General features: G+C 36.9%; 2 protein-coding genes across 3 annotated transcripts; both read right to left on the reverse strand.

The window, feature by feature from the left end:
- Positions 1 to 24097: 24097 nt before the first annotated feature.
- Positions 24098 to 210196, reverse strand: AGMO (alkylglycerol monooxygenase). Of its 2 annotated transcripts, XM_063152389.1 has the most exons (14): positions 210063 to 210196; positions 203553 to 203683; positions 190121 to 190272; positions 133174 to 133277; positions 127938 to 128033; positions 112736 to 112802; positions 111175 to 111240; positions 110990 to 111069; positions 109947 to 110081; positions 109343 to 109459; positions 102354 to 102436; positions 101111 to 101216; positions 39998 to 40092; positions 24098 to 24566 (listed from the first exon to the last, which is right to left on the reverse strand). In XM_063152389.1, the coding sequence occupies exons 1-14, from the start codon at positions 210189 to 210191 to the stop codon at positions 24521 to 24523; spliced, it is 1407 nt and encodes a 468-aa protein (XP_063008459.1). In that variant the 5' UTR covers positions 210192 to 210196; the 3' UTR covers positions 24098 to 24520. The 2 variants fall into 2 exon arrangements, with proteins under 2 accessions (XP_063008459.1, XP_063008468.1); XM_063152398.1 differs by lacking the exon at positions 39998 to 40092.
- Positions 210197 to 225460: 15264 nt separating this feature from the next.
- Positions 225461 to 277608, reverse strand: MEOX2 (mesenchyme homeobox 2). The gene is made up of 3 exons (XM_063152412.1): positions 276692 to 277608; positions 239208 to 239380; positions 225461 to 226771 (listed from the first exon to the last, which is right to left on the reverse strand). Exons 1-3 carry the CDS (start codon positions 277200 to 277202, stop codon positions 226547 to 226549), a joined length of 909 nt encoding a protein of 302 aa, XP_063008482.1. The 5' UTR covers positions 277203 to 277608; the 3' UTR covers positions 225461 to 226546.
- Between the last annotated feature and the right edge of the window lie 10750 nt (positions 277609 to 288358).

A 288358-nucleotide genomic window follows, 5' to 3' on the forward strand; every position in this document is an offset into this window, starting at 1 on the left:
CAGTGTCATTCTAGTCTTTTATCAGAACCACATGGTCTGTTTATGACATATCTTCAAATGTTATTTTTGGATCTTTTCCAGTCTAACTGTCTTGATTTTACAATTACACTGTTGCTTTATATAGATCTCATTTAGTCCTTGATGGACTACAGACATCCTGTTTGCTGGCCTATTATCCAACCTCTTATCAGTTCCATTCTAAACCATTATTTCAGAGAGTATCTGTTGTAGTTGTGCAACTCTCTCAAACTACAGTGTTTTAATCTATCCTTTCTAGCAAACTTTTTCTAACTAAAGAAAATAAAGCACATTTTAAGACAACCACACAAGAAAAGGCAAATAAATTAAGATATAACAACATTATTACTTTTATCATACGAAACAGAAATATCTTTTGCATAAGACCAATGCTGGCACAAATTATTACACATCAAGCAAAAACCTTCAAACCAAAAAATTAAGTCCTCCTTTTGAAGATTTCTGAGGCATTGGAATTTATTTCCAACTGGTCACCAGGGTTTCAAGAGGGATCTGACCGATAACCTTAGACTAGAAAAAAACCTCCTGAAAATGTGCTCCTTCAAGCAACAGACAGGTTAGAATTTTAATTTATTTTCTTGAAATGTTTTCTCAGGTTGAAGCAAATGCTCTGTTTGCAGGCATTGTGCTCTCTATGCTGCATGACAGGAGAAAGAACATATAGCATGTATAGCTCTGGAATTACATTTAATGTTAAAGGCATAACTAAATATGTTGTTTTTCAGGGTTTTGTTTTGAAACATCCTGTTCCAAAATGCCAAGGTTTAGCACCAGCTATCTGGGGAGCTGACCATAAGAATCATCATTATTACATTACATCACATGTAACCTCAGGCCAGACACAATTGGTTGATGTCAACTACTCACTGAGAAGTATCTCCACTTGGGAAAGGAACATTCGTAAATATGCCGGTCCCTCCAACTAAAACAAAGTTACCCTGTCATCCTCATCACAACACTTTCATCACCTTAATGACATGTATTTTGCTGACAGAATTACACCAAGGGGTGCAATTCCCATTAAATAAGGAGGATGTAAGGAATAAGGGTTAAAGATGGCCCCATTTAATGACCACTCATTATAGAACTAGCTACTTCCAAACCAGTTCATAGCAGAATATTTTTTCCTGACAAAATTCTTATTGTGAGAGGCATGGAGAAATTTTGGAGTCCAGGATGGTTGGCACTTTCAGCTTCTAGGTACAATAAGTTAAAAAGATTCTTTTTTAAAATATTTATTAAAAGTACCGAAAGGATTTGTAAAATATTAAGAATAAAAATTAGAATAAAAGTACCACCAATACCTCAATCACTGCATTTCTAAAAGCAGTCAGCAAAAAGATTGCTTTGCAATTTTACCAGAGAAAGTAGAGAAGGAACTGGAGAATTATTCTTTGACTGTAAAAAGAATTTATAATGAAAATCTTCAAGAATGTCATCTTGAATGATGACCTATTTCTCACAGAACCATCACAAGAGAACTAACCCTCCATTTATGTTGAGCCCCCAAAAATATAAACAACGCACTTCATAGCTGTGATTGCAAAATATTTTGCAAATCTGTACCAGTTTTCCAAGGAGTGAATCAAATAAGCAAAACAGTCTCTGAATTTTTGTAACTTCTTTCACACCAAAAATGCTGAATTGGGATTTCAGTAGCAGAGAATTAGAATCAGCTTCTGCCTCAGAGGTCCCAAGAGCTAAGCAGACAAAAAGTCCAAAATAATCAGTTTTCTGACTAAGCACTTTGTTTTCTAGTTGCTTGAAGAGGTTTGGAAGTATCTCCCAGTGTTTGTCAGAACTTTTCTGAATGGCTTGAAGGCTGTGATGCATGGCTGCTCTGACAATGCCATGGCTGATGAGTGTAGTGCCTCAGAGGTCTACAAACAATGCAATTAATCTCTGGATCTCCTCCATGAAAAGCAAACAGTATCAAGTTCACAGTTTTTCTCCTCTGCATTCTATCCTTTTCCAGCACAAAACCAATTGTACATTAACCAACATGAGTGAAATGAGACAAATTAGTAGTACTGCATTATTGTTTTTCAAAGTAAAAATTTAAGCTATCAGCTTTCACAGCACCGCATATGGACTGATCTTTGAGTGCTACAGTAGATGGCTCACTGGTCTATGTTACTGTTATATTTCTCAAATATCAGCTCCTACCTTCTGCTACTATGAACCTAGATCTTATTTGTACCAATGCAGTTTTGAAATACTGCATTTGGATATGCTATGCTGTTCCTGCTGCTTTCATTAGCTATAAATAGTCTACCAGACTAGTAAGTAAGTCTAGGTTAAATTAAGTGAAAGAAGTGTCCAGAACTCATGGCTTTTATGAATGGTCCATCCCAAGACTGGAAAAGGGCATTATGAAAAAATATATAGAGGTGTTTTCTAAGCAGGAGGTGTTAATGTAAATGTACAAGAAATGAAATCTTAGAACTTATTTTTCTCCTCTTCTTTAGGATTTACACTTTTTTTATCCTCCATAGTGACCTAAAAGTGTTGTGTTGATAAAAATGTAAGATTCATCATCTGTGTATCATCTAAGTTAATAGAATTGTTTCTCTACCTAATAATTGGGGAATAGTGAAAGCAGAGTTGCACTTTTCCACCTCCTTCTTTGATTTGAGACTGAACCTAAAAGAGATACACTTTCACACCCTTGGGGAAAAGAAATAGAAAATTAATCTTCCATTGCTGTTCTGCCTCTGTTAGCAGCGGGGTATGAGGTCACACTGTTGCCTCAATAAAGATTGCTCAACCTCCTACGCCAAGTGATGTGGTTCCTGCAGAGTATGAACAGCTTGTCTATGAAAGAATCTCTGGATGCAGTGGCTCTATAAATACCTAGCCTTTGCTGTTAATAAGGTATATCAGCTGGTGAAATGTCTTGCAGATGACTAAAGGCTATTGAACAGTAGTTTGCCAGCCCTGTAAAATTGCTCTCCCACACCTTCTCCTTAGAGTTCACCCACACAGAGGCATAAATCCAGACAAAACTGTAAGTTCCCAAGGTGCAAGGTGTAACATATAAAACTGGGGATTTAATGCCCACTTTCTCCCCATGCCATATTCCTCCAAGATGGAGGATACAAAAGAAGGGGTGGGTTGTGTGGTGGTGGTTCCTAAAAAGCAAATACTGCAGCTACTGACTCCCTAAAAAGGCTGGGAAATGCCTGGATCACATTGTTATCATCACCCTCAATATTACCTATGTTTTTCCTTTTCTGTGTTAACTCTATTGAGCTGCATTTGTGAAAGAATCATAGAATATCCTGAGCTGGAAGGGACTCAGAAGGATCATAACATCCTAGTGGTGGCCTGGCACAGGGTAATCCCAAGAATTACATCATGTGTCCAAGAATGTTGTCCATATGCTTTTTGAACTCTGCCAGGCTTGGTACCATGACCACTTCCCTGGGGAGCCTGTTCCAGTGCCCAATCACCCTCTGGGTGAAGAACCTTTTCCTAATATCCATCCTAAACCTCCTCTGATACAACTTCAGGCTATTCCCTCAGATCCTACCACTTGTCACCAGAGAGATCATCGCCTGCCCCTCCTCTTCCCCTCACAGGAAGTTGCAGCTGCAGTCAGGTCTCCCCTCAGTCTCCTCAGACCAAGTGACCTCAGCCCCTCCTCTTACAGCTTCCTCTCAAGAGCCTTTGCATTCTGTGTTGCCCTCCTTTGGATGCTGTCTATACTTTTATAGCCTTCTTAAACTGTGGTGCCTAGAACTGCACACCAGTCCTCGAGGAAAAGAGTAGTACAGGGAAAGACTAGGAAAGGCCTACAGGGAAATCTAGGATATCAGCCACAACTATTCGAGTTGCAGTTTGAGTTCCTTCTCCCTTTAAAGGGTTTCTACTAACCAACCTCACTACAGAAGGATTTAGAAGATTACAACTAATCAACCTCATCTAATATTGGCAATTTCCAACATCAGCACTATAAAATATTCACTTCCACGGCCTTAATGCACATCTTACAGGTCATGTCAAACAAGAAAGTGGAACAGATGAACATATGAAGTCACCAGATCTCTGCTCTCCCCACAACCAAGAAAACAGGTGTGCTGTGGCTTTTTGCCGCTGAACACAACACAAATCAACTACTCCAGCTAAATGGGTAAAAAAGGTCCTTGATAAGGGAGGAAATATAAGAAAAGGGAACAAGCTCATGGAGGAGACATTCATTGCTAGTGCTTAACCTGAGTTTTTAGCATATTCTTTGGCTAGAGGTTCTACAGATCAGCTACATATGTGAAAGACCATCCCTGTTGTTTTGTTTTGAACCTAGCTCTGACTACATAGTGGCCTACTTGCTAATTTTCGCTCCTCCTCTCCTGTTGCAGTGTGTGCAATTTCCTGTTTTACTTCCCAGTCCCTTCCCAGGTGTGGCAATACCTCTCTCCCTTCCCCCTCGACCCCTTGCTGAGTGAGTTCTGTCAATCAGGCTTAACATTCCAGCAAGGCCTCGTGTGCTTGGTCAAGTTCAAAGGATGCTCTTCAGGCCTGGGGTCATTGGCCTGTCTCGGTGTCCCTTGTCCCTGAGACCCTCCTCCTCCCACCTGGTTGGTGCTCACCTGTCCCTTCCCCTCCCCCTGTCGCAGGGTTTAAATTGAGCAAGGACCATGTGCTCAGTATTCTGTTGGAGCTGTTACCTAAGATTCAGACGTCTGTGACCATGGAATAAACTCTGGATATAAACTCTCCAACAGAATCCGTCTCCTTTTCCTCCTCACCCTAGCCTGAAGCCTTCCCACCTGAGGTAAACTGAGTTTCTACAAGCCTGGACTTGTTTCAGCACCCAGCTGCAACATCCAGCCAGCCAAAAGTGTCTCTGAAGTGAAACACCACAGATGCCACCTTTGGCCCCGCAGCAAGGGTCAGACGAGCCCAGGCACAATCTACCTGCTAATATTGGAATCATATTCCAATACTCTCCCCACAATGAAGTAATAAGGCAGCAATTTTTCTGCTCAGAGCCTGTGTGCTACAAATGCATCATTGTTAAATCTCTTCTCCAAGTTGTCTTCTTTCCCTGCATCGCTTGATTGAACACTTCTGCTCTCTAGATTTTTACTATTTGTAACAGAAAATAACTCAGACACTTGTAATTCAAAGGCAGAAGTACAGTACTAAAAAAATCCCGAAATAGACAATATAGCATCCTCAAAAGCCCCACCACATCCAGACCAGAATGCATGACATTTTTAGAAATTATTCATGCCTTTGCACTACTTTTCTAGTTATTAGAAACAATATGATTTATTACACCATCTAGTCAGATTTACAATCAAACCTACAGTGGTCATATTGTAAAATATTTCATTATTGACTTCAAAAATGAAGGCAAGATTTAAGCCCTGACTTCAGGGATTATACATTTCAGGGAATATTTCAGGGGAAAATGAAAAACCCCACACCTTTATATTAATTTGCTCATATTCAACCGTTCAGCTTCCCTCTTCCTTGAAGTGATAATATAGTTTATTTACATTAACATCCAGGCTTCCCTAACTCTTGCTCACCAAACTGGTGGCCAGTACAGTCCCCCCAGCCTCCAGCTTCAAGGCCTGTTGTCTTTTTTTATTTGTCCATGATTACACGTCTCTAATCTTCACATAAAAATACTCCACACAGTTCTTTCTCACAGTTTGTTCATGCACTCACAAACCAAGCTAACTCTCAGCTCTTCTGATCTTGAATCTACAAGTGCTGTATTCCCTACTACTCCAATAATAATGGAAGTCCCTTCCAGTACCAAGTTTCAAACCTTTTTTCCAGAGCTGTCAGTCTCTTGCCTAATCCTGATGTGAACACCTCTAACATTTTATCTTCAGAGATAAATCAAGGAAGTTTTATTCCTCAGAGTCTGATCTTTAAGAAAGAGATGTTACATTTATAGATCATTTTAGAGGATATAATTATATAAGCACAATTTAATGATTATGAGTCATTGTGGATATGGAAAGAGTAAATCACGTTAAAGAAATCTGGTTACTTTTAAAAATGAAAAATGTTATTAGCCTAGATAAACCAAGAGTCCTGACTTAGCAGGGGTCTTAAAAAGGTTCAGAGGAAAGTCAAAATGATGGATCATTGTTATCTTTAGGAAAGATTTGTTGTGGATGGAGTAAATCTTTATTAAAACTTTTCTCCCCGTATCAAGCACTTGTGACCCAGCATCCACATCTGAAAGTCTGTATCCTGAAGTCTGACTCTTTCCCATCCTTGATGGGTCTGGGCTTTTAGAGCATCTGCTTTTCCTGTAAGACTGTGATAAGTTCAGTTGACTCCAGATCTGCTGCAGTTGCCTGTCATGCGGTTTGAGCAGTACCAAGGTATCATTTACTACCCAGAAAAACAGGGGATTGGATGGAAAATGGAAAGGCAGCTGCTGAGAAGTGAAGTCTCACAGGATTGTAGATTAATACCAGCAGATTTTCATATTTTATTCAATGGTCTACATAAATCTGTAATAAGTCAGACCATTAAATTTGCAGATGATACTAAAATAAGCAGAGTATTCAAGACTCAGAGGGATGCAAGAATAATCCTGCCATTAACAAAATGGGCTCAGAGGTGAGATAGGAAATTAAATAAGTATTCATTTAATGTAATGAAAATTGACACACTTCAGTAAAAATAATGTTCAGGACACATACTGAGACACTTACAACTTAAATTGTACTAAGGTAATTAATATGTGAAGAGAAAGTTATGAGCTATTCTTGCATTGCCATTCATAGTTTTAAATTCTAAGAAGACATGACCCCTGTTCTTAAGAGATAACAGATTGGCACATACAAAATAACATACTGTCATTTACTACAGTAAGAAAGAGTGTCTGCCAGCACAGTCTGGAAAAGAGAAGGAGGAAGGAGAGCCCTGTGGACCTGTTAATCAGTGAGATGCTTCAGAAGAGTGACTCTCATGGCCATTGCCACATTTGAGTTTTGCTATTCTCTACAAATTTATATCAGACTAGAAGCTACTCAAAAGCTACACAAAACATTTTAAAAGAGAGCCCTCAGGTATGAAAATAGAAATGCTGTATTACCAACTTTTTGAATAATAGTCAAGAAAATTAAATGCCTATTTCTAAGAGGAGGCAAAACCACCCCAAAACAAAAAAATCCCAAAATCCCAACCACTAGGCCTTTAACTCTCTCTTAAGGTTGCTGAAGGAAAACGGTCTGAGAATAAACCCAGTAGAAAGCAAGCAAGAGGCAGAGGAAAGGGCAAAAAATGGAAAAAACAAAGTCAAGAACGTAATAAAGCAAACCTGCTGGTGAGCTAAAGACAAAGATCCTTTGCCCTAGTTCACACCAGAGAAAAGCAACCCCCAGAATATCACAAGACGCACCAAAATACTTTTTAATTATATAGTAAAAAAGACTGTAAAAAGCAAAGTTGTTCTTTATTTATACCACTATAACAGCTTGTCATAACACATACCTCCAGATGGAATATCCCTTTCTTTCCATTATACTAGTGAAAAGTCTGAGGAAGACTCAAAAAACTCCTCCTCACAATTCCCCTATTGAACCATCTATATTAAGGGCAGCAGGGTCCCCTGCTGTACTTGGTTTAGCCTAATTTCCCTGGCTGGTCTATTAACAGCCCAAATTAATTACAAGTATCTACAAACATGTAGAGATTTGGTTAGACCTATTATTTGCTACAGTTTGAAGAGCAAAATTTCAAGGAAAAATCACAGCAGTGTTAACAGAGGGAAACTGCCAAGGTCATCTGATTCAATTACGTAGGAGCTGAGCAACAAAGGAGAGCTGTGAAATACTGTAATAGCAATAGGTCAATGGATTACCACAGCATCAAGCAACATCTTTAAGGAGATCAAAGTAGTAAACAAAATGAAATGCAGTGATAAGAATGAAATAAGGGTGTTCAGTTTTTGGCAGTGTGAAAGACTGAATGATTGTAAAGGACCCACATCTGACAGCAAAATAAATAAGAGGAGGGAAAAAGATGCTAGCTTTACCTCAGTTAAAAAGAACTGAAATAAATTTCTATTTCTTCTTAAATGAAAAATTTTGTTGGTGTCTTTACTAAATAAAGGAAAAGAACTCTGATTTTTATAAATAATGTTATCCTAAAATATTTAAACAAAAAGTAGAACAGCAACAGGACATAACAAAGTACTATTTAAGATTCCCAGAAAACAAAATAATTCATCTAGGACACGCTACAGTGTAAAAAAAACCCAAAAACCAGTGACTCATATTGGTAAGCAAGCACTCTGTTTCTCTGACGTAAGTCGAGAGAACATAGTTTGATAAGTTTGTGAAAGAATTACAGTAAGTGTATCAATATCAATCAAGTCCAAGGGTATATCAAATATACACTCTATTAGGAAACATTACTCCACACAAATGAAGGGCATGCTCTGTGATGTAAGCGGAATAAAACCTGTTAAAATACCACAAATTCAAATTATTAAAGATAAAACCTCATTTAAACATAAACTTACCAGATATCAAACTCGTTGTGAATGAAGATCATGCTAGGTGTCAGGTTGATGGAACGACACTCTGTAAATATGAGTGCATCATCTGTCAGTCTCATCTCCTTGCTGCAAGCACCAAATTACATCTGCAAAATATTTTGTCTTGGGCACATCTGCTGGTAAATATCAAGGTCTAAGCTTGTGTCTGAATTTACAAGTGATGACATTAATAAGTCTAATTTAGCAATAATATTTCCTACGGAAATCTCTGTAATGCTTCAAATACAATAACAAATACATGAAAATACTACTTTTTTGTGGGTTCAGTCCCTGCATGGGCCATTCATATTCAAGAGCTGGACTCCATGATGCTTGTGGGTCGCTTCTAACTCGGAATATTCTGTGATTCATCTGTGATTCAGTTACTATAGAAGGTGGAAGACACTGAAAAGCTGAAATCTTTATTCCTCACTTCTTTCAGGATTTTTGTCTCCTCTAGCAATCTCCCTCACCCCATCAAGTCACCCACCCACATGGTTGGGCCTTCAAGGCCTCTGCACTTAACGACACCCAGTCTCAGTGAGTTTTTACTTGGTTGAGTAATTCTGCTTTTGCAAGAGATGACAAGGAAGGAAGCATCTATTAAACTTCTTTCTCTCACTTTGTACCATAAGAATGTATCTATTACTTTGTTTAGGACAGGAAGGACAAGGAACTCTGGTACTACAGTCTACTACTGATACTCCTACCAGCTGTGTTAGGAAGCAATACCAAAACATCTACTCTCAAATTTTTATTCTAAATTAATTGATGATTACTTTCCCCATTCTATCTTAGCTTCCTTTCCAATCAGTTTACCAGCTTCTGTTTTTCAAAGTTTAATCCCTGACGACTCAAAGTTTATATGGAAATTGACCTTTTATTCTCTCAGGTTCTGGTGTGCACCCCAGTGTGTTTTGAGTACCTGCTGGCACACACCAAGAACTTTCCATCCTTCCCTCACTATACCAGGTGATTGTGCCTGTCTGAAAGCAGCATTGTGTCCTCAATCTGAACAAAAGGAATTCCCTGCTGATTCCAGCTACCATGCAATCTACAGACAGCCTGGGGAAAGCAATATTAATGCCTCTCAGCTTTTGGTTTATTTCTTATAAAGATGACTCATTTTACAGTCTTCAAATAGCCTTTTCTGCCTGTTTCTGCAAATAGGTGACTGAAACTGTATGTAATATTGTGGTTATATGGAGGGGATCTAATCAGCATCTTGAAAAACAGCATTAAGCCTTTCCCCCTAACAAGGAATTTCTCATTGCACACCACCTCCTTTCTCAATCCTTTAGAGACCCCTGGAACTGGCTAGCAAACCCAGCTATTCCTTCTCAATTACACTTAGTCACTTGTCCTTTGAGTTAGCAGCAGGTTTTCGTCATTAGCCTTTCAGTGAATGACATTGCTGTTCACATTACTGGAGTTCATTAAATTTCTGTTATTCTATTTATTTAAGATTATACTATATCCAGATATGTCCGTCCCAATGTCTTTCAGCTTTATCAGCTAATTTTCATTTCTTCACTCAAACATTCTGTGCCAAGGTAATTAGAGAAAAGTTAAAAAATAATAACCCCAAGACTGAGTCTCTAAGAGTCTAATATTAACTCCCATGGGGTTTTTTATCAGCTTCATCCAAGAAAATTAGAACAGGTGAACTGCAGGAGACCAGAATTTCGCTTTCACATAATTGCTTAGGGAAAGTATATGATTTTTGTGTTGAACAGCCCATGAAGATTTTTTTTAATTTTTCCATAAATTCAAGTATTTTTGAACTCCAAAAACAATTTTTGCTTTAATAAAATTCTACAGCTCTAAAGTTAACAGTTTAATTATGCAGTAGGTGGACTCAATTTTCTTTTGAACCTAACGTCCTTCATTTGATGTTACCAATTTGTTTTTCAATATAAAGGAAGTTAAGAAGCATCCCTTTCTACTTTTGATTTTATAAAACACAATTGTATTCCTTTTCTTGAGAGTGAAAAGACATATTGTATTAAGTCATTTATTTCTTCTGTTTCCTTACATATTTCATTATTACTGCATTTATCACAATCTCTCTCAAACATTGCAATAATTGTTAAAGTAATGATAAATAATAGAATACACTGTTCTTGCCAAAAAAAATCACTAACTCCATGGAGAAATGACAGCAATTTAATCTGAAATGACCTTGCTTTTGTTAACCATTTTACTGTTTTTCCTATTTACCTCAGCACTTTAAAATTTTCTTCACTTCTTAAACACTTTTTGAATTCTAAGGTCAGATTAATGAGCATCAAATTACTTTAATTATTTCCTCTTTTTATCTAATATAAGTGTAGTTTCTGTTGTTCTCCAGGGATTAAAGCATTCTTATTACTTCATTATTTTGAAACACTAAATAATGGGTGCCCAAAGCTGAACTCATTAAGCTTCCCTAGTTTTGTTTCCAAGAGTTATTTCCTTTTTATATATTCAAACTCATGAATTGTCCTCATTTTGCTTTCGTGTTCTATGTCTTCGTCCTAATTTAAAACTGAAACAAGGCCTTCATTTGGATATGTAGACATAATTTTAGAATTTATTTTCCCATTCCTTTTACAGCTTTAGAGCTCAATATTTTGGAGCTCTCAATTGATCTTTACTAGTGTAAAACTTCCTAGGTAAATTTTTCTTTGCTGATGAGTTCTATTTTTCAATTCTTTCAGATTTACTTCTAGTATATTTTTATCACAACTGTTCATTTAGTTAGGTTTAGACCTTTCCCTGTGTATTTATGTTCTTTATTCTGTTTATAATAATAATAATTTGTTTTATCTTTGTAAAAGCTCTTTAGGTGCCATTGGGAGGGATGATTTCTTCAAAGCAGTGCCTTTCTACTAGCTTGCATCACCATGGATCTAGTGAAGTACCTGAACTAGCATGCTGCCCCTACAGGCTGAACAGTGGGGAAAGTGATGGAGCAGGCATCCAGGTGGCTTTGCACAGAGCTGGGCTCTGTCACAGCTGAGATGGAGGTGGATTTTGATAGGACAGGACAGGTTCAGCCAGGATGTCTCTGTTCTGTGCTCTCAGTGCACAATGTTCCAAGGAGCTTATCAGCACAGCACTGTGCAAACCGGGCTGGAGCCTTTCTGAGCTTAATGGACCCAATTGCATGATAGAAGAGCAGAGGTCTAAATACCTTTTCAGAGTCTGGCTGAGAATAGTCAGGTATATTAGAAGCTCCTGGCCACACCAGAAAACAGATATATATAAAATTCCCTTGTGACATCTCTATCCCTCTGTTTCTTGTGATCTTACCTGTGAAGTACCCAGCAGAGCTATTAGTGAGTTTTACTAATTTAAACTAAATAAATTCCTCCCTGAATATCTATCTTCAAGCTTAGAAAATTAAACTTTATGCTTCTATTATTCACTCCTTATATTCATTGGTGCAACTGAAAGCACTGTTCAGCAGAGAGAAGTGACTCTGCAGTGTTTGCTCACCTGAACTATGTCATGAAAACTGTCCATAAAAGTGAAATGGACATGGTACCAAACCAGGATTATTTTTAGGTAGTGATATTTGCACAGAAAAGTCACAATATGCTAACTAAACTACTTAATTACTTCCTCTTTTATTCTTTTACAGACAATCCAAAACTACCAAAGAGTATGATAGAATTCCTCTTGAATAAATGAAAGGTGTGATTAATTTGGATATATTTTCATTATAAAAAGTGTCTTTACAACATCATTAACATTTCATTTCTCCCGCAGGCTCTGTAAAGGCTGAACAAGAATGGAGAACATACCACTGGCTGTAAAAATTGAACATTTCTCACTCAGCAGCAGGAGAAATGGATGTGATTTATATGAAAACAATAACTGCATTATAAATTATTTTATGTGGCATATTCTGGGGTTTAGGCATAGAAATCTGCAAAACAAGCAGTTCAGAAAACAGTAAAGTAATTTGAGGCTTTGTCAAGTACTTTTGCACTAAGATTGTTTGAATCAATTACATTTGCTATTCTAAGATCATACTTCACCTTTTCATTTCATAGTAAGTTCCCTGTCTGACTAGTTTCTTGAATGATGTGTGGGTTTATTATCATAATGGAGTGAATAGGATATAGCCATGTTGCTACTGGGGAAGACATACCAGAATAAATAAAAGTAAAAACCAAATTTTAAGATACATGACACAATATCAGGAAGTACAATCTCATTTAAAACTTTGGCTTCTTGAGAAAATAAATTTTCTTTAAAAATCAGAATTAACTGAAATCAAATCATATACAAAAAACCAAAACAAAACCCTATCAAAATCTATCATCTGAGGCAAGGAGGAAACCTCCTGATTCTTCTACAGGGAATTCTTTATAATATTTTTGTAGAAAAGAAGAAGCCAGGAAAAAGCTCCAAAGTCACAACTTCTAGCAAATGAAAAAGAAACTTCCATATGAATATATTCATCATGACCCAGATGTGGATGAAGAGAGGCAGCTTGAGGAAAATTTGCATTTCTCCAGTGTGCATTGAGGAGTACTCAGGAGAATAAAGAACAAACAGAAAGAAAAGGTCCTGAAGAAGTCCTGAGCACTTGCCACAGCACATTCTCCTTGCACATTTCATATCTCCGAATTTCTCCTAGAGATTTTGTGAGGTAGCATTACTCAATACTGCCTACTCCTGACACCAGGGATTGACTGCTAGAGCTGTTTCACAGTGCCTACATGTTTAAAAAAATGTAAATACATTTGGTAATTTAGTGCAACGTAAATCCACCTGCCACATTTACAAATTATTTATCAGTCTTACACTTCCGGAAAAGTCTAGGACCCTTGTTGTAAGCTCTAAACAGACACAAGCCACATTCTCAGTATAATCCCAGTATAATCCATGAAGATAGCTTGCTTACTCAAAGCAGAGCTAATTTCATTCCAACTACTCTGGATGGCTGTGTCCCTTTGACAGCACAGACATCAGCTTTCATTGCTCATGAGGAAGGCTTGTCAGGTCTTTGCTGACTGGCTGACTGCTACTGTACCCACTCTGTTAGATTGGGTTCTGTTAATACTTGTCAAAGCCTTGAGAATATCTATAGAGAATTCAATCAAATACTGCATTTGTTTCACTTTGAAGTTACAGCTTTAGTGATGGGTTCATTCTAAACAAACTTCAGACAGCTGGGGAAGTTTCTTAGTTCACCCATCATCAAAAAAGAGAAAGGCACATTTTTCTTCCTGAATCTGATTTGAACTGCTGCTACCTTTTTTTTTTAATCAGTATTTTCATTCTTGTGTATGTTTTGACTACAGATATATATCTGCTTTTGTTTGAACTGAAAATTTTATTGTCCAACAATTTTGCTTTTACTAATATACAATAAGATTTTTTTCCCCAAATATTATTCTTCAAAGCTCCAATAGATGTCACTATCAAAATATAAAAGAGAGCTGGTTGCATAATGCAGTCAAAGAGAAACAGCAGGGAAGCCTCACTCGCTGGACTGCTTCAAATCCCAGCATGAGAGCACAACTCATTAAGCTAGACATCGAAGTGAGCAGTTGCCAGCCATAGACTGCGTGTCTTTTCATTCTTTAAACCCTCACCATTAGATCAAAAATATCTAATAGTTTCACTGAACATGAAAGTAACACTGAACCTACTGGGTGTTTGGGCTAATAAGCAGTTTCCTGTTAGGATTTTTCCTCTCTGCCCATTCAACTTCAAAAAAATGACCTATCTTTTCTTTAGCCCACTTTGCACATTACTGTGCTGTGTTTTACAAATGCTCCTTTTTCCTGTTAGTTGGAATCACATCTGGAGTAAGTCTGCTGTGAAGCTTTACTACTGCTTTTGGAATGACATGTCAAAACATGACAGCACTGCTTGAAACAGATAAGTAAAGCTTATAAGTAAAAATATTTCAGAGCTATTTGCCCATACTACAGAAATCTAAGCTTTTTTACTGACCATGAAAATACTTTGTTCTTTTATCTAACCCTTAAGTCTTTAGGAAAAAAACCCACATGCTTTCTGTATGAATATTGGAATCTTTCATTGTTCTGAACAATCTCTTTTTTATACTGCTTGAAAGAGGAGGTAAACTCTATACCTCTACAATATGATGTGGAGGGGAGTCTACTAGCTCTCCTGCCTTGGAAAACTAGCTACTTTAAAAATTAAAACAAATTATTTCTTTATTTTTAAATAAATAAAAAACATATAGCCCCTGATTCTTAGGAACACACCTGGGAATGAGAGGCTTTCCACATTCAAAAAACCTTGTGGCTTTTTCTATAAATCTCTGCAAGCTTGTATGGTGAATGTCATTTTGAACAAGTAGTATTTTCACAGGTGCAAGTTCGTCCTTGCATCAGGACCCCTCCCCAAACTAAATTGTACCACAAGATGTCAGCACAAACAATTCCCATATTGGTGGCTCCACATGACTTGCTTGTGAACCTTGTTCCAGTTTGAAACTATTTTGAGCAACAAATATGCCCAAAAAGTTTCTAGTCTATTTACAAGCAAATAGCTTAAGGATGAAAGAGAAGAATTGAATAATTTGTTGCAGGATGGCCTGTCCAGCCTAGATCCCCACTGTTTATGCAGGAAGTCTTCTTCCTTTGTCTAGAACGCCTGACCTGTGCATTAATTCAAAGACACAGACACCTGAACAGTTCTGCTAAAGAGAAGTGTGTGGCTACAGTCTAGAGAACCTTTGTGCTAGAATGCAAATATCTTTGTGAAAAAATTATGCCTGAAGCTACAGAATTTACAATATGCTACTGCAGTTACCTTTTAAAACATGTTTTAAAACAATTTGGCTGAGCCATAGTTTAATGAGCTTAGGATGTGAGGGAATTCAATGAAACAAAAAGAAAAAAGCAATGAAACACAAAGGTCAGCACAGCTACTCAATTTATGTCAGCCAAAGACTGGGCTCTTTTCAGTGAAACACTGTAGGAATATCAACAAGCTACTGATTCTCTCTCATCTTCCTATTTTAATATTTTTTTATTTCCAGACCAGCTTTGATTTGGGATATGGGAACCTCCATAAGGTATAAACATTGAGGCACGCTGGAGACCACCACACATGAGCAAACACTACAGGTTGCAAGGTTTCTTCCCACCAGAAATGACACGACCTGAGTACATGTAATTTAAAATTAGCTCTTAGGCAACACAGCAAGTGCCTTTTCCATTTGCTTTTTACCTGCTGTTTCTTGTGAGGAGGAGTTATTCTTTCATTTCTAATTAATCTTCTCTGGTGTGCTACTGACAGCAGGAAATTTATCTGTGATACTCTCTTCATGTTAGACTCAGTTCATTAGAGAAAAGTAGACTCCAGGTACTCACACATGGTGTCTAAGCAGTTTACTTGAGTGACCACCTCCAGAGATTCTGTAAAATGGGAAGACAGAAAGCAGGCTTAAACTGTACAGCATCCCTCTTGAATATTAAAGCAATCTTGCATAGGTATTGCATCCACAGGAGATGGTACCAGGGTCCTCAGCATAGCTGGCTTGCCCCATTGTGCCTTCCCTGTAAGAGGTGTAAGAAAGGCACTGAGACCTTTCAAGGAATGCAGGTGAAGCAAAGCCAAAATCAGCAATCTCCAATAGCAATTGCCATAGCACGGAAGATCATTAATGGGATTTTAACAATCAGATTTTCACCAGCACCTGGAATACAGGATTTTACCCAGCCTATAATGGTGAAGGGCCTTGAGGGGAATCTGGATGAGGAGCAGCTGAGGCCACTTGGTCTGTTCAACCTGGAGAAGAGGACACTGAGGGGAGACCTCATTGCAATTAAAGCTTCTTGTGAGGGGAAGAGGAGGACACTGATCTCTTCTCTCTGGTGACCAATGACAGGACCCAAGGGAATGGCCTGATGCTTTGTCAGGAAAGGTTTCGTTTGAATGTAAGAAAAAGTTTCTTCACCCAGAGGGTGTCTGGGTACACTGGAACAGGCTCCCCAGGGAAGCAGTCACAGCACCAGCCTGACAGAGCTCCAGAAGCATTTGGACAATATCCTTGGGCAAATGGTGTGACTTTGCAGGGCCAGAAACTGGCTTGGATGATCCCTGTGGAGCCCTTCCAACTGAGCATATTCTGTGAGTCTGTGATTCCATATTTGCTATAGAGGTAAAGAAAATAATATCAAGCTCACAATGATCATAACCATGAAAGGCCAAAAATCCAAAAATTTTAGCACAATTTTTATGCATAGTTTAAAAAATTAACATACCTTCTCCAGACAAGCAAATAAGAAATAGAAAACATGAAAGGAAAATATTTTTCAATGCAATTTTAGCTCTCTTCTCCTAAGAAGCTGTTTCCTAGGTGAACCACATGTAAAAACAAAGCCATGTAGTGTAACTATTTTGCACCTTTTTAACCCTACAGTCTGCTGAATATGTAGTCAGCGAAAACATGGAGGTTATGACTGCAGGTACCCAGAAATTACTGCAGTTACTAGAGATTGGTTACCTTCTGGAAAACACAAATCTTCATCTACATATCCCATTCTGTCAGAATTCAGACATAAATCTCTACATCTTAGAAACCAAATGTATATCTGCTAACCAGACAAGCTCAAGGACTCAGGCAGTATTAATTCTGCTTCCTTGAGATCTCCTCAACAGGAAAATGGACCTTATAGTTGAATATTTTCCACGGAGTATATTTAGACTACATAACTACATTTTCCATAAGTTCCAGAATATCTTCCAGAAAAAACAAAAACATCCCAGTGCACATTTTTGGCAAATTTGCCTGAGCTCAGACTGTGCAACTGAACTAAAAAGCTGAATTGCTTTTACATATATTAATAGTATATTGATTAATATTTCATAACTCTTTTTAACACTTATGAGTCATCACTACTGTTTCCCTCTAAAATCTTACAAGAAGACGTCTCTGATAATTTCTTCAGCATACTTACAAAAATTAATTTCATAGCTGCTACTCTGTGTTACACTGCCTACAACTTTATTGTTTATGAAATACAATCTAGAGTAAATATTACCTGAACTTTTGTTTATTCTGAAAATTCAAAAGGAAGAAATTTTTTAAAATAATGGACTTCAGCATCCACTAAGCAAAAGTAGTTTCTGATGGTGATTCACAATCATTGTATACAATCCTGTATATTCATCATTCTAGAAGAAAAAATTACACTATGAAATGTGCTAAATTACCCTCTTTAGTGGATGTATTTTTCACAGCTACAAGGTCTAGTGGTCTATCTTGCTTAATTTCCTTATCTTGCATGTAAGTGCAATAGAAACTGATAGGACCATAACGACTTGTATGGTGAATATATGTCAAGTCTTCAAATGCACCAGCATACCATTTCATCCTCTTTATTCAAATATTGTCAAAAAATCCCTGATCTGTAGGAGAATTTGCTTTGCACTTATCCAAGACACAGTGTAACAGAGAAATTCCTAAACAGGAATAGCCCAAAGAAAGCATTATAACAGCAACCATCATCACAATCAGGCCACAGGAACTCTTTGTGGACCATCTTCTCTGTCATATCTGTTCTTATTAAATATCTATCTTGAATGACAGTGACTTTGACCTGTTCACTTCTATGCCTGATGGGCCTGTAATTGTGATAGGCTTGTAACCATCCCTGTGCCAGGGCACACTCGCCCACAGCAATAACCTGTGCTCCTTTCTTGCTTGGCAAGTTTTGCTGCTCAAGTCCATCTGTGCTTCCCTGCCTGGAAATGCTGAGGAAAGGAGACTGGTCACCTCACCTTGCTGAGAGCTATTTGTGCCTGACACAGTAAAATGCCCATCTCTGCCAATGCTCAGACATCTCTCAGCCAGCTCAGAGATGAGCTATTTTGCATGTAGCATCATAAGAGCTGGTTGATTCCTTGGGAAAAATACCACAGGTTTCCATAAAGAGGTGTAAGGAGGAAGCCATTAGTAGAATACAGCAAGTTTTCATGATCCTATAATACCTAGCACTATGTTAGCCAAATTCTAACTCTACCCCTGGGCTTTCTTTCAAGGAGAAAACCTGGGGAAAATAATACTGAAGAATAATTCTTCTCCTGTAGCACAAATCATTGATAATTGTTCTTCATTAATAAGGCCATTTACACACATACTACAGTCCAATTATCAGGCATAATTAATCATAATAAACTATAGGCATGAGACACTCATAGATTTTCTCATGAATAATAGGAATATTGTTAGCAAAGAAAAAATGTATTCAAGTATATACCTTATTATTGGCTATTAGATCAGGAAAACATTACTTTTCTCTTACAGCTATACTTCAGACAAAATAATTAATATATAAAATAAAAATAAAGGTGATCTGACCTTCAATGACAGACTTTGTTCTCAGAAACTCAGAAACCTGCCTTTAATTGCCTTTAATTTCTTCCAGCAATCCCTGACCATCAGACTTTCCTCTGTTAGACACCACTGTGAAATCTAGTTTATGGTCATGGATAGAAAACTGGGAATACTTGAGGTTATACAAAAATAAGTACATTGTTACATACCTACACTGCTGCAGTATGTAACACTTTACCTTCCTTCAAAGTATTTTTTTTTTTGGTACTGTGATTAAAAGAAGAGCAAAAATAAAATCTTTGCTTTCAGGATGATTAAAGGTAGTGAGTCAGCCATGAGTCATGAGCGGAGAGAAGGTAAAGCGCTGTTAGATCTGAAATCACAAATGCTGCTACGTGAGGCAAAAGAGTAATGCCATTATCTTCAAATAACAGCCTCGTGACCTCAATGCCGACAGACAGCAGCAACAGACATGATCACACTCAGAAAGTTAATAACCTATTCTTTGATCTAAAAAATTGTAGTTCAATTGTCTTACTGTATTTTTCTTTCCTGGCAAACATCTATAATTGTAATTTATGTGCTGGTAAGTACTTGCATTCAAGATTTGTGGAAAAAACGTAAGTAGCAGAAAACACCACAAATTCCATAGTGTTTAAAATGGTCCATTATTTTCTTTATTAATTTAATCTCTTTTTAATCAAACTTTGTTATTACTGGGCTGTATCTGCCACATTAAAATCAGCAGGTTAGAAAATGATCCACAAGAGCTGCAGTGGTATATCCTGGAGCAAAGAGACAGTGACAGCTAAAGCATGGTGCTGAAGGGACAAAAAGTAACACAAGGAATTAATAACAAGGCAGCAGGAGAGTGAGTAGAAACTGGGGAAAGGACAGAGCCATGTTACTGGAATTTAAATAGAAAATTAATCATTAGAGGAAACTAGACAAATACAAGTGAAATAAATATAACAGTAACAATGTCTGAGCAGTGTATTGGGTTTTTTGAATATTAAGATATCAGACTGATAGGAGCAGTAAAGAAAGTAGGCACCTTTAGGTAAGTATTTGCTCTCATCAAACAGAAAATAATAATTAAAAAAGTGAAATAAAATAAAACAATAAAGTAAAATATTTGTGAATATAGAATATAACACTATGTACCTTCACACATAACAAACCTAAGTCAAGAAAGGAGAGAATATTTCACAAAGATGAATAAACACTACAGCAAGAAAGAGAAAAATGGTGAGAAAGAATAACGGAGGAAGCAGTAAAAATATATCAGGGGGTGGGGTGGAGAGAATTCATTTTGTATCACTTTTCTCTGCCAAACCATAAACACAAGGACACTCCACAGTCCATTCTTACTCAATGTTTCCACATTTTTCTGCTGTTTTCCATAGGTGGGGCAAAAAAGACAAAGAATAGAGCCAAGCTTTCCATTGGCCTTGATACTAACATGGAAGTGCTTCTCCAGCATGGGAGATATCTTATTTTTGCTTTATGTTGTGGTTTGCACCTCAATTTCAAACATGGCATTTTAACACTTGTTTTCTCTATAGAGAGAGAAAATCCTTGAAGTCCACAGTACGTCTCTTGTTTACTTTGCCCCATCTGCTGGGGCGGGAAGGCAGCAGGGCATACAGTGGTGAGGTCTGCGTGTGCTGAGAGTTACTGAGGGTCAGGGCCCCTCAGAGAGCTGGCTTGTGGTCTGCTTTGTTTGAATTCCAAACTGAATTGCTGGTCACACACCAGCAGGGAACCAGGAAACCCAGCAGAACTCTGCCTCATAGGCATTGTGTATGCCTGTGCTGGAAACATAGATTTTATGGAAAAAGGGTAGACCAAGAATATTTTTTTCCCATTCAGCACTAGCAATCCCATGCTTAAAAACTATGAGTCAAGCCTCATGTAATCATTGGGGGTTTTTAAAAGGGAAATATTTTAAAATATTACTGATTAAAATCTTGTTTGCCTTTTAGATTTTGAACTTTTTATAGATCCTGTTTTCAGCAGGCAAAAATATTTCTTTATTCACAACATTTCGGAGGCTGGAGTTTTAAGAAAAACTTCAAGTAAAGGCAACATAGTTTACATAATAGGCAATGCTTTGAGTATTCTCTGAGAGTTACTATTCTTCTTGATGAACTACATTGCTAATACTTTGCTTTTTTTTGCCACAAATTAAACAGCAAATAAGAAAAATCCAAACAACTCTTACCTTTAGTGCCATGCAGTTTAGCAGTTTCTTATCAGACTGCATAAATTTCTGAAAGCTCACAGACATTTGGCTGTAAAAAAGCTTTAAAATATCTGATCAACTACCCCCTTTAGGTAATGGTTTGAGCAATGATGTCCTTAGTCCTGCAAATCTGAGAGAAAACTGAAGACAACAAAGACAAGAGAAAGTGCCCTGAGTCCTTTATATCTGGTAAGTATAGGTTACAGCTTTAACTGTCAGCATTTATCCAACAAAGTGCTCTGGTTTTATTACACCAGAAAGGATACGAGGTTAGCCACTCTCAGGAATAAGCAATTGTGCAACTCTGTTACTTATAATCAATGCACCTCACCAAAGCCTGAATTGTAGTAAATATTGTTGTTTTCATACAGGGAATGCTCTGCCCTGATCCTGAGGTCAGCAGCAAGCTTTTTGGCGACTTGAATGGCGCAGGGTCGGGTCTCAAGTGACACAGGATTCAGCTGCTTACTTCTGGGTTTTCAGTAACTTGATATTGCTGTGTACATAGTCCAGGAAAGGCCATGTGTAGGGATGTGACTGTACAACAGCTGGTAGGAGCAGGGAATTGCTTTTTAACAGTCTTGATGAAAAAAAGTTCTGTTTATCCACATTCTTCTCCTAAGGTGTATCACTGGGGAGTTTAATAACCAACAAGAACAAAAGGAAGTCTTATGCAATAGTGCAAATTACAAACATTATTTATGAAGTTTCATATTTGGACATGTGAGGCTAGGCTGTTAAACCAGAACATTTTTCTTTCTAAGCCACCTGAAAGACTGGTTTACCAAAAGAAAGATAGCTACTTACACAATATCTGTTAGTTCTACAGAATATTTTGTCCTCACACTTCTGTCCTCCCTGTAAGTGAAATAATTCACCTTATTTCACTTGATCCCATATGATTGTTCAAACCACGCAATGTAGTCAAATTATGAAGAAATAAGTTATGGAATATTAAAAAACTGAGGGGAGAAGGCTGGCTTAACAAAATATCACGGTAGCAATGACAATTATTTGCAGTTTGCATTAAATTAATTGAATTAACTGCATGATATATATTAACTGCACATAATTCAACTCAGTGGCCAACTGGTCTCCAAAGTCTCCTGACTCCTGACTCCCACCCAGACACCTTTGGGATAATTATTTCACTCTTTGCAGTGGATATAAAGACAGCATAAACTAGGTCCAGTTGTGGTGTTAGGTGCCTAAAATATGACATAATTTATATTTTAAAAAACTTGTGACAAGCAAGCTGACAGGGATATAGTTACTTACCACATAGCCACTGAAAGAATGGTGCAAAGGTGTTTCTAAGAGCTTGTCCCTGGAACTCTCTTCTCCAAGAATGGCAAATCCTACCTTCCAGTCTGTAGCCAAAGGTTTGCTTATACATACCCGGCTGATGTTATTGTGAAGCACAGGAGTCCTGGACACCCATCCAGGTGTCTGTTCACCCACCTTGAGTCTGTTCAAGCCCTCAGTCACAGGAGCTGTTCTCAGACCCTACTCATCAGTATGCAATGGAAAGATGCTGCTCCTCTCCTGCACCTTGCTTTCAGAAAACCTATACACAATGGCAAGTCCCTGGAAACAGGAAATTTGGATCTAAAAACCCCTGGAAAAGTGGAAATTTTTTTGGCCTCTGCTTTAATGACTAGGTTGTCCTCATCAGACACATACTATACTTGCTCTTGAAATCACATCCCTTTCCTCTTGTAAATACATGACATTCTTTAGGACAGCTTTAAAAATAATTTAATTTTACTTAATTCCTGATTGTTGCCCCTCCAAAACTGCCAGTTTTCAAATGCATAAAATGTTAAATTTTTTCCCTCTTCCTGTCTCTTTGAAGGATTTATTTCAATAAAGAAACTTTCAATATGATTCTTTGTTATATTAAACTGACTATATCACCATGACAAATTTGGAAAATACAGGTATACTAACTCACAGGGTCACAGAAGAACTTGGTAATTTTCTTGTACTTCTGGAATCAGATTCTGTTAATTTTTTAAATTATATATTAAATAACCTATCATTAAGGTTCCTTGCAATCCAAGCATTTTGATGATTCTATTTTACAATTAAGATGATACTATCAATAGACAGTGTGACAATTTTATATAAATAACATTCTGAAAATTTATTAGAAACATCCCTTTCCATGGACAGTGGCATCTGTTACAGCTAGAGACTGAAAATATGAGTTAATTCAAAGTAGGTTTTCTAAATCTGAGATGTCTGTTACACTGCCATGAAAATGAAATGGGTAAAAAATGAAATGGGCAAAAAAGCAGAACACAAACGTAAAAACATTTTTAAATCCAGGTATTATTACTAGTTTGAAGCATCTAAGACTCCATTTTTTAGCTACTTGACTTTAAGCACTTCTAAAAGGCTTGGAGCCAAAAAGAAAAATTGGATGACTGTGAGGAAAGAAAAACAACCTAGATCCAGTATTTTTGCCAGTCCTGCTGTTTGGAGACTCCCTCTACCATTTGTATTTAATTTTCCTATCTTAGTACACACCATCTTTCCAGCAGCTTCTGAAAGACAAGACATGCATCTCCCCTGACATCACCCAGCAGGAAACTACCAGAAATTAAGGGCCCAGCCTTGCAAATATATTGTCACGTGAGTGTCAGTGGGATACCCATGTGTAGATCCTGGTTTGATCACTCTCTGAAGTTGGCAATGCTGGTGTATTCTGTAAATAACTCAGCCTAAGCTGCATGTCTGCATAATACAACGCACGCATCAGCCAATTTTATTGAAGATGTTTCAACTCATACTAGGTCAAGTTATTTTACCATGCTGTTTTAAATCATTTTCTTACCTCAACTACTCATCCTCATGTAGCTGTATGCTATGAACACTGAATTGGGCATGACATGGAGATTCTAGTGTAATTCAATCATTACAGAAGAAATGACATTCACATATGTTTATGTTTAGCCTCAATAAGGAGAAAGTCAATCACTTTATACCAGGTTACATCAGATATGATTTTAATTATTCCTCTTGTGAAAAACACTTTTCACATATTATTACTAACAAAATCACTGCAAAAATTAAAATAGTTTTACATGGTTTTGAAGAATTTGTAATCCTACGAATGCAAAAATCTATGCTGTGCGTGAATATTTTATTTAAAATGTGAAGAAATTAAATATTTCTTTGAAAAATCAAATAAAATTATTATACTCCCTTAGGAATCATTCAATCCTTCATAGAAAATCACAAATCTCTCATATCATAAGTGAACTAATTGCAATACAGCATGATTCATGGTTGATTAATTCCAAGGAACTTAGAAGGTTATTCTGAAGTGCTGTTTCCACATTTAGGGTGATGTTAGATCTGCTCTTTCAGTGGTGTTTATCTTTGAATGAAGTGATCCGCTTCATAATTTGGATTCCCCAGAACGCAGCAGAGAGGGAAAACAAGACCTACAACACAGAATTTACAATGAGAATGAGATACATTATATGAGTTTGATTTGGTTTTTAGTTTTTTTTTTTTTTTTTTTTTTAGTTTTTTTGATCTGTGAACATAATGAATGAGTGAAAACAGAGAATTTGAGAAAAAAAACCCCAAGAATTCTAGGTATACTGATAAATTCACTTTAGAAAAAGATGCTTTCTTTTCTCTACTACTCTTTATTGTGGACATTCCTGATGAATTTAGACAAATGATCTGAAGAATGCTGACACAATAAGTGGCATGATAAGGCATGAATAACCCTTAACAGGATCTATAGCAAAAGAAGTGTTCTAATTGCAATACAATACGTAAGTATTTATTCCCCAACCTGCTGTTTAGGATGAGATATAAGGTAGATGGAAAACAATTTAAAAGTGCGATACTCTTTATCTTGTCCTTAGCTCTCTGTAACTTAATTTTGTTTATTTGGCGAGTTTATTGAGAGATCTAATAATTTTTTTTTCAAGATTTATTTGCTGAAAACTGCATTAGGATGAGTAGTAAAGATTTCAGAATAAAGTCTAAATTAGATGATAGTTCTGTCTAGAACTGTCTAGAATGGAGCAAGATAAAATGTGTATGCACACGGGTGCATGCGATATTTTGTATTTAACATTTTCTGAAAAAAAAAACTTTTGTCTTTCACATAGAAAAATTTCTCTAACTTGGAAAATTGCAAAATCTAGGCAGTTGTTATTGGTTACTGAAGTGATTTTTTTTTCCATGAGTAAAACAAAATAATTTGTTTATACTGAAAGATATTTTAATAATGTAATTTTTTGCTTGTTAAAAGAAACAGAACATTTTGACAAGAAATTTTTGAGTCAGGTTGTAATAATTCTTTTTTCAGATCAATCTCTAATCTAAAGGTGCTGACTAGGAGAGCTCTAATTTTAACATTAACATAATTTAACATTTGACATTTAATAATGCATGGCCCAAAGGTCTACTTCTGTCTTTATCTAGACAGTCACTCACTGAAGTACATGGGATCAGAATGTCCAACATAAATAATAAATTATCATAATACCCAAAAGGTACTAATTTTTCACTCAGTGAAGGCAGTGTCTGCTCTGGTCACTCTCAGAATCTTTTTGGGACAGGTACAGGCTTCATGCAATGTGTACTTTAGGTGTGCAATATGCATGTTTAGTACTACAAGATGAAAAGAGCACAATGTAGGAGCAAGTAAACTAACTAAGTAAAATTCAAATAAAATACAACTAAAATCCCCCAATTCATTAATCTTTTTCTGAATTTAAATTATTTTCATTAAAGGGTTTAATTCTACTTGAGCAGGGGTAGGCTGTCTACTGTGTTTAAAACCTCCAATGACGCTGTTGGCACTGTACTTGTAGTCCTATTTGCAGGAAAGACTCATAAAGTGCTCACCAAAAGATTTTTTGGTAAGAATTTCAGACTTTAGGTATGAAAAATTTAACTTCTTTTTATTTTCTTGCATTATCACAAACACCTTGTAAAGCTGTATAGCTCTACTTTCACAGATATGGAAAGGAAAGTCTTTTTAAGCAGTACTGCAGTCACACACTGCATGTTCAGTGAGATTTTTCTATGCTGAGATGCTCTGCAGAAGAACTGTAACTGCAAATAACTATCTGTATTTCTTATCTTGCTGTTATGCAATTGAGATGAGTATAAATTGTGATGTACATAAAACAATGACTTACATAAAACATGCTCTTACTGTGGAAAAATTCTGTCTATCTCCAGAAACAGAACTTATCCACTTGTCATAATTAGTACTTCTTTGACAGATTAATAAACTTCTTTCATTCCTCACCTCAGAAAGATCATTCCTATTCCTGGAAGATGCATTAAATATAGAACTATTTCATTTTTAGAAGAAGCACATTTAATGACTGAGGTACAGGGCATTCATAGGGGATTAATGACTGTTGGGAGATGATGATGATCACCTGAAGAAGCACAGCCATGGGCCATTAAGCCCCAGGAAATGTCCTCAGCTAAAGATGGTTACTGCTATTATAGCCTGAAAATGAACAAAATATCTCAGGTGAATTTCTCTTTTTTAAATGAAGTGATGCAGTTTCTTCGTTCTTAATTAAATTCTTCACTGTGAATTTCCTAAAGCATGCAATCAATGCTTGTGGGGGAGTATTTAGAATTGCAGTTATTATAGCCAGAATGGAAAATCACATACTGCACACTGTGGATCTGCAAAACTAGTTTGGCTTCAATTCTACAAAATATATCAATTCTATAAAAGTATTGACTCACTGCCTATCAATGTCAGGACTGCCAATATTTGATGGAAATAATGCATTCGGAAAACAATAATGCTGCAAGGTTCTGGGAGGTGGAGGGGCTAAGAAAAACCCAAACAGCAGGATAAAAAATTAAGAGGCCACATCCTTGCTTGCATGACAGCAGTTCTGGCTGTCTGTACTGCTGTAATGCTGACCTGCCCTGAACAGAGCCAGCTGTATGGGGCTACCAAGCAGAAACTTGCTGTGTAGGTTGGAGTTGAGTTTCTTTTGATTGCTGCTACATATTTTGGAGTTACAAGGCTTGACCCACTTGAATGAATTGTGCAATCAGGTGATGTCAGGAATGGAAAGCTGAGACGATACGTGCCAGAACTCAGAGCAGACAATAGTGTGGGCAGCAGGAAGCAGCAAAGAGCATTCCACCAGGCAAGCTGAACTATAGTTGACCAGTATTTTTCTAATGCCCTTGAGAAAACATATTTCCTGAATACTATGTGCAGATATTTTGTATTTTCTACTCAGCACTCTCACATGCGAATGGGTTGGGGTTTTTTTTGGCTGTTTGGCTTTGCGTTATTTCATTTTCTAAATTATTTTCACAGGAATACTCATTCCTTCTTATATTGTCCAAACCACTAATACTTGTCTTTTGATAAAAATATTCACATACTGGTTTCATAATTCATCTGGTTTTGAAATAAAAAGAGAGAATTTAGTATTATACCTTTTGCTTTTTTACACTGAACAAAGCCTCCCCCACCAACAATATGGCATAAGAACAATAGTTTCACTTCTGTCTTAAAATGAAAAATTACTGTGGACAGTATTCATACATGGAAGAAGTCTAAAAGCAGGATTTATCACATATATTTAGCCAAGTTAAATGCAAACTTTTTGCCACTTTAATATAAACACTTGTTACATTTACCTGTTCAAGTAACTACAGATTAATTACAGATTGTCCTTTAGACTGCTGGAAGAGCACAAATATTTACATTACCTCCTTTCATATAGTCTATTTCCATACAGCCCATATTCTCTCCCTGAATTGTAGAAATGCAAATAACATTATTCACAAGAACAAAGATGGCTTAAATAATGGATTGACTGCAGGACTGAGTCTGCTATTCACAGGAAATTCCCACTGGAGCAATCGAAGTTTATTAGGCTCTAAAGTACTTTAAAATCATTAGCTGAATTCAGGCACCCACTTCTGCATGATTAGCTTTGTTGCTTAACACTAATGTTGTTTTCTGCCATTTTCTCTTTTGTAATGTCTTTGTATATCAGAGATGCCTAGACATGATGTCTTTCTTTTCCCCTGCAGGTTTCATCTGGAGAGAATTAGAAGGCTTTAGACATTGGTCTAAAAATGTAGACAAATATACAAACATAGTTCTGCTTTAAGGAGGGGGAAGAGTCTTGAACCACACCACCTCAGATCCTTTCCAACCTAAATCATTCAATGATTCTCTGACATTTCTCAGATTCTGCCCAGATATGTTTGCTCCAAATTTTGCTTCAGAGACAATCTGCAACTGTTATTCACAACTTCTGGGGTACAACATCATATGAATGGGCTTATTATATTGAATTCTCTCAGCACCTCTGTGCTGGATAATATATTCTTAGCTCTGAAGATGGCTCAGGAAGATCAGTATATCCACATATTTCATTAAGTTTGCTGGTCACTTCATAGAGTGGACCTGATACTAGTACATATGATAAACAATTAGTCCTCTCAATGTGATGCTGAGCATTGTCAATGTGATGCTACAGTAGTTTAACTGATACTAAACATGATTAAGGCTCTTTTTATGTTCTTTATATACAAATTTTGACATGGCTTCTTCACAGGCACGAGACATAACTTCATATCATCAATAGTAATGATAATGTAATTTTTAGACTTCGTCTGAGACTCTGTCTGGACTGTGTCTGGATAATGTCACTGTCCTTTCAAACTAAAAATGGAGATCATAAACTGATAAAAAGGCTGAAAATTTTCTAATATTAATAACAAAATGATTGAACAAACTACTCTAGATTTCACAAGTAACCAAATGATGCATTTTTCACCAACACCATATTTTTTTCCCCATTTCTTTACAAATGACTGTTACAGGTGCTGAAATACACAGAAGAGACAGAAAATTTATGTCTTGTAACTAGGGGAAGATGTTTACTCTTTCTGGAAGTCAGGATTTGGATAACAAATGCATGTATCTTCATTCTCAGTACAATGTTTGGAGACAAGCAGTCTGAGGCTAGTAGAGAAATGCCATAACATTAGTAGCAAATCCAGAAATCACTAATCTTGTACAGTGCACAGACCAAGAAGATTGCACTTTAAAAAAAGTGGCAATAATAATAGATGGAAAAGAGAAGCTAGGAAACAGGAAGGTTCCTCCTCTGTGTGATGACTCCCTCATACTTGGAAATATATGCAGAAGGAAGTGGAAAGCCAATTTTTCTTTTTTTGGCGAAGGAATTGTGGATACAAGGGAACAGGGAGAGCTACAATAATAGTGGCTTCACAGCTTTTGTTCAAGATTTCTGTAAAAACAGCAGATGTTTGGAAATTCTCCATAAGGGCTCATGACACACCTTCAGACTACTGGTGCAGCAGGTCTCAAAGATGCAGCATGCCCCTGACCAAGAACAAGGTGCATATCTGATGTCCCTGCTCACTGCAGGGAAGGTGGAACCTGACTATCTCTAGACGTCCCTTCTTAGCCTAACTATTCTATAACTCTATGACTAAGACTCTGTTGGCACACACAGGATTTAGCCAAGTATTTCCAACAGCCTCAAAGCATATTGATAGTTCACTCAGAGTGGTTTCTTCTTTTATGACATATCTCTGTTCACTATTAACAAATAATGAGAAAACAATAGGGAAGAGATATATACACCTCCTTTTTAATTCTGTTAAATATTTTAAACATTCCTTCTTTTATTAAAATATGGTCTGAAACTCTAAAGCTAGATAATGCATGAAAACTTAGGCTGCAAAAGCCCAAATACCTTAAAAGGCTTATATTACCTATCCAGGAAAGACAAAGAAAGATCTGGAGAAAGAATATCTATTTCTCAGTTGCTTTCACAGCTGGACACATCCCCAGTATGAAATCAAGTGCACTGCAGAGATGCCTGAGCTAGCAAGCACATAAGCTGCTAAATCTCACCACAGCACCAGCTTGACTCTGTCTTTCCTGGCATTGCACACAAGCTAGTAAGTCACATTCCTCAGTTAAATACGTGGGGATTTTTACACAGGCAGTGCTATTGCAGTTATATTTAGACCTAAAATGGCTTATCATGTCCTTCACTCAGGAGAAGCCAGTCCACTGCCTCTCAAATCGCTTGTGTAGATAAATGTATCCTGTTGAACTGTTACCTACGATTTACTTTTTCTCTTGAGTCACAGAATAATTCACAACCTAAGCACCAGGATTAGGAAGATTTTACCTCATTTCCCAAAAGACAAAAATAGTTACTGAAGTGGGAAGCTTTCCTGTCAGTCATATGAATAGGAAATCCAAAATATGTTAATAATTATTAAATCTTCACCTCATGATGAGCTAATGCAACCTGGAGACACTATCGACACCATACTCATTAACATGAATATAAACTCTGCATCTCTTCAGTATAAAGTTTGTCTCATAGTATTTCATTGAAACACCTGAGAATACTTTCCACATTGTTACCTAATTCCATCTATAAATTTCTTGATTATCCTAATATGTTTATTTATTTCAAGTTAACCTCAAAGTAAAACCATTTAAAAGAGAAAAATCCTTTTTATAATTTAAAAACATTGAAAAATAACTTCTGAACCAAGCCCGTTTCATAGTTTTGCAATTAATTTCCAAAAAAATAAATTTCGTGTTTAGAATATATCTATCATCCTCTGAGCTTAAAGATTTCATAAAACCTGCGAACAAAATTTACAATTTACAATTCGCAATTCTGGAGTACAACAATATTTTAGAGTTTCTTTCATATTGCTTTAGTTTTATTTCTACAAAACGGCTCTGAAAAACAAGTTCAAAGATCAACAGTTTCAGAAGACCTTAATTCTGAATATCACATTTTGTATTTTAAATGTTATTATTTTTTTCAGCCTCAATTTAGCCTCAAATTTGAGAAAAAAGAGCCATGGAAATTTTCTCAATTATTTTATGAGATCAGCAATTAAATTAACATTAAATCAACAGTTAAAAATAAGGCTTTCAGAGAAGCTTGCAAAACTGATGGTAAAACAAAATGAAAAATTTAGCCAACCAGTAAACATACCTGTTTAATCTGTTGCAGGCAAACAGGTCAAATGAGATTGAAAGAGTTATTGAGTCATTCATTGCAGAAATGAAATATGTGAGGTAGTCGTGTCTCAGTTTGGCTAAAGTTGTTGAATTTTTTATCTTAAACATTTAAACAGGAGTTGTATCCACTGAGATGCAACATCTCATTTACTTTCACACCTCCCAGCAGCTGTAACATAATTGCATACACCCCAATGCATCACTTCTAGCTCAAACACAACTTGTACGGTTAAATGTATATCTGTAAAGAAGCATTTCATTTCACAAGATATTATTTAATTTATATGTAAAGAACAGTTTAATCTTCATTATTAGAAAAAATTATAAAGCTCATTTTACTTTAACTGATAGATTACAGCACATCTTATATTTTATCAAATTTATGTTGTTCTCTTTGGCTTAAATAATTGAATGCTTTTAAATTCAGTATTCTAAGTGAGAAAGACTGCATAAATATATAAGAGTAAGGGTAGGTTTTTTCTATGGTCATGGCTGTAAGAAATTTTTGGGTACCACACTGCTTAATCTTGCTTTGAAAATAGTTTTACTTAAAAGATGGGACAAATTCATTTAAAGGAGCAATGCAGAAGGGGGCTCTCCTTTATGCTTTCATCCTAGTTTGAAAATACAGGAAAATTACAGCTACAGGGGAAAAAAAGGTAGTTTGAACATGGAAAAAAAACTGCTAAACATAACATTTCAGAATTTGGACAAGATAGTACCTGGCTGTGTAATATTTTCCAAAGAGGCATCTACAGACATATTCCAATCTCTTCAATCCTTTCATTTTTATTTCAGTTTAATACAAACTTCAGTTTCATACTGAAGCAATGCAGTGTCCAATCCCTCCATCATTAGCAGGCATAAAATATTCTTTGTTTCTGTATGGATGTCTTCATTTCAGAGTGTAGCTGTATTGCACAACCACCCTGGCAGGTGGTGAAGAGAACCAAGAGTGCTCAGTCAGCTTAAAGAGGTCTGACAAAGGTGCTGCAAAGTGATCTCCACTCACGGGTATACTAAATATCCTCTTGAGAGAAGGCTGACTAGCTATGAGCTCCAAAATGGAAATTTTTCCATTCTATGTGGGGAAAAATATTAAAAAAGTAATCCCAGCCTTTAAGCATAACCCACAGACATTAGATCACTGATGGGAAAAACTTTGCTGCAGATGTTGAAAAGACGTGATGGGGAAAAGCTGGCTTCTGTGACTAATGGCAAATGTGAAAGAAAGGATTAAGAATGTGCAGAGAGGGATAAAACAATTGAGTGACAAGCAGAAGGGATTTCCAGTACAGTGAACAAACACCAGAAAAGTATTCAAGACAGACAGGGGAAGATCAAGGCTAAAATTCACTCTAGATGAAGACTGCTCTTAAAGCCAACATGTTTTAAGGAGAAATAAATCCTTTAACTGAAAAATGAAGAACAGAGAAGGCTGTGCTCAGCATTAAAAAAATCAAATCAACCAATTTCTGAATGAAGGAAATGGGTCAATATTCATTGATACCATAAAGGAAAAGGCTTGCCGTGGAAGGCACACGTCCACGTTAAAGGTGGAACACAGCAATCCTGCTGGCCAGCCCTCTTTTGAGGCCAAAGGCAATAAACTGTGACTGTTCTTAAGTTCACAAAGAAAAATATACTGAGGTTGATCCAGCCCTATGTCTATTCCTTTACATGGAAAACTAGATGTCCTGGCTGTTGGTGTCTCTCTTCATTGCTCTCAGGAGTTCCTATGGTGTGGTTTCTTGCTTCTATTCTTGCCTGGGGAAACTCCCATTTATTCCAAAAACTCATCATTTTTCTATTATATAAAAGAAGTTGTTATTGACATTAACCACAAATGTATTCAAATAAGCTAAATCATTCATATTCCCACTTATTATGTCAAGCCAATAGAGTTGTATTGTTTATTAGGTTAGAGAAAAAAAGCCTCATGGAAGTAATCTATGTGACTTTTTAATAGGAAAACTAGGGGACTATGGTTCAATTGAAACTTCTGTATGGAAGATGCAGAACTGAGTTGCAAAAGAAACACCCAGAAAGGAAGAATTAAAGATTGAATCACAAAATGCAAAAGAAACCAGGATTTTGATGAAAAAGATGGCACTTTATTATAACATTTCTAAAATATAAAAACAAGACAAAAATTTAAACATTTCTCTTTTCCTAAAAAATGTGAGATTCATTATAGTTTTTTAAAAATCTGGATATGCTGAAGAAAACATGTAACTGAGTAGAGATGGGAGGTACTAGAGAGAGAAACCAAATACACAAATATCCTGTGAGGAGTAATCATTAAGGAGGAGTTTATAAGAAAAAAGAGTGTATAAGGAGTATATAAGAAAAAATTTGAATCAGAGTAGTTCACAAACAAACCATATCTCAAACAAAAATGCTGATACAAAAAGATGTCCGTATCAATGTGAAAGATATTAACAGAAGCATTTATAAATAACTATTATATAACATATATATGTTACTATGTTATATTTTATATATGAATTACATAAAAGAAGCATTTAATGTGCTGATCAGTGACTGAAAGGTGGTGAAGTCTTCAGGGAGACATAAATAAGCTGGATATAGTAATGAAGCAGCTACAAGAATTATAGACAGGTTTAGAAAAATGGACCTGTAGGAAAGCTTGAAGCAATTCTGCTGTGTATTTTTGAGAAAACAAACAAACAAAAATACTCAGGAGGGGAGTAAGGTCAATCTTTTGACATGTAAAAGACTAATACAAAAATAAATTATGATAAGCTAGTGCTTGGGGTAATGGAAACAAAACACAGGCCTTTTCTAACTAAAATTTTCATTAGATAATGGGTGGTTTAAGGATGGTATAGCATTGGAATCAGCTATGTTTGGAAGTTGGTCTGTAAACAGTTAGACAGGCATGTGTCTCTGTGTAGCTGTACTTGATCTTTCTGGCAGGATCTCTGCCACTTTGGTATTTCTGTTTATTTACAATGAATACAAAAACACTCTCCACCTCTAAATAACTTTTTCCCAGATCTACTTTGCCAACAGTGGTTAATAAAGATATGTCTGCTTAGCACAGGGAGCAACCATGACTTAGCAACTATTTTTTTTGCAATAACCAACCTTGTGCAACACTTCACCAGTTTCAGTCTCAGATGTGGCTGTCACCTTAGTAAAAGTACGAAAAGCAGAATCTGATGTTTCTTTCCACCACCACCCTCCCTACTCAGTTTCTGGCACTGAATGTGGCTGAACCTGCTTCCCATCAGAGAAGTCACAGGACTATAACATTCAGAGATCAGCTTGCATTGCCTCTTCAGACAATAGCTGCAGAGGCTGATGACAGAAGCATGAGCTAATTTGCTCCTCTTTTACACTCAGCATACTCTGCACTAAAGCCACTGGATTGCATAGCAAAAATAATTTGCCTTAAAGACTGAAAGAGTAATCAAGGAATTATGGTAAAAGCCTGGAATGCTGGGCTATTCAATCTGCATACTTTGCCACAGATTACACAGCATACAGCAAGATAATTAGTATCTACAGTTTCTTAGCTACAAAAAGTCGGTGACTGTTTCCCCCAAAAAAGAGCTACTTTCCAATCTCTATTTTACTAAAATCCAAGATAGTTTCATTGACTACAGCAATTTCTGAGAAGACAAAGCCATTTCAAAAAGACATGGATTTGGCCTTCTGTGTTTTTATTCTGACAACCCTCATATCAATAATTCTGAATCCTTTTTTTGCTTTTTTTTTTTAGTCTCAACAAAAATGTTCTTGGATAAATACAACAGACATCCTTAAGAATCAGATAATTTCATGCATTTTTTATGTTGCTCCAGCTATTGAACAATCTTAGTTCCATAAATCATGGCACTGACCACTGAGCTAAAAATTGTGTGAGAATTTCTTTCTGTCTCATGATTATGTTCCTTTTCAAAATTCACAAATCAAAGTAATATGAACAATAGCTGAGTGTTGGAAAAAATAGCAATCCAGGCCTCAGTTTTATAGCAACATATCCTATTCTAGTTCTAAGTTTTTGGGTTGGGTTTTTGTTTTGGGGTTTCTTCCCCCCTACATTGGACCCTGCATTAAAAAGCATGTTGTGCCCTGAATATGCTCATCTTGGAAAGGCTATTTGGTATTGTTGTATTTGTTTGTCAAAGGGATGACTGAAGTCTCAACAATTGTTAACCTCTCCCATGGTGAGCTAATAAAAGGTCAGAGACCCACATGTGGCTTGCAGCCTGGGGAATTTCTCTCAGTGTTCTGCCAGGGATGGGACTGCCTGAATGATTTCTCTCATAAGTTTTAAGCCATAAACTGCATCCTACTTGGCTTGCTGAGCCAAAACTGGACCCAAGGGTATCCAGAGTCTATGCTGATGGAAAAAAATAAGTGCTTCCTATGGAAGCCACAGATGTTTTCCTGAGAGAGAGAGAGCGGGAGAGAGCACAGATGCTCAAGTATTTCTCTGCTTTCCATTTCTGACTACCTGTGCTGGCAGTAGTTCCAAGAAAGGGGGAGGACAGAGGCAGGCATCCAGCTGCTTTCAATAAACCTTGGCAGCACAGGTACTGAATGTCTAAACACTAAAAGTGTTCAAAACTGATTTTTTTTCTGGATTTCAAACTCTGAAAATGTGAAAGCATGTGCTAGTGCTCCTCATCTTCTCATTTTGAGCAGAAATTTAGTGATCAGGATAATCACCCTAGATATGAAAGCAGAGAATTTTTAACTGTTAAAAAAATCATTCATAGAAGGGAATATCTGTATGAATATAAATATATACATACATAGACATTCAAAAGGATATATAAAATACGTATATCCCATGCATTTTCTAGAAAGATTTGTTTCTTCCATCAGATAGTAGGCTGATTGGCACAATATGGATTTGATTTTGCATTGCAGGGCCATAGTTATCCCCAGTGTAACTCTGAAGTCAAAGAAAACACTTATGCAACGTTTATAATATAAACTGATTTGACCCAGAACTGCATTTACATCAGCTACCTCACAAATTTAATTGAAGTTAAATTACATTAGAATGAGGCTTATGAAACTGTTTAGTAACTATTCATAGCAGCCATTTTTTTTGCCTATACATATTGATGTACAAAGATCCTTTCATGGATACACGATCAAAAGTCTCTGCTTCTGTTCTGGACAGGTTACATAGCTGGTTTGAAACATTTATACTGCCACTATTGAACACTTTCCTCCAGTTCTACCTTCTGAAATATTACATAAGTATTTCTTAAGTGTGATTAATTAGTCCAGTTAAAACACAGTAAATAAATGGAACTAATAAGTAGAAACTGTATAGCAGATAGGTATAGCTGATAAGTAAACAGCAGAACAGCACATATATAAGACTGCAAACCTCCTGGATTTAATGGTTATTCATTGCTTAATTAATCAGCAGAAGCACTCTGAGTTAAGCTTATAGCTCACCAGCCTATTTGCTTATTACAAGGACAGCTCTATCCATCTCATTCATAGTTGCACACCTGTTTGCTACCTGCAGTCAGTGCCTGTCCCTCCTGTTACAGCCTTTTTTCCTATGAAGTGGAAAAACATCTGTCTATCAACAAGGGAAGTAAGAAGATGAATACTGATGTCTGCAAAATCTTTGGGAAAGTGCTTTGGGAAAGAGTAGCTCTATAAAAGTGCCATTTTTCCCAACAGACAATCAAAAGGGCATTCTCTCCACAAAATGAATTCTCTCCTTCTGAATGATGTTCACACACCAGCTTCTTGAACAGCCACTGACCACTCTTCCTCAGAGCAATCCCTCTCCACCCAATTGCTCATCAAGACCTCCAAGACCTTTCACTTACATTTAATCCCCTATATTTTTTGGGTTTTATGTCTTGATTGCTACCTAGACACCAGACACCTTTTTCTACATCAGCTCAGGGATCAAAGGACATTGCGATATTCTTGCTCTAAAAGACAAGCTGCTGTCCTAGCCAGTACAGAACAATAGCTTTGGCTTGACACTTCCACAAAAGTATTGTTGAGTGTCTGAGCACTCCTTCAAACCAGAGAAGCTTCCAAGCTGGTGAAGCCAAGTCCAACATGGAAGATAAAATATTTCTAAAGCATAAGGATAAGAAGTTAGATCTTCTCCAGGTGGTGATCTCATAGCTTAGCCATATAGGCTTCTGCTCCCCTCTGAGAGATAGAAACCACCAGCAAGATGGATCATGGACGAATCTTTCTAGGAAAGAATGAGAGGAAGAAAGTGGTTTCACTTGACCAAGCCATCAAGTCTGAGCTTGTCACGAATTCAGAAAAAAACCTTCTGTATCTAAGCTACACCTTGCCTAAAACTCTTCAAACAGGGAATGGTGTTACGGGAATTTCGCTCCCTGTATTATACACTAGAGTTTGATTCTACCATGTCTTACTCCTTTGTGACTCATGTATTGCACTTCCAAAACACCAGTGCCTGACCTTTCTGATTTCTTGTCCCATTATATTTAAAATAGAAACTAATACTCCAGCAGTTAGAAAGTGAGCAATCATCCATTTTTTTCTCCAAACTAATTGACAAAGTCAGGTGTCTGCCCAACATAAAGAATCCCTTCGCAACAATAAAAATCAGTATCTAACTACCTATTTAAAAGTAAGAATTAAACAATTGCCAACTGTTCATTAAGAATCAAAGAGGTTTTTCTGAGAACCAAATAATCTAGGTAATATGTTTATCTCTAGTTTTACTTTAATTATTTGAAATATTTTGCTCTGCTAGCCCTTTAAATTTTTTTCTACTCCTGAACTCGTTAATAATGAATCCTTTCATATTTACTGAAATTATCCTCCTTATTTACACCCTTCAAGCTCTCTCAGACTAGAAGCTTTTTGCAGTTTCATATCAGCCATATCATTTTTTCAGCAGTACTATACAAACACGCTTTTTTTTGTGTAAGCCTGCATGCTTAAAAAATAATCTTACAGAAGTCTATAGGAGGACACACATTAAAAATACAGCATTAAGCCTAAAAATCTGAAAGAAATCAATTCTTTTCAGCAATGAGAACAACTATCGCACCTTTAAAAAATGATGTCCAAATGAGTAAAATAGCTCAGCAATAAGATAATCTTATAGAAAAATCATAGGTACATCTGCAGTGATGACAGATAATGGAATCTGAGGAGAGACTAGTACAGACAACTTGGAATATGGCTTTGAGTCTTATGACTGTTAAAGAAAATACTGTCAGATACCACAAGATTAGTCTATCTAAGGAATTTACTACTGATTTCATAATGATGCCATCAGAGAACAGCTCCTTTATTTTTGAATAAAGGAGAAGCTAACTGGTTAAAAAAGTTACTTAAAAGCACCTCCACCTGCTGCCAATCAGAGAAAAAGAAATGAGCAAGCTACCTATAGATTCAAAAAAAACTTAATGCAGTCTACAGTTTTATGTAAAAGTATTTAGGAACAGAGACAAAAGTGAAGAAGAACAAAAAAATTCTGAACACAGATACTGCGTTTCTGAACAGACAACCATGAATTTTTCATTAATAAACCCACACAATTAGGTAATTTAGATACATAGGTTTGTTCTATCTGTAACTAGCAGCTTTCTGTGGGACTCTCTCACAGGGCTGGTTCTAATCCACAAATGAGAAACTGGATCAATTTGCTTTACTGTGCTCATTGGGCTATAAGCCATGCTAAAATACTGAGCAACTGGAACATGAGGAGTGACTCCTAGGTGTCCTCTTCAGGCACACAGGGTGAGCTGGACCTAGTATCTTCCAAAGGCTGCAACAATGGTAAAGGCCACTTTCTGATGGTATTTGGTTTCCAAAACAGGCCTTGAATGGACTTCTTGTTAAGTTGTTCTCCCACACACATTCATAACAAGAACAGGTAATAATCGAAAAGTGAAAAATTTATTCTTCATAGTTTTTGTAATTTTGCCAGTGGTTTGTCAGTCTTATGAATTCCAAATCTGTTCATTCCTATGTGAATTTATACTCAGTACTGACATATAATTGTCTGAAAAAATGTGAGATAGAAAGAAGTAGCATTTATTTATATATCTTTAATATAGCTGAACAATTTTAGAGTATAAAAGACATGTGCAAAACCAATTAGACCTATACTAATGATTTTATCTCCACAACCCTGTATGCTCTTTATGAAGTACTGTACTGAAACATAATTTAAAAACCAAATCAAATAAGTGCTCCATTCTGATGGGGTTAAAACTTTAACCAGGGAATTGTGCAGAATGTGTAGTTCATTAAAAATGAAATAAAATTTGTAGTATGACACATATATCTGGAATTAGGAAATAATGGTAAAGACATATCTATCATTACTTTGTCAAAATGCAGAGACTCATGTGGGATTGATACAACTGAATCCTATTACTGAGATGAGGAGAGGAAGAAATTAGCAACCTAAAAATCTAACTCTGGATTTGAGTATGCATTCTTGGGTGTTTTATCATTTAAGAAAAAGCAGTTGAAAATAATTGATCTCCACGAAAAGGTTTGCTGCATTTATGTAAGGTATACATTTTGTTTAGATTTACAAAAATAATTTTGTTCAATACATCTCATCCCCTCTGCTACACAAAAATCTTATCCAACAGATTTATTAATCAAAATTAACTGGCTATTTCTGTATGGGTTCTTTTCCTGCAGATCATGTCTTATTACAAATCCTTGATGTGCCTGCATCATACTCGACTTTATCTTTGTTAAACACATATTTAACCATGTATGAAGACATCCTACTGTATTGCAGACATCTACCCTGTAAAAAACCTGTCAACTTGACAACTTTTGGGAAGGCAGTACCTGAGAAGCCTCCAAGAACAGCCACTCCTCTCTTGAGTCCAGTTGAGCTCATCTGGTCCCGCAAGTCTAATACAATCCTTTCTGTATACTGGCAACTAGGCAAAACAACACACAGGTTTAACAGTACACAATAATGCTGATTCTCCAGCTGATATAATCAGATGGAAATTTACAGCTTTGTTGTTGAGTGGGAATGTTCTGGCATAAATATTGAGTTCTCTTGGAAAAACTGGCTGCTCATGTCTTAGACAGACACGCTCTTTTCTTGGTAAAAACACCTGTCTGAATGACTGGTCACAAAAAAAATATGGTGCAGTTATATCCCGCTTGTAAACAGTGACAAGCGGTGCTCCTTAGGTCTCAGACAGGGTCAATTTCATTCCATATCTTTATCTGGGTAAGGGGACCAAGTGTACCCTCTGTCTCTCTGCACATGACACCAAGATCACAGGGAGTGTTTGATCTGCTTGAAGGCAGGAAGGCTCTGCAGAAGGATCTGGACATGCTTGATTAATGGGATGAGACCAACTGTATGAGGTGAATCTTCAAGAAAGCAAAGTGCCAGAGCCTGCACCTGAGTCACAACAACACCAGAAAGCGCTACAGGCTGAGGACAGAGTGCCTGGAAACTGCCCAGTGGAAAATGACCTGGGAGTGTTGCTCAACAGCTGGCTGAATATGAGCTGTCAGTGTGTCCAGGTAGCCAAGAAGGCCAACGGCATCCTGGTATGTAACAGCAACAATGAGGCCAGCAGGACCAGGGCAGTGATTGTACACAGCACTGGTGAGGCCACACCTTGAATTCTGTGTCCAGTTTTGGGCTCCTCTCTACATGAAAGACATTGAGGTATGGAAGTGAGTCCAGAGAAGGGCAAGAGAGCTGGTGAAGGGTCTGGAGCCCAAGTCCCAAGAGAAGCAGCTGAGGGAGTTGGCATTGTTTTGTCTGGAGGAAGAAGAGGCTCAGGGGGAGCCTTACTGATCTTTACAGCTGAAAGGAGGAAGTAGTAAGGCATGGGATCAGTCTTTTCTCCCAAGAAACAAGCAGTAAGACAAGAGGAAATGGCCTCAAGCTGTGCCAAAGGAGGTTTAGATTGGATATTAGGAAAAATGTCTTCAAGCACCGGAACAGCCTGCATAGGAAAGCACTGGAATCACGATCCATGGAAGTATTTAAGAGATATGTGTATGTGATGCTTACAGATGGGGTTTAGTGTTGGACTTAGCAGTGCTGCATTAACAGTTGGCCTCCATGACCCTGGACCTATGACATTTTTTCCAACCTAACTGATTCTATGTTTTTATGCACTGAGACTAAATTCCTATTTCTCAAGAAATAGCAAGCAGGCAAACCACTCTACCAGCGCTCATTCAAAAAAGCTCCAAACGCAAGGAATGTTTGGTTGCCATACAGAGGAAAGAAAAGACCTGCAATATGCCATTGCCAAGGCCAACATATGGTGGAAGAAGCACCATTCAGAAAGAATCAGCTCTTGTCTCATAGATGAAGAGCAGCACAAGGAAGATTATTTACTCATATTGAGTCAGTAATATCTTCTTAATGTTAAAGAGATAACAAAAAGAAAACAGGTCAGCAACATCTGCATGTTGATATAAAACCCCTGTTAAGCTTAGAAAAGTTAAAAAGATAGGCCCTTGGGACACATGACAAATAAACCTATAAAGCCCACTTGCCTCTTCCCCACAACAGCAGCAGAACTCTCGTAACTTCATTTTTGCTGCTCTCCTAAGGAAAATGCTCCTCAAACACTGATGATTATGACTCCCTTCACAGTTGTCTTTTTTTATTTTTTTCTTTCCATTGTTACACTTGACATCTTGCTCTTGCACCAAAAATTGCACCAGCAACAGCCTTAAAATAAACAACACCCCCCCGCTGGTTTTAGCTCTTCCCTCTTCAATCACGTTATCTCGTTACTCAGCCTGGCTGTAGGAACCATATGCATGTATGTATCCTGTATGAGACTCTCACCCCTCAAATACCCAGTTCCTGTCTTGGACAGCTCACATTGGACCAAGTCTATGAATATGTGGATAGTGGTAACACACCCAAATGAATTATGGGGCAAAAAGTGATATTTTTTATAAGTGATATGTTGTCTTTACATAGGGAAAAAATGATACCTTTACTTTATATCGCTATGTCATTGAAAGCCTAGCAGAAAACTGTGACTAAAAACTCAGGTTGTGTCAAAAGACCAAAAACCAAAACAAAATAAAATCCTGGACAGACAGAGAATTAATTGCAAATGAGGAGCTTACAGGTAGGATGTAACTTTCTCTAACTAGGGCATTAAAGGACAAGTATGAGTGTTACAAGTCCCCTGTAGGTGCAGGGAACATGATGGATCAGGTTGGAACTTGGATTGTTATCCTTCTCAGTTACTGTAGTGACGCGAACATTATATATGCACACTCTAGAAATCCACTACCTATATCAATTCCACAACAAGGAACACAAATCTACAGGAGTTTAGGATATTAGAAACATGACAGGAAGAACTTCTGGAAACAAGTTTGGTTCCTACAGTGATAAGAAAACACAAATATTTTGTCCCAAAAAGCTTGCAGAACACAACAGAAGGTAAAATATTTCCTCAAGTACTGTGCTAAGCTTTAGTCTGTAATAAAATCAGAAAATCTACAACAATTATATACAACAGAAAGATCATGGAAGCCATGGTGACACTCAAAGAAGTACACATACAATGGGATTACAGTTCCTAAAATTCATGGGTGCATAAACCAGCATTTCTCTTTATGTTCTTGCTATAATCTAATAACAGACTGCTAGATAGAACTAGATTTTCCATATCAGAGTTTCTGAAGTGACTAATGTAGCCTAGAGTGTGCCTTGGAATTTTCTAGAAGGAATATATTCTAAATTACACAGCATTATAGTTGAATTTTTGTCTTTTTTTTTTTTATTTGCAAAAATTAATTACCCCTTGGAGCATTTGTATGCTTTCTGTAAATAATTGTGTGGCCTGCTAACCTGTCTCAAAAGATTTATTGCGTATATTTTTTATGGAATGTTTAGCTGAAGCAGCACTCATATTAATGAATGCAGAAAAAAACCCCCCAAAACATATATGTCAATAACATTTCCTTTAAAGTTTTTTTGCATAGATAAACAGTGTGGCATGGAACTACAAATAAGAGTGAAATGCAAACAAAGAAATTTACATAAACAAGTACAATATATCAAGAAAAATGAAATGCATGTACTGAACTTCAGCTATAAATCCTAAATTTTGTAACTCAGCAGGAAAAAAACCCCAAAAAACTACAACCCAATGCATCTCCAAATCAGAAAAGTGGTGTGGAGGTTTATCAATATTAACCACCTGAGTGGCCAATTCAAACTGGCCACTCAGGTATTTGTTCCTCTCATGCAATAACTCAGTAGTGCAATTCAAACAGATAGTGGATCAGGTTGAAAAAAATATTATTTAAGAAATCAGATATACATTCATAAAACTCCTGAAGATGCTTTCTCTTTGAAAAAAAGTTTACAAGTAGTACAAGTAGCTTCCAATCGGTGCACTTGGCAAGCAAGTCTCATTGAGATGATTAAGCCCATTTGAAGTTCTTTTCCCTGACAAACCAATCTTACCAGGTTGGTATGCTAAGGAATAGACATAGAGACATTTCACAGAAGTTAATCACTTTTGCACATAATCAAAAAATAACAGTAATTTAAGTAATCCATTCCTGTAGGTTGGCACTGAGAGCTTTTTTTCATTTTTGTTTGCTGTCACATCTCTGTAGCAAGTATAGAGAAAAATCTTATTCAAAGCTTTCACGTATCTTAGGGCTGAGTTTTTGTTTCCTTCCTAAAAATTTGGTTTTGGCTTTCTTGCAAGTTAAAGATTATGAATTTGGACATGAAACATCACCAGTTGGAGTTTTTTGATAAATAAATAATTTGCAATATATATATACACTGAATTTTGTTGTCTGAAAAATCTCAAGTTTTAAACATATTAGCTGTCTTTTATTTCCTGATGTTTAATATTTTTGACTCACTGAGTAGTTCTGTCTCCATCTGTTATAACTATAAGCATATTTTTAACTCCGTAAAATTCGTATAAATAATATGAAATCATAAAAAGTAGTATTTTTTTATTCATTCTTCAAGGAATAAGTGGCTACCAATATGCATGACTTTAGAGAATGAAGCATCAATTGTAAAAATCAAAGTGACTAATTTTAGTGTCTTTAAAATGTTAGGTGTTATGATTTTTTTAACATTTATATCTGAATGTTCTACTCTTAGTAACTAACAATGCTAATGGAATTACACAGACCAAATTAATCCCTTTTCTTTTGTGCCCAGTTGTTATTTAAGTAAAATTATCAGTCCTGTCCAAATGATGGATAATTTATATTGAACACAAATAAAATGACCACTTTAGTAATCTAAACTTTAGATCCTCTCAGATCAGTATTTCCAAGCTGTCCCTGTGACCTGTTAGTTTGTCTGCATTGCCACCTGGAGGGCCTCTCAGCAAAGTCAGGCTCCCGACTGAACTCCTCCGGTGAGATTCCGTGATAACACTCCAGGACTTAAAGCAGCCTCTCCTGCTCCAGGGGGAGACCCCACCGTGGTTCCCACTGTCCCCCCCAAGCCCTAGAAAGTGCTGAGATAGCCTGGAAAATGTCTAGAAGCCTAACCAGGTGTCTGGTAATTAATGCAAACAGGAGACAGACTTCCCTAACCTCCCCTTCCCTCCACACTGCCTTGTACATTAGCATGTACACTAATGATTAAATTAGTTGTCTTAATCGTGAAGGTCTGACACTGGCTCAGTTAGAAAACACATATGAGAAGCTGAGGAAATGAGATTACAGCTCCTTGAAAACCAAAAACAAAATGAAGAATTTAAATTCTCCAGTTCAGTTGCACTACCTAAAATTGTGGAAAATAATTAGAAAAACAAGAACTTGGACCATTTTAAAAAAAGGACAAACCAAAAAAAAACCCCAACTGATTAAATATACAGCAAATGGTACCCACAAGACATCATATTTGGGAAGAATAATAAGATTATGCTACTTTGAATGACTGTAAAACAAGTCCTTCATAACAACCAGAGACAGAAAACTGGTTTTAAAATAAGGCAAACAGAGTAACTTTGTAGAAAGTGAGAACAATATGTGATAGCAAAAAACCCCCTGTTTTCTCCAAAATGACATATTTGCAAGAAGCAAAACTTTCCAGAAAAAAAGGTAAACCTTTTCCTTATGTCCCCTGAGGAAACATCATATTCCAAGCTAATTTTGGTTGCAAGTCTAGCTGCTCAAGCAGATACCTGCAAGTCAGAGCAGATCGGAGGATATTCCCAAATATCCAAGTCATGGTTTATTCATGAAAGGAGCAGGTGCTACCTGACACACAGAGATGACACCACTGCACCAGGAAAGAAAGGTGCTTCTGCAGGAGTGGGATCAGCATGAGTCCACAAGATAACTACAGCTAGTGGTTGGTTCCAATGCAAGGAATTGTAATGAAATGGAGAGATTCAAACCTTACCCTATACACAATGGGTGAGTGCAAACCAGATAAAAAAAGGAGGAAAATCTTAAGAAGTCAGAACCGTAGGTTTTCGCAGAAAACGCCATCTGTTAAGGGTATGAAAACGATACCCTAGGTACAGCTGTGTGTCTCAGAAGAATAGCCTAAGGAGATAGAAATGGAAGTGGAAACAGAAAAAGAGAGAGAGAGAAAAAAAAAAAAGTAATTTTAATAAAAATACAGCTGAACTTTCAGGAACTAGAGACATCACATGGAATTACTGTCAGAGTATTACAGAAGTTACTTCTGCAAGAGAGCAGTGCTTTGGCTGCCTTTCACAGCACCTGGGCATGAAGAACCTTACTGTGGCCAGGTACAGCACCTTCTGTTGCTCTTATTCAAAGTGGCAGACAAGTTGGAAGCAATTGCTGCTAAGCTCCTTGTGTTTCCAGTGTGTTTAAGGAAGAGAGAATTAATCTGGATGTAAATATTTGTATCAAATAGAAATGCTAATTTAAGCATACCATTTCATTATCCCAAAGCCTCACACTGATGGATGTGAATGAAATCCTTATAAAATATTTTGCAGACTTAAAGGCCTATGACTAGAATATAAAACATGAATGATGAAAAAAAGGAAAACATACTCTGACAGAAAAAGAGGACTCTGACATGGAGGTGGGCAGAGTAGATACAGCACACAATAAAGCATATAGTCTCCAAAACAGTAAGAACTTACTTTAGCATACTTTCGCATGCCAAAACTACTAATCTGTTTTAGTATTATGCTGGATACTGCTTTTATTTATTTCTTCTACAGATTTCTGCACAGGAAATTAAAGTCTGTACTTACTGTATGGCTGTTACTTAACTGTAACTTTTAGGTTTCACTTAAAGCCTCTTTCTTTAGCAAAAGCGTGCTAAAAAATAACAAATCAATAAGCTGCTTGAAACATGTCATGAAGGATTGATTTGAAAGCCAAAGATTGTTTCCTACTGATGGGAACAGCCTTTCTGTAAATTAAGTGTTTCTTTTAAATAAATGCCAAATCTATAGAAAAAGGAAATTCTTTGAAAAAAACCACAGTAAAGAATATGCAGCATATATAATGGGACAGAGAAGCAGTTAAGGGACTATCCCTCAGAGGAACTTATGCACTAGGAAACAAAACAAAAAGGAAACAATAGGGGGATAAGCAGAAAAGAAAAAGAGTAGAGGCAGGAAAAGGAAAAGCAGAGATTTAAGAAGAGAGGTTACAGGAGATGGAGTTTGATGAATACCATATACAAACAAAAAATGAAAATAAGGAGGAAAATTAAGGGAAGAAAAAAATCAATAATAATTGAAAATAAAAAAGGGAACAAGTATAAAAAATTTGCAATTACTCATTCTAAAGGTGTGCAAAAAAGGGTGAAAAAAATCTCCATATCCTCCTTTTATACAGTGCATATGCCTTTCCTTTGCACTCCTTGCAGGCAAAAAGGCTTGCTGGCATTTCCTGAAGTCCAGGTGTATGGAGTGGTGACACTGTCACCCAGTGGCAGACTCTGCCATCATTAGTGCTGTTCTGCTGGGGAGGACCATGGTCATCACAACACCCTCTAACCTGGGTATTTCTGCAACAGCACCAAACTGTTTGGCTGCCATTTCATAAAGCAAAATTCATTTGACAGAAAAAGGGTTAAATTTAATACAGCTGGACAGCTGAGCAGCTGCTTTCATGATTTAAATAAAAATAAGCTGAAATCCTTGCTGTCAGCTCAATGATATATGACTTGTAATGGGATGTTTCCAACCTTTTCTTCCATATGCTCGCCTACGTTAGGTAATACACACAGCCTGCAGTGCAACCAGCTTCTCAGAAAACATCTGGGTCCCATTCCTGCTCTGTTAGCTTCAGTGTTGCCTCCCACAAACACAGATGATTCATAGGACAACATCCCTTTGGTTAAGGATCAAATTAGGACATTTCATTGATAATTTTATCTTGCATCCCAACTGGAGTTATGGGAAAATGGAACTAATTCAAACAAGAATTTCTCCACACATTTTTCCCTCCAATCTGCAGATGATAAAGTTAAGATTTCAGAAACAGATTTTAATGACTGCTTAGGAAAAAAAGAAAAGAAGAAAAAACCAGCCTATCTCCTGGGAGGAATGCATTTCCGCTTGATTTCATCTTCTCTCTCGCCTAGTTTTAGAGTATTTCCCCCTTTAAAAATGTGTTTGCTGACAGGAAAATCAAAACATTATACTTATTTCTAAAAGCTGAAATCAAAGCCAATTATTTCTTCTATTGATAAGAGATTAGGATCTACTTCAAGTAAATTTTTTCATGTTTAAAAAATATAATGGAATGAAGAGGAAATGGACAATCTGCCCTGGAACTCATGTGGTGAGTGACACAGACTGGCTGCTAAGGAAAGACGAAGTTAGCAAATATTGGCCAGTGATTTCTTTACTCCAGATCCCCCAAATATTAATTCAGTAGGTCTTTGCTGTTCCATTACTTCAGTTTTTGTGGGCATGCTTCTGAACAAGAAGGACTGACAATGCCAGAATTTATGCAGCAATTCACTGATTCGCACAGTTGGTTGCCCATAGCAATTGGTGGTTTTGTGTCAATGTCTTTCAAACATCTTTTCTAAAACTTTAAAATCACCTTGACTTGCTTTGGTGTGATGCACTGGCCCATTAGTATTAAAAAAACAAGTGATCTATACTGCTTTATATCTACTCAGTTTTTCAAAATTCTATTTTTTTCTCCCTCACAATTTTAGTGAATGACAGAAAGTAGATTAGGGACAGAATTTAATCAGTTAACCATTATTAAATAATAAGACAGTAGTTTGCAAATGCATCTCTATTATAATTTCATATTAAAGCTTAAGTCCATTAATTCAGATAAGTCAAAACAATATAAAGATACTAAATTAATATCATATTAAGAACCCATCAAAATGACTCTGTACTTTTCTGTTTGGTACATGTATACTTTGTTATGTGCAAACATAAAATTTAAAATGCTAAGAAAAGGATGTGATTTTTGTTCACTCTACATCCCAAGTATAAAATAAGACAAAGCATAAACCAGCAATAGTCTCCCAGGGACACATGCACACAGATGCACTCCTAAACTATTTTTCCAAGAGTCATGCAGGGTAGTGCTGGGCCACCTCCATGCACATCAAGACAATCTGCTTACACCACAGATACACTGGGTCATGACCCTGCCCATAAGAAGCCAGAGATAGACTACTCTAGGGCAGAATGAATCTGGCTTTCAAGACTTTCTAAATCATGCCAGGCTTGTCAGTGCGGGTCCCAGAGCAGACCAGAATCAGTGCTATCAGAAACTTCCAGCTGCCAGTTCTGTGATGTGCTCACATCACATACAGCACACATTCTCACCCAGTGTGTTACCAGGATTTACTGAAAAAAAAAAAAAAATCAAGGGTCACCTTTGTTTCAGAAATTCTATCTATAGTTTTGTGCACAGATCTACTGGTGCTTTTGTTTTACTGACACTCAGAAATTGCTGAAAAGCTAAAATTGTGATTAGCTCTGCTAAAGAATCTCCCTGACACAACAGCATGTTCTGGAATGACTGAAAAAAATCCATAAAGGGACAGAGACAAGGCTAGATAGAAATGTGTTGGGTTTACTACTAACGTACTTAAGTAATTTTTCTCCCATTGAATCATGATTTTTCTGTCCATTGAAAGTGTTCCATTGACTTGCTGGGAAACAAACTCAAATTTAACAGCTTATACTCAGCAGCTCAAAAAACTGGTATCAAAAAGTCATTGCCAGGCTGAGCTGGGAACTGTTCTGCCTGAAGAGAAGGCTCTGGGAAGACTTCCAGTACCTAAAAGGGGGCCTGCAAGAAAGCTGGAGAGGCCACAAAGCTTTCACATGGCCACACAGAGACTGGACAAGGGGTAATGGCATTAAACTGAAAGAGAGTAGGTTTAGATTAGATATAAGGAAGAAATTCTTTACTATGAGAGCGGTGAGGCACTGGAACAGGTTTTCAGTCAAGAGTTTCACCAAGAAGTGGTGAATGCCCCATCCCTGGCAGTGTGCAAGACCAGGCTGGATGGGGCTCTGAGTAATCCAATCTAGTGGAAGGTATCCCTGCCCGTGTCAGGGGGGTTGGAACTAGAGGATCTCTAGATCCCTTTCCAACTTAAATATTTCTATGATTCCCTGATACATATTAGACCATTTAACTCACACAGGAATGATAGGAATGCTTTTCAGAATTAAGCTGAAGTGCAATAGAATTTTCCACATTATATAGACTGCTGTAAATACCAGAATTCATGGAAATCTTTAATTTTTCAGTTTTGTAGGAAAGTATTTCATGTTTTCTCTAACAGGTCATTCACTACTGGAGACAAAGTGTAATTTGAATCACTTTTCCTCTATGTGATATTAATTTTTACTCATTTTGGATGTATTTCTCTTCTTAATAAAATGCAAGAGAGTAGAAAAATTTAAAAAATAATACAAAGCCTAATTTGACTGTTCATTACCAAATTTTAGCACTGGTACAACATCAAAATATACATCATCTACACCAGAAGTGATTTATCTGGAGTGCTATAATGCACAGAGGAATTCTCTTCAGTGAATGTTTCCTTCTGTGCACTAAGTGACTAAACTTCTGTGCACTTTATTTTGAGATTGAAAGTGGTGGAAACAGAGAGCAGAGTGATCATACCACTACTGGTGGAGACACCAAAAAAGAAAGCAATCAGTTGCTAGTGCATGAAAATATCCTTGGATATGACACACATGCTCATTCCTTTGCTGCTGATGCTTAGAATTGCAAATACTATAAAATTCCATAAAAGAAAGTGGCTGAACTGAGGCAAAGAGGTTTATGTTGAGAAGAAAACAAGATGTCTGAAACAGTACATCTTCCTTGTTTTGTTTGATTTCATTTTTCTTGCTCATAATTAGATTTGAGAGACTTTGAAAAGGTGTAGAGGACAAAGACAATACATGAAGACAATGTATTCAAAATACCAGATACCTGCTGAATACTGGAGAAGCTACACTAAAACACAAAATATTTGTTGCCAAATTCTCAGCTTCCTTGAACCTGCCTCAATGACTGGAGGGCCTAATGGTTAGGCTCTTTCAATTTCATCTCACTTGTACTTTATGAATCTGAGTAAAATAATACAAACCTAATGTTTCAATAAGTTCTGAATTCAGAGATTGATACCTACAGATATTGGTGTAGCATTTTTGCTGCCAGAGCTAAAACCATAAAATGATTAGTGACTGCATTCTACTCTAAATACGAAAAAATAATAATACCATCGAATTTCACCTAAGTGTCTATAACATGTTAAAATGGGGTTAATTCTGAGCAGGTGATATACTTAGGTTTTAGTTTTGCTTTCTCATGACTGCTTCATTGGCTCATTTAATTTGGTCCTCTCCATGCATCTTTTTGATGGTGCTATTCATAATGCAGAATAGCAGAATGATACAAATATAAACAAATGCAAAATGATGAATTTTCCTAAGAATGCTTTCCAGTAGAATTGTGTGCAGACCCCAACAGCATGCATTTAGGCAACTGAATGTGTATGGAACAAAAAGTACATCAAGGTGATCTATTTTCTTTCACATAGTGGGGTATCCAACACATCATATATACAGAACTTTTCTTAACATTTTTAAGACTATTTAACTAAGAATTATCAATACTATAACTATGACCTAGCTTGAGTGAAGAAATACTCTCATGCAGCAGAAAGCCTTTCCATGAAGAACAAATTTGTATTTGAAAGATATTTGAAAGACCATTTAAGTCAAAGAGGAATGATAGGCATGCATTTCTCAAAAATACACATACATCTGCAATTCTTTAAGATTCAGCTAGATGCACATAAGCACTCACAAAACTGTAAGCAGATGACAGATTTAGAGTGTAGGAGAGTAACCAGAAGCACCAGAAAACAAGAGAAAATTCCATTTCTCTCTTGTGAAAAATAGTATGTTCCAATGGGTGAAATCCCAAGCTGACTAGTGTCTGTACTCCTATCCTCTCCTAAATGAGACAGCTCAATGAGGTAACACAGGAAGGTGCAGCTTCTGAACAGTATTCTTAATATCTTGTTATTTGGTACTGAGGTAACCAATTAAAGTTAGAAAATGTAAAGAAATTCTTCTAGTAAAATGAGTTCCAGCAATTTTTCTTCATCTGCTTAACAGACACTCTGGTGCAAGAGATTTCAGCAGGAAGAGTCACCTAATCTAAAACATTCAATTCCTGCCTGAACTGATTATCAGGATATTCCCATGTCATATTCCCTCCTTTCTATTTCTTGAGATGAAAATCAAATTCTGGGAATATTTTTATTTTTAGAACAAAGATCTACTTAGGGTGATTTTTCTTGTCCCTAACAAAGTTCTCAGCCTGAATATAGGTATTTTTCATCACTTAAGAATTTCAGAAAGAATAACAACTCACTATTGACCTTTAGACTTCCCACCCAGCCCTTAAAAGCAATTCCTGAAATGTGCAGGGGCACAGCAATATCATTCTGCTATACACTGCTCTCAGTTATATGTGCAGTCAGTTATAATCACTATAGTTCAAGACATGCTGATCATATTCCCTTCTCTAAGGGAAGATTTTCATGAACAGTGTGGAGGTTTTGAAGATGGCCTTGAGTCGTTTATCATTAGCCTGTGATTCAAGGAAACATTCACTTACGTTTGCTTTTTTGGTGACACACAAGAGGTTTTTGAAAGTCCTCTGAAAAAATCAGGCTGAAGTTCAGTTATCTGTTCCATTAATTCCGTCATGAAAGCCTAATTACAGAATTGGTTATTGAATTTCATCATCTTCCTTTTCTTTCTACATAGATGTTTTCTTCCAGGACTCATTCAGCACATATTATTGTAAGCAAGATCCAGAATACATGGATGATTTTTTTTTTCCTTACCAGCCTTAATAATAATCATGATTCCTACTTTGAAGAAAATAATAACAACAAAAATTATCATAGAATAACATTGAATAATGAGAGTAAACTATGTACCCAGAATTCATGTTAATGATACATGGAAAGAGAATGTGTCCTGAAGCCCAGGAGTTCATAACATTGCTGGGTGGGGGACCAGGATAGTTAGAGGAGGGAACAAAGCCTGGAATGTGGGAGATAATGCATGTCAAGGGACCTGCAAGCTTTCTCAAAGGGTGGATAAAGGCTTCAACAGGAAGGTCAGAAAGAAACAGTTGGCAAATAGGTGTGGAAGAGCATTCTTGAAGAAGACTTTGAACTAAGGCTAACTTGGGGAATTCTGTTAATCAAGTTAGAAGCATAGTACTGCCAAGAATATGATGTTTCAGTGATAAAAAGTGAACTTTAAAAATACATAAAATTATGGGACTAAACACTTCACTGATATCTGAAAGAACATAAAAAATTATAAATTCTGGGCATAAACAAGCAAAAAAACTTGTAAAGCTTATTTTGACTTTTCAGATAGTCAAGGTCTAACCTTTGCAGGTAAACACCTGAAGACAAATACACCTTCAGATCTCTGCCTGCAGTCTGTGCAGGCTCCACAAAGAACACGCAGAGTTTTAAAATTACCAAAAACCCCAGTTCGCAAATACAGGAAAATGGAGGAGTGCTCCACCTAAGATACTTAATATGAGGCTTAGGTCTGTCTCTCAAAGATGTAGCAGTGAAGGAAATTCTTTCCTAACCTTCAATATTTTCACCTCTTCTTTGGATCTGAGCGCCTGGAAATGTTATTTTAAAGTAAAAACTGGAGGAGTCTTGCACCTTCTGTATGATCAGTATGATCACTGACCCAGAGAGACAAGGAGCACAGCTTTGTGGCCTGAACACTCAGTTTAGCCCTCACAACTGAGTTCATTTTCTTCACAGAATGTGGAAAATGTTGGTACAAAATTGAGAATGTCAACCAAAAGTCCTAGAATGCAACCATCCCCAAAAGGTTCCCTGACCTTCTCCTTACCACTGGAGGCCATAATTTCAAAAGCATGGGCAAAATCAAACAGCAGAAAAGCAAAATCAAACAGCAGAAACTTCAATCTTCCTTTCAAGTCCCAGACAGATTTGAGAAGGGCATGGCAGCTGCTACCATTTTGCTAAGTTTCATGGGTTAAACCAGTGACACCAGTAGTAACTAGGCTCACTTCACTGATACACCTAAGAAATGGGAAGAGTTGATGCTGACCAGATTAGAAGACCCGTAAATCAATTAATTAATGATGATCCTTGATGCAGTATTTGGATAACTGTGCTCTGAACTTTGCCAAATTAGTGTATCCCAGCACAATAAGTTAGAAATAATATGTCTGAGACTGTGCAGCCTGACCAGCAGAGCTGTATCTGAACTTGTCTGGTCTGTACTTTGATGCTGTAATGTTGGTGGCTTAGGCCATCTCCCCAGCTGGCTACCTCAAAGTTTTAGGGATAAATTTTTCTGCAGCATCAAGTGTAGTGAATGGTACAGGGGAAAAAGGGACAATTTTGATGTGATGAAGAAATTGGATGCACTTGCATGAAAGGTTGTCAAGCAGGGATCTACCCCTATAGAACTTTGAAATTATAACTAGTGATAGTATGCACATGAATGAATTTGAATACCCTGAGACATATGATAAAAGCATCTTGTGGAAAGACAGTACATTAAGTGATCTTCTTTTAAGTGAAAAACGGTCATTTAGAAAGTAGTATTGCTTATAAAGGATTATTCCACCATCCAAAACTTACCATACATGCATGCTACACTGGATACAAGATACACTGATTTATTTCAAACACACTTAGGTGAAAATTGTCCAGGAAAAAAAACTCAGAAAAATTGAGCATAAGAACATATTGAAAATTAATTTCAAGACAATAATGAACGAACATGTAATGGAAAGAAAATATTTAAATCAACTTTGATATTTGCATATGAATCAAAAGCTGTATGTTTTAACAAGTCTGACCAGATAAAGAGTAACTATTAAATTTTAAATCTATCAATTGCCCTTGGGTAATTATGAGGTGGGTAGCATATTTATTTTTAAATGCAAAATGTATTGTAGAATGGTATAGTTAGCATTCAAAATACTAATATTATAAATAATATAAACTGTATGACTGCAGCATGGTGGAATTTGGCTCAGAATTTAAAAGAGAAACTTTCCATAAGACACAGTAAAGAATATCATACTTAAATAAGTTTAAGATGTTTTCAGTCTATTCTGTTTTACTCAAGACGACATTTTCTTCTCTAAAACAGCATAAAAAGAATTATATTTAAATAAGTTTAAGATGTTATCCAGCCCATTCTTTTTTTCCTTAAAAAAATATAATTCATCTGTCAATGAAGACAATTAAATTGTTTCTCAAAGTTCCCTTCCATAAGTATAATGAAAATACCATTCCTATATAACCTATCAAAAGAATGGAAAAAACCCCACATTCTAATATGACAGACAGACAAAATTACTTTTAAAAATAAAATTAAAAGGAGAAAGCAATATGATAGCTTCACGGGTTTTGCTGACCATCAATAAAAGTAAAATGAAATAGTTTTTAAATCAGCCATTTTGAGCTATATAGCAGAATGACTCAGCAGAGTAACACCTTTACTATTTAAAAAATATGAAGAACAACTGCCATTAGCACCTTCCTCCACTCTCTCACCCACACAATACTTTTCTATAGCTTCTTTTATGATACATAATAGTGATTTTAGATAGCAGTGTATTTTGTTACACTGCCTAGAGTGAAAATGTAACTATCATTCCCTGTTTTATATCTCCTTGCAAAATTAAAAAACACACAAAAAAGCCAAAAAACCAAACCAAACCAAGAAACCAACAAAAACTCCAAACAAACACAAATTTTATAAGGCTAAGTAAAACCAATATGAAAATTTCTGACCTACAGGATGTTCTTTCTGTTTTGTCAGTCATCTTAAGTGTGATCCCTACAGTCCACATACCTTAAGGTAATATCATGACACATTTAGACTACAGCAATAATCTTTTAGAGCACAGGGGTGCTTCTAAGGAGAGAGACAAAAAAGAAAAGGAGGAGATTTCTAAAGTTCCCTGGTCATGTCTGGTTCCATTGAATGCAGAATATTTGAACCTGCAGAGAAGCCAGTCATCCATCATAGCTGCTAGCCCCAGCCACATGGACTCAACAGGACACCGCAATAATCTCCACCTCATTCACCACCATCCATTTTTTTAAACACTTTGTATATCCAGAAATAATCTCTCATCATCTAATGTATACATTGATTTTGTCCTTTATTCTCCATTTGCTTGCAAAGTACATTTGCTATGCAGCCCTTTCACCTTGTGATGCACAACACAATCCGAGATAACCCAAATCTGCAAAAGTTCCTAAGATTTTTTTACATTTAGCATAAAGAGAATTTTCTCGTCAAAGCTCTGAAAAAAAGTTGTTCCCATAGGAGAAGATACTTCAGCACATCTTCTCTTAAAGTTCAGAAAAGGAAAAAAAAATTCTCAAAAAGTAGAAAAAACCAGGAAATCTTGAAGGAAATGCTCTTTTTAGTCAATTAAATCTAAATCCTACAAAACTGTTTGACAATATGCATGCCTTGTGTGTACATGTCTTTTACTTATCAGCCTGGGGGAGAGGGTAAGGGGGGAACACAAATCAGCCGATTACTTCTATTTTTCACCTGGGATATGGAGTCAAGCTAGAGGGAAATTTAAGTCTATGACGGTTGCATGCTGCTCTAAACAGTGTTGGCAAGGGTTGGGGTTTTTTTTTAATGCCATGCTAATACAGTGATTTAGCTGTTCTATCAATGCTGTTTGAATGGACAGCACCGTAACCCAGTGACAAGGGACAATCTTGTTGATTCTGAATAACTGTTGATAAAGAATGGGCATGTACAGATGCTCTAGAGACTTATACAGGACAATAGGCTTGAATGCATTAAAAAGCAGGAATTTTCTGTACAGAAGAAATGAAAGGAGTTTCTGAGGGAAGTTAGAGCTCGTAATTTGAGAGAGAGTAGGCTTGCCCCACCTTCAGATTAGGGGACGATTTATAGGCGTCTTTGTAAACCTGAATGAGTAAGGAAATTCAGAGGATTATATTAAAAACTCACTGTCCCAGCAGAGATATGGAACCTTCTGCTGCACTGCTAGAACTCAGGTCATTTGGAAGTAGTTTGATAGACTGAATGATATATTAGAAAGAAACATGGATTTATTTCATGCTCCTGCAGTGCTGAAACAGCGAATGGTTTTGTTAAGTAGGTGATTTTTCTACTTTAAAAGCCCAGTTTCATACCAAAAAAGGACCCATTTATGAACTCAGTTATACAGTCACAGACTAATTTCCTGTCTTTATATTTCCAGTTTGCTTTCAAAGTTATTCCCTTCTTCAATTTGCCTTTTAAAGGAATAAACTGCTATTGAAATTGTGGGGGCAGAAAAAAAAAATCACATTTCCTTCAATGCACTTGTGAATTTCATTATATGTAAAAAGCAGTTTTTAGTTGCAGAAGCCAATATTGCTCAGAGGAAGTTGAGTGGAGGGGCAGCTGGAGGTGAATGGCTGGTCTATACTTTCTGTGACCTGTCAAGCTGAAGCACATGCATGTGCAGGCCACTGACAACAGAATGAACCTTAAAAAGGTGGAAAATTCCTCTGGTGTCAAGGGAAAAGCCTTGGAGGATTAGCTGAAAACATTTGAAACAAATTGCTGAAGTCATTTGAGTTCAATTTATGTCTTGTTGTGTTGCAAAGTGTGACAAAAGTTTCCTACACCCCACATCTTTAATTTCCTTTTTCTTCCCCTGAAAATGAGCATTGATAGCGATGTGAAGGAAGAGGAACAAAGTGAAAGGGACTGTGTTTTTTTCCAAAGGTAGAAAAGAATATTGAGACACTAATGGAAAAACCATCCCCCTTCCAAACAAAAAACACCCTATTAGTACATTGCTAAACCTCAAAAATACTGAATTTTCCAAACACTCCTCTGGTAAAAAATTTACTTCTAAAGTATTTGATGTTTAATTAACTTATATCAGAAAGCAAAGTGATAGCCTTCTACTTTTCCATGTCATGTGCTTTTTTTACTTAATGAACAGTATCATACTTTATAGTTAGCAACACTACCTTTTAATGCCATTTAATTTGAAAGAGGAGGATTAGAGTAGCATAAATTTATGATTTTTAAATTCAGTGTTTTAAAAGGAGCTTTTAGTTTTTTCTTGATATTTACTCAATTACTATCATAAGATCATTTGCCAACTTTTCCATTCTCTTACCCTATTTTGCTTTTCTAAATGTGTTACAAAAGGGCCCCTAAAATACCTTGATAACCTCCAATTTGCATAGGTTACATATTATCTTGCAGGCAAAATTTCATCATGTCACAAGTTTTGTGGCACTCAGTTGTAAACAAAAACTAAACCCCACATAGCTGAAAGATTAAAAATCAATCTATTCAATCAATATATATTTCCTCCTCTAAATCATTATATCTCTGTGGATAGCTCTACCCGAAATGACAATACGGATTTTTCTGTGATTAAGCTATGTGCATTAACAGACTGCCTTTCTATGGCCTTCAAAGCCCTTTCCGAAATGCTTTATAACATATAACATGAAGAAATTATTCTCAAAAATATATGCAAATAAAATCTCTGCAAATTTTGGATTTGAAATGTGTATCTTCATAAATTAATTTTAATATTGCTGGCAGAGTAAGTATAGAAACAAGCAGACAAGAGGATTTCCTTAATGATACATCTATTTTCCCAACACATTTATATTGTCAGCGGAGTTAGTTACACTGTGAGAAACTTAATCCACACACACACTCATTCAGTAAATAATATCTGTGGAATAATTGGACCATTCTTTCCTTGATTGATTATAACTGGGTTATTAATGCTCAACTGTACATCTGCATATTTTATGAAACTTTTTTCCATGCAGAATAAATGCTCAGGTGCTGAGAAAGCTACTAACAAAGGTTACTTCTGGTAAGAATCAGGTTTTTGGAAAATTTTAGGCTTGTTTTATTAATTAGGATGAAATAGAGTAGTAGAACTTGCCTTAGGGAACTGATTCATAATGCCTTTAGTGATGCGCAAAAGATGCTAAGTGAAAATAGAATCTGATTACAGCCTCAGAGAAATAGAAAATATGAGCCCTACACACACAAGAAAATAACAAGTAGTGTATAAAAATCTTGAAAATACAGCCAGAAATATCAGGTAATGGAGCAGCAACATGCTTTTGCAGATCTCTGAGTACCAGAGTTTTGGCTTAGCTCCCAGCTTCAGAAGTTGGATCAAGCTAATCTTCATTTTGCCAAAGTTGATGGAAGCTCTAAAAATGTAAATCTGAGCTACAGCATAAAAAGTGAAAGAATATTTCTTGCCTTATACCATTTTTCAAAGCACATAAATTTTAAAATTAAGTACTGTAACTCTGCAAGGATTGGACTACACAACAGCCAAAATAAGTTACCAAAATTAATGGAAATAAGTCAGTAAGCTTTTTCAGTATTATAATGTGATGCAAGTGTTTGGCAGAGTGATGACAAGTCTTCTGCTTCTATAGATGCGTGTGCTCAATAATTTGTGCTCAATGGTTACACTAAGTTAATCTATTTAAAGAAATCACCAAATTCTTAGATTTTCACCAAATAAAATGATTTGTCAATCTACCCCAGAATGAATCATTTAACAAATTTTGACTTATATAAAAAAAAGTATTAAAAATATTATGAACCATTATCTCTTCAAAACTAGAGAAAATCATATGCATATACATCCTGAACCTTGTGATTAAAAAAAAAAATTAGAAGATTTGGAGTTGAAATACAAATTGATGGCAAAACCTGGGCTGAAGCAAAATGGTAGTATTGGGCAAGTTTGACCCCTTTGCAACTTTTTGGGTGAAGTTAGAGAAGTGCAAAGCAATAAAGTCATACACAGGTATTTGTTCAGGAAGCATATATGTGAAGTAAGTATGGTATATAGTAGTGTTGTGAACACCACAGTTAATTCATGCAGGGTATATCTGCACTGTCTTATGAAGTGACTGGTTATACAGGAACAGCTCATACCTTGCTTAAATGATAATATCCATTAACTATGTCTAAGCTGATAACCCCAATTCCAGCAAGACAGTTGTTCTGCTATGGAACACCCTTGAAACACATGAAATTCCTTGGTTTGAACAAAAATAATAACTTTCAGTATCCATGCAAATACTGTTTGCCTGGTACTATTAATTTCAACTACCCTAAAACCTAAACTATTCCAACGCCTTGCCAATGCATTGTAACATAACTATTGTGTAGTTTCTGAAATGAATTGGGATTTTTTTTTCCTTTGGTTGACCTTTTTTCTTTCTGTCTTACCTGCTCATGAAGTTCTGTGCTAACCCTGGACTGTGGAAAACAGACTATTTCTAGCATGATGGAATGGTGAAACTTAACAGAAACCTAAGTATTACTGCAAGACAGACAACAATAACATAAGGTGGTGCTGTTAAGTCAGTGAACTGACTTTACCTAATTATTCTTATTATATGATTAATTTTTAGACGTGGGCGCAGCTGTACTGTTGTTCTGGGTTTTTTTCCATAAGGAACATCAGCCTCACATGTTCCTTATCTTTCTCCTTTTCCACTTGCCTTCTCTGGGAATACACAGTTAAAGCATAAAATCTTGGCTCACCCAAAATGCAAACCCCTTGACTTGTTTGACATAGCCTTTAAAGGGGTGTAAGAAACTGAGTTCCTCATTGCCTGAGTGCAAGAAGAGACAAACCAACCTGGAGACATGACATATGAGGATATGAGCTGGATGTTGACAAGGGAAAAATAAATGAACTCTGTTCTCCGTATATATTGCAAATTTTGACTGGGAAGATTCTAAGGTGCAAGGATGTTTACCGCAGTGTTTTATTTGAGATCATAATTCAAAACTAAAACTCCTGATTTAGTCATCCCCACTTCCTGAGCTTTGGTTCACATTGCAGCTCTGAAGTGTTGGAACTGGATTCCTTTGGGGTGAAACACAACTGGAAGATGCCTTCTGGCAGCTCTCCTGAAGCTCTCCAGCTGCTGCTGGGCATTCAGTCTGAAGAAGAGGCCCAAGTAAAACATGCTCAGGGTAGACTGAGGTCCTTGGCATTGACCATTTCTCTCTAGAGATCAGCTTCTGTTGTGCTGCGCAACTTTTTGGTGGAGCCAGACCTGTATCACACAGGCACTCAAGAGAGAACCAGACAGGCACAGTAGCTGTACTGATGCCTCAAAAGAAATAACAAATATTGCTTTCTGAAGCAAGGGTACACAAGAGCTAGGAACACCTATTGTTACTGAAATGCAACAAAAATAAACACTTTTTAATAAGTGGAAGGAAGCATCTGAAATGATCAAACTTCTCAGAAAAGATTTGTTGTGGATTTCTTTGGTAGGTTGAGGTTTTTTAGCTTCTTATTGCAACTTTTTTTTTTTTTTTTTTTTTTTTTTTAAAAAGAAACCTGCAAGTGTGGAGTAAAAAGAATAAAGAATGACTTATGATCTAGGAAATTCTTATGATGTAAAAGTACCTAGAAGTGGGATATTGTTGACACATACTGGCAAAAAATTCAGTCATGTATGACAAGATTACCAAGAGAATTTCTTCTGTGTTACCTCATTCTTCCATGAAAGATAAATACTTGGTAGTGAAAGCATAATGAATACCCTGCTTTCTTTTAGACTCAATAAAACAGAAAAATAATGAGAAATACTAATAACACTGCATTTTCTAAAGCTGAAAAATGGCAAAATAGCTTTGTTTACCTAGAGAAAACTTATCAAAAAAGCTGCAAATATTTTTAAGCAGAATAATTTAATTGAAATGCTAGGATCTTGCTCAAGACTTGATAAAGAAAGAAATAAAAAGTGAATTTATAATATTAAATTGAGTTACATTAAAAATATGAAATCATATGCAAAAAAAAAATATTCATGTCTCCATGAAAATCCAGATATAACCAGATATAACCACTTTCAGCATTTTATAAATGTTTCCTGTAAGTAGTGGAGGCATCTCAAAATGCAACTTAAAAAATATGGAATTAACTTTTACATACATCACAAGTGCTTTTAAACACACTGTGCTTTGCCGTTTGAATAACAAATATAACAAGTAGGATAAGTTATGGGTGATTCCTGCCTTGTTGTTTTAGAAGTTTACATGAAAAATGATGACAAACCATGCAGCAGAAATCTTGAACAAGGAGTGGTGAACATCTGTAGTGTTTCCTCTCTGAGAAAAAGAAAAGTTCACATCCCACCCAGGGAGAAGAAATGATCCTGATAAAGAATGTAAGTGATCTTGTTTGACCTGTGACACAACACTAGTGCTGACCTCTGTGCCTAACCACAGTGCATGTTTTTTGTTATAAGAGTGAGCAAGTGTGCATTGCTAAAAAGGAATGCAAGGAGTATGAATGATGTTGAAAGTCAGAATGAATTATTGATTGTGGAAGAGAAAGTGTGTTTGTTCAGGTAGGTATGAAAGGTTAAACGGAGGAGGAAGCGGAAGAAATGCAAGAAGAAAATTAAACAAACTTACACATAACCAAGCCATTTCTATTCTAGAAACAATCAAAGAATTTGCCATTTCCTTGACTCTCCAGAGACCAATATTGTGCTTAAAAACATATTAGAACTTCTAGTTATAAAGTATAAAGCAATAAATAACTCTAGCATTGTCCCATATGATTAAAAAAGTACCAAAATGTTAATCCAACTCTATTTGGGAATGTTATTCATCAGCATTCTATATCATTTATAAAAATCTTCAAATTAGAAATTTAGGACTCTTAACTCATCACATGGAGAGCATGATTAATTGTTCTCATCCAGAAACCACCCACCCCATCATATTTTTCTTTACAAAAAGCAAACACACTTATTTTCCAATAGCTGGATGTGTAAATATTTCTAGTATTGGTATAAATATAACACACTGTTCCTGAAAAATGAGCACATGAGAGTTTTTAACTGTCAAATTTCCCATGTGGCAACACTAAAGTAAAATAAAATACAACTGGCTGTTTACTGACAATGTCTGCTATCTACAGTTCAGGAAACAGCCCACTTAACATCCAGTCCTTATAAACATATTGTCTGTGTAGGTCTTTTGTTACATATGATCAATGCAACAGATGAAAAGCTGAATTCAAAGTTAATCCATGCAATCTCAAAGCACAAGAAAAGTCAATGCATTTCTTTTCACTTTCAAGAAAAAGGATAATTTATTAAGGCAACTCTGGAAAGAAAAGAATTTATTAAAGGAATTCACTCCAGCTGAAAATTTGGCCTTCAATTATAAAAGTGAATAATAGAAAAATTAGGAAATGCAACAATAAATCTAATTCTATTGCAGCTATTTTTTCTGGAACACATTAATTTAATCCTGATATATAAGCACAAAAGAATAACACTGCCAGGTCTAATGTACAAATCTCGGTAATACGTTAAACAATTGGACAAAGAGAGCCTAACCTGTCAGCAGTCAACGTGCAGAATGTTTTTAGCAACAGTAAAAATATGCTTGATGGGGATAGATGGCTCAAAAGACAGGAAATTTAATGGAATTTTACATCCCTAGGTCTCAAGCTCAAGGGCAGGACCCATACTGCAATGCCTAAACTTTAGGCACCTGCTATAAAACTGTAATCCAAACTCCACTCACTCTACACAGATCCTTAGATGCCTTAAAAACGTACATGGAAAATAAACATTTTTTAAATACTGTCCAAGAAGATTAGGACACCTAACAGAGAAGAACCCAAACCAATCCTCACAGAAAACTTCCTTTTCTCCACAGAGAATAAGCACTCCAATTTAGAGTGCAATTGAAGAGTCCTGGATTTAACTGATCGTTTATAGTACAAGTTTATCTTCAGTCAGGTTTTCAACCTAAAGTGAAACACCAAAAAGAATGGGTGCCTCAAAGATCTGAACAAGATTCCCTTTTTTAAAAATGTAGGCACAGGTAGATGCTGATATTTGCACCAGCCTTTTACAACATTGCACCGCCTTCCGAAATTTATTTATTATAAAGTAATTTGATAAGTTGTTTAAGAAGATGACATCAATTTCCTCCTTAGTCCAAGGGAGTTTACACCCACATCCATTGTTTTGCATGCTCCAACTGCCATTCTAAAAATCTATACTGAAAAAGGGAAAATACCATTCCACTTCTGTTGAAATTATACACAAGAATACAATTAAAGACTCAAGAGCTGAGAGAAATGTCAAAAAAAAAAAACCAAAAAAAGAAAGGCAAACATGATTCTACAGACCACTGACTTGAGAACTTTAAATTCCACTCCATGCTTTTATTGCTTTTTATGAAACTTTAATTTGAAACTTGGTATCAAAAGGACAAACAGTAAATAAAATAAAAGAATTTGGAATGGAATGGTTTGGTTTGGAAAGGACCTTAGAGATCTCTGAGTTTGAACCCCACTGCCAGGGGACAAGGACATCTTCCACTAGATCAGATTGCTCAAAGCGCCATCCAACCTGACCTTGAGCACTTCCAAGGGATGGAAAAGTCTTCTGATTTAGGTACTGCTCAGGAAGGTATAAAATGTCATGGCACTTGCAGGGTCAATCTCCCTTCAAGATGCAGCAGCTGCTTAGTTATAGCTGCGAGAGCAAAGCAGCTGAAGTCTGGGTACTTTTATTGTAAGGAAGAATTTTTAATGACAATCTTAAGTGCTTCAAATAGTCTCTCCTGAGGTTGTAAATCCTTCAGCTACCAGATTAGTCTAGCTATAAATCTGCGTGTCTGGAGTTGCTGCCAGTTGATGAAACATTGGCAATGCATGTCATGAACATACTAGTATTTGCAAAACATCTTCATCAGCTGGCATCTCTTCTTCCAAAACAGGGTCTAAGCAGTGAACAGTGGAATAAAGGAATACTTTCATCTGGCCAAAAACTAGGCACACTGGCCAACTTAACAGTGTTTATTACACCTCATTTATTTCAGTATCATCATCTGGTAGGTAGTCCCACCATAAATATGCACACATTAAAGGGAAAGTATGTAAATACTTCTACTATATTTGCTGAATTTCCTTACAGCTTTGCTGATTAAATGAATTCTTTAACTACTATGGGGTTATGCTGTAAAAAACACAGATTATAATATATTAATGCCACCTGCTAGACATCAGAAATTCTAGTAAGTAGACTGGTTGCAGAAAAAAAAATCAATTTAAGGAATATACTTTAAGTCCTTAGATTTTTTAGGTACCCATAACGGAAAGATTAATATTTCATCAGCAATTACAAATGAGTATTATTAAATTTAAATGGATGGCTGATTCATGAGCACATTTGAACTCTCAGATGTCCAAGTGATATCAGTTCTCCCCTCAAAACACTTTCTTTTATATCCCACTTTCTTTCACATATCCCACTTTCTTTTTCTATCCACAAATCACTAAGTAAGCACAAGAGTACAGGAGTAAATTTCCAGAAGTTAGCATGCTGCAATATTTTCTCTGTTTTGAAGTCACAGACATCAGAGGTAGACTAGAGACTGCATTGTTTTTCACAATCCCAAAGCAGGTCCTAATAAAGCATTGTGTCATTTTAATTGACTCTAAAATAAAGGCTTCATAAGAACTTGGTATGCTACCTTTTCCAACAATTAGATATCTCCTATCTCATTCTTATAGTAATAGCAGCAGCCAACTTGTGGCAATTAATTAGCGTTCTTACTCTGTTAAGGAGTGTATTACTCCTTAACAGAGCAAGAACAGTGACTTGAAGGCTTTCTCCTGATTTTATGAATTTCATAATTATTCAAACTTCAATATAAAGCAACATGTCTTATTACATCATATTTTATAGAACATTATTTTTTCTGCCTTGGGGACTTGCACAGACACCTCAGCCTCATCTCCAACAATTGCAGTCAAAACTCTTGACATGTCCTGAGGTTGAATCCATTAAAGTGCAAAGGCTCTGACATTTTTGAGCAATCTCTTTATGTTACATTGACAAATGGAGGGGTTTTGTGTTTCATTGGTTAAGAAGGAGTCAGGTTTTAGTTATTTGAACCTAGGGTAGCTTCATTCATGGATCAAAAAAGACCTCTTGGGGCTTCCAAAGTCTTAATTATTTTAGAGCTACAAGGCATGATTTGGTAGAGATTTGGGTAATGGGAAACATATTCTTCTGGGATCACTTCACTTTGGGGAGCTTTCCAGCTGTGAAACAGGCTCTCAAACTTAAAAGCTCTCCAAAGCTCTACCTGGCCCCAGGCCCAAATTTCCCTGTAACAAAAGTTGACTCACGGAACTAGTGTAATATATGCAACCAAAAAACTGCAACATTAAAGAACTGGTAGGATTTATGATAACACTTAAAGTTGTTAAAGTGTTTTTAAAAGGTCAGCTTTTCACATTTAGAAGCAGAAGAATATTCGTTTTTATATAATTGCCACATATCTAATTCCACAAGCAAAAGTGACAGCTATTTTATTATCCAAGGTATCTAAGGAGGTTTGCACATGACAGTATTAACTTCTTAAAATAAAATGAATGTTCCATTTTTTACCATTCAGAATGATAAATATCATATCTCTTTTTTTTTACTTTAGAACTGGTTTTCAGGAAAACTACTTATATGATGATGATGATGATGATGATGATGATGATGATGATGTTTCATTTATTAGTTAATGCAGGCATAAATAAATAATAAATCCGTTGCAATGTCTGTGTTTCTGACATTACCCTGCACCATTTCAAAAAATATATATAACTTTCAAGGCATATTTATCAACAAAATGCATGTAAGGCAGGCTACTATTAAACCCATTAATAGTAATTTTATGTTGTATGTACAAGCAATGGTAGATAAGAGCTGTCCTATACAGTATAGGATCTGAATAAAGTGAGATCTTCATTCAAAATTATTCATAAAATTTTTTACTGACATCAATATGAAAAATAATAACTTGAATACTACAATAGGAACTTGAGAACTAGAAACTTTCAACAGTAAATTAAAAAATCTAAACCCTGGAATTTTATGCACTCAACTGTACAACAAAATCGTACAGAAAACCACAGGTCCCAGAACAGACCTTCAGCATAAAGTTCAGTTTGTACTCCAGTATGAGGGTTTCTTACATAGGTCAAACTCAAAAATGTCAGTTCCTAACATGAGGACACTTATAAAAAAGTGAAAGAATTATGAATGCCATTAAAGAAAGCCATTAAGCTTGAGGAAATGACACATGCACAGAAATCACACACAGCAACCACCACAATTCCCTACCATATCAAAACATCAGAAAAGCATGCCATGAGAAAAACCCTTCCTCTGTTAAAGTGTAGAGAAAAACTCTTTCATGTTTATGGGCTCCATTTGAAGTCTGGAACCACAAATCTCCTGTATTTGAGAAAAAAAGACTGTAGATCAAAAAGTGTCTTTTGCCGTCTCTATGGCTTCTCCTCTAGTTGTGACCCAGAAAAATCTTGTACATCCTATGTTCTACTCTGCAATAATGATCCTTTTTAAAAAAAGTTCTGAGGGGCAATTATTATTAGAGCTTCAATTCTATACCATAAGTGACTTTGAATAATATGCCTAAGCACATATTATTGTTTCATTCTGTCCCAATCCCTCTGTTTATATATTTATGACTCTTCCTTAAATTACAAATTCTTCACATCTCTGAGAGAGCACTCCAAATTGTTCAACTGAAGAGTAACACAAACACTGTCACCTATCTGGTATCTGTGATCATGCTGGCCATCTGGAGTACCATCTGGACCAGAGAAATGCAGAGGAGTAGAAGACAGAGGCAAGCTCAGTCCAGGTGAAACCTGGTCTGTCCTTAGCCAGAAAAAAAAAAAAAAGAAAAATTCTCTCTGTTTGATCAGCTCTCTGCAGAGACTTGAGACAGGTACCTTGAGACTATGATTCACCAAAAACAGCATTTAGGGAAGAGACAGGTTTGTCAACACAGGCACAAACTGAGATGTGAGCCATCTCTTTGTGAAACAATGGGGCAACAGTTCAAATAACAAGTGCTCCTGGAATTAACAGCACTATGGAATCCTACAGGCAGCCATGGGACCCCCAGCTCCACTGACTGGGGACACAGGCAGGGAGATCTCAGATGGTTATGTCTGTGATTCACTGTGCAATCCATTTCTAGTTTATGCTCTAGTTCATTAGTTTATGCTCTTTTCTGAGCAAAAACTGGTAGCCTGCTCTTGGACAAAAATCTGTAGAAAAAAATATAGTAATGTTTGTCAAATGGCAAGACTGGGCTAATAATACAGGTTGCAGTCATCAAGCTCAGCATCTCTCTATTTACCTAGGATGTGCATCTACAGCTTAGATAAATTGCCATGGATAACTCAAAGCAGACTGTCATAATAATTAATTGGCAATAAAACCAAAATCTCAAAACAGTAATGTGCAGCTGTCTAATGAAGTTCTAAATGGATGACTCTATTTGTTAATTTTTATTTTATTCAAGCACACCTTTAGACACTAGGAATGAAGGAATTTGGAATTTCTTTTCAGAAGGGAGACAAGTTCAGTATAAATTTGAGAGTCTTTGAGAAGTATAATATAGAGCTTGGAAAATAATTAAAAGAAAAAGCACTTCAAAGTGATTTTCTTTGGGGGATTATCCTCATGTAGTAGCACTTCTTGATGCACTGAATGCAAGACCACACTGAAGACACAATGTAGTATGCAAAATGATATAAAAATCTTTTCATCTTTGGAATGAATTTACCTGAAAAAAAAACAGCCAGTTTTTTGGTTTTTTTTTTTTTTTTTTTTTTTTTTTTTTTTTGTTCCATTAATTTCTTGAGATTATTATGAAGGAAATACTTAGTAAAATCAAAAAGGCTGTTTATCTCAGTATCCACTACACAACAGTGGCCAAAAGCAAATACCTAATAAAAAATTCTAGTATGGGGCAAGAATGCTGTGATATCTTTCCAGAACACTCTTCCAGTCTTCAGAGAGAGAGAATTCTCTCTCCAGAGAGAGAAAATTCACAGAATTAAGGGAAAGATTTATCTGAAAGAAGATCATTCACAATGCCTATTGTAAAGGCAACAGCTCTTACTCAATACAACAGCTAAATTATATTCATTCAGTAAAAACTAATATGTTAATAAAACTGTTATTTCAGAGCTTGCACTGCTTGAAGCCTAAAATGCCTGTGGTGCATATCCCAACCCACAGGGCATGATTTACATCTTCACTTAGAGCCTCCAGAAAGCTCACTGCCTGCAGGGTGGGTGGGTCTGACAAGGAGCCTCAGGGCTGCCCACAGGCAGCACAGATGCAGCTCCTGCCTGGCTCACAGTGACAATCACGAGAGACTCTGAAGCTGCTTTTCACAGAGGAAGGACTTGCCTGTCACATGGACGAAGGGTCTGTTAAAATGCACTCGAGCCTCATCAAAACATCATATCCAAGTGCTAGGAGAGAGACTGTGCATACACACAGGTTTCCTGCAGCCTGCCACCAAGCCAGCAGCAGAACTGAGAACTGGAAGGTCTAGCTGAGCATCTGCCCCTCTTGCTCCTCACAGCCACAGATACTTTTGAGCCCTTATTCCTTCCAATCTGTGGAGTTATCCTAAACATTATAAAACTGTTAGCAATGAGATTAACAAGCTCTTCAGACTCTATTTCCCAATGCCTTTAAGAGATGTGTTTTAAGTGTTTACAAGGAATTAAGCTAGAAATACAATTCCACAAACTAAGTTTTTTGCCATTAATGAGATATGGCAGAGCTGCTGAAAAGGCACTGCTCTCATTGACCTGTCACAGGTGGTGCAAGGAAGAGTACAGCCTGTGCTGCTGGGCACTGCTTCTGACCCCTTAGGAATTAACAGAGGATCACCAAAAAATCTCCAGGAAAGAGAAAATGCACAATCTGCCCTTTTTTTGCTGAAAGAAGTTAAATCCACATAATTGTTTAGGCAATGAGTGGTTGTGGTTAGGCAATGAGTATTTTGACTCAATTACTCCTTCCTTCTAAAGGAGTGCTGCGACAGCACTCCAATGTTCACAAGTTGAAGAGGGTTATGCAGATAGTGTCAGTGTGCCCAAGAATTGATTCATTAACGAGTCGATACAATGTAATACAGTAACTGAGAGAATGGAAATAAAAACCAAAACCAGCAAACCAATCAACCTACTCTTAAAATTAAAAAAAAAAAAAGTCAGAGAGACCAAGAGATCGCTATCTCATCCATGAATAAACTGTATTTGCAGAAGCTAACCTGGCTTGATATCATGCTGTAAAGATACATATTTCAAACTGTATAAAAATCATACCATTATTTGATCCAGGCTTAGATCAGTGGCTGCAACTTCTTCATGCAGAAAAACCTCCATCTAATACTCAGAGTTACCATAAAGACTCAAATGAGGTTTACCCTTTGGCCATGCACATCAGCACAGGGCAGGACTACAGGCTTTGTGTTCACAATCTGGCAGATGTTAACAGACAACAGTACTCCCTCACCTTGAAAGACAGGTGCCTCAAAATTTCTCCTGAGTTTTGTTTCAGTAGTTATAGGTAGGAAACACAAGATCAAGGTTCCACTCCAGAAGTACTTCCTCCCATCACAGGCATCCCCTGCAGGAATCTTACAGATCCCTGCTTCCTGATGCTCTGCTGTGCTCTATAACTGCCCCTACTTCAAAGAGTAGTAATTAAATTATTTTACCTAATTCACAACACCCATTGGAATGTAATTCTGGGTAAGAAGTCTGCATAGTTTAGGTATTTGACATCACTTTTTTACCAAGAACGTGTGGACAGCAAATTACACTATTCTGACAAAAATATTTTGCTGTGCTATTCATCATTTGGTACAGCTCAAGCCCTCAAAATAACATGTATACAGATTCACACACCCACCTCCTCCCAGACAAGAAAATTTTCATTTAAATAGTGTTTATTGGTGATTATCTTGAATATATTAACGCTTCCAGTGCACCCTTTTTATAGTCAAAACTGCGAATCATCTCCTACACTTAAGTAAGTCATCACTCATCAGTTACATCTCATAGTAAAATTCTATCTCTGCTCCTTCTCAGAGTAATTATTTCACAAGTATCTACAACAGGGAGCAGCTAAATATCTGAACAACCTGGCTCGTGTTTGGTGGATCAGATTTGGTTTTCATTTAAAGAATTTCTTTTTTAGTCCACAATGTTACATAAATAAACATTAAAAGCTTAAAAAAGCCAGAACAGTTGCAGTAAGTGATCAAAGCTGTGGTTATTTAGGTTCCCTTTCCTTACAGGTTCCCTTTTCAACCACATTATCAATGGTTTTCATTCTTTTGTTTTCCCCCATTACAGTTGGATAGCACTCTCTGGGTCATTAGGGTGTGAATGACCTCTGCCCCGGCAGTCACGGCAGAACAGGTTAGTCTTTGCCCATTTATCATCTCAACACTTTTCAGCCATCGTGATCCACTTACTAAGGTGATGCTGCACACACACTTTCCATTTTCTTTTTTCTCTTTCTGCTCCTGCACGATTTCCCATTTGTCACCTGGACCTAGGAACTGCAATTACCTTATTTTGATGCCTTTATGAGACAACTTCAGGTCTGCTAAGTGAAAGAATTATTAAATTTTGGGTTAGGAACTATGCTGGATTTTCAGCCTAATGGTTAAGGCATACCAGTGAGAAGCAAGTCTAAATCATGGACTCAAATGTGTAAGTGTGCTGAGATGAGACTGTCAAATGAAGGAAAATGTTGTGGCATTATGAAAACAAATGACTACAAGAACATTATAATAAACAAACAGCAATGTGGTTGCTACAGATCTTTGAAATTGATTGTGCTTTCATTCCTTCTGATAAGCAAGCTGAGACTTGCAGTCATAAACATGTTCAAATAACAGTGACCCGAGTGAGACTTACAGAATCTAATCCTCAAGGAATTACTCACGTACATAATGCTAATAACGTATGTAAACTTTTGCAGCACCAGAACCTCAGTTTGTACATTATGCACATCACATCATAAATTGTGTTAGGCAAGCACCATTTCCAGTATTTGCACATCTTATTTTCTGTCAGCCTGTTCACATACAATTGTGTTGGTATCTAATACAGACACTATTAAAAGAAAAAAGACATCCACTTGCAATGAAGTGTAGGCAAAGGCTCCTAGGACTCTGCTGGGCTGCAATTTCCTTGGTTCAGTATGGAAAATATGGCTGGGTTAAAAAAAGTTTCATTTGGACTTCAGCCTGAGAAGGTTTGGCAAAATTCCTGGTTTACAGCATTCCTGCTGCCTGCTGCTTGTCTTCCAGGTAGTGCAATGCTTCAGAATCTTAAAGATTTTTGCTTTAGTAATTATTTTTACAGACTTCTTGATAATGCCAATTAATTGATTCTCATGTGAAATAGTTCTTACTGCTTTAGCATGTCATTTATAATTAAGTTCAAAATCACATGTTAATAGAGCTGCTTTGAATAATATTTGGTTTAGTCTACTCTATATATTTAACTTATAGATAATGCTAAAAATAATAACAAAAAAATACCTGCCAATGTTTGGAACATATGAAAATCTACTGCCTCTTCTCAAGCAGACTAGAAAAATATTCACTGTGATACCAAATCTTCATAAAAGTCTGCATTTCCATTTTGAGTCAATTTTACTTGACAAGATGTGACAAGTCCAAGCTAATATTATTGAAGATCATATCCAACATCTCAGCTGCTTAATCATTTATTTTATTGAGTATGAGGCTTTCTGTGAGCAACTGGCAAAATCCATAATATGAATTGTTGTAATAATGCAAAAATGTAACTATGATGACATTTTGTTCAGGAAAAAAATGAATAAAGCTCTACTTAGCTTGTCCTTTAAACTTTTAAACTCCAATATGATTTCTTGAGACAGAAAGTATAAAAACAGTAAAAAGGAATGACCCCTGTATTTTGTTCTTACTTTCAGGCATAACACAACGAGAATATCAAAACATAATTTGATAACTGAGGTCTAGTGATCACTAAATAATATCTTTAGATATTGGAAGGGCTAGGCTAGGAAAAACAACTAAGAAAGAAATGAAACCAATGAATTTCACATCAGCAATGAAATTTTCAATGAACTTACATAACTGGTTGTATGTTTTTAGGAAAACTTACCTAAGGTGAAAAGGAATTATGGAGTGTTCATAATACCTTAAAAAAACCACAGTATAAAAGAGCTAAATCCTAAAAAGAACCCCTCCACAGCAAAACAAAAAAACATCATTAGGAAGAAAGAGTAATAAGTTGCCCCAAATTTTGAATTTTTCCTGATTCCAAAGACAATATAGAATGCACAGTAAATACCTGAAAGACGCTGTAACAAAAGGTCAAATAAACTATTTATAAAGAGATATATGTATAAAAATATCCTCTCAAATACATGTGTGAAGTTTGTTATTCAGTTTGTTTTTCAGTTTTGTATGAAAAACAAACTGAATAAAAATATACTATACAGGAAAAGAGATATCAAACATGATTGAGGCTTAGTATTTTTTTTACTTGCAAGAACACTTAAAAACTGAAATATATTGCCTGGGAAATGACCACTGTTCAAAGTGTCTGTAATAGATTAGAAATCCATCTGCCAGAAGGATTTCAGAAGGGCTGTTAGGAAGTGCTATTGACCCTGACTGGGGAAGGCAGAAGGATTAGAGGCTTTTTATGTGTGGTACTTTCAGCCATACAGTTCAGTGGCCATTGTCACTAACTCTATCAGTTTTGTGTGGTATTCTGTGCCCTTCAGAGCACAACCCATCATCTCACTTATGCTGTTTCTATGAACCTGTGGCTCTCCATCACATTTGTCTCAGTATTATTTATATCAAGGGTGAAACTGGACCATCTCCTCAGTATCTGATAGCACTGTTGGTATGTTGGGGAAAGAACTGGGCAGAGGATGAGAGAATGACATGGGTTACTACAGTGAGGGTCTGGAGAGAATTTCAAGTGGGAGGGAAAACAATGAGGGAGTTGAGTTTCTGTGTTTTCTATAAGGGTAAAGAAGACACAAATTATTGGGGAATGCATTCATTGGTGTAATATCACTGCTCACAAAAGTTCTGTGCACCTTGTCCACTGAGCAGTGACCTTTTCAAATATCTGATCAAAGGCTTTATTAAAAGTTGGATTTTTTGCTGGAATAACTATGAAATATGTGAGGGGTTTTAAAATTACTATTTCCCTGAAATAAATATTTCTTGCAGTTTTTAAAAAGTTGTCACTAAGTACTGAGCTTGCCCAGAAGGGTAAAAGGCCATGTGCAGCCTAAGAAAACTCAAGCATATCAGCTTAAGGCACCAAAGTGACGTAGCACTGACTACCCCATGTTATCATAACATTCCACCAAGATAACAAGCCTTGCAACTTTTTGTTCTTCATTTACCTGAGGGTTATTCTTAGTTTTTAATCCTTTTCAGAAAAAAAAAAAAAAAAAAAAAAAGAAAAAAAGAAAGAAAAAAAGTTGATTGCAAAAGAACTTTAAACAGCAGCAATGGTTTTTGGTATGTGGGGGCTCTTACTAAAAGGCAAGTGAGTAATGAAGAGACAAAATATCCCACTTATTTTTACAATGCTTCCTATTTTGCTCACTGTTTGCAATGAAGTTCAGATGTCCTTGAATCCTTAAGAGTGCAGCTGCGTAAAACAGCAACCCACTTCTTGATTAATGCAGATAACAGTGCAAGGCTAGAGGGTAATCCAAAGTTCCTTACGTTTCCCTTATCTTACCTTTCATCTGCTGTGCACAGTGGTGGCCCGAGTGCATTTTAGCCAAGGAAGAGAGCCAAGGCTGAAACTGCCAAGTCCCCCTGTGATAAAACTACTAAACAGCCTAAACTGTCTAGTCCTGGAGCAGCAGGGCCCTGGAAACCAGCAGAATATCTCGTCTTGCCTCACCTTTCCTTACTCGGGGCTCTCTGAGGGTTACGGAAAATATCTCAAGACAATTAGACACATCAAGATTTTGGAATGCAGTCATGGAATCATTACTGTCACTATTTCCTAAACCATCTGCAGCTTGACAACACTCTTACAGTATCTATAACTACAGTTAAGTATGTGGAAACTTGTAAAAGTTTCTTTTACATGCCTGTCATTGTTGACTTCAGGAAAAGAGCTTAATAATCTAAAAGACCCTTTCAATAACAATGTCACAGCTTCTTAAAGTACTATCAATTACAATGCACCAAGTGTCATTTCAGGGCTTCCTATTTTTTTTTTTCTTTTTTTAATTGGAATACTATTCAGATTCTGCATCTGTGAAGTCTAAAGGGCATTCCCCAGTATAAAAGTATGCTATTTGGTGTTGCCATTTCTGGCTGAACCATTCTCAGTTCTGTTAGTTTTTATGTCCCATCACTAAACCCAAGCACATGGTTCAGTCTGAACTTCTATGCACCTGTCACCAGATTAGTTAAAGACAACTAAGGGTGTATTCAGAGACTCTCAGCATTTCAGTACTCTGTTTACTAGAGTGCTTTTAAGAAGCCAGTCTAATGTGTAAGTTTGAACTTAATTCCTGTCTAAATTTATTAATTATCCTGTGTTTGCTGAACATACTTCAGCTGATGGCTACAGCACACAGCAGTGCTGCAGGACTAACAGGTGAACTTAGAATCTAGAAGTATGAATCAAAAACGCCAAATCAAAAATACAATGAAATTTTGCTATTTGAGAATATTCCCTCCTGAACAGCTCAATACAAGAACAATATATCCATAACAACAGCAGTAATGGTGTTGGATGGTGGAGTAAGCACTTGGTGGGTATTCTTTAAGAAAGGAGTGATGTGTAGTAAATGATGGATTAGACAGGAGCAGCAACAAGAAAAACCCTGAACATGAATCAAAACAGAATAGCCAAATTTGCACATAAATTAATCATTATTAGTTTACCTGGAGGACAAAAATAGGACAGAACAGCTGGTGATTTCAGACTCACTTCAAGCAATTTTTTTTTCATTTTTTAACAAAAGGGATCAAGATGTTTCTTTTGAAAAACGCTGAATAATTATTTAAAGCTAAGTGACTGGTTTTTTTTAAGGATTTTGCTTTCTCAATCATAATATTGGTGAAAAAAACCCCATTTTAGTGCCAAACAATATATATATATATATATATAAAATCAATGCATCTCTAAGTGAAGCAAGTTGTGACCTCATTTCTGTTACTGAATTTTTGATAAGCAAAACCAAACTCAAAATATTTCAGAGGAAAGTCCAGATGCAAGAAAAAAATGAATTTTGATCTGGCTTATCTTTATGAAGACAAATACTAATTCATTCTTAAACGCATTTCCCACTATATATTGTATATTATATTGCATACTATATTAATATATAAAATGCTTGTGCATGTGTATTACTTAATGTGTTCAATAAATATATGTGTATTTTACTTTTGTTTATATACACATGAACACATAGGTATTAATCCCATTTCTAAGTTAATGTCTGAGTCCTCTTGTTTTCTCCATTTATCTCTTTCTAAAAATGGACAGAAGTGGAATTTCATGACACATAACATTCTTTCATAATCATTTCAGTGGGGAGTAAATAGCCATGAATGACCTTCTTGTCTTTACCTTTGATTTTTAAATTTTTCTTGGCACTTTAACAAATGGTTCACCACACTTCAACTGAAAGGGAAGAAGATGTCAGTGACTTGATGGATGCTTTTTACTAGAATTGTGAGTAGAAATACTGCATTTACCACCATGTAGTCTCCTTATTTTTTTAAATACTACTCCTGAATATTCAATAGGTAGAATATATTGCTAAGAATACAGATTTTTAATAGAAATAGTTAACAGTAAGGTTAAAAAGGTTCTGAAAAGACATATAACATTTTCTCTGAGAAGTTTATAATGAAGGAAATCTGACAAGATTTTGTTCCTAAATCTGTATTGGAATTTGCTCTTAGGCTTGGATACAAGAATGTGTCCGAGTTTCCTGATAATGTTAGGGAATACACGTTATGCTGCAACATTCAAATAACTTCAGAGTGATGACAACAGGAAACAGTTATTGACAGAAAGGGCTATGTTTAAAGAAGTGTCATTAAGCTTGTATGTACTACATATTTTTAAAACTTAAGTTTATAATTATGGCTTAATAATAATTAAGTTAATAAGCTAATGGTTAAAGGACATACTTTGGGAGTGGGAAAGAGGGGGTTTGATTTTTTTTGCGGAAGAATCCTCTGGTAGTTGGAAGCATTTCCTTTATTTTAGATCCAAGCTTCATTTAATATTTAATCCACTGTTTTTTCCCACATCCTTTTGCAACTAGCACATGCTAATGGAAGATGACAGACAGACTTATATAAGCCACTTAGGGACAGCTCCAAAACAAACATTGATGCCTTAAATTAGATGCCACTGCAACAAACCATACCCAACAATCCCTCAGAGACGTCTATGTAGTATTTTTCCTTTTTGACCTGAAACCACATCCGCCATTATGTCTTTTGGCATGGATGCATTTGAAATTTCTCATCTTTCTGTAAGGTAGCTAATTAATTTCCACAAATAAAATAAATACAGGACTTCTCTGAAAGTGATATTTTACTGGAAGAAAAGATTAAGCCTTTCATTGTTTTCAAACCAGTATTAGTCTGCAAAGAACACAAAGAGGCCTGACTAAATTCACAAGTGAAAAGCTGACCCATGTTTCTTTGCTACAGAAGAAGTGTTACATTTTCTGCTCCCTTCCCTGCTTTGTTTACCAAACATCTCCACACAAGTTCATTCTCCCATTTTGTCCCTGGTTTGGTCAGTTCTGTCTGTGCAAGCCAAGCCCAGGCAGGAAAGAGTGCTGGCAAACCCCCATGGTGACCATTGGTGGCACGCAGCTGACAGACAGTATGAGGTGCTATGACATGGAACTTCTATGAAAGGTACTCCTGTGATGTTCTTTCACATTTGCATTCTGCTCTCAGCTCATAGGACCTAATGCAAAGCTGCACCACATTCCAAACACACTATTAAGCCATTCTAATAAAAAGATTGGCATTTTCAAAGAAGGTCCCATTTCTAGAGGTAAAATACCCCAACTTACACATTTTTCCTGCCATATTGCCAAAGAGAGGCACACAGCTACACATCATCACAGGTTTACATTCAGCAACACACCTTCTTTACCATCCTTTGCATTCTGTTGCTTGTGTAAAGTGAAAGGGTTACCTCAGCTTGCCCTGCACCGCTGTCCACTTTCTCTTTTCAACTCTACTCACAAGCACTGTGACTGTATTGCTAATTTCCTGTTGAACTATAAATATTGTATTTTGGAACTTTTTGACGCTTTTTTCTTTCCTTGTTTCCTTTGCTGGCCTGTCCACAGCTCCCCACCCTTTCATATTTGTCTCCTAATTGTGGCTAGCCTTAAAAATATTTTTGAAAGTAGCTCCTTTTATCCAAGAGTGTGTGGGTGTTTTTCCCCTGAACAAACACTCTCTGTCAACCTTCCCCTCTTTTCTGTCCTTACATCTAGGTTTAAAAAAGTTTGGCCAACCCTTCCGTTGCATTCAGTGGATAAATTCTTTTCAAATAAACACACTGCAGGAGTACAATCATGGCAATTCTCAGATGAGAACAAGTAAATTCTTTAATTCTCTTATTCTCTTATTATACCTTTTTCAGATTGACAATCTCTTTTGATTTTTCCAACATGGACACAGTGTACAGATTACAGAAATACTCCCACATTTGCAAATACTCCCACATTAACACAGAGACTTTTACTTTCAATATGTAGGATGTCCCAACCATAATAATGCAAAAACCTTTATAATTAATTTTTATTTGGTAAATTAATTAAGTAACCCAAAGTTCTGAATTTCTAATCTATAAAACAAATGGTGGCATAGGGATTGAGAGATAAAATAAGTGGAGAAAAATATATTTTCCACTTTTATCAGGAGAGAAAAAGACACCAGACCTTTGTCTCAATAGCCTCAGTGTAACTTTAGTTTAATCAGATTCCAAGGAATATGGGAGGACTTATTAATCCCCCAAGGCCTGTAAACTGGCTATTTTTCCCTTTTTCAGCCTCTCTTGTAGTCAGGGTTCTTAATTTTCTACAATTCTCTCAAGAGCTGAGGCAGTGGAATTTTAGGCTTCAGTCTTAATAAAGGAATTCTTTTCCCTTGGGTATGAAGCAGTGGGAAGAGGTATAAGAAAGTTCAAATTCAAAATGAATAGAATAATTTCACATATTTTTTGATTGTTATCTAGTTCAGGTGACTGGAGAACACTGACAGTTCAATAACAATAACATGGCATCAATACAAGAATAAGTGCATTTCTGATATTGATGTGCATACTATCTCACTAATGAGATTTTAATTTAAGATGACAATTTACTTCCATACTGCCAAAGTGTATTGAAAAGATTGATTTATACACCTAATGAACCATAATGTAGAGAATTATAAAGTAGTATATTACTCTGTGGAGCTCCTATGTGTTCCACATTCCTGTCTAATTTTTACTTTACTGAATGGTAATTAATTCTGGTCATTTACTTTGACAGCTTTCTGTCAAACTGCCAAGTGTAATGTGCAAAATACACAGAAAAGCTACAACACTGAGATTCATACCACTTTACATGTAAAACATTAAACTAAATAACAGAAAATCTATTTGATTTATGACCAAAAATGCAAAAATAGAGGATGGTTTTTTTCCCATTAACTTATGCATAGATTACACTGATTTGGACACATAAATGGCAGTGGTTTTATTAGGCAGATCCAAGAAAATGCAATGATTCAAGAGGCTCAAGTTCAGTGGCTACCATTCTGTGCTAGAAGTTAGCTGTACACATAAAAGTGGAAGCATGTTTCTTTACCAAAAGTAGCAAAATTCTTATTTGGCTAACTGGTTAATGCTTAGTCATTGGCAATCAATTTCACAACTTTAAATATACAAGTTACCTTCCTCAGTGAGTCAGTAGCTATAAATTATACCTCAAAGGAACTTGCAGAGTGTCTATATACTTCATCATGACATTTCACTTAAAAAAACCAACTCAGTAAGTGTACATGGCTGCATTATTTCCTCTGCAGAAAATCTGGTCTAATTTATATCATCATAATCCAACTCCTTGCTCAAATCTTCCATCAGATGGCTTCATCAGGAAGCTTGAATTTGTCTCAGTGGTGACATAAAATTTTTAGTCTGCAAACACTGATTTAACACCTCTTCTTGAGGCCATGATTCTGAGCATCAAAAATCTGTGCCCCTGGGCTGCTATCCACAACTCTTTTCTCTCCTCCCAACATAAATTCAGCTATATGCTTCTCCCTGAGCTGCTGGTTTCCATTTCTAGTCTTGTACAGAGATTCACAGGTTTCATTATAACAGTGCTCTCTAATACTATTTAAAGGATTCCCCAATGGTTTCCAGGACAAACTATGCTCTGTAATTGCTTCCAGGGTTTCTCCCTGTCAGTCACCACAACACACCTGCTGCATGGCCCAGGACAGGGCCCTCAGAGAGGTCACATTAATAATGTATCTTTGGCTGAAAATTGCCTACTAACAGTACTAGCACTGCCTATTAACCTGCAATTCAGCAATTCATTTAGGGTAGCCTAGTAATTTGACTATTTCATCAAAGTCAACTTCTGCAGCTGAAATCAGGACTACAGTTTCACTAAGTGAAGGGTTGCAAGCAAGCCTTAATCTGACGTTTTTCTTATGAGCTTATAACCCATAATGACAAACAAGAGCTCACAGATAGGAGAGACAGTTGTGAGGGATATTGTACCATGTGCCATCTTGAGCCAGCAGCCATCTAAAGGGGTTGTCTGGCCAACACTAACACACTGGTTCCTGTCTTTCAGAAGCCCTCAAATAAGCAGATCCTGAAAGGGTATTTGAGGGAGACATTAGTTAATAATAAGTTAAGAAATCATCTCAACAAATGAGAGGAGCAACAGGATAGACATTTAAATCATCAATCATTGGCTCAAGTCTGAGTTTCCCAATGAAAGGGGAAGTGATAGGAGACAAGTCCATGCAGTCAGGAGAGTGGGAATTTGCATGGAAGATCTGAAAATTAAGGCAAGAAGTTTGAACTCACTAGGACTGGAGTTGGTGAAATAAAAATGTGGGATGATCACAAGTTATCAGTCAGACAGCAAGTTATCTGTTATGTAGTATTTTCTTCCCTTTGAGGAAAAATAAAAAAATGGTGGAATCTTTTTTGGTATGGATTGGGGACTTGGGGTTGTAGGAACACAAGTATGAAGGGCTCATCAAGCGAATGACAAGAGCATTTTTTTCCCTCTCACATTCACCCTTTCATCTTCTAAAAATAAGCCTATCAACACAGCAAAAAAAAAAAAATACTAAATTGTATACAGTTTCTAGCTGAAAATATCTGCTTAATATGTGTGATTACAACCATCTTTGTCTTAATACATTATTTTTATAGGAGTTAGTTAAATTTGATACTTCTCAGTCTAGATCCACTGAAGTTGATTATACACAGTATAGATAAACATGGAACTGATAAATATGCTTCATGAGGCAGGGAGGCTTCCAGATAGAAAAGAAAAAAAGAGAAATTACCATACACATTAATGAAATTCCTAATATAAAAATTATTTCTCTGGATATTACACTTCAGTCATCTGAAACAACTGGGAATTATCCAGAATGAGTCAGAGTCAGAACCTAGGTTCTACTGTGTTTAAGCACTGTGCAGCCTTTAAGTTCACTTAAATTCAGTTTTTGTCTCAACTTGGAAATAATGGAGGCTAGGGGAAATTCACTTTCAGAGTTCTTGTCTGACTTGGCCCACTTAATCCCTTAATTGGATATTGAATGATCTAAGTATAAAACCAGAAACTGTACATGCTTCTCAAAGAAACACATGGAAAAACTCTGTGTGTGTGTGTGTAGAATTGTTAAAAATCAGGGGATTTAACACTAGAAAATAATTTTAAAGTACAGAAAAGCATTCACAAATAGTTTTGCTCATTTTTTTAGTAGAAAACAGAATCCAGAAATACTTAGTTAGATTATTTTATGCCTACACAGATGACACAGCTGACAACATTTAATGAGCTTTCCAATATTTATTTCAAAGTAATGTTTTACGGCTTGAAATGAATACCAGTGCTGGCAGGTGTCAAGACTCAACGGCAATTTACTTTCAGAGTAGCAATGCAAATTGCACACTTGAATTTTACAAAGAAAAGAACAGCAGCAAAATATGTAGTGACAGTAGTATGAAGTTTGTAGGAAGTGTAACAGCTCAGCTTCCTGATATATGTGGTTTACCCAGCGAAACAAAACTTTTGTGACTATCCCTGACTGCTGAGTGTATTGAAATTTAGCTCCAGGATTTAACATTATATTTGCTTAAAAGCTCACTGTGTTCCAGAGCCTAAGTATTTTGCTCTGGTTCAGCATTTCTCTACATTCCTTTTACTAAACTGAGCACTTAATAGGAAATCTTCCAATCACAGCACAGGTTCACTCACTCCCAAAATGATAAAACAGAAGTCATTAAAACAGATAATTCCCTTAGTTATTTTTATATCAGTGTTGAGAGAAAGTTAAAGCCTCAGTTAAGAGTAAAAACTAGTAGAAAAGGTAGAAGCCTTTATCATTATTAAGAATATTTTTAATTAAAAAATAATTATTGTTTGGGGATTTTATTTGAAATGAAATTATATATATGCTTGCTATGTAAAAGTAGCAAGTCTATACAAGTTTTTTGAAATTTGTACTACTAACCCTAAACAAAAAGAAGAAACCACAGATATGGCAAGATTGAAATCCTATGGCAACTAGGGACAATCTAAAACTAAATTCAGACATATAAAATCTTCTCCATAGGCAGAGAGAATTTCTGGCATTTCAGACCAGTATGGTAACTACTCAGGTTAGTGGAAAGGGAAATACAGACTACAATCCAGCAAAGATTTAAAACACATGCTTAACTTCATGCACCTAAATAGACTCATTAATGTGAAGTTAAGCATGTGTGCATGTTTTTGTAGGGTCATTCTCAAGTGATACCCCTTTGATGAATGTTTCTTCCTGTGTTAGCAGGGAATGGTGTTTGATCAGACCAGCATGGGGTTAAGCGCCCTTTATCTTTCTCTTCTCCACTTAAAGGACCCTACTATGTTGGTGAGTGTGAGGATGAGGATGAGAGGCAATATCCAGCCCTGAAGATACACAAATTCTGGTTATTTTAAGAGGAACCTCTAATATAGCTGAAACCGGAGGTCTGATTGTAGGATTTGTATCCTGTGAGTTCCTGAGCAGCTCCAGGTTGCAGAAAAATTCCTAACAAAATGTTCTAGATTTTTTTTTCATAAATTACATTTAGTGATTAATAGGGAAGTAGCTCTGCTGATCTCCTGATTAATCTTGTTTTGCTAAGAATACACCAATTATTTTCATTTCTTAGCCACTCTTACTTCAACAGGAAGTCCATTCGTTTATATACTCATACAACTTTTTTTGCAGTTTAGATTTTGATATCAATAACAGTGATTGCAAAATTGCCGCATAATATATCACACTGAACAACTGTGAGCCTAAGCTAAGGTCTAATCATACAGGTCTGACTTGAAGTTTCTTTAGGCATATTCACCACAGTAAGACTAGTACAGCCATCTGCATGACAAGAGTAGTGTGTCGCAACAGGCACAGAGTTTTGAGCAGAAAAAAGCAAACCAAGGATGCAAGGACCTGGCTTCCTTTGACAGTGTAACTTCCAGTTGTTTAAGGCCCTTGGATAGGGTATTTCTAGAGCCCTTTTCCTAACAGAGTAATCATATCTAAAAAATGCATTTGGAAGTGGGCATTCTAATTCTTGGATTTATTTTCCACTCCGCTAAATCAACACAAAGAAAGATTCTGTGATTTGCCTGAGCAGTCACCAATTTAGCAATAGGCAGAAATGGATCCTCCAAGTTCTAATTCTCATTTTAGGAGCAGTTAAGGAGGTTTCATTTTTGCTCATCATTTATTGAAAATATACTTTGTTACACTTCTTCCAAGCAGAAGTTTATAACTGCATATAACTACTGCATTATAGACTGCCCTAGAAGGACATAGCTTGACTGTATATGCCACAAAGAGGTAGCCACTAATGCTTCCTAAAATTAAGGAGAATTCAAAACACATGAAGTGTATCAGGATAGGAAATAAAAGAAAACATAACAAAAAGACAAAAGGAATTCACCCTAGATCTTTTGGTAAAGAAAACAAATTGAGGATTATCAATGGCTGTAAACAGTCAGTGGCTGAGTAAAAATCTTGTCAAAAGCTAAACTGATCCAGAATACAAAGCTGAGAATTTGTCTGGCAAAAAAAATATTTTCCATAAATGTTGATTTAATATTCCATATATTATTTCAACAAAAAGTAGATTTTGATATATTTTAGTAAGGAATTGCATTGAAACTAACATAATGCATCACTTAATATGTAGCATCCCTGAATTATTATATGGGATTGCTTTGCATATTCCTAATTTTAGAGCTAACAACCCTTCCAGTTTTTATTATCACCTTGTTATTTCCATTTTTCCTTCACAATATTATGGTGACTAAAAAATATGTGACTTTCCCTGGGGAAGTGGATTACTGCATCATAATACTGGTATCTTTTAGTTAATGCTGTGGGCTTCATTCAACTTCAAAGCAAAGATATTAAAGGCTCATTTTCCACTACAAGGCAGGTGTATTTTTATTAGCTCTTTCTCAAAATTGCTATGACTTCACTTGTGGATACCCCGCCAACAGCCATTATTGAAAGCTGGACTATAATTGCTACGGAACATGCAACGTCTGAAGCACTAAAGCAGTGTTACTGCAATCCTCCAACGACTGACTGAAACCAAGTGTTACATCATTAAAGCTGAATTACAACACACCCATGGCGTGTTTTCCATGTGTGCTATTTTAAACAATAGTAGAGAAAAACCTGGCTATAAATTCACAGATCCCCAATTTGTTCAAAATCCATGAACAATGAGGGCTGTCTGACAGGATCTGTTGGCTCTATTTTAGTCAGAAATGTCACGCACTATAATTAAATGTCTGTTTGGTTTTTACTGGAGATGGAAATGCTAGCTTTAGTTATAAATTTAAACAACCTGTCACAAGGGGAGACTCCACATTTATATAGTTTAGGAAAGTTTAGCAATTGTAATTGCTCCAGGAAAGACAAATAAACTAATGGAAACTATTCCATTTTTTAATTGGCTTTGCATCAAAAAAAAAAAAAAAAAAAGCTAATGGGATTATGGTATAGCTTTCATCTGGTTTGAAGAGTGCTTTTTGCTTTGGTAGACAATTTGTGCACTAGTACTTTCCAATGCTTAATTTTCATGCAGAAATTTATTGAAAAGTACAGTGATCACAGCTTCTAGGTTAGGAGAAGATGCCACTGAGAAGTGGCAACAAAATACAATCAGTATTCCAGAAAAATGTTTAGCTCAATTCTGCACTGTTCACCCTGCTGTTGTCCAAGTGGAAATATTTTGCCGTCACCCTGGTATGCAGAGACTATTATAGTTGAAGCAAATCCTTCAATTTTTCTACTCAGCTTCAGAAATTTTACTGTGCCCAGATTCCAGTGGAAAATATTTGATCACTCATACACTTGGATAGAAATTTGTCACCTGGAATAGAAATCAGGATAAACCTGCCAGCATCCTTATGCAGACAGGCTCTGCAAATATATACTAGGCAAGGTCTGTGCCAAATAACTTGTGTCTGGCCAATACCGCCCTTCAAATAGTCTGTGAATGCCAGTTGCCAATAAAGATTCATTATACCATGTATAGTTAAATATTATTTTAGCTTTTGCATCTACAGTTTTAAACTTACACAGTAGCAATTCATTTGCTCTCCAAATACTACCTGTCTAAAAGTTTCTGTGCAGTAGCCAATCACAATATTCACACTTCTCACTAGCACCTAAACAATATATGGCTTTTACTTAAAATAGATCAGTCAGATGTAAACATTTCCATGTTTTTCACTCACACACAAAGTACATACTATTGCTATTTTAAATAGCAATATCAAATGCAAAACTTTGCAGTAGATGTTATAATTATCTAAGACTTTCTAAGACTTTCTAAGACTCTGCACTGCTTTTCAAGAAGCTAATAATTTCTTCTGGGTTCTATAATCTATTTAAATGTACGACAATGTGTAATGGTTTCTACTCCTGAAAATGCATGCATATATTAAATAAAAAAAAAAATAAAGCAAAAAAAAAATAGTAGCAATCATAGTGAAAAATATCAGAGTGAAATTTTAGAGCCATTCCCTCAGGTGCAGGAGATCATTCAGAATAGTCTCAAGTCATGCAGAGTGTTTAAGTTGTTAAAAAAAGAAAATATTTTCAGAGGGAGTGTGTACCACTTTCACCATAAAAACTTGACTATACATCTTCATTTTCTCTCTTTTAGAAAAAGCTCAACAACTCAGATTATCTCAGTTCAGAATGCTATTTACTTTTTCAAAATGGCATGAAACTTGCTGTTATGATACTTCTCAAGCATTTGTGCTGATTTAACTAATTTTACCCCTGTTTTCACCTACTAGAACTATGAGAACATTTCAGTGGGTAGATATTAACTTTTGATTCCTAGAAACAAGTGATAGCAACACCATTTGTTATAATAATAATAATCATCATCATCATTATCATTTTTCCACAACATTTTTTACTTACATGATAAACCATGTTGCTTTCCCTTTTCCGTCCTTTAATTGTATCACATCCTTTTACACAACTTCAACACTCTATTTTTCTTCACCTCCTCCCATCCTAGAGTATTCCACTGTCCTTATGTCTCACTAGCACTTCAGTTATTTGAAGTTCACTACTGAAATCTTTCTTTAATGTTGTTCATATATTTCTTCAGATTTTCTAAGGAATTAATTACTTCCTTCTTTCTGGAAATGTTTTTAAAGACTAAGGTTTATTTCAGAGGGTCTTTTTCCACGTGAAGACAGCTAATAAAGTTTTGCACAGATTAAAGAGAAAAATCTATGTTTTTTCATGCACCAGACAGGACAGTTAATGACAAATACTTACATCCTATTTAGCACCCTCCTCTTTAATTCTACTGGCTATTGATATGTCATAAACATTATTTACTGATTTCTCAACACTACAATCCATTTCTGCTCTTGCAGAAGGTACTGGTGGTTGAACAATCACTATGTCACAGATGAATCTCCTCTGACACTAGCAAAGTCTGTGGTGCTAGAGTGTTCTACTGCTACATACCAGGGAACATTTTTGATCCCAGTTTCCAGAAAAATTAACTTTCACGTATTCAAAAAACAAACAAAAAATAGCTTCATCACATGAATAAACGGAAAAATATATTCTTATTTTGTGTATCTGAAAAAATTTCTTTAATTACATTTGTTTCTCTAAGTTTTGTTTTCATTCAAAAAGATCTATTTGTAGATCTTTTATAAAGTTCATTTTAAGCCATTATGAAGTGCTCAGTAACATCAAGCTTTAATGCTATCTTGTATAGCTCAGACACACCATTCTTGTGCAAGCTTTTTCCCTTTTCTGTGCTTCTCTATATATTATTAATCCCAGCACAAATTCTATCATCTCTATGTGGATCCCACTCTTTTCTTCAAGTCTCATCCTCCTCACCCCACCATAGAAATTTCATCTGTCCCAATATTGTTACATGTTTGAATGTTACTCTAGGTTAAATATACTTTAAATTCTTTATCTCCTCTATTTTCAAATAAATCTTCTCTCGTTTTCCCATAATTCTAGGTATCATCACTGTTTATATGTCATCTTAAATCCCACCTGTCTTGAGACTCCCCATATCCACATCCACAGATTCTTTTCTAACACACCAGAGATAATTAGTCTTATTCATTCATGGATCTAGAATTCTCATCTGGGCCCTTGTTTTCTCATCTCTCCAAAGCAGCAATCCTCTCTGCCAAAACCTTCATACCTCACCAATATCCACCCACAGTGCTACTGAAACAAATGGATAAATGATTACTTTGTATGTTTCCATTAGCTCCCTTTTCAAAAGTCAGATAATCTTCAACATTTGAAGGATCTTTGTAGCACATCTCTCTCTTCCCTGAGCTACTTCTGGTATCTTTCATTAGGAACATCCTCAGTTTCTGGACAAATTCTTTCTGATGTGTTGTAATATTTGTCCATTGGTCCAAAATGTGTCTATTTTCATCTGCTGCCTTTCATCTCATGTTTACATTGTACATACCTGGAAAAAGGACTATTGCTTTTTTGTGGGACTTGACAGTAATTTGTACAACTGTTAGAATACCTGGATGTCAACTAGTTTGACTTCAGAGTTCATAAAGGAAAATTTGATTCTTAAATATCACATTGCAAGCAGAGAATGTGGCGATGAAGTGCTTTGCTACTTGCAGACCAACATCTCATTAATACATTAAAATCCTGATTTATTGCTGTAGAGCTAATGGACAGCATGATGCTTCAGGACCTCCTTAATACAGGGAAGATCAAAACCACACAAATGTTTTAAACAAGATTCCTAAAGCAATAAATGAAAAACTGAAAAGTATTTTCCTCTCTAAATATCATGAATCAGAAGTAATAAAAAATTCATATTTGGAAAGCAATTTTTATACCACATTGGTCAGAAGAACATCTTGGAGGTATTTTTCTTTGCACGTAATAACAAATGTAAGGTAAATATAATTGTTTTCCCTGCTGGAAAGATTTGTTTACACTGACAACTCCACAGGTTTTTTTCAATTATGTTATCAGATAGTAAATAAACCATGAAAGCAAGTCACTAAACTACCAAATTTCATCTATTAACAAGGCAATCTATTCTTCTGGTCAGCAACACACTTCAAAGTGCATATTCAACCAGAATTTTCCTTTTTTTAGCTCCCATTAAAATATAACAATGAGGTGTTTCATGTGTTTCATGTAATGCTAAGTGATATTTTTAAATTAAGCAGTAAGAAAATGCCGGAGCTCCAGAGAGCTGGCATTACTTAAAAATTACTTTATATGAATAGTTACACATGCATAATTATATAATTGCACTTGATGGCAGCAATAGCACATAGAGAAGACTATTAATGGTACGTAAAATCTGCAGCAATCTCGTGAGGACAAATATCCTCCAGAAGTATGAAAAGGTGGCTCTTGGTACAGAATATATTTTAGTTTTACCTTTCAGTATGACAATTACCATGAAAGAAAGGATCAAAGGCAAATGGCACAGCTGGCAGCTTGAGAATAATTTAAGAGGTGTACTGGCAATAGCTTTTTGGTTTCAGTGAGATGGACTGCATTAGCTGTAATAGGGAAATGATGCTGGGGAACAGTCATACAGCACTCTTGCCTGGCATTAATACAACGTTAGCTGAACCTGCAATTTTGACAACTTCATAAAAATTTCAAGGAAAAAAAATTATGCTAATGAATACTAACAATAGAAATGTCCTCTGTAATTCAGGACAGAAAATCCAACATCACATTTAGGCTTAAATCACTGATTCAGCAACTCATGACCACTGAGAAAATAAGGTAAGTGTGTGCCTGTGTGTCTGACCATGATTCCATGACATTGTCCCCAAATTACAGAGATAATCTGCCTGCAAGGACTTGTCTAAAGACTTTAGAAATCAGGGCATGTGGGCTGGAAAGATGTAAAATAAGATAATTAATAATTGCAGATAATGCCATACAAACCTAAGGTTCTTCTCTCATTTCCCACTCTGAAAAACATGAATTCTACAGCATTGTAGGAGTGGGTTCCCATGAGCAATCTAATAATTCAGATCCTTAACAAATGAAGTAATAACAGACTTTGGGAGAATGTACAGATCCTCCCTGCTTTCCACCTTTACCCTCTCTCCTAGACCATTACAGGTACTCATTGGACCAGGTGTGCCCTGCATGGTCTGGGGACAGTCTGTGCCTGCCATCCCTCATGACATTTCCTTTCCATTACACCTTTAATCTTTTGTCTGTTTGATAATATACTTGATAGCCACAAATTTTCCCATCCTTCTCCCAAAGGACCACACTTTGGACTAAAGGCACAACCGTTTTTCTGTTTTCCTTGAAACAGGAGTCATTCAGCAGAATTTTGAAGGGTATCAAGCCTAGCTTGTTTCTTAGCAATTAAGCTAACGACATGGTTCCCTTTCAACAACAGTTTTCCAAAGAGCATTTACATTCCAAAGACTCTGTCTAAGCCAAGTGGCAAACATTTGTCCACACATGTACAGTTCTGAAAAGCAGAATCTCTCCTGCCAAATCTATTATGGGTTCTCTGAAATTACTGGCATATATGCCCAAATATGCTTCTGTGTAGAGCTTATTAGTATGAATTATTGTACAAAGCAAAATAAAATCATGAAGATCACGCAACTTAGTCCTCAAAAGATCAAAATAAAACAGTAGAGGATTCAAAGTAGTTATTCAGGCAGATTTTATTTGGACTGTCTAAGAAAAATGGACCAGTTTTGCCTGCACACTTCTTTCACAGCTATTATTTTTGTTGCTTTTGCAATCCAATGGTTTTGATTTTTATTTGATGCTAATAAGTTGTGAAAGCCAGAGAGCTTGCAAAGCCAAAAAAATAAACCTGGATCCACTAAAGAACCTGTTTCCTCCTTCTTAACTCTCCACTAGTCAGGAGTTCACTGGAATGAACAGATTTGATTAATTTAGTGGATTAGGTCTATTTTATAAGAACTTGGCAGAAATTAGCGATTACTTAGAAGGTGATAAATAGTCCAATAAGAGTCCTGAAAACATCAAATTATGATTGCACCAATTTATAATACAATTACAGCTATATAACAATATTGGTTCTATCACTATCTTAATCAGAATACTCTAGAATTCCTTATCTGTTTCAGATGAGCTACCCTTGAGTAATGTAACTAAAAAAATCAGTGTGAAAAAGCCGACCTGAATCCAAGGCACTAAAGTCCTACCAATACCCAGGAGTGTGTTAAAACTAGATGTGTTTGCTTTTTCAAATATCTCTCTGTCAATGAAAAGCTTCTTGCTTTCAACAGCAAGATCCTCAGATAGTCCCTTAGACAAAACACTCACTTATCTCTCTCTGCTCTTAAAAGTAGAGATTGGACAACTGAAACAAAGAATTTTTTTCTTGAAATGTATTATTTCAAGATGAATGAACTCAAAGCAAATTGAAGATTTTTGACTTTATTTTAAACCAGGAAGTTTGATTGAGATGCTTTTGTTTCAGGCAATAATTTGTTCTACTATTTGCAATAATTTGTTCTGCTATTTGACTATTGTTACTTTATAATATTGAAGTGAAAAAACCAAAAAAAAACCCGAAGTGAAATAAGTGTATGAACCCAGGTAGGATGAAACATTCTAACTACTCACCTTGAATCTCACACCTGTTTATGTTTGTCCTAACATTTTGTATAAAAAGTGATTTCCAATTTTCATGGACCTGAAAATATTTTACAGGTTTTATTTTATTTTGATTTGGTTAGAGAACTAGAAAAAGTTTCCCTAATCCTCTCCATTTTCCTTTAATATCTTTTCATTTCTCACACACAGGAAAAAAAAAAAAAAAGCAAAAGTAATAAAAGGGAAGAGAAGGAGTAAGGAATTCTGTATCCTTTTATTCAGAAAAGTCTCAGCTATTTTCAGTAGTTGTTAAAACATATCAAAGCATATGCCATGTTTTTTTGTTGAACTTTGTATTTTAGACTGCTATCCAGAAGGCAAGACTTCTAGCAACTAGCAAGTTGCTTCTAGCAAGAGGCTCTTCTCAGTTGTTGATATCTTGGTAACACATTTTTAGGTCCAATTCACAAGTCTGACAGATGAATTCCTGCTTTTTACATGTTTTATGGTCTGAGGATGCAGTTTAACAAGACTCAGATAACCCCAGGAGCTGATCACCCCCCATGCACACAATACAGAAAGATACATTTGGAATGGATTCACTTTAGGGCAACACTTTCATTAGAAGCAAAGATAGCCCAAAAAGATGTTGGAATTACAGTCCAGAACACTTCTCATTCTGTGCTAGAATGTTTTCAGCTGAAAATGACAAAGAACTTTAAAAGATTTGTATATATAACCCCCTCCTGACTTCTCTAAATAAGGTAACTTTTTCACTAATAGGTTTCACTTCTAAGACCATAAAAAAGAATTGACCAGGAATTCAGCCATGATTATGGCAACTCAACTCACTGCTTACACAGCAAGCAGAAGCAGCATAGGCTCTTTTATGTATGTGCAATGACAGGTATCTTCCCTAAAATGTGATAAACTCGCTAGCTGGTCTCAAAAGGAAGTGGGAAGAGCTATGAAGTAGGTATAAAACAATGTAGTTAATGGCCAGACTCTGCCTCTCAGCATCCTGCTTCACTACCACTTAGAGCTGTTTCCTAGTGTCTGACCACTCTTTGTAGGCAAACTACATGAAACCAAAACCAGGATAAATTAATAGATGTAGAGAGGTATAGTAACATGCAGATGTGCAATGAATTCAGGTAATAGCTAAGGAAAAAATATAGCATCCCTTTCTCCATAAAACAAAATCTGGAATGTTCAAACTGAAACCAGGCATCTTCAACTGTATTAGCTCCCAACCAGCAAAATAAACAACCTATTCAAACATTTCATGGTTTCCACATGAAGATAAACCAAACAAATTCTGTCAGGACAGATGTGATCACTCCCAGACTCTATAGAGGGTTGCTGTATTATTTTGCCTTGGTTTCAAGTGATAACTAGAGCTTTATATTTACTTTTTTCTCATAACACCTATTTCCAACTTTTAAACATACAAAGTGTTTTGTGTGTTCTGCATTTGGTAATCAGTTGTTAAACACAGCATTTGCTAATCTTCTTTCATCAGGCAATTTTTACTTGGCATTGGCAAGAAAAGGAAATTTTAAAACATTCTCTTTGGGCTGCGTAATACCCACATATAAAATCAAATATAGCATTGTTGCTTTCTCTATATTCTCCTATGCCCTGACTCTAAACATCATAGAAAACAGAACTTCTGCATGGGAATGATGCAATAAGGCAGTAATAAAGGAAATAAATCACAGCACATATAATGGCTTGATTTTATCTTACTGATCTATTGCCCACTTTAGACAAAAGGCACTGGCTGGTTAGAATTTAGCATGCAATTGCCCAGATGTCATGAACTAGTTTTCAGTCTCTGTAGTTATTTCAGGTGCTGCTAATAGGAAAACAGAGGCTCAACTTTTACTACGCTTTTCTTCCTTTAGTGTTCACAAGAAGCTTCTGAAAAAAATAGACTGAGCAGAAGATAGCATTTATGATTTTAAAAAGTAATAAAACATATTATAGAACATTTTGAATTAATTTCTGCATTCCTACACAAATGTATTCATTAGGATTTCCAGTGAGCTAAATTAAAGTCCAAATCTGTGTGTCCTACAAAAACATTCTGTTGCAGAAATGTTAAGTTTTCATAGCTGCTCACTGTTCCAGATGTAGGGAGAGACATTTATGGGAAGAAGAGTCTGCTACCATTTCCATTGCAAGATGCAAATATTGAGTAATCCTGGACTGTATGTATTTTTAATATTTGGGGTTTCTCTATTTAAACTGTACAAGATAGAAATATCCAAAATATTTTAAATACCAGGTTGGTTCTTTGTGGTCACCTGGTATGTGCCAAACCCAGATCTTTTCCACATCAGAAACAGCTTGTTTCACTACAGCTTTTATCTCTTAAAAGTTAATTCAATCCCTCTGCCTATCATGTTTGAAGATAAAATTCAAACTAAGTCATTTTTATTTGTGGTCTTGGGAACAGAGATACCACTCTTCTGTCTTTAGGATAATTCATGTAACTTGCCTTTTACAATAGTTTTGGAGGTAAGCTATCTAGTTTTGGAAAATAGTCTACTAATTTTGAGTATCAGCCTGTGCTCACAAGGCCAGATATGTGGGTGAGCTTGATGGGCTAAAGACAGCCCAGGGAACACAAACACACACACACTGGCCATGCACGGTGCAGCTGGAGTTTGCCCACTCAGGGGTGTTCTTCATGGCTGGGAGAGCCCTTCTGCACTCCTCAGACCGCATATTCTGCTTCTCCTCACATGACCTGCGTGGAAGGGGAATCTCCACAAGTAAGCCAATGTCTTTCATCCAGGACACACGAATTGCCCATCTTACCCTGCCTTTGACTCTTAGACATTGCAATGTACTTTACATGACATTTTAAATCAACTTTGAATGTAACACTTATGAGAGTGCAAAGTGATCAATAAGCAACAGCTCTGTCAGCATGAGTCTTTCACATCTGTGGAAACACAGGGTATGAAACAAATCCATGCATTTGTGCATTAACAAAAAAAGCCCCAAAAACAAAACCAAAAACCCAAACAAAATACTCTAGTACTTCAACTACAGTTACACAGACAAATATCTACCCATGTGGAATATGTCAGTTGTCACTAGGGACTAATATCAGTGAAGTGATTCGCTAGTATGGAGATCTCTATCATTATCCATGTGTTATTATGATGTAGAAAAGAATGCAATTTGACAGGGATTGTAGGATTACTGTCTTATAGAAAAAAATTGCTTTGACTTACAAACCAAATTACATCAGTAACAAGATGTGTGAAATACTAGAGCTTCATTTCTGCAGACACCCTCAGATATACAACTGAACATTAATAATCTCATTGGCATGGCTGTTACTTTTAAAATGCAAACTGCATACAGCTACATGCTAATCACTGACTGCTTTGGGATAAGAAGGGTTAGAAAATAAACTTTATGAGAGCAAGTGTTGACAAAAGAAAACACAAAATTTCAGTCAGTATATGTTAAGATGTATTTTCTATGTTCAGAGAACTACTTTGCTTTATCTTTGGCTGCATGCTTCTGATTTCTATTAAGTATGACTACCTCCTTGTCTTGTCAAACAATTAAAGTGACAAAAGTAATAGCAGATGCTTCTTTCATAGGTAAAACTACAGCAAGTAGACCATAGCTTGCGTTTTATTACAGCTGCTCTGTACAGCCTAGTAATTGCAAGGTAATTGAAAAGATCCTGATAATAAACTGCCAGTTTACTTTTTTTTTTTTTTAATAAATATATAACCCAATTCAGGCTTCATTTTAACAACACATTAGATGGTTTCCAACTTGTCTTGATTTTTGTTTTATTTTATGATTGTAAATAAACCCTGGAAAATTCCTTCCCAGATTTACCACCTGAAACTGCAGCTGTTGGCTGACACTATCAAAGCCTCGCAATTCCGAACTCACGTGCAAATCTCATCAAGCGCAGACACTTCTAATTGATTCCAGAAGTTTTTCTTTTACTAAGATCAGCGGGCAGAAGAAGAATAATGAGCAGCTTTTAAGCAGAGGGGGAAGGGTGTTGAGCTCAGGGAGTGGAGATTTTAAAAGCTCCAGCTCAACTGCTCTGCCAGAAATGCAGAGCAATTTTACGGTCAATTGGCCAGAGCATCTGGAACTATACATCATCGTCCTTAGTTGATGGTGGTGAAGCCGACGCTCAAACTGGCTAAGTCTAAAATCAGTAATGACTGCTGTCACACCTAAGTGGAAACTAACTTAATCTACTGCCAGATTTTACTGTGACTTTTTCTAAGGGACATTATTCCCCTTAGGGCAGTTGTCAAGAATATTAAAAGTCCAGTCCCTGGGATACACTGCATGGCATAGCAAACTTTTCTGAATGAAGCTAACATAGAAAAAAACGATTACAACGCATGTTTGTTTAATTCCATGTGTGTTGACAAGGCTTTTTATCATAGGCAGCAGAGTTTCCTTCCATCCCCAGTTTCATTTCTAAAATATATTTGAAATACACCAGCCAATCTAGTTATGGCACAGAGACTGCATAAATGCTGAGGTCATAAATCACAGCACAGGGCATGGAGTTTTCACCTTAATGGAAACCAAATATGGGACACGCGGCTCTTTGAAATGTGGCACAGATGATCGTAACGAGGGACCAAGAAAAAAATGCTACAGAGCAGAAAACTATCGTTGATGTGGAAATAAGTTCTTATGAGTAAATGTTTGTTTTATGTCTGTATTCATAAGTCAGTATTCCAACACTGGTAAATTATACTAAGAAACAAGTGAGGTAACAGCAGCTCTTTGTATGATGAAAGGAAAAATAAGTAGTGTGATAATATATCACATTAAGAGGGACTTCTGTAGAACACATGATACAGTGTAAATTAGTTCTTTAATAAAGTGATATTTTATATTTTATCCAGACCAATTAGATTCTATGCCATAAGAAATACCAGAATTGCATCAAAGATCAGGGAAGCAGTCTATTTGGTACAGAATACTGTCTCCAAAAGTTTTTGGAACAGATGCATCTACCATGTTTAGATACTCTGGAGGAGCAAATAAGCTATTTGACCACAATAAAGCTCATTTCTACCTTCATTAGTTAAGGGCTGAATTATACCCTGCAGCACAAGATTCTGTATATCTTCCAAAGCTGGTTATATTTCTAATGTACCACATGCCCACATAGAAAAGAAAACAAGTTATTAATTTAAAACATCACACATAAAACCTCCCTTTTTCTCCCTTTTCCACCACTCAAGTTGCCCTAGATTTGTTGTCCTTCCTACCTGTAAATTAACACATGCCAGCCAACGTGGCATAGCCAGGCAGCTCATTAAGTCGCAATGCAGAAGGATGAAAAGATTAACTCTTAGATACAATGCCTTAGTTACAATAAAGGTAAAAGATAAACACATCAAGACAGACATCTATTTCCTCCTCCCTCTTCCTCACTCCTAGCCTCTTATTTTAAGTCTGAGCTGCAGCTACTATGAGAGTTGGTGAAAATATTTAAAACAGAGTTTTAATTTAAAAGAGTTCCAACAACATGTCAATGGCTCTCATTTCTACTTGCTCCTCATTAGTACTACTTGCAAATAACAGCCAGTGTTTGACCAAATTCAGCTCATGGAATATGCTGGCTGGTGCCAAACCAGTGCAGTTGGATGGAAACACTTTAAAGAGGTGGACCATCATCACAGATTTATTTTTACATATCGTGCCTGCTGAACTGTCACATAACTGAACACACAAGCAATGTTTTCTGCTACCTCCAGGTGGTTAGGAGGCTCCAGGCCCAGTCTGACAGAAAATGATTTGGCTTTAGTAATACACACAATCATCACATTACGCAGGCATGAAGTAATCAGCCTAAAGAAAGCTAACTAATATAGGATGTGGCAGCACAGATTCTCAAAAGAAACACACCAGCTCTTCAAACCAGTCAAATATATTCTCTGTCACCAAGGTTTTTATTGACCTCCACCCACAAAATAATTTTCTTAAGATATAAAAATTTCCTCATATATCACTACTTTTTTCTTAAATAAACAAATAACACATAAAACCTCAAACAAAGAAACAACAACAAAAAAAATCACTCCCTCTCCCACATTGACCTAATCATCCATATGAAATATATACAGGAAAAGAAACAGAAAATGCTTGCTGAGGAATGTACACTGTTCCACCTCCTGTGGTCACTTTTGTAGTGATGATAGCTTCAAATTATTTTCTTGGAGAAGAAAAGGACACTGGGAGAGATCCCCATGAGTATATCATATAATGAATTCAAATACAATAGCAGGGAGGAAAATGTATTTAAATTATCAGAAAAATAACATAATTTTCATAAGGAACCAAGTCTGGTAACACACAACTTCAAAGCATTGATGGAGTCAATGCTGGCTTTACTTGACTGCAGACATAACATAACAACATATTAAGACTGCAGCTTTAGCAAAAGCAGAAGTTTTTCTTTCTTACACAACTATAACATCATTTTGCTTCCTCCTTCCCTGAGCCCCAGCATTAAGAAACTTTCTTGCTCCACAGCAAGTTGCATCACTTACCTGAAAAAAATCTTTGTCTGGCTTAGTCAGTCCTGCTAGCAAAGCCAGTTAGCAAGACAGCAAGGAGGGTAAGAGCCAGAGGGCAAGACTGCTCCTTCTACTCAGATTGCCATCTTCAGATGCTTTTTTCATGTCCACCTGAGCTAATCTAATCACAAAGTGGGAAAGGCCTGCTCCTTGTTTCCTCTGTTCCTCTCCCCTCTCTAACTGGCTCCCTAGTTTTCTCTCATTTCTTCTTTATTTCCCATTTAGTTTCCACTCAGAAGGTGTTCTTCCAATGCAGTAATTCGGATAATTGTCAAGTCTCCTTAATTTTGGAGTAATTTTGTCTCCTTATGAGCCAAACACAGTAATTTGCAGTTTAAAGCACCTATTTTTGGCAATGAGAATACCCTTCAAATAGTATTGCAAGGCTATGTTCTTTAGAAATCTTTACTGATCCTAAAGTAGTCTGAGAAATAGGAACATATGAAACATAGTAGCAGAAAATCCCCCACACATATGGAAAACAGTAACATACTTTACCCCTCATTATTGAACATGCTGTTGGTAAAATCAGTCTTGCACTTATCTGCTGCAATGTGCACCATTAGCTTAAGAATTCTGAGAAAGAATTGTTTGTTACATTCTTAAAACACTTCTTTCTCCTCAAGTAATCATGCCCTTGAAGGCTTAATTTATAGAAAAAGTCAACACAAACCCTCTTACATGATGTTGTGCTTTCATTCTTTAACAATGGATTACTAAAGAATTGTTAATTTGGTAACACACAAGGATGAAGATGTAACGACAACATCTTCGAGGATATTTCTGGTTATGACTACTAGAAATATTAGATTAAAAAGACCCAAATCAGCTAAATATAGATGTATGTTAAAGACAAGATATTTGCATGAGGAAAACAAAATGATTAATTAAATCTTTCAATTTACACTTAAAATTTGTAAGAGAACATGAAAGTGAAACAGAGCAAAGGAAGTTTGAAATCAAGCAGATTACCTATGTTATTATGTTATGAAGGATAAACAACTTTGAATGATGAACAGAAACATTTTTTAGGATAAATTTTAGACCTAATTTCTGGGGAAACCATCTGTTTATATATTTCCTATGCTTTCTGGTACTGCTGTTTCAAAATGATCACGTCAATATTGAGGGAAGACATTATTGTTTGAAGACTTTTTAACATGAACTGAAAAATCTCCTGACAAATTCTATTAGACCCATAAGAACATGCCTACCATGCATTTAATACACTGGGAGCAAAAGTGGATCATTTATTTTAAAAGTAGGTCATTCATTTTAAAATGAGAGACATTTTGAAGTTCATTACAAATATTCAGACTGCAAAAAGGAGAACATTTTTTATTGTGAAGATGGTGAAGCACTGGAAAAAAAATGTCCAATGAGGTGGTAGGTGCCTCATCCTTGGAAATTTTCGAGATCAGGTTGACTGGGGCTCAGAGCAACCTGATGTAGTTGAAGATGTCTCTGCTAATTGAAGGGGATTGGACTAGAGGATCTTTATACTTCATATCCAAACTATTCTATTATTGTATGATCACAAAAGCTATTAATATAATGAAATTGTTGATTTGTGAGAAAATGTCAAGGGTGGAAATACTGGCATCACTCAGAAACAATACCTATTCTGGTTTGCCCAAGAGCAAATTATTTGAAAGACACTTGTTTTTTTCAGTATTTTCAAAGAAAACTTGTGTAGAAGTAGTCCTGTTTCTTGTAAAAAATGGGCTACGTAGTCAGTGTCAAACAAAGGACTAAAAAAAGAATTGTAATATGAAGGATGAAGGAACAAACACAAGGAAGAAAGTATAGGAAAGTACAGTAGAGAAGAACTCAAGACGACAATGAATTATTTCTTTTAATGACAGAAACATATAAAGAACAGAGCAAGAATCACTTCATTTTATTTTCTTCTTCGTGAAAGAAAAGGAAGCTCTAGAATTCCCTATAAACAATAGGAATATTAATCTAATATTTTTCTTCTACTCATTTCTTAGTAAGAGACATTTTTATATATGAATAAAATATATATATAAATAAATATATATAAATAAAAATACCAGCAGGGCAGGAATTGAGGGTGTATATAATGACATAATTCTCGCAGAGTTCAGTTTGAATAGCCAAATAATTCAAGTCTGAAAGCTATGTCTCAAGGGCAAGGTAAATTGTTCCAAAATTTTAGAATTTGTCACTTCAAGCCCTTCTTCTGTATTAGGCTACTAAGGAAATTTTACAAGCAATTTTCAAATAATATTTAAGTAAACCTCTTAAAATACCTGCTAAATTCTTGCAGACTCTTATCAAAGGAATTCAAGAACCCTTCGATTTACACACCACACCTTTGACAATGTAACAAGGGGGGCAGGGGAGTAATGAAACAATTCTCAATTAGTGGCATTTATCTAGCTTTAAATATTGTCTAATAGATATTGTTTTCCAACACAGGCAGAAAAAAAAAGCGAAACAAAAACAAAAACAAAAACAAAAAACAAAAAAAAAAAAAAAAAAAAAAAAAAAAAAAACCAGAAAAACCTCCTAGACCCACAGCAGCAGCAGACTTTTTTTTTTTCCTAATTTCATTTCTTTTAGAAAAGCAGGAGAAGCGAGACCACTTCTAAATGGGAAAGATGCTATAAATTTTCCATATGTTTGAAGTCAAAGGAACCATTCTGAACCTGAGTCTAAATTCCTACTGTCTAATTTGATTTTTTTCTGATTTTAAGCCAAAAGAGTAACTTTCTGATGAGGTTCTACCAATCCAGCCAACCATTCATAACCTTGTTGGTTATGAATAACCATTATTTCCTGGTAACCAATAGTAAGTAGCTTGGTAATGTTGTTCAGATAGGAATACTAACAATGATTATTGTTTTTTCATTGTGATAATATTAAAAGAGATATGAAATACCAACTGTACTGGAAATGAAAATAATAAAAAGCAAAAGGCATGAAGAGGATAAAAGTGAATGCTAAGAACACAAAAGTAACCACACGTATCAGACCATAGGTCTATTTTGTCCTGTATCCACTCCTTGCCAATGGCTAAAAGTCTGCTTCTGAGGCACAGGATTAATGTTATATTTAAGTCTTCCAGCCTCCAAGAATTTTCATATTTCTCCCATTAAAGGAGAATTAAACAATCGAAAATCAGCAGTGCATTACTATTGTTCACTTCAAAGCATGTGATCACAAGTAAATTATTTTTGCAAGAAGTGGTAAATGCAGTCCTTCATGACCTTTTTTCCAAGGACAACTGGCATCTCAGTAGTGAACTGGAATGATTTTCTTACAAAATAATCATAAAAAGTGAAAAATAATGAGATAAGAAAAAAATAATACTCTATTCAAATAGCATAATGAAAAATAAGGAAGCAAAATGTAAATGTTTAGTGTTTCTTTTCTGGAGAAAGATAAAAAAATCTAGAATAATAAGCACAGACATTTTAAAATAAATGTCTTACCTCATATGCATAGCCCAAGAAGGAAAAATGACTCCTAAAGTAGCCAAGTTCGTAAGCACCTATGAAGACTAAACAGCGGATGATTTCCAAAATTCCTGCTTTGGACCTAGAAAAGAGAATCAATTCAGATTAACATCCAATCTTTTCCTCTTTGCTAAGTTCAGTGACAAAGAGAAAACAGAATTAGTTTGTGATGTCCTCCACTTACATCTAGTCATCTTTCTTAAAGTTAAGTTTTTATGGTATTTACCTTACATTGACTTACAACCATGAATTTGCTGTGGTGAGAATACCAGTAATTGCAAAATATATTTGAACTAATAAAAATGGAGCTGTATATTTACTTACTGTCCTTTGATCTCAAAAATTACCACAACAAAATTCTGAGAACTGCTACATAAGTAGTTCGGAATATTTTCAGTGGTCTACTTCCATAAATGTTTACTAATGCCTCTTTATTAACTCCCTAGGTTATTCACATGTCTGGCATGTTGACAGATTTTTACCTATCCTGAATTAAACTATTCAGTCCTTAAAAGTGAAAGGTATTCCTTTCTGAAAACATAGTGAACAGCAGGTGCAAAGCAGAACTGGCACCTCAGTCTCAAAGGAAACTTCTAATCCACATTTCTTCTCTGTCAGAGCAAATAAGTTCTTTGCAAGCAAACGTGGATGCCACTTACTCTTCTTTAGCACCACAGTGCCCATATAGACTACTTCATAATGTATCTCACTGGCCTGGTGTATTCAAGATCCAATTTTATTTGAAGCTATAGTGATGACATATAGTCTCAAGTCTACACCATCTTTCACATGATTTTGAGCTCACTCTGAGCTACACTGTGTGCCCTTCATATACCATCACGGTATCTGGCACTTATGGCCTGCTGCACAGGGCTCACACAATCCCACCTTGAAGAGCCTCAGACAGCTGGCAGGTCCCATTCACCTGCCACGGTCCCAAACCCAGAGGAATAGCCCCAGTACATGGAAGCACAGAGGAACACATGAAGAGCCCATCCCAAAACCTTTCTGCAAGGTTTTCTACACAGATGTAGTCCCTTCTTGCTATGGGAACAATCCTGGATTTAGGTGCTGGCTAGTCACGTGTTATTTTCTAGTAACAGACAGCCATGTGTCTGGGTGATTATATCTCTTTATCGATATAATTTCTGAGATTTACATAGAGTTATAAATAACCCATAATGAAAGAACAAAGAACTCCACATATTTTGTATCTTACTTGTTCTCCATAAGTAGTCCAAAAGATGCCAGGGACAGAATGATAAAGCCAATTCTCAAGAGAACTGCTCCCTGTGACAACATCTGTTAAAAGGCAGACAAAAAATTCATTTAGAGTAATCTGGAGAGAAATGGAGTTTTTACAGAACAGTAGCTTTAACTTACTCACTGAGTGAAGCAAGTGTCCTCTTTTAAAGTAATTTGCTACTTTAAATTTTAGGAAAAAAATCTGCTATGGATAGCACTCATACCTAGAGTAACCACATTCACAGTTGGTTCCTGAACACTGTATTAATGTTTAATGTTATCTCCTTCTGTCCTATGTGTTTTTCCCAAAGTTGTTTTCCTTTTGACTCTACTCAAGGGGGAAAAAACTTACTTCTAGATAAAAATCTCAGCAGCACTGTTCTTTAAACATCATATTATGTTACCAGGTCTTTACAATAGCCATCTTTGAATTCCACTGGATAAAAATGCCAATGTACTGGTGAGAATAAGAGCTCACATGACATGATCATGTTTAAGATGAAACAAAATTAATGTTTTCCCTTCGTGACAACTTGACACTTGATTCCCAACTTTTTAGCTCATCTCATTAACTTCAATCAGACTTAAAACACTTTTAAACATTAACATGTGCATGAGTATTTAGATGAATCGCAGCATGAGGACTTCTGTCCTTATTTAATCCTTATTTAAAATTTACATCAGAATGACATAAACAAAATTCATAAAAACAGAAATTGTTTTGACTGTAAAGTTGGAATTTTTAAAATTTATTAAATATTTATTTTGTATTCTATACAGATGCCTTTGAAAATCAAATATTTAATCAGTTTCCTTTTTTCCCTCCCTGATTTTGTTTCAAAAATTAGTTTTGAAAAGCTTTTAATTTAATTTTATTGTATTTTATTAAAACAAAACAAAAGTATTGGATCTGACTGAGGTATAGAAATCTTTTCTTGCTTCAGCAGCAAAAGAGTTTACAAACAGCGTCTTGTGCTTCATTTGCAGGCATTGAAAAAATAAAACTCCACAAATGTCTGCCCTGATTTCCATAAATCCCATTCAGTGACATGCCCAACTTCCTTCGGTCGTGGCCCCAACCCCTCAAAGAGATCTAAGGTAAGTATCTGTGAGCATGGGAGGCCACAGGAGGATACTCTCAAGTTTTACAGCTGTGTGAACTTAGAGTGCTCATGTTTGCAAAACACATCAAACCACACAGTCTGGGCGGGTTTCTGTTGTTTTACTGAAGCATCACAAACACCTACTTAGATATCCTCAACAGTTATTGAACAAAGAAAACTCAATCCCAGCAATGGGCAAGCTAAACAGCAGCCTCACCAGTTTACAAGCCAGAACACAGTTCTCACAAATGACACCTGTCAAGCCACTCTGTTGCACAAATTTGTACCAGGTGAGAATCAAACTTATTACTGCATTTCCACATTACCAATCTGCTCCATTCCTCCTTATGATACTTTTCATCATTAGCAATAGGAGAAATTTGTTTTCAAGTGACAAAATGTTTGGAAAGAGCTTTTTTGTAAAAATCAGGCACGGATTCTATTTGAATTTAATTAAATGAAGAGTACTTTAGCTGCTCATCTAGCCATACTGAGTTCAACTTCTACTTCAGCTTCCTGTACAATCTGGTTCATACAAAAATTCAAGAAGTGAGCGAAGAAAAATATGATTTGGCACAGGCATAAGGGAACTCACCCATAAATTTCTTAGAAATGCTTTGACAGGCTTTTCAATGGTTGTTACTTGTCTAATAAAGGGGTTTTCCAGGGAACAAAGACTGAAATTCAAGACTTTTCTCCTTAAAGACTGTCCTCACTTTTAAGCTGAAAAATTACACCTTTTTTAAAATCTACTCATTCTTGCCAGGTGGGTCTGATTTTTCTTTGTTTCCTCTGTGGTGTACCAGGTCCTGCAGACTGCCTGAAAAATGCTCCCACAGTGGCAGAGCACTAGAGAAGCAAGGTTTTGTATCTTAGGCAGGAAAGAGAACTAAACATCAAATCCAGATTTCCATCAAGTCATGGAGTAGCTACATTACAATATATGGCTAAAATCACACTTTGTGGAAAATGAACAAAACTGCAATGGTTTTCATACAAGTACTAATATCTGTCTTCAGGAAGGATTCAACAGTACATGCTATGAATGAGCAAGGGTGTCCTTAGTTTCCAGTTTTAAAGAGCTGCATGATTTCAAACTTTTCTGTCTTTCCAGTGATCCCAAACTTCTAGCTTGTCCCAGGCATCTGGGTTTCCTTGTGACTCCAGCTGCAGAAAAGTGATAGCAGCAGATAAGATAATGCTGATTCATTCTACCTGCCTTTAAGTTCACTGAAGTGCCCAAAAACCCATTATTAACCTAAGCTTTTCCTGAAACTTGTGGAGAGAGCACACTGGGAATGTGGGAATAAGCTAAGCACTTTAGGAATTCCATTTCTTGCCATTAACTAGACTGCAAGCCTAAAAACTACATTTGGTACTACTGCATTAAGAGCTGGATTTAAGTGGATGATGGGAACACTTCCCAAAAGCAGACAATTTAGGGTCATATTTTAGTGGTGGTTTTACCCATAACTTCTAATCAAGGACTTTTTTCTTAGCTTAAAGATATATTATAATTTACATTACTAGAACAGGAAAAAGAACTAAAATTATCCCCCACATATATCTAACACAGAAGAATAAAGCACAGACTAAGAACTTGACAGGAAATTAATAAATTTCAGATTGGTATTAAACATGGAGTTCCAGGAAAAAAAAATGGGAATAGAAATACATTTTAATGTCTGTTCATAAATCAGAAGAACTGAAGCAACCTTATAACATTTAAAAAAATCAAACTCAAATGTAAACAAGCCTTTAAATGGTTAAAATGCTATAGGAGGTTCTGTGGCATAATAACTACCTGAGCCAGGTGTGATCATATTTTACAGACTTGTTTTTTCAGGCCAATTTCCATTTCTCTTCAGACACACTCCTACTTGAACTATACTATATTGAACACTAGCTATTTGTAAAACTCCTTATGGTGAGTATGCACTCTGGCCCAGACTGTGAGGGACTGGAGGACTCTAAACCACAACTGGCAGATCCTGGTTAATTTCAAACTTGTTATCATTAAATTCACACAAAAGCATGACATTGTAATGCCTGAGCACACCGTGGCACAGTCAAGGATTACCAAGAAATTTTCAGTGAAATACACCATGATGCTATTGGGAATAGCATCTTCTAGAAAAGCAGCCATATAGTGTAATTTTTACCACTGTTAGTTTGCTTCACTAACTTTCTCTAACAGTTCCAGTGGTATAGTAATATGCTGCTTTGATTCTTTTATTTGCTTTCAAACATGTATCACCCTATGAAGTGGATGCTGGCAGCTGAGGCATCCATTTTCTAGGCATTACTCTACCAAAATCAACAAAATAGTCAGTGGATTATATCACTAAACTAACATCATATATTAAATCTATGCACTGCAAGCAGCAGTGCAAAAAGAATGTACCTTTTACACCTTCATTAGTGTTAGCATCCTTGTTCCACCTAAACATAGTATGCATGGATATATATAAAAAATAAATTAATATTTATATACTGGAGTATTTGTATAAACAGAGAAGCATGTGGGACCACAGCAGGTTCTCCAATTACAAGTCAGCCACAACTCTGCAATGTGGTTATTGGCTGCAATCAAGCAGAAAAAAATATTTCTGTTGGATTTTCATTTCATTTAAAGCTTTAAAAATATCTTTGAGCCTTAAAAAATGGGGGGAAGGGGATTATAGAATTTAGTAAGAAGTTTACGTGGCTTTGTAATCAACAGAATGCCATAGCATATTATTTTATGGTTTTTTAGTAATGAAAAAACTAATTCATTTAAACAAAGGAAATGTTATTTCAAATATGTATTTAGATAAGCATTGAAATATTCAAAATTGATTTTTTTATACTGCAAAGAAGTAGGGTTTTTTATTCCTTTGGAAGAATAACATGGATGCATTTTATCATTCTGATGTGTCCAGTGGTTCAAAAGAACTTCTAGGAATGATGTCAGCACATTTCATAAGTTAACAGTTGCCCTGATCTCATACATCAGATGATCAGATACATTCAAATTGGGAATGCTAATATGATTCTATGATTTTTCTATTGTTAGGTGTCATTAGCTGTATGAATTTATTTTAACTTAGAATTCCTAGGGAAAAAAAAGTTAATTCTTAGCAATATTACATACACTGTATTTTGTGATGTCCTACTGAATGGATACATTAGTTGTTCTTAACTTTCAAGAGATCTATATTACTAATTTCCATCTAATTGAAACTGCTCACATATTAATATAATTATAAGCACAGTAAATGTTATAGTATCTATTAACAATAAAAAAAAGACACTGCAAAATGTGTTTAAGGTGCACTTCACTTTGATTTATAATATAACTGAAGTTCTGGAGCTATGAGACTTTTGCTTTGAATGTACTGCAGTTTTACACTCCTAGCACTCTCTCTGGGACTGATCCAAATCCCATTTCTTCAAGGAGCTTTGGATCAGATCTAGATGTGCAGAGCTCAGAAAGCAATTTTTATTCGCTGGATGTAGTGCAGATCACTATACAGAAAACAAACACTGTATGCTCTCTCCTGTGGAAAATATATATTTGTTCTTTCCTGTTTTGCTCTTTTCGTAAGTTAAATGTAGGTCATTCAGACAGAAGGTATATGGTTGCTCTTTATGGATGGAGAAATTTAACACTTCTACAGGGCGTGAGACCAAACACTGAGCAATTGTAATCACTTGAGAAATGTAATAGCTGTGTGCTGTGTCTTATGGCTGTTATGAAATGGAACTTATACCTAAAGATGAGGAAAACAGTTAGTTTTCTCCATTTATGGAGCTATGCCACAGTTATGACATAATTCATAGCCAGACAGAACGTTCCAGTTGTATCCATAGACATTTCATAACTCAGTGTAGTGGAAAACTGATATTGAAGAAAGGTTTTTTGCCAAGTAAAGTTATTCATACACAAGCTTCCTTCTCATGACAGCTTCTCCACTGTACTGCAGAGCAATGCTGGAACTGTGCCTTGGGACCAGCACTTTCTACACCCACGCTGAAGGTTTATGTCCTGAGATGAGGTGCTTCCAGGCCCCTGTGCTCCCCTTATCCTTACTACATTATTACCCTGCAGTTTTGTGCAGAGAATTTTCTAGTTGCTTTTCTACAGTAAGTTCATAAATGGAGGATCCTCAGGACGTTTCCTCCACGACGGAAAGAATGTAGTGATTATCTGGGGCTTGGGTGCATTTTTCAACTTTCTTTATTACTTATTCTTAAACAGCTGCAGTTACCAGCAGATAAAATAATGTGGACCATCCATTTTTCCTTCCAGGACCAGAAAAAGGCCAAAAGAAAAAAGAATAAAATAGAAAAAAACCAGACTCCTTAATTCTGGCTGCTAAAAGCAACAGCATAGAGCAAAAAAAAAAAAAAAAAAAAAAAAAAACCAAAAAAAAAAAAAAACCAAAAAAAACACAAAAAAAAACAAAAAAAAAAAACAAACAAAAAAAAAACAATCTGAGTGCAAAATGAAACAAATGGAAAAAACTCAAACACAGAGTTTGATTCCCATGCAAATGTAGGAACCTAGAAGTTCTCTGGAAAATCTTGCAGAGGTTTTTCTCAATACAGGAACATTAGCAATCAGGTACACTGTTTGACTTGTGTATTTTGGAAGTATTTATTCATACCTTTGGCTTAATTTCCTATCCTTATAATAGACTAAACTTCAGATGATTTAGTAATCTCCTAATTCCCTGCAATTGCAGTGTGACCCTTTGCAGAAGTAAACATGGCACATATAATAACTCCATACTAATCCAAAGAATATGCCTGAAGTAACTTCTATATTATACCAGGAATGCTGCATCCTGCAGTTTCCAATGAGGTGGGCAGGGGGCAGTGACCACTGCTGGCCCAGGGCTGGAGACTGCCAGGTGAGCATGCCAGGACAAGGCTGAAGAACCCAGGGGGCCCTTTGGGTGTTTACAGCATGCCTGTGGCAATGTGGGTGACACAAACACAGCAAGAGCACTGCTCTTTAACTAAGGGGGTATTAAAAAGGGCTTAAGAAGAAAACCAAAGGGAATTTTATCAAATTAATAGAGTTTTGTGGTGTTTCTGTACATCTTGAAAGGTCTTTATTTGTGGGAATATTATATCCATTAAATCCTTCTTCATAACTCTGAAATTTTAGCTTTAGCAAATGAGGGAGAAAGACAGAAAGAAAAAAGGGAGCTTGGAAGGATGTGAAACCCTGTAAGTAGTTAATGTCTCATTTCTTTTAGGTGGACATGGCCTGGTAATTCACCTTCACAGGCTGCCAGCTATCCACAGAGGAACCAGTCACCATGGAGATGCCACCAGCCAAGTCTGTGGTGATAAATACACACCTCTCCTGGCTGTGCTTCTATCAATGCTCTTGTATGTTGGAGATTGGAAGAAAAATTTGCCCTGACTTTGTGCTCCTCCAACTCTGAACTCATGCTGACACCAGCCTTGCAAGCACTGCAAGGCCATTGCAATCTTCCCTCTAAAGCCTGGGCATCTAATGGTATGACCAATCTCAACATCTTAAAACTGCATAGTTTCAAGTCTTATGAGGTACTAAAAACTGAAGCAGACCCATACTTCTTCTAGGCAAAATATTTCTATTAAGTAAATAACTGATATGGATATTAAAAACTGTTTACTAAACTATATCAAATTTATATTTAATAGCATGAATTATATATTTAGCCATTTAGGTGAATTCTTTTACAGAAACTAGTTATTATTTTAGTAGTTCACAGAAGATATGAGTTGGCTGTAGAGCTGCTGCCCAATCCTTTAATATTTAAACATGTTGTGTGTCATTGCTGGTAGCAGGAGATATTATTTCATAAGGGAAGGAATTACTTACAGTCATAGAAGCAAGAAGTTCGATGTACAAGTCCAATATTGCAGCAAAATGTACAAGTGCATAGCAATTAAGATAAGCTGGTACGTGTGGGTTGAAGGGAACTTCCTTTCCAGTGATCTGTGTAAAGCAAAACAGTTACTTGCTTTCAACAGTGACCTGCTCTGGCCTGTTGCTCCTTAATATTCTTTATACTTAAAGCACAAAAGGGGTGACAGCTAATTGAAGAAAGATAATCTACTGTCAAACTTATGTACTATCTAGTTTGAGACAGTTTAACTTTGTGTGTTTGTGCATGCCTACAGCTGAAAAAAAGGAGAAATTACTATACTCCACAGAAAAAAATTTGAAAATCTCTTCAGGAAATGAATAATGAAAAAATAACTTAAAAAACACACTTTTTCCATCAAATAAAAAGAAAAAAAACCCCACAGTTAAAACATTCATTTCCTTCAGTTTCTTTTCCCAATTCATCTTCCCCCATGCTTTATGACTGCTAATTTGCTAATTTAAAATAGCATGTGTAGAGTTTTTAACATTGATCCAGTAGCATTAAGAGGCCCAAGTAAATTACACACAACTGAAAGCCTGTGCATGTTCTATTTACCACTGGGATTTCCTCAGGAAGGCCAAGTCTAGGTTTGCCTGGTCCCCAGCCTGGCCCTTTGAATATGACAGAAAGCTTATTGCAGAATCCAGGTGTGGCCCAAAACGTGTTCCAAACATGAGCCAAGGGACGTAACTGAAAAAAAAGGCATGCAATTTTTCATTGTTCGCAAAATAAAGATTAATAAAACATTGTATTTTATTAATTTTTAATTTTCAAATAAATGATTGTTCAAACTCTTTTAAAGATAATAAATTAGAAATAGATGAAGACAGTTCAGAAAACCTGGCTGAAATAGGCAAAAGCAATATGAAGCCCTTGGTTAATTTGGTGAGGATTACAATGACTTCTGCTCAGAGAAAAATCTGTTTTTCCATCTGTGTCTCCTGTAATCACTCCTGAGTATTTAGTGGTATATTGTAAAGCTATATTTATGCAGTATGATTTGGTTTCTGGGACCTTGAAATGACACAACTCTCAGTAATGAAATTACTTAGGATCTGACTGAAATGAATATAATTGCACATCCTCCCACTTTACAGCCCTGACAGCCCTGACAGTAAAATTTCTCTTTCTTTGAGATTCCTCCTTGGATGAGCAATCATGAAAAGCAAATATGGACTCCACTGCTTCTCATGTTTTTGCAGAGAATTTTTACCTAGCTTAAGTGAAACCTGAGCTAATAAATCTAAGAAGCACCACACTAATTAATTTTCTTTTTTTTATTACATGCTTTTGTCTGCGCTTCACTATTTATTATTGCACTGCAAAACACCTCATTCAGTCCAACACCTTATATATCACTGTTCTAATTATTTGTTAATTTTTCTGTTATATATTTTCATTATTACTACAAGCTCTGCATATACTCAGTGCAATGAGTAGAAATGGCTGTCTCATAATGAAGTACTGAAGAAATTGCAGATAATGTAATTGACTGGTCAGCAATGGAAGGATGGCCTCAACTGTGCCTAAGAGAGGAGTTTCTTTTGAATATGACTGAATGTTGAAGGTATCAGAATCAGTGATAAAAACTATAGCACCTGGAGCATGATGGGGTCAAATGAATTTACTGGATGTGTTAAGCCATATACAACTTTTGCATCTTCGGCCTCAAATGTTCCTGATGGAAGAAGAAAACAAAAGAATGACAACCAATCCAATTCAAAAGTATACATATTTTTTCCACACTGATTCAACAGGACAGAGAACACCTTCTTTTACTTACCAAATATCCTGTCCCAGATAATGAGCGTGCCACCATAATTTTTGTCAATGCAGTAAGGATTTCTACCTATAATAAAAATCAATTATGAGACAAGTAATAGGATAAATCAGAATACTAGGAACTGAATTATGAAGAAAAAAATCATCATTTGCATCACATTATAAAGTAAAAATAACTTTAAAAGACAGCTAACCCACCACTCCTTGTACTTATATATATATTTTTTTCCTTAATAGCTTATTGCTCTCTTTCTGTTCAGATTCAAACACACAAATCAAATGCATCGTGTCCAAAATTTCTCTGAAATTTGGAGAGGAAACCACGTCAAAATATATTTATAAAAGACAAACTTAGAAGCAAACAAAAATGATTCCATCAGTTTACACCTAAGAAAATATATACTAAATACATATATGTGTACTTATTAATATCTGTCAGGTGTCTCTATCCTCTATGTCACATGTCTGATCCTGCACTATTAATTTCAATGTGAGGAAAACTGAAAAAACCCTTCTACGTTTTCTAGGGAATATATTTGTATATAAGAAGTCCTCTCAAAGTTATGAGTGAAGAAGCATTGGTTACACATCCCTAAGTTTGTGGAGATAGTCTGGAGCAACTGTACAGCCCCTGATCAGCTCCATAATGATTTAGCTTGACTCCAATCAGGATGAGAGCATTAGTTCAGATTTACAGCTGAGCAAATAAGAACAGAGTGTCTCCCTGAGGATTACCAGTAGCTGTGCAAATTTTAAGGACTAGACACTTACAGCTCCACTGCTCTGGATACAGTGATTGTGAGGAGACAATAAACATGAGTAACATCCTCTGAACATGCAACTGCATTTGAGTCTGTTTCAAACTGTTCTTCCAATCCCTCATTTTTTTAAACTTATTATCTCTGCACACTGAATGAGCTAAGGACATCTGTGAAATCCACTTCTGTGTCTCAGATACACTCATGGCATTGTTCAGTATGCAGTGGAGTTATTAGTACAATTTACACATGCAGTACAGTCTTGAAGGCCTCTGAATACTGATAAAAATCAACCATTATGCATAGATTTCAAATAAATGGGAAGTGAGATTTACCAACAATTCAAACATGTGAAATCAAATTCCACTAAAATATTTAAAAGTTCTTCTAAAACCTAGCCATATTTTTCACATAAACAGTGCTTAAATTTGAGTACAAAAGAGTGTTTGTTGATGACTCAGTAGCCAGGAAAGGATGAAGTATTTTTCTATCACTCTTCATACCTAAAAACATTGAATATTTTTCTCAAAGTCTTCTAACTGTTCATGTTATCCAGACTTAATTTCTCCTCAATAATTATTCTTAAACAAAAAAAAAATGTTTAAATTAAATACAAGTTCTGATTATATTTTTTTAGAAACTGTGAAATTTCTTACTGAATAGGGACCACCTCTGAAGTAGAGGTCAAAATTAAAATCTTTTTGTAAAACTGATTTTACAGTACAATTTTACTAGATTACTATTACAATACAAATAGTGACCCTGAGGAAAAAAAAGGAATAAGAGGTTTCACTTTTATCTTACCATGATGAACTCTGTGATGACTGGGAGTATTAAGTATCCATTCCAGAGGCCCAAGCTTGGTGATAAGCTTAAAAAATATAATGTTTTAATGAACTTGAAAATACTGTATAAGACCAAGAAGAATTAGGGAAATGAAAAGAAGGAAAAGCTAAAGAGAGGATGTTTATCTTCTGGAGAACTGCACAGAAAGACAGAAGTGCAATATCTTTTTCTGAACCATATCACTGTATTACACTTACAAATATTTTCATTAAAAAATATTAAAATACAAGTTATAAATTAAATTTCTTTTGATCCAGAAGCAAATTTCTTTAGATCTAAAAGTGAATTGTTTTTATCTTTATTCCATGAGAATCTTTGAGAAAATTGGCAATCATGAACTGATAACAAGATGGAATCACAGGGAAGTGATTGTCCCAGTGTACTAAGCACTGGTGAGGCTGCACCTTGAGTACTGTGTTCAGTTCTGGGCCTCTCACTTCCAGAAAGGAATTGAGGTGCTGGAGCATGTCCAGAGAAGGGGAAGGGAGCTGCTGAAGGGTCTAGAAAACATGTCATGTGAGGAGTGACTGAGGGAACTGGGATTGTTTAGCCTGGAGAAAAGGAGGCTTGGAAGGACTTCACAGCTCTCTACCTCCCTGAAAGGAGTTTCTTCTGCCATGCCCCAAATGAAAGGACAAGAGGAAATGGCTTTGAATCGTGCTAGAGGAGGTTCACACTGGATATTAGAAAAAAAAAATACTGGAAGAGTGTTTAGGCATTGGAATAAATTGCTCAGGGAGGTGGTGGAGACAGGATCTCTGGAAAAGTTCCAGAGGCATCTGGACGTGGCACTTGGGGGATATGGCTTAGGGGTGATTCAGGTGATGCTGGGCTGATGGTTGGACTCACTGGTCTTGAAGGTCACTTACAACCTTGATGATTCTGTGATTCCATACAAATTGTTTCACTCATTTTTCTTACCCCTATCCAGTGACATGCTTGGGATTCAGTGCAACTCTATGACATGATACCAGTTTTGCAAACACTTTATGTCTGCAAATAGGTCCCATCGACCCAGAAACAAATACTCCTTCCCCGTTCAGTACATTTGACTGCTTTTTTCTTCTCAGTAACCTTCTTGTACCCTGGCACAAACACATTGACACAACAAACCTGACTGGGGAACTGATGCAAACCAAAACTACTTCTGTTTTGTTCTTCTAAGTCAGTTTAACTGGATCAGTTACTGATTTTGGTCCAATATATGGTCACTGTCATGAGTTGGAGGCATGAAGAGACAGCAGACCAGCATAAATTCATTATGGAAGTACAATCTAAGGCAATGACTTGACAGTACAGAAAGATAGCCTTGATCATTTTAGTACCAACCCAAAAATTATAGAAAGTATCCACTGCCAAAAGCCACCTCTAGTGTTTCAAGCTTTGTCAGAAAATGCTGACAAATTAAGTTTGTGTGGGCAGGCTTTCTGCTAAATTAGGTTCTCTCAGCAACTAGGAATTAGAGGAAAGCTAGCACTGACTTCAAATTTGGTGCTTTGGTTAGCTCAACAGAAGCGTGTGGACAACAAACAAACAAAAATTAATAAAATAAATAATAAAACAAAAAATGTTTCTAACTAATAATAGTGGAAGTATTTTCTTTGAACACAGCAACTATTCTTTAATCCCCAGGACAAATCCATCTGTCACAAATTGATGCAATCACTGGATGATCAAAAAGGACATCTATTCACAATATGTTCTGAAATGGTATCTATTCATTATGTCTGATTATGGCCATAATGTTTTGCAATTAAAAGGGAGCAGGGGGCATTAAAAAAGCTAAATAAAAATGTTTAGACCTTAAGAAACAAATCCAAGAATCTGTCAGTTTTTTCCTTTTAGAGAATTTAATTAGTGAATTTAATACTCATACTGCCAAAAGGGGTGATCTGTAATATAATGATAGACATAAGATAATAGGGGCAAAAAAAAAAACCAACCAACATTTAGAGGGACAGTCATCACTCATGAGAGCAGGTCCATTAATCAAAAAAAGATTTTCATTCCTTTAAGGTTTACAGAACAAAGCCCTGAAATACAGCACTTCCATGTCTCCTTCATTTACAGTTCTGCAAGTGCAAGTAGATTTAGATAAAAGAAGCAGACTTAGGATATTCCTCAAATGCATTTAAATTGTTATCAATCAGGTAAAGATAATAAAAAGTAACTTTTTTCATTTTTTTCTCCTCAATAACTGCAAAAATTAAATCTACTTAGTTGGTTAAGTAGAGAATTTCTGTAATTAAAGGAGTATAGAAATATGAAAATTCTTCACATACATAGAACTGTAATATTTGGACCATCTTTCTTAAAATCCTGCTCACACTTGACGGGAAAAATAGAATCCTGAGACAAGTTTGTTTTGTTTCATTTAACTCAGAAGCCAAGGACAACATAAGCAGGATCAGCTCTCCCTCAAAATAAGTTCAAGTCTAAAAAGACCACCTAAAGGTAAGAAACAATCCATCATTCGTGCTAGTTCCATTTTCTGCCTTTCTCAAGCAGAACATCCCACTGTTTTAAGATATGTGAGATGTGACCATTAAATTAATTTAATCTGAGACAAATGTTTTGAATTGAACTGCAGCCCAGCACCTGAGAGAGCACTGATTTATCTAATAGACCACAACTAACTTTGATCCAGTTGGTTTAATATATTTTTATTTAACAGTTTTTGTAAAAATAAACCAAGTGTGCACTAGGAGAGCAGGGAATCAGTAAGGATTAGCTGTCTTCACCTTTATCCTACAGGTGGATTATAAAAAAATGTCCTCAGAATGAATGCCTTCAGGTCTCAATATCCAGCCAGTTGAATAAAAATTTTAAAACTAAAATTCATCCTTTTGAAAGGCTACATAGTACATCCTTATGCTAAAGCAGACCTTTTTGCCTTGGGACTCTCTAAGGACCTCAGGGTATAACTTTATATAAATTTATATGCAGAACTTTAAATAAATTTTTCTGACTAATAATAGTGGAAGTATTTTCTTTGGATAATGAAACCCCTCTCACCCCTTAAAACAGTCTTTCTTTGAGTGATGAAATTTAAAAATCTACTGAAATATCTTCTCTATGTCTTAATTAGTGATTGATACCCAAGCCTATTTTGATTAATTATTCACTCAAGGGCACCTCCATTGCAAAGACATTTTAGCCCCACCCTGAGGAAAATATCATCTGAGACAACAATCATAACCACATGACTTTAAAGCTCAGAGGGAGTGCAAAACTCTCTACCTGATGAAGCAAAAACCTAGTACGTTGACATTAGCAATCCATAAATCAATGCTTTGTCTAAAACACATCAAAAATATTTTTTCACCAGATAGTCAAAATAGTGCAGGGTGCTATTTCTAGAAACTTCCTTTGCCATTAGTAAGTTTACTTGTAGATATTTAACTCATTCCTAAAAAACCATAAAAAACTGTTGTCAGAGGAAAAACTTTGGTGCCAAAAAAATTATAAATGCATAAATGCTATAAATATAACCATATATCTTTCCAACATACAGAAATATATCACCACTGAAAAGCTCAATTTTGAAAGCTCTTGCAGCACTTACATGTCAAACAACATAGCTCTTTTGTTTAAATTTGTTGAATTTTTCTTTATTCTGCCATCTTACCTGGGGCAAAACTCCTAGAAGCAGATTTTTCACCACCTAAGTAAATTGGATAGGATAACAAGACAATTTTTACCAGACATGATTCTGACATGGTCATGTCAAACTGACAGGAACTTACTGCAGTCATATTGAAAGAAATTAATTTTGCAAGAACTGACTCATAGCAACATGTAATGTGGTCTAGCAACAGCCCTAGTTCAAAAGAATAAATCAGAGAGAAGAAAGGCAGTGGTGGGTATCCTGCTTGCCCATCTACCTTTCATATGTCAGTCTGTCCTCATTTCTGTGTCTTTATTATGTCCAGACATTTTCCTTGGAGAATGGCAAGTTTAAAGGAGCTCATAAGCATTCTTTGTAGCAACAACCTGGCTTACACTGCAAGTACAACCAGTCACCAAAGCACACAGATCACTGTTTCAGCCATTCAGAGAGAAAAACATTTTCAGCTTGCTATATCACTGTATTCAAATCGGTTTGTTAGAATAAGAGCTTTCATGACCACATATCAGAAAAAAAAATTAAACTTTTTAAAGAACATCAAAAAAATGTGATAAGAAGATCAGCTTCGTTTTTATGCTTGTAATTGGGATTTTCATTTTAAAAAATCTGCTACTCTAATTTTTGTATCTGACCTTTTTATTGGAAAGTTTTCTAAAAAGTAAAAAGATAATAGCTGAAATGTCATTGTTCCATAACCCTGCCATCAGTACTTCAAAACTTATTTCATAATACTCAAAAGAAAAAAAGGTCTGCTTGTGAATATAAAATATTCTTATTCTATGTATCATCAACTAAAGTGATTTGGGGAATACAGCAAAATAGCTACCAGTACCCTAAAAGCTGAAATACTCCAACTGCTGTCCAATGATAACCTTATCTGTATTTTGACCATTATGACACTGGGGTTTACGTTTGTGTTTGTTTCCCTGATACAGACACCTACTGTTCTAAATCAACTCCTGTCTGCAATTTTTCTTTTCTCAATTAACACATCATGTGCACCTAAACTTCCATGCCAGTGACCCATAGATGAACTGCAACATTCCAACAAAACTCTTTTCCGGTTTCCTTCATTTTTTAACATCCCATTGCCACAAAAATAATTTTTCACTTGTCAAAATCCTTAGAAATGGACTCAATACACTACCTGCAAATCAAATATGTAGGCATGTCATATATATATGTTATGAAATTTGTTCCCACAAAACATGTATTCTTCTTTCTTTCTTTTCTTTAAAAACCAACATATTTCCTCTGCTTTACTTGGGTATCATTAAACACTAAAGCAGAATTACTGACAATAATTGAAGCAACTCCAAAAGCATTGTAAATAAAGCATACTTAGAAATACTTTTCATACATTACTGAATAAACTATCCTGGAATTGAAATCTTCAAATATACATGATAGAAACTAAATGGATTTTTTTCCTACAATAGTTGTTCTTATATAAAGATGTTTCCATTGTGACAGCAATCCCTTGCCTAAAGGGAAAGAACATTATGGAATATCTCTTGTGGCATGTAAGCACCTCCGTCTGCGGTCTCAGAGTTTGTCAGCACCAAGGGAAATCTTTATTGCCTGGTACCTGCACCACTTCAATGTAGTTCTTGTTTAAGTAATGAGAAAAAATCATGACATGAAATCTAAGGGAAACTTTACATCTTGTGTAACAACTCCTCCTGTCACCACTACCACATGAATCTTTACTTAGCTCCGTTTCAGCGTCAATGTTAGGAAGGAATGTCAACTGAGTAAAGCAGGCAATCTTACAGTAAAACTATTCGCATATAAATTTTTTTTATTTTTTTTTTTCCTTTGAGCATAAGGAAAGCTGTTTGTAGCACAGCATTACTCTCAATATCATGGTGTTACTGATCTGCAGGACAGAAGAGGGTAAATTCATCCCTGGAGCATCACTACGGGGCACTCTGAACTTAACTTTGGGCTTTCTGTTAGACTAGTTGGTAGTAAAACACATATTACAAGTCATTTCCTCATCAAAATCAAGGTAAGATTCTTATTCCTGGTATATAAATCTGTATTTCAGACAGCCTGGTGGGGAAATTTTAAAATATGACCTTAATTATATTCCCCAGTAGAGCTGCTGTGTTAATTCAGGATGACACACCCATGTATTTATACAGATGGCTCTGGTGACCAGATTTGCCATGTAAAATCTCTACAGGGAAGCTGAGGAAAGGCAGAACTCCTGGGATATGCGCTCGTCTGCCAGTTTCACACTTTGAAATCCTTGGCAAACTCTGATTTATACACCGCCAACTGTTTTCCTATCTGATTAGGCAGTTTTCTACTCCAGTAAGCATGTAAAATGGATATAGCTGAATTTCCACACTGAGGAGTGAAAAAACAATATTTATAGTTTAGAAATAAAACAAGTGAGAGGAATCAGGCATGTTGGGATCATAAAGAGTTTCATAGAGGGTGAATTTCTGATAAATCTGGATTGTAGGAATGGGAGGTGAAAGCCTAGTTTTAATGGACAGTCTGGTTTAAGGCATATTTATATAATAAACACACAGACTTAAGAAATGTGTCTATAATAAATTATCTTGAAGGCAGGCTGTTGTCACTTTCCAATGTTTTACACCTCAACCAGGAGGTAAGGTTTGAATCAAATTGGCATCTTACATGAATATTAAATTAACTGTTTCAACAATTGGATGCAACCTTTGTGTTTTCTTTATAGGTCCAATTAAGCTTTGTGGGAAAGGTGAGCACATACAGGAAATTTCAATCAATTTTTCTGCTAAAAATGAAAAAAACTTACAGTAACTGATTGGTTTAATAGCAGCATTACAAATAGCAGAGCATGGAGCAAGTCACACTTTCAGTCATACATCAAGTTAAGCATTTTAAACAAACTCCAGGAGAAAAACTGCTACACAATTTCAGTATTTTTCAGCAGCCTGACAAATACATTCTGGCAATTGTAGGAAAGAAACCCGAAAGTCATAAATCAGTATGCCAGCCCTGAAATAAACTAAAATATAGCCAAGTGAGGCTCTTCATCTTCCTTTCTAAACAGATAAAAAAACAGTCAGCTGCCTATACTTTGTGATTTTAACAAAGAAGAGTCTTTCAAATTTTCTGTTGGCTTTGAAGCTATAACTAAATAGATTCTCAATGAGTACAAGCCATGAGAAAAACTCAAGAGCATTACGTGTAATATGTTAAGATGGAAAAAGAGGGTTTTTTAAAACAAATAACAGAATCTTTAACATTACTAATGTGATATCCTTTCATTATTACATTAAATTCATTTGGTAAATGAGTTGTTTAGATTATTTTTCCAGGATGCAGAATGTATTGAACTGTGTTACATCACATTTAGCTCACTTCACATTTATCTTGATAATTCTCCAGGGACCTAATAGACAGAAGTGACCTAAATAAAATTCTTTAAGTACAATCTTTAGTTTTAGGTTTTTTGCAGGCAGATTAGCAATAGTCAAGCTCACTGTTGCTGAAGTGAACATTTCACAGCTGTTGCCAGCAAGGAGTCTTTGGTGAAAGGAACAGAAGCCAACACTCAAACTCTAGGACTTAACTACTATGATCCAAATTGCAGTTACTGATCATGTTCTTGTCCCATAAACCTTTTATTTCTGGCCTCACTAGCAACTCAGCTTCAACAGGGAGGATTCTTCTGTCTGGATTGCTGCCCATCAAATGCAAACCACCAGCATAACCCTAATTATCATGCAACAGTCACCTTTGAATGAAAAAGATCATGGCTCCTGTGCTGCATATTGTATTCAGAGCTATTGGGTGCACAGCATTATTAAAACAGGAGTTCACATAGAATTAAAATAGGAGGCTCATCCTGACACTACTAAAGTGGAACACAGGCATTCTGAATCACCACTGAGCTTTTTGGTGCCAAGGAAGGAACTCCAAACTTCATCCTGCTATGTTTTTCCTGATTATACTGTGTTCAAGCACAATGTACACTTAGCAGGACAGGAACAGTGTGCTCTCTTATGAATGTTTTATTTTCTCTCTTTTGTTATTCTTTTTATTTAAAACAAAAAGCAGAGTTAAATGACTTATATATCTAGAAAGACAATACTTTTCTCCCCTCATGGGGCAAGTGAAACATGGAAAACTGGATCTTATTTTACAGTTATTGCAAGTATTTATGTTTAATGATAGTGTTGTCAGCTTTGCCTTTTCCTGTGTTCTGGCAAGTGCAATGATGACAAGGCTTTGATCCTACAGGTTGGTCAGAAAATCTAATAAGCCCTTTTGGCAGACAGGCTGGATTGAAGCAGTGAGATCTCTTTGTTTTTTGGAATCATGCTTAAGTTTTGATGTCTGTATTGCATATATAGCCTAGCTGGACCTACAAAGTCACTGTCTGCATTAAAGAAAGCATGTTTATCTTCCTGGTGTTTTTTGAATTTGTCTTCTTTCACTTCAGAGTAAGCATGTGATTTGAGAGTTTGCAGCAAACAAATAATGAATTTATGAGTCATAAAAGCATCAGCTATCAGGAATGGGGAAGAACTTTCTTTTGTGAACCAGAGTTTGGTTTTTTATGCAAATCAACAAACAGTTTTTTCCTATTGTTTTAAAAATAATTTCTTGGATTATACTAAAACTGTATGCAATAGGCTGAGGATGATATCACCTGTTTCTAGGAATTCCAGTTAAATAATCATGTCATTGAATATTCACCGACACAATCTTGAACAACAGACTAGGAGAATGGCTGTAATCACCCCTAATTACCTTCATCCCTTTGATCACTTTTAGCAAAATCTTCTGAATGGTAAGTTTCTGATTCCTTGTAACCTGACAGGGACAGATGTGTGTGTTTCTAATTTAAATGAAAGGGAACATCAGACAGAGCTGTGTCTATTTTTGGCTTACATGTCCAAATTAAAGGAAAGAAATTATTATTTCATTAAATGAAGCAATATACTAGCATGAAAAAAAAAGTTTTTCTTGGCATATGGTTTTTGAATTCAAAGTGACCTTCTAGAATCAAATTCAAGAGATACTGCAGTTTCACATTTCTACTTAATACACTGGATTATTACTGGATTATTTTAACTTTTACACATGATACTTTTTAGATTAAGAAAAAATCAACAAAAAAACCCCCAACAAACACAAACCAAAACACTAGCAGCAAAACAAAAGCAAAATGGTATTTCTTATCCTGGCCAGAAGATAAGATCAGTCCACTATACTCTATTTCCAATGTGATCCATTCAATACCACTTGTTTGCCATAATTTTGCAAACACTTTCATGAGTTAAATTTGACTCATATCTTACTGACCTTATAGAAAATATTCACAGTCCAGTAAACTAGTAATGAATAAAAAGACATGCTTTGTAAATATATTACTATATAAACACTAAGTATATGAATTATAAAGAATAAATATACAACTTTGTAAACAAGAGCCAGAGATAGTTTCCGTCCCAACAAAGCATCTCCTTTTTTATCGGCAAACTATTCAACACTTTTGCTCTTTACCAAAACCTTCCTTCAACTCCACAAATCAACCACAAGAATAAAACTATTTTCTTTCCAATACAAACACTAAAACATGTAACAGTCAAATAAGTTTTGTTAAAATGCTTTTTATTTCTTGATAAAATTTACATTTCTGTTTTGAAAAATGGATTAAAAAACTACTGCAAGTACTTGAAATAGATGAAATAGACTTTGTAACATATTTTTTTACTCCTAAAATCCCTTCTTGCTTATTTAAATGAGACTATAGCACACAATGTAGAGAAAATAGGTCCAAGAAAATTGAAAAAAAAGTTTGCAAAGAAATAGACCAATCTCAATTGTTAGGATTTGGAAACTAATAACTGAATATTTTGTCTATTGTTTCATACTGTCACTTATTTATCACAGTGTCCTGATTATGATTCTTTCACCCAATTCTTTCACCATCCAATAGACTTTTGTCTCAAACAGCTTCTGCTTGAAAAGACAAGTAAGTCCTCTCGAGTTTCAAGAAGAGCTTTTGCTACTGATATGACGGTAATCACAGGTGTACTGCTACTTAGAAGAATTTATGTATCCTTTTTTTATGTATGCTTTTTACATATTTTTCTTTATTTTACCTGTGTCCTCTGCTTGTTTAATTTCCTCATTGGAAAATAAAGTCAAAACAAAACAGCCTGGTTTTTTTCCTGAATCTGGCCATCTTCCTAGGTATGTTCTGATTGATGCAACAATTTAAGGACTGGGCCACAAGAGCTCACCTGAACTCAGGGAGCCCAGATGGGCTGTGCAGGGCATGAAAGCAAAAAGAATTCCCCATTTCTCTCTTCCAAAGCTTTTCCTTAAAGAAAACTGAGCGGAAGCCAAAGGTAAAACTAGACTTAGACAAAAACTTAGACCAGTAGATAGTGTGCACGCATTAGTGAAAAATATCCTTTTGACAAATACCATATACTTCCTCAGCAAGTTTCAGTTTTACTAATGGGTGTTTTCTGATAACACCAATTGTATTTTTCCCTATATCTGTTGCAATTTTATGCCTCTCTTTCCAGTCTGCATGAGATGTTGCTAAAATTATTCCCATTCCTCACCTGTTTTCACCCATGTTACTTCTGGTTAATAGTTGTGGCTCACCTTTTTCTGCTCCCAGAGCTGGATGAGGTAGAAAGACTTATAAAAGAGATGTCTTAAAAAACCTGACTTCTGTGAGTATGCTAAAGGGCAGATCATATTCTCTCCTTAAATTAGAAAATTAAACAGAAACCAATACATGTCAAAGATCAAATAGGCAAGGAATAATCTGCTGCTGCAATTACTACCATCAGGGACTGGATCAGTTGATACTTTCTAAATACAGTTTGACATCTCATAAAAATTACAGCTAAACCAACAGAAACTAATTTCTGTTTTTCACAGGTGTCTATCAGGTTATAAACACACCTAACTTATTGGTTGTAATAAATGCATAATGGAAGGATATAGTTTAATATAAGCCATAGACCTTCTGAATCACCTGCGAAAATAAACCGAAAATGAGTATTTCTGTCTGTCAGTAACAGTCCTGAAACATTCTGTGGCTTTTGAAAAATTAGTTTTTTAGTGCCCTTTGACTAAAGTTGTTTCTTTATTTTTCTTTTTTTTTTTACTTCCCTTATGATCTAGATGAGAACGGTCTGTCTGGTCACAGAAGCATTTCTCCCAGACTATTAAAGAGTAGATCTGAGCCATTCAATTGACCTGAACATTACTGGATAGAACAAAAAATTCTTTTTTTTTTTTTTGATTTATTGAGATCACAGAACCATAGAATCATTTAGATTGAAAAAGAGCTTTAAGATCATCAAGTCCAATAGTTAACCCATCACTGTCAAATGTTTTCCTCAGGGGTCTTCTTGGGTTGCCTTTTTTTTTCCTTCATTTTTCATTTAAATTAATTACTAGGAGTTTATTTCAATGCTTTGGTGCTACTTAGAGATTTATTTTGAATCCTTGACAAAATCTTGTGATAATTTCAGATTGTCCCGTACATGGTGCAATATTCATAGAATCATTAAGGTTGGAAAAGACCTACTAGACCATCAACTCCTACCCTTGACTAAACACCACCACATCGCTTAACAATTGCACTAAGTGTCATGTCCAGACATTTCTTGAACACTTCCAGCAATGGTAACTCCATCACCTCCCTGGAAGCCCATTCCAATGTTTAACCACACTTTCAACTAATAAATTTTTCATGATGTTCAACCTGAACCTCCTCTAGCACAGCTGGAGGCCATTTCCCCCGGTTCTGCCACTGGTTGCCCTGGAGAAGAAAATGGCTCCCGCGTGGCTGCAGCTTCCTTTCAGGCAGCTGTAGAGAGGAAAAGGCCCCCCCAAGCCTCCTCTTCTCCAGGTTAAACACCCCCAGATCCCTCAGTCACTCTCCTAAGACTTGTGCACCAGACCCTTCCCCAGCTCCACTGTCCTTCTCTGGACAGGCTCCAGCACCTCAATGTCTTGGGGTGAGGGGCCCAGAACTGGACACAGGATTCAAGATGTGGCCTCACCAACGCAGAGTACAGGGTAGAAATCCCTGCCCTGTTCCTGCTGGCCACACTATTGCTGATCCAGGCCAGGATGCCATTGGCCTTCTTGGCCACCTGGGCACACATATTGGCTCATGTTCAGCTGCTGTCAACCAGCACCCCCATATTCTTCTACGCTTAGCTGCTTTCCAGCTAATCTTCCCCCTGCCTGTAGCCCTGCATGGGGTGGTTGTGATCAAAATGCAAGAGCTGAGACTCAGCTTCAAATCTTATATCTCTGGCCTTGGCCCACTGATCCAGGATGCAGTGAAAAAAAAAATAGTTGAACACAAATATATGACATAAATCTCAAAGTTGTATTTTCACTCTAGCATACACAACTTTATTAATTTCAGGCATGCTTTTCCTGTATCAATAGTCCATTGTAATAATAAACAATAGTAAAAGAATCCAGCACCAGAAAAATAGTATAATTTTTGTATAAGATTTATAGAGCTTAAAATGCTGTATTATTCTATATAAAATTACAAAAACTAATGTATACCAAGCATGTAGGAAATACAGAAGTCTAAATGAGGTAGAACAAATGTGTACTTTTGATCTTTATGATACTGTAGTCACAAGAATATATGACTCACTTGAGTTAAAATAAAATAGACCATGTCTGATCTGTTGGTAGTAAAGCTGGACAAAAACTGACATAACAAATAATGAGACAGGTTAAAGTTATAACACAGAAAACATCTCTTAATATTTTTAAAGCAACACTGGACACATGTAAAATTTAAGTATAGGAAAATACCAGGGATCTATTTGGCTATACGCTTTGCTGTAGGCTGAAACACGGCATAGAAAGTTTCAGAAGAGCATGATCATTCTTTTGTAATTACTGAATTCAATTTATATTTCTCTCAAAACAAAACATCTTCCCTCAGAAGCTTTTTCATGTACTTAAAATCTTTCCTATTAATTATATACACCCTTTTTTCTTCTCTGAAAGAAAAAAATTCTGCATGTACTTCCCTTTTCAGTCCTGTATAAAAAAAACAAAAACACCACCTATTAAGAGAGAGAGATTTTTTCCCCCCTCGATCTTACTAGATTTTCTTTTTCTTAAAGAGAAAGATGTGCAATCAAAAGTCGTGAAGTGACAATTTCCAAACATCTGTGACTAGTCAGTGTGGGCCAAAACTGTATCAGGAAATTGATGCTGATGAAAAGCAACAGAAATTTGGGGGGGGAAAAAAAATCAATTGCTTCTTCATTTTACAAGCAAACGATTACATTACTGTAAGATTACATTGGCAGAAGGGAAATAATGAGGTGTATCTCCCCTAGACCCCTAATGACATGTAACAGCACCCTCCACGGGCTCCCAGAGCTGCTGGGGGATGATAAATATCTGCTCCCAAAGCAAGGGCTAGCAGCACTTGCTGAGACAGGATGCTGTTTGCTATAGAACCCCAGGCTACAGCCCTGAACAAACTCTGTATGTGACTAAACTGACAGAAACAGAGACTTGAAGAAAGGATTTTCATAGTAATAAAATCTGTGTAAGAAAATTAGTATCATTAAAATTCAGAAAAGGACCATTAGAAAAAAAAAAAAGAGCAGCAATATTTTTAAACAGTTAAATAATTATAGCTATTGCAAAGAAACACCGATATAATGGTGAAGCATCATATTAATTTCACCAAAAATATAGGGTAACATAAGCCTGAATAGTTGATACCATTTCCCTTCCTTTCCTTACTTTTTTCTGTCAATGCCTTGCCCTTGAGAACAGGAAATCTGCTAATACACGGTGTAACCCTATTTCTATTTCGACATAATTTTTGACCTTAGAGCGTGACTCCAACATATTTCAACTGATTTCAGCTGTGCTATAAAATCAACAATATCAACATTAAGAATAACTTCCCTTGTAAGCAAAGTTCTATGAGTGGATCAACTGGACTAATACAAAAGATCTATTGTTTTCCTACCAGCACAATAATTTAATAGTAAGGAGTGCTTATCTTTTCATTGAGACTGAAATTCATTCTTGTTTAGACTAGTGTCTAAACTTGGCACATTGCACATATGCTATGGAAATTCCTTTTAAGCCCTACAAAGAATTTAGCACTTTAGAGGGATGTAGGCAATTCATAAGCCTCTGAAATTCACTTTAGAAACTCTAGACGTGCACTGTGGCACCAGTGCTGAGATTCACTGAGTTACTGCTACACAGCAGAATGTTAGAAACCTCTCAGCCAAGGTAGAGATGGCATCAAACACCAGAGAAGATACAGATGAGGCATATTATAATTTTTTTGTGGCAAAGCACACTAAAACTAATTTGTAGAACCTAAAGCATGGTCAAAGAAACTGCTACCATATGAGGCCTAGTATTCATTTGGTATAGTTTCAAAGACTGCTTGAATTTTTTCAAAATATTTGAAAAAGCTTAAATGTGTATTGCTTCAGTTTATGCCACTTCTGGTGATGTGTGTGACATTTTATCTAAGCCTTTCCTATTCAAATGGTGTTTTAGATCATCAGACATATGTTAATGATTTTAGAAATGTGTCCAACAGAAAAAAAATGCCAACAATCAAAGGTTCCTATTGGTCCACTATAAGTATCTGACTTTTATTTTTTTTAATTATTTTTTTAATGAAAAACACAGAAAAAAATTTAAAAATATGCAATTTAAACAATATAAACACCTAAAATATCAGATGAAGAAAATTAAATTCCCAAAGAACTGTCCTATATATTGCATCATGAAATTAGAGAGGAAAAGGCATCTGTCTGGGCAGAATAAACAAAGCAGTAAGTGTCATAGAAATAATTAGCCCACAGCCCACCTGGGGCTAGTGAGAAATATGTACTGACTTATAACATAAAGTACTTTTAAATACCTCTATTGTAATGTAAGGAAGAAGGCAAAGGCCATTGAACTACCTCAGAAGTGTGGGAAACATCTTGCTAATTACAGTGTGTTATTAACCATGTATAGATATGGTCTATGCATTCACAAAACAGAAATTAAGTTGTGTAGTCATAAACAAATAGCCATCAGATAATCATAGAGCATTTTTCATCTGAGAATTACTTGCATTAAGAAAGAAACAACATCATAATTTAGTTGCAACTCTAAATGATCTTTAAGAAGCATCGACTTTTGGATATTTTTCCCTAAAATATTTATCCTAGAAATGAAATCAGCTTCAGTATCTGCCAAAAATGTTTAATAAGCTGCAAGATAGGAAAATACAGTATTAAAATAGCAAAAACTTTTGATTCCTTACAGTTACTTTTTTTTCTAAATGTAATTGGGACCAACTGGCCTCATTGCTTCTTATAAACTTAGCAATATATATTCAGAAAAAGGAATAAAAATGAACAGATGTTTCTCCTTAAAGAAGTCAGACAAAGATTTTTCTTACACAATAAATCAGCTGCTAGTGGATTTCCAAGACAGTGCTCCAGGCTAACTGTTTAGGTATGGCTTAAAAACCTGGTTTACCTCTGTATGTATCCAAAACTGGTAAAGCAGATTAAACTGTAAATGAACAGCAAACACCGAAGGGGGAATGAAAAGAGCCATGGGCAAGTTGAACATCTGAAAAATGAGAAAGAAAACATACATTAGATATCTAATTCTAAACTCATGATGATACAATGAAGTACTATCAGGAGCTCAAAGCACTGCACAATATACTTGCTTCTTCTAATACATCCATAATGCAGACATTACATAGTGTACATAGATAGTGATTATTAAGTTACTACTTGATGTGCTATAGCAAATGAGACACAAATTGACCCAAAAGAGATTTTCCACAAGCCAAACTGAGCAAGTAGATAATCCAACATAAGGATTCATAAATTCTGGTATTAGATGTTTATGCTGTGTACTATATGGAGCAGACAGCAACACAGCCTTGACATTAAGGGCTGCCCTATAGGGAAGAATTATCACAGACTTAACAAGGTGCAAATTTATAACACTATAGGTTTTCCATCCAAACTCCCTACATAGGCACCATGAGTGTAAGACAACTTGCTTAGCTTTCCAAGTTAATTACAATTCTCACCTCAACTTTCCCATTGCATCTCCCATAAAGTCCCAATATAGTGCTGATTCCTAAAAACATGCTAGCATGAAAAAAGTATCAGAAAACTGCTTACTTGGGAAATCCACAATTAATTGTTTGACTGGCTGAGCAACAGAATAAAACTTCTAAGACCTGCATATGTTAAAAGTCAGTCTTTTTTCTTCAGAAAAAGGATGATCTTGAAAGATCTTATCTTTTTATTTTCCTTTTTACCTGACATTGTGTTGTATCACCAGCATTGAAAAGTTAATACTTCTCTAAAATACGGAGATTTTTCCTAAACTAAACAGTAACAGAGGTATCTTCAAAACTTTAAATCTCTTTAGCACTCGGGGAATATCTGTTTGGCAACAAGAGCTCCCTGTGAACCACAGGAAAATTAGAAAAATATATTTCCAAATTACTACCGCCCTTTTCACAAAAAATCAAATCTTTTGACATCTAAGAAGGCACTCCAATTGCCATGACAGGCCTCCTGGACCAGGAATTCCTTTAGTGTAGGTCTGGATATGGCATGTAAAACCAGTATTCTCTCAGTTTTAGCCAACAGGGCTGCCCAACAGATTAGAAGTCACACCGAAGCTGTGAAACAGCTGCACTTCCACCCCAGTGATGTGACTGATTCTCTCAAGAAAGTCACCAGAGACACATCTCACTGTGACAAACCAATGGAGGAACAGGACATTGCAATATCAGCTTTGTCTGCTGGCTTCAACACCAGACTGTCTGAAACACTAGGACAAAACCCTGAAGCCGTTGCAGTATCACCTGGCAGGGCTGCGACAGCTGGGATTTCAAAATCTACATTTAAAGGCTTCATGGATCACAGCTGCCCCACAAACTACCTATGATGTGTTTCTGTTTCTGTCTTGGAAGCTGCTTTCCAAGAAGTAAAGGAATTAAAAGGTAATAGAGGGGGACTAAGTTTCTGTCTAATGGCATGATAACAGCAGATTTTTTTTAAAAAGGAATGGAGAGGAAATTGATTAAAAAAAGCCCAAAAAACCAAACCAGATGGTTTTCAGATTGTTCATGGAAGTGGTTACAGGATTGAAAGCAGGGTTAAAAATTATATGCTTTTTCCCTAAAAGTATCAGAAGCAATTTGGTGGTATTTACAGATGACTCAAAGGGGAAAGAAGGATCATCTTCATATTTATTTCCTAACTTACTTTACACAAGAGTACTAGGATTTCCCTGCTAAGCGGTGGGATGAAGGAAATTTTATATATATCTATAGGTAAATTTGAAACTGTCAAAGGAGAATGCTTTACTAACTGCCTCACATTTTCTTGCAGTGTAAGCTTTATTTTGCACAGAAAGGATTTTAAAGATCATTTACAGAAGCGGAACTCATAGGGAGAAATGAAGACTTCTCCCATATCAAGATTTGACTTTTCCAATTTGTGGTTCCACTGAAACAAGAAGAGCAACGTCAGGGAAAAAAAAATTATTAAACAGTTCTTTACTGGAAATGCCAATTCACCAAATCAAAAGATTTCGTGGCAATGTACCAGCTTTAACAAGTTTGTATAAGAAAAGCTTTCTTGGCTCCAGAATGAAATTTCTGGTCAAAACTACAAGAAAACTTTTATCACACTGACAGATCTTTTCTCACTTTGGAATTCAGCAGCAGAGATTGGGAAAGTGCTACAGCAGCTGATGGGAAAAGCACCCAGAGTGGGATGCAGAGACATTTGCATCTGAGCTGCCACACTGCAGCTGTGAGCCCCCACGCTAAAGGCATTGCCCCTTTGAAAGGTCCATTGCCCACTCTCCCATGTGGGCATCTCTTCCTTTTCCCTCCCATTTGCAAGTAAAAGGTTATAACCACTTCCACTGCAGAAAAGGAGTGCATTGAAACTCCTGAGGTTTAGCAGGAATGGTGAGTTTCCATTCTGGGTCTCTGGGGCCACCTGCCGATGCGGCTGCAGAGGATCTGCGGGGCATGGGGGGCTGCAGGGCAGCTGCTGACAGCAAGTTCGTGTGGGCAGGAGCTCCTGTGAGAACTCTGCAGCAGTTAAAGGCAAGCATAAAATAAATAAAAAAAATCAAAAGAGCCAACCCATTTTTTACAGATCCCAGACCTGGCAGACTCGCCAGTAGACAAGAAGTGACTGACTGCACTGAAAACTGTGTTCCCTATTCCATTTCCAGACTTGTATGTAGATGTTTCCACTGCTTTTATACCAAGGCATAGTTCAACACTTTATTTAAATGTACCGTCTAAAGTGACCAAATTATTATGAATTTAATACTTGCATTAAATCTTACCCTTAAAGTTGAGAATGGTACTCAAAGCATAAAATCATAGCTTTTCGAAGAGCATGTGCAAATCTCTCAAAACTGCACTCTGACTGTTTTGTCACTTTTACATTCATTTATATAGTATTATCTTGCTTTAGCTTGCTGTCTTTTTCTTAAAAATTTATCTACTTTTTTTTCCCACTAAATGGGGCCTCAACAGTCTCTCTCAGTCTACACAGTAGATTTGCTCCTCCATGGCTCCTCCAGTGGAGAAACAGAAACACTGTGTATGCAAGCAACATGAAGCATTATACATTCGGATCCAAAATCAGGAGTACATCTCACACCACTGATTGTCAAGCATGTTTTTCTATTCTCTTTCATTTCATATCTTTTCAGTCATAGATTGAAGTGCTGATTTATTTATCTTACAATGTTTAACTTAAAACACAACAGAGCTGGCAACAGAACAGTCACATAATCCCACGCCATCCACCATTAAATTCCTCACACTCTCCACAATATTGGATGTCAAACCCATTGAACAGTATAGTACACATTCAACAAGATCAGATAATTCTGAGATTAACTAATGATTTCACTGAGTTTCAGCTTCAAGGCAGATCCATCCATGGTTCTGGACAAAACTGTCAGTGCAAAAAAATAGCAGTTCTGTAAGAGTTAGCAAGAATTGTGATCATGCACAATAAGGCGTTGCAGAAAGAAAACTGGAGTATGTCTGAAAAGTTCAGGGAGGAGGCAAAACAGTATTTACATTAACCATATGTTTTGGTTAATATCAAATACTTGGTGAAAAAAACCTGGCACACAAAAGTACCATGTATTCCTAGATTCATTTCCCTTTGCACAAAGCATATGAATTTTAAATGCACACATATTATTTGCCAAGTGATATCAGTGTGGTCCTGAGGATGGTCTTTGGAATCCAAGGTGGCCAAACATCTTGGTCTTCAGAGTATTTTATGCTCTCTGAAGTATCATCCTCAAAATCATGCCATCAGACAAAGTTCTCATATGTACACCCATATGTACACACAGGCTTTTTGTCTTTTTTGAATTATTGTTTTTGTTAAGCATTTGCACATATGGTCCCGATGGGTAAATGGGCAAAGGTTAAATCTTTAACATAGCAGTATTTACAGAGGAAGCAGGGTTGTCACAGACATCCCTTCCGCTATTGTTCATTACAGTAATTTAAATTCTAGGTAATCTTGCTAACATCACATGATTATTTTCTTAATAAATAAACAACAAGAATTTATATAGAAGACATTAAGAAAAAGATCTAAGAAATAGTACTCCTTCATGATTTTCAGAAGAAAATTTCCCTGGAATGTAGCACTTTAACTAATTTAATGTCATGCACTTAAGACAGTTATGAACAAGAGACTAAGTCCATGTTCAGTTACATAAGCACAAATCCACTTTACCCAAGTTAATGGAGTTACACGGGATTTCCAAGGGTGAGCACACTCTCTTGACTTTGAGTCATTTGCTCACAGGCTGGATAGAAAGATTGCCAAAGGACTGTGGGTTTCCTTCACCACCCATATTATACCTCACTGGAGAATACATATAATTATATAATTATATGTATGTATTTATATATGTAAATACATTTAATATCCCTTTTGAACTCTAACTCTGGAAATTAAATGTTGAAGTTATTAATTTTGAAGAATACACAACCAGACAAACTACAATCTGATTAAAAAAACCCAAAACAGTCAAAAGAGAACATGAGGGCTCAACTTAGGAAATCAGCAGTTACCCTGGGTGCAGACCTAAACCCTAAATATTGTTACATTTCTGAATGCATTTGGAAATATAATTTTTAAAATCTGTACATAAATACTGAATATGTACACAGCTCACGATTTCAAATTAATTTTATCTGAAATAATGCTAAGTAACATACTGTTCTTACCTACAAGGGTACCGATATGACATGAATGAGCAGAGACAAATAAATCATATGCATGTCCAAAGCAAATTTTAATGATTATTTCTGTCCCTGCTCCTTTTAGCTAGACAGACATATTCTGAAATAGCTGAATTATACTCCGCTTTTTTCTGTATTCATGTATGAATAACTGAATGAAAATTCTCCATTCTACTCAAAAAGTTATGAAAATATAAATGCAGGATTATATAATTAGCCTTCTTTAACTTTTGTTGCTATTTTCATGTTTGCTGTACAACATTAGTGAACATATTTTAAACCTTATGATTATCAGATTCTTCTGTTTCATCTTCTGTGCCTTCAGTGTCAAATATCTTTTTAAAAATTATGTTTTTCTTTGAAGGAAAATAAATGCTATGCTTTAACTTTTACTAAAACTTGTTGATATTGTTTGTCAAATCTTTTGCAACTTACCCAGGAGGTGTATTTCTGCAGTACAGATTGTCTCAAGGCTGTGAATAAGTTGTAATCTTCTGAACTATGGTGTACTTGGTGTGCAGCCCACAGTATATTAACCTCTGCAAAACACAAAATTTCTAATGAGGTTTGTGCCAGAGAAGAAACATTTGTTTCGCAAGGCCCTTTTTTCTTAAGCTAGAAGCAACTAATCCTCCAATTTACACTTTGCTATTTTACATTAACATAAAATAATAAAACCTAATGCTCAAAGCTGAGTTTGTGTAGGCAGGGTTACATGTCTGTCAGTGCACACAAGTCAGTGTAAATTTCATGCTGAAGTAAGGAGAGGCTGTAGCAGGAATTAAAATCATTGCTGGAAGAGCAGAAGGATGTGTGAGATGAGAATTAAACAGCCAGAAAGCCTCATCCGACTTCTGGTAACATGAGTCAGTTGGAGCTCTGTATGGGATTGAGAGGGACAAATACTGAGGACGCACTCATGCTTGAACTTGATATATTTAAAGACTAGAAGGGCACACAAAGTGTTCCAAAAATTGTATGTATCAAATTTAAACAACTTAACTGGTGCCAACTTTTATGCTTACATTTTTCTGGAATGTGTGAATCTTCAACCCACTTGTGCCACAAACCACAAAACACAGCCACTGCCTGCCCACTAGTGACAAATGGAAAAAACAAACTGATGCTTGCTGGGAAGCCTTGACACAGCCAAAGAAGAGCAGTGCCTCTATTGTTACAGTTAAAAAAAATGCTGGAATATGGGCAAAATCAGTGTCAGCCACGTCCTTCAAAGGCATGATACCTCTAATGCACTGAAATGAAGAACACTTCAAAATCCTGATTATATTTCAAGGCATTTTCTCACACAAGTGCAGACCGGGGTAGCCTGTCTGCACTGTATCTGGCCAGTGTGCAGTGGGATATTAAAACAGAAATAGTCATGGCCATCAGCTATAAGGATTACCTTAATTACAGAAAAAACAAAAAAGTATGCAGTCAATGGAGCCCAAATAATGCCTATTTATCATAATTCTTAATTTAAGGTCTCATGTACTTCAAGGGATGAAGTATTACACAAAAGCCTCAGCCGATTACAGAAATTAAAAGTTGAGTGGCTGTCTGCCAGCTGCACACCCCCATCGCCACTGACCTGGTTTCACCAGAGCCATTAGAGAAGTGCCTCTGGCAGACATTAGAATCACATTCAGAAAACTATTTTATAATGGCTGTCTAAAGTCCTGTAATTGTTTGCAATCAAGTTTACATCAAATAGTTTAGGTCTGGTGATTAACACATACTTCTAGTGTAAAGTAAGTAAAAAAAAATCCTCTTAATGAATCTGAACGTACCTTTACCATTTAGGGGACTCTTATAACAGGAGGTAACAGTCTTGCATGCTAGCAACTAGGAGTTTTAAATCTAATTAATTTTGACAATTCAATAATTAATATCACAAAATAATTTAAAAATTATCTTTAGGGCCTTAAAAATACTTAAAATTGCTGAAACAAATGTGTAATTTCAACTATCAAATAACACTTGACACTGAGTCTAAGAATTCTTTCTTCTTTAAATGCATTTGTTCCTGAAGGAACAAGTGTTCACTATATCAATAATTAGCGATGTCTCTCAAAAAAAAAAAAAAAACACAAAAACAAAAAAACCAACCAATCTCATCTCAATGCATCTCTGCCTAACAAACAAACCAGGAAATGAATTATTCAGGTGAGCTTCAGTATTCAATAATAATTTGTGTTTGAAATGTTTCTCAAGACCTCGACAGAAGCTAAATGAGTGAAAAAAGCATTGAAAAGGTGGAGGTTAAAGACCTGTCTCCTTAGTTGTTTTAAAAGCATTTACTTCCTATCACAAACTGTGTGTAACACAAGCCTCCACTCAATGAAGTACAGCTGTGCAAACAGGGTACAGTAACTGGATCTTTCTTCTTTCCCTCAGTCATTTTTCAGCATTATGAAAAGTTCATGGAAGGGAATCTATGATGATTTTTACAGTCTACTTTCATTGTAGTTAAGGTCAAATGGTTTTCAAAACGAATTACTAAAAAGGCGTTTTATTAGGATTCATTTTTCAGTTAAACTGCCCCTTACACTAACAAGTATATGGAATAAGGTAACCAAATATTGGTAAAATGTCAGTTATTCAGATGTGCAAGCCAGCTTAAATGATCTATCATTCAAAAATGCACCACAGGAATATTGGGGAGACAAACAAACAATTCTTCCACAAGTAATTTAACTGCTACAGCTATTTCTGAGTTCTTTTATAGGTCAGTAAATTAAATCCTACTACTTAATCCTATTGTTGATGACACCAATGGCACAGACTACATTAAATTCCTTTGAGAAATAGGCAGACTCAATTGGAAAAAAATGTATTAACATTAATCTGAAGAAACTGATCATCAAGAACTTATTTGAAGCAGAAGAATAATATGAATGGGTGAAATAGATCACCCCAAAACTCAGTTTGTAACCATTAGTATATTAAAAATATTACAACCATAATGCCAAAAAGACATCTCTCAAATCTAAGAAACAGACCGAGCATTCTTCATGGAATAAAGCTGACTGCTCACCAACTGCCCGCAAGAGAAATGAAATGGCATGTCTATACAGAAGACTCGTGGTTTCACTTTTTCATTTCTAATGATGATAACTTAAAAGAAAATGAAAAAATTATTTGAATGGGGATAAAATTATAAAAGACTCTTTCACACAGATTTTCTCTTATGTATTATTACATAATGATCAATAAAGAAAGCAAGGTTGAGCCAATACCAACACAGATTAAAAAAAGTCATGAAGAAAACAGGAAGTGTTACTGCATTTTATAAAATTATCAAATCCTACTGTGAAGCCACAGGAAAAAAGTACGCGATGGAATTGGAGAAGCCACTGAGACAGTGTTCTAATGGAATTTTTGATGTTTCATAATTCAAATGTGATTGTTAAATACAATTTAAAAAATAGGTAGCTTCAATACACTATACACAACCCCCTATCTTTCATTGAGGAGACTGAACCTCATGGAATCATAGGGTAATTCAGGTGGGACAGAATCACCAAAGGTCTCTAGTCCAACCTCCTGCTCACAGCAGGACCAGCTTTAAGTTCCTGAGACTCACTTGGGTCTCAGAAGACCTCTACATCTGCTGCTATTATGAAGAACTACCTGTCAGTGAAGATAAAGGTAGCATTTCCTTTTCATGTAGTTGTGAGGAAAGTTATACAAGTTAAAACCCAGGACAGCAAGGGCCTCCTTTCCTGTTGTGGCTTTCCCCAGTTTCCTGTGAATGGATGGAGACATGATGAAATATTCTCATCTGGGGAACAACAGGGCAACTGCATTTTGGTACTGGAGTACCAAAAATTGGTACTTGAATTAACTGGTACTTAAGTTGTTGAATTTATTACTATTATTATTACTACTATTATTACCGACATCTACTGAATCAATTAATATTTCCATCCATCACACAATTTAAAGAATCAGCATGTAATCCCAACAGAGAATAAATGATGCCATGTAGCTAGGTGACAAAGGAAAATTGCTGCTACACAGAAACTGCTGAATGAAGGACAGGTTATGATTTGGCCCTCAGTTTTCATTCTAGACCTTTAAGCGTCCTTGACACCATCTCAGAATGACGCCTGCTAAAATCAGTGGGCTCCAAGCAGCTGAGAGATTTGTATCCTAAAATTTATTCCAAAAGAAAATGAAGATTTCTCATTTTAGCATTAGTTCAATGTACAAATTCTGTTATTAGAAGAAAAAAAAATCAGAGGCTGAGGGAACCAGCATGGAGAAGCACAGGCTTTGAAGGAACTTACTAGTAGCCTTGTAACAGCAATGAAGCACTGGCTAACAAGAAGCAGAAGCCAGGCTTTTTTCAGCAGTCCCATTTATCTTCTTTTCTGGATTTTCCAAAATGAAGAAAGATTATTCATGTTATCATTCTTTTGTTCTTCTCCATTCCTTCGTCCTCCTAATTAATTCATAAAATGTAATGTTTCACACACTTTCAAGATCATATTGGTAAGGTGACCAATGATTTGACTTAGGCCTAATTTTTTAATTTAAAAATAATATTTCATTACTAATCAAATTCCATTCTGTTAAACCCTAAGACAGATCCAATGTCTGGGCCATATTTTATTACTTCTGAAGTATTTTTTTTAGTAGTAGGAAACATTCATTGTGCACATAAGATTCCTCTTGAAGAACACATAATACAGTTAATGCCAGTAATTTTAAGTAATTTTCATAACTCAACACATTTTGGTTAAGAACAGAAGAAAACATGTATGCCAATAAAAACCTATAGTCATTTTAAGGAGTGATTTCAATGGAAACAGCCATTTTATGACATCCTCAGAATCAGTGAAATGGTAAAGATTTGATGCCTCTTTTTTATAAAATATTAGAAATTAACTTTTAATTAAAATATGCATACAAGCTTTATAAGACCTGGATCTTAAGTAATATGGAAAAAATACAGCTGATGAGTCACTTAAAGTTTGTTTTCTCTCATAGTTAACACTGACTGTAGCTAGGAGAACAGGTGAAAGTTTCCCTTCAGCACCTACTTAAATTTAAACAGAGCCTTCAGTTTTGCTATGCTAGCCATCTTTTAGAAGATGTCATGGCCCCAATTGACCCCAGTATGGAATCTGCTGTTCCTAAACCCACAGGGCTTCAGAGGTAGATACTCTGTGCTGTGTTCACCTACAAGCAATCACAAAGGGATCCTCTCCTGGGTCTACTTCTCTCTAGTCAGAATTAGTAGAAAGCCCAGGATGACTGAGGAAAGAAAAACGGCCTGGAAGGTAGAAATGTCAGTCACCTCCTTTCTATGCATTTCAATCCAACCTAAAAAGATAAAAGACAGGAAAATACATAGCATTTAAATAATTTATTTGCTAAACTATTACATTTTCTGATTCCCAAAAACCCTCAACTGTTTGATTACTCACTACCTTAGTGCCTTCTCCAAATTGATGTGTTCATAGAACCATAGAATCATAGAATATGCTGAGTCGGAAGGGACCTACAAGGATTGTCAAGTCCAACTCCTGGCCCAGCACAGGACAGTGCCAAGAAATCACTCCATATGTCTGAGAGCATTGCTGAAACACTTCTTGAACTCTGTCAGGCTTGGTGCTCTGACCACTTTCCTGGGGAGCCTGTTCCACTGCCTGGCCACCCTCTGGGAGAAGAACCTTTTCCTGATATCTAACCTAAACCTTCCCTGATGCCTCATGACTGCTCACCAAAAAGAGGAGATTGGTGTCTGCTTCTCCACTTCCCCTCACAGGATGTTATAACTGCAGTGAGGTCTCCTCGCAGTCACCTCTTCCCCAGGCTGAACAGACCAAGTGCCCCCAGCTGCTCCTCACAAGGCTTCCCCTCAAGGCCCTTCACCGTCTTTGTTGCCCTCCTTTGGACACTCTCTAGCAGTTCAATGTCTTTTTTATACTGTGGTACCCAAAACTGCCCCCAGCACTCGAGGTGAGGCTGTCCCAGCTCAGAGCAGAGCAGGACAATCCCCTCCCTTGCCCAGCTGGCCATGCTGTGCCTGATGCCCCTCAGGACAGGGTTGGCCCTCCTGGCTGCCAGGGCACTGCTGGCTCGTGTTCAACCTGACATCAACCACGACCCCCAGGTCCCTTTCTTTGGCCCTCCCCTCCAGGTTCTCATTTCCCAGTCTGTCTGTACATCCAGGGCTGTTCTGGTCCAGGTATAGAATTCACTACTTGTCTTTGTTAAACTTCCTGTAGCTGATGATCATCCAGACCTTTAATTTGGCAAGATATTGCTGCAGGGCCTCTGCCTTGAAGGGACCCAACAGCTCTTCCCAATTTAGTGTACTATTGCTGCTTTTTAAGAAATTGAATAAATCCCTTCTCATGCAGAGCTTTTTCACAGAATCTTATTCCCTCTCTGATTCTACACTTGCATTGGACAAGCAACCCCTGCAATACAGTACCACTTAAATTTTGTTACTGGAAAGGACAATTACTGGATTTATTTTAATGAAAGTTGCCAAAAAGCCTGTATTGTGGGACCTATTTGGGATCCACCTCACATAAAACCAGAATCTAACAGATTAGCTATCATCTCCACAACAGAAGAAGGTATGAACTGTGGTGGAACTCTTCTGTTTAGTCTGTTATGGTGTAGCCCCTATTTTGTGACTCTTCTGAGCCAATTTTGCTTTATGTTTTTTGTTTTAGTATTCTTCAGGCAGAGTTGCAGGATAACTGATTTTGCCAAAAAGCTCTGCTTCCTGCTTATTAGAAATATAATTCTTATAGGAAAAATTCTTTCCTCGGTTACGTTAGTGTTAGCACAGAGCTGTGCGGGTTTAATGAGAACAGAACTGGATCCAAGGAATTTATCTGGAAGGCTCTGTTATATACCACACACCAGGAAGCATGTATACAGGGAAATGTACACTTTTTTTTTGTTTGTTTTGGGGTTTTTTTTGGTTTTTGTTTTTGTTTTTTTTTTTTTTTAATAAGACACATTTTTCTTAAATTGTGGCCCTGGCTACAGTGAGTTTCAGCAGTTTTTATTCTCAAGATTATCACATTTGTAAACCAAAGACTGGCTGTAAGGAGACCTGAGTTCAAGTGGTGAACTAGATTTGATTTACTATAGACCTTCAAACAATTTTCTTAACCTTTCTCTTTTTCTCATTCTTCTTGAGAAGCACCTATCTGTGCATGTTCCTGACCCAGAGCAGTTCTCAGCCTTTAGAAAGTAGGAGTTCCACCACTGTTTAAAATGTCAGCCATTGCTCATGAAGTTGGTGTGTCAGAACAAGGGGGAACAACTCAAAAGCATTTTTTCACCCTCAGTATTACCTAGTCCTCCTTGGTCATTTTGCAATGAAATGCACGTTGTTCTATCCAGGTAATGCCAGGACAGGCAATCATACAACCTGTCACAAAGCCAGTATCAAAAGAACATTATGCTACCAAGAAACACCCTGTGGTCTGTACAATCACAATTCAACAGTTTAATTAGTAAATTTCACTTGGTGTTCAGCATCTGATCCTTCTGGGATGTGAGATGTGCTCTTTCTGAGCTTTAGTCAGATTATCTGTTTTTCAGCCTTCTTCTTATGTTACTGTATGTGGTCAGCAAAGTATTTAGTGAGTGGGCTAACTTGTAATCAAGTAATACATGGTATATACTCTCATGGTTTGTAAGCCAAAAATTCAAGCAACCTTCCACAAAACCTGCCTCCAGAATGTATGCACAAGCCAAAACCTCCTGCTTGATCTGCTGCCATACCAGTTGAAAACACAAATCTGCTCCCACACAAAAAAGTCCACAATAAGATCTGCAAAACTTAAGATGCAGAATGGTCTGGGGAAACGTGGGAAGAATCAAGATAAGCCAAAGTATTACACATGCTACCCAGAATAAACAACAGGCCAGATCCTATCCCCTTCTAGCAAGAATCCAGGGGACTGTGAATTATACCCAGATATGCTTCTGAATCTGTAAAATATTTAAAAGATCATGTGGTTAGGAAAGCAGAGGCTCACCAGGTCAAAAATAATGGTCCTCTCAACCCATACGCGCCTCATGTTATTTCCTGGCATCCTCATAAGCATGGGACATCAACAGGAAGGCTAGAAAAAGCCACAGCACACCCAATGAATCAGTCTCTTGAAACAAGTAGGAGCAGTTCTCTTGGAAACTCAGCTACATGAGTCAAACTTCTTGCAGCATTGTTATATCCATGGAAATCAGAGTAAAAATCTCAGTTATTACATTAGGACAGTGTTAACTCATGGCCCATGAGCTTTTCATACAGTTTCAAGGAACTGAACAGTCTGTTTCTACATACACCATGAAAAGCTACAAAGGAATAAAGGCTATCAGGTAAGATTCAGAAATAAGTAACAGTGACTCAATATCTGACTTCACTCATAATTCTAACAGAAAATGAACAGCATTCCTTTGTGTGAAAAGATACTGAGAAGATAAAGGATTCAAAGCAATTTTAGCACGCAATTGCTGGATTTGGACATTTCCACAAAGACAAATAGGAAACATTAAAAAATTAAGAAAAATACAATAGGGATTATGTCTTAGTACTGTCCATATAAGTTTACTCTGAAAATAGTGGAACATTTGCCAAGTCTTTCAGTCCACAGTAGGTCTCACAAAAATTCTGCTACAACAACTTGCCTGACCAGCCTGTTCCCCACACCTTCCTGAAGCCAATTTTCAAGTGCTCTTGTCTGGAGCAGCTCTGCAGCTGGTCAAAGCTTTGTTTCCCTGAGCTCTGGACAATCCTCTGTAAAGACAGGAGTCTCTACACCGTCAGGAACCATGATGGCAGTAGCTGTTGCACTTTCACTTGTCTCTTTCACATGTATATAAAAGCTCGATTCAGGTATTCTGTTTTTCGGTTGTTAAGGACTTCATAACAGATTCTTTAACGTGTAAAAGTGTTAAAACAGCTCTGATTTGTTTAAAAAAAAAAAGAAAAAAATGGTGCCATGGCACTTTCAAGGATAACCAGATTATAGCATGAAATCCTCTTTGAGAACCCAGTCCCAAGCCCTATCAAGCATTTTCCACAAATACTGGCCTCAATTTTTTACAAATACCCTTTATTCAGTGAAGGTTTCTCCTGGTTATAACAAGGTTTATCCACCTTACACCTCGCAGCCTCCTGACTGAGTGACACACCATATTTTAACTTCTGAAATTCATTGATGTAGAAACTTTTTGTAGCACTTTGTTTTCTGCTCCTTTTTTACTACAAAGAGGAGAATATGGCTCATGAATTTCACAACCCTAAATCATCGTGTTGTGAAATTACACTTATGCATTAAAATAAAACCTGTAACAAATTTCTGTGGAAAGAAGATCCCAAGCAGCTGTTTCAAAATGACTTCTATAAGTCTGTGCCACTTTATACAAGCTGCAGACTTGACTTAAGCTTCCCCCAGTATGGGCAATGACAGCCCTGGCAGTCTTTAATTCTGAGCATTTGCCAACCTGTGTAACTTAGTGTTACTGAATACTGAGGTCAAACTGTGGCATGAACGTGTGAAGTGCATTAACTGTAAGAGAATTAGCACTGTATTCATTAGCCTGATGATAAAAAGAGAACTGAGACTAAATTAAATAAAACTTTAAAAGGAAAAAGAGAAATTACTTTAAAAAATCTAAAACTCAAGTTTTACTTCAAGTCTTTCCATTTTTTTTTTCTTTCCCCAAAAGAGTCTCAGCCACTGAAATGTCAGCTTATGCAATTTGAGAACATATTCATCTTGGAAGATCTTAGAAGGAAATTGCTGAAATGAAATGGGGAAAGAAAAAAGAGATAATTCTCCTTTTGTTTTTTAGTGTGGGGGAGTGGGTTTGAGAGTTCTCCTCCGGTATTCTGGGCTGTCTTTACAAAAGATTGATGTCTGGTGTCACTGTTAGGAAGTGCAAACTGTTCAGCTTCATTGCAATCTATGTCCTCATCCTCTTGCTCTGCAGGATACCACATACTTTGGCAGGCAATATTCAGAAGGGAAGCACTTTAATGGCAAGAATGGATACCAGTGAAACCTTTTCCCACAATGTTCAAAACTCTGAATGTGCATACGTTAAAGCAACATAAAGCTGGAGGATATTAGGAAGAAAACAATAACTGATAGTAACTGAGACACATTAAACTCACTTTTTTTGCCCCTCAGAACAATATATTCAAAAAATGCTAGGGAAATACACACTCAAGGGTGAAAAAAAGAAAAAAAAAAGGAAGAACTGGAATGATTTCAAGTCTTCCAACCTAAAAGCATAAACATAAACATACTTTTTCAAAGGAAATATCCATGGCCCCTTCATGTATCCTTTACCTTTTAGGCTGAATTCCTGCATTCATTTATTTGGTTGGTCATTTTTTCAAACTAGATACAGTAAGAATTAACTGGTAAGTCAATTTATTCTGGTATAAAAAAAGGAATTGGCTCTCCACTTTTCTCTTCCAATCTCTTCCAAAGTGTTTTAAATTACTTCTTCAGCTAAGCTCCTGAATGACAGATGTGTGGAAATGCAGACTAGATTTGCAAAAAATTCTACAGAAATTTACAGACATATTGGGAAAGCCTTGTGCTTATTAAGCAGTGGCAATTCCATTGTATTTGGAACTTCATCCACCTCATTTATAGCATATGTGATGTGTGCTAAGAGACTTGTCCTTCCACAAACTACATTTGGACCAGTATTGTCAGTACTTATTTTATGCTCCCTTTCCTCAGACCATATAGTTGACCACAAATCCTCTGTATCCATCACGTAATTACCTATGGCTGCATCTGTAATGGATGCTCTGGACACTATTAAGCATGCTAAGACTTAAATAGCCTTTTTCATTTACCATTCTAACAAGAAGGACATGGAATCCATTTAAATAGTTTAGATAAAGAGAGCAGAACACAGTTAATAGTCAAAGCAGGCTGCCTCAATTTAAATGTGAAGAAGAAAGGTACAAATTTGCCTCCATACTCCATCAAGCTGGGATCTGCTTGGTAGAGTGCACTCCTAAGTGTGTCAGCTGGGATTATCAAGAGGATGCCTCTAGCACCAGAATGCTATCTTCAAGGTTTTGTCTCCCATCGCTCCCTGTCCTGTCTCTTCAGCAGGGAGCAGACATGAGCCTAAATTAGGACTATACAAAAAGGTCTTAACATTGAAGTCATCCACAGGGATACAGGCACTGGCAACATTCTCAAATTTAACCAAAAGGCATGAAACAGCCTTTAAGAAAGCCTTTTACTGAGTGCCCCTTGCTACTTGTGCTAACTCTTGAACCCCAAATATCAGGAGTATCAGTATCCAAATATCAGCCAGAAGAGTAACTTTCTATTACATTTCCTCTTTCCCCAAAATATTGATAAATGATTACTAGCAGGAGACAGGTGAAACTATGTGCAGTAGAGTTTCGTGTGTGGGGCTCATTTCAACGTGTGCTGTAAGTTCTGATAATAAGTTTGGAGAGCTGAAGGTGCTCCTGCACTACCAGCAAGCACTGAAACAGATTGCAGGTCTGGGAGTGCAAAACAATGGCTGGCAACACCAAGCACTAACAGATGAAGCCGGAGGTGCGGGGGAGCAGGAATACCAACAGACTCCTATGATGCTAATTCAGACTGATTTGTCAAAGAGCAGCTCTAGCACTTGACCTGTAAAGGCACTACTCCTACATGCTCACTGGGTTTGGCAGCCACGTCTCCTGAATGATGTTGCATTTTCTGACTTTAAAGACCAATAGCTAGTGGCTGGATAATTAGTACCAGAGCTAACAGAAAGAAAGGATTTCAGAGACAGAAAATAGCAAGTATGGAAAAAAAAGATTTTTAGCTGATTAATTATGACATTTGTACACTGTAAATTCATTCATTTTTTATCCTTTATCTGTTTGCTCTAAGCTAAGAACAAGCTAAGACTGAAAGCTCAAAGCAGGATGCAACTATTGTACTTTGTACTTTCCAATCACACGAAAGTCAGCACTAAAGCTATGAAGTGCAGGATACTAGACGGCAGGCTTACCTCAACCACTGAAGTTGTATATAGGAAACAGATCTGCCTAAGAAAAATAGGCTCCTCTACTCTATACAGCGTGATTATTATCTGGCAAGGGTAGTGTATTTCATTTTCAATATAAAAACAGAAGGGTTTGTTTGCTGCTTTGAGATCTCTGCTTAAAATCCTTTGTTAGACAAAAGAACTGACCCAAAACGAGTGTGCTGTCGAGCCAAACTCAAGTCTACCAAAAAAGTCCTATTACTCCACAGCCAATCTCCACCTACTATTAGCAGGGGAGGAGAGGGAAACAGAGAATCTTTATCTGAAAAGTGTTGATTTTTTTATGGAAAACATACTTGTAAGTACAAAGTTTTACAGTGTGTTAAGACATACTGAACAGTATGCATTTATGTATAATTTCATAGGATATTTTATATGCACTCCAGTATCCATTATCTCTATACCCAGCATGGGAGCTTTCAAACCTTTTAAGTTAAAGGACTACCCTGTGTTCATCTCACCACAAAATTAGTATTTGATGGAAGATCCCACCATTTTTTTTTCAAATTCCCAGCCAAGAGACACTCAGTGACAGCAAAACAGTGGCCAGAGGGAAGCAGAGCACAGCTCTGCCAGTCCAGGCTAAGAATATTCTTTAGCCAAAACTCCAGAGGTATTGCTAGGAGCTTACACTAAGGAATCAGGACATAGATAATCAAATCAGTAAAACTGGCAGGTTCTAATATCACAACATCTAAGACAGTGGCTATAGCACAGGAACCTTCTTTATTTCACCTCCAGGCAGAAAAAAGCGGGGAAAAAGAAGAATTTAAGAAAAAAGGCAGTAGGGGGGCATTGTAGAAACACAAGCAAAACTAACTTAGAGACAGCTGCTGAAATACATCAAAACAGTAAATTCACATATGTTTATAAGGAGCTTGAAGGATATAAAAATAGACATGATCTTTCAGAAACAGATCAAAACTTTAAGTGATTGTTTAAATAATTTTAATCCCACTTCAGTAATGTTCCAAATTATTTAATCAATGCCATAGATTAGAAGCATGTCTGATAAAGCAGGTAGGAATTGAAAGACATGGTCAGAATAAAACATTTTTTTGTTCATCAGTTTATACCAAGAAAATTTTACTTCACAGTCCTTTTGTTTACTTCTTCTGCTACTAGCCAAAAAAGATCTGTAGTTTAAGAGTACTAAATACTCTTCTTATTCCCCCACCAACACTGCAAGAAAGACAGTATTGTCTTGATAAAATTTGGCTCTAATAATAATAAATGTTTTGGCATAACATCAGTACAGATTATAAATAGTATAGGTGTCTCTTTCCAAATCTAAAAGCAAAACAAACATCTGCATTTTGCAACTGGCTAGGGCAATCACATCACCACATAGATGTTAGGCTAATTCTATTACAATAGGCTTCTAATCATCTACATACTTCCTCTGAAATTAGATTCAAACCCTTAGATCAGGAGCACTTCTTTCTGTGCATTTACTGAGCTTATAGACCCTAACAGCTCTGATCTCTTCCGAGACTCTGTGGATCTTCTGTGCCATAAGACGACATAAGGTCTGAATATTCAAAGTTATAAGGAAAGATTTATAAAGGTGTACAAGAGACAGATACATTTGTTTCTGGAATTAGATAGGGCTGGTGAAGTAGAGCTCAGTGGAAAAGCAGGTGGTTGAGATTATGATCAACCAGGCAAACAAACTCAGGCAAGCTGGACCAGATGGCCTTTTTTCTGTTACTAATATTACTTATGTTCCTATTCAGCTGTAAGAAATTACAAATAGTTTACCTGTTCAGATTTTTCTGACTCAAATTACATAAGATCAATGCTCTCACTTCATTGTCACATTAAAACTTATCATGACACTGTCTGTAATTCTACTTAATAATTTACAATGCTGCCAACACATAGGAGAAACCAGTAGGTGTAATTAAGAAGTTTTGCCTTTAAAAACACCAATTACATAGCAAACCATATAAAAAAAGGAAAGAAAAAACCCCAACAAAATCGCCAAAAACTTAATCTAGAGGATTAAGTGCTACTAGATACAAACAAAATCTGAAGTCAAACCATATTTCCTGCATTAAAAGATGAAATTTGGAAGGAAAATTAATGGGCGTGACTAACCTGTAGTCACAGAGATTGCATGACTCATTAATTTACAACTGCACCAACCATGTCTAAATCTCTCCTTCATCTAACATGTGACACAGTTCAGAGGCAATAAATTTAAAATCAGAATGGTATTTCACAGGTGCACAGAAAAAAGTAACATCTCTAAGATTCCAATTTGCATTAATTTATTTCAAAACTATACAAGCAATTTTTGCATGTGAACTTTTTGAACTTTGGACTAATATGACTGTGGCTTTTCTGTGACAGCAGATCTGGATTACTGTTAGCAAAGCAAACTTTATCAGTTGTGGGGTATACTCTGATGCTATAAAGATCCCAATAATCTAGTGAAAAAGTTAACTGAGTGAAAAGACTTACAGTATTATGACCAGCCTTCAGAGAAATCCACTATTTTCCAAAATAACACTCTCCACTGTAATTTGATATCACACATTACAAAACAAAGCAAGCTGTGCCTATCATACACTTTAGAAATCATTCTGCATTTATGTCTATTTACATTTTAAATATCATCTTGGTCAATTAAAGTCTAAGCTCTTCAAGCACTCCAGGTGCAGGCACATTGAGGCCACATGAAGAACTGCTAAGTACCAGTTTACATCAATCAAGAGTCTTAGAAGACACCACAAAAATGTATAAACTATCTATACCTACTCTTCACATGTTTCTATCAAAGCATGCATAGAATGTGGTTCATCCCACAGCCACTGATATTCATAGTTATTCATTGCTGCTTAATTTCTTCATAATTATTTCAGAGGAATGCTGGAGGAAGAATCTGAAACTCAAAATATGCTGTGGCTCCCAGTACAGATCATATTTTAGGGACAGCTTTAACAACTCCACAAATTTTCTTGATCCTGGCTCAGCAGACATGCAAACATTTTAATTGACACATGGTATGGAGTTTTCGCTGATTTTTTTACCATTTATAGTGAAAAACAGAACACAGCACACTTCTTCTAGATATACTGGGCTGGCCTGTGAGTAGAATGATAGGTGAAGTGAGCAGAGCTAAAATCAGTGGCAATAAGGAGACTTTCCCAGTAGCACAGGAGAAAAACCCTTGAGTGGTATTATTAGAATCAGAACGCAACTGTAAGTTTCTCAGAGTTGCATCTCTCCCTGAAATGTCACAACAGGCAGGCAATACATGGTTTTTGTCACATTTCAAAGTTTTTAGGTATCTGAATTCAAAGAATTTTCTTGTTCTATTTTATAAATGTATCCACTGTTGTGGTAAGGCAAAACATGAGAGATTGGAAGCCTTCACCATATTCCAACATTCTCTCATTTTAAGGAAAGTCAGATGAGCAGTTGTATCTTAAAGGTGTCCTCACCTTGGGACTTCCCCACATATAAATGTGATTATTTGTGTATTCAAGTGTTTTCTTCAATCAGAATCACAGAGATTTAAAATGTCTTTGTTTTGCCCCATGTACAGTATTAATAACCTTTGTCTAACTATCTGAACAACTGAAAGAACTCTATTTATGCTATATATTCCAGTACTTTATGACAGTCTCATTAATTCAGAACAATAAAATAAGCATTAATGCAAAAAACTGCTGAAAGAACTTACTGTGCAGCCAAAAAGAGAGATAGATAGTTGAGGGTCTCTCCTGAAGGCCACAGCCATAATCCTGTGCGATCATCCAGCTAAATATTGTGTTAGTGTACTGTATGTACAGATGTTTATACAGATTCTATTCTGCCTTTGCATAATTTAATGAAAATGTTTATTGTAGACTACTTACTCTCCCCTGTTCCAATGCAGTGGAGAAGAGCAGAATGTTTGTACATCATCAGTCTGAATATCAGCAGGACACTTAAAAACTGAATCACAAAAGCAAAGATAAAACCATCACACTCTATGCCAGCCACCACAGTCTCTTCTATGACTCTTTGATCATATTTTCAAGTGTATTGATATCCTAATTGACTCATAGATCAAGAGATGAACATGAACAAAATTAGAAGCATAGAAAGCACATTTCCTCGAGAATTCTCCAAACCACTAAATAAATAGGATGGTTACAACCTCCTGTTCACATTTAATTCAACTCTCTTCGCTTCCATCAGAGAAAACAAGTGAAAGACCTCACATTTTCAGGAGCCTAATCAGGGACAAAGATATGTTTAAAACAAAAAAGAGAGTGATTTTGGTGTGAGCATTGGCACTTTTAAAAAGTATAAATATTTTTGAGCAGTCTCTTTTCATTAAAATTTCTTAGAAACTTTCATTTCAATACAGCTTAATAATAAAAAATAATTATTGTTCCTGTAATGATTTTTTTTATTTAAAACCACAAAATCAGAAAGTGATCTGATTTACTATTATATTGATTATTTCTGTATTTTGCCTTATTTTACTTCAGCAGCTTGGAGACAGTTTAAGTAGTCTTACCATAATTTGTTTTACCAAACTAGAGCAAACAAACAGCTTTTCAGTGAGGGCTTAATCCTGCAATGTGCTGAGGCCTCAGCAGTGTGTACATACTGTATACAGGCTGCCTTCTCTTGACCTGCAGTCCTAGACTTGAACAACAAGAGATAATAAAACCTGTGAGACAAAGAAAACTTGCTTGGACTATAAGTCCAGAAAATTTCACACCATTGATGTCCTATGCATATTAGGAGCTTATGTATAAATTGCCAACCTCATGACCTAAGAAGTATGCAGTTTATGACCTCATGCACCACTAAATCCACAGGTGCAGGGGTTTTCTTGCATCTTGAAGAATGAACCACAAATGGCACTACATTCTCAGATAAATCAGTATTATCACCAACTATAAATACCCAGAAGATTGTTCCTTGTCACTTTCAGAAACATGCCACATTAATTTTGTATTTCTGGATAGAAAAGATTTTGCAGATGGCAGAGTACTAGAAGAGTGGCTTTCCTCAGAACTTTTTGTTATAAGCCAAAATGCTGGAGGAAGTCTTGACAAGAAAAACTAGCCTAGTGACTAATCTTTGTTTGTACTTGAAAAGATTAATAAGAGTATTATTGAGAAATATATCTGCTCTGTCCTGGAATTTCTGGCTTGTATTTCCTCTAAAACCTTTATCCAAAATCTGTATAAGTTAATTCTTTTGGTATTAACAACTGTTAATACCAAAAGGATTAACTTATACAGATTAGACATTGATGTCCATGTTTTGATCTCTGGGTGTCAACCACGTTTTTGGACTGGCCAAATTACAGCTCCAAGGCCTGTGGGAGCAAGTCACCAGCTCCAGCTTATACATTGCTGCTGATTTTCCCAGACATGGCTTTGCCCTACCTCAACAACATCCTCATGGGAAACTCTGGCTTAGAATTCACCCCTCTTATTCAATTGTGGCAATCAAAGTATGGTCAAAAAGCACCATCTTGTATTCATGACCATCTTTACTGATAAAGCCCTTGACAAAGAACAGGAATACTCCTTTGTGCCATAAGTATTCAATCTATCACTTCACACATCAAGATGGATTTGATGCTTCTTCAGCCCAGAAGATCAGTACACAATCACTTAAAATACAGGAGACAGGTTGCCTATGTACAACACACAAGGAGATTGCAATTTTGACCTCTTAATACAATAGCTTATTTCAAGGTAAAATTATTCAAATGTTAAAATCAAGAAATCTGAGCAACAGGCACTTAAGATTTTGCATTCATAATCATCCCATACTTTGTGTACTTCTGTGTAAGAATGTAGCTACATATTACCTAATGACATTCCCCTGCAGTACAGGCACATGCTGCTTGCAGCAGAGGTGTGAAGACAGATCCTACTCATAGTCAATTTTACTAGGCCAGTTTTCATCACAATTGAACTCTAAAACTTGAAGGGTGCATGTAGGGATTTGCCTGTGGCCACTACTCTGGATTAATGAATAAGCCCCAGAATACACCGCACGTATGATGAGATCTCCAGCTGCAACCCAGAATAACAATTTATCATAGACAAGATCTGCTGGGTTCTATTAGGAAATGGGTTTACAAGTAAGGGAGTGAAGATGTCATAGGTCACAGCTAAGGGACAGCTGAGGAAGCCTGTTGTGATTAAGGCAGCCTTACATAGCTGCCATGAAAAATTTTCAGCTCAAAATGCAACATCTGTGCAACCAAATCTACCACAGTAATTGTGAAGACAATGGCCAAAACACAAGGAAAATGATACTATATTCTCTCATAAAAAGTACTTCCCACAAATAGAATTTTATAGGACTTGACTGAATGAAATGTTGAGGCCATAAGAGAGAAGTTTCCAGGGGCAAGCAGAAGGGATAGGGAAAATTCTTTATAAATAAGCATCAGCTATGTATTTGCTATGTCTATCCTCAGTACTGCTGAATGAGCCAGGAAGAAAAGATGCTAGGGAACGTAACTTAAGAACAAAGAAATTATTAAAAGTAGAGAGCACTTATAAATTGATTAACCACACACACATATATATATATATATATACACACAAGCTATACTGGTGACAAACTGATCAATCATGTTTGTCCATGGACAGCAGGAGTAAGTAAAAAAGCATATATTATCTTGCTAACATGAATCACTCCAATAACAGTATTAGGATTATCCAGATTTACTATAAGTACTGAAGATACATAAATGCCCCCAATTTTTAATACTATATGTATAAATGGACAGAGTAAAGTGTCATTTATCACTTTCAAAAAGTATTAATGCTTCTTCAATAAAAATGAAATTTCATCACAGACATGTTGTAACTCTTCTCTAGTTAGTAATTTTAAATTGAAATCTTCCCCTCTGTTAATTTCATATGAAAGATAATATAATGCAATGTATATCAAAATTAAAGTAAAAAAAATCTTTTATTTCCTACAAAATTCTTGAAGATTAGCAAGACAAGATGATTCAGAGATGTTCATAAAGGTAGCTTTATGAAACATTACTTGTGGATCAAGTATTTCCCATATCTCTGGATCTTATCCCTAGGAACAATTAAAAATATCTCTTTCCTTGACAAGATAACGGATTAATAAATTGCATCAGCTCAAGGAAAGGACTGATGCACACCTGAGAAACAAAGCAGGCAGGGTGAGATGGCAGCTGGACTTAAAAGGGAAGTCAATGCCAGGGGGGAGGGTGTGAATGGAGGAGAACAAGAACAATGGTGGGGCAGAGAGCTCTATCTGGGGCTTGATGTGGTTAGAAAAGTGAAGCAAGGACAAGAGGCAGTCCCTCCCTTCCAGGAACTGAATGTAATCACCTGACTTCACACAGGTCAATATTGATGGCATAGAATCATAGAAACATTTAGGCTGTAAAAGACCTTTAAGACTGAAAGGTAAATGTGCATGCAAGCCAAGGCAGCACCAAAGGTTGCACAGGCAAGGAAAGGATCATGGCGGGCTCAGAAGGATCCTTTAATTAGGCTAATGACAAAGACCACAGCAAACAGAGCATTCTAATGGAAGTCTGATTCACTTTGCAGGTGTTCCTGACACAGAGCAAGAAGTGTTCCAATATTTATCCTTAAATAACTGAATCTCCTCTAACCTGAATACAACTTTCTGTAAAGTAACATTCTGGTCTGTTTTTCAATCAGCCTTAACATGATTAGAGGCATCACTTTGCTACACTTACACAGGAGATTCAGCAGCTGATTTTATTGCTGCTTTCAAAGTGCCACTTCACAGCACTCTACTGAACCCAGGTTAGACTTTTAGATCAAATTGATGCCCAGATTCTACTGATGTATTTAAAGATGGACAGAAAAAAGAAATGGGACTTTGTTTTCTGCCCTGCCCTTAGATTTTTTTCTCAGAGACCACAACAGCAAAAGTGAGGAAACACAGTTGCTGCTACAATAATAGTTTTTTAATAATAACAAAGGATGGTGAACATATGGCTATATTTCCAAATAAAATCCAGTAGCAGGTGTTGGGCTGTGGTTTATGGGTGTTTTTGTAATTTTAAAGCACAGCAAAGCTGTTGCTGCTGCAGAGAAGATAAGCATTTTTTTTCTATGCAGAGGGCTTTTTCCAAAAACTTCTTCAAAGGGATTTTTCCTAAGTGAGGCAAAATTTTCCTTTCAAAATTTTCCACATCTTTAAATCATGAAAATTAGTTGGCATTACCTTATCGGTAGAAATTTGCAAACTTGAACCATAGCAGATAATAAAAGACTAAAATCCCACTAAAACTAAATTTAAAAAACATAATTAAAAATAAATAGATCAAATTTTTCAAGCTTTGATTTTTTATCCAGCATCACATGATAGTTCTTCAGACATTTTAATCAATCCTTGGAGACCAGTCCCTAATTTCCCAGCTGATTTCTACCAGCCAGGAAAGGGCTGTCAAATATACAGATAGTACAAAATATTTTAGGATTTACATTCCTCTGGGTTTTTTACTTCCTGTTTATTGGGGCATACTGCAGAAGCATAATGAAGTGGTGAAGCTGATGTTTCAGCCCCCACACCACATGCTCACACTGACCTGAGAAAGCCAAGCCTCTGTAGGATTCAGATGTTTGACCCCTTTTCTGCAGTACAGTGGGAAGGTAAGCAAAACCCGTAATATTAATGGCTTTCAAACTCTTTGTCAGCACAAACCAGTTTCAGATTTCCAAAAGATAACAACCTGACTGAAAGTAGTAAAGTGGAAAGCTGATGAAAAGGGAAATGCCCTTATTTTACCATCTTGCTCATAGGTACCACAGATACATTTCGTGTCAGACTCTATACCTGGAATTCAAATTACTTGAAATTTGTATCATTCACAGATTCTTGTTCACATCCAATCATTTTAGACACCCATTCATGCACTGGCATCTCTTTTGGCCAAGTTTATTGTATAACCAATACTGTCCTTGTTAAATTGTTTAGCTGTCTCTGTGCAGTTTAACTGGGAAAAAAACCCACCACCAAAACCACATCAAGCACAACAATCAGTGAATTTGTATGACGTGAAACAAATTCAAAAACTGAGCTGTTGAAAGAAAGTTGCAGAGAGGTTAATGTAATACATTGCATTTTTCTGGGAGGCTGCTATGCAATTCAACTTATTTTGAAAAAAGATACTGTGTCCTCCCCAAATAAAGTCATTTGATGTGAACATCTTTATGCTGAACTACTGATGGTTTGAACTTTAGATGATGAGCAAATTTCATTTGATATATTAATCATATGTGCACCCATATTTTACAGCGTTCTCTTACAGATTGGCAATGCAATCACATAGGCAGAATGGTCCAATCAGTCTTCACACTGATCTGACCAGTTTGGGAGAGGGAGGATTTAAGCTCTCAGGATAGCATGCTCCTGCTTGAGGGCTATTCCATGAATGATGCTTTCATTGCACACATCTGAAAGAGTTGTGCTGAACATATTAAACATCAAGCTGCAGTAGTCACTAATTTTCCATCTTCAAACTAATGTAAATTCATCAGTAGCTAATAAAAAGATTATTTTGCAGTTGTGCAGATCTCATCTGTAAAAGTTTACTTATCTGTAAAAATTTATTTATCTTCAGAATTAGTAAGGTCATAAAGTTTTGCCTTGGTATCTCCCAAGAGTTCAAGATGGCTTGATATTGATCCACATCTTTTGCTTGATTGTATTTCTTTCTTATAATCAACATTTGTTATATTTATATAAGCAAACCTTTCAATTAATGCCTCCTCAGTTCCTATTATTTCATAATGCAGTAGGTCTTTGTGGGTTTATTGTCTTACCACTTCCTGAGAAATTTCTCTTTAGAGTTTACAGTGAAAATTTCCTACTGTTCTACAGTTCTTCAGCAAGCATTTTACTTGATCTGTGAGCCTGCAGTTCTTCCATTTCTTTGCTCCTGCAGGATGGAGTTTACCTTTGGCAAGAATCAAATATATACTTGGCAGTATCAGCCTTGAAAAAATGAAACTTGGTGGTTATTAACTCATGGAATTTTTGTGTAATTTTTCCATCCATAACTTTGACCATGGTAAATGGAAACTGGATCAATTTGTTCTTTTTAATTATTTTTTTTTTCAGAGACTGTAAGATTGTTTAATCAGGCTCAGGTCATCCTCTACTAGATGTTTATAAACTCTGACAGGTGTCTACTAAAATAGGTTAGAGAATACAAAAAGTGAATGTTCACATCTAGATTCACCATTTGATACACTTGCATAGCTGATGTGAAGATGAACTCACATTTAGACACTTGTAATGAACTACATTTTATCAATTCACACAAAAACTATAAACAGGATTTCAGACATATCAGGTTTGCAAATGTTTCCATAATTGTAAAGAACACTTCGCTGTCCAACTAGAAATTATGAAAGGAAAAAAATCATCTATTAAATACATTTACTGAATTTAGTTATGTCAATAATCGACTAAACCTGTTACTTTTTATGCTGCTGACTTTAGCATACTTTGAAACATATAATAATTTTAGGTTAATTTTACTGTTTTGATTTTGGTCTTATTTTACTCCTTCCAAGTATTAGGACAGAAATTCATAATTATGCTCAATGGAAGATAAAATCAAAATCTCCAATCTAATACCCCTTCACTACAGTGTTCACTACATATGAGCTATGAACTTTAAACTGAAAAAAATAATCATGTCCCAGCTGCAACATACAGATTTTTTTTTAAAGGAAGAAAAACTGGATACACGTGCAAGACAATGTGCAATACAGTCAGTCCTGATTACAAGCCAGCTGTGTGAGCTTGAGCTCTTCCTAACAGGGTTAACTTCCTGGGTTAGCCTAAAACTTAGCATGTCTTTTCTTTTTCCTCTCCTTAAAAAAAAAAAAAAAAAAAGATGTGGCTTCATGTAAAAAAAAGAAGTCCTTATCAGGGTCAACTTAATGCCTCTCTTCATCAAATACTAACTTTTTAACTTGCTCAACCATAATTCTTTTTATGGGTGAGTTTGCTAGTTACACATTCCAGATGTGAGGCAATAGGAAAATTGCAGTGCGGGGGTTGGCTTTGGGATCTGTGTGTCTGAAGCATTCTTTTCCCACTAGGAACTTTTCCCACATTTATAATAATGAAATTGTGAATAATGAAAACTAAGTTTTAAAAAAAGAAGTTCCTGAACACAAGTGCCAACATTTTCAAATTATAAACAAGAATAAAGTGTGGCTTCTTATGATTCATCCATTCATTTTGGAAATTGGCAACTGCAGGTCACACCATCTATTCCAAAATTCAGAGGGAAATGCTGGCTGATGACTTCTTTTATTAGAAATAATTTGAATCTTTGGAAATGCAGCCAGTAGGAATTTAGGATGCAATGAAGTTCAAAGTTTGCGTGGGTGTATCTTGTTGGGAAGTAAAGAACAGCAATCCAGGCTACTTTAACTTGCCATATACAATTTCCTCTCTCAGCATTCTATGGGTTGCCTAAAAAACTGGAAAAATTTACTTTTTACTTGCAAAATTGGCTATAGCTGGAATTAATCAAGCAGTATTATCAAAATTTTAAGTTCTGTGTAGGAGAAAAATAGTGATGTTGTCCTGGTGTTGTCTTTCTTATCCTAAATAAGATGCCTCCAGCTCAGAAAAACTGTACATGTTATATGTATGCAGGTAACATGAATGTGTGTGTATAAATACACATAGAGACAGTGTAGATACACAGAAAAAATTACATCTATGTAACCCAGGGTTAAGACCAAGATTTTCCAGTGTGATCAGTCTCTAAATCCATTGGCAAACAAATACATCCTGTTCCTGCAAAATACTGTGCTCCTGGGGCTTCTCTAGAAAGTACTTGGTGTGGCTGGAAACACCCTGGAAACAAGGGCTGGGCAGGCACTGTCCTCCCCAGTCACAGATAATCCTCTGCATATGGAACAAAACCTGAATCTCCTTTTTTCATCTTCTGCTGCAGCCTTGCCCCTAATCAGGAAACAGACAAATAGTTCATGCCCCAGTTCAGTGGGAAGATATTTTGGAAGATGGGCTTTTCCAAATGACTACCTTAGGCAGTGGGAGAAGCACTCTGAGCCCAATGCTGCCATTCCCAGGAGGCCTGCCCCATCCTCATAGACTGTTCTTCCAGAATCTTTCCACAGTAGTGGGATTTTTGGCCAAGTTCTCCAGCCCTGCTCTGAGGATACATGCTATCCTCAGGAAATTTCAATATACATTTTCCCTAGGAAAATGAAGAGAGCTGTACATTTTAGCTTCCTTGCTCAGCAGATTGTGCAGTACAAACTCCCTCTGCCAAAACACAAGAGGTGTTTAGAAGACTAGCAAAAATATCCAGGATCTCAGTTGTGGAAGATTAAAACCAGTCTGGATTAACAATTAAACACTTGGTCACTTTGCTGGAAGTACAAACAGGACAAACTGAAACTCCACCTTGATTTGAAGAGAGAACACTTTGTTTGTGTATTGTCTGCATGGGCACCTGCAGCATCTGAGATGGCACAGGCCAGCTCTGCTGACTGATGTAAAGAAACAGGGACATCTTTCTTCTCAAATCCAAATGTTTCCAAGAGCTTTTTGTAAGATTTTCTGTAGAATGACCCTCATTATGTCTTCTAGGGCATCAGAACATTCTATCTGTCTCCAAAATCCACCACTCAGCACCGAACAACCTTCATTACTTTTAGACTTTATCAGAGGAGATATAAAAGCAAGCAGAGGCTTGAAACAGAAGACCTTTCCCTTCCTACAAATGGCTCTACCAGAGATCCTATCTTTTTTATGTCTCTGCCTTTGGACTACTCAGAAATAACAAATACCTGGTTGTGAAGGAAAGGTTTTTATTATGTTTCATGTAAATAGTATTTTATGATGTACTGTGGTTTGGAAGAGTTATTGAGTACAAAATTGAAAGATAAGTGCAAAAGAATCCGTGTGTCTTTCTAGGAAATCTGAATTTATTACTGACAGAAAAAGCTTCACTTTCCTTTTCAACTTTAAATTAGAAACAAAGAGATAAAAATAAAATATTTATTTCCTTTCTGAGTGTCTTTATATTATGAATTTTTTCAAACAGCTAGTAGATACACTGCTAACAAAAAACAGATATATTTTTTTTCTATCCTGCTGGGCCACTAGAATTACATTTTATAAGTTTACGTGTAGGCTTTTTTTCATATGTTCCAAAAATGAATTTAATAACAGCATATTCTAGAAATCTGAAGCTAAATATTTATTGTGCTTAAATGATTGAGTTTTTTCAACTCCAATGATTATCTGAGAGTTCTTTAATACTTCACTTATACATTTTAAACGTGAGATAATTATGGCTACTTACATATCTTCTGAGCTTTGAGTTTATTTTCTGCATTCTACTAAGTTTAACCTTGCACCAAGCATTTCAAATAACAACATCCAGAAAACAAACTAAGTACTCCTGCTCCATTGAGAGGTAAAGAAGAAAATAGTTCTTGAAAATGAACAGTAAAAGTGTTTTAGGGTACCAGGATCTGTTTTCTGGAGCAGGCCAGAGGCCATTCCTTACAATCTTAAAAATTACAGAAGAACAAGTCAACATTCTGCCTCCTACAGAATTAAAGTTATTTGTTTGTGGGTTGTGTTGACTCTGGCTGAATCCCAGGTGCCCCCCAAAGCCACTGTAACTCCCATCCTTAGCTGGATGTGGAAAATAAAACAAAAGGCTTGTGGGTTGAGACAAGGACAGGGAGAGGTCACTCACTGGTTAGTATCATGGGCAAAGCAGACTCAGCTTGGGCAAAATATTATTAATTTTATTAATCAAAATGAGAGTAAAATAATGTGGAAAAAACCTAAATCTTGAAACAACTTCTCCCACACCTATTTTTCCCCTTCCTAAACCTGCTATCCCAGAGGCACTACCACTGTCTCTGACTGGCTTGGCCTTGGCCAGCAGTGGGTTCGTCTTGGAGCCAGCTGGCATTGGCTCTGTCAGACATGGGAGAAGCTTCTGGCAGCTTCTCACAGACAACACCCCTGTAGTCACACCCCACATCCCTCCCTTGTTATCTAGCTCAAGCTGTCTTCCTGTGCTATCATTCTCTGTTACTTTATTTCAGATTCACACAGACTCCAAAAAGTGTTGAACGAGTCTAGTACAGAGTGGTTTTAAGCTAAAGGTGTTTTTAAGCCAGCACAGAAAACCAACTTTAACTCATTCTATGTATCTGATGTATTAGAAATCAGCTTGTCCAAAAGTTTTAATGAATTTAAAAAGTCAAACATCACTAAAACTGCTGACTCGGAAGCAGCATACCAAGTATAAGAGAAAATGGAAACATACTGTTAGAGTTGTCACTTATCATTGGATCTTTTATTCTGAATTCCTCTCTTCCCCTCTGGAAGAATACCACAGAATTAAAGCACCAGTGGTACATTTTTAATTGAGTAACAGAACAGTCACTGAAACTTTTTTTTGACAGAAAACAAACAACAGGGAAAAAACAAACCACACAACTCACTCCTTAATTTGTCATGCAAAAAGGCCAAATGAGATTAAAAAAATCCAGATGAAATTCTGGAAAATGCTTAGCAACCACTGAAACTGTATCTCAGAAGAAACATAAAACAGTAGAAAAACAGAAAGACATTTGGGTATCTGGAAAATTCCCACCTCCCACAGCTCCTGCCAGTCCCTACTTTCATTGCTTCTTCCTACTAGCCCTATTGGGAGCTGCTTCTCTTTAATCAGCAGCTTTGGTGCAGATACAACCTTGTCCCTCTCAAAAGCCTGAGACAGATCTCCTTCCCAGTTTGTCTCCTCCGAAGTCCTGCAAGGAGGTGGTGATGCTTCATCTCTGCCAGTGGTACCTGGGGTTAGTACTTGCCTGTTGCAGCAATGGAAAGCTAGGAGCTCTCTCGCCTGCACACCTGATGATTCCCCTGGCAGTGCTCAATACTGTGCATCCATCAATGGAAATAGGAGGATTTACAGAGGGACAATTCCAGCTCCATAGGGATTCCCCCTGTGCTACCCTTGCTGTGCTGGATACTCCCCAAGTGGGAAGTCCTGCTTCAGTTTGCATCTGGAAGCACAGAAAGGAAATTTTTCTGTGGGATGGGGAGCAGAGCTCCAGGGAAAAGTCAGACCACACGGCAAAGGCCATCTGGTCATTTGCTCTAACCAGAGTGATGATCACAAGTCCCTCTTTGGCTGCTCTTCCCTTCTGTCCTCCTGTACACCCACACACACGCGCTTGCTCACTCTGGCACTCACAACTCTCAGCAGGGTAATTCAGCTCACTGGGTTAGTTTCTGGCTGGGAATGTAAAACAAGATAAGTGGACTGTCATCCTTGGCTCTGTGATCTATTTAGCTTTCCTTTTAACCCCTGCTCTTCTCAGCATGGATAGCATTTAGACCCAGTTAAAAAAATACAGTCCTAAAAGCAGTGAGCACAGAAACACCTAAAAGTCAGGCATGAAGTTCAGAGAGTGTTTTTATCCCTCAGCACATCGACAGGGAAAGGTGTGGGTGCCCAGAAGGCAGGCAGTGTTCTGAACTTAAGACAACTGAAAGTAAACATCAAACAAGCAGTTTTGAAACCTATTTTATGCTTTATCATTTCCCTGCAGTCCCAAGATCTCTACCTTGGATGGGAAAGCAGGACCCCTCACATGAAAGGCTGCTTCTTAAAGGACTTAAGCCATGCTGCTGGATATAGATGACTGACCTGCTGTTCCCTGGTGTGATGGCAAGAGGTGCTGGTCACAGCTCAAACAGTAACATTTGAGTAGGTGCAGAGATCTCTGGATTGTAAATCTTATCCAGTCCTAGATAAGACTGCAAATCCAGACTGCCTCCAAAATGCAACTTAAGATTTTAATTGTCATTGTAGAAGAGCTAATTTTCAACCATTGTGCACACTTACAGACCAACAAAAATAACAGAACCATCTCTTGAAGCTCATCACAGAACTGCAGCCAAAGATCTTGTACAAAGGAAGACAGATTGTTTGAAAATCACAAAAGAAAGTTTGAGATGTGGATATATATATATATTCATGCTCTCTGGCATGCTTTGAATTTTTTTTTTAATTTCTTGAACACATATATGTTTATGGTCATCTTTGAGTGACCATTCTCAGCTCATTTATCATCTGTACAAAGTTTCAGACTCTTAAAAATCAACCTAGGCACCTATACTTCTTCCTATGGATATTGGTATGGGCTTACTCATAGCCAAGTGTTCCATACAAATAAATCAAATATGAGTGATAGTAAGACAGGTGCTCCTACAAAATATTTGTATGTTGAGTCAGTGCAAGAGGGGATAAAAAAAAAATCACATAATCATAAAATGATGTGCCTTGGAAGGGATCTTAAACACCTCTTAAGTTCCAACCTCCCTGGACTCCTTCCTCTAGACCAAGGCAGGAATATCTTCCACTAGACCGGGTTACTCACAGAGCCCCGCAACCTGGCCTTGGAACACTTCCAGGGATGGGGCATCCATAGCTTCTCTGGACAACCTGTTCCAGTTCCTCACAACCCTCACAGTAAAGAATTTCTTACTGATATCTAATTTAAACTCTCAGTTTGAAGCCATTCCCCACATTGTCCTATCACTACTTATCCTTGGAAACGGTTCCTCTCCAGATTTCTTGTACATTCCTTTGAGGTACTGAAAGGCTGCAACATGTCACCCCAGAGCCTTCTCCTCTCCAGGCTGGACAATCCCAATTCTTTCAGCTTTTCCTTGTAGGACAGGTACAAGAGCCCCCTGATGAACTTTGTGTCCCTCCTCCAGACTCAACAGGTCTGTGTCTTTCTTGTACTGAGAGCCCCAGAGCTGGATGCACTGCTCCAGGTGGGGTCTCCTCAGAGGGAAAAGAATCACCTCCCTCAACCTGCTGGCCAATGGACGGCTTGACATGGATGTGGGTTTTTTGTTGCTGGGGAAGAGATGAGCAGGAGGAGCAGAATAACTCCCAGCACTCATCCCCAACATGGCTAGTAAAGATATTAAGAGAAAAGGCATCTTCCTTTCACTACTGATACGCGTGTGGCACCAAAACATGCAACATATAAACAATGCCTGGACCTTTCACAGTTAAGAAACCCCCTGACATTCTTTGTCATGGCAGAGCTAAAATCCTCATTTTAACTGCTTACTGAAAAAGCCACTTTGATCTAACCAGTATAAATGTACCCTCGCTTGACAGTAGCTTTTTACACATAAATTAACATAAGAATCAGTATAACAGCAAAACCACCACCCATTAAATAGTATTTCAAAATGCTTGTCAGTTTCATAGGAGCACATTATTTGCTAATAAAGACAGGCTATATAATGAAATTGGTTCTGTCTGTTAGAAGTGTGTTGTCTTTCAACATATACTGAAATGAAAGATGTATTTAAGTATACATAATTTTATTTTTACACTGATGTTTGCAAAAGGTGCTGTGAAAAGAAAATGTCCCCTTGGGAGGAAATATTTTATATAATTTGTGAAGTAATGAGATATTCTAGTCGTAAGTGCAATATAAAAACATACATGAATCACTGTACAGATCAAAATGGAATTTTGGTTGCTAATGGTTGAGAATTCAACTCCAGTTCTCTGTCTCTTTTTCACAGGTGCAGACATAGAAGATCCAGTACACACAACTGGAAATTATTTTAAACAAACATGGGTATTTGGGCAATTTTTTCAAACACTGAGAAAAAAAGAATAGGCCAACTTTTGCAGTAAAGAAGGAAAAGGAAATCTCTCATTTTATAGTGTAATATGAACAACTCACTGAGATGCTTTAAGGAGGAGATTTCACACTGGAATTGCAATTTAAAAAAAAATACCCAAGATGACCTATTGAAAACTCATTAAAATCAATGCAGGTCAATAAAGAGTCATATGCTTCTACTTTTAAACACACTTAAAAACCACACAAAGCAGCACAAAATCACCTTTTATAGCTGTCTAAACTTGTTCTGGATCAGAAAATGCAATGGTTACTACAAAAATAATGAAAGCAGCTAATAAACCTTACAGAAAACAGTAGATTCAAGCACATGCAAGCAATATGCTGAATAGCTGTTGATTTTCTGTCTGCTGAGTGACTTCAGATCTTGTCACCGGCACAGTCAATGGGGTACAAAACCCTATGGAATTTGCTGTGTGACACTGGCCAAGCAAAACAACCACTGGATCCTAGAACACTGGACATGTCACGTGTTGTCATCATAGATCACGCTGCTGTTCTCACTCCCATGCCAGCGGAAAAGCCTGCTTTTTATATTAAATGCAGACTCTCACAAATCAGTTTTAATAAAAAATTACTTGTGTGCAACAGTATTTAAATCTCTAGCAATTACATTGATTAACTCAAGATGGTCTCTTTCTTCATTCAGCTCTTAAAACTGGCTACCTAAAAGTTGGATAGAAAGCATATCAAAAGCCATTTTATTCTGCATTTTGTTTTGGTTCCTCATTCTAACCTTACCACTTTAGTCACAAACAATGACAACTCGAAGAAACTTGTTGCTAAAGCAAGACTTGATATACCTGGTGTTTTCTGAACACTTACTAAATGAACATATACTTGAAAGCTGCTAATGGGCCATGCCCATTTTTCACAGGATTTGGAGAGTCAATGTATTTTGCAGAATCACACACAGTATATGTGTTATCTACAGCCTGCAACATAAACTTGGAGCAACTGTATATAAAAATGGTGTCCTCCTAAATGGGTCTATATTTCAGACCCCAATGTCAAAGCACCTAGACTGTTATTGTCAAAAGTGCCTTTGACTTTTCTAAGGGATGGTGGCAATCATTTGAGTGGTTTAATCCTGAACATTTCTTAAAAAGACTGTAGTTTATTTTGCACAGTTTGCAATAGTAGGATCACAGACACTGAGGAAGTAAGAACACTGGGTAAATGGATTTTTCTGTTCAATGCCTGGCTTTGTTCCCCTTTGGCAGAAGGAAGTGATTTTTTTTTTTTTTTTGGTCATTGTAATTACTGTGAATTGGAACACAACTACCTCTAACCTGGCTTTGGGAACTGAACAGGTACAGTTCAGTATAATAAAACATGAGGACCTTCTACCCTTCTACCCTATGGAAACTGAAATACAGAAATATGATGTGATACATGGAACAGTTGTTACTAGCACACAATTTATTGATTACTCTCCCCATAACAGAAGAGGTCTGTAGCTGGATAAAATATAGATCTCCCAGTATGGCAGCAACATACATGCCAAAGTGTAGGACATTGATTTTCTCTTAATTACTATAAGCTATTATCTGCATAGAGTTCATTAAGATCATAACATTTGACATATTTCAAATTTAATCACAATTTTGAAATACCTGCCAAAAATACAAAATAGTTTCAAATACAGTAAAGCTGAAACTCTGAAATGATTAGCTATCCCAGTATTAACATTATACTAGTGAATGTATTGGGGTTATTTCCCATCAAAATTTTCCAGAATTAATTTCAAACACTAGGAAAGGGATATTTTTTGTTTGATACAGACTTGAAACCACAGGGGTGTCAGGGAATATACACTGAGACTTATATTATATTATTTGCAGATCTCTGTGAATTTTGCCATAACATAGGAGGCTCAGGCCCCAATAATAAAATACCAACAATGAGCAGCATAAAAATTTCCATCTTTTCTTGTGAAACAATGAAGTATTTTCCTGAAATACTCTTTCACTTTAAAAATCACGCTTCTCCTGTGGGCTAGGCTGTAAAAGATAGCATAAAAGAATGTGACTGGCTTCTCTTTAATGCAGAGAATCTTCCTGCCAAATTTTCCTATCTTTCCCACTTTTTCCTTCCAATTTGAACTTATTAGACTACTTTTCAATTTGTTGTCTGGTACATAATCACTGTGCACAGCAATGTAGATCTTCCTTTCCTGATAATGACAACTCAGTCCTAAGGAGAAAAACATAGTCTGATTTTAATTAGGTCTAATATGTTGCTAGAAAATTTTCAACATCTACAGTAAGAACTAATGAACAAAAGAGCAAAGGTTGTAACATAAGGAGATAAAGTCTGGGCAGCTGTACAGTGGAGGAACATTAGGTCCACATGCCATCAATTGCTCCTCATTCACGCCCTGCTCACCTGCTAGGGTGGTACATCTTTCTGTCAGGTTATATCTTCCACTGGCTAGTGTTGCCTTAAGCTCACTAATCTACAACATGTCAGTAGCTTTTCTGTTTTCTGAGTACATTATGGACATGTATTAATTACACTTCAACTGCCCAATTATGCTCTATTTTTCACTCCTTTCTCCCAGTCTTGATATAAACACAGCAAATTAGCTCTTGCTGACAATTCTGGTTTCTGTAAGGGAATCCTGAGCAGCCTCTTTACGGAATTTTAATTTCTTTTTGATTAAGCCTGTGTGAATTTAAACTCTTAATCAAAGCTCTTGCCAACATTTTAAGTAAATTGCAAAGCCAATCAAGACTTCCTCATTTGCTCTCATTATGTTTCACCTCATGCAAAGTTTCCACTTGGGAAATGCTGAAATGTTAAAATAGCAAATAAAGAAAGGAGAACTTGCCCTAGAAATACAACAGCACATAAACTCTACCAACATACATTTTGCTCCGGTCCCAGCTCCAAGTACAAAAATGTAAGAGTCTCCCTCTTCAATTCAAATGGCTTTCAAGCTGGCCCTGCATACTTGTCTAATTATTATACTTTCACTCCTCTGTCCTCCCTTTTCTTCTTGCACAAGAAATATAAATTTCAGGGTAAAACAAGTAATTTCTGCTTATGTAAAACAGCACAGAGGGATAAAAGAAAAGCTTCAGGTATAGCCCAGAATTAAAGACTATGTCATCTCTAATACCTGCAGCAATGCAAACCCACCTAAATGGTACTCTAAGTTCAGTTAGCTCAAACAGCTGAAGTCTTGTGATTTTTGGACCTGGAAGTGTCCATTCCATTTTCAGTCACCAGTACATAGCTGGCAAACACACAGGTCTATGGCTTCAGTACTGATTGAATAAGAGAGGATATGTATATTCCATAGACACATATATTGTTTGAACAGGTGCAAGTATAAACCACAAAGAAAGTTTCTCAATTTCATTCAAGACTGTGAGATTGGCATGTCATCAGTATGCTCCAAGGAGGCTTCTTCAGTCAGCTTTGAGAAGGTCCTGTACTGCAAAGCACCTAACTCAAATGATTAACAGATGATAAAAAGATTTAAAAGGTCCCCTGTAGGTTGACAGGTAATACATTATATAAAGATCTTTTCATCACAGCACGGCAAATGTGTGGAAAGTCGGAGTGAATCAAATATATTTGTATTGTAACCATTCTTTCTGCATTTTCCAATCTAATCACTATATTTAATTACTACTATAGTACTAACAGAGAAAGGAGAGCGCTTTCTAAGCTGATATTTCAATGGTATTTCATTCTTTTTCTTTGTGCTAAAGAATCATTACAGTTTTAACATTTTATGTAGAAGGCCATGAGGAATCTAAAATTAAAACTGTTATTAGAAGCAGTTGAAAGCAGGCAGTGAACTGAAGCTGTGCCTTGCAATCTTGGCTATTGTTGTATTATTGCAGAGTCCCATAGGCAGCGCTCACATGTACAGTACAGAGACTTCACATCCTGGCTCTTTTGATTCTTTTGTCTGCCCTCCAACCTGCGCAGCCAGGAACTTTCACTTGAGAAAGATTTATGAAGCCTCTGCTAACAGGGTCAGCCCTGTTATATCACCAGAGGGCTTCTTCTTAAAAATAATAACATCTATCCACAGCTCGGCAGGGCGGTCTCTCTTGGCACTCACTTTCCCTGTTTGTCCTAACAACCGGCGCACACAAAGCCCTCGGCTCCAGCGAGGATGGCCAGAGATTCCCTTAGGCACGGTAGCCCTGCTTCCTGCTGCCTGCCAGGCCTGTGTCAGCTGAGATAACCCACACCTCCAAAGCCCACTCCAGGTTTATGAAGTCTTGACTCCTGTAGCTGGTGGGGTTACACCTTCACATACTAGGAAAAGTTTGCAAATCTGCAAAATCTGTAAAAAGTTTGCAAGGTGGACTAATAAAATTATTTTAGAGACTCTGATTCTACTCAATTACAGTGCAAGACTATTTATTCTTATGTGCCAGTCACTACTATATCATTATGTAGTCACCCTGACTGAAAAACTCCTGTCAGTTCTAATAATGATGAGAGTTTTTTGGTACTATGTTAAAAGCTACTTCCAAGGCTCTTATGCACTTCACAGTGCAAGTGGTTTTGCTATTCATTGCATGTATCATTTTTAAGAGGGTATTTTTTTTCCACTGCAGCTATCAAATATTAAAAATAGGTAAGGAAAAATTATTTTTACAGTCATTTTCTCCAAAGGAATTCATGCTTAGAAGCTTGGACAAATCCTCAGATAATATGTCCTTCTCTGTATATTTCTTAATAAAATAAAAAGTTGAACTTTTTCCCAATCTTCCCTTCCTGCTTAAGAAAATGCTCTTAAATATATTTCATTTATTAAGATTACATAAAGTGTTTCTTTCACAGTAAGCATTCCTAACAAGCTTAGTCCCCTGTGCTGGGAGGAGAAAGACTCTTTTCATGAAAACTCAGCCAAGGGTTCCTGAGAGTTAATACTCCCACTCTTCTTCTTTGAGTGTCAAGGGATTTTTAACATCCGCAAAACAGACAGGAACTTGGGTTTCTGCCTTAAGAAAAGAATTGATTTTTTTTCACCACATAATAATATGCTGTGCAATTACCAATAAGAAAGGAATATTCTCTACTATAAACTGAACAATGTGCAAGAAGCATTTATTGTTCATTCACTGCAAAAGGCATAAGGAATTTAAATTAAGTTTCAGAGTGAATATAGAAAGCAAAAAACATAAAGAAATCCTGAGCACTATACAGTGCAAATTATTTAAATGATAAATAGAAGTCTGTAACATGACAGAATACTGAGACATCACAGACTAAACTGTTCACCTTTATAAAATACTGATGACTAGTAGATTGTATTTACTGTATCAAGTGCTGTAAGATCTAAGTATAACCAGTTCACATAAAAGAAGCATTAGTTTCAAATCAGCTCTGTGTGGGAGCATTTCCTTTCACAAATCCAGCTGGAGGACAGGGCCTTTATTAAACTAAAGACTACTGCTTCCAAAGTTTAATAAGACAGACAGAATGAAGATTCTGTCCCTGCCATGTCCATTTACTGTGTACTGAAATGGGGGTTAACCTGTCTTAAATTAAAATGTGCTGCTTTTTTTTTTTGGCTAGTAGGAGAGTAGATCAGTGAAGAAAATCCTTCACGTGATGGACAATTTTAAGTCAGGAAAGAAGTAAGGAAAGAAGTCAAATTAACATTGACCCCACACAAAAGCTGTTATTTTGCTCAGAGGACATTACTGGTACTTTAATATTTCATAATAAACTCATCCTGAACACTGAGCAGTTGGAAAAATCATTCAGAAATATATGCACACACTGCTATTGAGCAAGAACCTGGCAGTTGTAAAAGAACTTTCATGCTATACCAAACCATATTTTTCTCTCTTTGACCCATTTTGCACATACCAAAATGCTTTTATAAAACCACAAATTCCTGAATCAACTTACCTTTACGAAGAGAATATCAGCAATTATGCATCTGCCTTCATTAATTAAAACCACTTCCAAAAGCTGACTCATGATTCTGTGCAACATAAATTTTGGAGGTTGCTTTAAGGTGTGTTCTCCTAACCCATTATCAAACTTTTCCAAAGGCAGTGAAACAGCAGCCAGCACAGGATTCTTTCAGAGGGGGATACATTCCTGCTTAAAGCAATATAAATCACCAAGTGTGAAGGCTTTCCTGGGTGACCATAGGTTGTATAGAATTACACAAGCTCATTTGCAGTTAGCTCTTTTGCATATTGCAAACCAAGACAGCAAAATTTAACACCAACTAATCCTGTTCTGTCAGAGGCTTAGAGCTTGCAGTAAGGTGTTTTTCTGGCTATCAGAAACAAATCAGATGTTTGTTTGGCTATCAGAAACAAACCAGATAGGTAAAGGATGTATCCATGAGCAGCACTTAGTTCCACATGAGCAATTACAACAGGTCATAGTCATTCTGTAAGAGAGAATATTCTTCAGACCCCCATGGAAAGAAGTACTCTTTAAGTTCTTCCCTGAGGACACAAGAAAGTACTACCATTCTCCCTTAAATGCAAACATTTTTAAAAACAGCAGATATTGATGCTCAGGTCAAATCTGGATCTATAAATATTCTTTTAATCCTCACATTGACTCAGGATCATAGCTTGGGGTAAATCCAAGTGAATTAGAAAATTTCATCATATTCTGGCTTATGTCAGTGTACTCATATATCTCACAAGTTATGCCATCAAAAAATAGAGCCAAGTGATTCACAAGTCCATGTCCTCCAAGATGAGTCCTGAATATGTGACAATTCATTTTGGTTTGGCAAATGGAAAGTTCTGGTTCTGGTTTAAGAGATCTTCATATTGAGGATATCAGCAACATAATTTTTAAAAAGTTTTATTTCAAAATTAAACAAAATTAAAAATGTATTGAAAGTGGCATTAAAAACTACAGCATGAATATTACCTACAAAAATTTTAGGCATTTTCTATGGCTATATTTTCATGTGTGCAACTCAACAGTTATGACATTTAGTAGCAGCTGAAGCTAGTATACACACAGAAAATCACAGGGATGCTCTCAAAGTGTTAGGATATTGACTATCTGAAGTTATTTGCCATTTAACAGCTGTATGACTCAACTTTAAAGATGTATTTTTAAGAAACAATACATTTTGTTACTCTAGTGGCCTCACCCTTCATAGTGTCTAAAGGTTTTCATTTGTCTCAAGTAAACATTTTATAATAGAAATTATTCCATATATTTATAATGTCACAAGCATATAAAAATAGCCATCTATTAAATGTGCACAGGTTCAAGAACATTTTTTCCTGCAAAGATGATTTTTCCATACTTCCTCCACTATGGCTGGATGTAAAGTACATTACAAGTCACAGGGCAGTGAGGGAAAGGCCCTCCCTCCCAAGCCAGCAGGGAAGTGCCAGAGTCTCAGCACATCCCCAACAACATTTCCGCTGACCTTTTCCACACGTAAACGAGGCTCCAACTCAAAGGACACCCCTCATCTCCCAAGCAACAGCCACAACCCTCCTCAGTCCTCACTTTGCAACAACTCACAATCCCTTGCCTAAAGATGTTAGGTAAGCTAGAAACACCTTCTTAAGAAATGCAGCCTTTCTTTGCCATCCTTTCATTTTCTCCACCACCAGGCCAGCTATGTTTGTACTATTTCCCCAGGTCACCTAATTTTCAAATTTCCAAAGTGCTTGGAACTCTGAACAATGGAAGGGTTTTTCACTTGACCCATAGAACAAGGGGAGTTTCTCTACTGTGTCACTAATGTCACCAGCTCTCAGACACTAATTGCAATCTTTGCCAACTGACTGGCACACACAGCTATATAGCTAAAACAGATATGGTTAAATATCAGCTTTGTGTAGCACCTCCTCTCAAAATGGTGCTATTTCCATAGACTTACATACCTTGATAATTAATTCTGGTACCTTAAGTTTTAAAATCTAGGATTTGGTACTTGAATTATAGAAAGGTTACCTACTGTTTTAAAATTAATATTATGATTGAACATTAAATACATTCTGTTAAACCAATTTTGAATTCTACACGTTCTTTTAAAATGTCAGCGCCATCATCACATCCAAGACACTGAAAAACAACCGTTCACTGCAGCAATTACTCCCTTTGCTGTGCTAAGGAATTATACTTCCAGCAAGCAAATGATGAGTTACTTCTGAGATAATATTTTTATTTATGATTCTTATGTTACCTATATTCAAAAAGGAAGTGTGAAGTGAATTGCCCAGTCCTTCATTTCTTCAGCTTCTTAAAGACTAAAAAACTATCTTATTTTGTGCACCATGTATGGAATTTACACCATTGGAAATCATGCTCCTACAAAAAACTATCGCTTCAGTAAACTAGAAAATTAAAGATTCACTTCTTAAATGAAAACAATGAAAAACCTCTAATCTAAAACCCCTATACTCCTAAAACCAATTAATCTTATTTCATAAAAAACCCATGTTTTCTATTGCCAGGACCATGCCATCTAATTGGAAATTTGAAATTGTAAGAAAACTTTGGTTCTTTAATCCATCATATTTCCATAATGTAAATGAGGAACAGACTTCCTTTAGAAGTCAGCTTTGCATTTTTACCAGATACTCTGGAAAAAAATTATATCACAACAGTAAAAGTATGGATTATATTTTCACAGAACTTTAAAGCAATATATTAACATGTAATAAAATAATAGCATCAAATTTTGTTGCACTTTTGTATTCAAAACTTCTCAACTACAAATTTTTTTTATGTTACCTAAAAGCACAAACTAATATTTAGTTCTCTTTAATATCTAGTAAAAATATAAGCATTTAAACATAGACACCTTCTCTGAAAACAACAGCTTTCACTTTTAAAGATTTAAGAATCTTTAGGGGAAAAAATACCAGAACATGGAAGGCATTTTGAATCAAAAAAATTTCCCTATTTCCCTGCTAATTTCAATTCTAATCACAGTAGCAGTCTTGCAATTTACAGTAGCAGTGAAGTTGTAACTCTTCTCCTGCACATTACACCTGAAGACTTCCCGTAGCAATTTGGGTTTTAAATTAATGATATATTATAATATTCCTATTTTGAAAAGGTTTCTCCTCATTGATCTCTCACCTTCCATTTTTAAATAGTCTTTCTTCTTATAGGGTATTCCAGAAGTGTTTTGCTTTATGCCAATGATCATGCATTTGGGTTGCAGCACTGCAGGCAGCAGTACCAATCAGAGGAAAGACAGATTTTTCAAAGAAACATGAGACTTTCCTTATTTTTTGTACAATTCTACAGCTATGACATAATTTTTTCTTTTAAGTTCCTAATCCAGATATAATTTCATGACCCTTCTCTTAATATATAGTATGTCACCGTGTTCAATCCTCAATGATTTAGTAATATTATACCTCACATACACACAAAATCAAACATGGCCAGGTCAGCTGTAGTACTATCAACACAATCTGCTTTGAAAACATAGCCCTCACATTACTATTGTTATGAAATTTTACTATCCATGTCACACCACTAGATTTATTTGGCACTTGCAGCCATGACTTGTTCTTCCGGAGGAATTCCTCTATAATTGAGCATTAGTTATTGTACCATTAAAATGCAGTGTTTCCGTAAATTTTAAACAGATAACAGCACTTTCTAGCAAGTGTTTTTTTAGATACAAGTTTATTACCTAGTTACAGGGAGGGAAAAAAAAAAGTTGGCTAAAAAGGTTTTTCCTTTTCTAGTTAAAATAAAATAAATGAGGTTAACAGAAAACATCCTGCCATTGCTCCCAAAGGAATATTCTCCAACTACAAATGAGTGAGGGCCATTTCTGTAAATGTAAATATTTTAAAATCTAATGTAATAATAAATAGTTATACAACATACATTTTCTAATGTGATCTTTTGCATATTTATACTATAAGCATTGATACTTCATAAGTATTTTTATCTATTTCTTTCATTTGTGGCTTGAGGTTCAACCTTAATAACAATGGCAACGGTCCAATGACCTGGTAGAAATATGCAGCGGGCACAGATTGCTTCAGCTCCAGGGCTTACTCATATTTCAGATGAGGAGTGGGCCTGTGCAGTTGAACTATTATTTTTCCACAAAAATGCCAAGAGACCGGGATGAATAGGCTCCTTTCATTATGCTCTGAAGGAAGAGGAAGACTAAAAGGTTCATGGCGAATTGTGTCCTTGCATAAATGTCAGAACAAAGTAAGGCTCCGTGTAAAAACATTTTCTTTACAGTCTTGGCAAGTATTTCCCTAAGAAATTCTGAAGAATTAAGCTCATGATGTCAGACATACTTTAGCGAGTATGAAGGATTAATATTTTGTATCTCTCTGCTGATCTGCTCACCACAATAGGAACCCAAGGCAGAAGTAAACTTTTGGTTACTTTAATCTTTCCTTAAAGCAGGGTACAGAATCATCATAACTCAAACCCTGAGTTCAGGATGCTGATTGATCAGAAAGACTGGCCCTTAGCATGTAATGTAAATAACACTGCCTGCTGAAATCTTATTTCCATCCAAATATACATGCCAAAAGCAGAACAAATCCCTCAAGATCGTTAAGAAGGCCAAGGATTTACTGGGATTTTACCATGTAGACTAACTTAGTCAATATTGTAAAATTAGGTGTAGAATTAACAATATTAATTTGCATTGCAAATAATATTCTTGTTTATATTAATATATATATATGTATGTATCAAGTATCAGATTGCAGTATTATAAGTATTTTTTACTAGATGGTAATCAGCATTACCTCATGTCCTCTTTAACAAAATAATATTTAATGGGCAACATGTAAATGCAGTGCATTATAAAGAACTCATGGAGTTACTCTCAGTTAGGGATAGAACAGTAATTTAGAAGAAAAAACAACAATTTTTACTTTAAAATAAATACGAATCTCAAAATAACTTACAACTGTTAACTCTTTCAAAGTTTAACATAGCACTCTATGGTTTAAATTTCAAATCCTTAGAAGTATTGCAAAAAAAATTGTATAAATAAGAAGTAAACAAAATAATCAAAGGTGAATTGCCTTGAGAATAACATCAGGCCAACAATTAAAGCTGCTGTGGTTCAAGTATGGGAATGAATAGCTACGCTCTGGACTACACTCTTGCCATTTGACTGTGCTAGCATTTAGCATTCAAAGCCACTGCCAATACAGCATTTACCTGAGTCAAACTTAGGGCCCACAACACTTTGGCTTCAATTAGCATTCCAAAGCTCTCTTTGGAACAAATCACACATACTGTGAATTTCTTCCTGAACTAGGCATCATTCCCTGCATTTGTATTTTAGTTGTCATTACTCAGTAGCAAATCCTGTTTTCTATTTCTTTCTGTGTCAGTTTATTTCTGACTTTACTTCTGTTGCACTACTTCTGAACCACATGGCAAACACTTTCAGCAATGATACAGGTTATATAAACATTCTCTACCAAAGGGGTCTAGTAACCCTTTGAAAGTTAGAGATAACTGTGCATTTCACTATTAAACCAATACCTGCCAAGTGAACTTTCCTATGTCAATGTCTGACATAACATAGACACAACAAGCACTTTCAGGGTTTTTTCCCTAAAATAAAACAGTTTTACTCAGTCATTTTCAATTTGACTTTACTTTGGATATACTGCAATCAAATTAATTCTGACAAAGTAATAGAGTTTGGGCTGATGTTTGGATGTGACACCGTTAAGGAAATCTGTGCTGCAAGAAGGAAATTTAACAGCTGCTTCTGGAGGAAGCATCTTTATCACTGAGTCAGAAAGGAAGCAACAGCTTAGCATAATTTTAAAGGCAGCACCCCTGTCATAGGCATCATCACTCAGTTGATGTGTAAAAACCATTTATAAATATTAGCAATCATCTGGCATTTTTCAAAAGAACACGAAAGTTAATCCTGTTTCCTGAGTTCTGTATTGCATAATTACATTCTGACTACCTAAGTTCCCCTGCAATTTCAGTTAATTACAGCATTATTCTTACTTCCTGTCCTAAAATTATTTGTGTAGTAACCATATCCTACCAGAGTGGAAGATGAAGTAAGCTCTGTGAATTATTTTGATTAATATGTAAAATGTTGTGCTATCATCTCACACAAAACCCCACTACATACTGGATATTATTTCCAACTAAAAAATAAGTGTGAAACTTTTCAGCAATTACATTAATGCTCAGTAGCCCACCTCTCAAGGGATGCTTGTGTTACTTGACTAATACAGATATACATCTGTACATAACTAAAAAATATTAGTTCAGCCTTTTAGTGAACATAAGCAAATTAAAAAATCTTAGACCTCTACATAGAGGTAAGAAGTATACAAGAGTAAGACACATAGTATACATGAAAATATAGTCTTTTTTTTCTTGCCATTGCCTTTTCCTTTATAACAGAGTAAAGGTAACAGTGTGGAGAGCAATTTTACCCAACTCATCCAGTAAAAACTACTATTGCTAGTTCTGAGCATTGGAAAATCATTATATTTTCTTGGCAACCATAAACTTTAGAAGCATAACTATTTGAGAAGTAACAAGAATATTTTCAGCAGACCAAACAGGGCTGCCTAACTTTATGGCAAAAGTATATCTTAGCTATTACAGGTGTTAGATGCTATTCTTAGTGTCTAATATAAAAAGAAGACTTTCATTCACTTTTGGTGCAAACTCTAATTTTGTAATTAACAGCAAGCCCTCTAACAGCTTCTATAGCACAGGGCTTTATCCCTGAACCATGCCAAGCAGTAGCCATAAATCAGTCCATCATAAATTTCCTCATTCCTCCTAAACTCATCCTGACTCTGCACAAATTCGTCTGTACTGCCTCAATGCCTGCTGTTTTCTTTCACATCTCTCTTTTCCCCCCACCCACTCCAGAGCCTATTTGTTCTCATACATGACTGAGGAGAAATTATTAAGTCATTGAAGAAATTAGGTGTTGTAAATCCTGTGCCTTCAAAACAAGTATTTGGAAAAGGTCTTTATGTTTTCTGAGGAGGAAAAGGCTGGGCTTCTGTGATTATGTGGCTGTTATATTTTCTAATGTTTATAAAATGGCAGAATGGGAACACAAAAATAAGTCTACATCAGCACATGAATAAAAACTCTTTCAGGTGCTTCAAGTTAAAATTGTAGGCAATGCCAGTTAAGGGAATTTACAGTGCTAGAACATGCTGCAACACTGCCTGCCCTGGAGAAGAACAACTCTGTTTAAAAGTTGGTAGGGGGTGTCTTTGGGTTTTTGTTTGCTGTTTGTTTTGGGGGTTTCTTGTTTGGGTTTTTGGTTTTGTTTCAGTTTGGTTTTGTATGTTTTTGTTGTTGTTGGTCTGGTCTGGTTTTTTCTTGTTGTTTTTGCATTTTTTTCTTAAAATTTCACTCTCCACATGCTTGTTTTGGAGCTCCTAAGCAGTGGGGAGTTCACACAAATGAGTTAAACACCTCCCATGCACTGAAGCAGCCTCCAGCCCTCAGGAGATCTTTAGCCCAAGGAAGTGGAGAAATTTCTGGCCGGCAAATTTGACATGCTGAAAGGGGCCTCCTCTGCCTCACTGCTAGTATGGTGGCAAGACCCTCTTATCCCTCATCAGCAGAGGAAAATCCCTTCCACATTAGGTACAATTATAGGCGAAAATTGGCTGCCAATTTTTGAAAATCTGTCACTTTAAGTTTTAAGGGAGGTGGTTTCCGTTTCAATTTTAAATATATCTCACCCATATGGGAATAATACACAATCAAATCCAATATTTTTCCTACTGCCTAGCAGCTAAGTTATTTACTTGACTTTAACAAGACGTTTCTTTCCTCTTCCCAAGTCTGAGAGCAAGCACAGGCTGAGATGAGCTGTGCTGCTCTATTAGCAGGCAGCTGCTTCCAACTATTTATTTGAAAAGAAGGAGATCTGTATGTTAGGTGGGAAGGGAGAGACTTAGTGTAGGCTGGGGAAAGAGGGGAAAAAGTCAAGCTTTGCATTTTTCATTGTCATAAATAATAAGTTTGAAACATGGGACTAGAAAATAGGAAACTTTTAGTGACTTGACACACCTCTGTCCTACTGCTGGAATATTAAGAGAGTTCCATAAGCTGCATCTCCCTTGAACTAAAAACAATGCACAAAGGGTGCTAAGTTAGCCATGCAGACACAATGGCAATTTAAAAAATGCCACTTGCATGCTGTGCCAATCTGCATGTTCAACCTACATCTGTTCTTAAGACACTACATTGAAGGCAAAATGAAGTTTGATTTTGAACCCTGATTCCCCCCCACCCCAAATGTGGAAATAAAAATATAGCATGTTTACTATTTACAACTTCCTTCTCAGGAGACACAGGTAGAGAATTCATGCTTTCCAAAATGTAACCTTACACATCTGGCCAGCAAACATCTGGATATTTATCTTCACTCATCATTTCCTTCAGTAAGTCCAAAAACTGTCAGTTGTTTCAGCTGAGATTCAGCCCAAGGGAGTACAAAAAAAAGTTACATCCTTCTTTTGTCCAGGTTTTATAAACTGCTTTTTACCTTCTTCCCTGGGATATCAGTAAGTATAAAAATAAGCAGTCTGGATTCCTCTGACTGTGGCTTTTATTCTGTAACTATGAACTTCTGTAGTCACAGGGTGCATACATATGCAATTGAAGTAATTATACAGCCACATCTGCATTACATGCATGACATCCTACACCTTTAAACAAGCTTATATATATATGTGTGTGTGTGTATATATATATATATATATATATATATATATATATATATACACACACACACATATATTACATACTTCCAGTGCATACTCAAATCACAAGAATACAGAATGATTTGTGAATAGACTATATAGCAAAATTTATACCAATTAAACTTCAGACAGACAAAAAAGAGGAAATGTATGATTAAGTAAAAGAACCCAAAATTTCACTTTCAGAATTATTGTAATGGAAGGACTGCCTTTGGTTTGAAGGTCCCAGCCTGAAGAACTCATCCCTAAGTTAGTCCCTTGCTCTGCCACTGTGCTAGGAGAGTCCTATCTGCTTATGCTACCCTTCCCCTCTTTTGCAGAAGGGAACAATGAAACTCATCTCCATTGCAAAACATTTACATTTTAACTTCGAAAAAAAAGTATACTAAGGGACTCAATTATTATCACTAAAGAAAGATATTGAGCAAAGGAAAATGTGAATAATTTATGAATCAGTTTTTCTTCCTGTTCAGTAATTTAGACACTGCTGTATTTAAAGTTTCCATATCTCTGTTCTGATATCCAATCTGAAATTGCTTTGCAAAAATTTTCAGACAAGAAATGAAAAATTCAAACAATGTACAGTGTCTTTTTGAAATTTTTTGTTTAGCTGAGGTTGCATGCACTTCTTCCCAAAAATTTCTCAGAACCAGCTTCATGTTTTCCAACTTAACTCTGCTTGGTGAAGTGCTTTTACAAGAGAGGCAAACGTAATAATCATACCCATATCTAAAGGAAAAAGCAAAAATTAATATTGTGGCCTCCTAAAATTCAATCATTTGGTATGAATTTATTGTATATGTGTACTGTGAACACTTTGCATGTTGTCATTTGTCCCATAGGAATGCTGCAAGGTGTTCATGACTCAGATTCATTTTAACCATATGGTCCAAGGGAATCTGCTAATGATATAACAAGATTACTTACTAAATTCTGCATTTCTCCACAATATTTTTAAATATATTTTTCAACTTTAAATCAACCAAAAAAAAAACCCTCCCATGTTTAAGTAGCAAAACAACATTTATAATAAAAAAAGTCATGTTAGCATGAGTGGGAAGAGACATCAGAAGAAGAGCAAATCTGGGAAGAGTAGGAAAGAATTGAGTGTTGTCTTTGACACGTTCGCTCATTCCGGCTTCACATCCATTCTAGCCAACTAACAGCCCAGGAAGAGTTCCTTTCTTATATTTTTTGGGGATTTTTTTTTACTATCTTAATCTCCAGTCAGAAGTACATTAAGTTAAAAACTGCTTGGGGTGAAAAACTCCTTATATTTTTAGTTCCGTAACACAGTATAGGTTACCATATCTTTTTATATCTACAAAATTTTAGGATCTCAGTAGCTTTATGTGTTAATAGTGACTAAAATTTCAAATAAAATAAAAGAAAGCATAAAAACATGTAAAATATATGATGCACATATAAAGCATATATTTTTCTTACACCACTGTGATGTAAAACCAATAAAATCCTACCTTTTTGCCTCAACTCAACAGGCCAGTTTCCAGGTGATGGAAGCCATGAACATGACATCATTGATGCCTGAAATGATTCCTTGTGAAAACACGTCACATGCCATAGGGTTACTACAGGCTGAGAGTTTGCACTTCCCTTTCCATACTTAGCAATAGCTTTGACCCTCCTGAACTTACAAAAATAAAATTACAAGGTATGCTTATAATAACAGTGATATTTATGATATTTGCTCATTAAATTGAAAGGAATTCTTCTAATTTTATAGAAGTTAAAAGTAGCACAGGCAAATCTCTCCTGTGTTTTACAAGGTCACATGTCCAGGTTGAACTACAGTCTGAAGCAACAGCCACACCATTTTACTGTCAGTGTGTGTAATGTCCTTATCAGAAAGGCTGAGAATGGCCACAGTTTTTTCAGAAGGAAAATTTTTAAGGGTTTCTGGAAAATTAGTAACTACATAGAATAAAGAATTCTCCTCCATGACCCCACAAAATCTTTCACTTCCTCACACACACATATTAATATGATTTGATTAGTCACAGAATCACAGAATCACAGAAATTCAAGACTGGAAGAGACCTATAAGATCATCTAGTCCAGCTGATGTTCAACTAGATCATGGCAGCAAGTGCCACATCCAGTCTTTTTTTGAATTCTTCAAGGGATGATGCCTCTACCACCTCACTGGGTAAACGATTCCAGTATCTGACCACTCTTTCTGTGAAGTATTTCCTTCTTACTTCTAACTTACATCTAGCTTGACGCAACTTGAAACTGTGTCCTCTTGTTCTATCCGTTGTTGCCCGGAGAAAGAGGCCAACCCCCAGCTCACCACAGCCACCCTTTAGGAAGTTGTAGAGAGTGATGAGGTCGCCCCTGAGTCTCCTTTTCTCCAGGCTGAACAACCCCAGCTCCCTCAGTCGTTCTTCATATGGCTTGTGCTCCAAGCCCCTTATTAGTTTCGTTGCCCTCCTCTGGACACGCTCAAGTAACTCGATGTCCCTCCTAAAGTGAGGGGCCCAGAACTGGATGCAATACTCCAGGTGAGGCCTCACCAGTGCCGAGTACAGGGGAAGAATGACCTCCCTGCTCCTGCTGGCCACACCGTTCCTGATACTGGCCAGGATGGCATTGGCCCTCTTGGCTACCTGGGCACACTGCTGGCTCATATTCAATCGACTGTCAACCAGCACCCCCAGGTCCCTTTCCACCTGGGCACTATCCAGCCACTCCATCCCCAGCTTGTATCGGTACAGGGGTTTATTATGGCCGAAGTGCAATACTCGGCACTTGGACTTATTGAACTTCATCCCGCTTGATTCTGTCCATACGTCCAGCCGTTCCAAGTCTCTCTGGAGAGCCCTACACCCCTCTAGTAGATCTACACTCATTCCCAATTTAGTATCATCAGCGAATTTACTAATAAAAGACTCTAAGCCCTCATCCATATCGTCAATAAAAATATTGAACAAAACTGGTCCCAACACAGACCCCTGAGGGACACCACTGGTGACTGGTAGCCAGCTAGATGTGACACCATTCACCAGCACTCTCTGAGCCCGGCCATCCAGCCAGTTCTGAACCCAGCAAAGGGTATTCCTATCCAGACCACGGCCAGCTAGCTTGTGTAGGAGTATGCTATGGGAAACAGTGTCGAAGGCCTTGCTGAAATCCAGAAAAACAACATCTACAGCCTTCCCTGCATCCACTAGCCGGGTTACCTGGTCATAAAAGGTGATCAGGTTAGTTAGACATGATCTACCCCTCCTAAATCCGTGCTGGCTGGGTCTGATACCCTGGCCATCCTGCAAATTTTGCATGATGGCACGTAATATAAACTGTTCCCTTATTTTGCCAGGTATAGAGGTCAGGCTGACTGGTCTATAATTGCCAGGATCATCCTTTGCACCCTTCTTGTGAATAGGTATCACATTGGCCAGCTTCCAGTCATCTGGAACCTCACCAGTAATCCATGACTGTTGGTAAATGATAGAGAGTGGCTTTGCAATCTCATTTGCCAGCTCTCTCATCACCCTGGGGTGGATCCCGTCTGGTCCCATAGATTTGTGAATGTCCAAGCATTTCAATAGTTCTATAACTGCCTCCTCCTGGATAATGTGGGGACCATTCTGTTCCCAAAACCATCAACCAGTCCAGACGGACAGGAGTCTTGAGGGCAAGTCATCATCTCATTAAAAACCGAGGCAAAATAGGCTTTAAACACTTCTGCCTTCTAGTCGCAATTTTTGTTTCCCAGCAGCAAAAAGAAATTTCTTCTTCCCATGCAGCCCTCAAAATAAGTAGCCCAGAGGCCATTATCTAGTACTTAAATGCAAGTAATTTATAAAATCTAACTATAAAGACCATAAAACAGCTGAATGACTCCTATTTAAGATATCTGTCTTTCATACAGCTTTATACATGTGAACATTTTAGATATTTTCTCTCAACAGGATGATGACATTCTATTTCGCACCTCTCCATTTATAATAAAAAAGTAATTTTACTTTAAAAATAGTTAGCATTGATGAATTTATTCAGGCTTGACATTTACTGATTCTTGGGAAAAATTAATTGAGAAATAGTGCCAGTTATTAAAAAAATGTTCTACCATTAAAGCATTTACTGATAATTTTAGCTACTTAAAGAAAATAAAAAAGGGAAAAAATCTGGTTGATAATTTTTATTAAGCTATATCTTCCACCACATGCTATCAATTTAGATAGAGTGTGATGCAGAAAAGATTGCCCTTCCTACATTCAAAAAGTAGTTTTGGCAGTTTAAATACTTTATTAAGGCAATAAAGATGCATTGAAGGAAGCATACAAGCAAAGAGCATTGCCCAGATACAACAATGTTTTTCTGCTCCAGACACACATTAAATGCTAATTGCCAATCTTGAAACATAAAGTATTTTAAATGGTAATGGCCTCCCTAGATTTTCTGCAAGCAAGGAAAACTATTACAGACATCGAGCTTCTGGAAACCTGAGTAATACCCTGAAAGCAACAGCTTGCCTTTCGGGGCTTGGGAGGGAATGCACTTTTATTCTGGGTAAAAAAGGCATTCTAAATTTCTTATTGTTCTTGGTCTTAATACTGTAGAAATGGGATATTTTAGCCATGTCCTACTGGGGAACAGAAATGTGATTCCAAACCCTTCAGAGCAGCACATCTGCTCAGGAGGATTGCTGGGTCTGTGTCACAAACTCACATGTCTCAGCCACACAATCACATATGTGCCACAGGAACCACCTTACCTTTCCCTGCATGTAGACTGTCAAGAGGCTACAAAGCTAAATTCTGCACAGTTTGAAAAGAAACTTCAAAAGAGCTGTGTGAAGTTGCATCTTCACAGTGTATATTAGCTAAAGGGCTGCTTCAGGGTGGAAACAGAACAGTGTTCTGTTCATTTCTTTCTCCATGCTAAAACTATACAGACCGATAGAGCAATAATGACCAGGCAATTTTTACTAGCACAGAAGGAGAAAAAGACTTCTTTTTGTAACAGAGAAAGCACAAGCATCTCAGCGGGCTATCTGTTTTAACAATGCCTTTCATTCCTCTAGGCCTCTGCTTCTACTTTAAAACTGTGACAAAAAAAATAGTTACCACTGTTGGCTGTTTGATGAATTATATGGAGTGTGCTTTTACTCAAAATCTAATTCCTTACAATCACAGTTTCACATCACACATTAAAAGGATGTGAAAAAGATGTGTCTGTTTGGTACCTTTTACTGCTGATGTGCTGATTTCAACAGATTGATGTAACATGGAGGTGACAAAGTCTTCTAGCAAGAGTGTGCAGGAGCTGCTGTATCATAAACTGAGGTGGCATTTCCAAAATCACTGCAGTTGGTTTTGGTTTGAAATGAGCCTAGATTAAGTGATTTTTTGCAACTTCTTCAGGAAATAGATATTAACCTTTAGCTGAAGGAACTTGATTTCAAATTAAGTCAAGGGAAACAGAAATATATATTCTCAGGTGGGCTTTCACTTAGATGTGAAATGCAAGTTTCTAGCATAAGATACACATTCAAAGTTTATGACAAAAAAAAATAAAAGGAAGAGAAAATAGACATAGCTGGACTTCTCTCCTTGAATGAGTAGTTGAACTATCAAACGTACAGTTCTCTCTCTTCAACTTATGAAGTCACCTGATTGCAGATGGTTCTATAACATTTAGGAAGCCAAACAGTGTACAAGAAAAGTATTTCAAACCTTTTTTCAGGCAAAACTTCAGTAAGATCTTCAAACTACTCAAAAGAATTAGCTTCTTCTCTTCCACACTAACTACTACAAAAAGATTCACTTTAAAACTTGGATAATTCACATTTTACTTTATGTACTGTAACACCTTAAAAAACACAAGTGTTATGCGCCATTTCATTGGTTTTCAGCAGCACACTTGAAAAAGCATGTCAAATGAACTGTTTCCCTGCACAGTGAATTGGACGCTTTCGTACTCACATCTCCACTCAGATGAAGAGGATTATTTTTTTCTGTGTTTAGAATTTGAACACAGCCTAGAGGGCAGCAATAGCCAAGGATACAAATGTGTGAAGACAGCTGATTTTTTGAATGGCCAACCCATGCTAATTTATAACAAACTTTCTTCTCCCACCTCACCACATTTTCTAATGTTTTACTGAAAAAGCATGTTGCAAACTTGTTTCTGTATAAGCAGATCCAGAACTTTTTCTTTAATCTGTGCACTCAGGAAAAACCCAGGCACTGCAGGAAGGAAAAAAGATGAAATTCTACACTCCAGACACCCATACGTCTAACTAATGCATACCTAGAGAGAGAGCCTCTAGAATGCCAATGTATTATGTCAACCCTCAAAGTGGGAAAATACATAATACTTTAAAAGATTATTAACCTTGTGCTGAACACTTTCCCAACCATAAAATGACAAACAAGGAAAATAGAGGAATAGTTTCTTTTTCATTTTTTACTGGGGAGCTCGCCAGATCTTTTCATGGTGGGAGCTTGAGAGAAGATGAATAGTGCTGAGAGGAGATGGAATTAGCACCTGAATTCTGGCATAAAAATTGTGTCATAATATTGTCAACTCACGCTTTCATTACCATGCATTTAATGATTTTTAAGATACATTGTGTCTGGAATCAGAAAAAAAAAAGATTGCTTTTGTACTTTATCAAGGCCTAATCCATAACAGTTGGGCCTTTCTCTCCGAGCATCCTGCAGGGAAAAAAAATTACCAGATATTTACAGAAAACCTACAAGAATCACGGCAAGTGTACTGTTGAACCCAGACCATGGAGTTGAACTCCTCACCTACAGCAACAAGCCATGTCCTACCCTTCACTACATTGTATTCCCACTCCAGACCACATCCTGCAGCAGCTAGAAGGAGCCAAAACTCCACAGCCAATCACTTTTGTCTGACATCCAAACTATTGGCAGATTTGTTACTACCAATATTCTTAATTATTCCTGATGTTTAAAATACTTAGAAAATCCATTCACCCATAAATGTCTTTAGGATATTCAGAAATTAAAACTAAGAAAAAACTCTGTAGTGGATTCCCTCTTATTTCCATCTTCTGAGCTCTTCAGGTTACAAAGAATTTTCAGAAAGCCAATTATTATCTCACCACGTGTAAAGTAAAATAGGAAGAGGCTTTTAGCTATCTGCATATGCCACAATAAAATTTACAGACTAAATGAGTCAACCTCACCTAATATCAGGACATTATTCTTGCCACTACACAAGAAATCAGTCTTTCAAACAACAGGAACTTGTTATGAACAATAACAATCTGAAAACAATACAAGCAGGCTCCTATAATTTTATAGGACCCTAGACATTCCATATCAGGAAGCCTCATTGCAGCTGATGGAGTTTTCAGGTGAACTTTCTCAAGAAAATGTATGTTTTAATATGAAAAGGAATGGCAACATCTTGATTTGATAAGATTGACTTTGGTATTCTACAAATTCAGTGTCCACTCAAAAAATTTGACAGGCATATAGAAAAGGAACACCTCTTGTAAAAACATAAGAGAATGGTAAAAGACAAGGTAAAAAAAACAGGAATATAAAAATTTTAAAAATTGTACTTTATTTATAGTCAACTTGACTGGCAATGAATGAGTCATAATCACCTGAACCAAGTACTTATTTTCAATTCATGTTGTATTGTCTTCAGTATTGGACTAGAATCAATCAGAAGATGGAATAGAAAATATGACAAGCAGCTATGACAATAGCTTTTGCTATTTTTGTGAGGCTAGTAAAGACAGCATTTTACTATCCTGCTCTCATAAACCCCTTTAAAAAATAAGAAAAAATCGACTGACAGAACAGCAAAAAATGTTTTCTGTATAATTCACAAGAGGAGAATATTTGTCTCTTAATGATTGTGTATCAATTCCCTTTGCAATCAACACAAGCTGTGACAAGAAAAAGAGCAGAGCCTCCTCCAGTCACTTGACAGTTCCCAACGTTTTCTATCTTTCACTAGGGTGAAATGAAATTTGTTTCATTTTGGATAATCAATATGGTACTTATTTCTAGTTAGGTAAACAACAATATTTTTCCACATGCAAAACTAAGCCTAAAAATACCACCACCAACCCTACCTCCTCCCCTCCTTGACATGTAAAAGGTAAAAGAGCATCACAATTTTCTGTATTTCTAGAGGAATACAGAAAGCAAGCCGAAGAGCAAACCTTGTAAGAAAAGTCAGACATCATGTTATCATAATGAACTTCCCATAAATCCAAAACCCTATAAATAAAAAATTACTTCAATGTAGTATCAACTGCTAATATAACATCTACATAACAAGTCCATGCTAATATACTGAGTTCAGACAAGTACATGACAAAATGCAGATGAAAGAGGCACTTCAAAGGGAGGAATGGATCAGATAAATACAGACAGTACAGTCATATGATTTCAATACACCCTGGAAAATTATCAGTAAATATAGATGAGAGACTTTGAGCCTCTGAGCTGCGTTTTCCTCTAACAAGGTTAAACTCTTCTCCTCAAGCAACAACTATTGCACTAGTGTCCAGTAACACATTAGGATTATTGTTAATACACAATACATATATAATTATCAGAAAGAACAGGACTGGCTTTTACTTTTGCACATTCCAGTTGTTTTAATGCCATCTATCTTGAGACACTACCTGTGCCTATTTATCCACTCTGGCTCCTTATAAAACAATGAGTTACCTGCCTGTGCACTACTGACTCAGAAAATTTTCTGCTCTCTCTCAAGTCTCCACTTAATCCCATAGATTCTCAGCTAGCACATCTGGCTTATGTCCTGCTCTGTGGCTAAATTGACCCCTATGACTATTGAGTTGAATTGTTAAGAAAGAAAGGTAACACAACCTTGTTTTTTAACATGGTTTATTTCAGTCATCCACACAGCCTCCATACTTGATATTTTTTTCAGGACTGAGCGGGTTGTGAACTGCAGCATGGTGTAGGAAAGAGGAGCCAGAAACTTCTAAAGTCAGTTCTGCTGCTGAAGGAAGTGTAACAAAAGATGCTCACTGGGAGAAGAGGCAGAAGCAAAATAAGTCATGGCTAAGAGAAACACCCCTCTAAAAGAAATTCTTTAAAACAGGAGTTGAAAAGTTTACAAAACTTCCGATGATTTGAAGTCTTAGAAAGAAAAACTTCTCAACATCCTCAGCTGAGACATTTTGCCACAATCTGAGGCATGGTCTTTTGAAGGACAATGCCGACATTAGTTTTCAGGGTTTCCCTCTTTGTCCTGACCCTTCAGAAGCTGGACTTGGCCAAAAGGTCAGTTTTGTGGGGTGGGAGAATCTGAGAAGCTTGGAGTTGATTGCTCTACAATACACCTGGTGTAGAAGGCTCATTTCTCATCCACTATAAATAAATTCAAAATTATTAAGAGACACGCCATTGACTTGAAATGTTATGTAGCAGCTGGGTAATCTGCTGAGGATATACTCGTCAGCTGAGGTCTATTTTATGACCTCGGATGTAACCCAAACCATCAGCTCATATTGGCTCAGCCCTTGGCTGACAGGGACCATGTCACGTATCCCGCAGGGCGGCTGGAAGCCACCAGCGGACAATGGGGCGAGAGGCTGACACCGGCCCGCCGGGCCCAGGCAGAACAATGCAGCTGCGGCAGGGCTTGGCCCTGCTGAAGGAAACTCACTTCTCCCAGGTTGTCTGAGGGGAGGGACGCTGAAGCAATGGAAATTCCCCAGCAGTAAAGGAGAACAAAAGAAGAGGTGTTGGAAGCTGCTGTTAAGAAGAGACAGCTTCTTCCAGAGCCTGACAGAGGAGAGGAGATTCCCCCAGCTGACAGAAACACACTCTGTTCTGCAGGATGTGATCCTCTGGGAAGTGTAGATTAAAAACTACTCCCTTACAGAGCACCAGAGCCTTGCAACCCCCCACTATGCCCCACTGGAGCACAGGGTTGAGCACACAGCTGTTGCCAAGGGACCTGCTCAGGCCAGGGGTGGCCCTGGATCTAGCAGATCCCCCCACAGCAGAGCTGGGCATCAGACACCCGCAGCCGGAACCTGGGCCGTGCACCAGCACCAGTGTTTTTGCGTGGATCTGGAATTCTCTAGATTTCCCCCTGTGATTAAAAGGTGTGGCTGCTGAAGAAATCAGTTTACAGAGCTTCCAAATTCCTTACTGCGGTTGTTATTTGTCTGCAACAGGTGTGTCCCTGAGGTCAGGGCGCGGGGAGGGTGTGCTGGGGCTCAGCACTGCTCTGGGACCACCAAATCCCCCTCACTAACAGGACTAACTCTACAAGGTCTCTGCACCTGGAGAGGAAACTTGAGGAGTTATCCATACATGCTAGATGAAAATACCTGGAAAAAATCCTTCAAACCCACACATATCCTTCCCTAAAAAAAAGGAGTTTTAAAGTAAAACCTGTGACTTTATAGCATACGTTTTTTAGTAGTACAGCCATTATGGGTGTTTTACTGAAACAAAGGGAAAAGTTACATTGATTTATAAATTCATTAAAATGCCACGAGAAAGAGCAGGGTCTAAGTAGACCCGTTGACTGCCACAGCTTTTGGATCAGACCCAGAAGAATGCTGGAATAAGTGGTGAAGCATTTTATTTTCTAACCTTTCAGTGGCTACTGCAAACAATGGAAAATACAAGCACATACTTAGAATAACTCTATCCTTTGCAAAATGAGATCACACCTAAAAATACTTCCTTTTGTTGCTGTATAACTTCAGTTTAGGATAATAGCTATTACATGCATAGAGTGAAGAGGAAAAAATATCTCCTCAAATGCTGGGTAAAAATTTTATATTCCATAGTAGGGTTTCTCCTACAGAAGACACTTTAAAATCTGTTGTGATTCAAGACAATTTATGAAATAGTAGAATGAAAAATCTAGTTATTCATGGATAACATGAAATAAGTTAGTAAAAATGCCAGGGGACTGAGTTACCAAATTATTGCTTGCAGCCAGGAAAAGCTACATAATGATGATAATTCTTAGTATCAAAATTATATCAAGTTCTAAGAAACAACTAAAAAATATATCTGAATTTTAGTTTTTCAGTTTGAAACAATTAGAGCAAGCCCACACAGCTTGAACTTCCTGGGATATACATGTGCTATTAATTTTGAACTTTGCTGTAGGATCCAAGCCTGAATCACCAGGGCTGTCACTTTCTAGTGCAAAGGTGTGTTTTGTCTGCTTGTACCAGCAACTTTTCCAGTGCCCTTTCTTCTCCATTTGCAAAGATATTTTTCCTGACTTTTTAAAACCATCTCCTTGAACTTCCTCAGCAACTTTCAGTGCAGCTGACTTTCGCAGCTGTGTTGCTGTGCTACAGATTTCATCATTGTTTGACCAGAAAAGAGTGTTGGTTAAACTAAAATCCCCTCTTAGAGTGATTTTCTACAATTTTTCATCAGTTCCTTGCTAAGTGGCACAGATATAACAGCGAACAATATTTCTGTAACCTGAAGAAGAGTAAATTACCATTTATTGAATAGCTCAGCACTGACCTTCTTAAGAGAAGAGCAGCACTTTCTTACAGCTTCTTCAACTCCATTACATATAGAATTGGCTTGTTTTTATTTCTAAAATTCCTATTGAGATTAATTCCAAAGTATTCCATCAAAAACAAAAACAAAGAAGAGCAAATGCAAAGTTGCTGCTGAAACAGAAATATATCCATTTCTTAAGAGAATGTAGAGATGGCCCTGTTCCCTTCTCTGCCAGTGGGAATTTTACCACTGACTCCAGAGAAAGCACAGCCAAGCCAGTGATTTTCTAACACTTGAAGGCAATTATTTTTATTTTAAAACACAGGAATAGCCTCCTGCTCTTATGCAGTTCTTAGCCTGAGGCTGCAGCCCTGCCAGCACTGTTAATGTCATTGTTTGTGAAGCATATTCCCAGTCTCCGTACACCCACGCAGGGCTCCCAGCTCCTGGCCATGATGTCCCCCTCGACACATTGTTCCAGCTCCCCCTGCTTCCTCGCCTCCCGGCCCGTCCCCCACCATTGTTGTCCCTTTACACCCACCCTGCATTGTTCTCACACCCGCCTGCCATCCCCACCTGGGAGGGACCCTTCCTCTCTCCCACTCCTCGCAGCAGCTCAGGCTCCTTTCTTACCTACTTCCATATATACCACTGACCTACTGGCAGCAGAGCATTTTCCCTTTCTGAAAGCACATTACATGAAGTATCATTACCACATCCCACAGCTTCTGCAGGCTGGGTGCACTCAGCTTTGAGAAGTCCAGTCTAAACCCTCTTAAAAAACAAAAAGATTTTTATTTCATTGCTACAGACTTTAGGTCAAGCCCAGAGCTGGGATTGATAGAAAGTATTATTGCATTTTTAGATATGGTATAAAAGGCTAGAGCCGATATTTTTAGGGAACAGAAATATGTAATGAGAAAGACATACATGTACAGAAATGGCCGACATGATTTACACGGGCTCCATTATTTTGGCCATCTTGCTTTTTCCTGCTCTCTAGTTTGTACATCCACCAGATTCTTTTGAAATAGTTATCTGTACTTTGCTGTATTTTTCATACAGGTGTATAGGGATATTGAACTCAATTTTTTATGTACTCACTATTTTTCCTTACTTTTTTCCATGATACTTCACTTTCTCTGTTGAACTGTTTTCAAAATGATACTACTTCCTTTCACAACATTGTGTTTATTCTATAGAGTATGAAGCATTAACTGTTTCCCATGCTAAAAGTTTATCTTTGCTAACCCTTGGGAAGAAGAGCAGCTATAAATGCTTAGAGTAGATAAAGTATAGAAACAAAAATGAATACCTCACTTTATTAACAGACATTAATGTATTTTGTATGCCGAAACACGAAAAACTTGTTAAGTCTTACCATGGCTCATGCGATGAAAGCAGTAGTACGCAAAGTCCACTCCCAGAAGTGTCAGATACCATGTCCATGGAGAGTCCCAGGGCAGTTCAAAGAGTCTGTAGTTATTCCACACGTATATGTAACTAATTAACTCAATACTTCTGAATAAAACACTGAAATAGAGATCCAGAAATTTTTATCAGTAATTCTGTCAGTTTTAATTTCAGAACCTTTTATATATTTACAATTTACCAGCTGGAAATCTTTTTACAACACATAAAACCACTCTGCAATGTCTTCAACCTCTGTCAAGTGACATTACTATTGACTTCAGTGGAACCCTTGCTTAGTGTCTACAAGGTTTCTAAAACCAACTCCCACCCACTCACCACATTTATTGTGGCGTTAGGTACACTCAAAGGCTGAAGCACTCCTGTGCTCTGCAGGCATTACAGTGTTCCTGTTTTCCCAAAACTGTAAGAAACCCATACTTGTGAACTAGCAAGTCAGAAGTGATTGAAGAGTAGCAGCAATTACACCAAAACACTAACGTATTACATTAAAATACCTTGACTGCTTCCATGACAAGAGAGAACATGCAAGGGGGCAGGACTTCTGGGAGCAGTGAAATGTTTGATCTGCTCATCATATCACTTCACTTCAAAAGAGGATAAATGCAGCAGGAGGAGACAAAGACCAGTGCCTTTGAAAAGAAGGGGAAGAGCAATTGGGTTCTGATAAAGGGAAAGAAAAAAAATAATGAACTTGCAAAGGCAAGGAAAGCCCCCATTCCGGTCTCACTGCCCCTGAGTTCCTGCACTACACGGACACACGGTAGCTATCCCTGGCCTAACACAGGCTCAGCACCGAGACCAGGAGAAGGAGAAAGAAAGTAGCTCTGAAATGGGCAGGCCAAACCTAGTAGCAACTCTCCACAGCTGCTCAGATTAATACAAATTTGGGTTGCCATGGTTGCACCCTCCTCTCAGCACCCTACTACCTCATTGCACCAATTGGGGCCCTGAGCTACTTCCAAACAAATTACTTTGATTTTGCTGGATGAGATTTTGGGTGAATCAGGAAGCATTAAACCCAGGTTTGAATGGTGAGAGGCTGTGGGCACTGGGATGGCCCAGGTGACAATTAGCTCAGGTAGCTGTGAAATGGTGCCGCAGATGCAGATGGATATATATTTAAACTGGCAATTTTGTAGAAGAAACCAGTCCACAATAGGATTTGTAGCAGATTCCTCACATTGTCTCCTACTACTCTCCTCTGTTGTGTTGCTGAAAAATGTAGTGAAACAGTGGTAAACAGAATTAAATCAGCCTCTGAAAAGCAGAAAATGGAAAAAAAAAAGAGAAGTAGGGGAAAGATACTAATCATAGAAAAGTCATAAATATCCTTTTTATATATATCAATGGCTGACATTCACCTCAGTTTAGGGCCTAAGAGTAAGAAACACACACACAAAATGTGGTTCTCAGATGTTATGCTGCTGCTGTTCTGTGGGGAGGAGGTAGAAGAATTATCAGCAACACCTTTGTACAAAGTCATGCAAGACTTTAAAAACCTATAAAACATATTCATAGTTGAAGAAAGACTCTGGGATACAAATTCAGGGAGTTTCCAAAGAACACTGCAGACAGCACCCCTGTAGGCAGTACTTAAATAGAAGTGGCAACAAACTGCACATACGTGTTTCAGCCATGCAAAACCCCACCCAAAGGACAGACCAACATCTCTATTTCGCCTTAGTATCATCTAGAACTTCACCTTACATTGAAATCAGCTGAAAGATTCCCTGTGCATCTCTGTCACATTTGCTCATTCTTGCCTCAGTACCACTTCTCAGAGATATTTCTTTCAATACCTTCCCTTTTTTGGCTCTTTTTTTTTCAGCTAGATTATTTGTTATATAGTTGCCGGCATGGCTAGAAAAATACTAAAAACTACAAAATCAAAAAAGGATATAGACTCCTTCCCCTTTAAAGACTTTTTTCACACATCTGGAAAACATCCCTGAAAACAGTCTGGCCATGCCCTGTCCTTTTGGGCAGCTGCACTGAAACAGAAGGGAAGCTCAGCAAACATGGTTGTTTCAGCTTGCAAGCCACCCCCCATGCTATAGATGAACTCCATCTTTTTGCTTTATACTTTTTACTCAGAGCTTTTATACACCTGGCATCAGCACCTCTTCCCGTAAGTGTTTTGAATAAAGCTAGAAGAAAACACCTTGAGTTTCTGTGGTGCTAGTTTCACTATTAATGAAGGAAAAAAGTCATCTTTTAAAAATCCCAACCTCCCAAGAAGAGCCTGCAAGCATAATAGTATCACATCCGCCATTTTATCCTAAGAGCTGAAGCACTGCAAGCAGTTGTTGCTCAGAAGAAAAGAACTAATATTTTTTTCCACAGCCAGGTGCACATCTTACCTACAACTCATTCCCAGCTTTACTATAATCATACAAGTTTTTCTCTTGAATAAAACCAAGACACAACAAACCCCATGAAATTTCATTTCATTTTAGCAGCTTGACCATGAAGAATTCCTCTTGACTAGCAAGGACAGGTGTATTTACCACTTCAAAAACAACTTGGCTGTGCCCAGAAGGTGGACCATACACACCTGGAACATGTTTAATTTTCATAAGAGCTGTGTTCTATAAATATTTTTAAAGAAGACTATATGTGTCCAAGCAGATTTTTACAATTCACCTCATGAGGAATCTGTAAAGTTCAGTATGAATTCTCAATCCATTTCACAACAGGTCAGAAGGGAGCTGATATTATTGAAACACAAAGAAATGGGCATTTCTTAACATCTTTTCAATGACCAGGAAATTTAAAACACCTCTTGCAACAGAGAGTATCAGTTATTATTAGGTACTGTTTTCTTACTTTATTCTTCTGCTTTTATTAACATATAATGCCTTTGCAGTACATCCAAAGATATGTGACCTGGAAAATTTCCTCCATTTTTGTTCAGATTTCAGTATTTCACCCTCGAGTCCTTTTTTTTTTCCACAGGCTGAGGTCAAGGTGTAAACCTTGAGCTAACCCTGCAACACATTTTTCATATATGCAATTTGCTCTGCATTCTTTCCTTCATGCTTGAATCACAACTCTACAGCACATAACGTTAGCTGATTACTGTAATTAATTTAGAGCAATCCATCATATTACTAGGCAGTGCTGGAGAAAGAAGGGTTGCTTAACTAAGTTTTTTTTAAATTTACAGTGTGATAGGAAAGACCAGAGCTTGCATTCAATTACCATTCCTAAAGTTCACTTGGAGTTTTAAAGGTTTATATTCCCCCCTTTTTTCCCCTCAAGCTCCTTTTTCACTTCTTGAAAATACTAGGAGAACTTAAGAAAACTTTTTCCTCATTTGAATGTTGTAACCCTAAATGTGATAGGAGTGGACAGGTAAGGCTTTTGTCATCTAGTCCAATCCTCTGAATAAGGAGTGATAAATCCTCAAACAGACACACTGTATAGAAAACTTTATTATATACATTACATAGATTTATCCTCCTGGATTCTGAACATTGCTGCTGAAAATTTTCTTATTATATGGAAAGCATACTTAGGTAACTGTTATGACCTTGAGAGTTCTTGTCTCCTTGTTTCTAAAGATCATACGTACTTTAATTAATGTCAATAATATTTGTTTTTAATAAACCGTTTCCCCCTTCACCTTCCACTGGGTCAGATTATCACTTCCTCTAATTAAAAAAGTCCAAGAAGGAAATTCTGGGAGATGAACTCTCCGTGTGGAAATGAAGATCTACTTATTCTAGATCCCTATGGGATAATGAAGGAGGGAAAAGGTGGAAGAAATTCAATTGGAAGAAAAGGCAGCTGCCCATTTCAAAGAATACAAGTCCTGTTTTGCTTCCTCCAGCCATAGAGCCTGAAACTACATCTTTAGGAAACTTCTTCCACGGTGCCCAGGACAGTCACCAAAAATGAAAAGGGTCAGAGACAGGAGCTGCTGTCTCTTTTCCAAGCGTGGGGAAGATCTGTGTACCAAAAGGGAATACTGCAAGGAAACTGCCTCAGCTCTCACCACTATTGCAGTCACCACCTCACATCACACTGGGAACTGACCTGGTGCCCCTGAGCTAAAAACACAACCCTACAGCTGGACCTACAAAAGCTGTGCTCTCAAGGGCTGTAACAGACTTGCATCCTTGGAGGTCAGGCACAGAGGGAAGCATGTTAAGACACCCTGGTCACAAGGTTATATTATCATTAAAAATAGTGAGATCTTACTACTACAGTTTCCCTGGGTTAAATAAATTCTGTTTTCCTAGCCTGATTCAAACTATATAAATGTAAAGTTTCAAAATGTTGAACAAAGGCAGTTTCTCAATAATTCGAAGTTATTCAGACCATTTATGTAACAGCAGGATACATGAATAATTAAATGCTCTGTAAGGTTTTATTTCAGAATGAAAATCATAAAGATTTCCATTTCCAAGGATACTCATAGAGCTTTCTTTTCCAGATGAAACACTGGCTCCAGCCACAATTGAAATAAACATTTTGATAACATGATTTCAGTAAAGAGAAGAAGGGGGAAGGAGGTAGAGGAGCCTTAAGAAAAGATCCATTTGTAAAACAAAGCAATTGTGCTGCAACTGAAATCCCCTTTTATTTCCTGTACAGGTGCCAGGTCTTGAACAGACACCCAATTTATTACCTTGTCAGCTGACTTATTAGGGTTGACACAAATCGAGCTGAAATATGCCTGACACATTGCAGTCAAGGCTTTTTTCACGCTTTAGCACAAAGCCAAACTTTCCACAAGGTGGAGGGAAAGGGAGAGGGAGCTGTGGGAGTTCTATTCCCTGTTTTCTATCATCAAGATGAATATGATCTCCTCTCCCATTCTTAATATGCAAAACCCAAGGCTAAAGAATAATTCACCAAAATGATACAGCTGGGAAATTATTATCAGGCTCTGGAAAACCCTTGATTACAGGAAATAGCACCTACATTTTGAGAAAATGTTCCCACCAGACACAAAAGCTGAATCAAAGCCTCTCCTCTTCCTCAGTATGGCTTTCTTCTCCAGCATTTTAGCCTAAATAATACAAACCTCCAGTCTTCCTTGAGGACAAAGGAAAATATCAAATTCAAGTTGAAGTAAAAGGGAGGTGACTCAGGTATCCCTACTACTTATATTTTACACAGTACCGCACAATATTTTGCCTGACAGAGCTGCCCTTTTATTCCCCAAACCTATTCCTGTTGCACTTCACTTTTTATCCTCTAATTTACGACACAAATATTAATTTACAGTAGTGAGTGGCATAAAACATGGAACAACAGGTGTTGGAAGAAAAAATAGCAGCAGTGTTACACTGTTTTTTATAATTAGGTCCTAGTCTTGCTACATAATTCAACTGTTTATCTTTGCTCATAAATAAGTAAATTTTTAATTGTATCAGTTAAAAATACAATAGAGATATTTTCATGAGAAATCCCACTGCCTTCAGTGATATAATCCACAGTAGTAACTCATTATGCCCTAAGTTTATGAAAGGTCTTCAGATGCTTTTAATTACATGGTATCTATAAGAGCCTAAAAAGCCTAGTTTAAAACCTTCAGTACAACTGAGCTTCTGGCATGGTAGCTTATTCCTCTTCTTTTATGAGAATGGAAGTTGTAATTTTTTTATACCTATTTATACCTGCCCAGCACTGGGGGCAGTAAATTATATTCTAGTATCTTCAGGATACACCAGACTGGAATATTCTACAATGTCATCACCTACAAGGCAATGCTCCTGATTCTTCAATTTTTATACAACCATCACCACATGAGTTCAATACAAATGCTTGAATAGGACCTTTTTCCAACTGAGGGTCTGATTTTGATCTGTCCTACTTGGCTGTTCCACTGAAATGAGCAAATCTGCATTATAGTTTGAGTTGGGAACAAATCTATATTTTCAAAGGTCACATATAAACAAGTAATGAGAAAAGGGTATTCTATTCAATTCAGATTGTTCTAGATAGATTCAGAAAAACCAAAGAACTAGTAAGAGTTCCTATGGTCTATAAAAATACGGTGAAATAGCTTCAGTGAAATATCATAGCACATCAAATGATGAAATAAGGAAAAATATTTACATGAGAATTTATGTTGAACTCCTTTGGTCATACTTCTGAATGTTTTATAAGTTAGTTTGTTTTTGTCCATGATACACAGTAGTGAAAGTCTATTCTTTTCAGATCTGTAACACTCATTTACAGAATCATTAAGAGACACTTTCCCCAATTTTCCTAACTCAAAAGTGTTGACCCAAGATTGGCCAGCTCTAAAAATGCTACCCCTGTGCTCCATCTAGTGGAGTCCTGATTTAAGATTAATTCATTGTTTAGCAGAGATGTCCTTCAGTCAGAAGGGTACTCTATACACAAGCAATTTATTTGAGTTTTTTCAAAATGTGTGAAAATGACACAATTTAGATTTAAGAAAATACAAAAAATCTGTACAAAATTTAATGGATTTGAGAAACTAGTATATTTGGTGAGCTACAGAGACTACTGAGCTTAATACCATATTTTCAATAAGGGTAAATTTAGTCCATAGTATCTTCACAGAAGAGCACAAGTATATTTGAACATGTGCCCTGACAGCTTCTCTTTGCTTCTAAAGACAATGGGAGGTGTAAAGCTGGGCTCTGACATTTTGAATGGCAATCACCAAGCCACTTACTGGCCCCACTGTACAGAAAAAGACCATGATACAATACTAAGGATGTAGAAAAATATGCATTCTGTGTAAGAGGTTACAATCTAAAAGAATAATTGGATCCCTAACAGGTTTGTGTGAAATACAGCAATCTGCAGAACATTACAGAACATAGAGACTACCACTTGTTTCAGTCAATTAGTTTGAGAATATCCAAGCTCTCCCAAATACTTCCTTGTAATGCAAGGTAGCTTATATGTCATTTCATTAGAAACTCCAGAGATTAAATTCTGGCTCAGATCTTTCCTTAGTCATCATTAAAAAATCTCACTGGCAGAACTCCTGTGTTCTGCCAGCAGATATGCCCACATGTGCTCTCCAGCCTGCTTCAAACAAACGGAACCAGAGTACCAAAATTCTACAGTTTAAACCTCTGAAGATAAGGCTGCTGATATGCCTGGGAAGGGTGCAGATGGTAAAAGGGGATTAGGAAGGTAGTGATGAGCATGAGAGAGCAGGCAGGAAGCACTAGCATCTTTACTGGGCACAGCTGGATTTGGATTTACCGGAAGGCATGGCATGATTTACACCAAAATTATAAACTGTGCTGAAGTGATACAGTAAGAACATAGGATAATCAATCCACACAGAAGTAACTAATTTACTAACTTAGTCCCAATTGGTTCATCAATGCAAACCAAATTAAAAAAAAAAACCAAAAAACAACAATCTAATTAGATTAAACAAAAACCATTCAGGTAAGACAGTCACTGACATGAGTTTAATTGAACTGATTTTGAAAATCCCCTTCCAAAGTCAGGCTTATGTCCTGAAAATCCTATCAGATCCTGCTGCACAGCACTACTCCCTTACTGAAATTGTTTATCTTACTCTGACTGCTTTACCTACAGAAGATTAGTAAGTTAATTCAAAACCTGTTCCTTTGACAGAGCTGTGAGGGCTGTGACCTCTGGCAAAATGTGGGAACAATCAACTGCGTATATAGGAGAGTGAAGCCAGGAGGGTGCTCTTGTGAAATATGTAACTACCTAGTGCTACTTGGAGAGTGGGAGGAATAGGCAGGTGAGCAGATTCTGTCTCTTCAGGCCTGTTACTTATTAAAAATTATATTTTTTGGACACATCTATTGACAGTGCCTTAAACTGCCGTAACTAGCAGCTGCAGGCATGATTGTGACTGCAGGTTCTGTAGAGACTGAACCTAAAGCCTGACAGCTCTTGTCTGTCCCTTTTCCATTCCCAGACAATTTGCTTGTCTCTCTGTCTAAAGCAAATACTGTTTTGCTCAGAGAGTGAACTAAAATAACTGCACTTGGGATCAGATGAGCACCTGAACCAACACGAGAAAGAGAGCACTATCTAAGTGAGTACAAGAAAGACAGAAGTGCAGTAGCCAGAAGTTCAGTTGGTTTAAGAGCATGGCATGGGGCTGCAGCTCCACTTCCCATTTAACCAGGTTAAGGATTACCCTTCCAGTTTGGCCCCGTCTGCTCATCACTGCCCTAAGTGTGGTGGTTACTAGCACTGAGACTTGCCACCATAATTGCATGCATAGCTGCTCCCTGACCTGGCTCTGTCAAAATGAATGCAGCTGAGCTTAAACACCTCTTTTATAGTTCTTGGGGGGCTTTTGTTTCGGCTTTTAGCGAGATCACTTTGTCAGGACCAGGTTAGGGAGCAATTAAATGTGCAGTTATGTTGGCAGATCTAAGGGGGCAGCTGGACCAGAAGCAACACATCTGACCATGCTCTAAACAAACATCTGTCCAAAGTCTTAGTCAAACAGATGTGGAGAAAAAATGTACCTAATAAGTCTTGAAGCGAAAATATAATTTACGAGAAACTGCATGTATCAAATTTTCTTCTAAGAAATGCAATCAGTAATTTATGAGATTGTAAGTTTCTATAGTCACATACAATGTATCTAATAGATACTTCAGGAAACCAGCACATAATTCAAACGGTTAAATCCATGCAGGCAACTTTTTTCTCTTCTGTCAAGACACTCTTAGCTCCACAAGGCTGTGAATAACTTGCACCAACTTGAAGCAAGTGTATTCTAATCAGCTCTGCATTTTGTTCCTCTTAAAAAACTGAAAACCTTTGGTTTCAGATTGCAATTTTATATATGCTATAGAGCAGGTAACTCAGTAACACTACAAAAGCATTGAGTGTTTCTTGTCCTGTAGCCCTGGCTACTCTTCTCCAGTCCCATTTCTTGCTCTAGCACAAGACTGTGCACAGACACAGGAAGAACTGATGCAGGTTAATGTGATGGGGAGGGGCTGGACCTGCTTCCCAAGCCACTTCAGCACAGGGCAACACAAATGCTGACGCTGGCCAAAGAGGAGTGAAGGTACAGAGGGAGGAATGAGCAACCAGAAGTATCAATCAAAGGTGCTTCATTTGGGAGCATTGCTGGTCTAAAATGTACATGAAACTGCCTCTTCAATCCAGCTTCTGAAAAAAGATTATTTAAAATCCAGATGATGTACAGAACTGAATACACTGGTCTACAGAAAAAAACCAGATTTTTACTCCTTTGATTTAATTATTGCTGATGTGTAGATTTTTAACATACTTACTAGCATGAACTAATCAAAAAGTATTTACTCATTCCATTCTCATGTTCAACAACTCAGAGAACTCCAACCTCTTCTGATTCAAAAATCAAGCTAAATAATGTATACAGACTGTAATATTCTCTTTGGAAATGGAGAAGTTCATTGCAGACTTGACTGACCAAACTGTGTCAGACATTATATACGTATACACTCATACACTGTACGACTGTGTTGCAGAGCAGAACACTAAAAATTGGCAATTGAGCACGACCATAAACAACAAATACTTTCCCAACTAGTTTGAAAACACACCTACCTCAGTTATCCCCCAAACACTTTTTGACTTGATTTATGTTCTGCTGCTTTAAAATAAGAAATGGGTCAATATGAAATAATGCACATACTTGTAAAATGGATATTCATACCCAAAATAAACTTTCTCTTGGGAGGATATTTTTAAAGCAGCATTTTAAGTCTCTTGGCAATGGTTAGCTAGAAAAGTTATTTATTTATTTATTTAGAATAAAAGTTCTCATAATTTTTTTACTAACATTTAGGATTCTGGGAGTAAACTTAGTAATACAGGTTTCTCCCAAATTAATTTTCATTCCATACAACATTTAGTATTTATACATGCAGAGGAATGCATAGTATGCATTAATGCAGAGAAAATTATATTTAAGAAATGCATGGGCTACTTTACAAGACATGATATGTATGCACAAACTATTCAACTTACTGCATGCTATTGAGTCTAATAAGCCTAAAAACAAAAACATTACCTTGTCTGATTAGACTTTTTCTCTTGCACCTACATTTCTAACATTTGGCATACAAGTATTGACAATTTATGATTTGCACTTTCTCAACAGAAAGTTGAAGTATGAAACACTAAATAAATACTCTTTGCTCTCAAGACATGCAATAGTTCTGTTATACAGACTGTGAAATGGAAAAAATACTTAGAGGCTGACTATGGTTAGTGACTCCTAATTTTTTCATTAAATGTAAAGACTTCTTTGCAATGACACATTTGAAGCTTCATTTTAACTAATAGACTGAAGCCACCATTTTAGACCCAACCACAGATTTTTTTAAGGAAGTGGCAAACCATTGCTGCTAGTTGAGAAAATGAAAATTAGTCCCTGGGAGAGGATACAATCAATGGTGTGTTAATCTAACCTTCAGCTGTTAATGATTTGCACTACTATTTCCCCTGATGCTGTGGGTTCTGCTGAAATATTGTTTTAGCAGTTTCTGTCAACTTTCCCTACCTTTTTTCTTCCTGAAAGGGACAGACTGAAGTGAAAATCTTTGCAACAGATTTTTGCCTGTGCTATTTTTCCCCCCTTTTTTTTTGTCTGACCCAGTTCTTTCACACCATGGAAGCACGAGACAGAAGGGTAAAGTGTTCTGTTTTTTTCAGTTAGAGCCTTTTTAGCCAGTCTGTTATTCACAACTCCTCTTACTTACAAAAGAGGTGTTACACTAAGCAGTCACCATTAGAATTGCAATATTAACATGAGATTAAATAATTTAGGAAGTCTGTAGTTTGCCTGCTTCTTTCACATTCACACAAAAAGCTAAAAGTGTTACAGGACTCTTCTTTGGAAAGAACTGCTGAGGAGAGTCTGGTATTTCCAGTCATGAGAGCTGTGCAAGCTACCTGGAAGAGACTTCTTGTGCTGGTGTAACAATAAATAGGTGTGCCGATCTTGGGAGTTTTGCCTGACCCTGCAAACTTTTGAGACCTTGATCATTTGGTTCACTCAATTGAAACAATCTTGCAAAAGAAAACTGCACAGCCCACAAGCCAAATTCCGCAGCAAAGGACTGAGTGCCAAAATAATAAAAGTACTCAGCACCTTGCAAAGCTGCATTCCACACACACAACACCAGTTTTCTTAGCAAGCACTTCTTCCAGGAATGAGTGTATCTCAGTCATTTCAGTATTCTTAAAATAAAGCCAAAAAGACTTGCAAAACCATTCAAACTTACTTTACATGTATCTCAGGCCCTTTGTTTAACTTAATCAGTTCTGAATATTTGAGTCTAATTGTGGGATTCACCTTCTCTGAACAGAGAGACATAATTCTCTCTCTCAGGTTTTTCCTGGAGAAGCACAGACACCAAAACCAATTCTTATCTCATTTGCTGCTCCTGTGTTTTGGAACATGTGGAATGTGTTGGAAGATTATTTACCTGAAGAAATTTTCTTGACTGGATTCTGGTGCGTTTTGCTTTCTTGACCAATCTGTGCAAACTGTCACACTGTAACTGTCCTGACGGTCAGTCAGGAGACAGTCACAAGATTTAGTTCAGTAGAGTGCTTGTGCAGTTTCACATGTAGTGTAATACAGTATAGAATAAATAGTATAATAAAGTAATTAATTAGCCTTCTGATGTCATGGAGTCAGATGCATCATTTCTCCCTGCTACAGGGGTTGCCTTGCTTTACAATAACAAATAAAGGTAAATATTCAGCATGGTAAGCCTGTCAAGTTTTAAGAATTTGGGTTAAGTTGAAGAAGCATCATTTGATCTATTTTAATGTTAGCTTCATACAGACTACAGTAACCCATTATCAGGGTTGTGTGCTGCTGCACACAAATCTAATTTGTTCATAAATACTACATTAATTCATAAAACATACTGAAAAGTTTAATGTTGCTCCTTCAAGATCATGCTCACAATTAATTAGGAATTATTTGAATATAGGTACACTATCTGTAAAATTAACTTCACTAAATTTTCAAATAACTTAGACATAACTTTGTTTGAAGACATAACTTTATGGTTGAGTATTTCTCATATTGAAAGCTCATGCCTCTCATTTTCAGACATTTCAAGAGTTTTGGACCGTGTCTTTAAAAGGTTTCATAGGGGATATTTACAACTGATAATTAACATAATCAATCAGAAATTGTCTTTGTACCTAATAGATCTTGTCAAAGACTGTATTGATTAGAAACTTTAAAAAAATCAACCAAATGACAAATGATCAATAGATTACAAAGAAGGTGATTTACACATTTCACAAAATGAGCTCTACTAGCCAGAAGGGATAATTCTTTGTTGTTGGTCTTGCTATGCTCTTTTAATCAAGAATCTGGTTTGAAAGAAAAGATTTTTAGTAAAATTTGCAGTGACATAAACCAGGAACTTTTAGGTAACAAAGACAACTTTTCATGGATTCAGGCTACTTCAGGAGGACCAAATGTATAATCCATGTATTTCTATGTGGCCAAATATAAGAACATATTGCCTATGAATGAGGAATGTAAGCCACAGAATCCAGGAAAGTATTCAGGGATGAAAGACAGCTCAAAGGATCTGGGATATATAAAGGGAGGAACAACAAGTAGAAATAGAGAACAAATGACTTCATTATTTGGCACTGATGTAGTAATTTCTGAAATATGGAGTGCACTTGAGACATCAACACTAAGAAGGCTGAAAAACTGCAGAGGATTCTGAAAAAAAAGCTGGGGGAATAACAGAAAGGCTTGCAAATGCCATACAGTAAAATTCAAATAATAAAAGCTTTTCTTCTTATAATGAAGAGTTTATATACAATTTGGAGGTCACCTGCCAAGTCACACATGGGGAATAGAAATATAACCCCATTTGAAAAGAAAAGATGTAGTAAAATCTATCATCTGGAAGCTCATATCATGCAAAGGCATATCTAAAACATGATATTACTTACAAGTGGCTAAAAGTTCTGGGAAACAGTTAGAGCAATTCATATAAATAATTTGCTGGATTTTTTCACTGGGATTCACAGTTAATCCACAGTGGCTATTTATTTAAAACACAACTTTATTCACCAAACTAATTCAGGTAAATCTTCTGGCATTTACATTGGAGAGTGAATTATATGATCATGTTTGCAGCAATTCTCCCAGGAATTAAAATCCATTGAAGTCAAAGGTAAGATCATGACTGTCTTCAAAGCACTTTGGATCACATGCATATTCACAATTCTATTGATCTGGTTATATGCACCCAGTTTTATTTTTAAAGGTTAACAAAAACCAATAGACTTGGTTTGTTGGTTTTATTTTGTTATCTTTCCATATTTTAATGAAAGAAATTTCATTTTCTTCCTTCTTAGTGATTAAAACCCAAACAACCTCAAGGCTGTAATCATATACTCACTCTGGTAGTCGGGACAGGATACCCAAGGAAAGAGAACTTATCCCATCATTGATCCGACCCGGCAGCTTACGCTTCTGAATCCAGCTGACAGCAAACTCCAGTCCAATGAAAGTAATGAAGAATGGAATACTCTAAAAATAGTTTGCAAAAACAACAACAAAAAAAAGTCACAACAAAATAAAATTAGACACACTTTTCCAAACAGCATTTTATGCAGTGAGATGCTTCTCAGATTGGCTGGCACTTTAGTAGCTACTGTAATAAAGCTCATAGCATGGACCTTACAAATCAGAACAACCACGGCTACCATTTGATCCAAAACACCTGCATAAATCTATTGCAGTAACCTCTTCCCACAATGTTTTCTTTTGCACATTCTGCACATAAACTCAAACATCATCAGAACAAAACACAAAAGTCTTTCCAAACCTATATTTCTCATATTTAAGTAAATCAGTGAGAGCAGCAATATTTGTGGACTCCTCCAACCACAAAGTAGAACAGAATCTAGTTTGGATTTGATATTATATGAAGTTTTTTGAGTATTTTCAGCCACTGAATTTGGTATCCAACAATATTATCTGAAAGATATACTAAAGTGAGTTTCTTTCTACTTGGCATTTCTATTGCCATGCTTTTCACTGCAGACAAAACAGCTCTTCTGTATGTGCTTTCATCAGTGAAGGAAACAATTACACAGTCCATTCCAGTTTGGGCCATACATCATGTTCTCTTCCCAGACCAAGTGACAATGATACAATGTTTCCCTCCTTCTTTTGGATTATACTGACTGCAAAACAGTTTTCTGCCTTTCTGCAGAAAAGTATAATGATGAACAAGACTGGAACATTTCACACTCACAACATTGCTTTAGTTTGGGATTCAATTCTCACTGTCCATCTTCTATCCCAAGAAAAGCTGAAAATGCACAGCAACAGCACCCATTAGTGAAAGGTGTAACTGGTGAGGACTGTCAGACCTGTTCTCAGTTTTTATCATCTCAGGCAACAAGAAAAAGGCTTGAGTAGCAGTAAGTCCTAGAGCATATTTTTTTTACTAACACTGGAGTCCTAACAGTCCCTGCACTTCACATGTAGAAAGAATTAGGCAGTGGCAGTTTTAGCCATTGACACCAAAATCTACAAGGCCTGTGGCAAGGAGAATGGGAAAGAGTTATCAGATCTCTGTGCAAGCAAATGTTCCTTCAACAGCCTCCCTTGCTCTGTAGAAAACTTTTAGGTGACCTTTGAGACATTTAGACAACTGCTTTTTGGTCATATTAAGGCATAAAATTCCCACCATGTTTTGCAGAGCAAGAGAAATGCCAGAGCAGTTCTGCACCACTCTGGGAGGCACCACACTGCCGTACTTGCCCTGTAAGTTTTCTGCTGCTTCTGCTCCCTTCCGATGGCCTGCAAACACCGACAGCTTCAGTGCCTGGAGCCCTCCAAACCGCACTGCTGCAGGGGAGAGGCTGCTACTGCCCACACAACAGCTTAACAGAAGCATGTTGTCTCTGCAAATACCATTGCATTCTGGAGGGCGCTCATTTTTGTTGCCAAGTGAGATATGATCTGGGAATTCCTACTAGGCTGGGACACTAAAGAGACTAAGATGGATACAGACCAGATTGCTCAGTCCAAGAAGAATTGGATGATTCAAACCACGCAAACAGCAAAAGATTTATAGTGTCTAGAAAATGTGAAAGTTCATAAACATCAGCAGCACAGGGTTAGGTTACAATAACAGATGAACAGAGATTAATATCAACATGACACTTTTTAATTTAGGTGCCTAGCTTACTCTGTAACAGCATTTTAGGCATCTAAAAGCCTGTTTCCGATAGGCACCAACTGATGATATAAAAATCTAGAAAGAAAGGGAAGACCTGTAAAGGCCATAAAGCCTAAACAGCACCCAAGAAAACCAATGTGGCAAGTCTTTCTACATTTGGAATAAGTAGGAAACAATATAATAATAAAATATGTTATTAAACCTTCCATTTGAAAGCAATGAAACATACAAGGAAAATATAAATACTCCTTGTTTTGCTCTCTATATCTGTTTTATTTCTAAGTAGATACGACTTTTAACATACTTTTCCTAACTGATATAATCAAATAACAGATTCCTAACTTACCAAACAAAGTATGATGACCGCAGCTGTACACTCCAGCAGAGAAAAGAGAGATTTAATACGAAAAACTACAAACACTTAATGGCAATATTAAAAGGCAGTTCTAACAAAGACTACAAGCAGTTTTAAGGTATGGAACAGCAGAAGCTGCAGAGCAAATTGAATGGGCTCAGAACAGAGAAATTGAGGTGTTTCATTCATGAAATAAAAACAGTTAATAGGAAATGTACACTGTCTGTATTCCATGTGATGATTCATTTTACCTAGCAACCTCTGAAACAGTTGAAATGCTTGATTTTATATTAATGTACATTATTACAACTTCTGCCTTATTGACTTCATTGCATATTTTCCTCGCATTGTGAAGCTGTGAAACAGCCAGGCAGTTGGTGCCACTTTTTGACTCACAAATGGGTGGTGTCATAGCAAGGAGGATAAAGAAGCATTCAGACATCCTTAACCTCCTGCTCATCAAGGAGATTATAAAAGAAAAGATTTATGGCATACTCCTTAGTATCTAAGAAATTACTACATCTCTCTAACATACCTACATTAAGCTTGGTCCAAAACAGACCAATGGGATCAACTACATCTAGGCTAGGATGTATTATTTATGTAACTATGACAGCTATTCTCATGGAGGATGAAAAGGCGTTCCCTGGCACAAACTGCCCACAGAGTGAGGATGAGGTGTAATGCAACAGAAGAAGAATGCAAATAATTCAGGCAAAAAGGAGACCGTAGGAGAGAAAATAGTCACACTAGCCTAATCACTACTTTTATTTTTCCTGGGGTTTTTTTGGTTTAAGTTAAAAGAACAATGAAGACATGTAAGGAACCCATTGAGTTTAAGGAACCCATTTGTGCCAAACAAAATGGCACAAAATTAAGAAATAGCCACTGCTGACATCACAGGTTAGTGACATACGACATATCCTTTTGATATCTTCTGTCCATAAATGTTTTACTCTCTCTGTCTGTTTCCAGGTTTTTTCTCTTCACTCAAGAGCAGAAATACTCAATGGAGATTTGCATAGGCTTGTGGTTTAGCTGAATAACTGATCCACAACATGAAAGCCTTACCCTGAGTACTGTGTAAGAGGGTTCCATTTTAAGTAACCAACTCTACAGAATGCAAAGGACCATTTAGAATCAGTTTCCACGTTATACTGTTGCAAAGAATAACATTCTAGGTTGAAATTCAGCATATACTCATAGTTTTATTGCAATTCTTGAAACAGTTTTTCTTTCCTTTTGTTATAAAGTCCCAGATCTTTATAACACAAGAATCACAACATTCAGGTAAAACTAAAAAAAAAGTAAAACTATGAAGGTTCTGCGCCTCATTGTTTAGAAGCAAACCCTAAAGTGTGAATTGAGTTTAAATGTGAACTTATTCTTTAGGGTCTCAAGAGAGTAAATTGAAAAGGAAAACAGTGATTACTAAAGCTTTCATTTTGGAGTTCTCAGCAGAAGGACTGTCTCTTCAGAAATCTGACTCATGGAAGTCTTTACAGAGCACAGGTGATAATTTCAGACCATAGCAAGCTACAAAGCTACAAAGTAAATTTGTGGTTCATGAAAACTATGTTTGGCAAACAAAAAGAATAATTCCACCATCTGCAGATTGTGAGAAAATTTAAACAAACAAACAAACAAAAAACAACTAACAGAGCATGCAGAGCCTAATCTTACACCCACAGAAAAGAGGATGCTCTTAAAATGAATAGACAAGCATTAGTACATCCTGTCCTGGATAAATGAAATTGACACACTTTTCAGAAATACAGACAAATTAAGGGATTTGAATTCTACATGACAAAAAGTCTTAGAAAAATAAATTCTATTACAATTATCAAAGACCCACACCCCTTTTCCCAGAATTTTTGAGATATATATTGTCACCCTGGGCACTGCTGCAGAGCTTTGCTGCTTGTCACAGTCAGCAGCTGATCAGCTAATGTTTTAAACAGGACTTGAGGCTCAGCTTATGTTTTAAACAGGACTTGAGGCCTCTCCACACAGCTCTGCCAACATACAGAGCAACAGTGCAAGGCCCATTGCTTCTGAAAACAGAAGCAATGTGACCAGAGCCAGAAAGTACACTGCACAAGTTAAGCCAACTATTCTGTTCTCAGAACCAGAGCTGCTTCACCCCTGCTGTCATTTCCACCCAGATGTAACAGCACAGGTAACTCTAGCTCAAAGGTGCCTCTCCTGTGAAGTGCCTGTATTTTGTAAGCCAACAGCTCAATTCTGCAGATTGCTAGACCTATGAATATTTGGGTGACTTTGGAGGTCCTGCCACCTGACTAATGTTGGAAGGTGCCTATCCCCCACAGCTGTAACCATGTCATCTAATGTCCTAGAAATACCTTTGTCCCTCTGATACCCAAGAGATCACAGATCTGAGATGCAAATTCCACTACAGTGTCTCAGAAAAAAAAAAAAATCCCACTCCATTTAGAGACACTAATGTAATCAGTAGTTTGTTTCACACATATACATCAACATTATTGTCTTTTAGAGTGAATTATTTGAGCTGAGGCCTTCATTTGTTACCAGCTCTACACTAAAACTTTTTCTGTTCTGCATTGAATTGAGTTCAGATATCCACTTGTGTGTCTGTACCAACTAAAGGACTTAGCACTCCCCAGACCTCCTCAAAAGGCTCATCAGGTCACTATTAAATCTACTGCTGGTGAATCCAATGGACATACTGCTCGTGTAATTGCTCCCTAAACAGTCAAGAATGGCAGCTGGAGAGGGACTAGATAGCTGCCACTTGCCCATAAACACGGCCAGAAGGGGATGGATGAACTCTGCCTAAGCTCAGACCAAAGCCAAAGAGTTAAAGACAGTTATGCCACTAAAATACTTTTATATGCCCACTGAGACAAGCATCAAAAGATCTGTTCTAGCAAAAAATGCACTGTCAGAAGGGAAATCCAGCACAGCTAACCTCAGATAGCAATTTAAGCGAAGTATAACAGTAATGGGAAACCTTTTCTTTAATGCTATTTTTTTTTTTGTGAGAAATATTCCTTTACAAGCTTATCCCAACACTGCTCTACAGAAGCAGGAGCCTACAGGTGCTTTCATAATTTAAAGTGTTAAGAATCCTTTCACAGACTTACAACTGTGTGCCTAGTAAAAGAAATTCCAGGTTTGGCTAATGTCTGACTTGAGTACTGCACATGGGAGAAGAAAGCCCAAGGATGTTAAGGTATGTTGCAGACAAGAAAGTATGCTCATTGGAAATGTAGAAATGGTAAAAGGGACTGAGATAGCAGAGAGAACTGGAAGGAGAGATCAGCTAACTAGGTATAACCATCGATCTTCGTTAATCATGACACTGGAGCTTAGTTGCAAAACACCTCTGAGGACATTGACCAGACACTGCACACACAGGCTGGGCTTGCAGCAGCTTTCTGCTTACCTTACACAAAAGGGTTTACCTTTGCAGATAACACCCCTCCGTGAGGGACTGCCGCATACTACAATTCCCAGAAAGCAGCTGACAGTGCTGCACTGCTCTGCACAGCCCATGGCACCCCCACTGCAGTCTGCCAGCACAGCGCTCCAAGGCAGACCTGTCAGAGGGGCTTATCAGAACTATCAAAACCCACGTAAAAAGTGCAGCTCTTCACTGAACCTGGCCTGAATTCACCTTGACAAGGGCAAAATAGTGTTTATGTCCTGTCTCTGTGAGCAGCTGACATCGATCTGGGTTCAGAAGGAGCTGACAACAAAGATATGAGCAATAGGTAGGACAGAAGGGAGCAAAGGTATTTTCTTGGAAGTGAATAAACTGCAGGGCGGGACGGGAGGGAAGGATATGCTGCTGCCTGCTGACAAGGGAGTTCTCACCCACGACCTCTGTACTCTTGCGTTGGATATTTAGGACACAGCACTGTCCCAACACAAATATTTGTTCTAAATTCTCTTAAACAATCTTTATTTTTTATTTTAATTAGAAACCTTTTATTTTTCTGTCCTTGACTGAGCTTGACTTAAGGGCACAGAGAGACCTGACTTTTTGCTTGCTTTGAGAACCATAACAGCCAAACACAGTATCATATTTTCTTGTTTCTTCAGTTCAGTTTGCTGTCACTGTTCATCTCATCCGTGCTGCTGCATATAACATTAGCACCAGGAGAAATCATCACTTAAATACATGAAAATAGAAGGCACAGTTACACTGGCAGCTTACAGGCAGAAAGCCCTTGAGAAAAAGACGGTTTTATCTTAATTTAGGTGCCCTTTCGCGGACATGGTTTCAGTGAGGCGCCCGCGGCTTTTAAAAAGAGGCGCAGGTGGGCGAAGGGAAGGGCGAGGGATGCAGCCAGGGTGGGAAAGGAGGGGACGCTCACCTTCTCCACGTAGTCGGGCACCTCCTCCACCGTTCGGAAGGAGCTCTCTCCGGGCGCCAGCGCGTAGAAGAGGGCGCGGAGCTGCTGGCCCGGCGCGGTGCCCCGCGGCCCGCCCGCCTCAGCGCCCATGGCCAGGCCGCGCTGCGCCCGCCGCGCTCCGCTCCCGGGCCGGCGCGCACCGCCCGCCCCCGCCCGCCCCGCCGCGGCCTCGCCTCGCCACCCCGTAGGCCCGAGGGCTTAAGGACTGCCTTGGAGAAAGCTCACAATTTCTGCTTCCCCGGCATCGTGCTGGTTCGGAGCTTCGCTTGGGTTTGGGGGCTCTTTTTTCTGCACGTGTCATCGCTGCCTGCCCCGCTGCTGGGAGAAAGCTCTTGCGTACCCCAGCTCCCTCCTCACCCTCAAAAGTCTCAGAACCTCAAAAATCCGCAGAGTTCAAGTCACGCTTTCTCAATTTTAGACAGAACTCTACGAAAAAATAGAAACTGTTGCTCATTAAAATAAAATGTTGAGGGTTTTCAGAAACAAGACAAGGTGTGCTCGTAGCCTCCTGTTCAGCCGTATGGGTTAGTCCAGAATTCTTCCAATTAAAAGCTTTTATTTTTTTATTAGGACTTGTCATGGCTCCATTTTATATAGGTTCCATTAACATCACTGCATTGAAGGTAGCCTCTGGAAGCCATCGATTATGCTTTCGTTTATGAAGGAATGAAAACTAGGGAAATAGAAATGGTGAAAAGCGATACATGTAGATCCTTGTGGAAAATTACTTTCAGAAATGCAAGTAAGGACAGGCTTTGTGCATTCAAGACCTTTGGTCTGAAGCTCAGGAGCATGTCAAATGTTTGTCAATCGTGCTTGATATTTGGTGTTAGTACAAATAATAACATTTCTGATGAAATGGATTAGCCAACAATAAAATAACACAATGTCTCAACAAACCCTTCATCTCAAATGTACAGTTCCACTAACAGTCTGTGCAGAACAAAGGAACTGCAAATCCTGTTGTAAAAGATTTTACCACAATTTAAATTCTAACAGTCATTAAAAAAGGTTTTTACTTTGCATCAGCCTTTAGTTTTGGAAGGGAACTATGCTGGGTAATTTCAGCGGAAGTTTCTGTTTAGGAAAAGTGCAATGCAAAGAAATTGACATTTAAAAACTGAAGTATTACACATTTGTGATGTTTGTACTAAATAAGTTTCCATTTAAGCAACAGCATGGAAGATCAACTTAAACATTTTGCAGTTTGAATAAAATATTTTGCAATATTGCAATATAATGTTGTGGTACTGTAGAGAATGGCTGTCAGGAAATTACTGGAAATACCAATAAAATGCTTGAATTTTAGCTGAACAAAGCAGAAGTATTGTAAAAGGGCATTGATGATGAAATAGTGTTGGACACTCTCTTAATATGTATAATTTATACAAATACTATAAGTAAAAAAAATATTAAATTTATTTAAGTGCTTTAGAATTGTATCCTAGTGTTCTCAATTTCATTGGCGATTTATGATAACCTGAAATTCTTATAAAACTCTAGTTGTTAAATTCTAAAATCTGAGTTAATCTAAATAAAAATTCCAAATTTACTCAAAATCACACTAATCAACAGCATTCTGACTAGATCTTCATGGCAGGCAATTACAGAAAACATTTACTTTTTCATTTAGATTAGCCTCAGTATTTCTATGACATTGCTCTCAGGTTCAAGCCCCTTTAACTCAGCCTCACCACTGCCATACCATCTCACCCAGACCCCTTCCTCGGTCTTGTGCTGGTGTTCATCTTGCTCCATCATCAGCTTTCAGAGTTAAAATGGCCTACACTTAATCCCACAAAAATTTTTATCAGTGAACTGGGGACCATTCTGGGGTAAGAATGATTAGCAGGGCAAGGGAGTCCATGGCCACACAAGGTGGGACAGATTTTAAGTACCATGGAACCACTACATCATATTACACCAATCTGGGAAAGAAGACAGTCCATCAAGGACTTTCTACTTTCTTAAAGATTATTTTGGACCCCCATGTCATTGTAAATTGTCACCCCAATATGACTGTACTAAAGCTCTTGTTTTCAAACAGGAAGGATGGAAATTGGGCTTGATCATACTTCAAATGGGAAAATAATGCATTGTGTTTTCCAGCTTCCCTGTCCTAGAAGAAATAGGAGATAGCACTACAATATCTGCATTTGTGGTGAGGGAGACAGTTTGAAATTTTATCTGGAGCATTTATGAATGTTTTGCAAGCTTCAGTGGTCTGGCTCTGCCAATTGTCTACTTGTGCCTTGAAACTTAGCAGGCAGTTTTCAATGCTCCTTCTTTCTGATGTTAAGAAAGTAATGGAAAATAAAGGAATATTGTTTCATTGGAGGTATAAACCTCTGCCACACAATGTCCCTGTGAGAGTTAATTTTTTTTATTACTTTATTTTCCTCTTCACAATAAAATCAACAAACAGAAAAGTTAATATTTCCCATTCTACACTGCCATCAAAAATGCAGGAGGATGTTCCTTATGGAGACTGGGATCCTGCTGTTGACCAGTAGATAGTTCCAGTAACTAAGGCAACAAAGGCCTCTGTTCTGCTTAGAGGAAATTGGGGAGCTGGCCTAACATGATCTGTAGGTGGATCATATTTTGTTTTCTCTAAAGAACTTCATCCCACCCACTTCTTGAACAGAGAACGCCCAGAGTGTTCCTGTTTAGGTCTCTCTAAGCAGTAAAACAGCACTAAATAATAAAGTCATAAAGGGAATTAGGGCAGGTTGAAATTGGGATGGGCCATATAGTCTGCCTTGGCAGTCATTCACAGTAAACTAAATCATATCCAGAACCTAGCTGGGCTTAGTATGCTCTGTTTATGTAGTAGTATTTGTGAATAGAAGAACTTTAAAGGAGTACACTTTAAATGAGTACACAAGTAGATGTCAGAATTTTTGTATCACCACTCCAAGTATACAGCACGTACATTCATGCTTTACAGTGGATGTCATCACAGAAGCACTAAATATAACGGTGTTATTATAAAACTGGTATTATAAAATATTTTCAGTGCTGCCTTTCCATTGATAAACCCTACATCACATTAAAAAAACCCCTACCATTAAAAAAAAGTCAAATGTTTATTTGTTTCTATTATAAGCTATATATATATATATCAATGCACAAGTCTTAGTATGAGCTAATGGCTCCAGAGACCCGCAGATAGGGGTGTTCTTGAATATTAATCAATGTTGTGCCATGCATTTGGCAGTTTACTGCTAACTTTCCATTTCTTCTACACAGAACTAGTAGCCATAGAACAGGGAGCAGTCATCAGGATACTCAAGCAGGCTGAAGAATAAGGCAGACACTATTTTGAGGTATTTTTGTAATATTTTCCATCATTGTATGCACTTGAAATAATTTAACCTTTTGTTCTAACTGAGGAAAAATGTGTTTTGGTTTTTTTGTGTGAGAGGGAATGGGACGGGAGTTACTGGAAAAATAAATTCCATCTTCAAGGCAGATTTATCAAGTAAGTAACTTTAGAAGAACAGCCTGCCCACCTGTTGTGAATGTTTCCAAATTTTATCTGGCATGCTCTGCTGTGCAATTTCTTGCACTTTTATTTCTTGAAAAACTTAGTTTAATTTTTTAGGAACAACAGGGTTAGTTAGTTAATTTTTTAGGAACAACAGTTTGCAGCTGCTGTTTGCTGCAAACTACGTGTTAAATCAGGATTATGTAACTTACAGATATCTTATACATCAAGATCATTTTATTAGATATGTTATAACCTATTTAATAGCACTTTGTGTCACGTGCCCAGTGATTGTTATTGTTTGTTATCACCAAAACAGTCTCGTGTTTTTGAATTAGGAACGGATGAATATCAACACTAGGTAGATCCAAAATTATAAAACATGAGAGGCACTCATGGGATTATAGCACATGCTACCACTTTAGTCCCTGTGCACAGGTAGGAATCATTTGAATTATTTCTGAGGAAGCATAGAAATTACAATTTTTCAAGCAAGGCTATCCAAAATGTTGATTCTTTTCTGTTTTGTTTTTAAAAAGAACAGTCATCGAGAATTATGAAGAGTACGCCGCGTACATGAACTTCAACAGAAAGACTTTTGTCTGTTAACACTGGACATTTTTTAAAAATCTACTCTAGTATCAGCAGCAGATGTACTTTATCAATTTCATTGGGTAATATTTTAAAGCTTGAGACCTTCAAGAATCATTTGGCTTTAAATCAGCTGTTTTTCTTTACTATAAGGAACAGAGAATAATTTTTCTTTCCTAGGAAAACCACATAGCTTCTGCTTCTTTCTAGCCTGCAAATCCCTAGTCCTTGAAAAACAGATTGTTTTCTGTGGATGACTCCTTTAAATAAATTACAGTGATTTATAAATGCTGAGTGCAATTGATGTGTTTGAATAAAATAAAAAGACTACAAAGCTTAGCTATAGCAAAGGCAGTAGAACACTTATGGAAAGGTGGAAATCCCCTTTACTTCCAAGGAATAATTTACCAGGGCCCCTGGCAGACAACAATCCTCCTGTGCCAGTAGGCCTGTGTGGAGATGGACAGTGCCAGCTCCCCACCCTCAGTGAGTCCCCAGCCACTGTCCTCTTCCACTCCAGAGCAAACATTCACTTCTGGCACAGCTGCCTCTGTGCTCCTGTTGTGCAGAGTCTGTTCTCCCTCCTCACCTTTTTAAGTCAGTGCATCAGTTCCACAAATTCAGGTCTGAGGGCAAAGAAAATGCCTTTCTCCTGCTGCCCAGAGACATAAGCTGACAGCCTTCTCCACTCAGGTCTCCATCCACCACTCGTGCACAAGTAGCCTCTTGCTCCCCTTGATCTGTTTCATGCTGCTGCAGGGACACTGTGAAAACATTTCCCATCACCTGCCTGCCATCCTTGAAGCCACATGGTCACACACATCCTCCTCCTTCTCCTCTGACCCAGTGCCAAAGCCCACCTCCCACTGTGAGACCACCCCAGGACAAAATATCAGGTTCTCCCTGCAGCCTAAACCTGAATCAGGATGTGCTTCACTGCTCTAGTTCTTTTGATACTCCAGATTATTTATGTGTTACATGTTGAGAACTAAACCTTGCAATATTGTACAATTGCATCCTACCTGGAAACATTCCCAGCACACTCTCCACAGCTTGGCTGGCTCTTTAATTGCCCAAATATCTGCTAACTTAATGTCTGTTCTCTGCTAACTAAGTCCTGCTGACCTAAATACATTCTTTCTTAATCAGCCATTAGATAAGGACAGAGGCTCCTTTTTGGATTTCTTTTTTAATCAACAGGATTCATTTCAGAAAGCAACTGGCTGAAGGCTCCAGAAGGTCCTGGAAACTGACAGAAAGAGCTAAATGCTGAAATGTGGATTGAATAAGAATTAAAACAAGGGCATTAATAAATACACCAAAATCTGCAAATAACTGTTAGCAGGAAAAGAAGGAAGGAAAAAAAATGCTTAAAGGAAAGCAAGCAAGAGAAAATTCATTAATACCTCAAAGTTTTTTTGGCCATTTGAAATCGAGACCAGTAATCTAGTCAGAGGTCCGAGTACAAGGTAGCATATGATGACTTAATTAAAGTCATCATATGCTATATATAAGGGCTGGAAATGTCTGTTAAACTTACAAATAAATGTATTCAATCTTTGAGTTAATTTCATTTAGCAAGCCTGAAGTTCATTTCATGCTGCACACTTTAATATACAAAAAGCAAGAATAACCATATAAGTTATTTATAAAAACAAATTATTGAAATTAATATGATCAATCAACTTGCAGGTAATATATATATCACATTTTACCATAGCAAAAGCTTTTTTCTTGCTTTTATTAGTCCTCTCTTTTATAGGATGACTGTAAGTGAGCAGCAGTATGAAATTTCATTTCTGGATGCACATCATTTTGAGGGAAGAAAGGACTATCCAGTACAAAATTCACTTAGGGAATGCCTAATTTTTCCTCCTTCATTCTAGGTTCCCATATATTCATGAATGTTTCTAATCTCTTATTATGTTTGGGGAATGAAATAGGCTTCAAATTCATATGTCATAAGTATGGAATGTATTCCCTGATATTTAGTTGTGGGGAATCCTTTCTGTGTTGCAGAGTAACTTATACAGCAGCTGTGATCAAGATGTTTGTATGCTTTTCCTTGCTGTGCTGTTTACCTGTTCTGAAACACTTACTATTGCAACATCTGAGCCAAAGCACAACCACAATGGTAAGGTTGGTACGCATAGTGTTTTGGGGGATACTTAGGGGTGTGTGGGGGTTTTGTGGCAGTTTTTCAATATAGTGGAAGACAAAATAGTGGAAAATTAGAAAAAAGATCTTCAAGAGTGCAGATGCAACTGTCAAGGTCAATTCTGTCTACTTAGAGTAGGTTTGCAATGAATCAATTCCAGAATTTTGACAGGAATAAACTGCCTAGATTTTAAGGGATTCATGAGGTACCTGGGGAATGTGTTCATAGTTAAAAGACTACAAAATCTACCATAATCTGAATAATTGAACTGGATCAATTAATAAAATCTTTTAAGTAAATTATATTTAAAATACATTTTTCAATTTAAAGATCGTACATTTCAGTTTTAAAAAATGTACGTTGAACTCTCAACCTGTGATTGTGTGAAGATTTTAGGTCATGGTTCTCAGTCAGTAGAACTGCTGTTGACATTTTGGCAACTTTCATAACCTTCTTACTCCTTTTCTTTGGGCCATGGATAGGTATGTCTTTGAATGTCAGTGAGTGGAAGAAATGGGAAGCAGGAAACTGAGAATAAATACAGGATTACCTCTATCAACTCTTCAGAATTCAGAGGAGAAAGTTAATATTAACATCAGGTGCATTTTGAAAGTTCCACTGAATATGGATGTGCCTTTTGAGCTCAGGTGTTGTCACAAAGCTAAAGGAATTTGAAACATGTAAATCTGCATCTCCAATTTAGTCCACAGCACTTTTTTTCTTTTATAATTTTTCAGCTTTTTTAACTGAACAAATTCCAAATTTTACTCCCAAGTAGGGAGAAAATTAAACTGCCAGTGTAAAGGCTTCTTAAAGGAACCTTTCCCTTTTTTCCATGTTTTTTTTTTTTCCGCAGGCATCTCATTTTACTGACAGTATCATATTAATAATGTCTTTGAGCTTATGCCAACTGGCATGCCAGAAGCTAGAGTTTTCATTTTATTTTTCCAAAATATAAGGGCAATGATGTCTACAATATTCTTCTTGGCTATTTTGGGCAACTGAAATTCTCTGAATTGCCACATTTCTTGTGTAAGTACTTAATCTGAGTTTGTTTTTCTGAATCATACCTATGCAGGATGCCTAAGCCACTGCAATAGAGAGGAGGCAGAGAAAAATCTTATCAATTTCATAATTGGAGCAAAAAATGAAATATGCAAGTAACATTCTAGCAAAGTGCAGTTGCAGGTAGATACGTCATCATTCATGTTCATTTCTTCCATTGCCATTCTCTGAATTGTTCTGCAGCTGTGAAGTTTCTCCACAGAAAAAGCTGCACAGCAGTGATAGACAAAAGCACAGATTAGAGGTGCCTATGGTTTGCTTAAAGCTGCCTATACCTTTCAACATGATTCCTTAGATGCCAATTTAAATATCACTATGATAATATAATCTTTTGCTGGCAAAATTTCTAAGAAAATTATATCTGCCTTTGTCCTCAGAGTTTTGTCAGACTCATCAAAGTTTACTCCTTCAAGAGTGTTCAGTGAAGAAGCCTTTTTTTGAAACTATTATGATTTTATGTTACTGTGAGGCAGTGGAAGGTGTTTTCACATATTTGCAAATGTGTTAGGAGATTATAGTCTCCCTCTAGATTGAAAAGAAGTCTTTGTATTGAACTGTCAAATGCTCTATTCTCAAAATGATTTAAAATGCTGTTGTAGGATGGGTTTGATCACAAATTTATGGCTTCATCCTCATTTAATCTATATTGTGAACAGGTACAGGATGGGATTTAGCCATTAATGCAATACAACACAGAAACAATTTCAGCACAAATTTCAGCTTTATTTTCCTTTTTTTCTGATGGGAATGTGTTTATCCAAGCCTCTATTCTGCAAAGAAGAATGCTAATGAAGAACCCACCCTAAAAAGTAATACTGGGATTTTGATAGGTATTCAACCTGGGCCAAAAAAGGGGTTTAGGGCTTTGTGGCTTTGTTGTGTAATGAAACTGCAATGGTATATTTCATAAATGTATTCATACAAAGTCTGCTTTTAATTTCATGAGAGCCTAACTCTAGCTTCATTAGGCTTATCTTCGTGCCATTGCTGGATCTTTAATTCTTCTTTTGTTAGTCTCTTAAGAGTCCCTATAACTTTTAACAGGAATCTGGCTGAGCCAAAAAGGAAATCATCTCAGTAATGCTGCATGCCAGTGCTTTGTGTACAACTCATTATCACAATATGCTAAGGCTGTTAGAGGCTGAGCCTGATATTGGAAACACGAGAGGAAGTCCTTATGGAAGTAAAACTGTTCTTCATAGTAGAAGACCAGTAGTTCAAAATCATCCAGATGTCTCAGGATTGATCAAAAATGTAACAGCACTACAGTCTCAGTTACTTACAGGACTGCTCTTTATCTCAGCATCATATCAGTCTATTGTAAATATTTTGTCAAGGGTCTGCTTAAGGCAGGAGAGAAAGTGGATTACTTTCATCACTGATAAAGCAAACAATGCAAAGTCTTACTGTCAAAAGGAGTAAATGTGCCTGTGCTTTCCTCATCCTCATTTTTCAAACCACTAACAATGTCAGTCATTCTGAACACCAAGATTACAAATAGTAAAAGGACTGTTTATTCAAAAAATCTTCTGAAAATGGCATAGAAAATGGGAAGTCTTGCATTTATACTAGTAATCCCTCACCTCCTAACGACACTCATCTGTTAGGGAGAGAGAAGCCAGTAACATCTGGCTCAGTGCAGTGAGTTTTCATCTTCGATTGGGAGGGCTGATGTCATGTAAGGAACAGAGCAGCACACTAACTGCTGCAAATGAGAGGCAGCAGCAGTGCTTATCCTGGGAGCTGGGGCTCATGGATCAGCTGAATGGCTGCCTGCAGCCCTCATGTGTTGATTCTGGACCATTAACCATCCTATTAATCTTCAAAAAGCTTGAAGGCATGAGTGGTTTGGAGAGTGAACGTAGGTGAGAATTTGCAGGTGTCATTCACACAAAACAGCCATCTTCCACACTCTTTTCATCAAACAGCTTTCCCAGTCTTCCAGAGCACAGAAGGAAATTCTTTCCTACACCTTTTACCCTGTCTGAAATTTCTGAGAATATCAGGATTTTTAACATTTTGCAACATGAAAATGCAAACATAAAGGACCAGTAAGAATCAGAAGGACATTTCTTTTGGAAAATTTATATACTTCATTCAACCCACATCCTTTAACTTTCAGGTTTTGAGTGTCACCACAATATATATACTGCTGCATGAGTCATCTCAATGCTGTATCAACCAACATTTCAATTCTCTCTTATATTCCATTCTATTCTTTTGGGAAAGAACAGAAGAACAGAGCAATTTTAGTCAATTTAAAGTTTATGTTGTGCTTGACACCTGACTTCACTTTGGTAACACCTGCCTGAAGAATAATTAGCAGGCCACTTTTAAAGAAAGAACTTCCATACACCACAGATGGCATTTTTCATACCAGACAGGCAACGATGTATGTTGGAAGTGAGCCAAACTGTCTGCAAAAACTGTGAGAAATTCAAGACAGACATCTGAATGGAAGGAAAGTTTTACCTTCCTCACCACCCCTACCCCCCACACCATTTGGGAACATCTGTTCAAACCTACCTTTCTATATAATACACTTTATTTTTCTTATCTACTAATACCACAAATTGCAGAATGAAAGCAACATGGCAAGATTCTTTCATATTGCTTATGGAACCTACAATTTAATAACTTAATGTGATGATTTGCCAGCTATACAAATCTTGCATTATGACTCCTGTTAGAACCAAAACCAGAATTTTCATAACCCCATAATATGGGGTTCTCAACTCACATTTCAAAAAAGTGGTCCTAATTTTCACTGTGTACTCAAAACTTTGTTGAAATCAGGATACTGTGTGTCATAATGGAGGCACAAAGTCAGCAGTCACTTTGGAAATTATTGGCTAATGTCTTAATCCTGGACTGTTCACTGATTTGTATGAACTTTTGTGTGTACTTTGGGCTAAGTCCAAATCCTTGTGAAATCAATCGTAATCTTTCCATTGCCATCTATAGGCTTTAGATGAGGTCCTTTGCTGCCTTATAAGAACCTTTACTTCTTTCTTGCAGAAATGTTCCATATAAAAGGAATCCTGAGTTCTCATAATAAAATTGTCATCAGAATCAAATGTCTTACACAAATATGCTAAAATTAGAGAACTGACAGCTCTACGTTGTACCTAGTACCACTTATGGAAGAAAAGTTGTGTATTTTATTTCCATAGTTCCAGCAAATAGATATCTACACAAGAATTATAGAAATATGTATACAAAATTATTTACAATGTGCTGTAATTCCAAATTTTGGGGCTTTTTTTCTCCCCTGCTAGGTTTTAGTCCCTTAAATGCATTTCTGTGGTGATTTCATAGAATTTTTCTAAGTGCACTTTTCAAGATACATTTTTAATTTGGGAAAATGCCCATTTCAGTATTTTCTCAGCTGTGCATGTGACTTTTTTGGCAAATAATGTGGTAAGTATTCAGAATAGACATATTTCTAAAAACCCTGAAGTCCATAAGCAACCATAAGTAACATATACAGTGTCTTTATGATCATGGTGACACTAGGGATGAGAATCCATCCCTAATTACTAAACTATTCCTACAGATATCTGACATGTTAATTTCTTCATATTGTTTTGGAGCATGCTTTTATAATACAAATTTCATTATATTATTGTGTGGTTATGAGACAATAAATTCCTACAGAAAATAATTCTTTATTTTTTGATGTTTACTTAAAGGATAAGTGAATCTCATTAATTTGTTGGTCACCAACGTAAATGACATTTCACAAAATTTCTCTTAATGGATAGTACCTTTTCAAAATTTTCCAAAAAATAATTGAAATATTAGCAGAAGAGTACTTGTGTCCAAAATTTTTCTTTCTTGAGAAATGTCAATCTGTGAGCTAGCAATCTTATTCTATTAGACAACAGAATTAAATATTTGAGTTCAAGTATATAACCTTAATAAACATAATACACAAAGATTTTTAAAGTTTTTAGTTCACAAATTCCAAACAAGAATAGAAAAAATCATTTATGGAAAGAACAGGAATATGGCAACACATTTTATTCCTGTTAATTAGTCCTCTGAACACAACCAGTAACATTTTAATAATTATTTAATATCCTGAATCACATTCTTACACCTTATCTTAATTATATTGTTCAATTCTTCTTTGAAGAGTGACATACTGTTCTTTTTTTGTGAATCCAGTTAAGGGAAGGAGTGAGGGTTGCAAGAGTTGGAATAAGTTGTCATAGAAGGCATTCAAGGGGCAAATAATATTTAAAAAGAACCATCACAGGACATTTACTAGAGACCTGATTCTAATCCCACAAGGCTTACTTGGCCTGTCAAGTTGGCCAGTACAAATTTCTTGAGTGCACTTTTAAAATCTTTGGAGTTTTCCTAAAGAAAAATGATTTAGCAAACTCTTCATTTACAATGCTTCGTGGGATCTTCTCTGTTTATTGATCTCAACCAAATCTACTGTTCAGGTGATGCATGCACAACTTGGACAGAGGTAATAAAGGACTGAGAAACTGCTAAAACATTTGCAGTTTTTACAGATGAATGTGATAACCTCTTATTATGCCATATGGAGGCCCTGAATAACAGCCAGGGGCCTTAAATTACTTTGAAACTGATTCCTACACCATAGCTCTCAGCCGTAAATGATGCCAAAAGACCATGGGCTTAAAATAAAAATGGAAAGAAATATATAAAAGCAAATGAGCTCCAGTGAGTCATTATTAATCTGAGGTTATAGTGTCCATCACTACTGAAGCCCTATGCCAGTTACTGCCAGTTATCTGTTACATTGTCTTTTTTAAATGAATATAGACATCAGGTTGTATACCAAATTCTCCTTTTCAATCCACACACATTACATAATAATATTAAATTACAGTTCAGAAATAGTTAAATGTTATTCTTTAAAATCTCTTGAATCTTGTAGTTTATCTTAAACACTGCATGTACTTTCTTCAATGCAAGGTCACCCAAGAGACACCAAATGACTGAAGTCAGGAAATTATAAATGAGGGCTCAAGCTGACATTTTGTTCCTAATTTATATGTCTCTAACTTATAGCTGCTAAGAATGCATGTCCTAATAGTGCTTCTTTCTTTATTTGTATAAATAATATTATTGCAGCAGTCAGAACTTCCACTTAAAGCAGGAAACATAAACTACCTTGAAACTTGGCCTATGGTACAAAGATATAGGTGTAGAGTCTCTTCTTGTGCTCCCTTTTTTTCTGACTACTTTTTGATCAATGAAAAGTCAAGAAAAGATTCTAATTTGTACTTTTGCACAAAAGGTACTACTTTTTGTGTAGTTAAATAAATTCAGCCACCTTGCAATAGTATTATTTTAACAATATCTCAATATCTAAAATAATGAAGCTAAAATAAAAAAAATAATGAAATAAAAAACCAGCAGTTATAAAGGAAGAGAAAGAAACCCTGCAGTTGGTATATAGCTTTGTACCTGAGAAAAAAGAATTCTTATCTTCCATCATGCTGAAAATTAAACTGTTAAGCCTCACTGTCATTTTATAGTCAATTGTATTTTATGTGTATATTTTCTGAGTACATTTTTATGTCTGGCTCAGAGACACACCAACATAAAATCAGAGATTGACTCTGGAGAAATATGATGTTGAAACTATGGTTGCTCAAAATCCTCATGATTCATCAGAAGCCAGATTCATTGACAACAACTCATGAAAAGTGATTATCCACTATTTAATAACAGTAAATAATAAAGATAGACCAGTGTTTCATTACAATTACATTTCACTCTATAACCAAGTGCTTGCACAACTTTGGGCAAGTCACAATCTTAGGGGTTGATTTTGTCCATGTGTTAAATAGTAAAGTCTTAGCTATACCACATGGCTAGACTGGTAGAAGACTTAAGAGTCTGCAGACAGATACAAAACAGCAAAGATAAAACAAACCCTTAAGTGTATAGTTCAAAAGCCTTTAACCATATCTGTTTTCAGTAACAAAATTGTGCTACAACTTTGATACAAACTCGTGGCATCTTACTGCACATGGCTGATCCCAGGAGCTTCCCTAAGAGAGTTTTTGTGTAATTGGTGTATTCAGAAGAAAATGAGACACCATCTGCATTGATGAGTCCTGAGCAGACCTGCTGACCTGCAAAGAGGGGCTTACAAAGTGTGGGGCATTTCTTGCTGCTCTGCGTGGCTTGAATAGGAGCTAGCTGAAATCTGGAAGAAGCATGGCTGTATTTCTGTGGGGCTGAGCCTGCAAGGAAGTTCCTTCAAGAACATGGTGGCAATCACTGTGCCTTCCTAGGTCCAGCTGCTGCCAGTGCAGGATCTCTGCACCACGGTGTGAGCACCAATGGTGCACCAACAAACCGTGGTTAAAAGCCGAGAGGGGTCTTTAGGTAGTCTGAGAAATGAGAGTTAGCACCTTACAGCCATTTTCAAAGTCTGAGAGTTAGCACCTCACAGCCATTTTCAAAGTCTGAACTGCTTTTAAAGCATAGGAAATGTTAAATTTTTTTTAGTTGTCTTTTTGTTCTGAAATATAGAGTTACATTATTTGGTCTTTTGTTTCAAGTTTATTCACTTACCTAAAGAAAAAAAAAAAAAACACCTCCTAGCGCTGTAAATATACTTGCACCTTTCTCTCTCTTCAACCTGCTCTAAATCTCAGCAGATTCAGCTAAAAGTAGGAAAATGGAAAAATACTATCTTTCTCAATAGGAAAAGCTGGCTGCTCCCCCCACAGCAAGTAACCCAGTCCAATCCCTGTGCCACTAACAGAGTAACACACCTCACAGAATGCCTTGGGCTAGGAACACATTGGTGCATTTCACATAATGTAAATAAAGGACTTCCATTTGTTTTGTAAAGTGTCAGCTCAAACTTGGTTGATCTGTTTTCAGATGCAGTTGTAATTTTTTCATGAATGGCAGCAAGAAACAATTCTGCAAACCATGAAATGTGTTTTTGGCCAACAGTACTTGGAAGACATCTTCTCTCCCCTTTAATAGCAAAACAAGTCACTTTATATTTGACTAAATCTCTGTGGTTAAGAAGTGTTATTTGAAAATTAAAGATAATTATTTTCAACTTTCCATTGTAATTTTTCATTTTGAAATGTAGTTATATTTCATTTAAGGGGAAGGAAAATATAGCCAAGAGTAAAAGCTTTAGTATGAATCACTCTAAGTTTTTTCTGTTCTCATAATTCCTACAAAACCCAAAAACCTTTCCCACCCAGACATAAAATCAAAAATATAAGTATTCACAATAGTTAGCTTACTTCTCTATTTCATTCCTGTTCTCAGCACTTTTGTATGACAAGGACATTTGAAAAAGAGCTGAGAAAAAAATGCAAAGCCCCTTAAGCTGCAATCAATAAAATGCTCTGAAGCCTTTTAAGAAATCAATTACCCATTGCTTGGATATTTTAAACTAAAATGGTCAAGGCAAGAATTAATGTGCAAGAAAGATCAAACTTACAGTGGAAAGGATTGGGAAAATAGACACAGATTTCTTGATTGCATTTAATTTGCATGATGCCCTACTGCTCCACATAGCAGAGTTTCAGTGAATGCTCACAAGTACCTGCCAGGATGTGCATATTTCTTGCTCCCTCTTTTTTTCACCCACTTCCTTCTATCGCACTACCCAGTCCAATTCATCTCTGAATTTTTGAGGAGATGCTTTGAGTTTTTATATTAAACAACTTTATTGAACAAAGGCATGATTAATATAAGTATGCATCCCTTCCTTAAATTTATTCCCTTTCATCCATTTCAACAAGTTCTACAAAATAACCCTTTACATTTGCTTTAAATATGGAAAAATGATGGAACAAAGTCTTGTTGGTTTTGGCCGAAGACATCATTAGCTGCTAGTTAAATTTTTCCTGCTAAAGGAAAGAGTTTCCCAAATGGATCAAGGAGGAAGGTTTGTCCAGGATTAAAAGCCTAAATTTGAAAACAGCTTTGTGTTGTCCCCAGACGAAATTCAAAAAGACACAAAAAGAGACAGAGCTGCTTAGGCAAAAATCACTTTTACAGTCCTATGAAATCACTGTAGAGAGACCAGAGTTATTTAAAAAGGATTATTTATTAAACATATTTCTTTACAAAGTACAATCAATGGTTTGCATTAAATTTTGGGGTTTGGTATTTGCCTGTATGTACACAAAAGCTTATAACAGAAAATATGTCTTGATTTTACACATGGGACACAATACAGAGTTACCTTCATATTTTGATTTCTGCCAACATAAGCAGTTGATAATAGCTTTCAGTTTAGCTGCTGTTTTTTCAAACTGAACATGAAGCAAAAACATTTCTGCAGAGTTTCAGCATTTATCAATGTACTCAATTATGACAAAGTAGAGACGACTAATCCTTTGGAAAGTTTCCACTGAGCATGAGTGGAACATGACATTTTTGGCAGGTTACTGGACTATCCTTATGATTGTTAAAATCACTTTTTGCAGTTATAAGATAAGAAGAATTGAGGAGCTAGGTAAATTTAATAATACCCTATTAGCAGCAGTTGATAGTAAATGCAACATAAGGTTTGTTTTGTCTGTCATACAAGGATGTGTCCTAGCAGACACTATTGTATTGTTCTCTACTTGAACAAAAGTATCTGCATTTATTGTATGTCTTTGGTAAAACAAAACAAAGATATAGAGACAAAAAGCCATTTATTGTCATGAGTGACTATTGCCATCAGCTAATATGAATGCATTGCTAAAAATTAGTGAAGACAGGAAAATGCTGTAAGGTAAATATATACAGAGTTAAAATACAATTCTTATCCACTAGATAGTGATTTTGTGGCACTGTGGTTTTCAGAATATAACGTCTTTGAGAGCAATGTAATTTTCAGTGCAAGCTTAAGCAAAAATACCTGCCCGCTGTCATAAAAACGACAAACAAATCTGGAATGTTCAAAGTAAGTTTGTCTTCCACTTCTCCACTCTTGAGGCACCTTTAAGACATGGCACTTACTGTAAACCATCTAAGAATCGAGAAAAGCAGACACAATAAGCCTGAATTTTCCATAACAACTTTAAAGATCACTGCCAGAGTCACTTGCATAAGTAAACGATGCCTGTGTAAGGCTTGCCAGCAAAGCATCTTTCCTGAGAACGGAGCTGGGGCACTCTGTGTGCATCATAAGTGTGCGTGCTCGGAGCTGTGGTCGCTGTCGTGGCTGTCGTCGTTGGCTAGAGAGTCCCCCGTGTGCTGCAGCCCGGCGGCGCCGATGCCGGAGAGCTCGGAGGGGAGCAGCGTGCCCTTTTTCACATTCACCAGTTCCTTCTCCCGGGCCGCTGCCCCTTGCTGGCCCCCTTTTACGCGCTTCCACTTCATCCGTCTGTTCTGGAACCAAACTTTTACCTTCGCAGAAGAAAGACAAAACAAGAAAATGAAGATGGGGTCACTGAAGGTAAAAGTCAACTTTCTACCTGTAGCGCAGCACTTGGGGATTGTATTTTCCTAATGTGCCTTTCTGCCTGGATGGTAAAGAGCTTAGCAAGATTTCCCTGAAGACCAGGCAATTCAGTTTTGGGTAGGATGTGAACACTGGGGATAGTGACAGCAAGGGAGGAAAAGGAGCTACTCTTAAGAAGACAGTTGGGCTATCTGCTACAGACAGTTCTGTAGGAGCATCTCCAAGCCCTTTAAAAAACATTCAAAAGATCACATACTCTTGAAAAATATATTAATTATTAATGCCATTTGTCAGAGAGAGAAACAAAGTCAAAATATTTCCCATCAAGGGACTGTGCAAAAGAACATACAATTTGAGTAATAGAGAACCCTTCATCAGAGGGTAGTTACTCTAGAAAACAACTTGCCTGAAATTTGGCATTGCTTTCTTCTTTGTTTCTGTAAGCTGGTGATGAGTTTCAGGTGCACCACTTTAAAGGTGCCTTTTTATTTAAACTTGCTGAAGTATCTGAAAGACCATTTCTTACTATAAGAGCTTAAGACTTCCCTGTCTATTTCACAAATGTATTCAAATTATTGTAGTCAACTGATCCTTTATTCTGCTGCATTTAACCATAGACCCTGATCAAATTTTTTAGACAAATAAATACTCCCAGAGTCAGAAGGCAAGGCATTTATAAATTGAGTCAAAATTAGCAAATAATTTCAGATAAGAATGAAAAAGAAATTCATAACATGGAAGACTAAAAATGTATCTGTGTTTAAGTCATATTAAACCCCAAGATTTTACGCCAGCTGAAACTCATTTCCGCTCCTCCCCATCTCTGTATGGAAATATATGAGGGAAAAGTAAACCTAAATTATTTGCACTGCAAACCACAATATTTTTCAATAGCCAAAAGAAAAGTAAAGAAAAAAAAAGATGTGCATAGCAGCTGTCAAATATATTAGACCAGATTAAAGGCTGATTTCAGATCAGCTTCAAGTACTGTCACTGAGAACAGTATGAATAGAATATTGTTCAGTTTGATTCATTTAGAGTTAATGTTGCTGAAAAATCTCATGTGTGTGTGTATGTGTGCAGCTCTTCAGATGAAGGTTCCACAGAAAAATAAACAATGCCCGCAACATTAAACTTGGAAAAAAAGCAAGAAAGCTTGCAATGCTAGTATATCCTCTGCTGTGTTTAGCAGAATGTGTTTCAGAGTTTTAAAAGAATCAGCAAGCAACAGGCACAGCAGGACATATTGTTCAACATGAGTAATAGAGCCACAAAAATGCTGTTTTGCTGAATCTGTCTTACACATCCAGGAAACCTCACAGTTTTTAACCTTTACTATTGCTTTGAATTTTGCATTAAAATTTTACTACAGTTGAACTGATAGATAGCGTTGCGCTCTTTGTAGATGTATATAGGAAGGAAGAGAGCTTATTTATTTTTTTAATACTCTATCTTCCCGTTAAAGCCAAAGTGAGCTGTTAAAGCAAAATCACTTGGGAACAGAGAAAAATTATTCCAGGTTAGTTAAGAGCCTTTAAGCAGAGCACATCTTTTCCTCTAGTCAGCTCACCAGAGCCAAAGAAATCTAGCTTGACAAGTGAAAAAGTGTAAAAGGGAAGGTATTTATTAGTGGATGCTGTGATGTTGGATATTACCATACTCAGAACTGGTATCAGAAGTGTCCCTGGAAACAACATTTTCAAAAGGGTGTGGCATTGGCAGCTTTCTGGGAGAAGTGATAATATTTTGTTTCATTTTTGGGGGGTTTTTAACAGTGAAGTTTCCCTTGCAAAAGGCACTGCTCTACTTGTGCCAGGTAGTGCAGTAGACACAACTGCAATCATTATCTGAACATTAAAAATAATACACTTTGGATTGGACCCATTATCACAGGATATTATCCCACTTCTTACGAAATAAGGGCCAAGCCATTTTTCTTTGGTAAGAAAAAATTACAGGATTGGAGTAAATATTAAAAGATCCGAGCAATTCTCTGGATATTTTTATGTCTTTGAACATTCACAGAATAATTCACATCACTCAAAGCCTAGAAGAGAGTAATAATAATTTATAGAAAACATGGTTTCAAGAAACATGACAATAATGCATTTGAAGTAAAGGTTTCAGTGCACAGCCTGGATGCAACCTACTTTAACTTAGTGGAATAAGAGACATCCAGGCCTTCTGGATGTGGTCAGTTCATTTGTGAGTACTTGAGAAACTGAAGCTAATACTCCTGTGACCAGTCAGACACTGTCCTGGATGGGACAGGAGTGAACAGGATGATTAATGCCTGGCTTCTGTTACAGGTGCTCATTTCTGTTCTCTCACAGAAAAAACTAATTCTCACATCTGCTAAACTGACATTTTTTGACTGTTTTCTACTGCAATTAATTAACTTATTCTGGTTTTCATTTTTATGATTATACATTTTGGTTCTGCTTGTTATAATTCAGGCCATTTTGACAACAGCAGAGTTGAGATGAGTCTGTGTCCTTGAGCATTAAACCCAAAAGATTGACCCCAGGTCCAGGTAATGAGTAACTGAATCCAGGCTGGGGAGTACTTCTTCATTCAGATCACCAGCCTTCAGATCAGCTCATAAAATTATGCCTTTAAAGTGCCTCCACCAGGGATTAGTAGAGGTCAGCATCTGCATATTAGTTGATATAAATCAGTTAAGGGATGATGACTTCCCTTTTCAAGGATGAGCATAAGATGCATTTGCATATTCCTCCAAGGATCCATCATGTAATGCTATGTCTGCAGGTGACCCATTGTATGGGAAACATGGCATTTTGGGAAAGTTAGGCTGAAATGACTCCAGCTCCCTTTGCATGAACTCTCTTGAGTGTAGAAGGAAGAAAGTAACACTGGCAATCTCCTAGGAGGAAATATACTACTGAATATTACGAACATATAGCCTTCCCATAAAGAGAAAATGGCAACAATGTTAAAAAGGGGGGGGAGGGGGGGGAAGGCTGTTTGTTCATTACTTTAAATAAACTGCATCTGATTTACTGACAGAATATAAAATAATCAATTGCTTTTTTGGTATGTCAAAAATTATTCTCAAAAGCTAGAAATCATTTATAGCCTATTCTCAAAAGCTAGAAATCATTTATAGTCAAGTTTATAATTGAAAATTTTGTGAGTTTATTTTGATACCATTTGCTGTGCTAATGTACTGCAGGGTTCTTATATAAGGGAATGAATTATACACACACAAAATATTTTTTACTATATATTTCTTTATGTCCTCCATTATGAAGTATTGAAGTGCACTTTTGATCTGATCCAAAGTACACTAATGTCAATGTGAGGTTTTTTTCATACAGCTCAATAGACTCTAAATGAAGACCTTAATGCTCATTTGCTAATAATATGAGATAGGTACTTCACTTGTTATTTCCTCTAGAGATCAAATTTAGATATTGGAATTCTGAACTTCCTTTGGAGCTGAAGGTCAGTTATAGAGGGTATAATTGTTACTGATATGTGATCCATCGATATTTTAGTAATGGAAAGGAAGTGAAGCAAACTTTGTGTGAAGTAATTCAGAGCATCAGTTTATCTTGGTTCATGGAAAAGAATGCTTTTCAAACACACAACTCATTTAAATTTTCATGCATATAACATGAGTCAAAACAAAAAACCCTGAAAAACATAAAGGAGAGAGCATAAAGAAAGAAGATAGAAAATAAAAGAAGTAGAATAGAACAGAGTAGAATAGAATAGAATAGAATAGAATAGAATAGAATAGAATAGAATAGAATAGAATAGAATAGAATAGAATAGAATAGAATAGATCAAGAGTGATAGAGAGTGACTGAATGACTGAAAGAAAAATAAAGAAAAATTGAAATAAAAATAGAGAGAAAAAATCCTTGCTGAAATGAACTTTAAAAATTTTTGAAATTTCCCCCAGTGAAAGAACTAGTAGTGACATTCACAACTTTTGCAAAAAATTATATCCTTTAAGAAAGTTTAAAGATCTACTGTGACAAACTTAATAAGATTTACAGAGCTTTTAATGCTATTTTTCAAGCCTGTTAGCTCCAGCAGGGTCTGAGCGTGCTCACCACCTCTCAGAATCAAGTCCTGATTGCCTACTGTTTATGGAAATGCACTCCCTCGTCTCCACCCTTTGACTAGCACAACTTGACTGTATGGAGCAAGCATGTGTATGCACAGAAAACAAAGGAAGTGGCGGGAAATGAGCTGTATTAAAGATGATGGTAGCATTAACAGCTGTTTCTAAATCAGCGCTTATGAGGCAGTCTATTGAGCACATCTGCTTACTGGCACGAAAGCCCTGTTTCTTTTCCCTTAGTCAACAAGTTGTTTAGCATCTGCATTCCCACATCTGATGATTAGACTGTTACTTTAGATACGACTAAATTATTTCTCATCGCATATCTCCTGATCTACAAGATAAATGTTTTGCTGTGACCAATTTATTTTAAGGTCTGCTCTGTAGGAATCATAGGAGGGGAGTTAAAACAATGAGGTTGACATTGCTAGTGTCTACATTGCCAAAATAATTATTACATACTTATGATATATAGGTCCTTAGTAGTCTTAAGGACCACATGATGGGCTGTGTTGGATGTGTATCTTTAATATAACTTCCTTATGTGGACATCAACAACTCCTTTTGATTCAAAATGTAAATATTTCCTAAATGTCTGATTTAGTGCTCCTTCTTCAGCAGAGTCTTTCAGTCATGTTAACTTTGAGAATAATTGAATGAAAAAGTAGTGACTGAATTCAAACTATCTTAGTTCTACTATCAGCTCCCTTTCTTCTTTTAAGAAAAAATACTTTCTCTTTATAAAAGCTATTTTCTGGAAATGAAAAATTCTTTCCTAAAATCCAGTTTTCTATTCCTGGTTTTAGTGGCATGAGTCCTAAACAAGATTAAAATTTGAGGCCTGATTTCTAGAGAGCCTTAAAAATTAGAAACAAGAGTGCTGTGTCAGTTGTAGTTATTCTTTTGCTTTAGGGGATTCATATTTCTAAGCAAGAGTCTTTGCAGTCAGTATCCTAAATTCCATGTTTTAATATACCTTAATGATATGTCATGAAGACCAAAGTATCAAGCCTTTAAAGCATTCTTCCTCAGTCAGCCATTATCCATTTACATTCATTATTTTTAAATCTTTCAATTTACTTTCCTCTGATACAGACAAACATATGAATAATAAAAAATAACACTAAGTTTTCAAAATTAGAAAAAAAAATAGGTTTACTTCTAAACTTTCTTAGGCCTTGAAAACATTCCTGTTATTTTTAGATAGTACATTTATGCTGCCAAGTTTTAAGGAAAGTCAAACTCCTGAAATTTACAGAAATCTCTGGTGTTATACAGCTGAAGCTTGCCTTTTTTGCATGCATACAGATATTTTCATGATAGTTTATTCAGAAACTTATAGAAGTAAAATAGAAGTGTACAACCTATGAATAAATATAATTGCTCATAGAATATAACAAAGGAATTCCATTTTCTATTCCAAAGAAAATCTCATAAAAATCTCAAATGTATTTTAGAGATTAAAACTAATTTAAATAAATTTTATTATTAGATGTTTTCTTAGTTAATATAAAATATTTCCAAAATCCATCACTTGAAGAAAATGGACTTATCTGTGGAAATTAAGGAGTGGTACCAGAGCCTTGTGATTAAAATTATTTAAGTCACCTGCTCACTTATTTAAAATGATCTGCTTCATGTTACATTACAGAACTTTACACTGAATGTGTACAAGTACTTTGCAGCAGCTGTTGAGAGAAAGGGGAGGTTTTGGCAGGTGCACAGAGGACAGCTGGAGCTTTTGGCACCCAGGAAGGTGTAGGAGTGAGTTCTGGTTTATCGTTACATGAAAGTCGGTTGAGATTTTGGTACTGCTTAGGTGATACATTCTCCTTTCTACCTCCCACGTTTAAACAGGGATGGAATAGCCATTATATTTCAGAGGACAGCAGTGATAGCAGTACTTCTTTCCAGTTTCAGAAGTCTTTGGGAGCACTCAGTTTACCTCCCTCTACTCCCTGCAAAGAACAGTTGCCTTCTCCCCCAATGGTCTTCAAAATTGCTTTCATGACCAAACAGCTAATCTTCCTGAATCAAAACCTCTCTAAAGTAGATTTTGCAGTTAATATATCTTAAGCACAAAGAAAAACACTATTTCAGGCACCTTGCTCCTAGTGACTTGTTTTACATAATCTAAGGTCATATTTTTTTGTAAAATTAGTCTTTCCTTTTTTTGGTTCTAGGCAAAGAAAGGCAATCTGTGGGGCTGCTGCTTGAACTCCCTCTACCTTATTCTCCTGTAATACGTCTTTTAGGAGCATACTTTCATCCATTCCTTTACTATGTATAGGACCTAAGAGGGCTTACAGGGATGGAGAGTGACTTTGATAATTCACTCATAGGACAAGGGGGAATGGTTTTAAGATGAAGGAGGGTAGGTTTATATTAGATATTAGGAAGAAGTTCTCTACTGTGAGGCTGAGGTTGCCCAAAGAGGTTGTGAACTTTCCATCCTTGCAAGTGTTTTAGATTGGAGTGGATGAGGATCTGAGCAACTTTGTCTAGTGAAATGTTCCCTGCCCATGGGCAGTTGGAACTAAATGATCTTTAAGGTACTCTAACCCAAACAATTCCATGATTCTATGATCGTGTGATCCAAACCTACAAAATAAACAAATGGTGGAAAACTAATTACCTTAAGCTAAACTTTCCTCTTCTTTGTGTAGACATTTACCTCCATGAATTACTCATATGTAGAGTATTTTACTTCATGATAAAAAAAAAATTGTAATGTTCATCACTTTGCACCCATTTTGCACAGATCAACATTTCTCAATGGCCTCCAAAAAAAAAAAAAATCTCCTTTATTCTACATCTTCATTTTTGACTCTACAAAATAAGTTGTTCTCCACTGATTTCTTCTATTTCTTAAAATGACTACAAATGACAAATTTAAAAGCTCCCCTCTCCCTAAAGAGATAACAGAAGAAGCCACATCTTTCTCAACTTGAGCTTAAGAAAGAGCAGGGGTAGGTAATAGCCATGCCTCAAGCACTTGGTAAAAGCAGCTGTATGAGCTGCTAATATTCCTGTCTATATCACATATGCTTCTTGGCACAGCAGAGGTTTCTCCCCACCCAGAACCTCATGGGGTTTCTCTGCAGGTGTAGGGTCCATTCACAACTAACAGCTTGAAGTTCTTGGATCTTTGCATATGAATTGCTTGTTTAAATTCAACCAATACTGCAAATTAAATATGCTGATGAATTTTTGCCATGTAATTTTTTTTTAAATAATTAGTGCACAAATCGAAATTATGCACTAATTATGTCTAAGCTTTCTAGCTGAATTCTTTCCTGAGAAAGAACAGAGGTGCACAGTGACTCTTACTGTTGGTATTTATATTGCTCAAGACAAATATCATAGTTTTATTTTATTAACAGTGTTACTTTAAATAAACAAAAAATCTAAAGGATTTCAAGCCATGCAGACTCATTATTATAGTGTGGATAGAGTGTGCTTAACACATGGAAGTGTGGAATGAGCAGCTGCCTTTCAGAGATGTGACAGCATGACAGACTGATGTGGTCAAGCCTGTCCTATCAATACAGTTTGATTTTTGTTTGAAAATATTCACCACCTAGCCTCAGAAAACTAGCTTCCTAAAGTAGAAAATTAGTTATGCCATTTAATGCATGAAGAGATATTTACACTTCCAGCAGCTGTGCAGAACAAACACATGATGGAGGAATGTTGAATTCCTGTTTTCTTGCCTGGGTGACCAAATAAAGCTACTCTTACCTTATCAGTGAAGTCCAAAAAATGCAGTGATTAACCTCCATTTACCTTTGTAATGCTGAGAAGTATTTTAATCAAGTCACTTGCAATGAAATTTTGAGGTAACCAGGTCTGGAGAAAAATTTTCTAATGGTAAGCTTCATGTAGTATTTGCATGATCTTAACAATGCAGTGCTACAGTGTGGCTTATGGTACTATACCAAAGCATGATTTAAATAATAGGGCTGCTTGATTCCATTTCTGGCAGGAAAAAGGCATCACAAAGCTTCTTTCTTTGTGACTCATTCCATGTTGGTACCACATGCATGGAAGTCAAACGCTTGGTACGAAAGCATTCTTCACTTGGAAAAAAATTTGTCCTTTGCCTATGCAAAATCAATGGCTTTAGGGTTTTTATAAATGATTGATATCTTCTAGGCAGATATTGGAAATTAAAGTTGAGAAGAAATAAAGCTGTTGTTGCCATCAGCAGAATTTAATCTGACTAGGTGGGATTTTCCGTTTGTGTTGGCAAACTGAAGCATGACATATTTGGACTGTTTATTCCGGTAACCTTAGCTAGCCTGAAGAACTGCAACATTACTCTTTTGATTAGCTCCATGCAAAAAGATCTTGTGAGATGGAAAGATCTCCTACTCTTTCTATATTTGGCAGGATCAACTCCGTAAAAATGTCCATTTTGCCACTCCTCTGATACCCCGCTGCAGCTGCTTCCTCCCCTCATCCCACGGTGAGATATTAAAAAGTCTGCATGGAACCATCTCCAAGTTTATCTGGAGGTACAAAAAAGCCAAGAATGCGTTTGTCAAGGTTACAAATATCTAGGGAACTCAGATAGTTTTTAGTCTAACTAGCTCTTCAAAATATAATGGAGGCCTGCCAGCTGAAAATTATTAACTGCTGCCTGATCTGGGATTGTGAGTGCACTCTACAGGAGAGGGAGCAAGCATTATATGTACCTATATTTCTGGAGTTCTTACAATACCATAATAGAGCCATCCTACCACCAGATGTGCTTATAATGCTCTCAAAGTGCACTCTTTATATCTAGGCAATTGAGGCACTTATTTAATATCATCCTCCTGTCTTGTAACTCAGGTTTCCTTTTTAGGGAGTAATAGGATTATTTCCTTCTCCTGAGCCATATGTAGGGGCTTTTTTCTGGGTTTTTTTTTTTTTGGGTTTTTTTGGGGTTTTTTCTGTGAACTAGCCTTCCATGAGTCATTTATGTTTGAATTGATCTTGTAAGTTATTTCAAAAGTCAAATGAAGCCTTACTTTGATGACTGCAGAAAACTTTAATAGTCTTATATAGCTTTTTAAATATGGTTAGACATATGCTTTTTTCTACAGCTTATTTAAATGCCAGAAAGGTAATTATGAAGTGTTAGTTGGTCAGTGCCTCTTTTAATCTGTGGCATATGGTAGAAATTATCACTATAGTCAAGAGGAAGATAGAGATTTTTTACGTTAATAGGCTACATGATTTATCTCACATCTTGGGGAATAACTGAAAGTTGTAGCTTTAAGATGACCCAACAATACTTTCCCCAGATTATTTTGTTGTTCTTCTTTATCTGAATAATACACTTGTCTTTTTTTAAAAATCCTAACTAAAAAGTAATGCTAAACAAATAATTCCATCAGGTCTGCTCTCAAACCTATCTTCCAAGCAGATGCATTATTTCACCCAATAGCCAATGCTACTATTTTGCCATTGTACTATCTCAAGGAAGTTTCAACTCTCTGTATGCAAATTCAGTGTTTCATGAAAGATCAAGAAATCTCCCAACACCTAGGGGTCTACAGCATGAGATCAAGGCTATCACTTGTGTGTTCACTACTTTCAAACAAAGGAACTATCAGCTATTGCACTCTCTGCAATGCAGCTTTGGGGAAAAATAGTAAAAAGAAACAGTTCTGCAAACAGCAATCTTCTAAAAGTGCTATCTCATGGGAAAAGGGGGGGCATGGCCGATAATGCCATCAATATATTTTAGATCATTTTTTTGCACCTGTTTAAGGTAGGTATCAAATATGATCTCCTCTGTAGGCATGGCTAGTTGAAAAAAAGTCATTTCATAAGAATGAAAATAAGTGCTGTTATCTCGCTCAAGGGTAATGATTCATTTTGGTAATGATGGAAAGGCAGGTCCTGAGGAGACTTCCCTCTCTTCACTGGAGAGAAAAGAAGTATTAATGTCACACCACGCTCACCCTGAAGTACATTTTTAAGTCACTGGAGGAATGCTGATATAAAACAAGTATACAAGAAGAGCCAAGTCTTTTGATTTATGGCATTCAGCTTCTGAAGTGTGCCATATACCATAGAAACCCAGATCCATGCTATTTACACCATTTTTCTATCAAAGCAATAGATTTGGTTTAAAAGAGACATTTTTACTTTATAACATTACTTGGCTATAACATACATAACCATATGATTCAGAAACTGAAAAATATGTCCAGAATTTCCCCTCAGTGTTCACTTTTTGATTAACAATACAGTTTTTATGTTTTTTGTTGTTGTTGTTTCTTCTCCTTTTCTCAGACCATTTTACTGTGGGAAGATACAGAACTGGATTCTATCAAACTAAAAATCTTAATGCTTTCCTTTTCTAAGGTGGTGTTAAGCAGGAAGGCAGGAAGGAAGGAAGAAGGGAAGGGAGTTATCTCTAGGAGCTCAGTTGTCACTCTGTGATAATCTGGGGAAGCAGAAAAGGATTAGATTACATAAATAAAAAGACTAATGACAATGCTTTAGAAATTACCACAGTAATCTGCAGAATGCTTAAAACTGATGCTTTGTGATAGCTGGAGAACAGAAACTACTACTATGACTTAAATAAATTCTCTGTACTTATATAGCTGGACTGTCTTTTCTCCTCCAAAAACAATATTTAATATTTATCTTATTTTCACTATGCTAAATGCTTTTAGATTAACTATTCCCTTCAGGATAATAAACTGTCTCTTCATTTAGTTTACTACTCAACATGATCTTTGAAGAAAAGAACATAGAATTTATTTGGGGAAACACTTAATTCTAGGCCAAATTCACCATTTTTAAATGTAGAGCTATATCCAGCTGACTGATTCCTGTCAAATTTGCCATCAGATATTTTTTTAAATTTATTTATCATTGTTCAGTTTCATGCCGACTCTACCTTTGTCACCAAGACAAGAATTCATTCTTTCTCTCCTTAGCTGTCAAAATCAGGTGTGAGTCTAAAAACCATAGACAGTGGAAATGAAAAACAGGCAAAATTTTATCAATTATTTGATACAAAATAATGTACTTCAAAAACGTAACTACCATACATAAGTAACTGAAAATTACCCCAGTGAAACCTGGTACTGTGGTCAAATCAAACAAGAAATTGCTGTGTTTTTCTTGAAAAGCTCAAAGGCACAGCCATTTTCTAGAAGCTTTGAAACCAAAAAGCTGTTGGATTTACTTTTGTGAGTAAAAATGTGTTCATTTTAAAAATTATTTGTTTCATTTATTGGCTGGATTTGATATACATACCTATGGCAGGTGCTCAAGAAAATTGCAAATCTTCTTATATGTAGACTTCACAAATCATTATGCTATTTTGATACCTACTTTTGACTATATCATCATCTTACTGATTGCATCTAAAGCAATCCCTCAATCTCATATTAATTCCTGAAAAAAGAATGACTGTCTATCAGTGGACAAAAAGCTTTCCATTTTAATATTAAAACTGTAGGAAATATTTAATGAGATTTTGTGTATTTGAGGCCAGTATTCTAAACTTCTTTACTAAAACACATTTTCAAAATGTGTACATTGATGTAATTATTATTTGAAATGTGACTTCACTACCTATTTAGTGTATAGAGATGAGATCCTGAAACACTTTAATACATGTGTAACATGGATATTTCCATTAGAAATCAATGTGACAACATGCATGATGAAACTTAAGCACATGCAGAAGTGTTTCCTGGACCAGGGTTTGGTGAGCAGGAAACCAATAACAGTGATAAGAAATTCCATCATCTCCGCTGCTTTTACAGAGCAGGGTAAGATAAAGGGGTTTAAAATGCCTGTATCCCAGTTTTGCTGGCGTTCCCATTTTTGCTGCCATCTGGAAACAGGATGTTCAGAAACTCTGCATTAATGGCCACCGCATATACTTAATAGGCTGAACCAAGTTGCTCGTATTTGTTGCATGCAGGCAAACCAACTCCTTGTGCATACAGTGTTTGGGACCTATCCTCTCTTCAATGACATCAGTGTGGACAGATTAGAAAAGATATGCACCCATCTAACAGGTCTATCACTCATGCTTTTATCTTCCATCTCTGCCTAATAGATGAAATTAATCTGTAAGTGGTACATATGAAAGTATAAATTACTTTCACAGCAGAGAGATAACAAATGTATATAATTTTGCTAAAAACATTCAATCTGATGTATCAACATAAATATTAGCATGATAAACAGGAGCTTTACTGTGAGGAGCTACTAATTCCTGGTACATATTGGGCAGGCAGTTAAAGTCCATTATTTTTCATCAGTACCTGTCTTTCAGTGAGGTCAAGATTTACTGCTATCTCATATCTTCTCAGCCTGGTCAAATAGTTATGATGAGCAAATTCTGCTTCTAGCTCTCTGATTTGCTCCTTGGTGAAAGCTGTCCTTTCCTTCCTGGGTTTACTGTTGACCTCTGTCTTGTAGTTGCCTTCTTGGGAATCTGAAAAAAAAAAAAAAAAAAAGGCAAAAAGTGATGTAATGTCATGACAAGTGTACAGCTAAATAGAAAACAAGCCCAAAGACGACGAAAACAACAAGCTAAAGTAACATCTTTCAAACTTTCTTCTCTCTGAAACACACCCTTGCTTTCATTCCTATGGATCCTTTGCTGTAAATCAGGAAAGCAGAAGTAATTCTGGCAGACTTGATCTGCTGCTTCCATTAAAACACATCAAACTTTAGCTTAAAACCTTGCAGTGTTTCATTTTCTAACAATTCTCTGAAGAATTTCTGCAAAGCGTCAATTCCTTCCCACTGCTGGCAACTCTCTGTGCATCCAACCAGTACAGGATGTGTATCATTTGATTACTGTATAATGAGTAATACCTCAAGAATCTCTCTCCCCTATCACTTCACTAATACCTTAAGGCAAAGCTGTTTTACAGCAGACACTTTAAGGTTTAGTGCAGTTACACTTTCAGGGAAAGCAACAGACAAAGCACAGGAAACTGAACACACGTCTAAAGGAAGTTGGTCCTCTCCCATGTCCCATGGGATCTCCTACTCACGCTATAGTGCAGGTAGGAGCTTTTTGGCACAGCTGGTATCAGTATAGGAAATTTGCTACCACTGATGCTCATTACCTAAGGAATACTTTGGCCACAATAAGAGGAGCTTTGCGGAAAGTTTCATTATCACCCTCACAATTCCTTTTACTCTCAGAAACAGATATATTTGGTCCTGACCCAAACTGCTGAACTCAGTAACTCAGTGACAGTCATTCTATTGCAGACAGTGAAGTCAGCTTAAATAAATGAATGTTCAAACCATAAGGAAAAAAAAAGATAGTGGAAAGCAAAAAAAAAAAAAAAAAAAGGAAAGAAGAAGAAGAAAAAAAAAAGACCAGACATTTGTAAGTTTGGGTATGATACAACACCTATATATCCAAAATTAATTCTGGCCTCACGAACCATCTTAAAAATGTCACAGATTAATTCACACTTCAGCTGTTGATTTAAATAGAAACGTGCATCAACATCCAAATGAACTGGCTCACAAAAAAATCCCTCCCTGGGACTCTGTGTCAGATGAATCATCAGCATGCCTGAGCCTGTCCAACTGGCCAATGAGTCTGGTTTCAAATCTACATTTTATAAAGGTATAAGAATATTTTCACTTTTTGTCAGTCACTCTGTTACTTTGAAGGGAACTTTGGGGGGTTTTGAGGTTTTTTTTTTAATGAGAACTGTTGATTCTTGACTCAGTGCTATAGTCAATAATTTAAAATGTTTTAAAGCTAATGGCTGCATAGAACCAAACCTCTGCTTTTGCTGACATAACACACAGAACTTTGCTTCAAATGTGAAATGTAGTACTGGCTGTATGATTTAGAGTGTCCATCAAAGTTGTTGAGTGTATCTGGGAGTTGTTCAGCCACAAGTACAGCAGAGATTTTAGGACATTAGATGGCAGGCCCATTGACAATAGTGTGGGGCCAAGGTCTATTTCCAAACTCGACATAGAAAACTTGATGTTTCAAAACCACTTTACACCTAGAAATTAACATTTCTTCCTTTATACTAGCAGGCAGAGTAGAGTCACTCTAACTTCTCTCCATGTTTTTCTGTTTCAGGAACATGCACATTGGTTTTTTCCTTTAAATTTCTCTGTCTGCTATCCCATTATAAGGTCCAAATACTAGTAGATCACCTGAATTTAAATACTTAAACCCCTAAATCCCCATTCCATTGAATCACTGAAGAGACACACCTAAATCATTATTTTTGCCATTTTGGCTAACCATTCCTATACTGCCAGATGTGTTTCATACAGGCTTAAAAGCAGATGGGTGTGCATAGTCATTATGTGCTGCATGATGCAGAAATTAATTTTATACAAATAATTTCTAAAGTCCTCCTATAACTGTCCTGGTCATCCTGTGCTTGTGTGAGGCCATGAGCCAAGAAGTCTTCCCATGTCAGTACTTGCTGTAAGAGAGATCCATGGCTCACTGCTTCCCAGACTAGAGGTTGTGTCCTTAAATAAAAGTAATGTAACTACATACGACACTGATACCATATCAAAAATTAAATACTAGAAATTAAGACATAAGTCTGGATACACAACAGAAAGAGGGATCAAGGCTATAAAACCTTGGTAGCTACTTCTATTGTGAATGTTTGAAGGGAAAAACTTAAGGAGTGCCCATCCAAATGTCTCCCAGGAAGACACTGGTCTCTGTAAGTGACTGAGACTTGTAACATGAGCAATTTTGGCAAGCAGATGATTCCATGAGGAAAACGGCTTTGCTGTTCAGCAGCAAATGGTTTTTTGTAACATTCAGAGCCAATGGTTCTTGGGATACTGAAAAGGGAAGGGGAGGAATACTGGGATAAGGAAAGGGGAATATAACTGCATTAGTAGCCTACGTCCATCATCTTTGCCAACAGACAGGATTCAGAACTGCTATCAGTGTTACCCCATACAGATCCTGTGGAAATATAAGCATTCTTGGACTACTGGTCACTTAGACATTTCTTCCATTGCTGGATACTACCTTTAATTCAATGCTGGATTCTAAATGCCTGACAGCCATAGTTTTGTTAGCAGTAAGATTCCACGACCAGACTGACACAGTGGAAAAGTTGCAGGGTTTTATTTATTTTTGAGAATATTATTGATTGGATTTGTAACAGTGTAAAAACCACATGGTATATTCAATCACTACTGAAAGCAGAAATTGGAGAGGTACACAGAAACCTGGGACAGGTCAGAGAGCTGACTTGCTCTCAATACTGAGGTAATGTAATAGAGCAACTGGAATCCCAGGAAATCTGTTTCAAAAAAAATACAGCCAGCAAGACAATAGCATTTTGCTTAATGCATTTGAGATATTGAAAATATATTTAAAAAGAGACTGAAATGGGTACTAGTTAGGTAATCATGAGTCTCTTGCTGTCATCCTGCTTGCTGCAGTGTCACTGTGGTTCATGTGCAGGCTGCCTTTTATGTCCTATTGATGTCGTACTGCTTGGAATTTTAGTTTTGAAATTTGGGGTTGTTTTAATTTCCAAGGAGAAAGAATCTAGGTTTTCTAATCGGCTTTTGTTTTTTTAGCAGTCTCTATAAAGCCAAGATTGGGAACTCCCATCTCTTTCTGACCTTCAGGACTCTGTTCATATCACCTGACTAGCTTCTCTTTGGTGGAAAATGGGTGGGAGACTTGGAAGAGATTCTTGGCAGAACTCACGTCAGCCTACATCTGTTTTGCAGCTGTTGCAACTAAGGCAAGAAAAAGGTCCCAAGAACCTTAGTTTTCTTCTACTGGCTACATCTTATGCCAAGTGGTAGGTGTAGAGGCAGAGAACAAAGCCTAGGGGGAACTCAGTTAGACTACTTGCCTCTCAAAAGACACACATAAAATACATACAGATGGTACTAACCACTTGATGAAAAATACAGTAATCTATATTGTCTGTCTTCCGCCTTCTGCCAGACCAATTCTGGCACACTTTCAGAAGATGTAGCCTACATGCAGGTATTTGTACCTTATCAGTCTCTCTTCTGGAAACCTTTGTTCTTTAGATGTCAAGTAATATAGGCAGTTAAACACTGCTTTGAGGGATGCAGGTCATGCCTTTTCTTAGAACTGTTTTTATCACTTTTCAAAAACTCCAGGCATCATCTTTAATATCTCCTGTTAGACAAAAATACTTGTTGGTAACTGATGTAAGAAAGTACTGTTTGGAAAGACATTCAGAGTTATAAATGGCTGTTCCACAAATCTTTGAAGACTAAGATTTTTGCCAAGCTTAATAAGAGCTCAAGATTTATTTTTAAAAAAATCATTCCCAATCGCACTATTCCCCACCCTCAAAAGTTACTTCTGCTTTACTTTAAGGAATGGTTTGTTCTTAATCCCAACATTTGTATTATCCCATCAGAGTTCCTATTTTCTTCTCTCTACATCAAGAGCTGAAGCATGCCAAGCAAACACAGGATCAAATCCCTATACAGTGATAATTTTGATGTTTTTACTTCTGATACCCGCCTAAGGAAAAGAAGGACTGATCACAGAACATTGAAAGAGACTGGAGGAGGTATCTATGGTACAAAGATCTGCTAGCAACCAGGTAGGGTCAGAATCAAAGGTCAAATGTGCAAGAAACACCTATTTTTTTCTTGGATTAGTTCAACAGCTGGCATACCTTCATTTCTCAGACAGAAATGAACATTCAGTTAATACCAGGAATGTAAATCCCCAGACAAAAATTTTCAAAAATTTATCAGATTGCTAGTGTTCTATTGGTAGTTACAGAAGGTTTTCAGATCCTGATATGCACACTGAGAGTGAATAGTGACAATAACCACTAATGATTTTTGACAAAAAGGCCATAAGAATTTCACCTTTATTGCTCAATATTCAGGTTTTCATCTTTCACTAACAGTTTGCAACACTTACCCATGAAAAGCCCCCAGCACTAGCAAACAATTTCTAAATTTATTTCACTATTAATTTATAGTGAAGTTGGATAAATTATATGTCCTTAATTGTGTATCTTCCTATAAATGATGATCAAGAAAAGAACTACAACATAGGCATCTACTTTGAAATGAAGCTATCTATGCAAAGTATTAAAAGCAAAAATCTTGCTACTTCTGACTATTTTAATGTTTTATGAAACAATATTTCTTTCAAACATAAATCTTAGACATTTGTTTAAATAACTGGTATGTAACAAAACCTTCTAGAAATCAAAAAACACAATAATGATATGTGATTCAATTCAAAATGCTTGCTTACTTTTCTTTTTTCTTTTGAGATATGAACAATATGAACTAAGGAAAAAGTAGCAAAGAGATGGTGCAAAGGTCTCCATATGGTTCCTATTTTTTTGCCAGAAACTACGTGTGAGAGCAAGATTTACCCAGAAACAGCCGCCTTCAGACATTTTTGACTTTTGATCCAGAATATTATGAAGTTTTTGTATGACTTTTATTTTCTAAATTTTCAATTCAAAGTTGCGTAGAATTAATATGAAAATTTACCCTGTATCCAAAACACTGCTCTTTACTTTGCAGGTTCATACGTTAAACCCTTACTCCCTGCTTTTGTGTAAAACCTTTGTACAAAAGAAAAAATAAGTCCACGTATCTATGGTTACTTTGATGCACCTTCTGTTATTTGCACCAAATGTTGCAGACTTTATTAATCTATTTTTGTTTCATAATTTTCCTTCTCTTCACAGTCATTTAAATAATGTTCTTAAAAGACTTTGCCTAGTGAAAAAGTGTACTTCCAAATCACTGAACACCTTCAGTCTGAGTGCCTCTTTTGAGAATGTCATTAAAAGTATTTCTGGACCTGCAATTCACTAAATATTGGAACAGACAACATCATCATTTCCATAATTCACAACTCCGCATGTGCAAGTGGGCAAAACTGCACAGTAGCACAAGTACGATGTCAAAACTACATGAATCCTTCTTTTCAGTCTAATGAAAGCAAACTTTTGTTTGCTTATTGAGTTAATGCTTTCTAACAGTCTGTGACAATTAACAATTTAAAACAGCCTCATATCCGCACCCAAAAAAAACACTGACCTGGCACAGCAAAACCTGTGGGTATTCTGAAACACACTATATACTGTCCCAAACCATTACCTACTGGCTGCTGCTGCCAAAATTTTGTTATTATTGCCTTCTGAAAGTAAAAGTCTAGGAATTATACTGCAGTATCGGAAACATTGATTCCTAACACTGTAGCAGCTAATGCTGCAGGTTCTGGAAGACACCTCTGCTTGAAAAGATATCCTTTTACCTTCTAACTACATAGCATGTACAGGTCACTGCTTCTTCAAACTGTGCAGACAGGGAGGACAACATATGTATTCTCTCATATGACTGAGAATAGTAGTGATCTAGTGAGTAGATCTTCACTAATCTCTGTCCAAAGTCTGTGTATAATCACAGTTTATCATAGGAAAGGAGACACAAGCTTTCCCTGAAAATAACTTCTCAGACTGCATTTTAATATGACATTTTATCCACTGGGATTGACAATTCCCATTTGCAAGTACATTCTGCAGATACATCTCCTACATGCAGCAACAAATAACACATGCTGGGTTTTTTGCCTTTTTACCAAACGAGTTTTATAACTTGCTTTCATGCAGAGAAGCTTCATTAAATGATGTCAGGACCATCTCCCCAATAATTAGGAGTGAATGTTCCAGAGTAAAAGCTAACCTATAAAATTAAACCAACAGATTTTTCTGTACAGGAGCTTGTTAGAACAAAGATCAAGAAGTGAAGAAAACATCTAGTTGAGATAGAAGTTTATATAACTTCTCTTTCCAACCAAGAGGAAGAGAATAAAAGTGAAGAGCAACCAAACCCAGGCCAAACACTGTGCATACCTCGGTCATCATCGTTCTCATCATTTTGATGAAAATTCTTCCCTGGAGAGCGGCTGTATCAGAACTCCAAGGAGGCATTAAAAGGTTCCTTTAGGCACTACATTATTTTATAAAAATGATACTTGGGAAAAATGTACTTGGGAAAATAGATCTTTGCCATGATGGTATTTGAAAGATGCAAAGCACTGCAAACTGTAGGGAAGTGGTTGCTTGAGGAGGGAAATGAGTGTAAGACACACAGAATTTACTTAGATAATACCCTCTCAGTAAATCTTATCACTCTAAAATCATAGGTTGTAGTTTTCGATTTAGCTTTGCAAATCAGAGACCCTTGTCCTGCCAAAAATACTAAGCAGTGTCGTGGGACTCAGGTCAAACAGAAAGCCATATATAACTCACATCTAAAAAAAAAAAAAATCTTTTTAAAGGAAAAATACTTAAATACTTAAGTGGTAAAAAATGGATTATGGATCATTTAATCCTTTGACCAGTAAACTGTTTGAAAAAATGCTTTCTCTCAAGTACATGTAGATTTGCCTCTTTAGGCAAAATTAGGTTGAGGTTGCTCCACTTTCTATGACATAAAATGCTATACCTCTAGCTTAAGATATTGCCAGCAAAAATTGAGATGTGGGTAAGGAATAAAAAAAATGTTGCAGTGATTTGCTGCTAAGAAAGTCACCAGTAATATACCAAAATATACTAGTATGCTTTCTGCATGTGCTACCTAGAATTTAAACATCATGAAAACAGAAATATTACTTTTTTCTCTGAAAAGCCAGACTGCCACTGTTGGTGTATTAGAATCCAAATCACAGTGGAATGGGAACATATGTCAAGTGATGCATTTTACAAACGTTTTTTCATATAGTAACTTCTTTATATAAATGGCCATTAGTTTTATGTGCTTTCACATTGGCATTAAAAGTCCTTTATATTTAAGCAGCAGTACATCCCAATGCAAAACTAGCCATGTTTGCTTCCCAAATGGCAGCCAGCACTTGATAATAATTCTGTTGCTTGGAAAGTGCAGACCTTGTGGATACTATTCTTTGAATCAGTGACTAAAACATTTTTAATGTGGTTACATAGTTACTCTATGGAAAGCTGTCAATTATTTAATTTTCTGCTACCACTATACTAAATCTGCATTGTGAAATTCCAAATATACTTCTAATAAACGATTCTGTTTTACCTATAAGCAAATAGGCTTCAATTTTTTTTTACACATTATTCACATTATCCACAGTTTGCAGAAATCAAGGTGTAATGTGATTACAGACTTCACCAAGTGTATAGCCTAGACCTCTTTCTTCCAAAGCATCATTTGAAATCTTGAGTTGAAATGATTTTTCATAAAGAAGAGCATTTCCTTAGGCTCCTTCATATATATTTTTTCAAAATATACAGGCGGAACTTGCAGTCAGAATTATGCTGACTTCTAAGTTTGCTTTTTAAAAAAAGTTTATTGCAATTGCATAACCTCCTGTCTGAACAAAACAATACATACTTTGCATATAAGCCAAAGAATCTAGGATTTTAGTTTTTCATACTTAGCAATAAAAGTTGAAACACTTTACAGCAGTTTAATACTGTTTCTTGAGGGCTCCGTATTGCCTAACTCACTCCTCTTTCAAAGACTCAGGATACAGTTACGCAAAGGAAAATATTAATGGGTACCAACAATTCCACTTTAACTCTTTCTAAGAATTATTTTGCTGCTACAGGAAACAGGAAGCCATTTCACAGTGGTATTTTTAATGTAATTCTTCCACGTGTGTTACACTAGCTAATTTTTTTTTCCATTCATCACGAAACAGATTTATTTGGGACCCCTTAGTGATGTAGTGAAAATTTTATATATGTTGAGCATATGACAGAAAAAAAGCAGTGTCTGGAGCAAATCTAACATCCAATACTTCTGTTTAATCCTATGTTAGTGTGCCCTTTCTCAATTTTTTTTTTTAATTCAGTCTGCTTGAAATGTTTTTACTCTTTCTAAAACCTGTCCTTTTTAAACACCCATAACTGGCCTCTAAAGTGTGTGTAGCACCTTGCAGAGCTGCAGGATCACAAATCACCTTCCATTTCCCAGTCTTGATGAGTGTCACAACCCCCACACACAATTCCATGTGGTCATTCTCTGCCTTAGTGGCTGTCCCTAGTGGACATGGCTCAGCTAGTGTGGCATTACAGCTTTCAGCATGAGGCACAAATGTAATCTCTGTCTGGGCCTCTAAGAAATATAGATTTCTGTGCAAATGTATTTGCCTGCATATGTTTTAGTGACATGTTTTGTAAATCTTATTATCCCTCAGAAAGCATTAAAATGAAACCAACAGGCCCAGCTGTGCTCATAACCTACCTGAGCAGATATCCAGACTTTTTTCAAAACAGAAAACACACACACACACACACACACACACACACACACTCCCTCATACCCAACAGGGTGGATTTTCTGGGTATCTTCTATTATTTCATTCACTGTTTACTTCACAGTACTGTGCTGAGGTATAACACTAACTATAAAACTGGAAAAACAGTGAAAAGTATTTTCCCACATACAATTAAATGGAATTACCTGTCTTTCGGGGAAAGCCAAAATAAAAAGCATTGTAAAATAAAATTTTTCAGATGTTTTACCTATTTATACCATTGGCTTTCAGGCCAACCATGAAAGGTTCATTTTTCACTTAAAACTATTACTAATGACTGCTTTGGAAGTTCTGAATATCAGCTGGTTTTGACTTACCCTAAAAGTTCCCCTATTTAGCACCATGCCACATTTTCCTTTTTTTTGTTTTCTCGAATGATTATCGTAAATGGCAGAATCCATTAAAAGCACCCAAAGAATTTGTCATGTTTGATGCTAACACAATTTCATTTTCAACCTAGAGTACAGGTTAGGTATAGCTAAGAATTGAAAAATGCTCACAATAATTAAACTGAAAACCCAAAATACTTCTCTAGATAGAATTTTGGGTGAAGGAAATAAATCTGTAAAAAAAATAAAATCTAGCTAATTCAGGTTTAAATTTTCTTCTAGATATATTTTACTAAATATTTTACAGTCTGGGAGGTCTTTTTGACGGCTAATTTTTCTTGATTGTTAAGAATCAACTTACATAGTTAAAGCCTGTGATTCATAAATGGAAGCTCTGGCAGAGTACAACTAAAAAAATCCTTCAACTTCCATGTGGGCAAAAAGATGTAGTATAATTTCTGGAGGCCTTCCTGCATTTTAAGATTAGATTACAAGAGAATACTATATATGCAAAAGAGGAAGTTACTTCAAGTATGGGTTCAAGTACAGCTTTTGAAATGGCAGAATTTTAATGCTGTACTTGTACTGCTCCTTTTTATATTATCTAGTGAGACTATAGTTACAGTAAATGAAAATTATAAACCTTCTTTTAACTTTTAAAATGGACTGCTACTTCCAAATGAGTTAATATTCCCTACAAAGTCTTAATTCTTTATTTAGAAAATACAGTAACAGGAGACTGATTGTGCAAACACGTCAGTGTGTATGTAAAGTTCTAGTCTCAAGTGAGCCCATTGAAAAAAATATGCTAAAAGAAAAAAGAAAAAAACCCCCACAACCCAAAAGCACCCAATAATTAAACCCCATGTCCTCAGTATTTTAGTCAAATTAAAAAAGTAATTATTTTCTCCAGCTTTACATCTCCTTGTCAGTAATGCAAAGTCTTTTTGTGATCACTAAACTCACACAAAAGTAAAAACTTCTAAAACTTTTGTTTTCTCCAATCAGGGAGACCATTTGGCAAACAAATGTTAAATAATAGGGCCTGTCTCTTCCATCACTCACCTCCCACAGCTTGCTGCCTACAAGCTGGAAAATAAAGGCCTTCTTGGTAAAGTACTGTGCTAATGAAATATTCTGACAGTGCATGTCAAAGCCTAGTAAATCCTATCTATTTTCTACAATCCTATACAGTATATGTTTTACTCTTCTTAAAAAAGCTCATTTTAAATACCTACCTCTACTGGGATAAGAAAATTTAGAAACTTTCATAAATATTGAACATAAAAGTTGGATAGGTATAATGTTTTTTCTTCATCCTAGAAGTTACAACACCAAAAACAAATTAAGAGGTTATTTAATTGTACAATTAAAACATTTCAAATCAGTACCCACATTCTTTAATGTGATCAGTTGTCACCTCCAATAACGATTGGCAGCTGGAGGTAACACATTGTCCCACTTTTTGACTTTGATAACTATTGAACTTCATCTTTCTAGGAAATTAAAATTGGTGCTACATTTCTTTGCTTCTCTTCCAACCCCAGCCAGGGTTGGATCTCTGCAGTAAGAGTAGACACAATACTTGAGATTATCAGATCCCAGAAACAGGGGAAAAAATGTCAATAAATGTTTCAGCATACGTACTTGAAGGATGTGGGAGTACACATTAAAAAGCAGAGGCTCAAAGCAGCAATGAAATCCCAGTATAGGATTCCTGGTTGCTGGTAACCACCAACTCCAGGGCTGGGCTTCATGCAACAGTAATGCATTCTGCATTTCCCTGTGCTAACAGGGTGAGGAGGGGTGATAGATAAATCTGCCTCTAAACTTCAAAAAATACCTCCTGAGCTCTGCTCTGGCAGCTTTGAAAAAGAGTATGTAGCAGCTCTCAAATTCAAGAGGGATCTATAGAAGTAGAATAAAGGTCTGAAGCTTTAGGAAAAAAAAAAGAGTTATAGCAGTTAGGCACAAGCCCTGGGGTGTTACTCCTTTCAACATAAAACTTTATTTCATCTGCTTTTAAACTACTCAGTCAAGGAAATTCCACCCAACTGAATAAAATTATTATATATTACTCTATTTTTATCTAGGGTATCTTATTTTAAAATTGCACATCTTTGAAAGAGCATTTCCAATCTTTGTTTAGGCATTGCAACCATCCTGAATAAGGGCCTCTTGCTTTTGCTGCTCAGGGTCTGGAGGTGAAGGGGACACCTAGGGACAAGGGACTGTTTGCTTCTCATAACCACCCCTGCAATGTGCTGGCTGAGAGTTCCTATTGATGCCAAACAAAACCTGAACCATCTGATCTCAACTGTCTGTGGCATGACAAAGTGTCAAAAGGCAGCTGTGAAGTGTTGAACTTCATTCCCTCTCTTACCCGCTGTTCTGCTTAGAGCTCCTAAGCAGCACAGCACATTCAGGATTCATCTGCTTGCTGTTTGGCTGTTTAAAGGGTTCAACTAGCATGACTTGCATCTCCCTTCCTTTCTGCATTCCCCAGTGACTCCAGTCAGTAGAACAAATGTCACTAAGGCTTGAGTTATCATAGAGGCTGAACCGAACATGCCACAAAAATGGTTTTTGTTGAATAACTGCACTGGTTGTTTCACATTGTTGTGATGTTTTCCAGGGTATTTATAGGCCTCTAGGGCGCTGAAAACATGGAGCAATGTCTACTCTCACAGATATAAACATTGGTTTGAGTAAATAGTTAATTTTTGCTGGTGTTAGAGCATTTGGCAGATGTTCCTAGTCATAAACAAGAATTCTCCGTCTTTCAAAACAGAAAGAAAAAGTGGATATTGATTTTCTCCATCATCCAAAAATCCAGCCTTCTCCTTAAGCAAAATTGGATCCAGTTCAGTTCACAAATCTGAGTCAAAAATCAAAAGGAAAGGAAGCTAAAATGTTGGTCTGTTATGGTTATAACTATGCTGAACTCATATGAAAAATCAAATACCATAACATGCTGATACATCTGATGTTTTTATGCAAGACTGCCTTGTTTCCATTAAACAGCAAAAAGGCAGCTACTGTTTAACTGATGAAAACTGATGGAAAATCCTCATTACTATATAAACAGTGGTATAAGCATAAAAAGTGTTTAGTTTATGCATCTGTGCATTTAGCTGAACATTAAGCTTTTTATAAACACAATTTGGTGCCTTCCTACTCTCATATATTTTCACTTTCTTTTTGAAAGCAGGAAATCTGTGTCTTCTCATGCCTTGAAATATAGACAAACAAAAAAAAATTATTTTTGTATTATGTGTAATTTTGTGTCAATTAACCCACCAGAAAAACTATGTTCATTGATTCTAGAACTGTAGTTCTACTTTAAAGTCTGACTTTTCTCTAATTTTTGAGTTATTCTGCTTTGGAGTTTAGACTGCTTACTTATTTGATGTTGCTCAAAAATGAACCCATTTTTCAATGATGGCTTCCATTCCTAGTTCACTTCTTTAAAACTGATCTAGTCCTTTTTAAAAAATTCAGTATCAACTTCTCTCTTTCTTCACTCATTTTCATGATGTCAGCCCAGTAAAGCCTTGACATAATAAAAGTTTTCTTGAGTCAACTGCCATGCAAGCTAATCTTCAGTTTCAAGGACAAAATGAGAAGACATCTATGTAGACAAGGCTGAGAACATCAAAAAACCACCAGTCATTCCTTCTTGGATTGCACCAATAATGACCAGCTAAGAAGCTCAAATTAAATATCCTTCAACAGGACATTAATTCACCCATAATTTATCATGCAGGCCAAATGTGATTATTTGTGTGGACGGGGTCCTGTTTGTAAATGGAACCTGCCCCTCGCAAAATACTGAATAGACCCACACTACAGGTAATGGGAGCTCATTTCAGACAGTCTGTTACTACTTGAAAGTATTCATCATTAATTCTTAGAGAAGGGCATTATCAGGACCCTTATGCATAACCCTACCAAGACTTAAAGGGAAGTAAATTAATAAATATTTTTCTTATACTATGACATGGAAAAGACAGCAAGTCAATCAAAGAGTGAAGATAGAAATTCTAGTTCCCTAGGTAGGAGGACATTTTTTGTTTCAAAAACTGTAGAAAGAACCCAGAAGCTCTATTTTTGAATAAAGACATGTATGCCCATGTATGAGACAAAGAAAGTTCCAAATATATTATTTTTTTGCATTAGTGCAGCAGTGGTGCTTAAAGGGCTTCCTCATTGTACTGGACACTGCATGCTAAGGAAAGGCCACGCTCCCAAGAGCTGACAGTGCATTTATCCTATGCTGCACCCCACTTCCTCATGGTGGTAACAAACACATGAAAATGTTCATCAGTGTATCCTAGCTGTTATCCTCCTGGGCATTGTACCAGAGAAGGTTTTAGGGAGAGATGGAAAAATCTCACAGCCTCCTTCAACTTAGTCTCACAATTCATCAACAACAGCTCCCATCTTGGAAAGGACTTTGATCCTTGTTCAAGAAAGGTGTGGAAATACTGACCAATTTTTTATAATTACAGACTGTTTAACATTTTGTCCAAATACCATTGGAAAAAATTCACATTTTAAATAACAGTTCGGGGGAAAAAAGGGCAAAGAGGATTCAGATTGTGCATGATGTAGTCAAGATGTATCAACAGGGCGTGAAATGATGTTCATGTCCCTTCCCACTGAGGCACAACTACAGAAGCAACAGCAGCACAGTCTGTTTCTGCGAGTCAACATGGTTTTCTTAAGTGGTCTGATTCTGAAATTTCCTACATTATCCTTATGACTTATAAAGCATAAAGTGTATTTTTCTCAAAAGTTGAGGGAAATTAAAGAATCATAGGAAAAGGTCAAAATATGCAGGATCCTCAGATTTAGGTTCAGCAAAAGCCTAAGGAAAGGAAACATGCTAGGGTCTAAATCAAGAATAAAAGAGGGTGAAATCAACATGAATACGATATATAGTCCAAAGCAAACATTTTTAGACATCTCCAAGAAGGTGTGCAAACCTTTTGTGAGAGCTCTGCCAACAGATCTGCTGATCAGATCACCCAGATCTGCTGAGCTACACAGTAATTTAACAGCTGAAAGCACCAGTTTTTTTAGGTATAATCAGAGTATCTTCTACATGACAAATTGCTACTATGCAATGTCGGTATGATCTATTCCTTTCATGAACTCTAAGAATTTAAACAGATGAAGAGATCATTATAGCCTGAAATCTGACTTAATATACCAGAAATATATTTAGGAAGCAGAAATAACAATTATCCAAAGATGGTTCCAGGGTGGCAGAAATTTCTGAAATTATACAGGTGTCATTGCAAATGCAAGATAACCTTTTGTCAGTAAGATAACTAGGAAAATAATACATTTATTTTTAGGCAATTCATATGTCAAGTTGCCAAGGAGTAAGATCACTGATCAAGTTTTAAATTTTCATCTTCCTAAGTATATTGAGAAGACAGGTATTTTGAAATTCCCTTTGCACACAGGAGATATTTAAGACAATCAAAATAATTTTTAAACTTGACAAAAGAACACACATAGTGTACGAGATTCATTACCTCAAATCCAGTTCTGAAAACCTGTTTACAAGTCACAATCCCACGGAGCACAAATGTAGGCTATGAACAATAAGTTGTTCCACAACTCCCAGTGTGTAAGAAAGGAAAGTAGTAGAAAGTGCTCAGAAAAGTACATTGCCTTTTGTACCCATTTTTCCAAGGAAAATTACTTTTGATGAAACAAAATGCTGTTCCATTTTAGTAATTTCTCTAGATCTTCTGCTGCTATTGATCATAAAATGTACCTATCCCATTTTTACTGGTTATTACAGAATTTTCTCTCAGATACAGAACCTTGTGAATCATTATGAGTACAATGTCCTGCACTATCTGTACCATTCCTTTCTCATTCAGTATTCAATATTGCTATTCAATATTTCTAAAAAAGCAGTTAAGAAGCAGTAAGGCAATAATGTTGAAATGTCAAAAGTTATGTTCAGCTCCTCGTTTGCTCTAAATCAATATTAAGAGAAATGTAGGAAATGGCAACGTTCTATCCGGTGCAAGCCATCACTTGGACAAGGCACAGCTGACTCTAGACAGGACCACAGTACTTGTCTGAAACGCATCCTTCTCTCTGGATGCCTTCTGCCTCACTCCCCCTCCTCCTGATGCTAGGATGTGCAGGCAGATGCCCTTGTCACTGTCTAGCCCCCGTGCATTTGCTCGGATTGATGCTCACCGTGCCTAACTCTCTCTCCAGATGATGAAGATTATGCCTTGTCCTGCCCGAAACAAAGCAGGCACCAATGAGCAGAATTTGCTAACTGATGTAATGCATATGCAGGTATTAAGTCACGCATCCTCAAAAAAAATTTGAGTTGCTCCATAAACACTCAAGTAGTCTGCTTAGCGTGAAGATTCACATGACCACTTTCCTTTCCTGCTCTGCACACCAGCTCCCCTTTGAAGTAAGGAGTCTGCCTCAAGGTCTCGCTCCAGCTGTTTAAAGACCCCAGCAGAAATAGAATAAGCAACCTGGCAGCTTTTTCTCTCCAAGATAAGACTTTTCCAAGACAACTGTGTTCTACTGAAACAATTCTAAAACTTAGGAGTGTGAGAGGTTCATAAATGCAGAGCCAGGTCTTTTTTCCTGCCAACACTGACCATAAAAGTGAGGCTTCAGAATTCATAGTTTATAGCAGCAGATCATAAGCTCTCTTAACTCTGATTTAGTAAATTATGCACATATACACAGGACAAAAAAAAAAGTCTATGTGTTACACACAGGAAGAAGCTAATTCTTTTTTTGCCATATTAGTATATACAATTCATGAACATGACACCTTTCAGTTCTCATAAAGCATTTTAAAAACTTTACTATTTCAATTCATCTCATTCTAAAGGTACTCAACCAGCATAAATATAAACAGTGAACCAGCCTTGAAAAAACAACTGCAGTTTTTGTTCTGAACACCTGAACATTTTTGATGTTTACATGGAGCTCGTTCAATCATTCCAAACTTATGTTCTGTGTCTGGAGTAATTCTTAGAAAATAATCACAGAATCACAGAATAGTCTGGGATGGAAGGGACCCACAAGGTCCAACTCTTAAATGGATGTGTCTTTTTGACTGGATTTATGCTGTCTGCACAATAGTTTTTTTCAGGTCAATTTTTTCTGGAAGACAAAGTAAACAGGAAATTCACAACATTTAACTGTTACAAAACTAGCTATCAAAATAAAAACAGAAATTCAAACTTACGAGCTCAGTATTACTTAAAATGGCTTGAAGATCCAATTTTAGTGCTACTTCATCCCAACTATTTTTGATCTGGAAAAAATCTCCTTCTTCACTGCATTCATTACAATTTGAGAGACTTTAAACGAATCGATAGAAAAAATGATCCCTTCCTTGCTCAGTAAAATGCAGAAACATTCTTTACAGTTTTCATATAACTAGTATTCCTTGAAGTGCCTGTATCATAGAGCTTACTGTTTAGTGGCCCTCAAATTTTCTTTCATCCTGTAACAAAGTGCTTTAGCAGTAATACAAATAAATAATCTAAGGACATAATCAAAGAATCCTTATGCAATTTTATTTATATCTCCTTTAGCTATACCTGAGTTTATTTAATATCATGGGGGTTTTCCCACCACATTTTGTCTGTAATACATCAAGACCTGAACAGTTGTGTAGTTTCAACAAAAGGGCCTTTCCAAGACTTAAAGCTACCAAAATCACTTCGGAAAAATCATCTGTAAGCACATTTTCAGTTTGCACATGGATTCATTTCAGAATATTTTGGCAATTGCAATTTGGAAAGCAATTCCATTTTTTAAAACAAGTAGTATATTTTGAAGGAATTGAACTGTCATGCAAATGGCAGACATATACATGCCTTTCTTTTCCTTGCTTTTGTTCTGTTACTGACAAAAAGACCCACAGGATTAAAAATGAGCTAGAAAATATATACCATCAATTGGAGCCCCAGTTTTTTTCCAAAATTAGATTTAGTATCTCCCACTACAGCAAGTGCCATACTCCTTTTGGTGTAAGTTTACACCATTTTACTATGGGTCTGGTTTTTATCTCCCCATCATTAATGCAATCCATTATTAATACAGACAAAAAGAAAGAAAAGAGGAAGGGAAGCCCCATCCCATTATCACATGAGGTTTTGTGATGGGGTAAGATCCTGGGTCAGGCGTGGTGCTACACATCTCACTGGTTCCACACAGCATTTTATCTTCAATGCCTTCCAATACTTCAGTATATTACCACTAAGGAAAATAGAGGCACTTCAGCACTGTGCTGGGAGCTTGCAAACACTTGGTCCATGGCAGGAAAGGGACTGATTCTGGAATGGCCCCTTAAGTCACTTTTTTGTAACTTTTTTTTTTTAAAGGCCATATTAACTTATAAAAATCACTATAAACTAAGAACATCAGAAGACAATCTGAACACAAGGGTTAGAAAAAGCTTTGGACAATGTAGAACTGAAGCCTGTGGTTACACTTGAAGTAATTACAATAATATTTTCTACTGCACTGTGAGTTCAAAATGTGAGGTATTAAGTTTGCCAGCAATAAAAAATAGAGTGGAAAAATAAGTAGTTTAAAAGGAAAATAATTAGTTTAAAAGGATTTGTTAGTATAAGAGCAAATTTAATATTTTATTTATGGGACTAACAGCAAAATACAAAATACTGGCTGTGAATCCAAATCCAAGATAGAACTTTTACTGAGCACATAGTAACACTGCTTTCCAACAATAACAGTATTCCAACAAAGAAAAAAAATCATAGGAAATACTGATGTCAAAACTCTTAACAAGATTTAAATTACTTAGAAAAATGGAATGGATAAAGAAATGTGAAAGGTTTTTCAATGCTATTTATAAACTACATTGTAAAACTGTCCCATTTAAAAATTCTCAGCTTCTGCTTATGCCAGGGGTCCACTCCTAACAAAGATTCATTAGATTTTCTGAAAATGTTGGCTTTCTTCTATTAGTGATTTTTCCTTCCATGATTTCACCTTCAATTAGAAGTTTCTTGTATTTTTTATAGTCACAGACATTTGCACAAGAGTCAGTTTTTTATTGGCAAGAAGGCTTTAAGCTACTTTGCTGAAAGTAACTGCAAACATTTAACAACAGCTTTTTTCTTCAATTTTATAAAGAAGTAAACTGTGCAAATTAAGTTTACCTAAAAATGAATTACAGAAGCAAAAATCAATACTTTTTTTCCCTTCACAATGAACATACTTGTCTATCAGAACCTAATTTCCACAACCTTTTTTAGCAGAAATAGACCACCAGCTAACAACTGGATCAATTTAAAGACTTTACTAGCTTTCCAAGACTAATTTTTCACATTGAAAAGAGGTTAAAGATAACACTTAAGCCATAGGTTGTTGGGAACACAGACTGCAATGAAATAAATTTCAGCTCAAGAGTAAAGAAAAAGCAGATGCAAACTTACACATGAGCATACTTGGCACTGAAGGCAGTCAAGGCCCAGAGGAGTGACCTGTGGAATGAAACACGAAGTGCAGCAAGCAGAGGACCATCTAGTAGAAAAATGGAGCCTGAGAAGTGTGGAAGTCAGAAACACGGGCCAGGAGAACAACAGCTAATGCAATGGATATCACAGGCCTAGAAGAGTTTCCTGGACTCTTTCAAATTTCCTCTGTCCCTGTGAAACTGGCTTGCTTTAAGTAGTTTCCAAGGGCCTGCAATTCATTTCTTGGCTAGGCAGGCTTACTTTCACTGAACACAGTGATCTGAGGTTTGTTTGAATTCCTGCTCTGTGGAAATCTACTGTACTTTCTAGCAGGTGTGAGAACGCTGAGGCTCCTTCAGTTGCAGCTCATTTCCACTTTGTAACTACTTTATCTCCGTGGATGAAGCAAAAGTGACTCTTGTGTTTCCTGGCAGTCTGCTGCTTCAAAGAACCTTATAGTGATTTGTTTATTTCAGAGGAAATGGAGACCAGTCAGTGATGACAGATTTATTGGTTAAATGGACATCACAAAAAAAATTTCATGAAGCACAGGCTGGCTCTAACCACACTGTGAGAACTCATAGTAAGGGGTGATGTGCATTCCAGGAGTCCAGTCCTATTTAATCCACTCCACTCTAATCTGTACATTTATATTACACCTTTCACACAATTTCCGAGAGCTCTGTACAGAAATGTAATAACCACTGTAGTGAAACATATCCAGGTATGTTGATGGCCTACATTTAGGCTTGACAATGCAGCAAAAGGAACCAGACTGTTGAATCTCCTGGCAACGAGTCAGACAGTGGCATGCAGGAAAAAAATGGGTGCCCAACTTCTTCCTATTACATCTCAAGATAGAAGAGAATTTCTTATTTCTGGAGAGACAATTTACAATTTGGCAATTCATAATAGCTCCTATTAGGTGAGAAATTTACATTGGAGCAATTAAATATGAAACTTGATATGGAAGTTATTGAGACTCAATATTAAGTTGTACAATATAGTTGATCAAACACATACAAGAGGAAAAGGAGTTTCAGCAGTTGGTAGGTTTGCAACGCATGAAGGATTATGCCAAGGATTGCATAATTTCAATGTGAAAAAAAAAATTAAAATATTGTAGAGAAAGATACTACCAGACTTATGTTGCTATAGTCTTCCAATGATAACTGGTTGTGATAATTGCATCTGTCAAAGAAGGTAAAACAGATTTATGAATAACATACAGGAGCTTGTTTCAAAACTCCCAAATACCCAGACAACTGCTGGTTCTCTGTTAGGGTGAAGAACACTGGTCAAAGCAAGCACTGAGATACAACCAGCAGGGCATTCCACTTGATCTGGATTCAATTTCAGAAAAATAGCTGGCTGAGGTTGTGCATCAGCCAAACAAACATACCATTTGGAAAGAAGCTGGAATATTTGTTGAGGCAGAGAAATATATCTGTACATCACCTCAAGACATATGGTTCACTAAAGCACATCTGCCAATAATTGGCTCAAAAATTCATCAAAATGTTAAAAATGCCTCTATTTAAGATAGCAAAATAAAGTGCTATTTATTCTTTGGAGACACATACCTTCTCAAAAATACCTTGATAGGTAAATTACTCAGCTTTTACTAACTGGCATTGTCATTGCATTTTGAGTCCTCCTATTTCCCAGTCTAGTTTGACATCCTGAATGTTTTATTTCTGTTTATACATAAGGAAATGTAAGCTGGTTTTGTCCTCTATATAGACTGAAGATCTGAAGTATGGAGTAACTACAGCACTGTGTCAAGATTATTGAAGGAAATGAAACTAGAAGATCTACACAGGGATTCCTGTAGGGAGCATAGTCATGGAGATTTGCCCAAAGTACTGTACTTGCTTCTCTGCAGAGGTAGTTTGCATGGTAAAATCATAATGCTAAATTTTTGGAAACTAAACTTCTCCTTGATTTCCTGACACTGTCTTAGTTCAAAGGAACCTATCTGCTCTGCTTTTGGGTTGCAGGATATTACAAGGGCTGCTTTTATTAAAATTGAGTCTTCATCTTTTAAGCCTACTACTAGCCTCACCCTTTTAGTAATTCTTTCTAAATTTTTAACATTTATAAAAATGAAGCCCAAAGGTGCTTTTGAATCGTAGAGAACATCTTAAACACCCTGCAGCACAGAAAAATTTCAAATGGTACTTGTATTGTATGTGAGTGTGTGTGTGCATGTGTGTGCATGTGTTCACACAGAACTTAGGTGAAAATAAGAGCTAATCTTTATTATCGTTTTCTTAACTATAAGAAGATATTTTGCTTGATCTTGATTTAACCCAATCCTGCTATTATGTATTTCATGATCATCTATATCTTATCAACCCTAAAGTATAAGCACACTGATATACAACCATCTACACACTAGGCTCAGATGAAAAGTTTCCTAGAACTGGAAGCTCACATCATGGAAGAAAGGGCAAAGCCCTGCTTCTTCTAAAATATTTTGTATTTTACAGGATAGCCAGTCTAAAGCAAACAAAAGCATATGAATGTACAGGATTTTAAGAGTCCACAGTCTGCTTGAACTCCTTGCAAAACTGTTACCAAAGCATTAGATGCAGAGAATGAATGTCTCCAGGATGAAAGCAACATGAGGGACATGTATTTTTAAAATTCAGAACATGCTGAAGGGGTTGCAGCCTTGCAATATTCACAATAGACCTCCTAACAATAAGCAAATGCTTAAAGGATATAGATGTGGGACAATTCTGGAATATAATGTTTACAGTTAAGTTCCATAGCCAAGAAGAGATAGGCTAAAACCTAAAAGCTGCCTCAACACAAAAGGATCAGCTTTCAAGAAAACTGCACACCCAACTGTTACCATTTAGGCACCTAAATGAAGAACAATGGGGGCTTCTGGGTTCTGAGCTCTTTCAAGCATCTGGTCCAAATTCTTTCCCTCCATATGAATCAAAACAAATGTTTAGGCTACTAACTTTCCATTGCCCTTTAAGTTTAATGCCAGCTTTTCCAGCTTTTAAATTCCTAGGCATAGTTAGATGAATAAAACACTAACTTTGCAGAATACCCAGTAAGGGACTATTTACCGTATTTTATTTTTTTTTTTGTAGCTGGCATAAATTCTGTATAGAGTCATTGTAAAACTGTATCTTTCAAAACAATACCTTTTAGAACAAAATCTGTTTGGTTAATACACTTAATGTTTAATACATTAATCCATCTTACTTGGCTATCCAAAGGTGGTCAAATGTTAACTCACGGATCTGAAGATGCAACAGACTGAAAAATCAGCCTAAAGCAAAACATAGCAGCAGAAACAATAAAAAACCCCAAGTTAATTATACAGGAAAACAAAAAAGAGATCACATCATGGTGTGGAAATAGAATATAAGTCGATGTGTGCATCAGCACACCCTGCTAAGGGAAGTTTTAAACGTACAGAATTCCTGCTGCTCAAGACAACTACGTCCAACCTACAGTGGCATGGATCCTGATACAGGAGCTCCAATGCTCTGCAAGAGTGCAGGATACATCATTGTGCCTGGACCCTGATACCTCCTAGGATGTTTAAAATCTGTACTAAATAATCATAAGAATGTATTTAAATGTCAGAGGGGAACTATTAAGACAGACAGGCATTATTGCACACCTCTGCAACTCGAACAGATCACACAGGAAATGCACAGCACTGCCTGATGTAACCCATGGGGAATAATAGTCCATTTCCAGTCCTCTTCCCCATGTGGGAAACCTGGTCTGCAGAAAAGTGTGAATTCAAACATATTAAGAAAATCTATGGTTAAAAAAACAGAAATTTTGCAGGCCTGTTACAGAGAATACTGAAATATTGAACACTTTCAAGCAAGTTCATGACTGGACAAAAGGAAATAACACCTGAGTATCTCACTTTACTTTTACATCACATACAGCAGCAAAGGACAGAGCAACTAGCGAACACACAAAAATGTGAATAGAAATATGGGTTTTCTTCTGACTTGAAGCAAGAGGAACTTTTCTTCAAGAAGCACATAAACAGAGTTAGCAGAAAGCATCTTTGCTAATTTACATGAGTTAATTTAATAAAATATAATGTGTGGAAAAAACCATACAGTCGACTTTCAGCTTTTCCTTTACTGAATAAGAACCCTTCCCATCAGTTTTTCTTTTCCAAACTTGGTTCAAAGTTTCTGCTGCTCTATAATTCTTACAAAAATTATGTCCTCTAAATGATACTATCCTAAATGGCCATTGTGCCAAAGTTAACTCTGAACTTCAGTCGTAGAAAGAGTTTTGATTAAGAAAAATAAACAAAAAAATTTGGAATGAGTGACTTGAAGAAAACAAATAGACCCCAAACTGGCTACTCCTGTCTATAAGAGTGTATGAGAACTGCCTTTTAAATCTGGATAACAAAGAGAAGGGATAAGTTACTGAGGACTGCAGTAGAGTCTGAGACAAGGCACAGAAAAAGAAAATTCTGAGTTTTTTAAGATGAGTAGCAGGCCAAAATTCCTGCAACTGAGATTTATTACACCATGGAGTCTGATTCTCAAGATGGCTAATGAAGGCAAGCTATTTTTTAAAATCCAAATGAGCATTTAATAAATGAGTACCACACTCAAAAGACATATATATAACCCATTTTGTCATACTGAATTGAAAGGAATCAACCCACACTCAAGCATTTTAGTCATCACTATTTCACTCTATCTGTCATTCGTCTAATAAAAGAATATTAATATGGATTGCTGTTTGGCAGGGGGTACCTTTTTCCCTATACATAAGATTTCTCTAGATAAATCAGCTAAACAGAAATGTAATCAATTATCTTATAATTAATTCTCTCAGGGGAGTTGTTCAACCACTGTCCACTGTATTATCTGACCATCATCCACATTCATTACACTGGAAATATTGTCGTCACTAATGGACACTGCAGAGTCTGTAATTCTTCTTTGGAACCAGAGTAAGCTTAGTCTGGCATAGACCAGCATGGAGAAAAGAGGAAAAGAGAGGGGAAGAGATGGAGAGAAGGGTTTTTACTCTTCTGTGTAGACTGGAAGTGAGGTGAGGTGAGGGGTGATGAGAGTCAGTATGATTATGACCCTAATACTTTTCAGCTATGGCCGTTTTGCCGCATTTCCTGAAGAGGAGCTGCCTCTTGATCCTTTTTAATATCCTTATTAGTCTCTAGTTCAAGAAGCGTGTGTGAGGATGTATTTAACTCTCATTGAAGTCAATGGCTCTTAAGCATATGCTCAATTTTTTTCACAAAAATCAGGACTTTAATCTGTTCCTTATGCACGTTTAGGATTACAGAGAGGTCTTCTGTTTTTGAAGTTGCTGGAAACATCAGCTTGCTGATGAGAGGTGGGGGAAGGGAGAAGGACTCCATCACTGTCAGAAGCCTATAACTTTTCTATTTTTTTTCCTAAATTTTGACCAGAAGATCATTTGTCTTTTTTTTTTTTAAAGTCTTCTCAAATAGGTAGATTCTTATGAGTGCTCCAGAAATGTGAGTTACTGAAAAAACACACTTATAGATTTGTTAGCATGTCCTCCCTTCCTCCTCTAAAAAGTTGATAGAGCTTTTACCAAAATCCCAAAGAGATATACTCCTAGCAGGGGAAGAGAAGAGTTGAGACAAAAGCCGTAAGACTGTCTCTGCCCTACTCGGCAAATGCACCTCAGTTCTGGCAACTACTGGTTTTGTCTGCTTTGGTCCTGGAATAAAACCCTTTTCACTGAGCCTGAAGGTTGTGCCAAACTGTATGGTGATTTTTTTGATATGGAAAAAAGCCCACTGGAGACTGGCCCTAAAGCAGCCAATCTTGTGAACTGATCCTCATGTAAATTTATGACTCTAGAGTTTAGATTTGATATTCTGTAATTTTACCATGGGTTCTATTTGCTGATATTACGCTGAAAACTCTAGACACTGAAAATAACTGAAAAATTACCAAACCCAAACATTCAAAAGGTACCATCAGCACTCTTCTTTTCTCTCCCTTCCTGAAGCTTCCTCCTCCTTCCCAAACTGGTTTTAAAACATGTTTAGAAATAAAATAACAAAGTATAGCCAAATGCTGAACCAGTCAAATCACATGGACTATTCAGGTCCCTATCTATTTTTATTTTAGATTTTATATATATATGAGTATATATATATATATATATATATATATATATATATGCATACACACACACCCCCCAGGTCTATTATATCAGTGAAATGGAATCACATAAAAATATTTTACTGTTTTCAAAATTCTTCTTACAGAAAACTGGAGTAAAAGAACAATTTGCCAATGCTATTTAAAGATTTTACAGGCCCCTTCAAAATGAGACTTTACTGTCTTTGAACCACATTCCTTCTGCCACAAGTAATTACTTAAATTCTTGAAGTTAAAAGAGTGCATTTTAAGAAAGTTAATTTTTTTTTTTCACACATTTGGCTTAGTTTCAAGTACTTTGTTTTTACACACAGCTCTGCTCAACACTGGGTACATCACTGTTATTTGATACTAAATGTCAGTATTGTCAGGTCTGGGTCATGTTTGATTTTTGCTATAGCTGTTTACAGAATCTTCTCTGTGGTACACAACTCCTTTTGGAGTAAAAACCTCTAGAGAAGAGAGGGCATATTAAAGATTTTTTTTTTCTTCTTTATTTTTATTTTTTTGTGTTCACTTCCTATCTTGCACACTTTTCTTACAGACCATAAGTCCACAGAAGAGCTGTGACGGACCTACAGTTACCAGAAAGAAATTCATGGTAAAAGAGATGATAGCTTTGTGACAATGGGTAATGACAGAATATTTTTTTTAGATATTTCTTGCATGTATTTGAGCCATACTGAAGACAGAGAAAAGTGTGAATGGAAAAAGGAAGAACACAGTTAAGACAGCATGGAGAAAATGTTGAAGTAGGTAAGAAACAGGATCTGAAATATTGACTGAGGCACTGGGCAACATCTTGCAGTGAAATTAGTTTAACTCTGAGAATATAAGGTAGAACCAGAAGAATGATTCTAGGAAGGAAATTTCAAAAGGATGTGATTGAAATGTATGATCATTTCATCAGCTTTGGTTTTGGCAGGCTTAAAATAAGAGTCAGGAGAGGACTAGGGCAGAAAAAACAGGATTTAATTTCTGCTAAGTGGTGTAAAAGTCATTTGCAGAACAATCTGAAAACATGTTGGAAAGAGAGAAGACAAAAAAAAACAACTTGCAACGTCTCACAGCAAAATAAGTTCTAAATCATAGCTCTCAACCTGGTCAGAAAAAGCAGTAGCCTGTGGCCTTGCACTGGGGAAACCAAGGACAAAGGGTTTTCTATGCCTGTAAAAGATGCTTTGCGCTCACCCTAGGTCTCTTTTGTGAGCATTTTTTTCCTACATCTGTGCATTCTTGCCCGGGAAGGAAAGGAAATGCTGTCTGCTTTTGTAAAGAAACCAAACTTTACCACATAAAGTTCGGCTTTATGGAGAGCAGAGATATACGAGCCATTAAATCACATGGCAGGGAAGGTGCAAAGGCTGACTAGTGAGAGAGACCTCCTTTTTTGTGCTTGTTGTCCAAGAGGATACACATATTCCCTGGACTTGTTTCTGTTCCAAAACTCACAGGAATACTCTTCCAGAGGTATTTAAAGAATATGTACTCCCCTCCAAATATCTTCTGAACTAGAAAGGCTCCATGTGGGTTTGTATTAACATCTCAGATAGGAGCAATACTTCTTGCATTTCCACCTCATTGTAGATTTCAGATCTGCTTTTTGTAGTAAGACTCTGCTGTTAGGTTAACAAAGTCCTTTTAATTAAGAGGCCAGTGGGAAGATGCAGCCAAACTCCAGTACACGGGTAACACCGAGCTTTCCAGGTCTCTACATAAGAAACCCAGCCAAATGTTTCCCAGTTAACATGGATGCATCTTTCAGTTTGTGTGTGAATTAAGACTATCAATTAGCTGTGGAAACATGCTTGAAATACACAAGATAAACTGGAGCCTCCATAAATAATAGTTTCAGGGTATCTACCCATACGTGGTGGAACTACAAACTTAGCTGCACAGCATCGAGCTGAAGGAATCAACAAGAGAGTAGTAACTCACATGCTTCTGGTTAACTTTGTCAACATTATTCTGCTAATTCCAGAAAAATTATACAGTAACCCAAGCTGTGTCAGAATTAGAGTAACAGACGGGCAAAGCTGTGACTACTGCAGGAGGAAAGGAAGTGGCTTTCCCAAGAACTTTGAAGGACTGGATCATTCTCTAAGTTATATTTCACCAAACATAGTTTAAAATGGCTGAACATTTTAAGCCACTGTACTTGAAACATACAATCTCCATTCAAAAAAAAAAAAGGGTTTGTTTGGGTGTCATGTCTGGCAAAGCATTCCCAATATGTTTGTAAATGCAAAAATCTGAAATCTCTGAATTTCTCATGCCAGCAGACTCCACACCCAATTGACGCCTTCTGTCTTTGTCTACATTTCAGTTTGGAACCAGTGAAATAAATTAGCTTTATAGGTTTGGATACTGTTAGATTTCTGTACATACCCTCATATTAAAGTAATAAAGGTGTTTGCCTCATAAAATTGTAGCAATGTATTGAAGTGTAAAAGCAAAGGAGTCAGAATGAGTGAAGTAAAAATTAAAATGCAAAACTAAGCCAAACTACAAGAAAGTTCAGCAGAATATTTTTTTATAATATGGACAATCAAAATTGTTTGCACTTCTCTCCAGCTTTTTCTTCTGTGCATGTTCAAATATTTTTTTTACATTTAGAATTTAAGATGTTGCATTTGCCAATATAATTTAATACCAATATATTATTTCATAAAAAAAATAATACAGACGGAATTGTAACTCCATTTATTGACCCAATAAGCTATTAAAAAATCATGTAAATTAAAGTGCTAATAATAAAAAAAAAGAGATAATTCTGCAGATTCAAGATGCGCCATGAACAACTGCTAATGAAGTCTTCTATTTTTATCTGACTCAAAATTGTTTCATCTTGTATTGCCTAACAGAGCTAACATTACCTTGTTTAGCAGGTCACTGCAGTTCTTAGGTTATTGTAGGTTACATCTAATAGAAATCTGATTAAGGTAGAGGGTCGTATTTTTTGTTTTGAAATTAGGAGAGTGCTCATTTTGCATGGATGAATGGAAATTGAAAGGCTATAAAGTCATACAGTTCTTCAGAAATAGACTTGTGTAAAAAAAGAAATAGGCAGAGAGAGAGGGAGGGAGAGGGGGCCAGGAGTGAGACCATTAGTGTGTATTGTTCTAATGTCCTCAGGAACGCAAAGACTTAAGACACAGCTGCAGCTTGAGGCCATTGTGGTACTCCCAAAATAAGAATATCGAAACGGGGCGGGGGAAAAGAGCTTAATATTACTATGTCAATTCTGGGTCAATCAAACCAAACTGCAAAGAACTTGTAACGTTCTCAGCTCTTCCTAAACCCTACATAAGGCGGGTATGAATTGCAGACTTTTACTAGGTTTAATGTCTAGCTCTGAAAATATAGCTTTGAAAGGCGTGAATGTGCTTAAGCTCCAATTATACCGCTGCTTTCTTCTGGCAGAAATCACTATTTGGCATTCTAAGCACAGTTTTACAAGAAATCTTTGAGTGGTCACCATCGCCGTAGCTGCCTAGACTTCTATTCACACCATTTTTAGCAATTCAGCGTATCAAAGCCTAGCAAAATATGTTGTCGTTTAGTTTATCAACACATCTGACTTAAATTCTTTTTTCTTCTGTAAACCAAACTGATATTTTCACAAATTTGGGAGACACCTAGTCACTGTTCCTACCTTTCTATCTACAGTAATAAGCACATTTTGATGAGTAGTTTTCACTTGTCCACATAATCTATGGGGCCTACAGCATTCTGGTATTCTCCACCAGGTGAAAGAAAATGAAAGGCTTGAAAAGCTATTGAGACCAATGTGCCTGAGGAGCCTCACCCACCGTGTCAAAACACCCCCTGCCAAAGAGCCCCCCATGCACACTCAGGATATATTGTATGCATCTAGAATATGCCATTTTTTGCTTGGCAGGTAGAAAACCCCACAGTTCATTCAACTCTCTTCAGAGCTATATTGTCAGCCCACATATGTCCAACAGATTTTTTTTGTATCTATTTTTAGGAGGACCAAAGTGGGAAACAGTTTTTTCCGCTTGGTACATTTAAGTGACTAATGCCCTCAATTCACCAAAATGTGTAAACATACACTTAACTTCAGCAGTGTTCATATCAAAGTACTACTTCATGACTACTTCAGCTGTGAAGTCCTGGCTCCACTCAATAGCTAGTTTTGACTTCAGCTTCCCGAGGTTTCATTCATCTCCCAACATACAAAATTAAATGCATACTACAATCAGCGTAAGATCACAGTCTAAGAATTAAAACTCACAATAGTGGCAGAGGATACTGAAGTGCATCTAACAGTTTATGTAAGGCAGCATTTGTCCAGACTTACTTGCTAAAAATAAGAAATAGCTATTAGAGATCTGAGAGAATGCAGAAGGAAGAAGGACTTTTAAAAGATTGCAGTATTCTGTTTCAGTTTTAGTTTTTCATATCCTATTTGCTATAAAATAATATTCAATCAACTAGTTTTTCTGTAGTCCAAGAAGCATCAAAGGAGAAGAAAGCAGAAGAAGAGAAGGAAAGAAAAAAAGAGGAGAGGAGAGGAGAGGAGAGGAGAGGAGAGGAGAGGAGAGGAGAGGAGAGGAGAGGAGAGGAGAGGAGAGGAGAGGAGAGGAGAGGAGAGGAGAGGAGAGGAGAGGAGAGGAGAGGAGAGGAGAGGAGAGGAGAGGAGAGGAGAGGAGAGGAGAGGAGAGGAGAGGAGAGGAGAGGAGAGGAGAGGAGAGGAGAGGAGAGGAGAGGAGAGGAGAGGAGAGGAGAGGAGAGGAGAGGAGAGGAGAGGAGAGGAGAGGGTGAAAAGGCAAGAGAAAGAGCACAATAGAGAGAGAAAGAGAAAGAGAAAGAGAGAAAAAGAGAGAGAGAAAGAAAAAGAGAGAAAGAAGGAAAAGAAAAATCCACTGGATTTTTATATTCCACTGGATTTTATTTGTTTAGTAAAACTGTTCTCTTCTATCATAAATTAAAGATTTGACTCTTTGCTTTGAGAATTGCTTCGAGAATTTCTTCCCTGGTTTCATCAATTATTTTGTTTCATTTGTTAAAGAAAAACAAAAGAAAATAGAATTGAGTGCAATATGACTTTCTTTCACATGACCATTAACTTCTCATAGATGTTTTATTGTGAGGTTTGTTCAGCACAGGTAATTTTCAATACAAAGTTCAGACTCCTTTTTTCCATTGCATTGAGTAAGAAGCTCAATGCAATGGAAAAGAGTAGTCTGTAATTTCAGAATGCACGGCAGTCACTGATTACATCCATCATTAAACAATAAAATATTCAGTAGCAAATTTCCAAATATTATTATATATTTCTCTTTTGGCATATAATCATATGTCTATTTATTAATATGTACAAATTCCAATCAAGTGACCTATCCCCAAAACTATTTGTAAAAATTTACAATTCCATATAGAAAATCAATCTACATTCTGAATAGGGGGTACCTTAGTATCTTCTGTAGGTCCAAGATCTTGAAAAAAATATATCCTTTCTAATCTACAGTGAGCATTACATCTTTAATATTACTGATCTTAGCAAGTAGAATTTTGACAACCTAAGTATTCTATTTATAGTGTTTAATAGAACACTTCAGAAGAAAACTTTCATGCATTACAGTGCACTGTCTACTACTATATCCCGTTTTTTTAATGTGGGTTTTTCACTTTGCATCATTCATTGAATGTTAGGATGCAGTGATGCAACTCTGCACTAGTGAAGTTACAGATGGATGTATAAAATTTGCAGAGTAAAACAAACATCATTGTGATGTATACTATTGTCTATAAAATATTATTTTTAATGGATATGGTGTAGGTAAACTTATCAAGGGACATAGATTTTGTAATATGTATTAATAAATAACAAAGACAACACATGCTAGAAAGGCAAGACCAATGGCAGCAGTGGTATTTCAAACAAGCATTCCTCCGCCGTATTTGCTGTTGGAAGAATTCAAGACAGCGTATAACAAAAAAACTTAATCACTACTGTGCCTAACTGGTCTGTCTCCTTCTCCCAAGCTTGGCTACGTTTAGAGTAAGAACTCACAACTTAAAATCTGGTAGTCCTAACAAAAATCAGTAGGAGTTTTGTCATCCTGAACTTCCTGGTGGAATTTCCCCTAGCATGTCTGTTCGTGAACCATTTATTTCAGTAACTTTCTTTTTACTGATTCAAATTCTTAAAACCTAGGACTAGACTGCATGGTCCCCAGCACAATTACATCAGGCTATTTTTGAATTCAGGTTTTCATTAAGCACAATAGAAAAGCATCTACATGCTCATGGAAGACCCCAGACACTCACCGCAGAAGTCAAATGACTTCTGGCCGTGCGTGCAGTCACACAGCTCATGCTGGTAAAGGTGATGCAATTGCCCTGCTGAGTAGCAGGAGGAAGGTTTTTTCTGCAGGGTGGCTGTGCACCATCTTGCTCGGGCTCTGCAACTAGCAGTACTGGAGAAATTGTGATGCAGATCTGTAAGTCTTTAAAGCCTACTAAAAATAAAAAGCATGTACGCACACACACGCACACAAAGCTTTTCGTTTCATAAAAGTTTACAGTACTTTCCAAATGGAAGGAAAGCACTGGTATGGCCATTATATAAGTTGGGCAAACAGTCATAAAAGGACAGGGCACAGGCTCGAGACAGATCATAGGACGGGGTTCAGTGCCCAGCTGTGCACTGATGTAATGAAGTAGCCTCCAGCACTGTTTATCAAAATTCTCTAACACCACACTATTTCAGTTAGAAACCTTATTAGCGACATATGCAAGTATTTATATTTAAAAAATATGACTTTCCTTTCGCATCCTTTCAAGTTGCATTCTTAAGTATATTAGAACAAGGACACAGGGTAGCATTGCAAAAGTGAGGATTGAATCCTACCCCACCATAACTACATTTTACTGATGGGTTTAAACTTTGCTCAGTCTAGCAGATGAAACCAGATTTATTTTGCTTCCTTTCTGGAGACTTACAAAACGGCTTGGTAGAGTACATTTTGCTACTGAGAGAAAACATGCTACGGCGACTATTCATACTGCCAAGTAACAGTGTCTTTAGCAATAATCCAGTGAGCAATATTCGGGCACCAACAGACAGAAGCAAAGAAAATGTTACCTGCCCTTGAACTTCAAGACACAGAGCTCAATCCTACTCTTGAGGAATTGAGATAGAGCATATGAAGTCATTGCATCACTAAAGAACGAGTATTTCCACACAGCAAACAATATGCAGATTACCAGGCTCAATTAAAAAACATTTATTAAACAGTTGGCAAGTCTAAAAATAGCAAAAACACAAATAAAACCCACTCAATCTGATTAGTTACATTAGTAAATACTACAGAAGTCACACTAGATATGTTAGGACAAATTTTATCCTAGGATGTTTAAACCAATGTAGTTAAAATTCAATGTGTATATAAAATGCTCAATTGGCAATTTTCAAACAGTCAGGCAATCCAAACATTTTATCAATAAATATCTACAAGAATTACAAAGCATTTTTCTTCAATGCCCATGTAAAAGAATTGAGCTCTGATTGCTTATAAAACCTTGAGCACTTCAGTGGTTTCACTGGAGTCAATGGACCTTCTCGCAAAACCCTTTGTGATCCCGTGAAGGTCTGGATCGGCCTTCCAGTGTTTCTGAAAGGGTGGGTTGACGAGGAGGGGGAGAAGGAGAAGTGTAAATCCTCCTGAATCATTTATACAAACAGATAGAAATGCATAACTAGGAGCCACACATAGTTCTTTTTTTTTTTCTTTTTGTCCGCACAAAGTTCTTCTTTGGCTAGGGGCAAAGAATTTTGAAAATGTATCAGCAAAAGAGTCTTCCAAAATTTCAGCCTTAGAAAAGTTCCTGATTATATTTCCTGAGAACGAAAGTGAATTTCTTGCAAGTTTTCATCTATTAAAACAATTCAGCAAGTAGCTCACTAGTAAGCCCATCATTTGATAAGAGATCAGTCTTGAAGGTTTTCTCCTAAATCTGTGTGTGTTATTCGTCGGATTTTGAAATTGTTTCATTTATAAAATCTACAGAGTTTTTGTTGTTGTTGTTTTCTTATGGGTAAGTGATGCTTTTATACAAGATACCAAACAAATTAACTCTTTCCAGAAAAACTATGCTTTATTATGTATTTTTTCTTGTTTCCCTTTACAACCACACTGAAAAGCAGAGACATATTGATGAATCAGTTACACAGTGCTTTTTGACTACAAGCGTGCGGCTCATTTTTCTTACTGACATGTTTCAGAAACCAATCAAAAGTCCTCAAAACTCATGATTTCACAGTATTTATAATCATTTATCAAAATGACCTGCTTTTTAGAGACCATTTCAAACAAGTACATATGATTTATGATATTTAGATGTGTTTAAAATAAACTCCCTGGAGATATAACTTTTTGCTGCTTGCATCTTGAGAATAGGTAGATTATAAAGTATTAAAAATCAGGGGGAAAAAGTATTGTTTTTATTCATGTGATTTGTGAATGAACAAAACCCACCAGAACACACTTGGCCGAACTGTTGAAACAGTGGATTCCTGAAATGCTTTTCTAAATGCTACTATTGTAAATACATTCAAAAATATGAAGAATTTTTATTACCTGCTAGCCTTTTCTTGGAAACCTGTGCCACACAGAAAGCATTTTCCCATGGCAAGATTTGGTTTCCTTTTTTTTTTTTTTAAAAAGGTTTTTCATGCCTGAGGGCAAGTGTTTAATTACATTAGACTTTAACAGGAATGCAATTTCCTTATATATTTATCTCTTGCAATTTAATGTTTGAATAGCTGTATTGCTTAGAAGAACTCCTTCAACTGTACTCAGCCTCCCCCTGGTCTTTTCAGCATAGTACAGATGTTTTTTTCACCATAGAATTTTAGACTTCCTTAAGGCTACCAGATTCACTCTTTTTTCATATTTCTCAGTAAATCTAGATAGCACTCCCGTATAGGCATTAATATGCTTTTTTCCTGACTGAAGTCTTAAGAAAACTTGGACCTAAGTAACGTAACTTAGGAAATCACAGAAGTAACTTTGCATCTTATGTGTTTTGCATCATCTGAGAATCAAAACCTACTTTATAATAAACAGAAATAAAATGGCCCTGAAATTCACAGGCAAGTAAAAAGAAGGGGAGGCATTAGAAAAATCCAAAATATTCCATACAGAACAACTCATACCACAAAGCAACAAAGCACTCCAAGAATATGTTTTCTATACACTCAGCATGGTTTTCATCCGCACCTCATTAGCACACAGATAATTCTGACCATTAGGGCACTTTAAAATAAGCTATTTCATTTGCAACCAACCCTGAGACTTAGTATTGTCTCTCTGCTCGTACAGCCTTGCCATCCGAAGAGCTGAGTTACAAAGGTGAGGATGCAGATGCCATTATTCACTGCAAAACGTTAACACGGAAAGATTTGTATGCACCACTCCTCAACCCAGAGGCAGCTTTACCGACCCACTCCCGGGCCTGGGCAGGTTGGAAGGAATATTCTGCAGATTATGAGAGAGCAGCTTCAAAACCTGGAGACACTGACAGCTGCAGCAAGCAGGGGTTGATGACTACAAAAGCAGTATTTCCCAGTCCTTTGCAATGAGAACAGATGAAAATTTCACCCTGTTCTGTAGCAGTCTTTTCAATATCTTCAAAGGGAACTTCCCAAAATGCTTAAAATCTGGGATAGGGCTAAAGAAAACTGTAAATCAGTTTATATAACTATCATGAGAGCACATTTCACTTTGTTTTCTCAATCCCAAATGAAACTGCAACAGATTAGAGAAGAATGTTTCTATGTCTTCCCCTTCCCTTGCAATACGTGAATTTCGGGTAAAAAACACACAGTCCATCATACCAAATTCTGTTTGCCCTCTGAATTTTTGTTTATAATTTTAAAACATTGCACTCCCGTCATCATACAAATAAGTAAAATGGGGTGTCCCTTCTGGTAAATTTTCAGAGCAGCTATATGGCTAAGAAACAGTTACTCATTTGGAAGGTAAATGATACAAGGAATGATCATGTTTTACATTCTTTAAACTATCTACAAACTCAGCTTTGTGATCTTAAACACACAGAAAGAAAAGCTAAGTAGTGGAAGAAATGGGTAGCCTAAGGTTAATTCAGCTCTGAAATGTGGAACAGATTCAGTGCTCAAGAAAACGCTGAGCATTCTGTGGTTTTAAGTGATATGCTTAAGAAGAGGAAATATACGTGTAAATAAGCAAGAGCATTAATAGTTGTCTCAGAATGCTGGCACTGAAACTTAAAGCAGTCTCCCTCTCTCTTCACCTCTTAGTTATTTACTATTAGGATTTTTTACAAATGTCTATTGAAGTAGTTCCAAGTCTGATGAAGGCATGGAAGAAATTCTTTCAGGCACAGTCATTTGTTTAAAAAAAAAGATTAATGAGAAATAAAGGCGATGATGTTTAATCAGATGAGGGGCAATTATGGTTGACAAATATAGAAACACAGCAAATTAAAATAATTCTTGCTGCCATATATGAGAATAGCATTAAATATCTAGCACCAGAGTTCAGGACTAATAAAGGGGTGGGGTTAAATATTCAGTCCAAAACATAGGCTTTTCCCGAAAAAAAACCAAACATACAGCAGCTATGCAGTTGTTATCAAAAGACATCTATTTTCAGTTTGAGAGATTCACAATTGTGTGAACGGTTGTATTTTTTTCCTTAGCGGAAGGGAGGAGGAAATAGTTACCTGCCTTGATCTTCAGAAAGTCTTAGAAAGTGAGGATCGAAGTGCATTGCAAGATAAACATGACCGTGGCTAAAGGCTCAAACTCTTGTCCACTAATCCAGTGGAAGAGTCCAGTCACTTCAAGGTAAGGTTTAGGACATCCCTCACTGGTGTTTTTTAGGTTTGCATTGTAGAATGAAATAAACAGAAAGTGATTCAGATACTTCCCTGACAGTGAAAGGGACCAATTTCCTTTTTTCCTTTAGCTTTAAATAGACCGACAAATACAATAAATGCTTACACCATCAGGCATCCAGTTATTTTCTCAGTTGTAACAGGGACTGTCCATACACCTCAAAAAATCAGATAATTCTTTTTCTCATTGAAAGTAAAGAAGACAAAACAAAAGATTTTACCAGCAGTGATTGAACTAAATACAGCTTCAAACGCAAGAAGAGTTTTCAGCAACTATATCAGCTCTGTAAGATGCAATTCAGATAAATACGTTCTGAGTTACTGTAACTGTAAATATTTGCTAATATAATGGACAATGAAGGAAGTGATGGTATTCTTGAGGATCATTTTTTTAAAATCCTTTGCGTTGCTCGCTCTCTACCAAGCTTACAGCATTTTGAGTGAAAGATGTTATGGTTTCAGTTGTGAACTTCATACGTATCTGGAAAAGCCTTTCACTTTCTCTTCTGTGATAACAAATAATTTGCTACGCCAGCTCTTGAGTTTTCAATCTGTTGAGCCCCCTCTCTTTCAAGTGCCTCCTGCCTGTCTCTCTATATTTTTGGTGACCCCCCCGGCTCATGTGTGCCCTAACGGAAGTCCCATCACTTGTGTTGCCTTCGCCGAGTGGCTTTTGTCAGATCAGGACTCTGACAGGCTTTGCTATTTTAGAAAGCAGAGATAATGTCAAGGTTTTTTGCCCATTCATTGATGCCAAATCATTGCTCTGGAATGACCGCGGGTGTACATGTTTTTATGCTCGCCTTTAGGTAAGAATTACTGTGATTTTAAAAGGCATACAGCTCCTTCCTTTCCTCTGTCCCCGCCACCAGAAAACTGAAATGAAGCAGCTTTCTGAAACTCCCATTCACCCGTTTGCTTCACAAATTTTGCCCCTTCACGCTGAGGATTTGATGCAGGCTCACTCAGATCCTACAGGGTAGCAAGGCATCAGCTCCTCTCCCGAATCCCCGCTTCCAAGGCAGAGCTTCCAAGCGTTGTGCAATCGCCTCGGAGCCGCAGTCAGCTCCACGGCGAAGGGGCGGAGGGGAAGGAGCGCGCTGGATTCTGAATTTTGAAGCAGAGGTGTCGTATCGGGCAGGGGGAGGGGGCCGCGGGACCAGATGCTGAAAACCGCACCAAAACTACAAACGTTTCTCTCCTTGGCTGTAGGAAACTCTCCCCCACCGCCACCTTGATTTCATACTCTATCACGTGCTGAATTTTTTCCTTCTATTTCTCCCCCCGTAGCCTTAATAAAGCTTGCGTTAGTGATGGAGATCCCGAGAGCGCGTTGATGGGAAGGAACTGCCCGGCAGCCCGGTGTCAGCCGGCGGCGAGAGCGCAGCTGCGGCCGTGGCCGGGCCAGCCGAGCCGAGCCGAGCCGAGCCGGGCCAAAGGAGCCGAGCTAAACCAGCCCAGCCGAGCGGCAGCAGGTCCGACCGAGCCGCTTCCCCGAGCCCCGCCGCCCGGGGATCCCGCCCCGCTGGGGAACGCGCGAACCTTTACCTGAGCTGTCGCTTTTCCTTTTGCCGGACCTCTTCTCTGTTTCCACCGGGGACAGAGCCTGCCTGCCATAGTCCCCTGGCGCGCACGCTGCCCCCGTGGGGGTGTTGGTGCCCAGGCTGGAAGAGTTCGAGCACAGGACAGGGGGGCTGCTGCCCAGCTCCGGGGGTCCTCCTGAGTCAGGCTGAAGGCAGAGGCTGTGCCTGGCCGCGGCGGGAGGAGACGACATCTGAGGAATGTGCCAGTTCGTCTGCAAAGCTTGGTGCTGCTGTTGCTGGTGGTGGTGATGGTGGTGGTGGTGATGGTGATGGTGCCCCCTATGATGTTGGCTGGCAAACATGCCCTCCTCATTGGGGTATCCCGCTATTATGCAAGAGGAAGAAGAAGAAGACAGATCAGGGTAGGACATGTGGTCAGATCTTCCATGCAGGGCAAGAGAAGACTGGGAGAAAGGGTGCAAGCTCTGCGCAGTGGCATGGGGGCTGCGCAGGCAGCCAAAGAGTGTGTGATCCATGGCATGCAAGTCTCAGGTTCCAGGCAGGAGAGTTTAGGAAAGATCCAACTTCACCACCCTTTGTCAACTTTCACTGTAAACAGATCGGGGCTGGGATTTTTTTTTCCAAAACGGCACCGACAGACTCTGCAGCAGGCAGCTGAGCTCAGATAATCCAGGTCTTTAGCCCTAGTGGCCAGTCTCCGCTGCATAAACACTCGGACCTAGATGAGCCGTTCTCAGAGCTGCTCAGATGACAAGAAGTGGGAGAGGTTGAAGCCAATAGAAGGTGGTCCCAGAGAACTGCTTGAAGGGGGAAACAGCTTCGAGAGGTTATAAATACAGTAGTGTGTAATGTGAGCTGGGGGCTGGCTCAGCAGCACAGCACTGACCACATGCAAACTCCCTCCAAAACGCCAGCGCCGTCCCCGCGCCGAGCGGCTCCGTCAGCGGGCGGCAGCGCCGCGCACCCGCGCCCCGGGCGCCCGCGGCCCGCGGAGGGAGGGGGGGATGGGGGGCGGCTCCGCGGGGGCGCAGCGGCTCCTCCCGGGCCCGGGGCCGCGCCCCCCGCCGGCCGCCCCGAGCCCCCCGCCCCGGGCGGCCCCGCAGGGCCATCCCCGCCCCGTCGGGGCAGAGCGACCGCCCGGGGTCCTGCCGCCCCTCGGGGGCAGCGGGCGGGGCAGCGCCGTAAAGTCGTGAGGCGACGTGCGGGGGTGACTCTGGGGCGGGGGGCGCGGGGGGCACCGCCGCCCCGGCTCCCCGGGGGCTGAAGCGCTCTCGCCAGAGCCTCACCTGCGGGCCCAGGTGCGAGGGCGGCGGCGTGCGGGGCCGCACGGGCCGGGGCCGCGCTGCCCCCTCCGAGGGTCCCGGTGCGGGTCCTGCACCCGCTCCGTCCGCGCCCACCGCCCCGGCGCTCTCCGCGGGCCGCGGCGCTGCCCCGGCTGCCCTCACGCTGCGCCCCAGCATCGGCGGCCGCTTCTGCAATGAACCCACCGGCCCCCACCGTGCCAGCAACGCTGGCTGTACAGAGAAAAGTTTCCCCTCTTGCTCTCTGCCCCTTCAAAACAACAAGTCGCATAATGTTTATTTGCTTTATCTTCATTTGCTTCGTTGCAAATGTCTTTAGTGGATTGGGGGACAACCTGGAAAGTCTGGGCCTGTCTTTTTTTTCTGTTGTTTTCATTTTTAAAAATGATTTTTGACATCCGTGTAGTGGAATTACAGTAGCCACCAAGGCGGATCTTAACTGGTTTAAATCAGGATAATGCATTTAGCGATCAATGACCAAAGAGGTGCCCACTTGCCCACTGCGCAGAGGTTTTATTCTTCAGCTCTTCCTGCTCCATGTACCTTGCTCCTCCTCCCCCCCAAAACAAAACTAAAAAAAAAAAAAAAAAAAAAAAAAAAAAAAAAAAAAAGAAAAGGAAAACCATTTCTCTCAAGTCTAAATTCTTGGGTCCATGTGCTAAAGATAAAATGAATTTCAATTGCTAGTGGAAAAAATCAGCAATTGTATGACTTTTGCAAGAGCTAGTTTCTTAAACGGAAATTGAGTCCTATTTTGTGGGAAATTAGTTTTGCAGACTTTCTTTAAAAAAAATCTAAAACTTTTGTTCAGCAGCTGCTCCGCTTTTCACTGCAGTTTCAGACTGAGCTGGAACCTGCAGCAGTCTTTCGACGGTAAGATTTCCCCCCTTTTCTGACATCTAACTCTTTTTAACAACTGCCTTTAGATTTAACTGTAGCAACGCGGTCTTTACAAAGAGAGCGGCGTCCAAAGCAGAAGTTGCTGCCTCTGTGCACCGTTCAAAACTTGATATTTCTTCAGAATAAAGGAAATATACAGTTACAACACTGATGAAATATTTTGTGCTTTTCATTGTGTTTATCGTTTCAATATGTGTTCTAATATTAGAAGAGAGGGATACAAAGAAATCTCGATGGCTGAACCCCTCTGGAGTTCGGGAGCACGCCGGGCTGCCAGCGCAGGGGTGCTGCTGTCGCGCACGGACAGGCGCTGCCACGGGGCGATGAGTGCGGGGCAGCGGCAGGCGCGGAGCGGCGGCCCGGGGGCAGCGGGGGCGGGCGGGCGGCGCGGGCGGCCCCAGGTGCGGGCGGGGAGCGGCCCCTGCGCTGCGCCCCGCTCCTCTCCGCATCTCACCGCATCTCACCGCTCCGCTGCGCTGCCCTCCGCCGCTCTCCAACCTGCTGCTGCCCGCCCCGGCCGCGGGGGCTGCCGCCGTCGGGGGGGCCGGGGCCGGAGGGGCAGGAATGGCAGCATCATCCCTCCTTCCAGGGCCGCCGTGGCTGCAGCCCTCACACCGCCACAGCTGGGAAGAAGTCGGGGAAGTCCCGAAGCCAAAGGCGGTGTAAAAATGCCTTTTCTTAATTCTAGGGGATGGCCATGCAGGATTTCTCGCACATAACAAGAAAAAAAAAGTTAAATAAGTGAAGCACAATGAAGAAAGTGAGAGGGTGCAAGGAAGACAGAGAAAGAAAAGATAAGGTTTCCAAGAGAAATAAGAGACAAGCCAAACAGGACATTTTAGGGAGAGGTAGGAGAGGTTCCTAAAGAGAAGAAGAAGAAGAAGAAGAATGCAATAGCAAAGCTATAATGGCACAGCTCTGTGTTTTCAATAGTTTCATACCCAAATCTGACTATTCAGGAATGTGCTTCCCTGGGCTTCCGAGTTCCCAAATAAGTTCACAAGTCCTACACCAAGTGTTCTTATTACTTCTTTAAAAATCACTTTTCAGCACGCATGAACTGGAAATGCAGTTCACTGCAGAGCTTTATGCTTTCCTTTTAAACTATGTAAAGAGAATGCAAATATAGGCAACTAATGTTAAGGCAAATAAACAGCTTCAAACACTTTCTGAAATAGTTCAGAAAGTTTTTGTGCAGTTACCAAATACCTATGGCTATACGATAGCATCCTTTGTAAAAACATTATAACTTTTTAGCTAAAGCTTCAGTGCAAAGCTTCTCAGTAACAGCAGAATAATTACTGGAAAAAATTGTAAGCAGTTGCTGCCTCTCAATGTTAATGACTGAATTCTTGTTCGCATTGTACCTTTTCAGAAAGTGTGTTTAACCTACATGTGGTACAAAAGCATAACTTAAATCAATGCCAGCAAGTTTGCCCAAAGCTTATAAACATCAAGTGAAAAAAATAGAATGTTTTAAATATGTGAAAACAGTAAACTGTTTAACTCATAAAAACATCTGGAGCCAACACAGTTTGGAACATCCTTTATATTTTCATGTATGGGCTACTATTTGCATTCACTTTGTGTTTCTTGGTTTTGCTGGTGGGTCGTTTTTGGGTTTTTAGCTTACCATTTATGGGGAAGGAGATCGTGTAAAATTGACCTGGACGAACCAGTGTACAATTCCTCCTCTTCAGGACTTTTGTAGTCTTTCTGATTTTTTACGTTGGAGACTGAAAGAACCACCTTCTCGAATATTTATCAGAATGTAAGTAGGATTCTTGTCAGTTCTTTCTAGTGTGTGGTTTGCATATTTGCAATATGCATATTAGAGAAAAATCAGATAGATAAGTCATACTTGGGGACCACCATTTGAGTGATATAAATTGTCATAACTTTGCTGAAGTCAGCAAAAGGATGGCAATTTACACCATTTAAGAATATTTTCCTTACTGTCAAAGGGAAAGCTTACAAATATGAATTCAGTTTCTTTTTGCCAAAGTTTTTATTGTACCCAAGAGCCTACCAAACAAGAGGACAAAGTTTTATTCTACTGTAATTATGATCAGTTCCTATTTTTCCATGGCAATTTGGTCAATGCAGGCATCATTTAACCTTAGAGTCAATCCAGATTCACAACAGATGTATATTTATTTTCAGCCTTTTCTTTTTTCCCAAATTTTTGCCAGTTTAACTCCCTCTGAAGCAATATAATTCGTTTCTCTTGGTACCTGTGCTGCAATATAAACCCACAGATATAAGCAGTTATAAAGTCTGGGGATTATGCATCATTTCAGAGATGCTTGAATGCCTTAACTGAAAATCCTAGCAAAGAAAATGAATAATTGTTCACTGACTAGTCAAAAATACTGAATCTCTGATTTGTTAAAATTGACAATATTCACATTTATTATTATAAACCTATGGTATCTTTACAATACTTTGTCATAAACCCATTTTTTTTTCTGAGAAATTGCACTACCACAATGTGTACCTCATAATTTTAATACTGCATTTCTGTGGTGTACTTCCATTTCACTCTCTATAGCACTTACATGTGCCATGGTTTAACACTTATCAGACACAATTTTTGCTTTAAAGACATCTAGAGATCTGTAAAAACTTTTGAGCCTGAATTCATATTTTCAGCTACTTCTCCCACATACATATGGCTTCTGTTCTTATTTTCATGATCTCCAAGCATTACAAATTTTAAAGTTATGCCAGCAATTTAGTATACTACAGAAAAGTTGTGCTGAGCCATGAGGCCCTCACTGAAAATGATTTACAAGTTTGCATTACATCAATAAAAGTTATTCGAATTGCCAGCCCACTGTAACCAGTAAAATATCTTATGCTTCCTACTTAATTTAAATAAACTGATGAAATATTAAAATTCTGAATGCACTTGAGGCTTCACACCTGAACTATGATGTTTCAGGAATGCTTTTAGAATTTGGGAAACTGCATTTCGTATGCTATGGGAAACTTGCATTTCACATTAGATACCCAAAAATCCCAGCAGTCATATTCAAAACTTTGGGGTGTGTTTGTTTAAAATAAGTAATTTATTTGAAAAGTGAACCCTCTTGCACAATACTATTTGTTTCCCAATCTGCATGTTGCTTTGCAATTTAACATTTTTTAATTCTTTCTAGTATCATCTCCACTTAAGAATACTTGGACTAGAAAACAGCTATGACTAGCTTTGTAGGGCACTTTAATAATACATACATTTCATTTATATTTAGAAATGTACTCAATATGCATATGCAGGCAAGTCAATAATGCCTGAAAAATATGTTTTCCATCTTGACAATTACACGCTACACACAGTCCATTTTCCTCATAAAAATACTAATCACAGAGGGGGGAAAAAAGCATGTATTTTACACTTTAATCATTTTAATGTTTGATACAATTCACATTGAGGATTTTGAACTGTATATGTATTTAAAAGACATTTCACTGGAGCTCCCATTGAAAATACAGACACTGTTGTGCACGGAAAAAAGGTGAAGGGCATTTTTATCATTCTGTATTTTTAACAGTGCTTGCTTCTAACTGTGCTGCAAAATTAATATTGTGCTGATTATACTTCAAGTCTGAGTCACTCAGAATAAAAATACGGATGATTGAAAACTTTGTGCATCAGAAGATTTAAGCTATGACTTACATCCATTAACCGGGTAAATAAAGACTGAAATAGAGACAAAATCATACCCCATATCTGAAATATTTATTGTCTCCTGGCTGACATCTCCAAGCCCTTGCAGGACCAGCAGCAGGGGGCATATTTCATAATTCTGCCTCCATCGCTGGGAGAGTGATAAGTCACTAATTTTTGTCATCTCTTTTACCCATTAAGAGTATAATACTACTACAGTGTGTGTTTGTAGTAGTTCCTGATTTTCTTTGCTCTGGAGGGAGAAAAAGACACATGGGCGTGTATCTATGCAGCAAGAATAAATAATTACAAAATCTCTAGGTTTTAATAGCTGCTGGGATTATGTTATTTACTTTGCAGGTGTGTTTGCTATGATTTATAGTGTGATGAGCTCTAGACTTGGAGCAGAAACCCCTAACTAGCTAGTGTTCGGAACAGAAAGATATTCACTGGCCCGCAGAGCTCGGGGTCTATTCATTCTGCCCGTTTCACATGGAGTAATCCTGTGTTTTTGAAGAGTCCTATTTGTCTTCATGGTGATTTGCTTGACAGGAAACATTTTCAGGATTGCAACATAAATTAATAATAGGTGTAGGAAACAAAGACCTAAAAATTGCTCATGCATCATGCACCCCAAAATCTACCATCAGATAATGCTAACAACAGACACTTGATAGGAGAAATTAATTACAAAATAAAATTTGTTTGGAATTATTATTTTAGACTAAACTCAGGGCATTTTTAAGATGCAGATATTTGGTCTTGTGAAATAATGAAAAGAATTTAAAAAAATACCAAGCTAGACTTCTCTAAAAAACATATGCCGAGAAGTGCTTAACTTGCAGATAAAGTCTCAAAGATTCAGGAAACTATTGTAAGGCATCAGTGACACTAAAAAACATTGGTAAGTTCTTAAATGTCATGAAGAAGCATCCAAGTGTCATACCTTGAGAATTACACCTTCCAAGGCCGTGTTTGCATGAACTAATTTTTAATTTTATTTCCCCAAAACAGAATGTGCAGCTCTACTGATGAGCTGTGAATATATGATACTACTTGTTGAAATAAACCCTTCCAAGATATTTGTGCTTGTCATGCTTTATTAAGCATCCCGCTTGCATGTCCTTTGATACAATGTGATAGATCTTAGGTTGGGTTCAATAAAGTATTCCAGAAAGAGACTCAGGCACTTTCACACCAACTAAGTTTACATATTGTACTCTGGTGCACCAAATCACTTTAAATAGCCACCTTCCTTTCTTCTTTGATGGATTTTCATTTATTTTATTTAAATTAGATGCCCATAATAAAAGCATGAAGTCCATTTATTTGTATCCTATTTTTTCTAATGAAAAATGTCTAGCACTGTGGGCTCAGTGAAGGTCAGCTGTAAAAAGAGGTGTATTATTTGGCACACTTTTCAGCTGACTGAGACACATGCAATGTACAGCACGTGGGGACAGTCTGGATTTGTGCAATTCCCTCATAGGTAATTTGTCCATGAACTTTAAGCATTTGTACATTTGAGCTGTAGAACGTATCACTTAGGGATTTAGATTGTATTTAATAACCCAAGTATATTTCAATACAAGATGGTAAACTAAAAATATTTTCCGTTTCACTGTTTCAAAAAAAGCCATGTGCAAAAGAACACAACAAAACGAAATTAACTCATAACATATGCAACTCTTACTTGTGCAAGAGCGGTATATGCCCCTAAATCCTGACTGCAGCATCTGGAGGCATAGCATGTCTCTAATGGAAGAGAAAGGCACGAGACATGTCAGCTTCTTGGCTGTGTTACTCTAAAAGTCATGCCTTTTCCCTCTCGGTACCCAATGAAACTCCGATTAAAACTAATAAAACAGACACTGTCCAGGTAAAGTGCCTTTTGAAGCATTTTGTCTTTTTTGTCTTGCTAATTGTAGGCAATAGCTTTAACCTGAGATATTTATTATATAAAAGAAAAAACCTCTTACATAAACCTCTTTTGCTTGAAGCAATGAAGTTTGAATCAAAACTAATATCCCACAGTATGAATCATGTGTTCTTAGTGCATCCAAATGTACACGTTCCCATTTGTAGAAAGAAGTTTTGCTGTTACTAAGATGACTTGAAGTGCCTCTTTATTATTACTGCATTTTTACCCCTAGTAATATTAGAGATAATGTATCCTTCATATACTTTTACTATTGTGATCAGCTTGGTAGAGACTCTGAAAACATTTTAAATAAATGACTCACCCTTAAACTGCTTTACAAAAAGAACTGTCTTCTTCATACTTGACTTTGAGGAAGTGCTGAGTCTTTTCTTCTCCCCAGTGACCTCACAGGATCAATTTCTTTGTTAGACTGTAATAGCAATTTTTAAAAGTGCAGGGAAACTTAGATACTATTCTTTGTAATTACAAAAAAACCCGAACATTTAAACAATCAACACTACTGAAAATTGTATTTTGAAACAAGCCTGGTGGAGAAATCATTTCACGAACTGATTTTCAAATTTTATTGCACTGAAACTGTTAAATGATCTGCTACAGAAGTTGAGATGTCTAATTGTAAGTGTTCTTCCCTTAGTTTTTTTATCAGCTCCTCTGATATATTCATAGTAAGCAAGGGAGAAGGTATGTCTGTCTATTGTAGTTACTCTTATTTGCAGAAAATACAAGTAGAAACTGCATACTGTTGTTACAAAGCTACTAAACTTGAAAATCCCATGATAAACAGCATGCTGAATGCATAAATACACATATGTGAATGCTGAAAGAGGGTGTTCAGCTGCGCAAAAGTGCAAGCTTACCTCCAGGCTCAAACCCTTACTGTACGATTAGAACAAATCAGGTTAGTGCCCATTGTCCTTTAATAACAGGGAGAATTCTTAGATGCATTATATTAAAATAAAGACTTCACATAAAATCAAATGAAGGAGCAGAAAAAACTCTGCACAGACTACCAGACAAAGTTCTGACTTTGCTTCCTAGCAGAGAAAAATGTTTGGGAATGTATCTAATCTAACACACCCTATAAAACTGTACAGTAGTCCCTGCTACAACAGTGAGCTACATGGAATATAGTCACATCCCAGAGCAAAATTCCAAGATTCCTGTGATCCAAAACTGCCTGTTTAATTTCTAAATTGTGAAGCTACGTATCCATTTTGGTAAGTTGGTAGATAGACTTCTCTTATACATGTACACTAATTTCATTATGTATGACCCCCCTGCAGCTGTGGTAATGAGCCCTTTTTAAAAACATACCTTGACATGATGATGAGCATATTTGGATCTAAAAATAAGTCATATATATAACTTATAATATGGAAGGCATGGCGTGTGTCCAGAGGTCCTGGCAATAAGTTTATACTGTACAATTTGTAGTCAATCAGACTTTCCAAAATGAAGTTCCATAAATATGAACATACATTGCTCGTTTGTTTTCTTTTCTCTCTTTTTTTTTTTTTAAGTTTCCTTTATTGGTATCATAATAGTATGACCCAAATATAAGGGAAAAACCCCCATATCGTATTAAACACAGGAATATGCTTTCACAGTCGTTTATTGTGCATAGCTAGTAAACATTTCCTGGCAAACAATTTAGAGAGTCCATAAATTCCACCCTAACGCTACTTCCGTAGCTAGATGCAGTGCACTGTACACGAGGGTATTAGCTCAGTCTCTCTCATCCGGAATGGGTGGATTGGAATTGAAAACTCCCCACCCCCCCATTATAGCACCATATGTCTCGAAAGTCTATCCTCTCTCAGGGCAAACGGCTCCCCTCAGATCCGCCTGATGGATCACGACTGAAACGCTGCTGTCCCTCGCTATTTCATCTGACAGCATTTCTGAAGTAGCTATCGGGAGAGAACAACGAGCCAAGCATCCCTTTGGCATTAGTGGCAGCTCCCCACGCAGAGAATATCAAGGATATGGAATAGCAGAGGGAAAATCTACCACACCATGCCAATTTGTATGGAAAATTTGATCCTCAAGCTAGAGGCAGTGAAAAGAAGAAAGCCTCTCATTTCAGCAAATTGAGCAGTGCTTATGACTCCCGGGTTCCTTATGTAACTAGTTAACCAGGGTTAGTAGACCAGCTTTGCAGCATCTTCAGAGGAACTGAGTCTATAATAATTTCAAACAATTTTCTCTAGATGTCTTATTTAGGTGTTTATAGATTGAGGGATTACTAGGGGAACAGTTTATCCATAAAGATATTTGGTGGATTTGATTTCTGCTCAATATTTTTCATATCTCTTTCTGTGTGCATGTCAATTTATAATGAGGAAAAAATGCCTTCAAATAACACTCAAATGTTTGAAAGGATTTGTGTGAGGTGATCATGTTAAGATGAAGTTCATATTGCTATTTGAGAAGACTAAGCAGACATATTTCCACCAGTTTATGTACTTTTTACAGGTATACATTAATATCATTCATGTTACAGGTATTATTTCCAGATTATTTTGGATTGAAAACAAAGACTTAGCAAAAACCTGGACTCTTTCCAAGTTTCCAAAATCATCTCAAAAGCTCAAAGGAATTCAGTCACTCTGTTGAAGTCCTGCTTTATGATCTTTAATTTTACAGTATACAGCGTTAAAATCTATCCCCTGTACATCTTAAATCAGAATCTGAGGAAGGATGGTAAGGTAACAAAGGGCAGAAAGGTTTTATTTCACTGGGCGTGCAAGCATTTTTGATTTTTAGCTCCTTGGTTTTAAAATCCTCTTTTATTGATTCCAATTGAATGGAACCACTATTAGACAAATAGTCCTCTTCTTGGTTAACAGCTTCATTATATATCTTTGATAGTCCATGTGAACCCCTTGGGGTACTATTATGTGAAAACCCAAAAATTTTGGAATAAAAGGTATGACGGGTTTTTGCAGCTTTTGAAACTAATTAAAATTACCAGGACTTCAAGGCTCAAGAATTTTAGACTTTTTCATGTGTTCTTTGCCCAGTGCTCAACAGTAGACATTGCACAATCATCCCTCATTGTCTGGCTACTCATCTTTACAGCCTCCCTGTACTTCCTCCTTTTAGCTCTAAGGCACCGAGTTCAGCCACGAGTCCTTCAGGGGTACTGTGAAGAGAAGTAGTTTGTGGTCTGCAATTTGCTCAACTTATTGTCTGATGATAAAGCCCCTAATTCTTTTCCTGGACCAGGACCTCTGCCAGCTTCCTTTCATTGTGCATATGGGCAAACAGAGCTAGAAGAAAGATAACACTGAGCTTGTTCAGCAGAACTCCAGCAATCATTTTCTCTTTTATGTTTTCAGTGAATCTGATTGCTGGCAAAAGCTGCCAGAAAAAGACAAGTGTGATCAGAAAGAGCATGAGCAGAGAAAGTCCAGTTTCCCAGATATATAGCCTCAAGGACTATTCTTTACTGGTGGTAGGGTGTATTAGCCCCTAGACCTCCCCCTAATCAGCCTGAACATACCCTAATAACTCCTTTGGTGTGAGTTCTTGTCTGGTTGGTACAGTACACTATTTTCTCATATTTAACATTACACTCATGCATGGTTGCATGGATTTTTCCTTGACTCTCCTCATGGTAAAGAATACCAATAACAAATTAAATTCATGTGTTTTATGTACATTAAATCGAAGGAAATAAATCTGTGTAGAAAATATAGCTAGTTCCTGTGTTTGCAGAGACTCTCTGGATTTATTGCATTGAAGCCAAATCTATTGTTAATCCATTTAATACTGATTTTATTCTCCAAATATGTTTGATGTTTCCTTTCTGAACTGACATATCGTGACTGAAAAAGTCAGTATTGTACATTCATA

This window comes from Melospiza melodia, chromosome 1 (assembly GCF_035770615.1).
Source record: "Melospiza melodia melodia isolate bMelMel2 chromosome 1, bMelMel2.pri, whole genome shotgun sequence".
NCBI lineage: Eukaryota > Metazoa > Chordata > Aves > Passeriformes > Passerellidae > Melospiza > Melospiza melodia.

Bases quoted from the DNA above. Each gene is read 5' to 3' on its own strand.
- AGMO (XM_063152389.1), bottom strand. From the start codon at position 210,191: ATGGGCGCTGAGGCGGGCGGGCCGCGGGGCACCGCGCCGGGCCAGCAG. The intron at 190,273-203,552 runs GTGAGTATATGA...TCTCTATTTCAG, and splicing joins ATCCTGTCCCGACTACCAGA to TGTTTTATTCAGAAGTATTG. The intron at 110,082-110,989 runs GTGCTATAGTTT...CTTTTTTTTCAG, and splicing joins TTGACCCCATCATGCTCCAG to TTACGTCCCTTGGCTCATGT.
- MEOX2 (XM_063152412.1), bottom strand. From the start codon at position 277,202: ATGGATCACACACTCTTTGGCTGCCTGCGCAGCCCCCATGCCACTGCG. The intron at 239,381-276,691 runs GTAAAGGTTCGC...TTTTTTTTTCAG, and splicing joins AAGGAAAAGCGACAGCTCAG to ATTCCCAAGAAGGCAACTAC. The intron at 226,772-239,207 runs GTACTGATGAAA...TCTTCTGCGAAG, and splicing joins TTGACCTCACTGAAAGACAG to GTAAAAGTTTGGTTCCAGAA.